We start from the raw sequence: 288,358 nt of genomic DNA on the forward strand, positions 1-288,358 counted from the left end.
GTAAATTTTTCAGCCTTTTGATAGTCTGGTTTTCAATTTATTAAAACTATTGTCAATTATAATATAATATTTGTAAATTCCCTCTCTCCCTCCCTCATTTCCTACCCCACTCCCCTGTCTCTCTGTCTCTGTCTCTACGTGTCTATGTTTACAAACATAGCACAATCCAGGTAAAGGCATCTAGAATTTCAACACAATATTAAAAACTTCCGTGAAGTCAAAATAGGCATTTAATTAAAATATAACCCAAACTGCTAATTTGGTGGTAAAAGAAACACCCTAATTTTCATTTGATTCCCTCTGATAATTCATTTTCGGAACATCTTTTCACGTTTTGTCTTCCCATTGTGTTTTCTCCTCTATGAACTACTTATATTCCTATTTTCTTTTAGATCATTTCTTTGTACAGACTTGGATGGCGTGTATTAAGACATTAGCACTTCCTTTTTCTTTCAGACATAAACTCTTTTTCCCAAGTTTTTCTCAAACATGCCAAACTCATTCTAGTCACGGGGTTTGCATTGGTCTTCCCTCCGCCTGGAAGGTGTAGGATGATGGCTTCCTATTTTACCCAACAGGCTTCGGTCTGTAACTGTTAGTAGTCATGCTGGTAAATTATCCAGACTGGCCAGCTTGACTCCCTTTTACTTACTTACTTACTTACTTAATGTTTATTTATTTTTGAGAGAGAGAGAAAGACACAGTGCAAGCAGAGAGAGAGGGAGACACAGGATCTGAAACAGGCTCCAGGATCTGAGCTGTCAGCACAAAACCCGATGTGGGGCTCGAACTCATGAACTGTGAGATCGTGACCTGAGCCGAAGTCAGACGCTTAACCGACTGAGACACCCAGTGCCCCGGCTTGACCCCCACTTAACTGGAACATTTCCATTGCTTTGGAAAACGATAGTTCAACAGCTGGGACCCTGGCTGAAATGCCTATGCAGACATGGGGTTTGTCTGTCCTCCTCCCCCATGTGAGCACTTAGCACCATGCCTGGCACAGGGTAGGCTCTTAGTGCTTTTAAGCGGATGATGAATAAGTGAGGGAATGCACGTGGTAAACCGCTGTCAAAATGGCTTCTTACTCTTTTCCCACTAGCTCATCCTTCTGGGGAGACCCACCGGCTCCCTAAGCAGACCAGACTTGCCCTTCTGGGGCCCCATGGCCTTTGAACATGCTTCTCATAGCACAGTGCTGCAATCTGGGCACGTATTTATGCTTTCCTCCATGTGCTGAGCAGGAGGCCACGGCTGTCCTATTCACGTCTGCATCACCAGCAAATGTTATAGTATGGGGCATTGTCAACCTCTGAAATGATCCCTTTTCATTAGAAGACTCAAGCTCCAAGAAGGAATGTAGCGAAAACAGACCACGTCTGGCTGTATGCCAAGACAGTGGGCTCTGTGACCCAGATCATGGTGCAGATGGCCAGCTTACACAGGTTGCTGAGGCCCTGGCTCAGAAGAGCACTAGCAAGGCTTAGGGTGAAATTACCTCCTCCCTTCCCACAGGCCCTGGGCGGGAGGACCTGAGGAACATCCTGAACCACCCCCGCCCCCCAGGGGAAGGGATTGTTCACCCGATGCCAGTGCAACAACGGTCAAGGTTCCATCGTTCTGAGAACTCCATGCTGTCCATCACCAATTCACCTGGTGTGAGCCTGTGAAGACCTGGCCAAGGTGAAAGTAAAAATGCCAAGGTCTGATTGCATCATCAGGCATCCTGACTTTGAACCAGAAAGTCTGTTAGCTTAGATTTTTGCCTCGTAAAATGAAACTGAAGAGAAAACCCAGCCAGAGACAGGCTCCTTCTTCCCATTTCTTGCTTTCTGTCTCATCATCTTCCTGATCCACGGAATTGGCAACGATCTGCAATATTTCAGCTTTTAATATTTCATAACATTTGAGAAGAAAATAGGGAGATAAAGGAATGCTGCTGTCCTTGCATAAGGTGATGACCACTTTATTTTCAAGGGCAAATTCACCCCTAAGTCCTACTTTGGAAAGTCAAGTACTAATACAGAGTATTCTGTTTGAAATGTAAATGCTCCAGCGTCCCAGCAGGGAGAAGGGCAGCTCGCCACAAAGATCCTCTCTCTCTGATGCCCGTTTGCATGTTGTAGCCAGCTAGCTGAGGGTAACCCTGAAGGGGAGGTGCCATCTCCTCCCCTCCCCTGCGCCGTCAGCTCTGGAAGCTTCTAGAACATCAGAGAATGTGGCTGATCAGTCTTCGTTCTGAACACAGGTACACCCCCCCCTCCAGGGACACCCCCCCCCCCGACATACTTGGAGAGTCTGAGATTCTGCAAATATCCCTGAACTATAGTGACGGCTGGAAAGGCGGCCTCTCAGAACCGCGAAAGTCTGGCACACTATCGGCTGGATCGTTTCCTAGAGCCCTGGTGTGAGCATAATCTCTCTATTTCATTGGGTAATTGGTTGCTATTGGTAAAAACAGAAGTACAACTGGTTTCTGCATGCTTACACTTTGTACGGCAACTTTGCTGAACCGTCTGCTCCTTTCCAGTCAGAGGAAAACATTGTGTTTCGTGGATAAAGATTTTGGGTCTCCTAATATTGTAGCTACACTTTCCTGTTTTTTTACTTGCTGCCTTTGATTTTTGCGCTGTATATATGTATATAAGAACAACGAATCATCTGTCGGTTCGGCTCACCCCTGAATGCAATATGGACCTTCGTTAGCATCCATTAACTGCCACATCGTGGATGTGCTCTCTCCATGGTGTTTAGTGTGCTTTGGAGTTTCATTCTTAATTTTTTAACCCCCCAATTTGTTATTAATATTCTACTGCTAATCTATTTATCTTTGTATCTTACAGTAACTCTTCAAAATATGACTAGAATAGGGAGGCCTCGTGGACGCCAAGGGTGCTGCTGTGGGTCCCCGTGGGGTCAGCGTGAACGCTGATGGCCTGGCAGACGAAGCTCCCGACATTCTGGATGATGTGTGAGATGGGTGTCAGGGCATCTTCTGCTTCTCCACTGATAGCAATGCTTTCCAGAGGAAATTGATCCTCAGTCTGGGACTTTTTGCTGTGGGCATTTGGCTGGCCAGGAATTTGAGTGACGTTGACCTAATGGCACCTCAGCCGGGGTGGAGCCAGATAGGCATGGGACCCCTGTGCTGTACTAGAACTTTCCAAACACAGAGCCTCTGATCTGTGACCATCACGAGACTTGCCCTGCTGGCAGGTGAAGCTTCATTCAGATGGGCAACTTTCCTTCTCGATTTGCTTTTCTTTGTTGAGTCCACTCAGAACTCCATTCTCTGGTCAGCAGTCAGGCTTCAGCCAAAGCATTGTCCTCTGTTCTGTCAAGTTCTGTACAAAGTTCCTAAGTTTCCGCAAGGGGTGCTCTTTGCTCTTGTCCTGACGGATAGCCTGATGGTATTTTAACAAACATTTGGAATAAAGATTGCACACAAAGACAAAAAATGATTCATTAATATGCATTATTATAAATTATATGATGCTTATAATAAATTATGAATTATATAAATATTAACAAATATGTACTCTCATTAATAATGATAAATATAGATTGTATTTTGATTTGTATTTCCCTGATGATGAGTGATGTTGAGCATCTTTTCATGTGTCTGTCAGCCGTCCGGATGTCTTCTTTGGAGAAGTGTCTATTCATGTCTTTTGCCCATTTCTTCATTGGATTATTTGTTTTTCGGGTGTGGAGTTTGGTAAGTTCTTTATAGATTTTGGATACTAACCCTTTATCTGATGTGTCATTTGCAAGTATCTTCTCCCATTCTATTGGTTGCCTTTTAGTTTTGTTGATTGTTTCCTTCACTGTGCAGAAGCTTTTATTGTGATGAGGTCCCCAGTGGTTCATTTTTGCTTTTGTTTCCCTTGCCTCTGGAGACATGTCTAATAAGAAGTTGCTACGGCCAAGGTCAAAGGGGTTGCTACCTGTGTTCTCCTCTAGGATTTTGATGATTTCTTGGCTCACATTTAGGTTTTTATCCATTTTGAATTTTGCATATGGAATGAGAAAGTGGTCCAGCTTCATTTTTCTGCTGTCCAGTTTTCCCAACACCGTTTTTTTGACCAGAGTGTCTTTTTCCCATTGGATATTCTTTCCTGCATTGAGAAGATTAGTTGACCAAATAGTTGGGGGTCCATTTCTGGGCTTTCTATTCTGTTCCATTGATCTACATATCTGTTTCTGTGCCAATACCATACTGTCTTGATCAAAGCTTTGTAATATAGCTCGAGGTCTGGAATTGTCATGCCTCTGGCTTTGTTTTTCTTTTTCAGAATTGCTTTGACTATTCAGGCTATTTTCTGCTTCCGTACAACTTTTAGCATTTTCCTAGATCTGCAGAAAATGGTGCTATTTTGATAGGGATTGCATTAAATATGTAGATTTGCTTTGGGTAGTATAGACATTTAAAAACTCTTCTTCCAATCCATGAACATGGAAGGCTTTTCTATTTCTTTGTGTCTTCTTCGATTTCTTTCATAAACTTTCTATAGTTTTCAGAGTACAGATCTGTTACCTCCTTGGTTAGGTTTCATCCTAAGTATCTTACTGTTTTTGGTGCGATTGCAAATGGAATTGATTCCTTGATTTCTTTTTCTGCTGCTTCATTATTGCTGTATAGAAATACCACAGAATTTTGCACATTGATTTTATAGACTGTGACTTTGCTGAATTCATGTATACCACCTGACACCTGAAATTAACCACACAAGAAGCAACAAGTGTTGGCGAGGATGCAGAAAAAGGGGGAGGACGCACTGTTGGTGGAAAGGCAAATGGGTGCGGCCACTGGCGAACAGTGTGGAGGTTCCTCAAAAAGTTAAAAACAGAACTGCCCTACAATCTAGTAATCGCACATCTAGGTACTTACCCAAAGGATACAAAAATACTGACTCGAAGGGGTACATGCACCCTGATGTGTATAGCAGCAGTAGCAACAATAGCCAAACTGGAGACAGCCCAAATGTCCATCGATTGATGAATGCATAAAGAAGATGTGGTGTATACAAACACACACACACACACACACACACACACACACACAGGAATATTACTCAGCCATCAAAAAATGAAACTTGGCCATTTGCAACAACATGGATGGAGCTAAAGTGTTTTATACTAAGTGAAATAAGTCAGTCAGAGAAAGAAAAATACCATATGATCTCATACATGTGTGGAATTTAAGAAAGAAAACAGATGAACATATGGGAAAGGGGTAAAGAAAAAACAAGAGGGAGAAACATGCCTTAAGCAACTCAGTGATAGAGAACAAACTGTGGGTTGTCGGAGGGAGGTGGGTGGGGAGGGGCTAGACGGGGGATGGGCATTGAGGAGGGCACTAATTGGGAAGAGCACTGGGTGTTGTATGTAAGTGATGAGTCACTGAATTCTACTCCTGAAGCCAATATTACACTGTATGTTAACTAAAATACAAAAAGACATTTCACTAAATTAAGGGAACCTGTTTATTTTATGCACAAAAAATAAAAATAATCTTTCTAACAAATAAACATATATATATATATATATATATATATATATATATGTGTAGGCAGATGTGACTATAAATATACTATTATATACTAATTATGAATTCTAATATTTGTTATATATTTTATTTTAGTATATGTAACATATGCTCATATATTATACTCATAATGCATATATAATATATACCCATATTAGATACATTCACATGTATTATACACAAGTATATACATTTTATATATTGTACATGTAGTTCATATGATATATATCAACTATATATGCTTCTCAGCCAAGAGTCAGAGCATTCTCTTCGTTCGAAGACCCTTGACTTTCTTCGACTCAGGCAAATCCTCAGCAGGATGCTTCCCTGCTGTTCCCTCAACATGCTTCTTCAGTAGCATGTACTGCATCAAACTGGAAGCTTCCCACTGTGTCCTCCAGGTTTCTTTTGTTAAATTTATTTATTTGTTTTGAGAAGCACGAGCGGTGGAGGGGTGCAGAGAGAGAGAATCCCAGCAGGCTCTGTGCTGTCAGTGTGGAGCCTGAGACGGGGCTCGATCTCAGGAACCATGGGATCATGGACCTAAACCGAAATCAAGAGTCAGACACTTAACCCACTGAGCCACCCAGGCGCCCCTATCCTCCAGGCTTCTTAACCACAAACACACACACACACACACACACACACGCACGCACGCACGCACACACATGCGCTTATTCTCCTGACTCCTGCCTCTCTAAGCCTCACTCCACACCAGGTTCTCAGCCCTGTGTTCCAGTTCTCTGATTCTCTCTTTCACTGTGTCTGGTTGTACAATGTTTGACCGATTTTGCTTTATGTCGGTGTCTGTATGTTTAATTTCTAATAGTTCCAACCAGATTTTTACCCACCTGTCTCTTCAATTGTGTCTCTGTTACTGTTTCATAATTTCTTGTAATTTTCAAAGATGGACTTCCAAAATGACTCGCTGAGCAGCGTCCTCATACTTGCAGTCCTGGTCAGAGCACTCGCACATCCATTCTGTTTTGAGAGAAGGCATTTTCCAATTGTTGATTTTGTGGGCTGTGTTTCTTAGCGAAAAATTTCTTCCCGTGTTTTGGTTTGTGAGATCATTCAGAGTGGATGCTTTGGGGTTATTTATGTGCCCTCTCTCTCCTTCCCACTCTGCTATCCTCCCTCCCTTCCCCTGTCTGCTCTTCTCCTGCCCCTGCCCCTCCCTACCCTCTCCCCTCCCTCAGCCTGCCTCCAGCTCTCCTTTCACTGCAGATACTGAGACACCTCTGCCCTGGAGTAGAGTCAGGCGTGTAGAAGCACCAAGTAGCTGCTAGCTGGGGGTGCTGGGATGGACCAGACCCAGCCACTGAGCAGAGGTCTCAGGGTTTAATTTGATCTCAAGCCTGTATCTCTGCCCTCCTACTCTTTTGCCCCACTGCTGACTGAAAGGGGGTTCAGTTTCCAACAGCATTTGGGGTTTCCTTTATTCTTCAAGAGCTGGGTATCAGGGGCTACATTCTGCTTCTGGACTGAAGGCCATGGCTCGGGCCGCCATCACTGAACTGCGCTTTTATTCCTTAGATCTTTTCTCATCATATTTGAGTCCAAAGTGTCTTTTCAGGTTTTCTTTTCTTTTCTTTTCTTTTTTTTTTTTTTTTACATTTTTTAATGTTTATTTATTTTTGAGACAGAGAGAGACGGAGTGCCAGAGGTGGAGGGACAGAGAGAGAGAGACACAGAATCCAAAGCAGGCTCCAGGCTCTGAGCTGTCAGCACAGAGCCTGAGGCGGGGCTCGAACCCACAGACCATGAGATCATGACCCGAGCCAAAGTTGGATGCTTAACCAACTGAGCCTCCCAGGTGCCCCTTTTCTTTTTTTTTAAATATTTATTTACTTATTTAAGAGAAAGAGAGAAGGAGACAGAAAGAGAGGGCAAGTAGGGCAGAAGGAGAGAGAGAATGCCAAGCAGGCTCCATGCTGAGCACGGAGCCCTACATGGGGCTTGATCCCACGACCCTGGGATCATGGGCTGAAATCAAGAGTAGGATCCTCAACCATGTGAGCCCCCCAGGTGCCCCCCAGGTTTTCTTCTTCTCTGTTTCAGCTATTGCAGCTGTGGGTATAGAGGCAACGGTGAGTGCTCAGAGAGAATCAGGACAAGAAATCGTTCCTGTTACCATTCAAAGCGCAAACGAGAAGTCACAACATCATAATGGCTATCCCTAAAATGTTGCTTAAAGGAATAGAAAGGCTTTTAGAGAAAGCTCCTTCCTTTACATACATTTAAATGTAAAATGCTTTAATTGAGGATTTACACTTTTCTAGGAAAGAAGTCAAATATGGCAACTTTGGTTTATTATGATATAAAATCTACATCCTACATTGGGTCTACATGAAAACTTGAAGCTTTGGGGCCATCGTTAAAAAAAAAAAAGGTTTGCCAGGGGGCTCAGAAACTCAGGAGGGTGGGGAGGGAGGCTGGGGGAACAGCTCGCCATTTCCTGCCGGTCCCATCAGCGAATTCTTGCCAACTTAGAGAGTTCTCTTTCCTTTCTTCAACACACTCCTTCCCTGACACCCACAGCCTGTCCCTCCACTGAACTCAAACCTTCGTTCAGGCCGGGCCTCTGTGCCCACTCACCTTGTCCAACACTCCATCCTCCCCAGTCCTCTCTGATCTGCTGCCTTGTTTTGTCCTTTCTGGGCACAGAACTTACTACCATCAGACCTTTGGCATGCGTCGCTTATTTCCTGTTTGGTTGGCTGTCTTCCCCACCAGCTCCGAGCAGGCCGTGGAGGGGGAACAGGTCCTGCCGTTGAGGGCCCTCCTGTACCGGCACAGAACTGGCCAGCCAACCGGACATTGTTGGCGGACAGAGGTACTGCACGGGGCCTCGGGAGAGACCTCCGCTTAGATCCCAGAGTTTCGGGTCAAGGCTATGCCCCCTCCTGCTGACATTCTCCACTTGGAAAGCAGCTTCTGGGCTTCTGTTGGGGCAGATCATGTGCCTTGGGGACCCACTGCCCGGCCTGACTTGGGGGTTGTCTTAGTTCATAAACCACACAATTGGATGTTCCCAGCGACACCCCACGGCGAGTTCCTGTGATTCAGGAGAGGAGAGGGACTCTCTTGAATGGTACCCTGGAGCAGGGAGGTAAGGTTTCTCCCATATGTCCTGGCACAGGAGGGCAGAGCTGAGAGCCTTTAACTGCATCGTGACCGTCCTCATTACAGGTATGACTGAGACAGAAGTAACCTTGCAGGGAGTTGTGATCCCATGGGCTCCAGCTCTGGCAGGAAATGGGCAGGCCAGTGGTACGGGGTGGGCATGAAAGTACATGCAGGGCACTGGGTGTGGGTCAAGGGTGGGTGTGGGGCACAGACTGCATGGACCAGGTGGGTCCTTGGGTGTAGGACGGTATGGCCAGCAGAATCCCTGTGTCTCAAAGACAGAGAATTGATTTCGACTTACTCATCTGCTTTGCACTGGGCATTGCTTTTATGAAAATATTTTACATCAATAACATATAAACACAAACGGGATTCTAGTAATCCTTACCCCAATTCCTACGATACTTGCTTATGTATTAAATCTAACAACCTCAAAAACACGTGGATTAAAAAGGTGAATCAGTAGGTGTTATTCTCATAAGAAAATGCATGGTTTTTCCAATTTATTGAGAAAATCATTCAGTTTGGTCCTTTAATCTGTTAATGTTATCAGCAATATTTATAGGCTTTCTAATATCAAATCCTACTTCAATTGCTGCAGAAGATGCCCTGTATACCTACGGATTATCATTTTTTATATACTACCGGACTCAGTTTGCTAATATTTTATTTAAAGGATATTGAAACAGGGCTTGGGAGTGAGTTTGGCCTGTCATTTTTTTCTTCTTGTGTTTGCTTTCTTTTAATGCACTGTTCCTGTTCTAAATTCACTGTCAAGATATACAGTCTCATGAATACTTGGGGAATATTTTTTTTTCCTATGCTCTGGGAGAATTTGCATAAGATTAAAAGTCTGGGAGGACTTTCTTGTAACACCACGTGGGCCTGGTATTTTCTCTGTAGGAACATTTTTAACTACTACTTAAGTTTATTTGGTATTCTTGATGCTTTCAGACTTTTGTCTAGATTCGGTTTTGCCAAGTTACATTTTTCTGTAATTTTTCCATTTGAAGTTTCCAAATTTGTTGGTGTGAAGTTCTGTATATCTTATTTTAATCTGTGTTGAATGTGGAGTTATGTCCACTTTCCTTCCTCAGATGGCTTATCTTTGCCTTTTCTCTTATTTTCTTAATCAGTCTTACTAGGCGTTTATCCATTTTATTAACCTTCCCCAAAATCAACGTTTGGCTCTCTCTTCCCTGTTGACTATTTAATTGATTTCTGTCCCCACATTATTATCTCCTCACATTTGCTTTATTTGGGCCTGTTCAATGATTCACTTCCTAACTCTTAAAGTTGGATGCTTAACTCCTTAGTATCCAGACCGCCTTCTTTTTAGTAAAAGAGGGTAAGAGTAAAATCTTGTTTATGTTACCTTATTCTCATCTCGCATGTTTTCATGAAGTATTTTCATTGTCATTCCTTTCTCAATGTTTCTAAATTCCATTTCTCCTTTGACCCATGAGTCATTTAAAAGTGGGTTTTTGGGGGCACCTGGGTGGCTCAGTCAGTTAAGAGTCCAACTCCTGTATTAGGTTCAGGTCATGATCTCACTCACAGTTCATGAGTTGGAGCCTCACATTGGGCTCCATGCTCAGCATGGATTCTCTCTCTCTCTCTCTTTTTCTCTCTCTCTCTTTCTTTCTCTCTCTCTGCCCCTCTCTGCTCATTCTCTCTCTCTTTCAAAATAAATTTAAAAACTTTAAAAAACCTTTAAGTAGGCCTTTGATCTTTTGAGTATGTGCAGGCCTTTTCCTTTCCTTTCCTTGTTGACTTCTAGATCAATTGCAACATGATCTGCCCAACACAAATTATTTGAGCTCTGGGGCGACTTGTTTTATGCCTCTGTGCATGGCCAATTTTTGTAAATGTCCCGTGCGTTGGAGATCAATGTGATTCTTTAATTGTAAGGTGTAGAATTCTATAAAGTCCACTAAAACGTGCTGCTTAATTGGCGTATCAGTCAGGGGTTTTCAGAGAAACAGAACCAATAGGGGATACGTTGATATGTACAAAGGGAGAATTACTATCGGAATTGGCTCACGCGGTTATGGGCGTTGAGCAGTCCCTCAGTCTGTTGTCTGCAAGCTGGAGACACGGGAAAGCCGGTGGTGTGGCCAAGTGTGAGTCCTGAAGACCTGAGAACAGGGAAGGGGAAGCTGATCGTATGGGTCCCTGAGTCGAAAGCCCAAGAACCAAAATGTCTGATGTTAAAGGGCAGGACAAGATGGATGTCACAGCTGCAGGAAAGACAGAATTCAGCCTTCCTCTACTTCCTGTTCCATTCTGGCCTCCCTGGGTTGGATGGTGCGTGCCCATGCTGCTGAGGGCAGATCTTTGCCCAGTCTGTTGAGTCAGTGCTAAGGTCCTCCAGAGGCACCTGCACAGGCACACGCAGAGATGATGTTCTACCAGCTCTCCAGCATCCCTTAGCCCAGGTAGGTTGACATAAAATTATCCATCAATTCGGGGCCCTTGGGTGGCTCAGTCGGTTAAGTGTCTGACTCTGGCTCAGGGCATGATCTTGAGGAGCATGAGTTCGAGCCCCGCGTCGGGCCTGAAGCCTGCTTCGGATTCTGTGTCTCCTCTCTCTCTGCCCCTCCCCTGCTTGTGCTCTCTCTCTCTTTCATAAAAAAAAAAAGTTGAAAAAAATAAAAATTATCCATCAACTGTGTTGTTCAACCCTTCTCTGTACTTTTGGTAATTTCTCCCTGTTTCAGCTAACGGTAATTGAGAACAGTGTTGAAAGACCACACCATATGGGTAGATTTTCATTTCCTCCCTGTATATCTGTCAATACTTTATTTAAATATTTAGGAACATTTTACAAGCTTCACAGAGGTTAGAATTTTTACCTGCTCTCATTGAACTGATTTACAAAATTATTTTGTAGTGACCTTCTCTGGGCCTAAAATGCTTTTCGCCTTAAAGTTTTAATTGCTATCAAAACAGTGAGCTCAGCGCTCTTATGATTAGCATTTGCGTATTTACACCTTCCTGTAGTTTTACTTCCGCCCTTTCTGGGTCTGTAAGTTCAGATGTGTCCTTTAGATGTAACATGTACTTGGATTTCAAAATTCAACCCCGTAATCTCTAATTGTCACTGTTGAGTTTCGTCCGTTTACTGTTACTCTGTATATCTACCTGGACTTGTCTCTGCGCTGTCTTGAAGTTCTCCATAATTTTGAACAAGAGGCCCTGCACTGAGCCCCGCTAATTCCGCGGCCGATCCTGCAGTGGAGGAAGAATCTGGGTGCACACGAAGGCCAGCGCCGACCCTGGGGGTGAATGTGGGTTGGCTCAGCTGAGCTCAGTTATCTGGACACCCTGGACAGCCTCTGTCCTGCTTATGATCTGATTTTCTTTCTATGCTATATTTTCATTAACAGCTGAACTTACTGAGCCTGGATTGTGGGCTGGACATGGTGCAAATAAAAAGACGCTAATCCTCACAATATCACTGTGAGTGGGAGTATTATTGTTCCCAACAAATGGAAGCACAGAAGCCATAGAACTTGTAGAAATTCAACACGAGTAAATGGCAGGACTCAAGTCCAACTCCAGGCCAGTGACACTATCCCGTCCCTTTCAACTGACCTGGATTTAGCAAAATGCTTATTCCAGGGTGAGTTCTCTGATCATCCATTCTCCCCGTGGATGGGATGCTTCTCAGAAGTTTCTTTGTTTGCCGTGGATGCTTCTCCAGAAGTCCCTACCTGTTTTAGGTTGCATGTATGCCAATATCCAAACGCCATGGCTCCAGCCACTGTGTTCCACTGGCCTGACCCACCCCCCCCCCCCCCCCCCGCCTTCACCGTAAGGATTGCCGGAGCCACACTCACCTGCGTGCCCCCATCTGCATTGTCACAGCCTGGCACTTTGACTTACTAAACCCTCTATAGTTTCTCGAAGGTGCTCTTGTTCCCCACCCTGCAAGAGGACCCTGGTTCCTGGCTCCACCCCAACTTCCTTGTTCTACTCAAGAATGTTTAACTGGACTGACTAATAGACCCAGCCTGGACTAGTTTGGTTTTGACTCTCAAATTCTTGCCCAGGTAGAGGGACTTGCTGGTCTGCGGGACCCCCTCCCTCAGTTTCACGGTTTTACAGTTTGACGTCCTGCTTGGCTGCATAGAGTATCCCTCACTCCCACCTGTTTCAAATAGGGGGGCCCCTTGAGTCTGCTTTGGAATTCCAGTAGGCAATTCCTTCTTCTCTCATGCTGCTGTCCAACTTGAGTCTGGAATCAGCTCAAGTCTTTCATGACATCCTTGCCCAGTAACACAACCCCTCCGTGTGCGTGCGTTCGCGCGCGCGCACACACACACACACACACACACACACACACACACACACTGCCTGCGAGCCATTCCTTCCTTCCGCTGAAATCCCACATCATCACTCAAGACTGATTTCCCACTGCAGCTCCACAAGGGGTCCGCTGACCTGTCCTGCAGGGGCTACTGCCTTTCCCACCAGTGCGAGCACACCACCACATCCCGCTCCCTACGGCCTTCCATAAACCAACTGGTGATGTCATCTCTGATGTCCCTCTCTGCTGATAACGATCAGATCGGTCACAGACTCTGAAAACGGTGCTTTCACGTCTTTTGGAATCACCGTAGAAACTGACACATTACCGGAACTGGGTAAAGACTTCTAGAGGTCAACCTCAGCTACTTGAGCCTTCCACTAGAAAATCTGAAAAAGGCTGGCGGTGTAAAAAAAAGAAAAGGAATCAAAAAAGGCTGGTGCTGTCTCAGCAACATAAAGAAATAGCGATTCTGCATAATTTTAAGCTAAGCGTCAGAGCAGTATTGAAGTGTAGACAGTGTTGTGATATTCTGTGTATTATATACGTTTTTAAAGAAATCTATGGTCTCCGGGTGGGCACTTCATACATCACTGTTCTTAAGCCTACGTGCTTAACCATTTGTTAATATTTTATTTAGCGTACAACTGACTTGTTATTATGACTCTGTTCAAGGGTGTCACTTTCTCAAGAATGGGTACTTTGCATGAGGCACAGAGCACAGTCTCAATGAAAATATGTTAATACCCTTCTTGATATGCAGCTAGCAAGCTGATGTTTGAAAGCTCTTGATTTTCTCTTTTAACTGAAATTCTCCTGGTAATACATGAGGGTCTGGAGTTTTCTTATTTTTATTTCTTTTTCCTCATCTCCTCATGTGCTGTCTGAATTCCCTAGTTCTTTTTCCTGTTCTATGGCACATTTCAATCTCTGCCTGTAATAGAGCACGATAATTGTTCCTAATGATATGTACCATCCTGAGCGTGGTAATATTCATGGGATGGGCAGCGTTTGGTCTTTTTTTTCCTCATTTACACCTGTTACATCTTTTTTGGTGGTTGTCTGCACTCCACCGACAGCTTGCCTCTGAAGTCAGACAGTGTTCACTGTCATGTTTGCTGAAGGGGACACATTTGTTCTCATCATGAATATGCTGTGTGCTTTAAGCATTCGGATTGCAGACACCTTTTAAAAAAAATGCTTATTTATTTTGAGAGAGAGAGAGTGTGTGTGTGTGTGTGCACGAACAGGGGAGGGGCAGAGAATCTCAAGCAGGCTTCTTGCTGTCAGTGCAAAGTCCGACCTGGGGCTCCATTTCATGAACCGTGAGAGCATGACCTGAGCTGAAATCAAGAGTCGGACGTCCAACTGACTGAGCCCCCCCAGGCGCCCTTGGATTACGGGCCTCTTTAAAAGAGAGGGTCATTTTTACATGTGGTGACAAGCTTAGCTCGTATGCTTGCAAGGGTCAGGCCTCAGGTTACTTTCTGTGTGTCGCTTAGAACACAACTTTATTTGTCCTCCTTCTTTGCCTTTTCCAAGGTAGTGACACAGATCTGCATTTTTAAAAAGATCAGCTGGAGACCAAATATACGTTAGGGGCTGTTTAGTGTTGTTATTTGAGGCTTTTTCCCTGAGAACCAGAACCACCGAAATGTAAACAGCAGTTTCATATAGAACAAAGACAATGAACCTTGTTCAATAAGAGGCAATAGATGATTCGCATTTGAGTTTCAGTCGCATAGACTATCAGTAAGGGGCAGAGAACAGAAGGCTATTTAAGGGTTTGCAAACACAGGCAGGAGTAGGATGGACACCAGGTTAGGACTTGGAACACGGGTCCCCAGGGGAAGCAGATTCGGGAACGGGAAGGTTCAGGAAGACTGGTGGCGTCTTCCCGCCCGAGCCTGCCCCCACCCCAGGCTGCCTCTGTCCATGCAGCAGGAGACACTGAGGGCAGAGAGGCTGTGGAGGCGAGAGGATGAAGCAGACACCGGCTACCGGCAGTAGAGACAGTGCTTACTCAGTACCTGGGGGATGTACTTACTTCAGTAAGTACCTGGATGATGCTTACTCAGTACCTGGGGGCTTCAGTAAGATGGGCCCTCCTGCAGATACAACAGGGGCAGCTGGGAATTCACCGCCAGGGGACAGTGAGGGCCAGGGATGGACACGTACTAAGAGGGGACATCAAGGGTGGGGGATTCTTGCTAGACAGGCCTAACGGGACTCTTGCCAAAGGCAAGCCGAGGACCCAAACACCTCAAGCGTTGTTGAGGGACCCGATCAGGTATCAACGGTGAGGGATTCCTGCTCAACGGACTTAGTGGGATTCTGCCTAAAAGCGGGCTGGGCAGGTCGAGGCTCGGGGATGAGGCTCCAGTGAGAAGGGGGCTCAGAGGAGCCTGTCTAGAGTTGGTTCAAGAAGGGTCTTTGTCACTATGATGAACAGTGGGACAGGGCGCTGGGACAGGGGCTGAGGGCGGTGTTCTGCATCCCCCTCCCCAGCAGGCGTCTTCTCCACCTTGGCCTCGCTCCCGCTCTCTCCATGCTCTTGGACCCCACTGAGCGAGCAGACTTCATCCACCAGGTGAGTGCCCCGCCCCCCGGCCCAGGCCCAGGTCTGGCCCCCAGCCTTGGCCACATGGGCTCCAGCCTCACAAGCAGTAAAGCCGACAGCATGGGGCCGTGAGACCACCTGGGAGACCCCCGGGTCCACACTCCTTGTGATGTAGCGTCTCCCCCACGGGCTCCCCTGCCCCCGCTTCTCACCTGGCACAGGGCCCATACTGCTTCCCCGCCTTCCTCCCCAGGCCACGCCATCACCGAGCTGTTCCCCTTCCTCTGAGAGAGAGGGTCCTGGGTGCCCCACTTCTGTGCTGCACAGCAAGGTTGCATTCACTCATGAAGAGGGACAAGGTCTCCTGGAAGACACCTCACACCCGAACACAGTCAAGCCTGGTAAAGTGCAGGCCGTGTGGGGCAGAAGGCAGTGGCTGGGAGCCCAGCTCCAGCCGGACGCCCTAGACTTGCATCGGAGGGCTGTCAGGTGCGTGATACCTGTTGACACCAGGATGAAATGCAGAGATATCGCAATACATCCACCCCGAGAAGTGCTTTTCCGATGGAAGCGATGGATTTGTTCACGGCGGTCTGCGAATTTTGCACCCGTCGCCTCGGGTCCTCTGTGCAGGATGTGAAACCTTGCTAGAGCTTGGGAGATGCGTTCTGCTGTACGGGGACCTGGAGGTGATAGAAATAAAGCCACGTCTCCGACTTTTACCCGGATTCCCTGAGCGGCCTGTTCAGTGAACGTTCGGCGGTTCGGTCTACCCTTCCTCTGAAGACAGGAGAAGGAATTCGGTTACCTGTTTGAAGTTGCCCTGCTCCTAATGCCTTTGAGACAGAGAACTTTGCTTCTTTTTTCTTTTAAGGGTCAGAGGTCGAGAAATCTTCGCAGCCTCGTCTGCAGTCGGGGCTCACGCCAGGGAGCCCCTCAGCGTGGTCCCGGCTGGTGATGGTTTGTGCACATCCTCCGGCCGCTGCTCAGCGCGATGGCTCTGGTGTCGTGTCTTCTTCCAGGCTTCCCTTTCTTGGAAGTGACATGTGGCCGATCCGTGTGTGGGCTTCACGAGCGGCCGCTCTGTCGCTCCTTCGCCGTCCCTCTGGGTTTCTCCCTAATGTCTACCAGTCCCTTTTCAGAGCCGCAGGGGTGGGGGGCTCCGGCCGGCTCCTCGCTTCTCCTCTTGGGCAGAGGGGTCCCCACCCGAAGGGCTGCGAAGATGTTGGTGCTTTTTCAGAATTGAAGAGCCTCTACCTTTGTGACCCGCAAGCTCAGGGACCTAGGAGCCCATGTCCCTTTTTGCCTGGTGTAATCAGCACGTCCGGTCTGCATGGTTGGTGCTGGGCAGACCAGGTCAGTGCTGGTGCGACTAGCCATATGCTAATTAGACTCAACAGTTTCTGATCCCATGATCTCATCATCTCTTTCCCCCGGACCAGAAGCGCAGGACTGAAAACATGTCCTTTCAGCCACCGTGAAGGACAAGCGTCCTCAGCTCAGACTCAAATGTGACCAAAGTTTTATTTATAATGACAAATAAAGTTCATAATCAGAGAAGTAGTCTCAGAGACGAAGACAAATGAGACAAGTTCTTAAAATTTCGTAGTTTTCACAGATGTTAGTATATTCCGAGCACTATCTGGGGACTTGGGATGCTTCCTGCCATGACATCTTCAGAATCCGTCCTGTGGGTCCAGGCACAATGTCAGTGGTCTCCCTCTGTTATTCTTCAAGCTAAATTTAACCATTGAGACAGAAACTTCTAAGATTAAAGAGGAGAATGGGGTCAGCTCTCTTCCTGGCACCGATCCCTTCCCTGGCTCAGCCTGCTTTGAGCGCCTGGAGGGCCTCTCCTCCTGCAGACCCTCTAGCCCCACCCACAGCAAGCCGGCAAATGCACTGTTGCCTCCAGAAGAGCAAGGTGGTTTCTGCAGGCCTGGGGGGGCAGAGGTGGGGCGTTTTGCAAGAGTTACTTGGGGGTGTCCGTTAGAGCTTTCTGTAATAATGGAGAGGCACACGATGGCTTCGGTCAACCTGGTGCCTGCTACCCACTCGTGCTTTGAGCCGTCAAAGTGTGGCTCCTGGCTGGGAATTTGTGGAGGGCAGAGTAGTGACTTTCCCAGAGCTGCACCTGTCCTAACGGCTGGTGAAGACATGAGCTGCGTGGTGAAGGTAGATTGAGGAAGCTGATGGAATAAAAGTTGCTAATGAACTGACCTCATCGTGGCAGATGGTCCTGGATTCTCCAGGTGGACCCGATGCAATCACGAGGGTCCTTCAATGTGCAAGGGGGACGGAGGAGGCTGTCAGCGTGGGGCCGGGTGAGAGGGCCTCCAGAAGCTGGAAGAGGTCAGGAAGGAAATCTCTCCCAGAACCTCCACAAAGGCTTGCAGTGCTGTGAGGTCTGGGGTGGGCCTCTGACCTCCAGACTAGTACATTCATGCAAATGTGTTGTTTTATCCACTGAGTTTGGGGTAATTTGTTAGAGCAGCAATAGAAAACTTATACAGAACTACGTTTTACATTTATTTAATTTTCTTTAAATACGAACAGCCCCAAGTGGCTAGTGGCTCCTTTGCCCTTCAGCCCAGTGAGGACAGCGGCACCACGGTGCAGTCAAGACCCAGATGGCTGCCATCAACGATCCGGTCTCAGTCTGGAACTGGCTTTTACCAGACCCAGAAATCCGCCCCGTCACATTCCTTGTCGCCTTTCTATGTGGCGTCTCTTTTCCAGCTACCCCGCCCCTTGATGGGGTGGAGAGGCTGTGTAGGCTGGTTTACCGTGAGGAGCAGACAGAGCCTCTGTTCAAGTTCCCGTGGGGCCCTGCTCACCGCCGACCTGTGTCCCAGGCAGGCTGTCAGAGAAGCGGCCACGAGCCAGGGGCATCCATCTCCAGATGCAGGGCTCTTCCAAGGGCAGCAGACAGAGCAGGAAGTCAGAGGGGGGACCTTGTGGGTGCAGACGAGCTCAGAGCACCACAGGCAATGGCTGGCCATCTCGGAAGCCCCTTGGGAGCAGAGCTAAAAGCAACAGAGCGAAGTACAACCAAGAGGCACTGAGAGGGAAGGGTGATGGTGCCCCTGCACCACTTTATCACGAAAGTGGATGGGCAGGAGGACACTTTGGGTGCGCAGGGCACCAATGCCATCTGAGAGGACAAAACCTGAACCACTCTCTGTCAGGTATCACATTTGCAGGTGAAACAGCAACCACATACTTTCCGTAATTACCCCTTGGACTTTGGGCTCCAACTCAGCTGCTAAGGCAAGGTGTTTGTTTTTACCATTAAAATGTGTTTAAGTCAGAGGGGAGGTGGGTGGGGGGATGGGTGAATCGGGGGGGGGGGTCATGAGTTCACTGATCATGACAAGCACTGAGAAGTGGATAGAACTGTTGAATCACTACATCGTACCCCTGAATCTAATCTGACCCCGTATTGTTAATTAGACTTCAAAAACATTTTTATTTTTTTAAATGTTTCTTTAATGTTTATTTATTTTTGAGAGAGAGACAGAAACAGAGTGTGAGCAGAGGAGGGGCAGAGAGAGAGGGAGACACAGAATCGGAAGCAGGCTCCAGGCTCTGAGCCATCAGCACAGAGCCCGATGAGGGGCTCGGACCCACAAACTGTGAGATCATGACCTGAGCTGAAGTCGGACGCTCAGCCGACTGAGCCACCCAGGCACCCCTGTTTTTTCTTTTCTTTTTTTTAATTTAAAAAAATTTTTAAATTTATTTTTGAAGGAGAGAGAGACAGAAACAGAGTGTGAGCAGGGGAGGGGCAGAGACAGAGGGAGACACAGAATCGGAAGCAGGCTCCAGGCTCCGAGCTGCCAGCACAGAGCCCGACGTAGGGCTCGAACTCACCGACCATGAGATTATGACCCAAACCAAAGTCAGATGCTCAACCGACTGAGCCACCCAGGCGCCCCTCAAAAACATTTTTAAGTGATGAAGTCCAGAATGCCTTATATTCCCTCCAAGTAGGTCATATTAACTCTTTAAAAAAATGATTTCACATGCAAAAGATGAATCACTGGGTTCTCCTCCTAAACCAAAAGTATGTTAACTAAATTTAATTTAAATTTAAAAAATGTTTTCTTTACATTAGTATAAAGGCAATTACTACAAAGCTCATAGTGGAAGATTTATGGGAAATATAATAGGAAAATATACAGAGGAACCTACAATCAATCATTAATGTGAAAAGTATCATTAGCAACGCTTTCCTGCAATTCCTAGTCACAAGAGATAGTGGAAAAATAGGTGTTTGGCTTGTCTTACCCTGTGGCTGAGTCAGGGAGGGCCATGTCAGCCGGGCCGAGGGGTTTAGACTCTGTCGAGTTCAGACAATGGGGAGACTTGAAGGTGTGCCACAGGGCAGGTGGGAAACTAGATGAGCTCAAGAAGGTCCCTGTGCCGGAAGGGGGCAGCATGGACAGAGGGGGGAAATAGAGTCGGGGATCCCAGAGGAACCCAGGGAAAGGACAAGGATGGTGAGCCTTAAAGGGGCCATCAGTAGAAAGAGTGGCAGACCAGAGCCACATAAGGGCACAGAGTCCAGGATCTAGTAATTTGCCACATGTATAGCATGGAGGACAAGAGGTGCCTCCACATTTTACATCCTATGAATAACACCGGAAGTAGGCATTCTTGAACACGAACTTTCTATCTCAGTCCCTCCTGTTTCCCTAGAACAACTCCCAAAAGGAGAACTGTTGGGTCCAGAAAGGTGGTTAGGCTCTGAGGGATACTAACCCCCCCCCCCACCTCTGCTTTCCTGCCTGAGTTTAGAGCTAAGAGGGAGGAGAGCCAAAAGGGGGAGTCGGAAGTGACCCCGTTGCCAGCTCTATTTCCCCCATGCACGCAGCAACAAGGTCTTCCCAGCAATGGGCCTGGAATTATGGGGACCTCCCCCTTTGTAGAGACGTAGTCCCTGTTAGCTTGGACCTGGAGAGGGAGTAGCACACGGTTTTTCTGCACATTCCACCTCCAAAAGAAGGTGAAGAAGGGCCAAGTTAAGCAGACGCCATAGTTGGCCATGTCCTGTCTGCCATGATGGAGAGTCCTTGAGGGGTGGGGAGCAGTCCTCATGGAAATCAGAGCAGGGGCACAACTTCTTCCCCACAAAGGCAAGGAGTTTGATGTCTGCTGTCGATTCAGCATCTTTATAGGCCATGATCTTGGACTGGAGGCTGTATCATATCCCAAAAATGGAGTCTGGAAGGGAAAGATAGTGACTTGCAGTAGAGAATCCTGGCTGAAACCACCTGACCTGATGAAGATTGACATGTGAACATCACACATCTGTTGTGTCAAGTGGCAAGGCAGGCATTTCACCCTGTGCTGTCCTTCCCCCAAATCCATCATCCCAGTCTAACGAGGAAACCTCAGGAAGCCCATATAGGACACTACAGAATCCTTGACCAATCCCCTCCAGACTGTTAGGTTATGAACCACAAGGATGTGATGGGACACTGGAGAAATGTGGCAGGTCAGTGGGAGCCCTGATGGGAGCCTGGAACAGAAAGGGGGAGAAACCGGAAGTCCCAATAAAGTCTGAGGTTAAGGTAAAATAAGGTAGCTATGTTGACTTTGCTTTTTCCCAAAGTGCCTTGGCAAAGCAGGCATAAGGCGCAAAGCAGGCAGCTGGGTGAAGGCTGTACCCACGGCATTCTTCACAACTTTCCAGTAATTCTAAAACTATTCTAAAATAAAAAGTTTATTTAATTTAAAAAAAGCATTTTTAATTGGGGAGTTGGAGAGGAATATGCCAGGGCCCCGCAAAGGGTTTTCAAGGCCATGCCCACGAACATGCATTTCATTCTGAAGCACAGGAAGGAGGTTCTCTGGGCACTTTCGGGTATGGACATGGCATGTTTACATGTTGGGAAAATTATTCTGGTGGAAGTTTATAGCAGTGGAGTAGAGGCTGGGGATCCATTTAAGGCCGGTGTAGTAATTAAAGTGACATGTTACGAGCAAGCATCTGATCCAAGACCCGGACAGAAAGGGAGGAGACCATGGGGAGACATCTTACAGGGAGAACTAGCCAGGTTTTGTTACCAACCCAATGTGGGAGAAGGGGAGGAGGGGTATGGCAAGCGGTCAGCTTCCTGTGCTTAAAGGGATGTGGGGACCACTGACCTGATGGAGAGAAGAGCAACCGGCCACATGGTGGCAGATACTGGAATTGGTTTGGGTGCTGTTGGGGGAATATTCACATGGGAGCCCCAAATCCAGAGCTAGAGCCAAGGAAGGCTGTGAGGGAGTAGGAATGGGCGATCCTTAGGTGTAGACGGAGAAGGCAGTCAAGGTTGAGGAAGAAGACACTGGAGGGTGGACAGAGGAAAAGGAGCCAGAAAAAGGAGAGAGTTGGGGTTGAGAATGAGAGTGAGCAGTGTTGGGGAAGCCAAGAGAGGAGACCGTGCACAGAGTAGGTCCACGGCTACTTGGCTGACTCTGGGGGTTCCTGAGTTGTTCCTGACTTGAGGCTCATCCAGTGGCATTTTAATTGACACACAGTTTTATTTGTGTATCACTTCACAGATGAGAGATGCAGAATGGATCCCCTACGCCTTCCATCAGTAGACCAGAAACACCCTTCCCACCAGATTGATTTTCTCTAGTGGCTTATCTTTAATCTGGAAACAGAGAAACAAAGCAAGGCTCGCTGTTTCCCAAAGCGTCATCAGTACGTGTCCCTCGGATGTCGTAGGGTTACATCTTTTCCCGTAGGTACAATTATTGCCGGCTTCCCATAGGCACTAGAGGTAAGGCCCTTCCCTCCTCAGCAAGGCCATTGGAGGGAGCAGCCTGGGATGGCAGGGAAGGGATGCATGGCCTGGAGCCTGCCTTTAACAGCAGGTACCAGGGGAGATGAAGGCACAGATATGGCAGAAACAATGATTAGGTGTTGCTGGCTGGTCCCAGGAGGTCCCAGAAGCAAGGGCTCCATTACAGAACTATATGCTGCCTAGAATCCAACCTGGAAATCAGGCCAGGCAGGTGGAAAGAGCTCATCTGCCCATAGGTGGGGTTGTGGGGAGCGTGCCAGTTCCGGGGCTTTGGGAAGGGTTCCGGGGTGCAGGAAGGCAGGTCATTAAATGTAGACTCTCAAATCTCTAGGACCAGAGCTCTAGGCTGGGAAACGAGGCAACACGTAAGAAAAGAGGAAGTGGCCAGTCTCTTGCTGTGCCTGTGATAAATTTCAGGTACAAATCCAATCAAAGCTCTGCAGGGTCTGAAGTGGTATAGGCAGGACTGACCCAGGCGGGTAAGCTGTGGCCGGGACCCCTCAGAGGCCGAGGGACCCAGGCAGGGGCTGACACCGACCAACTTCTCAGCCAGGATAATCACGGATGGCACCCAACGCTGGATCTGTTTCAGCTCAGTTATCACGGCCATGCTGGGCTGAATGCTATGGATGGTGTCGACCAAGAAGCCCTCCAGGTCGAGTCCAGGTCAAGTACTGGAGGTTTAGACATTGATCGTCGGCCATTGTGCTCCAGTTCAGACCTGAGCAATCCAACCTGCCTTCTCCTGAGCAAGATGAATAGGGCTCCCTGGAGGTTGGTGGGAGCAGAGCTTGCGGACCTAAGGACGGCAATGGCCTGGTTTTACACCATTCAAGTGTGTCCGGGAGCCGGGAAATTTGCTCTGTTGAAATTACCCACTACCTCTTTCTTTTTGTCTTTTCAGACATACGGTCCTTCTCCACTGCTGTCTCTGGGTTTCCTCTCAAATCAGGTCCTGTTGTAATTGCATGGCTCATACAATGGGAACCTTCTATAGAGCTGCAAGGAATTTCTGTACATCTTTTCAAGTGTAAATTTAGAAAAACCTGATTCAGGGCTATTACAGTTGCATAAGCATCCAGTCTAATTCACCTTCAATAAAAGATTCCGATAAAGTTGTTAAATGAGCTCAACCAGAGCAGAATGATCCAAAAAGAAAGAAAAAAAAAAAAAAAAAAAAAAAAGGAAAATCACAGCCCTTCTGAGTGCTCAATAGAAAGGTTAAATACACAGCTTGAAAGAAAGGGGCAAAGTGGGCTTGTTTTCTTCTGCCTAATTGCACACAGCATCCTGGGTCTATATCCAAGTGGGACTGCAGGGAACGGGAAATGTAAACGCACATCTCTGCACCAGCATCAGGAAAGTGGCCGTTCCTCGGAGAGAGAATCTACATACGCCGAGCATCTGTACCTGGAGATAGACATCCTGAGCCTGGCCGGGAGAAAATGCACAAGTTCCGCCCTCCTTCCTCTGGCTCCTGCAGAGCAGCAAGCAGGTGCTCTCTGGCTATTAAGACACAGCCTTGACAGATAGTCTCCCTGTCTGGCATGTTGACTCCCCCAAGGACATTCTCGGTTGCACCAAGGGCAGGGAGCACCCACCTTGAGCCCCCGCAGGATCCCACCTGGGACCCCCCCACCCCGTATCGGTACTCAACTTCGCTCCCCACTCCAGGTGGCAGAAGGAGAGCAGGTATCTTATGTCACCGTGGGGTTAGTTATGGACGACTGCTTTCACTGTACCCCATAAAGGGTCTTCTGGGAGCCCCCTCCTCAGTTCTTCCTGCCTTCTGTCATAGACCATCCTCTGCAGTGATCAGGTGTGAATCAGATTGCATGCACAAATGGACCCTGAAGTAATTTCTGGTCGCTGGTCGGACCATTCAGAGGCACCCATGCACGACAGACCAACACTCTGTGCAGCCCAGGTTCTGACGAGTATGTTCCAGAAGAGTAGAGGAGGTTGAGGTTGGTCAAGGCTCTTAGATCACTGGGGGCCCTGGTGGGCAACCTTGTTTGGGCAGGGACAGGCAGCCAAGGAGGCCAGGTCACCAGGAGGACCCAATGTGCATGCTGCATGCCGGATGCTGCCGGACTCCCGAGGCACACTCCTCTCAGCCTACTCTAATGGCACTCACAGCATCTTCTAGAAAGCCAGAGCCATGGCAACAGGTGGGACAGATGGCCACGTGAGACCTGGTTGACTTGCCCTTCTGCCTCCTGCACCTCCTCCCCTCCCTCAGAGTCTTGGCAGATGAAACAAAGGCACTAAATTAAGCGTGAGTGCAGGTGTTCAAGGAGAAGAGAGGGGCCCTGTGACTTCTTTCCCTTCTCCTGGAGGCAGGGGCTCCACCTGAGCCGAATCTGAGTGTGTAGCCAGGTGAAGTCAGGTCTGAGGGATCAAGTTTAGAAGAAATGCCCGAGTCAATTAGCACCTTGGCCTGAGACCTTGACGCTAATTTATTTGCGTGTTCGGCCGCTGTCTTTGCTAACGCTCAGTGAGGCTCAATTATCACTTCCTGCCAGTCCTGAGAAAATCACAGCTGACTAAAGGAAATGACGTCACTGTCCCTGTCCCCTGGTCAGTAGACACCTCTAATGAAAGACACGCTAACAGTGTGAGCCTTTTGAGTGTTTTACAGCAATTAAAAAAATAGGAATAAGATGGGGTGCCTGGGTGGCTCAGTTGGTTAAGTGGCCAACTTCAGCCCAGGTCATGATTTCTGCTCCTTGAGTTCGAGCCCCACCCCCCATGCTGACAGCTCAGAGCCTGGAGCCTGCTTCAGACTCTGTGTCTCCCTCTCTCTCTGCCCCTCCCCTGTTCGCACTCTGCCTTTCCCTCATTCTCTCTCAAAAATAAACATTAAATATATATATATATATATATATATATACATATATATATATATATATTTTAAGTAGCAATAAGAATGCCAACTAGATCTTGAAACTACTTGGTATTTGGATCTATGATACGCAGCTCTTAAAAACTAGTTGAGTTTTCTAACATGCTGTCTTGATTTTCAGTAAATAATAAAACACACCTAAATCAACTATTTTATTTTCTTTTTCGAAAAAAGAAATTTTTGTTTTTTTCCTGGATATGTGTGTGACACTGAATATATATAAAATGATGAGTATGCACTGATTTTTAATAAGGAGAAGTACAAATCCTGTTAAAAATAAACCCTCCTGAAATTTGGCACCCTGGACAAAGAGACTTATAAAACCTTGTACATATTTTGACTAAGCAATTATTCTTTTACTAAACATAAAATAAGTTTTTAAGTAGTATTCTATAAAATAGAGACGTTCCAAATCATATATGTAAAGATGTTTGTTATAGTATTTTTAAAAGCAGAAATTAGAAACAACTTCTAGATCTAACAAGACATTGGCTTAATGAATAGCAGTACATTATGAACTCATTAAAAACTGCATTGTAGGAGATTTAATGATGTGGTGAAATGCTTAGCTTAATTTATTAAATTAAAAGAGCAGGTTACATAAGAGTATTAAAGTTGTAGGAAAAAATTGTATATACAAGCAAAGAAAAGAAAGTAGAATTTTTTAAAGATGGTTATTTTGGAGATGCTTAATGATTGATTATTTTCATTTTCTTCCTTGCGCTTTCTTAATTTTTCCCAAATCTACAATAAGTACACATTAAATTTGCTCGGCAAAGAATTACAGATATTATACAAAATTAAATTTTTATATACAGTATTTATTTATGGTTAAGAGCACTATAAGGTATCGCTGACATTCATCTGACTGTATATGTTTAAGGTGCACAGTTTGATCAAGTTTTGATGTATGGATACACTTGTAAAACTCTAACCCCAGCCCGGAAAGGAACATATTGATCATTGCTGGATTCCTCACGCAATCTCTCCCTTCCAGACTCTGCCCCACTCCTCTGCTTTCTGTCCCTCTTTTACTCCAGATAAGTTTGCGTTTTCTTACAGTTCTGCATAAATGGAATCATAAATAGTATGTGTACTGCTTTTGTCTGGGTTCTTTCACTCAAAACAGGCATGTTGAGATTATTCCCACTTGTGGCACGTATTAGTGGTTCATTCTTTTCGTGGCTCGGTAGAACATCATTGTAGGGATGTAGCAGCTCGTATATCCATTCACCTATTGATGAGTAGTTGAGTTGTTTCCAGTCTCTGCTAAGTTAAAAAAAAGCCAGTATCAACATCTCTGTACAAGTCTTTGTAGGAATGTATGGTTTCAACTCTCTTGTAGTAGAATGGCTGGGTCATATGCTAGTTGTATTATACCTTTGAAGACTCGGCCACATTTGTGTCCAAGGTGGTCATAACATTTTACAATTTTTTTGTTTTTACATTTTACATTTCTAATAGCAGTGAATGAGAGTTCCAGTTGCCCCACATCCTTGCCAAAATTTTGGTATGGTCACTTTTTTTGTGTAACATTAGCTATTTTATTATAGGTGTAATGACATTTCATTGTGGTTTTAATGTGTTTGCACTTTTCTAATGGCCAATGATGTTGAGCATGTTTTCATATGTTCATTGCCCCTCCATAGATCATTTGGGGAAGAGTTTATCAAATATTTTAAGAAGAGAATATTTCTCAGCTCATTGCACGGCAGCAGCATTATCATGACACCAAAACCAGACAGAGATGTTACAAGAAGAGAAAGCTACAGATGAATATCATGCATGAGCATAGATGTAAACATTCTAGAAAATACTTTAGCGAATCAAATAGAATATTAAAAATAATAATGCATCACAAGCAAGCAGGGTTTATTCCAGAATGCAAGGTTTGTTCAACATCAGTCGTCATGTTGATCAACTAAGAAAGAAAGGCTCAATGATAACCCCAAAAGATACAGAAAAATCATTTAGCAAAATTTAACATCTACTCCTGATTAAAAAGAAAAAAACTTTCAGCAAACTAGGAATTGAAAGAAATCCCTCAACTTGATAAAATGTACCTATGAAGAAACATCATATTTCGTGGGGAAAGACTGGACGCTTTCCACCAAAGTTGAGTGGCAGAAATGGGATGTCGTCTCTGCCATTTCTATTCAACATTGCACTGGAGGTGAAACCAGCACGACAGTGCACAAAAGAGAAATAAACACATTCTAATCATAAAGGAAGAAGTAAACTGTCTATATTCCTGAATGACATGATTTTCTATGTAGAAAATCCCATGGACTCTATCAGAAAACTTCTAGAACTAACAAATGGGCTTAACAAGGTTGTAGGAAAAAAGATCAGTACATGAAAATCCATTATTATTTCCATATTCTTGAATTGAACAATTGGATTTTGAAATAAAAACAAAGTATTTACAATAGCATTGGAAATGTGAAACATTTTGGGAAAGATCTTAGCAAAGATGTGAGAGATGTGTATACTGAACACTATAAAACATGTTTCATGGAAATTCTAAGAGCCCTAAATAAATGGATAGATAGACCATGTTCATGGATCAGAAACTATCTCCCCAATTCCACTTAATTCCAATAAAAATCTAAGCATCCCTTCAGTTTGTAGAAATTGATAAACGGATTCTCACTTTCACTTGAAACTTCAAAGGATCTAGAATAGCAATTATGAAAAAATAGAACAGCAAATATGTCACAGTTTTGTACAGTGACAGATGGTAACTGCATTTATCACCATGATCACTTCCTAATATATACAGATGCTGAACCACTATGTTGTATGCATAAAACTAATATAATGTTGTATGTCAACTACACTTCAATAAGAAAATAAATAAATACAAAAATGCTGAAAAAATAGCAAATGCAAGTTTTAAAAAGAAGAACAAAGCTGGAGGGCTAGACTGTCTTTTTTGAAGACTCATTATAAAGCTACAATAATCAAGACAGTGTGGTGTTAGTGTAAAGATAAATAAATAGATCAATGGAATAAAGCAGAGTGCAGAAACACACCCACATGTATATGGACAACTGAATTCCAACAAAGGTGCATTGTTGGGTCAGTGGAAGAAAGATACTCTTAAACATATGGCGATACACGTATATACAAAAGAAAAAGAAGAAGAAAGACCTTCCTTTGATATCTTGTGCCATACCCCAAATTAATTCTAAATAGATCATAAACATAAATGTAAATCGAAACCAATAAAGCGCCTAGAAGAAAACATTGGAGAAAGCCTTGTGGTCATGGATTAGGCAAGATTCCTTAGACAACAAAAGCGTGATCCCCAAAAGGACAAATTAATAAATTGTATTATATAAAATGAAACTCCTTTGCTTTTTCAATTAACATTTTAAACGTATATTTGAGAGAGAAAGAGAGACAGAATGCGAGAAGGGAAGGTTCAGAGAGAGAGGGAGACACAGAATCCGAAGCAGGTTCCAGGCTCTGAGCTGTCAGCACAGAGCCCAACGCAGGGTTCGAACCCATGAACCTTGACATCATGGCCTGAGCCAAAGTCAGATGCTTAATTGACTGAGCCACCCAGGTGCTCCAAGTCTTTTGCTTTTTCAAAAACACTCTTTAGAGAATAAGAATAAAAATCACAGGGAGAAATTATTTGCAATCACATATCTGATACAAGACTCATATCTAGGATATATAAAGAACTCTCAGAACTTAGTAATAAGAAGACAAATAGCCTATGTAAAAATATTCTGTATTTATCTTTAAAATAATAGTTAACCATTTGATACATGTCAAGGTGTTGTTGTCATTTCAAAAATTAGTTACTGAGTCAGAACTAAAAACCTTCAGGTATTTTTTACGTTTCAAATACCAGACAGCTGAACATCTACTGAAAATTCCTTTCTTCCCTTAAAATTGTCAGTGGAAATAGCAGAATATGAATCAGAAATATCAAGTCTCAGTTTTGTGACTCACCGATGACTTCCCTCAGCTCAAGAGGTAAGACATTATTGGTACAAGATAGGTTTCAACCCCCCTTGGGCAATTTTTGGGCAACCTATATTTTGATCAAGGCTCTCTGTGGAACAGAGGCGACGGATGGGAAAGATGGGTCGGATGACATCACTTGCCACTGTGGTTCAGGTCACGGCAAACCAGTGGAAAGACAGCGGTATCTTGGTTCCATCTCACGCTTCCGATGGACCACGGGCATGAAAGTAAGTTATGTTGCTCGTATATCCAGACCCTCGTGCTGACGATTTCTGTAAACTACTTATAAATGGTTGGGTCGTTTTAGATTGTCTAATAAATACAACGGGAGGTAAATCTGATAGAATATCATCCTGAAGTTCTGTTAAGGTGGCCTGCAAGTTGCACCCAGTTTATTTCTGTCCCAACCAGCGGCACAGGCTGACACGAGAACATCCTTTGAGGCAAGTTCACCGAATCCTGACATGTTCCTGCTAATTACCCAAGAGGATGGAAATGTGCTCTCTTTACCTGGAGTCTGGTGGGTCCTAGCCAAGGGGGTATTACTTCAGACCGTTTCGGCCGGCTGGAGTGTCACATAAAAGCTGATATCAATAATCTTCCCATTGTGCAGGAAATCTTGAGTGCTGGTGGCTGTTGCACAATCAGGTTGATGACAGCAGGTGTACAGATACGATAAAAATGGTGCTCTCTTCAAACTAGAACATTGCCTGTCGTTTGTGGTTTGCAAGAGAGAAGGATTCTGGGAAGGCAGCCATGCTCCATTAGGTGGATCCCAAGTGGATCCCATTAGGTTCCGCCTCCCAAGGCAGTGAGGTCGGCGGGCAGTGGGTCGCTCTACCTGCACTGGGGGGTCCTCCTCCATAAACGAGATGGTGTCACCGCTTGGTGATCAGTTATACAGCCGAGGAGACTGGACCGGGGAGAAGCTGATTGTGTTAGAGGGAGAAGAGTGGGTGGAGAGGCAGACGGTGCCCGGTCCCTCGGAGAAGCAGGGTGGCATTAAGGCCCACGGGCCTGGCTTTCGGATGCTGCTGTTGAGTCACAATGCGTGTGTTTACACAGTAACATTTCGGGGCATGGGGATTTCCAAACAGAGTAGACACCCTTGGGGATGCCCGGTCTCTTCTTCCTTGGATGGTTTGTTGGTACGTTTGGAGGGAAGAACCTCGTGCCTGAGCAACACCACTGAGCTCACCCTGGGCTTACACTGTGCACCTTGTTCGTTTGTGGAACTCGTACTTTTAGGTGCTTTTTTTTTAACATCACTTTTTTCTGGACCTTTGCTAGCATGTGTTGGATCCCTGGATGGGAACGCCTGTGTGTCAGGTGGGGCCCTTTGGGAAAGACGAGATGTGTAGTGACGTGTATCATGGGCTCACCATCCACGTCCATAACAATTCTCCCCCCACGCTTTATTCCTCTTTGCAACACGGAGAGGAGGGTTTTATTAGCCCATGTTACAGATGAGAACACTGAGGGGTCAGAGAGCTTGTTTAAGTGATGTATCTACATTCACAGAAGGAGTAAGTAGAAAATCCGGGAGCCCAACTCAGGTCCTGTGTTTTTGAAAACCAGCTTTCTTCTCAGATGTATTCATGTAAACAAATCTTGTTTGAACATTCACTACATGTCAGGGACTGTTCAAGGCGCTAGAAATACAACAAAGAACCAAACAGATAAAAGTTTCTGCTTCTGTGGAGCTTCCATTCTGGTGGGGTGAGACGGACAACAAGGACGATAAATAGAATATGATAAGTGCAAAGGACAAAATAAAGCAGGGAAAGATGAAGAGAAGCACTGGATGAGGGCTGGCATTTTAGGTGGGGTGACCGAGGATGGCCTCCCTAGAAAGAGGGAGAACGAGCGATGTGGCCAGCTTGGTCAAGAGCCTTTCATGCAGAGAGCACAGTAAGTGCAAAGGCCCTGAGGTTAATGTGCCTTGGGGGAGAGTCTCTGCTGTTTAAGAAACAGCCTCAAGTGCATGAGCATCAGAAGGACCTTTCCCACCCACTGGGTTGTCACAAGGACTTTTTTCTCATGTAAAATATGTCAGGATAAAATTATATTGAAATATATTACAGTTTTGTGTTTAGGTAGGCAGATACAAATTTTTAAATCACTTTGTTATTCTGGTGCCCGAAGTACAAACTTTCTGTTTCCATCATATGTTCAGCCAACTAGCATTAGTAATGCCCTAAGGGATGTTTGTATATCATGTTCGCGCATTTGGTTTGTTTTCACGCTTGCTTGAGATATTAGGCTGATATTAAGACCTAGACCCCGGGCCACAGTCTAACTCAGGCGCTTGGCTGCCCTGAGACGCTGCTTCCCTAACTGGAGAAGCATTACTCCAAATTGTAGTCCTCGGTAAGTTGTACTCAAAGTCTATCCATTTTCATTCTTCCTCTCTCCCTTTCCTTCATTTCTTTTTTTCTGTCTTTAACTCTCTCTCCCCTCCCTCCCTCCCTTCCTTCCTTCCTTCCTTCCTCCCTCCTTCCCTTCCCTTCCTTCCTTCCTCCCTTCCTCCCTCCCCTCCTCCCTCCCTCCTTCCCTCCCTCCCTCCTTCCCTCCCTCCCTTCCTTTCTTCCTCCCTCCCTCCCTCCCTCCCTCCCTTCCTTCCACTCCTCTGCCTGCCTGCCTAAATATATTCCTTTCTCAGTACCAGTCTTTGCCCTCATCCTTTCTTCTGCTTACCGCTGCATTTCCTGAGTTACAGATCAGTGCCCCCTGTGAACCAGTCAGCCTTTCCAAAGGCTGAGCTCCTGAAACGCCCCAAGGCATCCTTCCCTTAGCCCCCGGGCTCTCCCTTCATTGCTACACTTACTGCTTATTCTTGTCTCTTCCTTCTCCTCTGCTCCTGCTTTGTGGATTGCTAGCTCCCACAGGTTCGCCTCAATGCCTGCTGCATACTGAACACACGTCTCTTGGACCGAATTGTTTAAGCTGTGTGGCATAGAACACGTGCCCTTACAAGTACAAGCATCACTGGATGAAACAGCCACGAATCGCACAGGACATTGCAGGGTGGAGTCGGAATTACTGCAGCCAGAAAACAAAAAGTAAAGGAACAAGGTAATGATGACCTCCGTACCTTGTCAGTGCCTTTACAGCTCCGCCGCTTGAAGAACATGGTTGACTCTGGGCTTGTGAGTCAATCAGTCATTTCATGATTTTTACAATATTTCTGAGGCTATGATGAAATCCTACAAAGTATTTCCAAAAGAGAAAGGAATATATTTAGGCAGGCAGGCAGACAGGTGGAAGAAAGGAAGGAAGGAAGGAAGGAAGGAAGGAGAGAGTGAAAGACAGAAAAAAAGAAATGAAGGAAAGAGACAGAGAAAGAATGAAAATGGGTAGAGTTCGAGTACAATTTACTGAGGACTACAATTTGGAGTAATGCAGTTCAAGATTTAATGAAGAAAGGAATCGATCCTTGTACCTTAAGGATGAGGGCCAGAGGAAATGCAACACAGGACGCTTGAGATTAGATGGCAGATGTTTCTAGAAGTGTGCCCCTCCGTGGGGTTGATCAAGACTGCGATGTGCGGCAGGGGACGTCTGGTCTACCCGGCATGGCTCGGTCCCAGGCCTGGGCTGTGGATTTCATTTCTGGTTGTGAGAGCCCCGTGGTCCAGGATGATTCATGAGTACGTTCGTAGTAAAATAACATTGACTTGGGAGCCTCCAACTGCTCAATTTCCACATTTTGCAGCCAGATAGAACTTCAGAGAAAATAAAATAGGGAGTGGACGAAGATCCCAGGGTGAAAAGACGGCACCATTTCCTCGTCCTGTTCTCTCAGTGGTGTCTCTGCCCACTGTTTCCGTGCCTTCGTATCACCACAAGAGCTGAGCCCTCTTCCCCGCCGGCTTCTTGCACTGAACCTTTCCTCCACCCTCATTCCTGCCCGGGATTATTGTTCCAAATGGCTGTTTCATTTAGGTAAGAAACAAAAGTATTGGAAGGCTAACTGCTCAAAACACTTATTTTTATATGGATTTTAAAAGACAAATTTCAAGCAAAGCCTTTATTGATGGTGGCTTTAATGAATAACGTACGATCTTGAAGACACATAATAGTTTTAAGTTTTATTTAGCATTAAGGAATGACTAGGCATTCAGTTGATTACTATAAAGATAATAATAATTCTTTGATCTTATTAGACAGATAAGCATGCATCCATGACTCCAGGAAACGGGAGAGATTTCACAAGTAGATGGAATAGGCTTGTAACAGGATTGTGAAGTCGAAGAACATTAAGATTATCAGGGATTTAACGTATGAAATGGTTTAAGTCACCTTCACAGTTGAGATCCCTTTAGACCTAAAGTGGATTATTTCTCCTCCACTATTCACCCCAAAGTGAATTCCAGAATACTTTCCATTTTTCTCAGTTACTGTCTACTTTTAAAATACGTTAAAATAAGTGGATCAGACTGGCTTTCCAGGTAGTTTACAAGATCTCCCTCAATTTAGACCAGGATTCAGAGCCCCGATGCTCCAGTGTGAATGGCTACTAATCAAGGTATAAATAAAACGTGTCTTGGAAAAATCACATTACAATGCAATCCATGTAAATAGTCTCTGTTTTCCCAGTGATCTCTGACTTGACAAACAGTATTTTCCAAGCAGATAAAAAAGATTCTCTTTGATAAAATAATTACTTTAAATACCTAGTGATCTTCCATTATGGAAAGGTAATAAAGAGAACGTGTCAAAATCCCGCTTGTCCACCGTTCTTGGCAACTTGCAAGGCTAAGCCAAGCTGATGGCATCTCTATCAGGAAACGAATCACGGATTCTGATGAACCAGCCTCACTCCCCTCTCCCACATGAGTTCTGGAGATGCCTGTAAGACACGGGGACTGACAACAGGTGACACAGACCTCCCGTTCTGCAATACCAGGACTGGGATGAGGCATCCTGCTCGACTCAATCCACACAGTCGTGGGCTTGTATTTGAACGTATTTATCACACTTTTGTTTATTATGTATCTTTCCCCACAGGAACCGTAAGGTCCACGAGAATAAAGATCTAGTCTGACTTTCCTAATCCGCTGTCCCCATTGCCAGGAGGAGTACCCAGCACATAGCTGATATAGTTGAATCTCAATAAATATCTCCTGGATAGGATAAGTAACTTTGTGAAAAGGCAGATAAAAGTAATTTTTATATCTTCATGCTTCAAGTTCTGACATTCAGAAGGTCTAAGTCATTGAAGTATGTAGACACTTACAGTCTTAATTATTCCGAGATTGCTTGAATACAAATTTAAGTAGCAATTATTTCAAGAGCTTTTATCGGGCCCCCCGTACGGAAGCTTAGCAGCAGAGAACCAGGGGAAGGTGATGCAATTAAAGATGCTTTGTCTTTGAGCTCGAGGCCAGTCTCTCTCATTATAGGACCCTAAAGCAGTGACGCCAGCTGTATTTGGCAAGTCAGGCTTCCTGGGAAAAACACATCTTTTTCATTTGCACGGAAGGTGGAAGGTCACACAATCGGTCCCTGGGTAATTATGCCGCTGAAGACAAGACGCCACAGCAGAATGAGCGAAGAGAGGAAGGTCGTGTGGTTCCTGGTGACTCATCCGCCACACTGGGCAGAGAGGCGAGGCCACGTCAGTGCCGCAGACCCAGGGGTGGGTGCCACGGACTCCTGGACTGAGGTGCAAAGTCATCTTTACCTGCAGCGACGCCCAAGTGCTTAGCTCCCTCCTTTTTTTCTTTTTTTAATATGAAATTTATTGTCAGATTGGTTTCCATAAACACCCAGCGCTCCTCCCAACAGGTGCCCTCCTCGATGCCCTTCACCCACACTCCCCTCCCTCCCACCCCCCCTCAACCCTCAGATTGTTCTCAGTTTTTAAGAGTCTCTTATGGTTTGGCTCCCTCCCTCTCTACCTTTTTTTTTTCTTCCACAGAGAAGAAATATTGGTTGCCAAATAAATATTGTGCAGACCCTGTTTGCCTAACTCTGACGCTCAGTCGGTATCTCCCGGTAAATGCTAACTGACCTCTGTTTTTCCAGAGAATTCCGCGTCACAGTACGACCTGGACGTGTAGAGCACCCTGCTCTCAGAGATCGCTAGTAACGGACGAGGTATTTGAGGCATCGTCCGTATTTCCCTTCAGAATTCTCTCCGGTGTGCTCTGACCTAAGATTTTCAAGGTTATTTATCTTATTTTTCTGAGAAGCTCTGTTTCAATACAAGCCTGAGGTACAATCCACAGAGACGACATCAGTTTCTTTTACGTGCGAGCTTCTCCCATATTGAATAAAAGTGTGTTTGGCAGTTCTGATCGCCTAGATGGGTAATGGGAACCCATCCAGCCTTGGTGGATTACCTGGTTATTTTGTTAATTAGCATCACGTGGCAAAGCTCTTCCGCTGCTCTCCCCGGGGGTGTCAATGTTGTCAATGTGCCCCGTTTCACAGGCAGCCTTGAGGGAAGGAAGCAGAATAACACAGGAGGAGGTATCACACAGGAGGGAAGAAATCTGTGGTCTCATGGAAAGTGAAAGGTGCTGGGCATTCATGGTTATGCTAATTAGCGGGAGGCCTCTAGGGGATCTGAGTCTGGACCCTGCATCCCTCCCCCTGCTGGCCTCTCTCCAGACCCGGGCTTCCTGCACAACCACCCGGTCCCACCAGCTCCACTCCGCACAGCTTTTCCTTTCCCTTCTCTCCTGACCCCTTCCCACCTGAGCTCTCTCTGCGTCACTCTTTCAGAAGATGTTTTCTCCTCTCCATTTCTTGCCCCCCCAACCACAGGTGAGCTGATCGGGGATAACAATACCCAGATTTCTTCTCAAAATTTTTGTTAACTCTGAATGAACAAAATTAAGCTTCTTGATACCCTCCATGACCTCGTGTAGACCACCAGCTACCCTTCACGGCCTTCCATGTGACTGTCTGCTAAGGGACATGCAGCCTGACTCTCCAGGCAAATCTGAATTCCTCTCCTTTCCCTAGACACCCTGGGGCTTTACCACTTCTGCCTTGTCTTCCTCCACCGTATGGCTTCCTGGTTGATTTCTCCTGCGAAGCCTTTTTGGCCTTTTCCATGAAGCCTTCCCTGATTCCCCCAGGCAGAAGGAAGCAAATCAGAAATCCCCATGGCTAAATGGCCAATGAATACGTGAAAAGTCTTCAATATCGTTAGTCATCAGGAAATTGAAAATTAAAACTTCAGGGAGACATGAGACCACCTCATACTTACTAGAAATGCCAAAATTTTTGAAAGACGCAAAACAGCAAATATTGGTGAGGACTCGGAACGAATCAACAATCTCGCATATTATTGACGGGGAAATGAAATGGCGCAACCCCCTTAGAACCATTTCAGGAAAGCTGTGGCAGCTTTCTTATCCCACTAGACCTTCCCAGTCATTCCATAACTAGGCATTCGCCCAAGGGACACGAGGGTGTATGTTTACAAAAACACGTGCACAAAAACGTTTATTCGAAACGGACAAGAACTGGGAATGACGTAAGGGACCATCCGTGGAAGAAGGCAGACACAAATTCTGGTACATTCATACAATAAAATTGTACTCAGCGGTATGGAAGGGCAAGTAGTGCTGGGTGCCATGACATGGGTCGGTGGCCACCAACGTCATATAGGGCGAAAGAAGTCTCACGAAAGAGCGCGGACTTGGCGAAGTCCTAGAGCCGGCAAAGCTGGCCTGTGGTAGAAAACATCAGAATCCAATCTGCGGGGATGAATTTGTGGTTGGCTGAGGGGCAACATCGGGGCTTTCTGGGTGACGGGAATGCTCTGTGTCTTGACAGAGGGTTGGGTTACGGAGATGTGTGCATTTGTCAAAATGCAGTAGATGTGAACTTAACACCTGCCCAATTCATGACAGGTAAAAATCACCTTGAAAGAAGCGAACATGTCCATAGATGCTGAGTCTCGTTAACCTCATAGATATGAAGTTTTTTAGCGGGAAGTGGGCCAATATATGCGATAGATTTTAAAATACATCGAAGATAAAACAGTGTGGTGGATGGAGGGAGGTATGGATTGATGGGCTATCCATGTGAAAAAGTAGGTACAGCAAAATATTAATGGTAGAACCTGGGTGATGGGTATATGGGCATTCATGCTAAAATCCAGTCAACCACACTATCTGTTTGAAAATTTTTGTCATAAAGCATTGAGACAAAATGAAATCCCACAGCAATCATCTTTCACTGCCTTTGGGATTTTTGATGTCTCTAAGATTCTTCAATTCCCCATGCACAGAGCCTAAAGTATGGCAAAAATCAATAAATGAGTAGTTTTCAAAATGTGGCCGGTGAATCCACCCTGAGAACGTCTCAGGGAACTGGAAGGTCAGAACCATTTCCATAAAAATACTGAGATGTCGTTTGCTTTTTAAAAACTATATTCTTGGGGCGCCTGGGTGGCTCAGTCGGTTAAGCATCCGACTTCGGCTCAGGTCATGATCTCGCAGTCTGTGAGTTCGAGCCCCGCGTCAGGCTCTGGGCTGATGGCTCAGAGCCTGGAGCCTGTTTCCGATTCTGTGTCTCCCTCTCTCTCTGACCCTCCCCCGTTCATGCTGTCTCCCCCGTCTCAAAAATAAAATAAACGTTAAAAAAAAATTTAAAAAAAAAACAACAACTATATTCTTAGCGGCACCATCGACAATAGCCAAGTTATGGAAAGAGTCCAAAAGTTCATCAACGGATGAATGGATAGAGAAGATGTGGTGTATTTATACAACGGAATATTACTCTGTGATCAAAAAGAATGAAGTCTTCCCATTTGCAACAACCTGGATGGAATTAGAGTATGTTATGCTAAGCTAAATAAGTCAGTAAGAGAAAGACAAATATCATATGATTTCACTCAGATGTGGGATTTAAGAAACAAAACAGATGAACATCGAGGAAGGGGAAGAAAAATAAAATAAGATAAAAACAGAAGGGGAGGCAAACCATAAGAGACTCTTAACTATAGGGAACAAACTGAGGGTTGTTGGAAGGAGGTGGGCGGGCTGTGGGCTAGATGGGGGATGGGCATTGAGGAGGACACCTGTGGGCACGAGCACTGGGTGTCGTATGTAAGTGATGAACCACTGGGTTCTACTCCTGAAGCCAAGACTACACTGTGTGTTAACGAGCTTGAAATTTTAAAAATTTTTTAATGTTTTTTTTTTTTTTTATTTTTGAGAGAGAGAGAGATAGAGCACAAGCAGGGGAGGGGCAGAGACAGAGAGAGAGTCACAGGATTGGAAGCAGGCTCCAGGCTCTGAGCTGTCAGTGCAGAGCCCGATGCGGGGCTTGAACTCACGGCCGAAGTTGGACGCTTAACTGACTGAGCCACCAGGATGCCTCTAACTAAATTGAATTGAAATAAAATCTTGGAAGAAAAAAAAAAAACTCATTCTTTTAGGGGTGCCTGGCTGGCTCCTTCGGAAGAGCATGTGACTCTTGATGTCAGGGTTGTGAGTGCAAGACCCACGTTGGGTGTAGGGATTACTAAAACATATAAATAAATAAAAACTTAAAAAAAAAACTCTTAAAAGTATGCAGTGGAAATATTTAGAGCCTGCATGATTTGTGGCAATGCAACAAGTTAAATGCAGAAATGAGAATCCCCGCTGTCTTCATGATGCTGGACAATAAAGAAATTGGAAAAATGTGAAATGATTCCATTTTTTGACTGATTTTTTGGTATTTTGGAAAATACAGGCATTCTTCACAGAAACACATTATACATGTTAACCTGTAATGGTTTTACTTTTCAATTTTAAAATGTATAAATGTGTATCTTTAAAAGGTCCCGGTGTTAATAACTCATAAGTAGCAATTCGTAGCAGTAGTAGTTAAAATCTAGATCGATTTTAATCATGTGCATTTTCTTGGCAAAGTTTAAATTGGCTTTACTTGCCCAACTGAAGTCAGGGGCTCTCCAGTTCATGTTAACAGAGGAAGAGGTCCCAAGAGAGTTCTGAGTCTGAAAACCTCTGCAATCTGCATTTGCTGCATGAAGACAGGCTGGCCAACACCTGCACTGGACCCCGCTCTCACATTTCCTGAACTCTCTGGCCTCTGGTACCGTATATTGAAAAATGAAGATACTAACATTACCCAGCTCACCTGGACTGGGCAAGGATCTCAGGACTTGATATGCAGAAAGTCCTCGGAGGTACTATTAGAGAAATATATTTGCAAAAAATAAGGTATAACTCATATTCTAGATATTTGTGCATGTGGCTTTCTTGTCCCTCATAGATTATGGACTCCTTAAGACAGCAGACATAGTTCGGACTTGCCTCTCTGGATCCCCACTGGAGCCTTTACGTGTTCACACTTAATTACCACCAGTCCGATAAAGATAAAGGCAATAAAAAAAAAAAAAAAAAAAGATAAAGGCAATAAATATGTCCCTTACCGTTTGCCCCAGTACCGGGCACTGGTCCTCAACACGCGTTTATGGAATGATTTATTTATTTATTTTAATTTTTAAATATTTATTTTTGAGAAAGAGAGAGAGAGAGAGACAGAGCATGAGCAGGGGAGGGAGAGGGGCAGAGAGAGAGGGAGATACAGGATCCGAAGCAGGCTCCAGGCACCGAGCTGTCAGCACAGAGCCCGACGCGGGGCTCGAACTCATGAACCGTGAGATCATGACCTGAGCCGAAGTCGGACGCTTAACCCACTGAGCCACCCAGGCGCCCCTGGAATGATTGAATGCATATTTGTTAGATGACCCCAGTTTTATCTGGCCAGAAATGGGATTATGGAAAATTCTCAAGGAAAATTATTTTGTTACTTTGACATGTGGAGATACTCAACGGAGCCATCCTTGAACAATTTATCTTTTTAAAAGGGGTTCATAAGGAAATGTCTTAATAAAGAAACAAGAGTGACTTCCAGTCAGTATCCAGGTATTTACAAGTCAATAGATGCTTCTAGACCCTTGAAGGTGCTCAAAAGCAGTGTTCGTCTAAACACTTTTGAGTATTTGCTTGAAATATTATTTCCACTACAAGTTTGTTTAATAGATGCTCTTCAGATGAAGTACAAAATTAAACCTAAATTCTGGTTCTGTCTCAGTCATTAAGTGCAGAAAACCAGTATGATTCCCACAGTGGGAAAGAAACACGGATATTACAAAGTCCCCGCGTATGCTCCACGCATGGAGACAATTTGTCCGTGTGACCAAGAGCATGCCGGGAGAGGGGTCAATTGTCAATTAACATTGCATATTGAGAAGAAAAAGCCCTCTTCTTTGGGGCTGTCCCATCCAGAATCAGACCTGCTTGCCTCGCTGCCTTTCACAGGTAGAAAAACAGGAATGGACAAGGGAGAAGATTAGGGGTACAGCTCATGTCCCTAATTTCAGCTGTGCAAATAACACCAAGCTAAACTTGGCCGCCAAACGTTGGCTATTAAATAGATCTGGTTTCCAATCACTGTAGTTTGGAGTTGCCTATTATAATGCTCATGCTAGGAAGGCAAATTTGCTAAGAACATTTAATTTGAGAAAAGAGCTGACAAAAATAAATTACGGACGGAGCATCCATTAATACAAATTGCTTTCATTTACTACACATTAATTTCAAAATGAATAGGGTCTAAGAAAGCAAAATAGTTTCGGGTCTATCTCCGGATGCAATTATTTGGGCCTGTTTTGATGGAACCGTAGTAATGAATGCTAAGCCAGCCCAGAAGCGGTCCTATTAAAAAGATCGTGAGCACTAACCCGTAAATATTGCTGACCCCGATTTCTGCTTCAGAGACTTTCTGCTTGTTTTATTCAGAGATATTTTTAGGGACCTGAGATCTGTCGGATTTTACCATACTCTTTTACATCTGTCTGCTAAATTAGTGGAAACTTAATGTCCAAATGTTTAATGGGAAAAAAGATATCTGAACAACATTCACTTTATTTTAAGTCTGGCCGAAGAACTTTGTTATTTGCTTCCTGCTTTCTGTCTTAGCAAAATGACTTTCTGTTGCTTACATTCAAATACATTTAGATGTCTTTCTGTTTGTGCAACTGAGATCTTTATTGTCCTAAAAAAAGACAGTGTGGCGTGGTTCAGATTCCTCAATGGCAGCGGGCAGCCCAGGGGCTGTTCACAGGTCATTCTCTGTAAGGTCACCCCAGACCCCCCCTGCGCTGCCCATTGCTCCCTGATCTGCAGTTTCAGTCCCTTCCCCGGAACGTGTCACTTCTCCAGGTGTTCCCAGGTACCTGCTCCCTCCCCTTTATCAGGATCAACTTTAATCCCTCCTCCTAGGAGACAGGAAAAGCAGGCAGTGTTCTTGGAACCCAGGTTGGAATTATAGGTGCTGCTCCCTGCTTCTCCTGCCTTTCTCTGTCCCACGCAGCCCCCCAGCTTCCCCTGCCGCGCTAGGCGGTGGGCGGTCCTGTGTGGTCTCTGGGTCTTGTCTTCACCCACTTTGTGGCCAACTCTTGTCCTGATTCCGGTAACCCCTGCGTGTGTTCTCACTTGATTCTGATCTCTTACTTTCTGCCAGTGATCCCCAGTTGTCACTGAATATCCTTGGTCCCCAACTCCTCATCAGACACTTGGCCTTAAGGCTCTAATGTCTCCCTCTCTTCCTTCGCTTCATTCTGTTGGAAATAACATCATCATGAATGCTACAGTTTTCTCCTTTTCCTCCTGAACTGCTCTAAAATTACAGTAGGAAATAGGTCTTAGAACACATATCAAGTAGATGCATATGGCTATTGTGTGAATTTCTCCCGCCACATTTTCAAGAGCGTCCCCAAATTTGCATTTCAGCATTTCCAGATTATACTTCAGCCCATGGGAAGAGACGAGTGGGGGGGGTGGTGGGCAGATGTGGGCCCTGACATTCGGAGAGGGTCACGGCAAGTGGCATGGGGTGTGCAAAGCATTTTGTAAAAAAAAAAAAGGGAATTGTAAACATAATAAATATAACTTGCTGAGTATTGATGCTTTCAAAGCAGACTATAACCAGCATTGTTTTCATTTAGCTTCTGTCTTTGTTATTGATTGTGGTGAACACAAAACATTACTAAGCTTCCCTGCCAGTTTTCCCCGTGAGGTCTTCAGCTCCTGAATCCATTCCACGTCTCTTAATTAAATTCGCTTCAACCAATATCGATTAATTATCCATTCTGTTGTTCTTACTACGGTCGAAACGCTGCAACAGATAAGACCCAGTGCCCGCCTTTTAGAGATCTATGGAGCAGAGGGGATTTGGAAGTGTGGGCCATTGGGGTTCACTGCCTTTGCATGCCAGGCACAGGGCAAGGGTGGGGGTTTCCAGCGGAACCTGTAAAAGAGTGACCCCGAGGAGGCGATGTCCGACTCAGGGAACACACTTTCCCTACGCTGCCCTCCATCCAGGTGATCTGGACATCTGATGTTACACACTGGTGAAATTTTACGAAAAGCTTTATTTCTTTGTTCATTCTGTCATGTTTATAGTGTCGCCCAGCACTGCATAAATATGAAGCTGATTTTAATTGACCAGCTGGGATGCCCTGCCATGTACTTTGCTGTGTAATTTGGAGCTCAGTCACAGTTTTCTTGGAGAAATTTAGAAAGCTACGTTTAAATTAAAAAAAAAAAAAAAGATTTAATATTTATTTATTTTTGAGAAAGAGAGTGTGAGTGGGGGAGGGGCAGAGAAAGGGAGACACAGAATCTGAAGCAGGCTCCGGGCTCTGAGCCGTCAGCACAGAGCCCGACGCGGGGCTCGAACTCATGGACCGTGAGATCATGACCTGAGCTGAAGTTGGACGCTTAACTGATTGAGCCACACAAGCGCCCCAAAAGCTACATTTAATAATATATGATGGGGCACACTTACATTAGTTTCCTATTGCTGCTGTAACCCATTACCACAAAACTGTGGTTGAGAACAACATAAATTTATTACCTTACAGTTCAGGACGTCAGAAATTGACTAGGCTAAAACCAAGATGGTGGCAAGACTGTGATCCTTCTGGAGGCCACAGGGAAAACCTGCCCCTTTGCCTCTTCTGGCTTCTAGAAACCACCTGCACCCCTTGGCCCATGACCCTCTTCTCCATCTGTAAAGCCAGACTGAGCATCTTCAGATGTCTCTGTCACTTTGACTTCTCTTCTGTCTCCTTCTCCTACTTATAGGGACCCTGTTGATTGTATTGGATCCAGTGGGTAATTCAGGTTAATCTTCCTGTCTTTAGATCAACTGATAATCAACCTTCATTCCATCCGTTGCCTTAACTCCTCTTTGTCATGTAATGTAACAGGCTCTTGGGATTAGGGTGGGGACACCTTTGGGGGCAGCATTATTTCACCTACCACAACACTTACGATTCTTCTTCTCTTTGAATGCTCCAGCATCCCAAATGCATGGCTTAGAACCTGGATAGGCTCTGCTTCTGATGATGGCGTAAGAAACTCTTAGATCCACCCACTACTGGAAACAACTAGAAAATCCTGAGAAATAACCCTCAGAGAACTACTTGTGCAGCTGGAAATTACAAGAGTGTCCCAGAGGAAATCCCTGAGAGGAGTCCAGGATTATGTGATACTTTACTCTTTAAGACGTTTGTTAACTCATAAGCATTGCAGGGCCCAGAGATAAATATTTGAGCAAAAAAGCAGCAAACGAGTGTTTGGGAGCCTGAGCCAAGGTTGGCCGCTGGTCCAAAATGTGGGGTTTAGAGTGACTAAGGAATCACAGAGTCGAGAGGCCAAGTCGTCGAGGAGAGGGAACGCAGTCAGGTGAGCATGACCTTCGGCGTCCTTCAGACATTTGCTGATCTGGAGGCAGCTTCAGGCAGGGAGACATGGAGAGGGGCAGGACTTGGTATTCAAGGCCTTCAAAAGAGGTGTCCTTGTAAACTTGTCAAATTCTCAGAAAGGACCCCAGAACCAGAAAACAAGGACCCTGGTGTCTTTCAGCGTAATCCAATTCAGATGGAAGTGACCTGCTCATCACCTGAACGCCTTCCAGGTCACGAGAAGCTGGTCTTCGTTAGAGGAACATGAGCACACGAGAGACTCAGATATTTCCGCGGACGTCCCTACTCGGTGTCCGGCCCTCAGCAAGCCGTCATCAGGCCCAGCAGGGGGCAGACTTGGGTGAGTAAGAACCAAGAGGCACAGGAGAAACCAGAAAGAGACCCAGGGAACCCCTGCTGTCCTGGCTCACTCTGGGGAAACCATGTGGGAGCCTACTCCAGCAGCTTCATGGAGACACCCAGGGAGAGAGGCACCAGTTCTCCCAGGGACAGCCCATCCACGGGCCATGGGAGTCGTGACTCAGACGTCTGCAGTCCCGACTGACATCTGACCCCAAGCACAGGACAGACCGCAGGTAACAACTGCCCTCCCAAAGCTCCCGACCCATTGGAATCACGGAGAAATACCAAGGGACTTTGTCCAGCACACTCATTTTGGGAAAGATTTGGCACATAGCATCAGGTAAGTAACAACGCCCAACAGTGTGCCCACGTACCCGTATGTCACGTTCATGGCAGCATTATCTGGGATAGCCCCAAACCGTGAAAAACCACAACGGGTGAAGAAACCGTTCTGTTTACACAAAGGAAGAGTACGAAGCAATGGAAATTAATAAGGCGTTACATGCAACACGGATGAACTTCACAAATGTAATGCTGAGCAGAGCCTACACATTACATGATTCCAATTATACCAAGTTTCAAAACCGGCAGAGTTAATCCGTGGCGATGAAAGTCAGGACAATGGTGATCCTTCCGAAGGAGGGCAGGTGGCCGTTGGGAGGGCACATCTGGATTCCATTTCTCTACCAGATAGTGGCTCTTTGGGGGATGATCTACCGCTCTCTGTGGTACTGCAGTATTTCTGTGCACTTATGACAATGCTAATCGAAAATACACACACGCAAGTAAATCTCCGAATGTCTTGGAGAAGTAATAACTCTTCTAGAAATGTCTGCATGTAAAACTAGAGCGGCTTGCCCTGAATATGTAGACCTGTCATTTGACCAGAGAGCCTGGCTACTGAAAGGGAACCACTTGTCTCTTATTTGCCCGCTTCTGTCCTTGCAGCAGTTCCTGAGAGGGAACTAACTGACAGCCAGCAGCCGCTGAGGAAGCTCCCAAGCCCACTTCTGAGGCTGTTTGCAGAGCTTAAGCAGGCCCCCAGGCAGCTGGAGTCTGCAAACAGCACCAGTGATGCCCTGAGGCAGACATCTCTTCCGGCCCCAGAACTGCTGATAATCGCTCCAACCTGATTCTGATCACAGGGTGGGCCTCTCCTCCCCCTCCCCCCATGGGGAGCAGGACGCCGGCACCACACAGTCCTCCGTGTTGCAGACTGCTCCAATGCAGGCCACTCAGACCAACGGGTGTTTCTGAAGCTTCATCTTTGAAAGATTGTTTTGAGTCTGGCAAATGGGAGATCTCAGACAGCTCTCAGCAAATTTAGCTCTGCCCTGGATCGGAACCAAGTTTTTGCCTGGCTGCTGGGCTTCTGGAACGCATAATCAGATCACATGGTTTTCACATTGAAAATCATAAAACAACCACTCCAACGCTTGGCTGACTGTGGAAGACAAACCTCAAAATTACTTTATCTGCTTTAGGGATAAATTAGGTTGTTTGAGCCTCATTATGTTCTGTTTCCCCAAATTAAATCGCTCTTAGATTCTCTTTCGCTCTTGAAAGTTTTGCATCGACAGTGTTTTGTCCTCCTTGAGGTGCGTGCAATTTACTAATCAGGAGGGAGGCTGGAAGACTCTGGTTCCTGCACAGTCAGGCCCTTGCCCGAGGCTCAGTGAGCCCCACGATCCCGTGGCTCACGGCCCTTTCTGCCAGAAAAAAAAAAAAGAAAGAAAGAAGTTAAAAATAAAAGACTTCAGGGGAAACTGATTTTTATCAGCTCTAACACAGTGGGTTTTTTTCCGGCGCTATGTGAAAATATCAAGAAATGGCAATTAGAACTAGATTCCTTTCTTGCGTGTGTATGTGCTGATAGCATCCATCATTTTGAGAGAAATGGGGAAAATCTGTGTTTTGATTTCTCGCATTTACTCTCGTCTCCTATGAGAAAGCGCATTGGAAATAGAATTGGTATCTGATAGATTTGTATTTCACAACATAAGGCAATAACTGCTTTTTCAGGGGAAGCTTTCATCCTTGAGCCTTGAACTGCAGTGAACACAGACAGCCCTCGACTAGTTATGCAACAGAAAAGAATTATTTGAAGCGTTGAATGCTTTTTTTTTCTTTCTGCTTCTAACTCTAGTTCACGGCAAAAGTGAATTTTAAAATGGGGCTTTGTCGCCCAACTCAAATAAAAACCACAGCAACGTTTGCATGTGCTTCACCCCATAATAAACAACTGTCTTCCACGGGCCGGAAAATGCCCTGATGGAGGCCACAGAAACACGGGTGAGGCTGCCCAGTTCTCGGGGCAAAGAGATGCTTCAAACGTAACTGGAGCCTCTTGTATGGTTGAAAAGTACTTAATCCAAGAAGTAGACATTCTGTAAGAATGAGGAAGCTTCCTTTGGTTGAAGGTCATTACCCACCCACACAACTGCTTCATGACATACGTAAAAAAGTAATTTAGTTCCGTTTGCTGCTTAAGTGAGAGATAGAGGAATCCTCCTTGTCTGGTTTTCAAATTAGTAATGGAGCATAGCAAGTCCCAGTTTACCGAATTCGATACGTTAAAATTTAGTTCATCTACATACAAAGACAGGGAAGATTCTAGAAAGAAGGGATGTGTTGATGGGAAGCAAAACACAGACTAGAAGAAAGAAGGTACAGGTTTGAAGGGAGCACAGGTGACAGCCTGAGGTCCACTCGATCTCGGGGGCTCAGCTGGTGGCGGCGCCCATGGCGGTGGCTTGCCCAGGGTCAGTCACCCATAGTGCGCACTGAAGGAACAACACACAGTCCTCTGGCGTGTTTGAATTAAAGAACTAAAGGCATAAACTCTGAGAGTTATGGTACCTACATAGCTTTTAGGTCAACCCTACACCCCACCCCTTCCACAAACTCATTTAGAAGCAAACAGCGTCATTTGGAGAAGAGAATTTGTGAGTGAAATGTACCCTCAGCAAATCTGAATTTGTGAATCCTCGTTTAATAAACATCAGATTTACACACACTGAGACCGAGCTTCTGGAAGCTTGAGATTTGATAGACTCTGGACTAGCGCCAGACGCATGGCTGGGTGGATCTGGCGAGATAAGCCTTCCCATACCCTCTCTGCCTGGGGTTCCAAACCCTAGTGAGCCTGTCGGTAAGAGCCAGGGCCTTGGGCTGTAAAGATGAGTCCACAAGCCGTCCGAAGCACCTGCCTCGTCGTATTGGCAACTGACGTGGTAGCTTTGAGTGTTCCCTTCTGAAAATCGTCTTTGTTTTTTTTCAAGATAAATAACAGTCTTCTGTTACGGCTCCCAAAGTGAAGATACATCCCTGCAGAATAGCCTTTCTAGAGCCTACACACACACACACACACACACACACACACACACACACACTCACACTCCTAGGCATTCATGGGTGTATCTCAACCATAGAGAGTCACAGCACATCCAGGTAACAAATCATAAGAAAGTACCTTATGTGAGGGAGTGATCCTTGTTGTTTGCATAACACACAACCCACTCTGCTTTGTTCTCTATCTATATATAGCATTTCCTGGGCAGGTGCATTGAATGGGAAAGGTTTGCTTATCAAAACCAAGGTCGAGTGTTCTTACTTGTGCTAATATGTGCCTATGAAGGTCCCGTAATATGGATGGACCTAGAAGGTATTAAGCTAAATGAAATAAGTCAGACAGAGAAAGGCGAATACTGCATGATTTCCCTTACATGTGGAATCTAAAAACAAAACAAAACAAAGAAACAAACACACACAAAGACTTACAAATACAAAGAACAAGCTGGTGGTTGCCAGAGGGGAGGAGGTGGTGGGATGGACAAAATGGGTGAAGGAGATTAAAAGATACAAACTTCCAGTTCTAGAATAAGTAAGTCACGGGGGTGGGGGTGGGGGGGTGAAAAGTACAACATAGGGAATACAGTCAATAATATTGTAATAAAGGTGCATCGGGACAGAGGGTGCATGAGCACTGAGTGATGTGTAAAATTGTAGCATCACTGCATTGTTTACCTGAAACTAATATAACATTGTACCTCAACTATGTTTCAATTACAGAAGTGAAGTAATTCTACCAGTTTTTATCTTTAGTTGTAAAATATCACCTCCTGTACATGTTCCTAGAAGTAGCACTCTTCTTTAAATATTCTCTTCAAAAGAAGAAAGGAAGGAAGGAAGGAAGGAAGGAAGGAAGGAAGAAAAAGGAAGGAAGGAAGGAAGGAAGGAAGGAAGGAAGGAAGGAAGAAAAAGGAAGGAAGGAAGGAAGGAAGGAAGGATGGAAGGAAGGAGGGAAGGAAGGATGGAAGGAAGGAAGAGAGAGAGAGAGAGAGAAAGGGAGAAAAGGGAAAGAAAGGAAAGAAGGAAGGAAGGGGGAGGGAGGGAAAGAAAGAAAAGAAAAAGAAGGAAGGAAGGAAAGAGAAAGAAAGAAAGAAAGAAAGAAAGAAAGAAAGAAAGAAAAGAAAGAAAGAACGAGCAGAACTCTTCTGCAGTTCCCTTTCAGGGTGATGCTCTCCACTGATGATGCCACATCAGAACTGGTCCTTGCTTCTCTACATGAGTCTGGATGAGGATTTAGAGAGACAAACCCAGCAGTTGTTTCTGGTGGAGATGAGAATTTCTACAGCGTTTTGAAATGTACCCCTGAAAAATGTTACAAACACGTACCCTGGCCCCAGCAACCCCATTTTTAAAGAACCATTACATTTTTTGAGTATCAAAAAACCCTGGAAAACAGTCTGAACCTCCACCCACAGCTAAGGTGTAGTTCATGAGTGATCTTACCTTCACGCTAGGGGATATTATGTTGCTACTTGTGGTAACTGATGCCACGTCTTCCTTTATTTCTGAGAATACTAACTACGCGGTTTTGACCACTGTGGCACAGAGTGACTTGTGGTGCTCACTTAGGGATGGGGACTCACCTGTTCTGGTTTCTGAGGCAGATTCGTTCAGCCCTCTGCTTCTCAGCTCTTGTTTCTTGTAGTTTATCCATTTTAACTCCTTTATTGTCGTCTAGGAGGGCGATGGGAGGGGTGAAGATGAACAGCTGTGTTCAGGTGGCCATCTTGAACTAAAGGTCCTTGTCCCCGTTGGCTCAGGCTGCCATTACGAAGTTCCACAGCCGGGGGACTCACACAGCAGACATTTGTTTCTCCCGGTTCTGGAGGCTCGAGGCCCCAGATCACGGTCTGGCAGAGTTGGTTCCTTCTGAGGCCTCTGTCCTTGGCTTGCAGATGGCCTTCTTCTCCCTGTGTCCACACATGGCCTTTCTCTGTGCATGTGTGTCCCTGGTGTGTCTTCCTTTTCCTGGAAGGACAGCAGTCCTCTTGGGTCAGTGCCCTACCCTAACAACCTCACAGTACCACCTCTCTAAATGGCCTGTCTAGAAACGCATCCAGATCCTCAGGACCTGGGGATAGTGCTTCAACATAGGAGTGGTTCCCTGTTGCGTGAAAACGTGTTGTGGTGCTGTGTGTGTGTGAGCGTGCCCTAGATTGAAACGGGACACGTATTCCTCACGTGAGACTTGCGGCCAATGAAAGTTGCAAAGCCGCCGTCCTGGACAGCTCCTCTCTCCCGCATGACAGGTGGATCTGTGACCGCCTTCTATCCAGCAGACTTCCAGATGCTCCACACAGGAGAGAGGGAGACGCAGAATCGGAAGCAGGCTCCAGGCTCCGAGCTGTCGGCACAGAGCCCGACGCGGGGCTCGAACTCACAGACCGCGAGATCGTGACCTGAGCCGAAGTCGGACGCTTCACCGACTGAGCCACTCAGGTGCCCCTATATATAGTTGTTTTAATTAGTTTTTCCACTCAAGAATAATTTGATAGTGAAAATGCAGTTTGAATATTTTAGATTAAATGATAGGAACTATTTTTTTTTAAGATGGAAGTAAAAATAGGTTTCAGAGGTGGCAATAGACCAGGGGTGAGGGCCGGCTGCACGATTTGTGGGGCCCCAGCACGCCAAGTTCTTGCATGCAGGGCTCTTGTCCCTACTGTTAAAGATTATGAAGATGGCCACAGCAGAGCCGAAAACCGCACAGGACTCTTCCCAGCGTGGCTTTGCAGGACCCCATGGGACCCGCGTCACCAAGGCTGCTGTATCCCCACCAGCTGCAGAAGCCCCGGGACTTTCTAGACCCCTGCAGAGCGGATGGCATGGGTTTCCCCCAAGCCTCTCCGAGGATGAAGCTACACGTCCTGTGTCCTGCTCACCAGGCCTTCCCTGGCTCTGAGTCCCCATCGTCTCCAGAGAGAGGGACTCAGAGGTGTGCAGTCTGGGACCCAGCACAGTCTCCCGCCCACTCAGAGTGCTTTTATTCTGTAGACGAAAGAGGAAAACACAACTGGCTCTGATTGCCTTTGAGAAATAGTTTCCTTTCATGTTGAAGTGAGATATTTTGCTACTGCTGTTTTGACGTCTGGAAACTGCTCTTAGTGCGGAAAGGAAAGGCAGGGAAGGAACTGGGGAGTGTTAGGAGGTGTCTGAATGTAGGCGCCTGCTAGTAGAACGCCTCGTATTTTTATGTCCCTCTGTTTGTATTGAGTGCGATTTAATGGAGAAGGGTTTGTTCCAGCAAGGTGAGCTCCATTCTTGTTTCCGTTTCTTTCATTTTTGTTCCAGATTAGACTCCCTCTGAGAGCCTTTGTTCTTACCACGTGCCTGGTTGGGGGGGGGGGGGGTGGACTGTGAGTTACATTGAGTGCATACAGGAGGCAAAATATAATAATTAAATAAAATGAGTTTTCAAATGTTTTAGACAATACGTTTCTCGCTGAGCCAGGGTGCCAAGACTATTGTCACAGGCGGAGATGGTGAGGCCATTGGACACAAACACACTGTCTCAGGAGCCCACGGGGGTGGCCACGTAGAAGGTTTGGAGGCACTGTCTGGGCTGGGAGTGACAAGGGACGGAAAGACAGGACAATTTTACTCACTTCCCAAGCAAAAAAGAGATTCTGTCTCGATATCGTCATGTGTCTGGCTCAATATACCGCTCGCGTATTCCATTTATATTGAAAGTGAAGAAGACGAACACTTCGATCATAACTTCTTTGCCAAATTCCCCCAAATGGTGCTTCTTGTACCTTTTCAGCCTTACTTCTACCCAGAAGTCTTGTGAAGACATGAACAGCATAAGAACATTGGAGAGAAAAGTTAATCAGCATATAAACATATTCCCAAGAACACAATGCATGGAGGAAAAACCTGGCTGAGTCCTTTCTGGAGTAAATGAGTTGAATTCACCGTGCTTGCTTTCAAGAGACGGAAGAAGGATTCTTCCCTGCAATTCTGCCTGTTGGGTTTTCACATGAAGATTTTCATGGACCTGTTGATCTTCCATCTGAATATGCAATCAGGGACCAATTTAGGCGCCTGTTGCAAGGGACCACATTTCCTTTTTGAAGTATTTGAACCAAATAAAGCCGATGAATGCCCGCCGCATGATCCCACGGTGCTTTGATTTGACATTTCCAAGTAACTCCAGCGAGAGCACGGGTTGGGTGTCGTTTGCGTAAGACGAGGAAAAGGAAATGCATTGTACTGAGTACAGATAAAGGTGCTGTTATTTCGGAAGATCGATGTGTGCTTGGTTTTTTTACAGCCTTTGTAACAAATTTTTCTGATTTTTGTTATTGTGTACATGTAACTTTTTCATAACCTATTCTCTACTGACAAAGCTTTCTTGAAAGACTCATTTGCTGATCAAAGTGTGTGCAAGTCAACATCCCAGACAACCGGGGCAGGGAGGGAAATAATGCAGTGGCTTCCAGGTGGCAAAGGAGCTTCCCCAGCCCCTCCCGCTTGTCCCCAGTGTGGGGTTGCCAGGCCTGGAGCGGCCCCCGGCTTGTGTTTCCTTTCTCCCTCACTCCCCGCTCAGCAGGACTGAACATTCATTTGCTCGTAAACCTGTCTTTTCTTACACTGGCACCAACTGAAAATGCCGTCAGTTTGTTCCTGGCTAATTGTGATTATGAAAAGTCTACCTCACCTACTCGTCCTGAGGTCCTCTCCAGTTCTCCTCCACCCGTGTCACCCTCGCGGCTCACAATTGTCCTGGCTTATCTGGGTGGCTTATAAAAGGGCGGCCAGGGAGTCGGTGTGGGAGGCACAGCGATGGACAACGAGGCTGAGATTGGAGCGGCGCCCCAGGAGCCAAGGAGGTGGGTGGCCCTGAGGAGCCAGCCGAGGCGACATTAGATTCTCCCCCTGGAGCCTCGGGACCAGCCCTGCCCACACGGTGATTTCGGCCCTGAAGACTCACTTTGGACTTTTGACTTCACGGGTGTGACGTAATCGGATAACGTGAGCGGCTGTGGGACACCAATACATGACTCAGAGCTAGGAATTATTAACTCAGAGACGACCACCTTGCTCATGGTATGAGAGCTCAGGAGCCTAGGAGACGCTGCCGTCTTCGGAAGGCTTGCAAATAGTTCTGCAGAGTCGGGAGCTGCCCTCCACACATCCAGGCTGCCTGTGTCAGCATCCTTGTTCCTCCCCAAGTCCATACCATTCATGTCTCCGGGCACGCTCAGATTTGCTTTCTCCTTCAAAAAGCCTTCTGCACATGCCCCAACATCCACCCGCATTTCTAATCTAGCAGCTGGGTATAACCGGTCCTTCCTCTTCTTTGAACTCTACAGTGCTTATACCTGCAACACGCGATCTGAGTTTTTCACATCGGCAGTTCTCTGCAGCCGGTTTTAGCTCCCCGGCTGATCTACCAAGACAAGTCCGTGTGACAAAACAACATAGAAGCAGCTTTGGGGGCAAGATTTCTATCCGTCCACGTGCCTGCCCTATGGAGCATCACCCTGCCCCTTTGCACCAGGTTGTTTCCATAGTACATCTTCCGCAATCTTGCCGGTCAGACACTTTGTAGAAGGTTCCTTGATTCGGGTTTGCCTGATGGTATCTCATGGTTAGACCGAGGTTCTGCATTTTTGGCAAGAATAGCACAGAAGTGATGTACCCCTTGACTCTCTTCACCTTGAGGAGATCCAGGTGTGTGTGTGTGTGTGTGTGTGTGTGTGTGTGTGCTCAGGGAAGGTGTTCTTTCCCAGAGAGGAAGCTTGTGCCTGTCCTATTGTAGGGCATGTGGGAGGGAAGAGAAATGTAATCTGGCCTGTGGAGATAGGCTTCTGCCCCCAAGACCTTGTCTAATCACACAGCTCAGGGGCTCTGCACTGGGGGCAGCGATCTTGCCTTGTAATTTTTCAAGAGTGGGGTCTAAAATACCCTTGCTTTAGGGGCACCTGGGTGACTCAGTCAGCTGGACATCTGACTTCAGCTCAGGTCACGATCTCATAGTCCCTGAGTTTAAGCCCTGCATCAGGCTATTTGTTGGCAGCTCAGAGCCTGGACTCTGCTTTGGATTCTCTCTCTCTCTCTCTCTCTCTCTCTCTCTCAAAAGTAAATAAACATTAAAAAATAATAAAAATAATAAAATACCCTTGTTTTAGTAGAACTTTCTATGTTCAGGTCTCTCCTGAGCCACCTGATATTGTTTTTCTGTGGTCCTTCCTGATTGAAGTCTCCTGGTTCCTTTTCTAGAGGGCCTAAAGCTTTTCCCAGCTTTACTTTCTTTCTTTTTCCCCCAAAGTTTATTTATTTTTGATAGAGAGAGAGCAAGTGTATGAGCAGAAGGGGGACAGAGAGAGAGGGAGAGAGAATCCCAAGCAGGCTCTGCACTGTCATGACCTGAGCCGAAATCAAGTCGGATGCTTAACTGACTGAGCCACCCAGGTGTCCCTTCTTAGCTTTACTTGCAACCCCTAATTTCCATTATCTTTCCCAATGATCAGAGAAATGGGAAAGACTTCAGCTCTCTTATTGGGTTAGAAGATGCTGCCTTGATGTGTGTTGGTCTTATAAGCATGCAGACTGCAAGCACAAAGTGATTGACGACGTTGTCCTCGCCCTCTCCACCTTACTGTATTCGCAGTTCATCCCAGAACATGAGTGATTCCTCTCTTCCCTGATGCTCTTGGGTTACCGTCACTGTCCTCAACTGACTATAACTGGGCATGAAAAATGCATCCTGGACCTTCTGAACCAAAACACCAACCCAAAGCTTTATCTTCCTGGTGTAAATGACTTTTCCCATGATGATACTCATGATAATTTCTGTAAATAAATGGTCACCGATGGGGAAATGAGGTGCAGATGACATAATGGACAGCTTTATCCAGTCACCAAAAATCGAGGATCAGCAAAAACCTCTCCATGCTCAGTGTCCCTGAGACAGAAGTCTGTTCCACCGAAAGCCAAGTTCTCTGACAAGTCAGCAGTTTTCTGCTCTGAATCGGGGAGACACTTCAGGTAGGAGAGTATTGATAGCCCAGAGTCGTTTTTAGCTAGTGAAGGATCTGACGGAGAAAGGGTCTATGTGGATGCTGTGTAGCTGTCCCTAAGCACCCGTACATCAGCAAGTTCTGTCCCTTCATCTTTGCTGTTATTTCTTACGGGCAGAAAGGAGAGATATGAAAGAGCATGGAAGGACACGTTTGTGAATTCTGACACAATTGGGTCTCACAAATGCTGCTTTCATCTGGAAAGTACGGCAGGGTGAATAATGCCCCCAGATGCCCATATCCTCATCCCTGGGATCCATGAATATGGTATGTCCAGACGAACTTTGCAGATGGAATTAAGGTTACAGATCTGAAAATAGGGAGATTATCCTGATTATCGGCGGTCTCAGTATCATCATGGAAGCCTTGGAACATGGGGAAAGGAAGCAGAAGACTTACCAAAGGGATGTACCAGCAGGAGAGGCTTCAGCAGGCTCTGAAGCCTGTGAAAGGTTCAACACACCTTTGCTGACATGAATGCGGAGGAAGGGGTCGCAGCCAAGGATTGCAGATGGCTCCTGGAGGCTGAAAACAGCCTTCAGCTGACACAGGGGCCCCAGCCCTTTCTGGAGGTGTTGAATTCTGCCCTCAGGAAACAGATTCTTCCCTAGACCAACAGGAAGGACCACCACCTCCTGACACATAAAGGATTTAGGCTGCTGAGACCTGCACCAGATTTCTGCCCTCCAGACCTGTAACATATAAGGGTTGTCTTTAGTGGTTAAGTTTGTGGCTAATTTGTGACACGGCACACCCACAGCCCCGTGGCCCCCCAGAAAGCATCGTGCGTGAGATACGCGTGAGCACTGTGCACAGACGAGAAAGATAAACAAAAAAAGGCCTATATATTTCACGTACAATTTTCCAATGTGAAGTGGTTCGAAAAGTTTCTATCCATGGGCTCTCATCACAGCTACATGCTGACACAAAATCGACGTTGCTGAAAATCAAGGCTCCGGGTAAATGGTGTTGCTATGGCTCGCTGACCCTCCGGTACAAAACAGCATCCATTTGAGCCAGGAATTAATAGCTTGTTTGCTTTCTTGTCTCCTTTTATTGTCTCCCTGTTTAATTGTTGCTGTTTTCCAATAAACATGCTGTTTTAGAACAGCCACATAGCAATTGGTAGAGACCTGTCTCGTATTTTACAGCCGTAAATGGAAATCTGAAAAATACTTTTCTTTCTCTTTTTCAGTGACGGTTTTCTGAACTGGTAAACTGCTCTGATTTCTCAGACACAGCGGGACTTCTGGGCCTTGCTGAGTGCCTGCCACAAGCTCCTGATTTCCTGTGTGACCTTCCCACCAGCTTGTACATTTCTACTCTCCCTTACCTGTTGTCTGGAGCACAGCAAGGTGACTTATTCCACAGAGGCGTTGTGTGTTTTTCTGGCCACAGAAAGCAATTATTCTCAGAGATAACCCAGGAAAGCTCCAGGAAGTCCCAGAAGGAGGCACATCAGGAGAGATTTGGATCATATAGGACCAGACTTGATGGTGTATTGCTCACTCCCTGCCTGCACTCTTGGGACCTGTCCTTGCTTGGGCGCCCTTTCTTTTTGCCTCCAAATCCCTCTTGTTGCTTGTGTCCCTGGAGAGGGCCTGCCACCTTTCAACTCGAACTCCAACCGCACAATCAATATAAATGTATCTGGCGTTTGAAAATAATTGGTTTTTAATTCTTAATTTTTTAAATTTTTATTTATTTTTGAGAGAGAGAGAGAGTTGGGGAGGGGCAGAGAGAGAAGGGGACAGAAGATCCGAAGAGGCTCCGGGCTCTGAGCTGTCAGCACAGAGCCCGATGTGGGGTTCGAACTCATGAACTGTGAGATCATGACCTGAGCCGAAGTTGGACGTTTAACCGACTGAGCCATCCAGGTGGGCCTTGGCTTTCAATTGTAATAAATCCCATTTGTCTTATATAAGGATGGCCAGTGTCCCCAAGACCACAATAGCCTTGGGAGACCTATGGCATGGCCATGCCTATATTAACTTGGATTTCACTGGCTTCTCTGCAACTTGATGATGAAGAATCCTGGTTTCGTAGAGTGTCCTCCCCAAGTATTTTGGGGAACCCCCTTGGAGCACCTTATGGTACATGATTGTCTTTGCTATGGCAGACATTCATTTCTACCAGGTGTTGGCCGTTGTCTGTCCCCTCAAACACTGCGTTCCCCGAGCTAGTGCAAGATTCGGAGATAATTCGTGTTCACTGTACCTGTGGTGGGGGGGGATCATCTATGTTGGGGCCACATAACCCTCAACTAGTCATCAGAAAATGAGCCACGTTTTATACAAAACAAATCTTAGCACCACACAAGTAAGTATTCTCAAAGGAGACTAGGAAATGAATCTGTCTAAATCTGAGGAGCATTGGAAGGAAGAAACAAGCTTAGAGCATTTTTTTTCCTGGAATTTTTAACTTAAAGAAGTTAAGGGTGACTCTGGGCGTCATTGTAAAATGGGCAAAAATATATCTGACATTTTTTTGTCCAGGCCAGAAAGCGGTCCTTTATTATACACTATGTTGAGATGATTCGGTGGCACTAAAGTCATTGTCGAAATCTTGGGGCTCGGTGACACGCCCCACGTGTCATGTTGAGCCATGAGTGGCATTGGGGCGTACCTGTCCGCGGCCTGAGTCCTCCCTCCGAGCAGCACAGACTCAGTGCGCCTTGGGTTCTAGACTTTTCAAACCTGCTGTTCTACGAGGAAAACAAAAAAAAAAAATCCACTTGGGAGACCAGATGACAGTGAGGAAAGAATAAAGTAACCCCAAGGGAAAATAAACGTATTTCCTATGATTATAAAATGACAAATTTCATAAAGTAAGATTTGAGGCTCCGTGCCTTAAAATCTTTTTTTTTTTTTTTTGAAAGAAGAGCCTTGCGGTTGTCTTTACATATCAGTGGTCAAGGGAGGCTTGTTTTCTTTGGCAAACGCGCATGTGAACGTGCAAATTCAGGTCTTAAATTCCCTTTAAGAAAACCGAATTGATAGGATCCCAATAAATCGGGAGGTGGTAACTCGCCCTGCTGCATGGTCCTCACAGAACCTAGCACCGTTGTGAGTAACCACGGGGTGAGGTGTTAAATGTCCCTGACAGTTCTCAAATGTCACTCTTAAACACTGAAAACAAACTGAGGGTTGGTGGGGGGGGCGGGGGAGAGGGGAAAGTGGGTGATGGGCACGGAGGAGGGCAGCTGTCGGGATGAGCACTGGGTGTTGGATGGAGACCAGTTAGACAATGAGTTATATTTAATCGAAAAAAACAATCAAATGTCACTTTGAGGATCCTATCAGATCCTGAAAAAAATGAACACATTTTAAACATAATCAAGTGTGCGGAAGACAAAGATAACCGTGAGCCACCGGGGTGGCAAATTGCCCGCACGCCGCAGCATCTGAATTATGAGGAACGGCTGCAGGGCACCAGACGGCATCACCGCTGCGAACTGATCGTCTTGTCTATTTCAGAGATTGGACGGTATGAAGAAGACGCATTTGCGGGACGTCAGAGCTACCTGCGCCCGTACGCCCCAATAACGCCTCGCCAAAGCCCCGGCCGGTCAGGTGCACGTGGCTCAGGCTTGTGCACCCTGAGCTTGTTGGCTTGCCTGAGCTGCTCAGTGTGATTCGTGTAGGTCTCGGGGGTGCTCGGCATGAGACATCAGACGCGAAGAAATCCACACCAGCAACGCCCAGCGTTCCATTTTCGAGACCTCCAGGATTCCTGGCATCAGTTGCTGTCCAAGGAGGGTTGTATTTCTGTAAGATGGAGGCAGTGCCTGGTGTCGCTGACACAGTCACCCGTCATTCCCAAGACAGACGCCAAAATTGCACTTGACGTGCTGAGGTTGACTGCGACAACTTACCTGTATCACTCCGTCATCACCCACAACTTTATTCTTCGTTCCGTCCTGGGGAACGTAGTTATGTCACATGCTGTTCTATTTTGGGGGAAATTTCCTCCGATGAAAGGAGAGAGGGACTATCTCTATTTGGATGAATTTACTTAAAAAAAAAAAAAGCAGTTCTTGTTTCAGAACATTCTTGTACGATGGCTGTTCAGACCAGCATTTTCTTAGCCAGATTGTCACTTGGTGGTAGGCTTTCAGCTCTAAAAGTCTTAATAAGCTATAGGACATTAGGTGCAGTGCAGGCTGAGGGGTGGCCTTGAAGACAGGGCCCTGAGTCCCTGACTTTGGAAGCCAGTTCTTGGGGTTTGGTCCCAGTGGGCCTCCTGAAATTCTGAAGCTATTTATCTATGTTGGGGATCCTTTTTCTCCAGGAAGAGTTTTATTTTCTTTAGAAAGTCAGAGTCCCATATAGCAGGCTAAAAATCACTTTCCATGCCTCCCCCTTTCCAGGTGATTCTCTGAAAGTCAAGGTAATTAATCTACTCCGTAAAATCAAACCCTGACTTTTTTCTCTTGCAGACCATCCCCTCACTGCTGAAATGTTAGAACGCATTCTGTGGTTTCTGCCAGACTTGGGCGCAGCACAATCCAGTGTCTTCATTTTATTATTTCTTACCCCTTCACAGTTAGTGAAGGCCTTGCAGAACCCATGCTCATTTTTCTGCACTTCTCTGGTGGGTCACAGTCTGTCTCAGAAGGAACTGGCTTCAGTTCTAAGACTTGCAAGGTGTGCTAGAGGAATATTCTGAATACCAGAGTGTGGACTTCCCCGGAGGAGCTGAATCCCTGAGGGGACTGTTGGGAAAACAGAAACCATGGGGGCTGTCTCCAACAGAGAGGACACAGGTAACCGTTTATACAGATGCTGAACATCTGAAAAGGTAAAAAGGAGTAGCCTGGGTGTTGGTGAATCTCAGAAGCACCTAACACATCCAGAGTTTGTGTAACCCATTTATTAGTGAGTGAAGGAAGCTGCTAACACCTCCACAGTTCGGGGAAACACAAGGAAGAAATGGGATGATCAACTTTGAAGGTTGGTGCTTGGGGGGGGACCCCCACAAGGCTGGTGCTCAGACGTCAGAACTAAGGGACAGCTGGATTTAGATCTGAGAGTGAGTCACCATATGTAGACCCCAAAACACCAGGAGTGTGATGTGCAGCTGGTCGTGGGAGTTAGTGCCCAAGGAAGTGAGAGCCTTGAGCCATGGCTGCCCTGGGAAGTAGGTGGGGAGACGCTTAGGGGGGCTTGAGCCAGGAAGGACATGGCTTTCTTGTCCTTGTCCAGTGTCTCCACCTACAACACATAAGAGGAAATGGGTGAGAAAGTGTGAGAAGGGGTTTCAGAGTGCAGTATGGTTGCCTTCTCTAACTTGGATGGGCCTCATCCAGTCGATTGGATGACCTGAACAGAACAAAAAAGGCTGACCGGCCTGTGCATAACGGGGGAATTCTGCCTGTGTGTCCACCTCGAGCTGACACCTGGGTCTTTATCTAGCCTTCTGACTCGAACCCAAACATTGGTTCTTCTCGGGTCTCCAGTCCACCAGCTTTCAGACGGGAGCTACACCATCAGCTCCTCTGGGTCTCCAGCTTGTCAACGGCAGATCTTGGGGTTCCTGAACTTTCGTAATGGCCAAATACTTATGTAAAAAAGATGGCAACAGGCTGTTTATCTGTTTCTCTGGAAAATCCCAACGTAGGAACTAAGACTGAGGATTGGCATTCAGGGAAACAAGTGAAGCATTTGCTCCAGGCACGACGTTTAAGGGGCACCGAAATCTATAAATAATATTTTAATGCAATATTTACAAAATCAAAATCAATGCAAAAAAATTCACGATGAGAAAAATTATCAACATTTGAAATGAAGACAAGATCTGACATTAGCAAAGGCATATTGGAGCCTGAGGCAAAAGGAAAAATGTGGGCCCTTATATATACATGATTTTATGTATTTTGTTTTGGTGGTTAGTTTTTTTGTGTGCATTAAAATGCTTAAAAGCTATTGAAAATTTGAAAGTAGGTGTATTGAAACTTACAGTACGAAATTTGTATATTTTACTTATATCAAAAGCAGAATTCATTACAACACTACTTTTCTGGCTTTAATAGAAAAGCTCATCGATAATATCTCCAGTGTCATCTTTTTCATTTCCCTTATTTCAACTGAGAGAATTGCCATATTTAACACTGTCTCTTCACCAAGTGACAATCTTAAATAAGGTTGAATTAACTTCAGGTTGCTAACCCTATCTTTATTGAAATTTCTGACATTTTGTTCATCAGAGATGTTTTGCATTAACATTTATTCTTTTAAATATTACATTAGAATGTAATCTATCCTGATGACTGAATTTGGGGTGACCTTTAAATTTTATTTTATTGTCTTAACTTTACTTTTAAACGCTTATTTATTTTGAGAAAGAGAGAGAGAGAGAACAGGGGAGGGGCAGGTAGAGAGGGAGAGAGAATCCCAAGCAGACTCTGTGCTTTCAGCGCAGAGCCCGACGCAAGGCTCAAACCCACAAATCGTGAGATTGTGGTCTGAGCCAAAATCAAGAGTCAGATGCTTAACCAACTGAGCCATCCAGGCATCCGTCCCATGGTGCCCTTTCAACTTGACGGTTGAGGCAACTGTCTTCCTTGTCTTACCCTAAACCTGTCCCTGCCCTAATTCAGTGAGGCTTAGAGAGGGGAGCACAGGGGAAAAGATTCTGCAAGCATGTTGCTACGTGTACGAGTGAGACAGGATTGTAAGAGAGAACATCAGTTTCCACCTCTTGGATTTCAGGATTAGTCCATACTGCCCATGAGAGAAACAACACTTTATGTTCACTGGATTAAAAAAAAAAAAAAAAAAAAAATATATATATATATATATACATAAATAAATATATAATATTTATAAATTTTCTATAAATAATATTTATCTTTATATAATATATATAATTTTAATTAACTATAGTTATAATTATAATTTATATAATATTTATAATTATAATATTTAAATTTATTTAAATATTTATTTAAATAGTTATTAAATACTATTTATTTAAATAATATTAAATTTAATTTAAATTTAAAGTATTTACAATTATAATAATTTATAATTATATAAATTAAATATTTAGGTAATATATAATACTTTATAAAATATATTATATATATATATATATATATATATATATATATATATATGGCTTCCTCTACGACAGTCCCCAGATGTTTAGGTTATTGTTTCTTAACTGGAACCACAACTAAAGAGTTAGATCAGTTTACTATTTTATCTGACCATCTGCTTCTCAATGATGGGTTATATACTAAAACCAGAAAATTCCAGGGACACAAGTCCATTACTGTATGTCTTTTGTTGTGACATTTGTTGTTCTATTAGGAGCCGTGATGGTGAGTTACCACAACAGTGAATTGGGCATCCCACACATCCACGGATATTGGGGCTGGCAGAGGCATTACAGGTCACAAAGTCATGTCCACATCCAAAATTCGTGTCTATGCTGGAAGGACAAATTATTACCCCTTCTATGATGGAAAGCATTTCGTCCAACCAACTTGGCCCGCGGTTCTGTTGGCAGGGTAGGAACTCAACAGCAACCGGAGCCAGACTGGAACTGGTGACGGCGTTCCATGTTGTTGAGCCCACGTGTTGCTTCGTAGCAAATGCCGTGACATTTCATCTGGCACCAGTGTGGCTGGGGGAGGAAGACACCTGATGGAACAAGTCATTTTATCCACCTGGTTTGCCAGCCTCCTCTGCAGAGATGCCCTCTGGTAGGCATTCACATTGTTTGCAAACATCCTCACAGCCTGTGCCCGTTCTACACCATCCTTCCATCTACCTATTCTGTAAGCTTTGAGTCCTGTTTATTCCAAGTCTCTGACCATCCAGCAAACCCACTGACCAGAGCTTGCAAATCAGTGAAGAAAACTTCTTCTGCTGGGTTTTGGTCTAGAAAAAGTGGGCCATACTTACATTGTTTAAGTTCTGGCCATGAGGAGTATTTGCTTTCAACTCTGATCATTTATGGACATCCCTGTGTAATGCCACGATGTTCCAGCTGTTAACCATGGATTGAGGCCATTATATCATAAAAATTTATTAAAATTTTCTTTTGTTTTTACATTTATTTTTGAGAAACAGAGTGAGAGCACAGGCAGAGGAGGGGCAGAGAGAGAAGGAGACACAGAATCCGAAGCAGGCTCCAGGCTCCGAGCCATCAGCACAGAGCCCGATGTGGGGCTCGAACCCACAGACTGTGAGATCATGACCTGAGCCGAAGTCGGACGCTTAAACGACGGAGCCACCCAGACGCCCCTATCATAAAAATTATTCTAACAAAAAGAAAGATAATCAAGTCTGGGATTTATAGACTTGATTGTCATTTTTCATCTGTAATCTATTGATGAAAGAGAACTCTGTGTGAGGTCTTAGGATAGGAGGTAATAGGAACAAGTTCCATGAGACTCTAAGCAAGATGATCAGGCAATTTAAGTTTGGTTCAACGATTTGATCACGCTTTGTTATTTTATCTGCCTTTTCCACTAGATGATGGATTTTTCTGCCGCTCACACTCAATCCTAAGCCTTGGTGACCCAGAGGATTCAATAGCAAGTGGGGAGACATGGCTTAAAAGCAGAATGTTTTTGAGTCTTTGTTCCAGAAACCTAAGGTCTGCACTGTGACTCATTTGTTGGGATGTATCATAGTCTGCTTTCAGCATCCCCACCTGCCACAGATGCTTTAAGTGCCACTGCAGCTGCTGACTCATAAGACTTCTGTGGGACAGCAGTTTAGCTATAAGAGGACAAAAACGATGTGTCACAGAGGCACCGAGGCTGTCCCTTTTTTAGCCCAAATATGCTTAACACATTTTTTAACAGTCCTGCACTGGTTTCTCTACAGTATAAATAATTTAAAATACCAGTTACCTAATTATTGAGCGTTTAATGAACTCAGTAGATGGTGCATTTGTTTGCAGTACACGGGGATACCGTGCAAACTCAGATGCAAATTACATTTTCCTTCCACGCTGAAATGAACATGTAATGTAACATAAATAAGGAAATAATATGTTAAACATACATAATTGATGCAAAAAAGCCTTGCAAAGCAAAATTTAGAAACAAGACAATATTAAAGCAAAGGTTTCTTAGTGAGTAAAAAGTTTGCTCAAGTAAGGCTTGGGGTGAAAGGGGTAAGAGAGAGTATCTAGTCATGTGCTGCTTGGGAGGAGCTGAAAATGGACAAGAGTAGGCAGCCCGAGTCTAGACTGGAAACGGTAGGTGGTGTCCCTTCTTCATATATGAGACCCCAGAAGTGAATAGTTGTGAAGCATGTACCAAGCAATGGGCAAAGCCATGCTTAAAAAAGAGAGAAAGAGAAAGAAAAATGAGTGTGCGTGCGCTTGCTAGGGCAGCTCTAACAAAGTACCAGAAACTTAACGACTTAATCAACACAAGTTTCCTGTCCCCCAGTTCTGGTGGCCAGAAGTCCAAAATCAAGGCAGAGCTGATTCCTCCTGGGGCTGCGAGGGATACACTGACCCAGGCCCCCTCTCCAGCTCCTGGTGGCTTGATGGCAGCCTTTGTGTCCCTTGGTTGGGGCGGCGTGACTTCAGTCCTCACATGGCGTCTCCCGTGTGAGTGTCTGTGTCCCAATCTTCCCTTCTCGCATCGGCTCTGTTGGAATCAAACAGCTATGATGACCTCATCTCCACATGACCACCTGCAAAGGCTCTTTCCAGATAAGTCAGACTCCCAGGTACTGGGGATTACAACTTCGACAGCCTTTGGGAGACACACTTCAACTCATAACAACGTATTGCATGCTCTTTGCTTGAGGTTGTACAGCCCCCAAGGGCACGGCTGTGCTTGGAACGGTGTCTTTAATGTGATGCTTCTGCTCAAGTCATGGGCAGACTCCACCATCGTCTGCCTTTTAACATTTCGCGTAGGCACCTGCCCTGAAGTGTTTGGGACCCTCCGCTGCCTTTCTTTCCCTCTGCTGGAGAGACTGGCATCACCCCGAATGAACTTCCTGACAGTAAATTCCTTGCTTGAAATGCTAACAGTGCTTCTGCATTTTCACTTCCTGTTCCCTGTTCCTCCAAATCCAGCCTCCCTGGGCAGAATCGGGAAATATTTGCTTTGCTTTGGTCCCTTTAACTTCCTAAGTGTCAACAAAATGAGATGCTCACCTCGTGATTGCTTCATTGTTATATAATAAGCTTCCTATTTTAGAAAAGTTTTAATAGGCATTCTATTTGAGGAAAGTTTTAGATTTACAGAAAACACTTATGAACGTAGTACAGGGAGCTCCTGTCTTGCGTTAGTGTGGGACCTTTGTTACAGTCAATGAACCGTTACCGATGCATGATTATTAACTGGAGTCCACACTTCATTTGTGTGTCCTAATGTCCTTTTTCTCTCCCAGGGTCCCCTCCAGGATGTCATTTAGTTGTGATGTCTCTTCAGGATCTTCCAGGCTGTGACACTTTCCCAGACTTTCCTTGTTTTTGATGACCTTGACAATTCTGAAGGCTACTGGTCAGCTAGTTTGTAGAAACTCCCCCAAGAGGGATTCGTCTGATGCCCTTGCATGATTGGCCTGGGGTCATGCCTTTTGGCAGGAAGACCACACGGGTGAAGTGTGGCTCCCATCACGTCTCATCAAGGCTACATGCTACCCACACAACTTACCACTGGTGATGTTGGCCTTGATGACATGGCTGATGTGACACTGGTCAGGTGTCCCCAATGTGCAGGTGCTCTTTTGCCTTTCTACACTATACTCTATGGAAGGAAGTCACACTGTGTAGCCTATCCCTGAGGCGTGGACACCTAGTTCCCCCTCCGTGAGGGCAGGGTGTCTATATGTGGTATTTACAATGATTTTGCCCAGATTTATCTCTTTTCTTCCCCTATTTATTCAATTATTTATTTACATCACTGTGGACTCATGGATATTTATTCCATGAAACAATACTACTCTATTTATTTTGTTACTCAAATTGTTCTTCTTGCTTTGGGCATTGGGAGTTTTTCAGTTGGAACCTGTATTTGACAAAGTCCCATCAGTGTGCGTGTGTGTGTGTGTGTGTGTGTGTGTGTGTGTGTGTCTGTGCATGCACGTGTTCAGACTTCCCTACTGCAGGGCAACGTAAGATGCTCTCGCTTCACCTTCCGTATTTTCTGTTTAGTCTTAGAATCAGCCATTTCTCTTGGAGCCCGTGTTCCTGTCACCGGAGAGTGGTGTTGGAAATCAAGGTCCGGGTGCTTGATGCACTCTTCTCTGCCAGTGTTTTCCTGTCCTTAATCAGCTGACATATCAAGGAAATGTATGTGTGTGCTAACAGGTACATGTGCGTATCTATAAATATTTCTACACGTTGCCATGCCTCTATATTAAGCTAGATGTGAGTTTATGTTGATTTCTCCAGCTGCAACCCTTAACCACCTGGATCACTCCTCCCTTCCCTTATCGTCAGCCTTCCACTCGAACAGTGAGAAACCAACCATATATTACCTGCTTTGAACATTTCCATAATTCTTGACTTCAGAGGTGTCAATGGAGAAGCAAGAGACCACTTGTATATTGACATAAGAGACCGACACTAGAAGGATCTTCTGGGAGCACTGCCAGGCTAGACAAAGAAATGAAGTCAGCGACCTGTAGTGTGAGAGCAGCTGGGCTGTCCAGCAGCGTCTGTCACGGCCCCTCTGGTGGCACCCGGGCTACAGAATCAAGGTGGATACAGCCCTCTGTAAGTTCCTATGGAACAGCTCCTTGTTATCACTTCTCGGAATCAGAAATCTCTGCGAATCTGGAGAGAGGAAAACACTATTTCTCGAAATATGGGAAATGGGTATCCGGTAGCCTGTCTACTCAACACATTGCAAATGCAGCAAGACCCCCGGAAGCTCATCCATCTACCCCGTAGCTCTGCCTCTCATGCCTTGAGTGTGGCGCGAAGGTGAGCTGTGCTTGGCGCGTCCGTGTAAACACACATCAGCATCGTCTTATTTTCCAAATCTTCAGATTCTGAAATTTTGGGATTCCACCTATTCCCTCTAACTCTGCTTGAAACTAGACAGTTCTTTTCAGAGATCGAACTTTCCCATAGGTTCTTATGAAATAGAATACTAACAATGAACTCACCCTAACACAGTGTCTGCCCAGAGACACGGGTGCATTCATCAGTAATTACCTGCCTTCAAGTTATCAGAGATAATGGTCTGGAGAAATGTTTGTCACCATGTAACGAGGATGACCATCTTCCAGCCTCTCATATTAGTTATCTTACTTCCTGCTCTGCAGCCCTCACATCAACGCCATGTAGTTTCCGTGTTTATTAGGGAAACACCCAACACCCCAACTTAAGGTTACCAGAGTCAGGTTCTTGGGCCAATGATGGAAACCAGGCTGGCCCCCAAAGTCAAAGGCACAGGCAAGGCTTTATTGGGGCTGCAACTTGAGCTGGAGGGAGGAGACACAACACCAAGGGAGAGCCGTTAGGCTGGGCCCCCAGTGCAAGGGGAGGCTCTGCTTCTAACAGAGGAAGTTCCCGCTCAAGTTCGAGGTTCTGGTCCAATATGCTAATGAGGGAAGGGAAAAACAGTGCTTTGTCCTGACTGGTTGGAAGGACCTCGTCCTGATTGGTTGGTTTTGGCAGACAACTCAGCCTACACATAGGTGCCTTCTTGAAACCCGGGTCCATTGTTATAAGTCAGGTTTGCATATGGGGTCACATCCCGGTTTCATCCTGGTTCTTCTCCGTAAGAGAAGCCGTTTAACAATCGTGCCAACAGAAGGTGGCCCAGGTGCACAGTTTTTCACTCGGGACTTGTTCTCATGGGCCCTGAATGTCTATTTGAGATACCAATGTCTGTGTTAGTAAAGCTTCACTGTGATCATCAGGCACAAACTTCCTGGAATCTCAGTGACACACAGGTTCTCATCCCGGTGTCTGTTCCCGGGGCAGTTTTTCTCAGGCTGCAGCTCGACTCCCATTTCTACCGCTTAGTTACAAGTAACTAGCAATTTTCTGGGGCTTGCCATTTTTCAGGTCTTTAAGGACACTTTACTCTGGGTTTACAAAATATTCATGCCTATTTCATGTGGTGGAAGGCAAGATTACAGTCTTGTAATGGGTCCTGCACTGAGATCACACCTGCCTGGGGGCCCTGGAATCAAAGCCAGCACAGGTGTTTCCCCTGCTTTGGACGACGGTGACTTTCACGGAAGTCATGCCCTCAGCCTTCTTGAAACCCGGGTTTCAAGATGTGTCATCTCATGTCATCTCCCCGCAGGATAATGATGCCACAAGGACGTAACCTCGAGCTTCTGGCAGATGGAGGAGAAGTGGTGAGAACCACGTTTTTAGGGGAGTCGGCCACGGCCACCAAGCTTGCAAGCAGGACGGTCAGAACTCACGGCTGCCACATGCCTGGCTCAGCACCTGTGCTCTCTCCCCACCATGCACTTCTTTCTCCCGGGAGCAGCTTGTCACTAAGAGGGTGATGCATCTCAGATGGCAGTCTGAGACATGTCACCTGACGTTTCCAACACAGAATGGCTATGGTTCCTGAGCACTTGAGTGTGACTCTCGTAACCAAGAGAAAATGACGGTTTGTGCCGGGCGGTTGCTGAGTCCTCTACTCTGGAGTCGGCATCTGGAATCCCGTGTTTGAAATCGTTACAGATGAGGTGACGTGTCCTCTACCCACGCAAGCCCAGGTCGAGGTTAGTTATTGGAGAAAAACTCCAAGGAGAAAAGAATTTCTCGTGAGTGCTTCATGAGAAGCCCTAAGGTTTCCAAGCTTCTCCAGGGACGACCTTAGGTTTCCAAATAAAATTATTCCAACAAAGTTTGGGCATGGATTCTGAGCACAAAGAAATTAGTTAGGAGATGTTTGCTGTGCCAGAAGGGTAGTGAACATCCTGATATAGACAGTTTAATTCAAATTATTCACAAAAGATTAATCTTAGGGAAAAGTTGCAGCCAACATATCTTACTTGCTTCATAGTTCGGAATCTGGGAGATAGGCCAATCTATTGGAAATTTAATATTTGTAATTCTCAAAGCAATTCAAGCCAAAACATTAAACTCAGCATTTTTTTTTAGATCTAACTGTATTGATTCATTAAGATCTAGATTGCTTGTTTAAATGTTGTATAATGGTTCATCACATACATAGACCAAATTTTTAAATCCATTTATTTAAGGAAAGGCAATTACTTTGTTTATTATCTGTTTTAATGTTAGAAGCCCCGCGAAATATTTTGCCGTCCTTGGGTTTTGTGAACGTACCTTGCTCAGTATTTTCTCTTATTTTTGACTAAAAGAATTACAAGGTATGGTTTTTCCATATTTTGAGGTACAGTGACATTACGAAGAGTCTAAGGGGCCTGACCTTGAGACAAGACCTGCCCACGGGGCTGAGGGAGGGAACGAGAAATGTCCACAGCTGGACGCACTGGGGGAAGGGGGAAGCCCTGTCCAGCCGCATGAACGGGCCCACGTGATTTAGTGAGTGTTTATCGAATGAATGAACGAATGAATGAATGGCATCCAGCACTATAGGAGACCGCCCCCGTGGGTGCACCCGGGCCCCGAGTCAGAGGCCGGCCGAGATCAGCAACCTTGCAGTTTCCACGGGCGAAGCCAGTCATGTCTGCGCAGGAGGTGCCGGCCGCCCGCTAGGGGTTTCAGGACAGGATGTGTATCCGTGTTGCAATTGCAGAAACAAAAGCTTAGACCCAGTGCACGTTTCCTGAACGCAGTCCCCACGTGCGCGTGTGTGGAGACTTCCCCACCCCAAGCGGCAATTCCTGGACGCCAGCAGGGTGTTGTAAATGTTGTCGCCTGCACTTCTGACCAACTGGCTGTAAATCAGAGGTTCCTGCTGCCCCTTTCCGAGGTTTAATTTGCTGCCGTGGCTCACAGAGTGCAGAGAAATATTTTATTTACCGGGCTACTGGTTACTATAAAAGGATATGACTCAGGAACAGCCAGATAGAAGATATGCAGAGGAGCTCAGAGCTCCCAGGCCTTCTCCAGGGCCCACCCTCCCCAAATCTCCCCGCGTTCACCGATCTGGAGGCTCTCTCGAAACTCGTCCTTTTGGGTTTTTATGGAGGCTTCATTACAGAGGCATGGTTGATCGAATCCTTGGCCATTGGTGATTGATCCAACCTTCAGGTTCTCATCCTTCCCAGGAGGTCATGGGGGTGGGTGGGACTGAAAATTCCAACCCTCTCTGTTTCTCTAGGTAACCAGCCCCCCATCCTTAGGTAGGGGTCCAAAAGTCACCTCCTGAACACACTAAAAGTCACCTTCATTGCTCTCACCACTTAGGAAACTGTCAGAATTGGGGATGAAGAGCAAATACATATTTCTTATAAATCGCAATAGCACACCCAGAGCCCAGGCTTTAAAGATCTGCGTACATGATGTCAGATGAAAACAAATCTGGACCTAGGGGTGTGCTCAAAGGGCCTGTGCTCAAAGGGACTCTTGAGGTAAGGGGCAGAGACCTGGCTGTAGCAAGATCATCCCGACCCTGAGATCTGTGACTACCCCAGAGGTCAGGCAGGAAGGAGTTCTCTCTCTTTTTTTACTAAAGTATTTTTTAATGTGTATTTAGTTTTGAGAGAGCGCAGGCCAGGGGCAGAGAGAGAGGGAGGCAGAGGATCTGAAATGGGGTCCGCGTTGACAGCACAGAGCCCGACACGGGGCTCGAACTCACGAACCGGGAGATCATCGCCTGAGCTAAAGTCGGACGCTCAACTGACGGAGCCACCCAGGTGCCCCAGGAAGGAGTTCTCTTTCCAGGGAGGCGTGGACGGGGCTACCCAGAATCGGGTGTGGGGCGTGGGTGGCCTGTCGGACAGCTGACGGAGGAACGCCCTTCCTTGAAGGTCGAGGTTCTTGGGAAAGGTTGTCTGCTGGCTCAGCCTTGGCGGGTCCAAATTCGGAGGCCGGCAGGAGGGAGAGATGTTGGCACAAGTCAAGTATTTTGTGCGGCTCGGTCAGTGGGCACAAGGAATCCAGCTCATCATTTAGGAAGAGGGAGTGGGACCCCGGGGGGGTGGTCTGAGCCCCTCACAGATAAACAAGGAGTCTTTCCTTAGCTGTCTGGAGCGGGCTGGGTCTGCACAGTTAGCTGGTTACGGATTGCTGGCCCGTAGGACCTCTTGCCTCCCGGCTTGAGTCTGCCTGGGTTTCTAACCGAGGCTGGGGTGCTTCGGCTCTGGGGGTGCAATCAACATGCACCCCAAGAATAGGTAGGCCTGGCCTACGGGAACGGATGAGGAGTGGGCAGGACAGGGTCATGCCGAAGAGACCCAGCCACGTGGGACCCTTCCCCGAGCTTTCTGTAGACCCCCTGCTTTTGTGCCCGCACAACACGCTCTTCAATCAGAAAGTGAACACAGCATTGTGGCAGCGAGAACTAAATGACAGTTGACAAATCCTGGCGCCTCTCGTGACCCAAATCTAACTCGCCCCTGCGCTTTCGGAAGGCAGGGGCTGTGTTTCATTGTTCTGCATCGAAAAGGTAGAACGGGTTTGGTGCTTCCCAGCCAACAATCACGCCCGCCCCCCGCGTCCTCGACTGGTGCTACCGCACGTTTGGATTTATACCCCCAACCCCCTGGTGGTTTGTGCCTGCTAGAAAATAGTTTTAAAATCATTTCCGTAGTTTTTTTTTTTTTTTTAACATCTCATGAACAACTAGAGGGTTTTCTCGCAACACAATAGCAACGTAGTTGTGAACAGCGCAAGTCATGTAACTTTGCCCCACACGGAAGACACGTAGCACTGCGACATGCAAATAAATCGAAAAGCAGCGTGTAAATACGACACGGCGGATGCAAATGGCACCCGGAAATTACGAAGCAGCAAGCCAACTAACGCAACCTCCTCCTGCAGCCCGAAGAGCTTTCTGAGCGGGACTTCGGGCCGAGAAGGGAGGCTCGGTGGTCACAGGTGTGGGTGCCGGGTCGTGGGGAACAGGAACGCGAGGGGCGTCCGTGTGCCAATACCAACTTGGCGGACGGTGATGTGTAGGCAGAGCAAAAGGGGGGCAGGACTCGGCCACGCTGGGACAAGAGCGTGTGGTTCTGAGCAACGTGACGCTGTGCCGGGAACAGTCTTTCTTGGTGCGACCGCTGTGCTCAGATCACCAGCAACCGTGTTACCTGCACGGACCAAGCGCTTCAGGAGCTGATCTCCGTCCCCTGAGGGATTTTTCCAGCTGGTGGTTTTAACGCTGGTTTAAGGGCTTATCAGTCTTTACTGGGTTAATTTCGCTTCTCTTTCCCTGGAAGCTTTTGTAAGTTTCTTTCTGCCCTTGATACTCTTCGGTTTCCTCAGGATGTAACTAGAAACAGATTTTTTGTAAAATCCACCCTGTTGGGCGCTGAAGATGCGCTTGTGGCGGCTGAACGCCCGTCGCCCTCCCCCGAGGGAGTTTCTAAGCCCCTGGCACCCCCAGGCTGCCTGGTCCCCATTCCACGTGAATGTTGGAGCTTCTCAGTTCTTCTTTCATCATTTGAGGATCAAGTTCCTATTTTCCCTCTTTATGTCTCGTTGTTCAGGTTCCAGACTTCGGTACTGCTTTTTCATTCTCTAAAGACTTTTTTCTATTTTCCAGTATTTTTCCCGTTGATACTTTATTTTTGAGACTTCTAATTGACTTAAAAAAAATCTCTGGTTGTTTTATGTTAGCCTTTTGTTGTATGATTCTTATCATGGATTTTTGGACACGGTTCCTTCATCTGGAGGACTGTTCTTTCTCTGGAATGACTCCTTCCTCAACCTTCATGGCCCTGCTTTTCCTCATGTGCATGAGAACTTTCGTTTCTAAGGTCATCTCAAGTGATTGCGTGTGTGATGCATGGAATATGGGCTCTGTGGTGTGTGTGTGTGTGATCTCTGTGTCCCTGTCTGCGCACAGACTCGGCTCCTGCATCAGTGAGCGCTGGGGGTGTGGTTCACAACTCAGCACAGGGCAGGGGCCCTAAGCCTGCAGGCCCCCTTGGGTGAGGAGCCCCCCCACCCCCCTGCCCCATCCAGCTCTCGGCGGCCTCACCCCTGCCGCCCCCCGCGTGCTCCCCCGTCTGCTTCTGGGACCACCTCTCGGAGCGCATGCACCGTGGGCGTGGCTCACGTGGGTTCCTTCCGAGTCAGGAACGTTTCACTCTGCGGTGCAAGGGGAGCGGGAGACGGCGGGGTGGCGAGAGCACCCAGGGACCTGCAGGCGCCTCCGTGCTGTGGTCCTTGCAGGAAGAGCCTGAAGGCAGGTGGCCCGGCTCACCGTTCAGAGGTCACCGTCCCGACCCCTCCAGGCCGGCACCTGCCTGATGACTGGTTTTAGAAACGGGGCCCTCCGGGGACAGCCCCGCGGGATCCCGCCAGATGCAGGGCCTGGATCCCAATTAGATGGTTAACTTGCCCTCTGCTTGACTCAGGTAAGGCACAGCGGGCTGACTTACCCGGAGTTTGGTCTGCAGTGAGCACCCCGGGGGAACACTCCGGGTTAGCGCCCGGCCTGCCTGGAAACCGAATAGTCTTGAAAACCGAAGAATGGCTTCCTGCCTGCCTGAACTTCCTCCTCGTGCAGACAAAACTGAAGAAGATCATGCCAGGAGCCAAATGAGTACTTCCTCCGGAAGCGAGCGCCGGGAAAGCCTGCCATCCCTATAGAAAGACTGCTTATCTTGCAGAGTGGATGACCGTTGCAAGATGGAAAGGCCTTCGAGATATTTGTGGAAACAAGCCTTCACCTGAGACACCCCAGTGTGAAAAAGATACCATTTTCTACTTAGTTTATAAAGAGAGGGGTTCCCCGGGGAGATTTCACCCTGCTATCACAAGGCTTGTCTCTGGTGCTGAAATGCTAACAAGTTGGCCTTTGTCAGGATAAGTGGCGTTGGCCGTCCCCGAACTGTGGCTTTCCCTTCCACGCATGCCACCTTTTGTCACGCGGTACAGATTTGAAATACGAAGACATCCCCTAACATTTTGGGGACCTCCTGAAAGCCCACCTTCCTTTTGTTCTGACAACTTTTGTGAACATAGAACTTGAAATACAGTGGATCCCCGAACAACTGTGTAGTTGGGATGTCAGCTCCCATGTGGTAGAAAATTCACACGTGGCTTTTGACTTCCCCAAAACTCAGCTGCTAACCACTACTTATAGCCTGCTGTTGACCAGAAGCCTTTGGTCAATTAACACATATTCTGTACATTATATGTGTTATATATTATACTCTTATGATAAACTATATGCCAGAGAAAAGAATATGTTATTAAGAAAATTATAAGGGGGGAGCGCCTGGGGAGCTCAGCCGGTTGGGCATCTGATTCTTGACTTCCCTTCAGCTTGTGATCTCACGGTTCATGAGTTCAAGCCCCATGTTGTCCTCTGCACTGAGATCGGGGAGCCCGCTTAGGATTCTTTCTCTCTCTCTCTCTCTCTCTCTGCCCCGACTCTGCTCTCTCATGCTCTCTCTCTGTCTCTCAAAATAAATAAATAAAGTTAAAAAGAGAAAATCATAAGGAAAATAAAATCCATATATAGTCCTGTACTGTGTTTATTGAAAACACTCATGGGGGACATGGACCCGAGCGTTGGCAGTGTGTTTGTTCAAGGGGCAGCTGTGTAACTTAATCGTAGGAAAGCCTATGTTGTTCACGGAAGGTAAGGGTAGCAAAAACCCGTAGACAGACAAAATTCACACTGGTTCCCAGTTCACCTCACCTTTTTAGGAAGAATGGTGGTGGCAATACTTAAGAATTATAGGAAAGTAAGTGTTCACTAATCATTTTAGATGATGTTAAGAGTATGTGCTATGCAAACAATTCCTGCAGATGACAATATACTTTGACCTAAAATAAAACACAAATGGTTTCATGCACCACGGACCCTGGTGACAGAGGCTCGGGAGGCAAGGAATGCACCCGTCTCATCCTCAGGACCCAGGGGTGCATCTGGGTGTGGGGAGTGGGAGGGAAAGAGGCTTTTCTGGAAGCTGAGTCTGACCCCACAGGTCAGCAGACCTTGTGACCCCAGTGTTCTTTTTCAGACACCGTTCACTGATTATTTTACAAGACATGCATATAATCTGATGTTTTTAGAATTGAGAGGACCTGTAACATCCTGTCCCACCTTCAGTATCAGACGTTAGATTGTTGTTTCCTTCTTGATCTTTCTCTTCGGCCCTGTTCCTACTTTTGAGATCTTCCTCCTCCTAACAACTAAAGGCCGGTGATGCCTGTAAAAACCCATGCTTTTCTTGGCTGATTATTACTGTTAAATCTTTTTAGATCACTTTATGCACCTGTAGCTTCTTTCGTTATGGTTCTTTTTGTTCTCGTTTGACTGGCTGATTAGTGAGATTGGCTTGGCTCTCGGGTTCTCAGTCGTGATAAAAAATACCTCTGATTTCTTCAAGACCACTGTCATCAAAATGGTGCAATAGCAGTTTTCTACGGTCTTCCCCATAAAGAACACTGATCTTGACCATCACAATGGATGGGAGTGATTTTGTGGAAGTTCCAGCAGAGATGTTCCACCCTTACATTGGAGGAAAAAAACGCACACAACCCCCCCCAAAGAAGACCCCGAAACAAAACAGAAAAACCCCAATTGGACACATTGAAGAGGGTAAGAAGAATATTTTCATTTCATCCACATCACTGCTTCCCTCCAAGGCAGCACAGCTCAGTGCCAACAGAGCTTTCTCAGCTCATGATTTGTCTTCTGGTGGAAAATGAGTGTGTGAATGAGTACCTGTGTGGAGCTCTGCCCCATCCAGGTTACTGAGCTGTGCTGTGCGACTGAGTCATGCGGAGTAGCTTAGGGTCCTGGAGGACATCAAAGGAACGCTGATCCTACTAATCGTTTTGTGGGTTCCATCAGGAAGCCTGAGCATGAGCTGCTGGGTTGGCTCAATGCAAATTCCCCTGATTACTCTGCGTGCCTCACCCACACATACCTCCATTCCATGGATGTACCCCTGATGATGGTGATAGTGAGTTTTGCACAAGAGCAGTCTGACTTGGTGGGATTGGTAGAAAACACATAGAGTTAACCATTTAGCACCATCCCAGGGAAAGCAAATGGGAAGTTGTCAGCACACAGCCTGGCTTTGTAGGATTGAGAGAAAGCATACAATCTTAAGAAATCCTCCCCCAAGCCAAGAGAAAAAGAGAAGTGGGGAGCAGATACAGCCACAGAAAGAAGATGAGAAAGCCTCAGAATCCCCAGCAGAGCTCACAGAAGGTATTTCCCTTTTGAGCCAGTCAGGAAAGACTGGAGGAGGTGGCTACTTCTTCAAATGTGAAGACTGCAACGTAAGACTTACCACAACATGAAAAATCAAGGAAATGTGACACCACAAAAGGAACACAATAACTTTCCAGTAAGAAACCCCAAGGAAATGGAGGCTTCCTCGATGCCAAACCAGTGAAGGACATTACAAAGACAAACAAACAAAAACACATGCCAGATATAGATGCAAAAGTTCTCAACAAAAATATATAGTGAACGAAATTCCGTAGCATATTACAAGAATCGTACACTATGATCAAGTGGGATTTATCCCTAGGATGCAAGCATGGTTCGATGTATGCACATCAATACATGTGATGCACTATATTAACAAAATGAAAGAACCACATGACCATTTCTATAGATGAAGAAAAAGCATCTGACAAAATTTGGCATGATTTATGACAAAAACTCTTAACACATAGGAGACAGAAGGAACATACATCAAAAGAATAAACTCATATATAACATCAAACTCAACAATGAAAGTTGGAAAGCCTTTCTTCTAAGATCAGGAACAAGAAAGCGTATCTGCTCTTATCCCTTTTCCTCAAGAAAGTACTGGACATCCTAGCCAGAGAAATTAGACAAGAAAAAGAAATAAAAGCATCTAAATCAGAAAAGAAGAAGTAAAATGGTCTCTGTTTGCAGATGACACAATCTTATGCAGAGAAAATGCTCAAGATTCCACTAACAAAACTGTTAGAACTGATATAGAATTCAGTAAATTTCAGGATATATGTAAAAGCAGCATACAAAGGTCAATGTGTTTCTATACACTAATAACAAACTATCTGAGAAAGAAATAAAAAATTCCATTTATGATATTATTGAAAAAACTGGATTACATAGGAGTAAATTTTACCAAAGTGGTGAAAGATCTGTACATTGAAAACTATAAGACACTGATGACAGAAATGGAAGAAGACACAAATAAATGGAAAGATATCCTATGTTCATGGATTGGAAGTATTAACATTGTTAATATGCTCCTACTACTCAAAGCCATTGATGAATTCAGTGCAAACCCAACCAAAATTCCAACGGCATTTTTCACAGAAATAGAACAAACAATCGTAAAATTCATATGAACACCAAAAGACACTAAGTAACAAAGCAGGACTGAAAAGAAGGACAAAGTTGAAAACATCATGCTCCCCGATTTCAACTACATTACAAAGCTATAGTAAGCAAAACACTATGGTGCTGGCACAAAAACAGATACATAGAAGAAAGGAACAGAAGTGAGAGCAGAAATAAACCCACATGTAAACGGTCGAATAATATCTGACTAGAAAACCAAGAATACTTAATGGGGGGAAAATAGTCTCTTCGATAAATGGTGTTGAGAAAACTGGATAGTCTCATGTTACAAAAAAGGAAATTGGGCCATTATCTTACACGACTCACAAGAATTTACTTGAAATGGAGTAAAGATAAATATAATACCCGAAACCTTAAAACGCCTAGATGAAAACATATGGAGAAAATTCCTTGACATTGGTCTTAGCAATGACTTTTTGGACATGAATCCCAAAGCACAAACAACAGGAGCAAACAAGTGGACTGCATAAAATTAAAAAGCTTCTGCACAGCAAACGAAACAGTCAACACAATGAAAAAACAGCCTATGGAATAGGAGAAGATATCTGCAAGCCATATATCTGATAAGAGGTTAACATCCAAAATATAGAAGTAACTCCTATAACTCAACAGCAAAAAAAAGAGCGAAGAATTCAGTTACAAAATAGATGAGCAACCTGAATAGAAAGCTTTCTAAAGAGGGCACAGAACTGGCCAACGGGTATATATAAGGGTGCTTAACACCACTAATCTTCAGGAAAATGCGAATCAAAACGATAAGGAGACATCACTTCACACCTGTGAGATGTCACTTCACACACAACTCTTATCAAAAAGATAAGTGATAACAGGTATTGGTGAAGATATGGAAAAAGGAGACGCCTTGTGCACTGTTGGTGGGAATGCAAACTGGTGTAGCCACTATGGAAAAGAATATGGAGCTTCCTCAAAAAATTAAAAACAGAACTCCCATGTGATCTAGCAACCCACTTCTGTATATATAGCCAAAGGAAGTGAAATCACTGTTTCAAAGAGATATACACACCCCCATGTTCATTCACAAACAAGACTTGAAAACAACCTCAGTGTCCATTGATGGATGAATGGATAAAGAAAATGGATTCTATAAATACAATGGAAAGTTACTCAGCCATAAAAAAAGAAGGAAATCCTGTCATTTGTGATAAGATGGATGAAACTTGAAGACATTATGTTAAGTGAAATAAGTCACACAGAGAAAGACAAATATCGTATGATCTTGCTTATATGTGGGATATATAAAAGCTGGACTCATAGAAACATAGAGAAGATTGGTGGTTGCTGGGGGCTGGGGGTAGGAGGTGGGGCAAATGAGAAGATGTTAATCCAAAGGTACAAATGTCTACTTATGTAAGTTTTGGGGATCGAATACACAGCCTGGTGACCATTGTTAATAATACCGTATTGTGTACTTGAAATTTGCTAAGAGTGTAGATCTTAAATGTTCTTATGACACACGCAAAAAATAAGGATCCTTATGTGAGGAGATAGAAATAACGTTACGTCAGATGGGATGATGTGTTAACTCACCTTATTGTGGTGATCACCACAACACATGTGTCAAATCATTACGTTGTACACCTTAAACTTACACAACGTCACGTGTCAATTACATCTCCAGCACACAGCCCGACGTGGGGCTCGAACTCACAAACCGCGAGATCATGACCTGAGCCGAAGCCAGATGCTCAACCAACGGAGCCACCCAGGCGCCCCCAGACTTAGAATCTTTAGATTGAAGATCAGCATCTGGATTCAGAGCCTGCTTCCATCAACCGTGGCTTATCCCACTCCAGAAAGGAGGAGCCAAGTGTCTTTGGGGTTTAAAATAGCGTAAACCAGCGTCACGCCTCTGGCACTTGGCCCTTTGGGTTTTGTTTATCATTCGGAGATGATCAGGACGCTGCCTTAAACTGGCATCTGGAAGAAGTGAGTCAGGTGTCAATGATCTGGAGCCATATGGTCCTGTCGTTCTCACCCCATCACGCTGACCCCCTTGATGTCGGCCAGACTTAGCATATTAGAAACCAACTCGAAGCGCGGCTCCCGTGATGTGTCCCAGGACCAGGTTCCGCGTTCTGCCTGCACAGAGCTGAAGTAACAGCACAGCGGGCATTCGTGTGTGATGCCAGCTCCACCGGTGGGGTTGGGTTCGGTCTGACTTGCCATCTGACTGGCAAGGCTGCACCAGGCTGCGCTTTCTCCTTCTGGCATAGGGTCCTGCACGGACACCGTGTGAGAGAAAGTTCTTCCCACGGTGATCCCTCCATCTAAGTGTAGACGGTTCCCGAAAGAAGCAGGCTTACTTTTCCCCTGGTAGTTGTTTTTTGTTTTTTGTTTGTTTGTTTAGTGTTTATTTATTTTGACAGACAGAGAGAGAGAGAGAGAGAGAGAGGGAATGACTGGGAGAGGGGCAGCCAGAGAGGGAGACCCAGAATCTGAAGCAGGCTCCGAGCTCTGAGCTGTCAGCACAGAGCCTGATGCAGGGCTTGAGCCCACGAACCACAAGATCATGACCTGAGCCTTGTCGGACGCTCAACCAACTGACCACCCAGGTGCCCCTCCCCCAGTGGTTCTTAAACGAGGCAAAAAGCATCGCACAACTAACCATGCCGAGCCCTGATCTGTTGCTGCGTCCTGCTCGGGTGTGCAAGGATCCCTCCCTAACTCAAGTGGAAGGCAAAAGACGGTGCATGCAGCAAATCACCCGTAGCGTTCGGTCCAGCCTCTCTCGGGTTGTTTCCAAATTTGATTTTGGAATACTGCCTGGAAAAGTGCCAGCATTTTAGATCCTTCTATCCAGTCTCCATGCTGCAAAACCCTTGTTTTTATTAGCTTATGTACTTGCAAAGAAATTGGATTAAAATAGGAGGGGGGAAGTTGGCATCATCTGTGTGAGCCTTGAGTCCCAACTCCTGGCATGAGGACATTAACGGCACCTGCTGCTCACAGTCGTTGTGAGGGTTACGTGGGACCGTGCCCGCTGGCTGCTCCAAGCAGAACGCTCAACTGCTTTTGAGAAAATGGAAGATTCAGGTGGTGGCTTTTTTAGCTAAAAATTTTCAGTTGCAAATGATTATGGCTTGCCTTTAGCATTGTGCTTTTGTACATGATTTTTGCCATTATTCCTTTAGATGAAAGAAGAACTCATTGTAGGCTGTTCTATCTATGAAACGGGTATCCGTAGAAGGGCAATTTGGGGGCATTTGTGGCTGTTTTATTCCATTCCTCTTGCTTCTAATCTAAAATTTAAAAAAATCCAAAATACATGTATGCACATATATAGAGACATGTGGGTATATGTACGTATAAACTGAGCATAGATACATATCATCCATCATGTATATGTGTATAGGTCTCTCTCATTCTGTTTCCCCATGCTTTTATTTCCCCTGGAAGTCTTGTCGGGCTTGCCGGTGCCTGTAGCCTTGGAAACAAAGTAACGACCTCTCCCTCCCTGAGGGTCTCAGTTCTGGGAAGTTTGAAAATAAAAGGGAGGTACCATGTCAATTTCATAAATCAAAGCCTTAAACACTTGCCTAGTTAAATCTTTGAAAATTGAAGTGTGTTTTCAATATTCTAGTGGAATGTCTAAAGGAATAGTTTGTGTAGAGCAATAATCCTGTTTGTCTGCAATCGGAGATGTGGCCTTTGAGTTCGGGCTCTGTCCCCCACTAACGGCCATAGGGGGCCACCCGCAGACCTTCAAGAACTTGCTGCAGGAAGCAGGGCTGGCTGACAGCCCCAGACCCCGCCCTTCCGGGGCCTGAGCTGCTCCTAGCCAGTGACTGAGCACGGCTGGGGTATGAGAATGGGCTCATTCCTGTCCAAATGGGGCTCCTCCAGCATTATAACTACCTATAACATTTGTAGCACCTTGTCATAATATACGGAATCTGGGATGCGTGTGTGTGTGTGTGTGTGTGTATCTTCATGCTAGCATGTGCGTGTGTGTGGATGCACGTGTGCACGATATGTGTGATATCAGCCTCTCTTACAGGGTTCACGTTACATTAACATGCTCCCCACAAAAGCCCCTCGTACAAATACTCCTTACCTTCAGGAAAATGTGTGGAAATGAATCACACAGAGCAGGAGGGTGGTGGTTATTTGCCTAACAGGGGTCTGTACTGGAGGGTTTTTAGAAGCAGCTAGACTTTTAAGGAGGCCCCTCATCCTCTGAAGAAAGGTAGGTACACCCTTGAGTAGTAAGTTCCTGTGCCTTGATTTTTTTAAAAAAATTTTTAATGTCTATTCATTATTTTTGAGAGAGAGAGAGAGAGAGAGAGAGAGAGAGAGAGAGAACAAAAAAGGGAGGGACAGAGAGAGAGGGAAACACAGAATCCAAAGCAGGCTCCAGGTTCCTGGCTGTCAGCAGAGAGCCGACACGGGGCTCGAACTCAAGAACTGCGAGATCATGACCTGAGCCGAAGTGGGATGCTTAACCGACTGAGCCACCCAGGCGCCCCTGTAGCTTGCTTCTTAACAGCCGGATATGGCAAAGGTCACTTCTGGGATCACATGACATTATCTAAGGCTGTCTGAGCAGGCTCCTCTGGAGAAGTTCTCCTGTGCCGGTTGAAGACAGAAGCGGCCACGGTGCAGGTTGGTGGGGGCGGCCTCTGATAGCCAGTGGGAGGCCAGGACTTCAGTCCTCCAGCTTCAAGAAATGAAGTTTGCCAGCATCCTCAGGGAGCAGGGAGGCGAAGCCTTCCCCACTTGAGCTCCAGATGAGAAGTCATCCTTGGGCAGAGTATTGTCACCTTGTGAGGCCCTCAGCAGAGGACCAAGTTCATGAGCTGTCTTCCAACTCCTGACCCAGAGACTGTGGATGGTACACGGTCTCCTTAACATAGTATCGTGCACTTTAAAACACACGAAGAGGCTAAATCCCACATTGAGTGTTCTTCCCAAATTAAAAGCACACACACCGAAGAACACAAGACCGTTGTTTGGAAGTGACAGACGCGTTTCACATCTTAGTTGTGGTCATGGCATCATGGTGTTCGCAGATCTCCGGAGTCATCAAGATGTATGTGTTCAAGCTACGCACATTTTCATGTATCAGTGGTACCTCAATAAAGCCAAGAAAATGTAAAAATGAAAAATAAAATGTTGTTGTCTTAAGCTGTGGAGATTGGGGCAATTTGTTACCTGAATATAGGCAACGAATCTGCATATGCAGATGAGACAAACGAATCCTTCATGAATGGTCTCTTCCTCCCTCCTCTCAGGCAGGAGGCGCCGTGCAGTAAGGTGATATAAACGTCAGACATTGTAGATAGCTTTGTCGTTTCAGTGGGCATGTGGCTGATACACAGGCATATTCGCTGTACTTTGGTAGACAGTAATTTAAAATAAGAGCTGGGCCCTATTGAAATAAACACATCCCATTGAAAACGATCCATTATCCCAGCCCCCACCATGGCACCCGCACCACTCTTCTTGTTCTTTACCTGTAGAAAGGAAAGGCCAGCTAGAGATTAGGGACATCAGGATACCAGCCCCCGGACAGGGAGCTTGGGTATTTCTGTGATTCTAAATACATTCGGTGATTCTGTGATTCTTAAAGACCTTCAAATGAGAGACTGTGGCACCTTGAAGGCACTCATTGAGGCAATGCTTGTCCTAGATGACTTTTTCTTTATAAGGTCGCATTTCTTTTATTTTATAGTCTATAAAGCTTTTTAGTGTAGTTAAAAAAAATAGGCTCTATCACAATTAAACACCAGTATATTTCTGATCTCAGGAACTTCAAAGTAAGCATTCAAATGCATTATTCCCTGATTATATGGTTTGGGATTTTCCATGCTGATTCCCTTACATGTTCTTTAAAGAGATGTGATAAAACATCTTAGCCGTGACAGCAGGGGAGAGAGAGAGGGAGAGAGGGAACCCCAAGCAGGCTCCGTACTATGAGTGCAGAGCCCGACATGGGGTTTGAACTCACAAAACTTGAGATCATGACCTGAGCTGAAACCAGGAGTCGGACGCTTCACCGACTGAGCCCCCCAGGCGCCCCTGTGTGTAAATCGTCCTGCTGGATGTCTGCCATTTGCCCTGGAAGCCTGACCCGTATGAGCTGTGTCGGTTAGGGCTTCTTTAATTTATCTTCATCCAGTGAGACAACGGGTCACGCTAGGAGAAGGGAGCAGGGTTAGGTCAGTGTGTTTATCTTGACCACAGGATTGTCACGGGCTGTCTGTGACTCACCAGTGAAGGTCTCAGCTCTTCCCATGGTCCTTTTCCATCTGCTTCTCTGTGTCTGGCATCCCAACGACCCTGTGCCTTCACCCCATCCGAGCATAGAGCACTACCCATTGGGCGTGCCCTACATCCTGCCCCCACGGCTCAGTAAACAGTCCTTTGAAGAATCATTCCTCAAACCTCCCCATTGGAGTATGCCATCGGCTGGTACCAGAAGCCCGATTGATGTGTTACCCCTCCCCCCTTCTTACAGAAAACCCACAGTCGGGGACAGTCATTCGTGCTTGTCTCTGACTAACAGAATGAAGGAGGGGGCCGGGGGTCAGACCAGATGACCCAAGATCCCAGAACTCGGCCGGCTGGGCATGGGCTGTCTTCCCCCCAGAGCCCATCTCACACAGGGACACAGGGCTCTCGGCTACAGCTCGGCTCTCACACTGAAACCAGAGTTCCACGTTGGCGTCATTTAAAAAAAAAAAAAAAAAAAAAAAAGGATGTCAAGAATGTTCTTACATTATGTACTTATGTTTATTTTCTTATTATGAAGCACCACAAGCTCGTTCACAAAGGGCACAGCATTCATTTAAAATTAATAGATAGCACCATGGAAATTGGAAGTCTGGCTTAGAGCTGGTGTGATTAATTGTTCCAGTCCTGACTAGAATAAAAGTGTATGCTAATAAGCTAGCTGTGCGCACGCTCTGTCTCATTACCATTATACCCGCACTACGAAGGACACACCTGCCGAATGACTCAGGGCAGTCCGTCTTTACCCCGGTCTCCCCCCTCGGAGGTTTTGGAATCTCAGCACAGCACCGTGGAAGCTGCATCTGCCGGCCCAGCACCTGGGGAACACCTGTGTCTTGTCGTGGTGACTCCTTCTCTGTCTGTCTCACGTCACACGTGAGCGGCTCTGAGCAGTGGGAATGATTCACGCCTCCACATTTAAAGTTCACTTTTAGGGGGCGCCTGGGTGGCTCAGTCGGTTAAGCGTCCGACTTGGGCTGGCGTCATGATCTCGCGGTCCGTGAGTTCGAGCCCCGCGTCGGGCTCTGGGCTGATAGCTCAGAGCCTGGAGCCTGCCTCAGATTCTGTGTCTCCCTCTCTCTCTGACCCTCCCCCGTTCATGCTCTGTCTCTCTCTGTCTCAAAAATAAATAAACATTAAAAAAATAATAAAAAAAAATAAGGTTCACTTTTAGGAGAAGACTTTGGATTCAAGTCCCTGCACCAATTATAGAGTCTCGCTGAATTTGCTATATAAAATCACAATGCCTACAGCACAGCAGAGGAGTCAGTAAAGCAATCGTCGGTCATGTGCTGTGCACCAGACCTTGTGCCCTGAAGATAAGGAGGATTAAGGTCTTTGCTGTCTCAAGTTCAGTCCGGTGAGGGAGAAGGACACCTGCTGGACGGTCACTGCAGTCATCAAGCACGAAACTATAACACCCCAGTGTGGTCCCTGTTTTATACTAAACACCGACCTTGTTGGAAAGGCTCTACCTTCTCTTACCTGTCCTACGACACCAGAATGCCAGGCACTTTCTCTCGGTGGAGCCAAACCCTCCCATCTGCCTGTTTTTAGCCTGATCACTGGGCTTCTCACAGTTCTGTGCCTCCGGGCTTCCCACACCCCACTGGCAGGAATCTGCGAGGAGCCAAGAGTATAGAGAAGAACAAAATAGGAAACCGCGGCTCGGCCCTGGGGGTGCCGTAGGTTAGGGGGTCCTGTGTGCAGATGCCCTGAGGCATTGTGGGTGAGTTGCATGAAGAAGACCTGTACTCCCGGGGGAGTGGGGGGTGTTATGGAGGCGAGAGGGACGATGCTCGAGAAGTGGTCTGTGCAGGGCGCCTGGGTGGCTCAGTCGCTTCAGTGTCCAGCTTCGGCTCAGGTCTTGATCTCATGGTTTGTGGGTTTGAGCCCCACGTCGGGCTCTGTGCTAACACTTCAGAGCCTGCTTCGGATTCAGTGTCTTCCTCTCTCTCTGACCTTACCCGGCTTGCACTCTGTTTCTGTCTCTCAAAAATAAATAAAGGTTAAAAAATTAAAAAAAAAAAACGAGAGGGAAGTGGTCGGTGCAAGGCTCTGCAGAGAGGAGTGGGGGACGGAGTACTTGGGAAGATTTTCGGTTGTAAGTACTGTGCAGGTTTTGGAAGAATGTGGCTGGGAGATGGCAACGGTGGTTGCTGGCAGCAGGCAGGGACCCAGGCAAGAGGAAATCGCGGCTGTAGCGGAGACAGCGCTGGAGGACGAAGGCGAGGGGTGTCCGGGCCAGGACTCCAAACTCCGGCTGGTGTGTATTTGCCAAGGGGTATTTTCTCCGGTTCTCCGGTTCATCCACGTCTCCGGATTAGAGGTGTTGTCCGCTCCACCAGTTGTGGTTTCCATAGTAACTCTCTGGCCTTTTCCCTTCCAGATTAGCCGTAAATGCACAGAGAAGGGCCCTGGGCTCGGTGCCCCTTCATCAAGGAAAACCTGCCCGAGTCAAGACGAGGGATCGTCCAACGAGCTCACACCGTTCCTTCTTGAAGAACGCAGGGAGAGCTTTGTAGGCGCTCAATGAACTAGCAGCACCGAGAGCCCCCCCCCCCAGTTCGAGGGTTATCTCTGCCCCTCCCTGAGCGTGTGGGTGGCATCACTCTGGACATGGTGGAACATTTCAGAATGCTGCAGAACCCCCTCCTGCAAGCTCGGCATTCGGCCAACAGCAGTGCTAAGTATTTCTTTACAGGCAGCGTGTGGGTAATAGCCCAATACAGGTCTCGGTCACCCTTCTAGAGCTCAATGTGCAGTTCACTGGCATTTAGGTTGTATTTTCCATCTCCCAGAATCTTAGACTGGGGGGGGGGGTGTACTTTAATGTTCGTTTACTCCCTGTACTGAAGTTCCTCTGCAGGGAGTAGGGCATTTTCATCTGTCCTGTTAACCGTCACAATCCCCAGGCCCGCTCTGTGTACTGTGATGTAAATTGGTTGGGAGCGGTTTAGAAGTGCTTTAGAAGAAAATAAAATGCGAGCTGTGCACAGAGCCAGGCTGCGCTGAGTCTGGAGAGAGTCTGGAGGCGGAAGGATCAGTTAAGAGGCAGCGGGGGGCACTCAAGGACAAACGGGGCGCCTCGGAACTGGGCAGCCGGAGCGTGGGGAGGGTCCTCGGGCAGAAGCGTTGGCTGGACTTGGTGGGGCGTGGGGGTGGGGGTGGGGGAGAACTCCCACAGAAAGACACGGACGGTTGGGTTGTGGTGGGAGATGCAGCAGAGAGCGTGGTTCCTCACCTTCCGCGTCCCTGCCTCTCATCGGGGTGGCCTGCGGGGTGTGCGGAGAAGCCCCAGTCTGACCCACAAGTCGTGCCCTAACGGGACCCGAAGGCCTAGCAGGCATCGCCGTGCCACGCTCTCCATCCATCATCCATCCCCATCAATGATGCCCAGGAGCCCCTGGGACGATTTAAAAGGAGGTGGCCAGCCGAGGGGACATCCGTCAACTCCCGCCTAGCAGTGACCCTCCGTGTATCCAGTCCCCACGACGTCAGGGCACAGTGGCCGGCGGAAGGGGCATCAGCGTGTCCTGATGGACTGACAGGACTGACCACAGGAACCCTGGTCTTAGGGGGCGTTCTTTCTCAGCAACGGAAAGAGTTTAGTTCTCCGCCTTTCTGTCCGCCCCCCTCCCCCCATCTTGCGAAAATTCCTTCCATTCTTTCCCAAGGTGACTTTTTAGCATGAAGAGAAAGCAATTGATTCACATAAAGAGTAATCTCTTTCTACCGAAAGAGACTGTTTTTAATAGCTAGATTTTATTAATGAAACATTTCGAACCGCAGGGATAAAGGCTTCCTTCAGAAAGCGGTAAACACCAAACGATGAGGATTTATTCATTCCTCCAAATGTTACTGCCCAATATGCATGTGTATCTCTCACACCTAAAACAATGGAGTCTCTTCGGCTCCCAGACCCGCCAGACACTGGGGGGGGGGGGGGGGCTTGCTTACTGGGCCACCGCATCCCCCACACTGACGGCCTTGTGGGGAGACAGAAGGGCGTTAGGACCCATCAAAGACACTCTTTGGAGTTCCCCCGCATACAAAGAATAAGAGATACAGTGAAGATTTCCACCAACTGTGCTTAACTTTTAACCTTGTTTTAAATGTTTTACCGTTTTTTCCCTTAAAATTTCACACTTTGCCTTTCAAGTATTTAATAATATTTGAATTCGCTAAGAACAAAGGAGCATGCAAAGATCATCTGTACCCCTATATCTCATGATTTATTTTCAAATAGTAAAAACTATCCGGGCGCCTGAGCGCCTCAGTCGGCTAAGCGTCTGACTCCGGCTCAGGTCATGATCTCGCGGTCTGTGAGTTCGAGCCCCGTGTCGGGCTCTGTGCTGACAGCTCGGAGCCTGGAGCCTGCTTCGGATTCCGTGTCTCCCTCTCTCTCTGCCCCTCCCCCGCTCACGCTCTGTCTCTCTCTCTCAAACATAAGTAAGCACTAAAATAAATTAAATGGTAAAAACTATATGCAAGCTCACATCTGAGAAGCAAGGTCCATAAAACCACAGTCAATGGCCCAAAGAGCAGCTATGTATGGGGACAGACCCCAGGCTGGGGCCAGGGACTCTGTCCTGGGTTGATGCTGTGGCCCAGTGCTGGTGATCCGAATGCAGTCACTTTCTCCCCAGCTCGTGCCCCCTGCTCCCTGCCTCCGTAAGTCAATGCAAACAGAAGTAAAGACTTTTAAAGGTCTTTTCCACCTCTGACAATGCTGGTCTTCGTGAATTTTCTCTTCATGATTCTTCTATAAATTAATAATGAGGAAAATAGCTCAAAACATTATTTTTGTAAAAACTAAGAAGCAGACCGTGTGCCAAGCTGCCTGGATTGGCTGTTTCCCCAGTGCACAGATCGGACTTATATTTAGCCCCACACTCTTGCTTAGGCAGCATTTTTATTAGTGGGCAAACATCCAGGATGAAACAAAAACATGGTTATGGGTTTTTCCCAAATTACATCCTGCAGTTGGCTCGGTGATCACTGTCTACAGCCAAAGAGGGGTCCTTCCCCAACAATATGAGCAGGCCGATTTCCTTGAGGGGTGCAGCCTGCCTCCCAGCTGACGGCCGGGGGCAGGAATAGTCGTCTCTCCCTCTGCACATAGTGGGCGGGGACACCGTGAAGGGAAGAGGGAGAAAAAGGTTCCAGGATCTAAAAACAGAGACGGATGAGGCTGGTCGGCTCATCTGGCTCGTCATTTTCTAAAGAATACATCGGGGGAGCAAGAAAGGAAAACAAAAAGTTTGAGGCTAGGAAGAATAAAGTGGAGCGATGTCGCTAGACTGTGCCGTAGCATGTCCTAAATCCCCCAGGAATGAGGTTTAGGAAGGCCAGCCTGGGCATGGGGAGTCTGGGGGAGGCTGAGCTTCCTTAGCAGGGGTGGGGGTGGTCACCTGGAAGGTGAAAGGATCATTTGGCCCTTGGTCCTATGCCACCTCATGGAATGCTGCAGGAAACCAGCCTGCGATGTTGGGGGCCAGCCTGTGATGTTAGGGTCAATGTTGGGGACCAGCCTGTGATGGTGCAGGCCAGCCTGTGATGTTGCGGGCCAGCCTGCGATGTTGGGGGCCAGCCTGCGATGTTTGGGGCCAGCCTGTGATTTTGGGGATGATGTTGGGGGCCAGCCTGCGATGTTGGGGGCCAGCCTGTGATGTTGGGGGCCAGCCTGCGATGTTGGGGGCCAGCCTGCGATGTTGGGGGTCAGTCTGTGATGTTGGGGACCAGCCTGTGATGTTGGGGGCCAGCCTGTGATATTGGGGGCAATGTTGGGGACCAGCCTGTGATGTTGCGGGCCAGCCTGCGATGTTGGGGGCCAGCCTGTGATGTTGGGGGCCAGCCTGCCATGTTGGGGGTCAGCCTGTGATGTTAGGGGTGATGTTGGGGACCAGCCTGTGATCTTGGGGCCAGCCTGCGATGTTTGGGACCAGCCTGTGATGTTGGGGGCCAGCCTGCGATGTTGGGGGCAATGTTGGGGGCCAGCCTGTGATGTTGGGGGCCAGCCTGAGATGTTGGGGGCCAGCCTGTGATGTTGGGAGTGATTTTGGGGACCAGCCTGTGATCTTGGGGGACAGCCTGCGATATTTGGGACCAGCTTGTGATGTTGGGGTGCTGGCTTCCCACCCGGGGAGAGCTTCCGTCTTGACATAACAAGATGGAGAGCGGGAGGGCAAGGCCACCACTGCTAATGATGTCCACTTCTCACTAAGTTCCTAAGCATCAAAAAGGATGATTTTGCTCATGGGGGAGGGGGTGTGGTGGTGTTGCATGAACGAGGAGCAGAACATTGTAGAAGGAAGTCTGCTGGGCTGGTGTTTGAAGACTGGACATAGACTCCCTCTCTCCTGGGTGCCATGATTCAGAGAATCCCACCAATGCATGCTGGGTACTTTGTAGCCGGAAGCCTCTGAGTCTAAAGCTGAGAAAACAGGAGACGGTCCAGGAAGATGGCATTTTCAGAGGAAGACACAAGGCCCTCTGTAGCGGTTGTGGCTCAGGCTTCCTGTAGAGGCTCACACAGGGCGCGAGGACATTGGAACTGTCTCCGTGGGGGGCAGGAATTAATCACTGAAAAGTGATTTGCCTTCCAGGTGAGCTTTGCACTTTGGGGAGGTGGTCTTAGGTCGTTCCCTTCACGTCACCCGGCCGTCTGTCCCCTTCCTGCCCTCAGTCCCCACGCAGGGCACTTTGCTCTCCCAGGAAGCCGCAGGCTGAGCGGGGAAGGTGCCTTGCATTGGTTCAGGAGTGAAGTTTCGCTGCCCAAGGTGGTCCGTCGCGAAATCGCCTTCAGATCTGGGGCATGTCCAGCAGCGCCCCAGCAGCCTTGGAGGAGGAGTGAGGAAGGCATCTGGTCAGGGTGCGGGGGGTGGGGCAGGGTTCCAGGGCTGGGGTTCAGCAGGGCAGACTCCGCCGAGGCTGAATGGTGGGGGAGAATCAAAGGCGACAACAGCAGGGCTGAGCGTGGGGTCCGGGAGCAGAGCCGGCCTGCCCAAGCAAGGCAGCATGGCTTCGTCTGGGTGCTCTGGCTCTACGCTAGGATTGATGACTTTCGGAATGCCAGAGACGTCATCTCAGAGCACTGGGAATCCAGGGAGGGGAAGATGGGGCGCAGACCGATGGACTAGTTCTGCTGGGACCGCTCAAGGTGGCAAAATAGGAATCTTCACTTTGTATCCTGGAAGTCAGCACCGCATCATACGCTCTATAAGGACAGTGTTGGACATCCGAGTGCTGGGCGTTTGGGAGGTGAGCCCTGGCACCCGGCGGCCGGCACATTTGAAAGTGCCGAGGCAGCTGTCTGCTGCGCGGGAGGCGACAGCTCATAGTCAAGCTCATAATCCTGAGGAATTGCATTTTCCCAGGAAAACCCAGGAGAGCCAACCTCACAAAAATGAAGGCGAGAACCAGACGCGCGGTGACTAGGAAACGTTGCCTGAAGACCGAGGTGGCTGCCTGGAAGTCTTCCTTCCTCATTTTGCAAAAGGCCATCGAGATAATTAAAGAACACCGTGTCAATAAATCTCTGCTCCCGCCACATCTCTCTGGCACACGACCGCGCTGGGCGGGGACACGTGGCATGTGCTACGGCTCCTGGCACGATAATGAATGTGATCATGCCCCTACACCCAATTGCAACCAGATGGAAAAGCAATAAATAAAAATCAAGCTAGGAGAAGGGAGAGCCGCCAGCGCAGCCTCTCGACCGCACGGAAATTAATATGACAAACAAAGGAAACTTACGCTCACTCGGTTTGCCCAAGCTCAGAGACACTGGGTCTTACTGCTCGTGTGCCTGTGCGCGTGTGTGTGTGTGCAGGTCTCTACAGGTGTTTTTCTCCTACGTTCTTTAGTCTGTGTGGATGTGGAATGTGGCCTGGGGAACGATAGAAAATGCTAATCTGGGCCACAAATGTGAAACCTGTTTTGCAGCATGTGGGTTGTATGTGCCCTTGAAGACAGGAGGGCTTCTGTGCCGGACTGACTCCGAGGACGAGAGCCCGTGGAGCCTTCCAGACGTGGAGACGGTGCACAGATGCCCCGTTGCTTTGCCGGGTCTGCCCCCCGGGTGGGAGGACGTGGGAGGTGCTCCTGTCATGGGCGGAGAGCACATGCTCGTGTGTTTGCCCGCTCAGGCTGCCCCGGTGCAGGCGGAGGGCCGGGGGTTGGTGAACAGACAAACTGAGGGGGTGAAGCCGGGGGGTCCGGGCCCAGCTGGTGCGCCGCTTGTCAGGAATGGCAGAAACCGTACCCAGGAGGAGCCGGCTCCGGGCCTGGGGGTCCTACAGCGTGGAGTCGGTCGCCAACCCGAAGGCGGTGTGGGCTCATGACAAAGTGTGTCTCAGGGCCTCGGCTTAGCAGAGACACTGCGGCCTCGCCCCCAGCAGAGAAGAGTCAGGGGAACCCGCCACCCTTGGCCAGAGGTGGGATGTCGTCTTCCCGTGTTTCCCCCAGGGGAGGCAGTGGTGGCCTTGACAGGCTGTCAGTGTGGGACAGGGGGCACCGCTGGCAATCTGCACATGGTGGTGGCGGCTGGGGAAGCCTTGCTTCCCAACTCACCCCCAACCACTCCTCTCCCGGGACCTCCGAGTGGGACCGTGCGCAGGGCAGCACACAGGCTCTCTCTGGGGACACGTCGTATACATATGTTCCCCTGCCCTGCTCCCCTCTCAGAAGCGAATGGTGTGCACAGTCCGAAGGGAGGGTTCGAAGAATACTTTAACCCTAGACCGGGTCGTGAGCTTTGGGGCCAGACGAAATTCTTTGATCCCTACTCTGCCACGTGATAGTGGCTATCATGGGCGAGCTAATGACCTTCTCTGATGATGTGCAGGAGGAGGTGGGACAATAGTTACCTTTCAAGGTTATCAAAGGGTGGGGCAGTGTATTATTGAAATAATTACGTTAGCATATTCAGATAGAAAATTTATGTACATACGATTATCTCAGATGCTGAGATAGCATGGGATAACATTCACCGCTGTTCCTTCTGGAACACCTGGCAGGGAGAGAGTAGAGGAAGAGTTCTTCACATCAACACAGGCTGTCGGCTAGAATCCCACACGAACTATTCCGCGTGTGCAAGAAGAGATGCGTTTCCCTCAAGTTCTTGTGTGTGCCAAGGATTTCTGCTCCCCGTGCTCGTGGTCACCACTGACCTGGACATTCTAGCCATTGTGATGAGCATAGAGATAAATAAGTTAGAGAAAAGCGACATTTACCAACTGTGTAATTAGAGGCCCAGGAAATCCAGGAGGGTGAGCAGAAAGCACTCTACAGACTCAGCAAAGCAGCCAGTGGTGAAGACTGTAAACAATGACTTGTCTCTGCACCAGAATAAGAAATTAAAACACTTTATCACAGAAGTGTCGTAATTCCACTGAAATAAGAGTGGAGAAATAATCCCCCAAATATCTGAGAAATGCACGTGAAGTCTCTAACAAAGGAGGAGAGGGGTGTGAGTCACTGCGGAGGCCCGCTGTGGGCACTTGGCCAGTGCACATGTCAGCTTCTCAAGTCAGTCTATAAATCAATGCAACACCTCGTGAGGCAGCATGGTGCTTCTCAAGGACCTCGAAAAGCTGGCTGCACCATGTATTCGGCAGGCAAAAAACATTAAAACCCGCGATGGGCATCAGCGAAGAAGATCTTACCCTTTTTATAAGTATATGGTTAAAAATTTCATTGCAACGGAGCAGGGAAAATGCAGACTATGTCTTATATCTTTTAGAAAAATGGACTATCAATGTGGGCAAAATTAAGTTTGGATCCTTCCTACTTTTTATCATACACAAGATGACAACCATGTAGATTAGCATAATATAAAAAGAACATGATGAGATGGTCAGAAGAAAAAAAATAAAATAATATTTTTATAACTTCCACCTTTCTATGCAAGGCAGAAAGCCCAGAGATGTAAAAGAAAGAAGTAACAGATTATGCAGTTAGAAGTTAAGATCTTCTGTCCACAAGTCCCCATTAACAAAATTAAAACAAGCGACAGTCTGGAAGACGTTTGCCACATGTGCACTCGACAAGCGGTTAATGGTCATAATGTATAAAGTGCTCCTAAAATCCCTTTAAAAAGGCAAGTCAGACCCACATAGATAAATGCGCCTGATCTTTGACAAGGGAGCAAAGGTAACATAATGGGGCAAAGACAGTATCTTCAACAAATGGTGCAGAAAAACTAGACATCCACATACAAAAAAAAAAAAAAAAAAAAAAGCAAATCTAGACACAGACCATTGACAAAAGTTAAATCAAGATGGATCATAGATCAAAATGCAAAACCCCACACTATAAAACTCAGGGAGACAGCGTAGGGGAAATCCAGATGACCTGGGGCTTGGAGATACTTTTCTGGATACAACTGGAAAGGTACGATCCATGAAAGGAATGTCCGGTAAGTTGGACTTCATTCACATTAAAAGCTTCCACCTTGAGAAAATGGCCACAGAGAATTAAAAGCAAGCCAAAGAGGGGGAGAAAATATTTGCAAAAGACACACAACAAGAGACTTTTATCCAAAATATACAAAGAACTCTTAAAATTAAACAATAAAAACAAACCACCTGATTTTTAAAAATGGGCAAAAGCGTTGAACAGACACCTCACTAAAGAAGGTATGCAGGGGTGCCTGGGTGGCTCAGTCGGTTGAGCATCTGACTTCGACTCTGGTCATGATCTCACAGTCCGTGAGTTCGAGCCCCGCATTGGGCTCTGTGCTGACAGCTCGGAGCCTGGATCCTGCTTCAGATTCTGTGTCTTCCTCTCTCTCTGCCTGTCCCCTGCTCATGCTCTGTCTCTCTCTCAAAAATAAATAAACATTAAAAAAAAGAAGGTATGCAAATGGTAGTGACCATATGAAAAGATACTCACCATCTGATGTCATTAGGGCACTGAGGTTTTAACAACCATGGGATACCACTACGCACCAAGGAGATTGGCCGAAATACAAAACTCTGATGACGTCAAATGCTGGCACAGATGTGGAGCAACAGGAACTCTCACTCTTCGCTGCTGGGAATGCAACACGGTGCCACCACTTTGGAAGACAGTTGGTAGTTTCTTACAAAACTGAACATACTCTTACCCTATGATCCAGCAGTCATCCTCCTCGGTACTTATCCAAACGAACAAATGAGTTGAAAACTTATGTCTACCCACACAACCTGAAAAAAAAAAAAGCCCTGCACACCCATGATTATAGCAGCTTTATTCATAATCACCAAAACTCAGACGCAACCAAGAAGTCCTTCAGTAAATGGATAAATAAACTCTCACATCCTGACTATGGAATATTATTCAGCACTAAAAAGAAATGCACCATCAGGGCAGAAAAAGTCATAGAGGGAACTTAAATGCATTATGAGTGAAAGAAGCCAATCTGAAAAGGTTACATCCTGTGTGATTCCAACTCCATGACATTTTGGAAAAGATAAAACTATGGAGATAGCAAAAAGATCAGTGGTTGCCTGGGGTTGGGAGGAGTGAGGGATGAATAGCAGATCTCAGAGGATTTTTAGGTCAGTGAAAAACTCTGTGTGGCACTGTAATGATAGATACATGTTGGTAAATGTTTGTCCAAACCCATAGAATGTACAAGCCCAAGAGTACAACGGTGAACCCTAATGTAACCTATGGACTCTGGGTGATTATGGTGTGTCGGTGCAGGTTCATTGATTATAACAAATGTATACTGGGCGGGGGGGGCTGTTGACAGGGAGATATGGGAATGCTCTTCAACCTCTGCTCAATTTTCTTGGGTACTTAAACTTCTCTCTTCGAAAATTAGAGGGCAGGAGTAGGAGACAGAGGGAGGGAGGGAGGGGAAACAGTAATACAGTAATACAGGACAGCATATTAGCTACCGCTTAGTGAGGACCTACTATCCTAGTTGCCAGGTACTGTGCCTTTAACCGTGTGCTCTTGGTCAAATAACTGAGCTTCCTCGTGCCTTAGCGTGTGCATCTGCAAAATGGGGAAGTGACGATTATTCTGTTTCACTGGATCGTGTTGGGCATCCAGTTAAGTAATGTCTATAAAATCCTTGCCACTATGACCAGGTCATAGTAAGCGTCCAGAAGATAGTTATTACTATTCTTTCTATGAGAAGTTTATAAAAAAGACCACCCCACAGGTGGAAGAGTAGAACATATAGACAGCAATAGCAGAAAAGATCCGGATGGGCAACGCACACATGGAGATGGGATATCCAGTCCACTGACAACAGTGGAAATGGGATGAGAGCAACAAGGATGTATTTTTCAAGGGAAGATGGCGCCTCCCGTGGGTATGGGTGGGAGAACACTTGGGCACGTGGCACCCACTTGGATGACACCGTGGTAGCAGCAGCCTCACCTGGGAGATGCTCATGTGTTCCTGTTCATGGGGCTCCACAGTGAGAGCCATTCAGTGTGCTGGATTTTAATAAGCCTGCTCCAAGGAGAAGACCCTATCATCTGCTATACACTCAGGGGCACATGAACCGGGGCAGCCAGGGGGCTGGGAGGAATAAATGTGCAAGAGTTTCTGAGGCTCAGCCTTTGCTTTACTGCGTTCTAAGCTCTGTTTTGTTTGTGTGTTTGTTTGTTTGTTTGTTTGTTTTGGAAAGTAAAATATTTGTGGTGATGTCTCTAATAGGAGTGATTTTTCTCTTTGTTCTATGGATTCTTGGGTCCCCTTGAGAATTCTCCCGTGTCAGTACAAGCTATTTGATCAGTCGTCTTCCTTCCTACATGCCTTTTATGATTTTCTGCCTCCTACTCCAGAAGTTCATCGGACAATGGCAGTGGAAGAGCTTTGCTCTGCATCGAGGAGCTCCGCCTGTGCCCCTCCTGTGCAGCCTGACAGCCTTAAGATCTACTAATGGCTATCAGCGGAACATGGAAGGATGATGCAGCTGTGTGATGAAAACATGCGCTGGGCTTAATTTTGATAAAGACAGTACCTTCGAGATGAGCTAACTTACATGTTTAGGAGTCTCTACTCTAAGTCTGCAGATCCTTGTAATGGACTCACTCCTTGCTGACCACCCTGGCTTTAACCCAGGAGCCACGGGGGGATGCAGAGAAGGATACAAAGAAGTAGGAGCTCTTTAATGGTCTGCCGCAGTTGATTGACCTACACATGGTCCTCTTCCTGAGACGTTGAACCCATGCCCATGGCGTCAGTGACTCACAGCCTCCTGTCCAGGCTGCATTCCTGCATTTCAGAGTCTGCTATTCTCCTGCTGCTCACACAGGAAATATTTATGGTACAGATGTGAAAACACACACACACAGACACAGAGTACCAACTTATATAAACTTCACTTTCAAAACATAAATATCTCTCTGTGTGTACATATACATTCATATGTACATATACGCGCCCATGTGTGGAGATATATTTGTAGATATATGTGTGAAAATATATTCTATATTTTCATAGAAATCCACTTGTAAGAAATGTACCCAGTCATCAAATCCTCACCAATGGCTTGTCAAGACAGTGAGATGTGGATCAGTTAATTATTTTTCTTTTACTTCCGTGTTCTCTATAATCAACCTATAGGAACTTTATAATAATCAAGGCAAAATGAGATTGTCCTGTAATGTTCAGAATAACACCACCAACAAATGACTGACCATTTGGACTGACAGGACCGCATGCGGACTGTACCGGCCCTAGCTCCGTCCCCCCCACCCCAAAGCACCCCAAAACTTTCCCAGGACTTGCTGCACATATCAGCGTCCTTGGCACCTGCAAAAACAAGTGTACCGGTCTCAGTGCACAGCAGTGTGATGACATCCAAGGTGAGAGGCATGGACTCCTCCCCAATCCACCTGCTTCGTCATGAGGGCTCAGTAAAAAGGAGTACTGCATTTTGAATGTTTAAACAGAAGTCTGGGTTATTTCCCTTAATTGCTCCTTTTTTTTTAAATGAAATTTGGTTAACAATTCAGTTAAATGTCAGCATTTAAGTTCCAGTGATTGGGAAGCTATAATTTGACCAGGCCAACGCTTTTCTTGGCTGAATAGATTCTTTATTCAATGAAATGCCAGGGTACCAATGTAGTGTCTCGACCTCAATGGAATTCAAGGAGTAAGTGTTTTAAGTGCTTAGAAAAAAAACCATTCAGAATAATTTTACGGTCATCAAACGTTATAAAAGTACTCATGCAATTATAGCTACACACACACGTATCTACACACATATATATGTATTTATATAGATAATGTGGTACTACATGTGTATGAAGTCACACATAAAATATTCATAAATATAATATTTGGTTGTATATAATATAATTTGGATTAGATATCACTCTTAATAGTTTTTTAGAATCACGTAATGTTAGAAAGGACTTTGGAGACATCTAGTTTGGCACTCCGATGCATTTTCTTTTTCTTTTTTTAATGTTCATTTATGTATTTTGAGAGAAAGAGAGATAGCATGAGCAGGGGAGGGGCAGAGAGAGAGGAGGGGGAGAGAGAATCCCAAACAGGCTCCACGTTGGCAGCACAGAGCCTGACACGGGGCTTATAACTCATGAATCATCTCAAGAACAGTGAGATCATGACCTGAGCAGAAATCAAGAGTCGGATGCTTAACAGCTTAACGGACTGAGCCACCCAGGCACCCCTCCTTTTCTTTTCTAACTTACCAGAATTAAGGTGCCAGTATAATGGTAACTACTCACATCTGCTAGATGGCCAGCAATTCCATTGCCATGTGTATTTTATTTTGTCATGACAACCATATTGTCTAGTAAGCAGAAATAGGAACTTACGATGGAGAACACAACCATCGAGAAATATATCTACATGAATAGTTTTACCCCAAACCCCTCACGCTGGCTCTTACCAGGAGGTTTTCTGGAAGGGGCCGGAGACACGGTGCCACCAGGGTGAAAAGGCGGCGGGGGGAAAGCCGGCCACTGCCTGCCTCTCTCCCGGGAGACGATCTGTGCCACCAAGGTGAGGATGACGCTTGTCCCCAAACAAGTCAAGGGCAAAGGGGATGGACTGTTTCTCATTTCTTATGTTTAAGAACAGGAGGTTTACTCAGGACAAAGATTCTTCTGAACCCCCTCGAGCTCTCTTCCCTCTGGTGTCAAATCTGATATTCCATCACATAACTGTGTGCCAAATTGCCTCCTTTTCCTCCTCTGATACGTTTTTCAGTTTCACCCTGTCGGAAAGGCTACCCTGGCAGCTTCTAAGGCTCGCAGGAGGCCTCCTGGGAGTGTTTATCAAAGGATGTGGAGGGTTTGCTGGGCATACCTCTCGAAGCCTCGGGCTGAAGGCAGAGATGCCGGGTTTATTATTCTGATTTCATGGAGGAAGACGGGAGATTGAAAACAAATGCTCACATTCAGTGTGGGTGATAAAAACGAAAACTTTTCTATAAAGGGATTATTAAAATTCAGAGACACCAGATGCCTCCAGCAAATTTCATCAGGGGAGTTCTGGCGAGAGAGCTTTCATTTTCAGAGTTTTGAAAACAAGAATTTCCATTTTCAACTTTAGGAGAAAAATGGAAAATTTCTCTTTCTCAATATGAAAAGAGGAGACTTAGCAAGGTGGATGTATATACAAAAATTAGAAAATAAGTATTCTTTGATTTCAGTATTCCGTTTCTGAGGTTATATAATTACAATTAGCCATCTCATTAATGTTTTTTTTATAAGGGAAAAATAAAAGATCTCGTTTCTCTTTTTTTTTTTTTCATCAGACCCCAAGGAAATAAAACAGTATTTTCTGTTAGGGAGATACAGTTTGATAAACCCAACCTGAGATCTTGCTACAACTCATTATAACGTTCCCTAAGGAAAAGCTATACTGACATATGAAAAATAAATACATAAATATCAAGATCTGGGAAGTAGGGTGCAATAGTGGTTATCCTTGTACCTTGGTGGGTATATCAATAGGTTTGGGGGAGATTATACACACAGGCATTTCCCCACAAGTTATGACTTGTTTGGACTTTATTCAGTTTGCACTAAAATCATCATTATCATCTTAATTCAAGTCTGGGGGAAGACAATTCTGTTTTATGCAAAACCTGTGGTTTCTTGTCCCAGGAGGAAAATCTTAGTCCCATAATAACGGGTGTCCCAGCTGATAAAGAATTCCAGAAGCGGCCCTGAAATTGCTAAGTTAGGATTTGAAGGTGCAGGTTTGAGTCTCTTCCGCTGCACGTCAGCTCTGTGGCTCAGGCTCTTTGTCTGAATTTCTTTGTCTGTAAAAACTGCAGAATAATCATCTGAGTATGAGTACTCATATGTGGAGTACCATATGAGAAACTTGTTAAATAATATGTATGAAAAACTCGGTCAAGTTCATTTCCAGTGAAAAGACAGGATTATTTGAGTCCCAAGATGCAAGATTGGGATGATGAGACGAGGCAGGGATCTAGTCGCAGGTGACAGGAGCAGGTGCACTCCACCCCACTGGCCCCAGTGAGGGCAGCCATGAGACCGGACAGAGCACTGGGGTCAGCTCTCCGAGAACTCCAGAAGGTAAATAGTACCAGGCAGATTGGGGAAGAAGACTGGAATTTGGAGTTCCGTTAAACTGATGACAAGATCTTTATTTCTTGTAGTCAGAAGCCCAGCCATAGACATCAGGGTGGACCAAGAAGGGAGAGACCTCCAGGATAAACTCTTCAGTTCACGCTCGAGGAGCACCAAAGGCGTCTGAAGTAACAACAGCAGGGGACCCACAGGTGCCTAATCTACGAAGGAGAGCATCGTCCTCATTGGTCAGAGGAATTCTAACCTTCGGGAGGTGCTGTGAATGTCCGTTTCCTTGTTTTAGGTCCTTGCATCACTTGGCCTTCATTGTGGGCACCATCTTGGTAAGTACGCAGCACAGTAGGATCAATAAACTCTGTGTTTTCAGGAATCCAAAGGAGAGCTTTAAGGAACTAAAAGAACTGAGAAGATTGTGCAGAGAGAAGACCTTGGAAAAGCAGCCTCATGAGCGGTTCACTTATTCCAGGGCCCAGCCTCAAGGCACACATGCACACGTCTTACCTAAACGGCACACAAGAGAGTCTAGGAACTGAACTAAGGGTTAGGCCCCTGCTTAGGTTCTAGACTCGGTGTCATTTACGCACATGGCTTCAGATCTTAACAGCCTGACACAGGCTGTAAGAATGGAATAGACACCCAAACCAGGCCCCCCAGAAGACTGGATGTGATGGACAGCCTACTAGAACACGGTTAGAAGAAATTTAGCCCTGCCCACAGTGTTATGTCAGCAAACGAACACTTAGAAAACTTTCGTGTCCCTGTAAATGCTTTCCTTGACCAGAAACACAGTACAGTAAAACCTCGGATTGCGAGTAACTTGTTCTGCGAGTGTTCCACAAGACGAGCAAACATTGCATATAAATTTTAACTTGATGAATGAGCGATCTCTCGCAAAGAGTAGTATGTGACCCCTAATATCACGTGATCACACGGAGCCAATCTGAGCCAAAGTTTCTTCTCTCTCTCTCTCTCTGTGGAATTGTGGGTGATTGTCTCCCATGCTCAGATGTTCAGTCTCAGGCTGTGGTGTTTGGTAAAATCAGTGATTTTTCAGAACGTTGGAAGGTGCCTACAACTGGCACTAGTGTGTTTTTGTCACTTCAAAGCACTATGGACGGCAGTCCTTTGCTTTTCCATACAAGAGTAAGCTTAGGAATGCTTTGCTCCATTCTAGGTTAGGATGCCTGTAGATATAGACCCTTTCCTCTGCTGCCTTATTGCCAGTTCCATTACGTGCAGTCTACGAGAAGAGTTTGTTAATACTATACGGTAGTCAACATCCGTGGGAGTGTATACAATGGCCCCCATGCAGAAAAAGGTTGAAAAGAAAGGGGGTAAGCAGAAGATGATGATTATGGTGGAAGTCAAGAAGGAAATAGTGAAAGTCGTCCCACACAATAACCCTCTTCTCTTGTCTCTCTCACACTAGCCTTGAAGGTTTTCAAAGGTAAGTGCAGGTTAATTTGTTTATTTTTCTTTATATTTTGTATTTTCTTGATTATTTTGTATTAAATTACAGTATTATAATCATCTTCATATGAGTATTTTGGGGTTGTGGAGCAAATCACCTGAGTGTCTGTTATTTCTTATGGGGAAATATGCTTTGATATACAAGTGCTTTCGATTATAAGCATGTTTCCGGGACGACTGTGCTCACAAAGCAAGGTTTTACTGTAATATTCATTCAGCCAGTCCCCAGCTGCCAAGCCAGCTCTGGGCTCAGTACTTACTTCCTTGTTCCTTATTCTTTCTCCTGTAAAAGCTTCCTTCCTTCTGCCCCACTTTTCAGTGCTCCGAATGGAGATGGCCCACTCCATGAAGTGTCGCCTGAAGTTTGTTTGTGTCACTGAGCTGTCTTCTTCAATCATTTTTAATAAGAGGCTATGTCAACATTTTCGATAGGCTTTAAAAAAGACTCAAAAGTCTGGGGCGCCTGGGTGGCGCAGTCGGTTAAGCGTCCGACTTCAGCCAGGTCACGATCTCACGGTCCATGAGTTCGAGCCCCGCGTCAGGCTCTGGGCTGATGGCTCAGAGCCTGGAGCCTGTTTCTGATTCTGTGTCTCCCTCTCTCTCTGCCCCTCCCCCGTTCATGCTATGTCTCTCTCTGTCCCAAAAATAAATAAAAAACGTTGAAAAAAAAAAATTAAAAAAAAAAAAAAAAAAAAAAAGACTCAAAAGTCTAATAACATAATATTCAGAGTGTCCAGAATGCAATCCAAAATTACTCAGCACGTGAAGAACCAGACATGTATCAACTACACGGAAAGAGGCACTCAATAGACATCGTGTCTATTTTGGAACACGTTCCATTTTGGAACACATGTTTAAAAATATCCGTCAATGACTGATTTTTAAAGCAACTATTATAAAATGCTCCGAGAATGGCAAGCATTGTTAAAACAAGTGGAAGGATAAAAAAAAAAATCTAAGCAGAGAAGTGGAAGACATAAAAAAGAAACAAATGAACAAGAAACAGTATGTGGTCCATAAAAGTTCTTCCTTGGCCTGATGGAATTTTCACGGAGCACTGTTATATGAGAGAAACAAGAAGCCGAGGGGGTTGTGTGTAAGTGCACGGATGAAGCACGTAAGCTGCCACCAGGGTTAGTGACTACGGTGTGTGGGGACATCCTGCACATAAGTATACACGGCACGATTTTAATGGGACACATAGACTATAACTAATTTCTAAGATAATAGTATGCAAATGGTATGTAAATATGTAAATTATATGCGCATATACGAAAAAGAATATGCACATAGAAAGTGAATAGCTATATGGACAAATGTAAACTTTGATTTGCCCTTCTTAAATTTCATTTACTTCCATAGAATGCCTCTAAGAAAGCAATTTTTTCCGATCTCATAGCCTTGGGCACGCTTGCATCAGGAACGATGGTGATGTCTGAGAATTATTACAAGAGTACAATTTGCTCTCAGGTGTAAATATGCTTGGTAAGTTTTAGCGTGGCACACAGAGCTTACAAGTGAGCCCCATTCACATAACACGTTCTTTGGATCCTCTAAAAGGACAATGCCAGTTTAATGCTGCACATCTTATTGTAACTCAGATAAGTTAAATCGATCTTTTTAAAAAAGTTTTTTATGTTTATTTATTTTTCAGTGAGAGAGAGAGAGAGAGAGAGAGAGAGAGAGAGCCAGCTGGGGAGGGGCAGAGAGACGGGGAAACACAGAATCCGAAGCAGGCTCCAGGCTCCGAGCTGTCAGCACAGAGCCTGATGCGGGGATCGAACTCACGGACCGTGAGATCATGACCTGAGCCGAAGTCGGACGCTTCGCCAACTGAGCCACCCAGAAACCCCAGTTAAATCGATCTTTAATCAAATCGGATGCCTATCACCCTGATTTCATGCACTTTGGGAAGTTCTATGTGGTTGGCCAAACAAAGGCCCCTAAAGATGTCCACATTCTATCCTAAGAGCCAGTGAAGGGTGCCTGGGTGGCTGAGTCGGTTGCGGGTCTGACTCTTGAGCGAGGTCAGGCTCAGGTCATGGTCTGAGGTTTGTGAGATGAAACCCTGTTGGGTTTCCAAGCTGAGTGTAGAGACTGCTTGTGATTCTCTCTTCCTCTCCCTCTGCTCCTCCCCTGTGTGCATACTGTCTCTCAAAAAAAAAAAAAAAGGAGCCTGTAAATATGTTAATTTGTAGAGCCAAAGGGACCTTGCCGACATGATCATGACAACAAATGTGGGCATCTCTAGAAGACAGAAAAGACAAGGAGTGAATTCTCCCCACAAAGACTCAAGAAAGAACATAGCCTTGCCACCCTCCTGATTTGCAGCCCAGTGAGACTTCTGACCTCCAGAATCGCAAGATAATAAATGTGTGTTTAAATTCGTGGTAATTTGTTACAGCTACCATAGGAAGTGAATACCGTCCCCTTGGGAATTCCCAGTGACCTTCCTGTGCTCTGTCTGAGGGCCCCAATGTCTCTCGCCTGTCTGTTCACCTGTCCTCATGTCCCTCATGCATCTGCTTTCTCTTGGTCTCAGCCTCTGCTCTACACTGGACAAGGTCTGTCTCCTGTCATTGCTCTAAAGCACTGGCAACAAAAGGTTGTACGTGTAGAAATTGCGAGGGCCTTTCAGGGCCAGCAGAGGACGATTCTGGGAAGAACATGGCTTTGCGTGATGGACAGTTACAGCTACCGGCCCTGTGTCTTGCTCCTTGGAAACGCACTGTTCCCCCCGGCAGGTGTAAGTTCTTTCCCTGACAGTGTCTCTTGGGTGAGTTTAGGGTCCTCTCTCTCCCCAGCCCTTCTGAGCCCTTCCCTCTCATGCCCTCACCCCTCTGGAGGCTCATCAATCCTGGAAACGCAAAGTTACTATCCCCTTATCATCGGGCCAAAGAGTCTCGCCTTCGGTTCCTCTTCCAGACTGCGCTCTACGTTTCCGAATGGGGACCCGAAGAGATCATTAATTTACTGCATCCCACCTGAAGTAGGGTTCCACCACGGGGCCAGGCCGCAGCTGTTCACCTTTACCTTCTGTAGGTTTTTTACTTCCGTATTTCTGCTGTGAAATGGCACTCTCCTTTTTATTTCTTTTGCGTTGTTTCTTTCTTTCCTTCTCTGGGTCCTGAGTATGCTGTCACGTGATCCCAGGGAAGGCTAAGGCAATGGCTGTGCCAGTGTGGTACCCTGATTGGACCTAAGTTCAACTCCAATAACTTCTTTAAAGTATTAGTGACATCATTTCTAGATGTCTTCCAGGTTAAGGAGGCATAGGAGTTAGATACTCAGACCTGCCCAAAGTGTTTCCTTGGGAGTCAAATCCAGATAATGTTTAACACAGCTTCGGAGAGCTGAGAAAATCTGCCTCTTAGGTGGTGGTGAAGATATTGTAGACAATGTGGGGACACAGATGTCTTCCTGTTTCAGCATTTGAAGAGATGACATTCAGATGGGGCCCAGTGGACATGTGGGGCAAAGGAAGGGACAGTTTCAGATGAGGTACGAATTGGTATGTTTTACGTTTGCCCACCACTGAGGTGTTCCATGCACGGTCGTGTACAGAGCCTTTCACTCTCAAGGCTCCGAAGTGGCTACTAATTCAATATCACAGGATTTTTCCTGTGTCCCACCCTGTTCCACTGGGAGCGAGGCCTGGACGGGGGTGGAGGGTGGATGGCAGGGCCGAGCCTGTGGTACTTTGATGGGAGGGAGGTACAAAGGGAGGGTACGTCCCCCTCAATGCCCAGAGCCCAGATGTTGGGGTCGAGCACAATGCCAGTGGGTTGTCTGAGGAACGAGGACCATGGGTGGATATGGCAGAGGGACAGTGAGATGGGGGAGGCCACTCCTGACATCATCCCTGGCACTGACTGGATCAGATTGACTTTCTCTCTTTTTTTTAGAAATTTGTCACTGAATTTTATTTACACTTTCCTTTCCCTTGTCTTTTCAGACAGAGTGCCGTCATAGCTGGACATCACAACGAATATTACCACGGCAACAGAAGATCAGAAATTTGGCTTTTGTAGTCTTTGACCTCAGTCACCTTATAGCTAAGCTCTGCACCCATCCCCTCCCCCTTTAAAAATGGTCCTCACTACTATCAAGAGTTCCCCAAATTAGGCAAACCCCATCACCTCAGACCACCACTCATTTCTTGCTATGATTCTTTGTTTTTTAAATATGAAATTTATTGTCAAATTGGTTTCCATACAACACCCAGTGCTCATCCCAACAAGTGCCCTCCTTAATGCCCATCACCCACCCTCCCCTCCCTCCCACCCCCCATCAACCTTCAGTTTATTCTCAGTTTGTTAAGAGTCTCTTAAGGTTTGGCTCCCTCCCTCTCTAACTTTTTTTCTTCCTTCCCCTCCCCCATGGTCTTCTGGTAAGTTTCTCAGGATCCACATAAGAGTGAAAGCATATGGTATCTGTCTTTCTCTGCCTGACTTATTTTACTTAGCATAATACTTTCCAGTTCCATCCACGTTGCTGCAAAAGGCCAGATTTCATTCTTTCTTATTGCCAAGTAGTATTCCATTGTATATATAAACCACATCTTCTTTATCCATTCTTCAGTTGATGGACATTTAGGCTTTTTCCACAATTTGGCTATTGTTGAGAGTGCTGATATAAACATTGGGGTACAAGTGCCCCTATGCATCAGCACTCCTGTACCCCTTGGGTAGATTCCTAGCAGTGCTATTGCTGGGTCATAGGGTAGATCTATTTTTAATTTTTGGAGGAACCTCCACACTGTTTTCCAGAGCGGCTTCACCAGTTTGCATTCCCACCAACAATGCAACAATGGGAGACCAACAATATAGTCTCCCGATGTGTTCATTTCAGCCACTCTGACTGGCGTGAGGTGGTATCTGAGTGTGGTTTTCATTTTATTTCCCTGATGATGAGTGACATTGAGCATCTTTTCATGTGCCTGTTGGCCATCTGGATGTCTTCTTTAGAGAAGCATCTATTCATGTCTTCTGCCCATTTCTTCACTGGATTATTTGTTATTCGGGTGTGGAGTTTGGTGAGTTCTTTATAGATTTTGGATACGAGCCCTTTGTCTGATATGCAGATTGACTTTCTCTTGTGATAGCAGGACCGATGGAAACATAGATGTAATCAACATTATTTTTTTAATGTTTATTTTATTTTTGAGAGAGAGAGAGCAAACGGGGGAGGGGCAGAGAGAGAGGGGGACAGAGGATCTGAAGAAGGGTCTGTGCTGAGAGCTGAGAGCCCGATTTGGCCTCAAACCTATGGACTGTGAGATCATGACCTGAGCCAAAGTGGGACACCCAACCGACTGATCCACTCAGGAGCCCCTAAGGTAATCAATACTATTAAAACGTTTGGACCTCAAAGAGAAATCCCACCACAAAATAAGCAGATCCTTCTGTCTATTCTCTGGTGCCCTGCCCTGGCTGTGTGCTGTGTGTGTGACAAATACCTGAGCCCCACATTCACTCATTTTGGGGAGCAAGGCCTCTGACAGTGAGGTCTGTGACTTCCTCATCCCCAAGGTATGGAGTTCACGTTTCCGCATAGTCTCCTTAGACATTTCTCACATGGATCTGAATGCAATAAATATGCATCTGCCAACGATCTGCCACATTGAAGACATCGCCCTAGCACTTCGGGGTGTATAAGAGGCGGATAAGAGTAACTATACCCAGGAAGACACAGCCCAGGAGTGACGGTGCCTTAGCCGGCTCAGGCTGCCATGACAGAACACCACAGGCTGGGCGGCTTACACAACAGGGATTTTCTCACCGTCCTGGAGACTGGAAGTCCAAGATCAAGGTGTGAAAAGGGTTGGTTGCTGGTGAGGGCTGCTTCTTTCTGTCCTCACATGGTTTCTCTGTGTACGTGGGAGAGAGTGGGGGGTGGAGGAGAAAGAGAGATCCCTAGAGCTCTGATGTCTTTCTCTTTTTATAAGGACAGCAGTCTTATCAGATTAGGACCCCACTCTGATGACCTTCTTTAACCTTAATTATCTCTTTAAAGCTCCAAATACAGTCACATTGAGGAGTCGGGGCTTCAACATAGGAATTTGGGGGAAACCAAAAGAAAAAAAAGCATCGACTATTACTTTGTTATCATGATTTGGTACAAAACACAGGAATAGGCTGAAACGAACCTAGGTTATTAAAACTCCCAGTATTCTTAAAAAAAAAATGCCCCCATTATGAACCTGTCAAATAAGTTGTCTAAAATGAAGAGAATCATTATAATTTAAGGCGTAAATCATCGCAATCATAACCATTAAGAGCTTCCTTGGCGTTCTCTCCTGGGGTATCGCAAAGATGATGAAATATGAAATTAAGCAGAGCTTATTAAGATCAACCATTTTTATCATATGACCTTTTCATTTCAAAATGTAGAATCACATAATAAATAAGTTTTCCAGCGTGTATGACTGCTCAGAGGTTCCTACAACTCTGAAAGAAACCAAGCTAATTAGATGTGAAATATCAACCGGTGAGCAATTACAGCGGGACCAAAAAATACCCCAGTGACTCTGTACATTTGATACATTTCTGATTTAGGCAAGTCTCAAGGTTGTGTCTGTGTCATGAATTCAGAAACAGCAGTAAAACCCGGTCATCACAAACATGAAGTCTGCTGCTATCTACTTTTATGTGGCTGGTAATGAGTAAAGATGGACATCGTTCTTTGTTAGATTTATTTTTTTAAAACATTTTTAACGTTTTTATTTGTTTTTGAGACAGAGACAGCACATGAGCAAGGGAGGGGCAGAGAGAGGGAGACACAGAATCAGAAGCAGGCTCCAGGCTGTCAGCACAGAGCCCACGTGGGGCTCGAACTCATGAACCGCGAGATCGTGACCCGAGTGGAAGTCAGACGCTCAACCGACTGGGCCCCCCCCAGGCGCCCCCATTTGTTAAATTTCTAATTTTTCTGCTACTTCATCTCCCCAGCTTGAGAGAGGAAAAGCTTAAGGAAAAGCATGATTTCTTCTGTGTAATGACCCAGGAGAGCTCTATTCAAAAAAAAAGATTAGGGGCGCCTGGGTGGCGCAGTCGGTTAAGCGTCCGACTTCAGCCAGGTCACGATCTCGTGGTCCGTGAGTTCGAGCCCCGCGTCAGGCTCTGGGCTGATGGCTCAGAGCCTGGAGCCTGTTTCCGATTCTGTGTCTCCCTCTCTCTCTGACCCTCCCCCATTCATGCTCTGTCTCTCTCTGTCCCAAAAAATAAATAAAAAACGTTGAAAAAAAAAATTTAAAAACAAAAAAAAAGATTAAAAGCTCTAAATTCTGGAGGGTTAGTACACCAACAAGCTAATATCGAATGTTGGCTGTTGTGTCTTCTATACATAAAATATTTTGGCCATTCTTACCCAGTCATAGGAACGGGTGGGGATTTTGGCCATCTTCTTCTTTGGGGTTCATCCTAAAGCAGAACCTGAGATTAGGGCCTGAGCACAGGTGGTTTGTTTGGGGGGGAAATGACAGGAAGTGGGTGATGAACTAGAAGGAGGACGGTCCGTGTGCTGCTAGGGCTGCAACCACGGCAGGGCTGGGCGCGGACGCGCTGCAGATGCACGAGACTGATGTAGACGTACCTCGGAGTTCTCCTTCTGGAGAAGGGGACACTGTGGCGGGTTTCCACTTCCTTGTTCCCCTTCGGTTCCAGGTTCCCCCACAAGAATTTTCTCCCAACATTTCCAGGCGGCCCTGCTCACACTGAAAAAATTACACTGCCATTCCAAAACACTAGCAAGCAAGGCAAAGCAAACCAAAACTAACACCACCAAATAAAACAAACACACGCACAGACAGAACGGAGGCAAAGAGGTGTCGCAGGCTCCTGCGGCGGGACCCTGAGAGCTTGCATGGGAACTGTCCATTTCCTGCTCCTAGAATCCATCCAGGGATGAGACCTGACTTGGGGACACTATTCTCAGTGAAACAAGCCGGTCCCACAAAGACAAACACTGTCTGAGTCTATGTCAGTGAGGTACGTAGAGTGGTAAAAACCATAGACACGGAGAATAGAATCGTGCTTGCCAGGGACTGAGGAGCTGGGAGCCATGTCACGGATTTGGGGTTTGAGTAGATCAGAGCTCTGGAGGGGGATGGCGGTGACGGCTGCAAGGCAATGTGGACGCGCTAAACACTTCAGACAGCTAAATGGTAAATTTTGTGTCATGTGCATGTTGCCACAATAAAAGGGAAAGACCTAAAGGGGGAGAAGCTACAGTCTCCGCTGCCGTGGGTGGTCTCCCACAGTCACCGAAATTTGTCGGCTCCTTTCTCCACCACCCATTCTAGACTCCCTCAATTTTGGATCCGCACCTCCTGTCTTGAGGGGTGTGACCCTTGATCGCTTTTCCCTCCCTAGCTGGGGCTGCTGCAACGTGCCCATCCACTGTCCCCGTGGGGCACAGAGGCACTAAGAGGCATCTCGATGGCTCCCTGATCTCACTCTCCTGGAAGCTCTCTTGAGCAGAAACTCTAGCTCAGCATGATAATGAGGGTCACCTGCCTTTCCCAATATGGTAGCTCCTAACTTTATTTACTGATTCATTAATCTTTAAATTCCTTCAGGGTCATGCCGACTAACCATTTGAAGTCAAGTGTTTGTGTTTTCTGGTCTCACCAAATAAATATCTAACTGGTAGTGATAAGGGAAGGCTATGTGCCCAAGACAAGTCTGAATTCTTCTGTCTCCCTCTCCATAGGATCCTTGGATTCAGAGATCTTTAGTAACAGCCCAGGGATGAAAACAGACATGGTGTGAAGTTCATGGATCGGGAAATACTGGAACATTTTTCACATGGAGGTTTCAATTTTATGGACATTAAGATCATATGAATGGCTCACGAGAAGGAGACGGGGAAATAAAAAAGTGTACGAATAGGGAGGTAGGAGTTGCGAGTTCTGCGCATTGTTTATTGGTATTACTTACAAAATCCTTTTGGAAGTGATTCTAGAATCGAAATTGCATCTAGTTTGTAGGATACTTGAGACATTGTTTTTAAATTCAGTCCTAGTTTTCTCTCAAACAAACAAGTTGTTTATTCACGTCAAATGTTCCCCAAAGCGGGCACCGTAACTCCAACTTGTATTTCATGTAATAGGCCTTCTAGAGAGATGCGTGCATGTGTCAAGTAACATAAGGGCATGAAACAGCTGATATCTACTGTAGACTGATGTGTAGGTATAGACTCAGCCTGCAAGGACCTCATGCAGCACTGGTCAGTGCAAATAATGCATCTGCAACCAGATGCGTTCTAGAATTTGTCCGAAGAGCAGTCATCACCAACTAAGGCTTCACAAACCCCAGTTTCATGCAAATGTAACTAAGCAGAGCAGCTCATGGTACACAGGGACAAGATGGCAAGAATGTCCTTATAAAGTTTTGAAAAGACAAACCATGTGTTCACAGCTGCTGATTTGAGAAGACTTCCAAACACACCCTACCTCAAGGCAGGCTCAAGTGATGGAAATATTGGGTCCATGCCTTCATCAACATACCAGAGGCTGGCTAACTAGGTTACAAGAGTGCCCTGTGTTAGGGGGTTAGGAGCCTAGGGACCAAAATAAAACCCAAACTCAGGGGGTCCATGAAGGATGTGGGGCTCATATTTCGGATGACACTGACTTCATCATTGCAAGCAAGGTGGTTCTGAACCCGTGGAAACTCCAGGGTTTTCAAATGCCCCCTGGTTACCAAGTCAAGGGCTCTGGTCTATGGCAGCAGGGACCATGGTCAAATCTCAGTGGAGCCCCCCTTGTTAAAGCCCATGGCCCAAGTACCACCAGGTTCATGCACCTAGAGCTGAACGTTAGGGTCACGGAGCTTGCTGGACATCAGTAAGAAAGAGTTAGGAGGGACGTACAGGATTTGGGCTTGCTCTAGGTGATTCTGAGGAGGGTTTAGGAAAGTGACAAGGAATTCTGAATTGAATATTGTCAAGAAGTGGAGATAACTTGGCGATTGGGTATCTTACGTTTTATCTAAGAGAAGGGAGACCAGAGCTTTCACTGGTAAGAATCACTCATGTCAGGAGAGGAAGTGAAGAGAGGTTTCATGTAGGAGAGAGGCATTTGTCTCTGTCTCGTTCCCTATGCGGTCTCAGAGGGGCCCTGTCCACACATTATTTATATTTTCAGATCATTGTTTACGCTCACTTAGGAACATCACGACTCAGCTGCCAGCAAGGCTGTTTTTCGCTTTCTTGGGATCTACAATATTTTATTTTATTTTATTTTATTTTGTTTTTATTTTTTATTTTATTTATTTTACTTTATTTTTTATTTTATTTTATTTTATTTTATTATTTTATTTTATTTTATTTTTATTTTATGTTTTTATTTTATTTATTTTATTTTATTTTATTTTATTATTTCACTTCCTTTCCTTTCCTTTCCTTTCCTTTCCTTTCCTTTTATTTATGACAAAGAGAAGGTGATTCTTTATGCTACTTTACATGAATTCCAACAGAATTCTTCCTCAGATAGTCTTTGGGATTTTCCTCTCTTGCTTAATTAACAGTTACCATTGAAGGGGTGCAAATGTGTCCAGAGCAAATGCCAAAACACTGTTTCACAATTTCACACTGGAAAGGTTTTTGTAAAACACTTAGGGATTAAGAATGTGTCTAATTACAAAGAAGGTGAGCCATGAGCGTGAGCACTTTACTCATCACAGGTGCTCCCAGAGACCCGGTTCTCACATCTCGAGGATGCACATGACAAAGAGGATGGCAGAACGTGCCTTGGCCTGGATCGTCCAGAAATGCTCCTGAGTGTTTTAACAACAGTCCTTGGACCTGACTCAAGGTGTGATGACTGAGACTGATCCAAATTCTGTAACTCACTGGCTAAGCACAGCCCTTTCTGATCACCGTCCCATGGAGCATCTTTGACCACCACTCCCCATCCAACTCACCCACGTGTTTTCTCATATCGTATTTCCCCAGATGGGACCCTTGGCCTCCATACTTAAACACCTGGGGCATCTGTTGAAAGTGCACATACTTGGGCCCTTTCCCAACCCAGTTAGTCTCCAGGGGTAGAGTCTTGACATTTTTTTAAGTCCCTCTGGGTAATTAGAAGATACACCAAAATTTAGGAATCTTAGCTTTACGTGATACAGACCAATGGAGAGTAAATGGTGTCTCTTTTTAGGAAGGACTTTCCCTACATCCCTCTGGGGGTCCCCATCTTGTCCCTAAGTGCCTGGAGCCTCTTTATCTTCCACTCACAGTGCTTTCTCCTGGGGACCCCCAAAGTTTTCCACCCCATTTTCGTCTCCATTGAAAGTCATAATGTTTTTGTAAGCCCTACTTCCAGGCCCTGACGGCAGATTTTAATGGCTGAGAATGGCCACTTCTGACAAAAACAGGCAAGGAAATAGACACTGGGTTAAGTTGAACCAATTTCTAACATGGGGAACTTTTCAGAACTTTGAGTTGCATGCTAAGGGGATCAAGTAAATTCCCTAAAGTCAGGATCGGCCATGATTTTAAGTGCACAGCGAGTTGAGAGCACCTGAGGCCCTCCCTCGCCTTTCCCACGAGCGGCTCTTTCATACCGCAATTTCAAGTTCGGGTAGCAGTGGCTCTGGCGTCCGCAGAGATCTTCCTGGACCCCCAGAATCCCAGGGATTTCTCCTGGCCTCTCGCCTGCTGCTTATGCTGGGCTTTCCTGCTGAGCATCATCTGCGGGGACCTATTAGTGAACGTGACCCACTGATGCACGTGGCTTCCTCGTGCTGCTCTGGCAACTTTTCACTCACCAGATAGCATATGTGGCCCTCAGAGGAAGCACGTCCCCATTTTCCTCCTGGTAAAGTGTGTATCCCCCGCTCATCTCCCCATAGAAAGAATCAGAGGGAGACGAAGGCACCCGGCTGGGGACAGTGGCCATTTTGCTCAGCAGGAGATAACTCATGGGTGGGGGGGCGGGGTGCCTGGGAACAGGCTCACTTCCGATCTGTTCCCACAGACACACCCGTGGGTCTTAGGGAGTGTGATTATTCAGACATTCATGATCAAAAAGCCAGTGACTTTGTCTGACACAGGGACACATTCACTTTTGTGATGTAGTGAGCTTTCCAAAGTAGTATCTCTTATGTTATGTTACGTTGTCTACATTGTTTATGGGTGATGCATGTTATTTTTTCTACCCGTACCAATGTCTTAGAGTTTCCAAAAAGATTGTTTTCCATCTCTCCAATTTTGTTCTTCTTACCAGTTTCCCTTCCTTGCCACACATAGCCCACATGCTCGTGGCTGTTTTCTCAGTTGCCAAAAAAGAGTGAATGTTCTTATTGTACGTCAATGTTGGTGTGTGCGGCTTCATGCTACCTCCTCCAAGGAGCAGAGAGATGATGGGCTGCCCTTCAGTTCGGCCTTTGGGATTGCCCACAGCTGATACATTGTCCCTGTTCCCAGCGACATGGACCCATCTTGATCCGTTCTCAAGCATCAGGATACTTTCCTACAGTTGGGCCTGGACACTGCCTAGAGATGGGTTCATTCTGATGCTAACCTGGGTGTGGTAAGCAGCCTTCAAGATGATCCGCAGTGAATCTCACCTCCTTGCTGTCACATCCTTGTGAAGCCCTCTTCCGTATCCTACCAGGGCTGGTCTGTGAGGCTGGGACCGTATGGCAGAGGCAATGATGTCCCTTCCCAAGTTTGGTCATAAAATGACTTAACTTTCCCAGCAGCACTCTCTCTCTCCTTCTCTCTTAGCTGGCTCACTCTGGGAAGGCCAGCTGTCATGTTGTATGTGAACAGCCCTGGGAGAGACCCACGTGGCGAGGAACTGAAGTCTCTGACTTACAGCCATCAGCAAACTGAGCCCTGCCAATGCTCACATGTGTGGATTTGGAAGCAGTCCCTGCTGAATCCCGAGATGACTCCAGTCCATAGATCAAACAGAACCCCACAAAAGAACCTTAGCCAGGACCACCTAGTTAAACCAATCCCAGATTCCTGACCTACAGAAAGTGTGGGGGTTACCTGTTTAAGCCTCTAAGTTTTAGGACAATTTGTGATACAGCAGTGGCTAACCAACACACCAAGCCTCCAGCCTCTTTTCCTTAGATGCCAGTTTGATCATGGCATTTACCTTCAAGACGCAATCGTCCAGACGGACAGATCTGGTAGGATCTTATTGCCGTGACTTGTATTTATTACTATGTCTTTCTGTGTATGCAATCCTCACGTCAGGAAATCGAATACTAGAATAGTGTCTAGCAGTAGGAGGTGCCCAATAGATATGTGCTCAGTTTATGGTACAAGTAATGTGGGTATTATGTCTGCAACCTTGAACCTCCAACCGAACCCAAGCAAACCAGTCCGCCTGAAAGAATATTGACCAGAATGTGTTATGAGTGAAATGATGAGCAAACAGTAGGTGTCCCACAGCAAAGGTCACAAAACTCTACACGGCTGCCAAAAACAGCCCTCACTAGGGGTCCCCCTGCTCCTGCGAGCTCATGGAGAGTTAGAGTTTCACCCCACCAACACTAGCCGGTGAGGATAGGGTTCTGTGGGCCTGTTCCCTTCGCACATGGCCGCTCCCCTGACTGGGTCTTCCCCACCTTTATCCGGGGTCTTTCCCTCTCCTGTTTCTCTCCCACCTCTGAGCGTGCCTCAGAACATTGCTGTCCTTCCTTATCCGGAGGACTCTGTGCTCCACTCAAGTCACTTGGTGTGGCTCTTCCTGGCAGGAAGCCACGGGTCCAGCCATGATCTACTGGATGTTCTTGTCTCTCTTTGGGGCCAGTCTTAGTGAGTCACTTATCAACCATCATCCTCACGTGGGACACCACCCATCACCCTTGTCATTCAGCTTCAAGAAAATCATCAGTAATGACTAAGCGGATGTTACATCTGTTGTCCTTTCCGCATCCCCTACAGAGAGGGTGGTGTCCTTACTCTAAGTGGCCACTTCTGTGTGTCCAGAGGTTGGCATGGCATTCTGATGAGCCTCTGGGTCGGGGGTGGGCAAAGTCTGACCACTCACACCTATTGCCTAACCATTGTCCACATCTACTTTTGTCTACAAGAGCAGCGTTGTGTAGTTGCAACAGAGTCCACACGGCCTGCCAAAATGACACTATTTACTATCTGGCCCTTTACAGGCAAAATTTATCAATCCCTGCCGTCTAGGTCAGCGGATGCCAGAAATTTTGCATTTTACAGAACTATTACCAAAATGAGACTGGCAGTATGACCATGATAATAATCACAAAACAACGAACTCACCAACATTTTAGTATTACAAGGTAAGAAACTCATCTCTGTATTTAAGAAAAAAAAACTTCATGAATACATTTAATTAGCAGTCCACCAGAGTCCTACATTTTCTCATATTTCATGTTTCCAACCAATAAAAACGTCATCCAAGCCCAACTCTGGTGTGGCAAAACAGATCATTAGAATTTTAATTAAAACGTCAGAGGGCAAGTCCCAACTTTTCTTCTTTCCATTGAGTGAGCTGAATAAGTTGATTGGTCACTGGGATGTCACATTCACCTAGGGAGGAAGGAAGGAAGGAAGGGAGGAAGGAAGGAAGGAAGGAAGGAAAGAAGGAAGGAAGGAAGGAAGGGAAGGAAGGAAGAGCCGGAAGGAAGGAAGGAAGGAAGGAAGGAAGGAAGGGCTGAAAGGAAGGAAGAGCTGAAAGGAAAGAAGGAAGGAAGGAAGGAAAGAAGGAAGGAAAGAAGGAAGAAAGGAAAGGAAGGAAGAGCCGAAAGGAAGGAAGGAAGGAAAGAAGGAAGGAAGGAAGGAAGGAAGGAAGGAAGGAAGAAGGAAGGAAGGAAGGAAAGGAAGGAAGAGCCGAAAGGAAGGAAGGAAGGAAGGAAGGAAAGAAAAAAGGAAAGAAGGAAGGAAAGAAGGAAGGAAAGAAGGAAGGAAGGAAGGAAGGAAAGAAGGAAGAAAGGAAAGGAAGGAAGAGCCGAAAGGAAGGAAGGAAGGAAGGAAAGGAAGGAAGGAAGGAAGGAAGAAAGGAAGGAAGAAAGGAAAGGAAGGAAGGAAGAAAGGAAAGGAAGGAAGAGCCAAAAGGAAGGAAGGAAGGAAGGAAAGAAGGAAGGAAGGAAGGAAGGAAGGAAGGAAGGAAGGAAGAAGGAAGGGAGGGAGGAGCCTGAAGGAAGGAAGGAAGCAAGGAAGCAAGGAAGCAAGGAAAGAGGGGAAGGGAGGGGAGGGAGGGAGAGAACTCACAGGGACGGGCAGTTACCTGGTATCAGTCATTGTGCTATTTTATTTTTGCTGCAGCATTTTTATAGACGAGGTTTGTAGAGCTGAAGGGACGAACCGGCGGCCCTGTCACACGACTTGGCTCAGCTGGGAAGAGAAGGGCTCCCCGGGCCATACCTCCCGGAGACACTCAGCGGAAAAATCGGTAACCCGGCAAGTCCAGGTCATGTGTGGGCGCTGCAGGGGTAGCCCTTTATGTGCAGTGGAGGGACCACTTGGTCCACCCCGTCGTGTGAGCCACGTGACTGTCCCCGGATGGCGATGGGCTCTGCTTGTAGTGATTCTGCGCTGCTCCGAAGGACTCGAATGCCAGGCCCGTGTGCGGAGGTTTGAAGGCAACAGGACGCTGTTCTGCCACAACAGGGCACGGAGCGCCGACAGACCGACGTGGCACAACACGACGGACCCTGAAAACGTGGTGCTGAGTGAAAGAAGCCAGGTGCAGAGAACACAGAGTATGTGCGTCCGCTGGACGAAAGGTCCAGAATAGGCAGATCTGTAGAGACGTGAAACAAGCCGGTGGTTGGCGAGGGAGGGGGCAGGGGGAGGGGTCGTAACCAAAGGGTACAGCATTCTTTCTGGGGTGGCAGAAACGTTCTAGAACTGACTCCGGTGACGGTGGCACCCACCTGCGGAGTTACCAAGGGTCGCTGAATTTGCACGCTTTCCACGAGTGAATCGTACGGCATGTGAGTTACAAGTCGATAAAGCTGATAAAGAATATTCGTGATCACACCTGTCTCCTAACCTTCCCTGTTCTAGCTTCGCACACGTGGAAGCAACTTGGAGGATGGAGAGATGCGACGGCCTGTTCTCAGGCGCCCTTCCGTCCCACACATCGAGAGCGCATGCGCTCAGCTGAAAGTAGCTGGGTCTGGCCCACATTAGCTCCCCAACCTGAAAATACACGTTTTCTTTGTGTCCTTTAATTGGTACTTGTCAGCAACAGCAAAGGTAACACTGAGAAACAGTCATGCCCGGGGACCCTCCCCCAGGATCCCCCTGCACCCTGGCTGGGAGATAATTAAGTTCGATGCTGTGCACTTGTTTGAAAGAAAAACCACTGGGATTTCCTGTGAGCAGGTCTGTTTCAGCAACCCCCTCCCCCCCGCCCCCCAGGAAGTCTGCTTTACAAGGAGACTGAAGGTCATGTGTCTCTTTCATGGTCTCTCCGCCTCTGACTAAATGTTCTGTAAATAATTAGACATTAAAGGCTTGCAAATAATAAAGCCTCCGTCTTCCATGGGTAAAGGACTAATTACCAGAACTTGGTCTTGCCAACCATTAAATCCCTGGGTCTGAAATACCCCAGCGGGGGAGGAGAGGCTGGGATTCTTGTCTCATATTGGTATTTACAGCCCTTTGTTTTCCTGGGAGCAGATGTGGTCCACTCTGTGAGCACAAATTCAGGGTCTTCTCATTTTGCGTTCCCGTCCACAAATTATTTAAGTGCAGGGGCTCTTTTATACACTGTGTTACCTTTTTAAAAAGCAGAATCAAAGGACTGAGTGATGTCAAAGTTGAACTTACAGCCCGGAAGCTGTGGCCGGCGTTCCCACAGATGGGAGAAGCGGGGCTCTGAGGGTAGGGGCTGGACCCCACGAATATTCGCGGAAGGGGGCTCGCACCAGGTGGCGCGACTTCTTGGGTGGACCCCAGTGTCCAGCCCCAGAAACTCTGCAGGGCCACCTCACCCTGCTGGGGTCCTCTCTCTCGGTCAGAAAATAAAGGGGGACCTGTTTTCTTGCCACTTCCCCGTGGCTTCCACGGTGATCGAGAAAACCAATACCTGGGCTGTGCTGCAAGGCTGGGATTAATATTAGCGACTGTTATTTTTTTTTTAATTTTTTTTAACATTTATTTATTTTTGAGACAGAGAGAGACAGAGCATGAACAGGGGAGGAGCAGAGAGAGAGGAAGACACAGAATCTGAAACGGGCTCCAGGCTCTGAGCTGTCAGCACAGAGCCCGACGAGGGGCTCGAACTCACGGACCGTGAGATCATGACCTGAGCCGAAGTCGGACGATTAACCGACCAAGCCACCCAGGCGCCCCGCGACTGTTATTTTAAAGACCTGTTTCCCAACCCTCTTCTGACAAGCCTGTTCTAATGGGTACACTCTCAGCCTGCTGGGCCCAGCTGCTGTAAAAGCAAATTAAAATCAATTTTGGTTAACAAAATCTATGTGGCGGTAATTGCACATCGTGGAGTGTGAAAAAGGCAGACCACCAGGTTACCTGGCCAGAGGTAAAGTCTGGGGACGCTCCCCTTACCTGGGCCTCCCACAGGCTGAGAAATGAGAGAAGAGTGTCACTGCCCCCCGCACCCCCCCACGCCACCTTGCTCCGTGACCCAGACAACGGGGTCCTTCTCGATGGCCTCCTTCTTCTCCCAAAGACCTGAGCCGTGGGGCCCCGACGTGACATTCTGATTTACTGAGGGGGGAGGAGGGGCTCTTTATTTTTCTGTTTGAGATACGGATGCTATGATAGTAAGACTTCACGTGACATGGGCAGAGAGATGTACGGTCGTTACCGTGTTTTCCCGTGACTGCACGCAGGGAACTCACTAACAAAGAGTCTGGGGAAATAATCAGGGAATGCTTTGAGAAAACAATGGCATGTCTGTGTGCAGCGGGAGGAAAAGACTCCCCAAATATCTCCAAGGTTGTCAACGCCACGTATAAAGGGCAGAGCAAACACCGCGTTCGGACCGGGCCCCCTCGCCCTGGCCAGGTCGGCCCTCCGGGCTCTGAGCCGGACACACGGTCCGGGCGGGCTCACCGGGCCTTTGACCGTGGGACGTGGTGGATGCCACCATCACGTTGTTTTCCCGTCACGTGGCACCGCGGATAAGGCTGCCGCCCTGGAAATTCGGAGGGGCCCAGCCAGAGACATCGGCTAACCTGGCTGGAGTCTTAGCCCAAAGGGAAAACCTGGCAGTCTTTCAGCCTGCTAACTAGCTTCGAGACAGGCAGGCGCGGGGACATTAATTTCTGTCACCTGGTTTTCCACTTACAGCCTCCAGGCGCGGGTGCTGATGTACATTTTGCACTTGGCACTAGATGTTAGTTTTACAACAGCTCTTGCTTTAGGGAGACCCCCGCCCAGTAAGGCCTTCTGGGGCCGGGGACTCTCGGGAGCTGCGGCCAAGCCCGGCACCCCGTTCTCCCAGGGGAAGGGGAAGCATCTGCACCCTCCCCGGTGACACTGCAGCCTGAATGTGGCCCATTATTATTTGTCTCATTTCCTTCTACACAATAAAACGAACCGGACCATTAATCTACCAGGGACGAATCTCATCGCACGCTTTGGTAAGGACACACGGGCAGATGGGGTTCGCTTCGGAAATTATCTTGCTCCCCATTTCATATTAAACTGCTGAGAAGCTTCCCAGGAGACTGTGTCAAAGACGAAATTTATCCACTGCTCTGCCTTTGCTAATCTGCTAAGAGTCCTGATCTCATTTGCAGGGCTTAATATAGAAATTCATTGACCCCAAACACACACATACAGCGTAGAATTTACGCAATGCCATTTTCTGTGATGTGTGTCAGAAAATATATACAGGCACGTGGTCTTCTCGTATACGTGTGTGGGGCGTATCCTGTGTGTATTTCCTGTGTGTGTGTGTGTGTGTGTATGTGTGTGTCTAAAACACACACATACACACACACACATACACACAAATATATACAGTTATGTATATGAGTCAAAATTTCTGAGACAAAAATGCACTAAGCTCCGAACAGGACCAGGCTTTCCAAATTCCTCCCCAGGAATTTCCCCTGATTTCTGACAGAGAGCTACTGTGTTTTAGAGGGTAAACATTCTATATTGAAAGAATGTATTATGATCCCATATCCTAATCCTCTCATCTCAAGCACACAACGTGAGATGAGAATTCTAACTTCGGGAAGTTACCATGAGCTCGCGGTACGGATTGTTATGTTATTGGGCAAACAGACAAATTGATAGGACTTGGCCATCTGCTAAAAGACTCAGTTCTGTGTTCTCAGGCGGTTTTGGGGACTGCAGTGATCCGAATGGCCTATCATGACAGTGTGACCATGCCTCTCAAATTAGCACTTTCCCAGGGGCGCCTGGGGGGCTCGGTTGGTTGAGCGTCCAGCTCCTGGTTTCAGCTCAGGTCATGATCTCACGGTTCGTGGCATCTGGCTGACAGTGTGGAGCCTGCTTGGGATTCTCTCTCCTCCTCTCTCTCTGCTCCTCTCCTGCTTGCATGCTCTCTCCCTCTCTCTCTCTCTCAACATAAATAAACTTAGAAAACATTTTTAAAAAATTAGGACTTTCCCAGGCCTGGGGTCCCTGTGTCCCCCTCCCATAGCTGTGTTTTATTTGCTGCCTTTTTTTTTTTAATCCCTTGGTTGAACTAGGAGCAGCTCAAATGGAAAAGACTGGGCAGGATTTGATGGTATTTTTAGAGCGGTGTTGATAAATGAGTGACTGTTTCTTTTAAAGATATATAGAATTTGCATCTATTACGGCCCCTGGTAGCTCAGCCTTAGTGTCTGAATGTCTCAGATTTGCCTGTGAAAAAAGAAAAATCTCTGTTTGCTGTCATTGTTCCCCAGGATCTGAGGGGTTGTGATGAAGGACAGAGTATGGGAGAATCAGAGCCGAGGAGCTCAGTATATCAGCTCCGAGATGTTCCAGGGATGGCACAGGTTTATAGCCAGTTTTATGGTCTCAAAGCAATGCTCTTAGGGTAACGACACGGTTGTGTATACTTTAACACTGACAGAAAGTGCAGGAGAACTCGGGAGAACTTTGTGGCGCCCTTTACTGCAATTTATTAAAGAGATCACTGGCAGTGACTTACCGTTACTCTGTCGTAGTTAAGAATGCGTTGTCCTTGGTGAATGGAGAGAGTGCGGGATGTGTGTGGTTGGTAATAAGGAGAATTGGTGACCTCAGCCTGGATGGTCTAGGTTCCTATGGCTGCCGGCACAAATTTCCATGAATGTAGCGACTTGAGCAAAACACACATTTTTGTTCGTTTGTTTTGCAGCTATGGAAGATGAAATACAAAATGGTTCTTACTGGATGAAAATAAAATATTGTCAGGGCCGTGTTCCTTCGGAAGGCTCTAAAGGACTATCTGCCATTGAATGGTATCCCTTCAAAATTGATGTCTGCTTGGAACCTCAGAATGTGACCCTTCTGGAAATAGGGTCTTTGTAGATGTAATTAGTGAAATGAAGGTGATATCATACTGGGTTGGCATGGGCCATAACACAGTGTTTGATGATCTTAAAAGAGGCTGACACGGAGACATAGAGAGACGCAGGGAGAACACGTTGTGAGGAAGAAATGCCTCTACGCACCAAGGGATGTCAAGGACCACCAGAGCTGGGGAGGAAAAATCTCCGATGTCCTTCAAGGTTCATCTAGCTGGATTAAGAGTCAAATTGACAGGAGACAGATTAACAGGAGAAAATAAAATTTAATTTTGTATGTACGGGGAGCCCACATAGACACAAATTCCGAAGATCATCAGGCTAAATGATGTATATATGTCATCCTGAATTAAGGAGAAGGGGCAGGGGCCTGGGACTTCAAAGGGAAGGAATGCAACTCACAAGAAGAAGAAATAGAGTGAATGTTTGGTACACAAACGTGTGCTGGGCTACTGAGAAACAGTGGGACATCGAGGTCCTTGAGGAAACAGGCTTTGCTGGGTTCCTCCTTGTCCTTCATCCCTAGTTCATAGTACATTGTAGTTACCTATGGTGATGGATCTCTTTACAGAACAAGTGCTCTATCTAAAATTTTCTAGGCAGTTGTGCACAGTGTCTTCCTGAACCTTTTAGACCTTGATTATTTTCAACTTGGCATCATCAGCACATCAGAGTGGCCCATCCTAGGGCGGACTGCCCTTGACCCCTACACCATCAATCACCAACAGCTGGAAGAGGCAAGAAAGGATCCTCTCCTGGAGGCTTCAAAGAAGGGATGGCCCTGCCAACATCTTGAATGTGAACTCTCAGCCTCTTGAACTGTGAGACAATAATTTTCAGTTATTTTTAAGTCACCCGCATTTATGGTTATTTGTTGTAACAATCCTGGAAAACTAATACGGGAAAAATCCATTCCTTGACCTTCCTAGCTTCTAGACGCATTCCTTGTATCCTGCTCCCCTCTTCTGTCTTCGGAATCAGCCATGATGAGTCAAGTCCTCATGTTACATCTCTCTGACCTTCCTCCGTCACTAAATCCATCTCTGACCAGAGCCAGGAAACGTTCTCTGATATTAAGAGCTGGTATGATTAGCTTAAGCCCCGTGGGATAATCCAGGATAATCTCCCCATCTCAAAGTTGGTCATCTTAATCACATCTACAAGGTTCCCATTGCCATGTAAGGTGACATGCTCACAGATCCCAGGGATTAGGGATGGACATCTCTGAGAGGGGGTGGGGGCATTGTTTTGGCAGAAAAGAATACCCTGTATGGAAAACAAAAACCGTGAGCAAAGCTACTTAAGCTAAAACAACTCCACAGCTATTGAGGACTTATTTATTACTCAAACTCATGCACAGATGAGTACTGGGTGGGACCAGAAGAAGATACAAAATGAAGGCACATCTCTTTCTTTACAGAGTCGTGTTCTAGTGGAGTAATAGGTAGGATAAATGAATCGCATCATAGCTACAAAGGCATTTCCTATTTAATTCCGAAAGAAAGCCCAGTAGAGTCTCTGAAGTGTCATATGTCTCCTCCATTCGAGTCTGCACGATAGGATTCCAGCCGTGAGACAGGACGCTGAGCAGCCTGGAGCTCTGTGGTGAGCCAGGTCCATGGGGAGCAGAGCGGAGAAGGCCTCATTCTGTGGGTCATCTTCTCAAGAAGACATCTGAACCGGAGCTTCCATAATGTGCGGCGTCAGCAAGAGAAAACACGAGATTCCCAACAGCTGGAACAGCGGCAGCGAGAAAACTGAGGCACGAAAGTTCGGTAAAAATACAGGGAGGTCAGGTGTCAGGCGGGGCTTTTCGACAGTATCCAGCTTCAGAAAAAGGGTGCATTTTTGGGGCGCCTGCGTGGCTCAGTTGGTTGGGCGTCCGACTTCAGCTCAGGTCATGATCTCACGGTCCGTGAGTTCGAGCCCCGCGTCGGGCTCTGTGCTGACAGCTCAGAGCCTGGAGCCTGCTTCAGATTCTGTGTCTCCCTCTCTCTCTGACCCTCCCCCGTTCATGCTCTGTCTCTCTCTGTCTCAAAAATAAATAAACATTAAAAAAAATTTTTTTTAATTTGCTCTCCTTACCGGTGGCTGCAGCGCCCTGACGATGCTCTTCTGGATGGATTTCTCTTTGCCTTTTAATTATGTCCTAGCGAGAAGCACAGCCAATGGCAGACAGCACTAAATTATTTTCCAAAACCGAGTCCAGTGCTCTTTTCTCTTAAGATCATTTTTCACGTATTTGAAATAAAATTGCAGTCATGAGCCTCACAATAAAATAACCACTTATGGGCCGCTGATGAATATAAAGAAATCCACTCCTGGCACCCTTGGTCTTCAGGTGGTGAGCAGATTGACAAGGAGTAAGCGCGTGGATGAGGGAGAGTTACCTTTTTAAAAAGAAATACATGCTTATTCATTTTTGGAAGAAAGAGAGAGAGAGAGAGAGACAGAGAGAGCATGAGCAGGGGTGGGGCAGAGAGAGAGGGGGACAGAGGATTCCAAGCGGGTTCTGTGCTGACAGTAGAGAGCCCGAAACGGGGCTCAGACTCACACACCATGAGATCATGACCTGAGCCAAAGTCGGATGCTTAACCGACTGAGCCACACAGGTGCCCCAAGAGACAGTTACCTTTAAAACAGGCTTAAAATAAAACCTTAATTTTGTATATATTTAGGGGATTATGAGAGGTTTGTGGGACATCTGCCACTGAGCAGACACAACTTCAAGTCTAAAAGTGGGTGGAAAAGAAGACAGTTAGGGTCTGGCAAACACAGCCCCGTGCCGCCTACCAGTCCTTGACATCATTGATCTGAAGCCCCGGAAACCTTCCAATGCTTCTGGCCTCACCGGGGGCTTTGGCAAATTAAGTCTAGGGATGTCTTCTACCCCGGAAGTAATTCAGAAACATCAGTACTAGATTTCTTCCGGAGGGAATAAGATGGACAATTCAAGTCCGCTCCAAGTGGGAATGTGGTAAGTTTCCCTTAAGGTTTAGGATCCACGAATACCTTTTGATCTGTTTCCTTTAGGTGCTTTGCTAACAATGAAGTATCATTTCAAAGTTTGTTGACCCTGAATGCATTTTAAATGCTCCTAATACCATCAATGTAACCAAGTAAAATACCCCTAGGCTATAGTTCTATCCACCATGGGGCGCTCTTGTCTGGGAGTCTAGTTCTGGGACAAGAGAATCGTCCCCCTTACCAGTGAGGTCCCCACACCTGCTCCAAGGGAGATGTGTGCAGTGTCCCTGCACACGTGGCTGTTTGGACCCCGTGTGGATGTCTGTGGATGCCTACACTCCTGAGGGCAGCAGTCTCATCAGATAAACAGCCTGGGGTGTGCGTACGCATTAGGGAGAAAAACAATCTGACGGGTTGGAATACAAAAGAAAACAAAAATGAAACAAACCTAAAGTGACTCAAAATATTAATAAAAAAAAAGGAGGGGCCTGAGTGTCAGGCTAGGTGACGGGGCCACAGTGAAAGGTCACACCTTTCCCGAACAGTCAGTGCGTGAAGTGTGGGTTGTACTCCAGCCACAGACCCCAGGGAACACGGAGGACGTCATTTTCCACGGTGACACCCCCCCACACACACACATACACTGCGTTGTAAGTTTCCCCTCCGGATGCGGAGAGACCCTCGGGGCTGCGGTTACCATTCTGAGGGAAGAAGCCTCCGGCCAGCCCGGTCCTCCAGGGAGCTTCCAGGTATCAGGATCCTGGGAGAGGGGAGGGTCAGAGGGGCCCAGGAGGAGGGACTAGGCCTCTGCCGCACAAGCACCCCTTCCCCTGGGATGTCCCACGGCCGGAGGAGGTGGACGCTAGAGTCAGGGTTCACGGGATAAGTAGCCACTGTGTCTGTCTCTCCTGTGTGTCCTATCAACACAGGGACCCTTGTATGGTGGCTGTGCCCTCCCATGTTCTAACACCCTGGACGTTTAGGGGGCTCTCTGGATGGACCGTGAGTGTATCACGCTGACAGAAATAAGTCGGACAGAGAAATTAAAATACTGCGTGATGTCACTTATATGTGGAATCTAACAAAACAAAACACACAAACAAACAAAAAACCTGAAACAGAGTCATAAATACAGAGAACAAACTGATGATTGCCAGAGGGGCACTGGGGATTGAAGGAGGGGTTAGGGGTGGGAGAAACAGGTGGAGGGGATTAAAGGATATAAACTTGCAGTTATAAATTTTTTTTAATGTTTATTGATTTCTGAGAGAGAGAGAGAGAGAGAGCATGAGAAGAGGAGGGGCAGAGAAAGGGAGACAGAGAATCAGAAGCAGGCTCCAGGCTCTGAGCTGTCAGCACAGAGCCCGACGTGGGGCTCAAACTCACAGACCGCGAGATCATGACCAGAGCCGAAGTCGGGCGCTCACCAGACTGAGCCACCCAGGCAACCCAAAACTTCCAGTTATAAAATAAGTCATGGGGATGAAAAGTATAACATAGGGAGTATATAGTCCATCGTATTGTTAAAAAAAAAAAAAAAAGGAGCAAGCCTACAGTAAATGAGATTTTCCTGCAAGCTCAGATAGGTTTGCACATACCAAGTCGCTTATTTAACTGTATCCTGCTTGTCTCTCTCCAGCCTGCATCTGCACACACACACACACACACACACACACACACATACATCCACACCCGTATGGAATCTGATCATAGAACTTCTCCTTCCTGGGAACTCAGAGCCGGGTTCATATCCCCAGGCCCCACCTTGTAATTTCTAACTTGCTGGTCCTGACCCAATTGTCTGCTGACAAAGAGATGTCATGGAAACTTCCGGGATCCCAAGACCTGCTGAGATGGTGAATTTCTTACAGCAGTGGTCAGATGGTGACCATGCACACACTCAAAAATGTTTCTCACCGGGCCCCCCTGGAGTACACATACTGGAGAGTTTCCAGGAAAGAAGACAGAGCGAGTGCAGCCCAAGCTGACACAGGAAAGCCCAAGACAGGCAATGTGCTCACATCGCAGAGATGCGTTGTCCTTGCTTGGGGCTGTGGGTTGAGTGGGATCCCCCAAAGGATGTGTCAGACCCTTACCTCTAGCACCCAGCATGTGATCTTATAGGATCGCTGTGGATGAAACTAAAGAGGACGTCTTCCTGGAGTGCAGTGCACCTGAAATGCTACGGCCCTGGTGTCCCTGTAGGGGGACGATGTGGAGGGCTGAGGAGGGACTGGAAGATGAAGGTGAGGGCTGTGATGTGGCTGCACGCAAGGAGGGCCCAGGACCGGCGGCCATGATCAGAGCCTAAGAATGGATGAGGAAGGAGTCTACCCAGTGCCTGGGCGGGGGGTGGGGGTGGGGGGCGTGGGGGGCAGGCACACAGCCTGCCGACACCTTGATCTTGGGCTCCTGGCCTCCAGAACTGTGAGGCAGTAAATCTCCAACATTGTCAGCCACCCAGATTGTGACACTTTAACGTGGCAAGACGCTGGGACATGTAGGGTCTGAACAGGGCACTTTCCCTCCCTGGTGGTAATGAGGGAGGAGTTCAGTTGAATTTAATCTCTCCCGGGAACAATGATTTCTCTGGAAACTAGATCTGACTGTGCCTTCTCTCTTGAACCAATTAAACATGTTGACCTTTGGGTCTTCCCACTTACATTTGGTTGACTTTCCCCAAGACCCTTAGCGGGGCTCCCTGTCCCCCCAGGTCTTTTTGCATCTTACTGCTGATTAGTGGTCTTGCTGATGTCTGCCAACTGCATCACCTAAATTCAATATGGCGGTCTGCTTGCTGTTCCTCATTACCGGCCCCTGCAAGGAAGGCCTAGAACACACGCCAGTGGGCTGGGCAACATCCCGGGCACCAACGAGACCTCTCACTGCCCTCAGCCAGTCTTGAAACATGTTCAGTGTCTAGACTAATGGGGTTTTGGTCAGCAAGAAAGTCACCACCTCCTCGCCTATCATTCCTGCCAGGTCGCCGGTGGAAAAAAAATGGGCCAGATGCTTCTCTCTGAGCCCGTCGGGATCTGCACTGACTAAACGCGGCGCCTGCCGAGAAGGGAGGTTTTGCAGATTCCCTGGATCCACGTGGCTTCGGGGGACTTTGCTGCACGCCAGCCACTGTCCTGAACCCTTCCATGATTCGTCTCCCCCCAAGCCAGGGGTGCAGTGCCTTTTCTTGGGCAACAGGGGAAAGGGCGCAAAGTAGTGCAAATATGTTACATGTTATCTCAACACAAAGACCAGTCTTCCTGTCACCCTGGTCGGAGCCACTCACTTCAAAAATCAGGCATTTTTGTTGAGATGGCTTCTTGAAAGTTAATGATCCCCTCTAGACTCATGCTTGCTGCATTTCTGCACGTGCATTTTAAAATACATTGAAAAGAGGCCCAAATCCGGTGACTTTGAACAAGATAATGAAGGTATTGGCCCCATTTTTAAATCTGTCATAGAAAGAAGGACAGTAAGTCAGGTGATTGCTAAGGTTCTCCCCTTTCTTCCCTACCTCCAGGCACAGCGATCTTTAAATGTTTATTTTTGATTTGAGAGAGAGAGAGAGACAGAGAGAGAGAGAGAGAGAGAGAGGGAGGGAGGGGCAGGGAGTGGGGGACAGAGGATACGAAGCAACTTCCATGCTGTCAGCACAGAGCCCTATGTGGGGTTTGAACTCATGAACCACGAGATCAGGACCTGAGCCAAAATCAGACGCTCAACTGACTGAGCCACCCAGGTGCCCCCACAGCAATCTTTAATAGCATGAAGCACCTCTCTTGGAAACAGTGACAAAAACAATCCTCGGAAATTGCTGTTCATGATAGATGTTACTTGTTACAAAGATTACCAAGATAGCTTTATAGTTATAATTTTTTTTGAATGTTTATTTTTGAGAGAAGAGAGAGCAGGGGAGGGGCAGAGAGAGAGGGGGACACAGTATCTGAAGCAGGCACTGGGCTCCAAGCCCTCAGCACAGAGCCCGACGTGGGGCTTGAACTCATGCACCATGAGATCATGACTGGAGCGAAAGTCGGATGCTTAACTGAGCCACCCCCAGGGGCCCCTATAGTTACAATTTTAATATGCAGAGACATGATAACCACTCAATATTCCCTTATTTGTGTCCGAGAACAGTTGGCACGCATGCTTTAACAAGACACATATCCCCTAAATTCAGAGATAAGCTCAGTAAACAGTATTCTCCGAATATTACGATAAAAAATGTCAGCCTAACCACCAGCTTAACCAGTCTCCGTACGAAGGACCGAGAGTTGTCGTTCTCACAAGGTCCCTTTGTTTTTGCTATGCCTAAGAGACGTGTGTGTGTCGTCTGCTTGGAAAGCATCCTCAGGAAGACCCAGGAGGGAGGTCAGGAGGGGGAAGGAAGCTTTAATTCCGTCTTTGGTGACTCACTTACCTGGTTTCGAAGTGGCCAGGGGCCCCAGGACCTAGGAAGGTGAGCTTCCCCCGAGGGGTCCTCTCCCTGCATCCCAGCTCGTGAGGCCACCTCCCGATGCACAGGGGCCTCCGTAGCAGTTCCGAAGCGCGTCGACCAGAACGAGGAGGACAGCGGACCGTCTGCCCCCCTTCTACGTGCTGAGAACTGGACGGAACGCCATGCTCACACCCAATCTTCCTACAGACTTGGGACGTCACCTCTGTACCCGAGGGGAGGAGTCAGGGCGCACGGGAGTTGGGTGATTTGCCGAGGCCACCAGCCGGTGAGTGCGGGCTCCAGGTGGGAAACCCAAGGACCCTGGGGGAGCCTCTGTCTAGAAGCTACTCGAAGTGGGGAACACGCTCAGCATCGTGTGGGGACTTCCTATAAACCCGGACTCTCAGGGGTTACCCGGCGTGGGGACCGCATTGTCCCGGGGTCCCTGCGAGGTTCGCTTGTGCGCTGGACCTGGTGACGAGCTGATTAGGGCTCCAGGTCAGCGCTGCAAGGTCCACAGGCCAGCGGTCTGCAGTTAAAGAGTCAGAATCAGCGACACGGTAGTGAAATTTATGGGAACTCTTCGGGACTTGTGCAATTTTTAAGACCAATGGAGCAGCTCTTCCAGTTCCTTTGTTTTCCGTAAAAAGGGCAGGGCCTTCGGTGAGCTGGGATGGACCCCCCACTCTGCTGTGCCCCCGCTTCCCCCACTGGGTGGAGACTAGGCAGGTGGACGGAGGACATCAGACTCGCTCCCTCTGTCCGTCGGGCTCCTCCCCGGAAGAGCACTTTCTTCACCAGAACATCCCCCCACGGACTCCTGTTCGTCCTTCTCCAGCTTTTCGTGTGTCTGTGGCTCTGGCTGTGTGACCTTGGCTTTGGTCAGCTGAGGGTCACCGATGACAGCACCGATGCGCTCCGGGAGCTCAGTGAGCAGAAATCTCCGAAACAGGACCAGCTGAGTGTCACATGGGGAGATCAGGGTCAGCCTTGGTTTCCATGTAGTTCCCCTCCTTCCCCTTCCCTCCCTCTCTCCCTCTCTCCCCCTCCCTGCCCCATCACCTCCCTCCCCCTCTCACTTCCTCCTTCCCTCCTTTCTCCTCTTCTCTCCCCTCCCCCTCTCTCCCTCCTTCCCCCTCTCTACCCCTATCACCTCCCTCCCTCTTTTACCTCCCCCTTCTCTGCTTTCTCCCCTCCCCTCCCCCTCCCCTTCTCCCCCCCTCCCTCTCCTTCTTTCCCCCTTTCCTCCCTTCCCTCCCTTCCCCTCTCCCCTCCTCCTCCCCCTCTCCCCCGTCCCCTGATCCCCTTCTCTCCCCCTCTCTGCCCCTCCCCACCCCCCCTCTCTCCTTCCCTCCCTGGCCTCCTCACCTCCTTCCACCCAGTTTTTTCAGCCTCAGGGCACCATCAGGCTAAAGGTCCTACTGACCCCTGAGCTGCAGGGGGAGCCTCCTCTATGTTAGGCCCTGAACAGGGTGTTGAACACCCGGGGCTGAAAACACAGGCCCTGAAGCTTAGTGTTAGGCGCCCCGAAGACGTCTTGCACAGGAGGGGGTCAAACGGGGGGCAGGAGGAGGCAGGGGTGGGGGTGGGTCATGCACCACTAGGGGCTCTGAAAGCAGCTAAATGTCACGAGACTGCCACCTTGGGCTCGGGCCCCTACCGTGGCTGCCTTCTCCCCGAGCTCACACGGATGCCACAGCACCCAGACAGTGGTGCCCACCGCCCTCTCGGCCAGCCCTGGTGAGCTGGGCGATGCTTTCTCACAGCTTAACGTCTTTGCCACATCCTGGCACCACAGGGCGGAGACACGGGGCTCGGGTGCTTCCTTGAGGGTCCCTCGTGTGGTCAGCTTCCCAAAGTCAGTGCCCGAAGGACTTCGCCCCGTGAAGACGAAGCGGCGTCTAAAGCTTTGTGATTTGATCTTCCAAATGGAATCTCTAACATCATGAACGTGTGATGGGAGAGTGAGTGCAACGCCCTGTTTTAGACTCTCCAGACGCAGAACTGGACAGGCTCAGTGTTTGCACCGCGAGTGTCCTCGACAGACGTCCGGGAGCTGTCGAATGGAAACCCTCCTGCATGTGCGGGGACGCAGGCCCATGGCTCTCCCGGCCCTGAGAGCAAACTCACCAGCGTTCCTTAATGTTAGCCTGGAGAGCTGCGTGTGCGGGTGCCCAGGCCTCTGCAACCCCCAAACAGCCCCCCAGGCCTCTGCAACCCCCCATGCAGAAATGGCATTTCCGTGCTCCGTTCCATTAGGCTTTGTTGATATTGACAGTGATAGGCTTATAAATAAAACATCACCGAGTATCCCAGAGGTCTTGGTGGCTCTTAGAGATAATCCTGTATTCATACACTGAGCCCCGTGATGCAGAGACACACCTTGTCTCCTACAATTTGCCTTCTAAGTTGTAAGTGACAAGATTATTTTGGAGTGAAGGGAACAGGCTCCCACCTCCTGGGACCCACAAAGGCAGAAGGTACATCCAGGGGCTGAAATTGTCCATGAATTAATGGATTTGCAACACGTTCACCAAAATCAGTTTTTTGTCTCTAATTAATACTGCTGCTACCTCAGTCTTCAGAACAGACCAGGGCAAATCAGTCTTCAGATTTCCCTGGACACCCCTCCGCGTAAACAGCAATTATTTACGTGTGGAGGCTACGTTCATAAATGGCATGAATTCCCTCTCTTCAGGGCCAAGGAGCATCATAAATCAAGATTATGGGAGTTAAATTTAAACACTGATTTTTTTCTTCTCGATCGAGGAGGATATTGATGGAATTAAACAATGAATCCACTCAATGCCATCATTACTCCTGTTTGTTCTGACGGCATGTCGTTTCCCAAATAAATGGAGCCCTCGGATTTAGATAATATCCGTGTAAGGCAAAATGCACAGAGATTTCAAATTATTTGATTGACTTTATCAGCAAACACCTTGGCATCTCAAGAAGTCAATACAAAAATTCACTGGGGTCCAGGGAATCTCTTTTACTCTATGGGTTAGAGAAACACCTTTTCTTTTCTTTTCTTTTCTTTTCTTTTCTTTTCTTTTCTTTTCTTTTCTTTTTTTAAGTTTATTTATTTATTGCGTGTGAGAGAGAGGGAGGGGCAGACGCCACCATGATCCGAAGTCACCCAAAAAGAAAAAACTTTTATTCCATCTGGAAGGGGGCACAGCGCCGGGAGATCTGTGGGGGTAAAGAACATAATGACTCTGTGGGTCTGCGTTTCTCTTGACCTGTGACCAGAGCGATGCGGAAGCTTCTTGTCTTTTTGATGATCTAAGTGGGAAGTAAAGAGAATTAAAACAATCCCTCGTCTCCTTTATTAAAATGATGTGATTATACCCATAAACCCTTTGCTCCTTTGGCCAGCAAGCATGTGCACGCTGTCTCCCCTCTCTTCCAGTACACACACACACACACACACACACACGCACACGCACACACACACGTGAGCAACATTGCAGGGGAACTGGTCACAGGCATGTGTCATTCTGTGTGTGACACACACCTCACAAAGCCATATTTACTAATAAAGGGAAAGGGTGCTTAAGTGGCTTGCAGAACAAGGGGAACCAGGAGAGTGTTTTCCTTAGTGTGTTTGCAACCACAGGGCTGACTGTGGACGTGGGGGCAGCAGAAGACAGTGCAGGTGCGTCCAGGACCTCCTGGCTTCCCGAGAACCCCACAGCGTGCCGAGTGAGGAGTGACCCCCTCTCTCCTGTGACAGAGCACACGGAAGCCCCAAATCAACACTCAGATGAGCACGGCAGCCTGTGGAGGGGAGGCGCAAGGACTGACCACGAGGTGCAGACAGACTTTAAATCGGCACCACTAACTTAAACCACAGCCTAGTCGGACCCCTGGCAAAACGTAGCTCAGTTTTGACACATTGACCTATAAATACCTCTTTCTGTTCCATCGCCTGCCCAGGTTTGGACCGCATTCTTCGACTGTATTTGTATGAGATGTGTTTGTATTTCTGAGCAAACACATTGACGTCTTCTAACTTCAGGGGGAAAAAAAGACGATACGTTTTCATAAATTCAACAGAACTCTTCTGATTTGTTTTAGATATACTTTTAAGCCTTTATAGAAATTTAAGTGACCTCAAGAATTTCCAAAAATTAACAAAAGAGTTGGACCTCAAACGCCTCAAGCTGTCGACTTTTGACATTTTAGATATTTACTTAAATCAGAAGGAAACAATGTTTAGCCATGAGATAAGCTAGTGGTCTTGATGATTAAGATGCCAAATGATAAGGTAAAAAGAAAAAAAAAAAAAGCAAATTTGATGACATGGAAAAAAAATAGTTGGGAGAACCTCAGTACCAGTTTAAGCAAAATTTGAAGCATTTTGAATATTTGGTGCATAAAAGTGGGAAAGGTCAGGTAATATTTTTTATCAAGGTGAATCCACAGGCAAATTGGACTACTTTGATAATTTCAGCTTTAATATTGTTTTATATCTCTCCCATCTGTTTTATCATAGCATAAAATATAATGTTACCAAAATATTCTAGCTGATGCAAGATAAAGATTTCTCATTAAAATCCCAATTATTGGGGCACCTGGGTGGCTCAGTCGGTTGAGCGTCTGACTTCAGCTCAGGTCACGATCTTGCGGTCTGTGAGTTCAAGCCCTGTGTCGGGCTCTGTGCTGACAGCTCAGAGCCTGGAGCCTGCTTCGGATTCTGTGTCTCCCTCTCTCTCTCTGCCCCTCCCTGGCTCCCACTCTGTCTCTCCCTCTCTCAAAAATAAACAGTAAAAACAAAAAATTAAAAAAAAAATCCCAATTAATTTGTGCTTCTGAATACTTAGCTTGTTTTTTAAATATTGATCATATCTTTCTGTCCATGAAATATTTCAAATTATATGTGAAAATCATACATTAAAATACATTGAATTGTATTAACAGATACTGTTTAAAGAAAATTTGTTCCTGTGAGCTATATAGAATGTCATGGGTAAGAAGACAGTGACTCAGGGGGATATTTACAGAAGACATTGGGCACGTTTATGTCTGTTTATCAAGGTGAAATCCATCGAAATCTGTCTTAAAGTATGTCTTGTTGTGCCAGGATGGGACAGAAGCTAACAAAAGACATATCTGAGAGTGTAACATAAGTGTAAAAAACATAAAGGGAAGTGAGTTTTGGTTTATGCTACTTGCGACTAATACATTTATTTTTTTTTTAATGTTTATTTATTTTTGAGACAGAGAAAGACAGAGCATGAACGAGGGAGAGTCAGAGAGAGGGAGACACAGAATCGGAAGCAGGCTCCAGGCTCTGAGCTGTCAGCACAGAGCCCGACGTGGGGCTCGAACTCACAGAGTGTGAGATCATGACCTGAGCCGAAGTCGGATGCTTAACCGACTGAGTCAACCAGGCGCCCCACGACTAATACATTTAAAAGGAGCAGTGAGGTGTGTTAAAGTTTTGACAAAGTTTGCTGTCCGTGAGTGTAATTATAAAATGAGAAAAAGGCTTGTAAAAACTTGCCTGCAAATTATCGCACAAATGGCATAGAAAAAGAAAAATTAAATTTGGATTTCCTTTCTGCTAAATGGCCATTTGACCTTTGAGTATGTTAATATACGTTCTGCTCTAGATAGGAACTAGAAGTGTTATTCTCCACCTTGGTAAAGAATCCTTTATTAGCACCAAATTATGTTAACTTTTCCCCTTTTCTGTGATGTCACGAATTATTTTTGATCCAAAGTTGCTATTATTATTGTTGTTGTTACAAAAAGCTAAATCCCTAATACTGATGGTTACCTGCTCTAGTGTTCTGTTTTGTTTTCTTTCATTCGAGACTGAGACTTTACTTCTGGCCTCTAAGTATTAATGACTTAGGTTTATTTACTGACTTCTCCAAATTTATGCCCCAACTTTGGAATAAGAAAGCTTTCAAGAAGTCTTTTTTATTTTAATTCTCTTCAGGGCTTTTCCTGATGGCGGCTGGGTCCCAGTAAAGATCAACTCCTTTACTTTATAAAAGGACGGCACTAGGAATAACTGGGCTGGCTTGCCATCCTCCGGAGTTTTACTCCTCCCCGTTCCCTTGTTGCAGCTCTCCTGGCCACTGAACCAGCACTAGGAGAACAGGCACATCAGCTGGAACCTACTCTCTAACATACCTGGAGCAAAATAAAAGTCATTAACATGAAGGTATTTCAGCCTGTGTTTTTGCAGCCTGGATAGTCACGTGCACCTGTCAGTGGCGGGCAATCAGACAGGATGGATGGGATACATTAAATTTCTGGAGATCTGCCAGTGTCCTCACTGACCTCCACAGACTCACTATCTCCAGTGTCCTCACTGACCTTGATAGACTCATCATCTTAGATGTTCTTTTTATTTATTTCTTACCATTCCATTAAGCATGTCCTTCAAAGGAGTAACCCCTCTCCTCCATTTGGATACACAGTCGACCCCTAAACAACGCAGGAGTTAAGGGCACCAACCCCCGTGCAGTTGAAAATCTCTGTGTCACTTTTGAGTCCTCCAAAATGTAACTAATAGCCTACTATTGATCAGAGATGCCTTACCGATAACATAAACAATTGACTAATGCATACTTGGTATGTTTTAAGGATTATATACTGTGTTCTTACAGTAATCTAGAGAAAATAAAATGTTATTAAGAAAACAATAAAGAAGGGGCGTCCGGGTGGTTCAGTCGGTTAAGCGTCCGACTTCAGCTCAGGTCATGATCTCACTGTTGGTGGGTTCGAGCCCTCCGTTGGGCTCTGCGCTGACAGCTCGGAGCCTGGAGCCTGCTTTGGGTTCTGTCTCCCTCTCTCTCTGCACTTCCCTCCTCGCATTGTGTCTCTCTGTCTCTTGAAAATAAATAAATGTTTAAAAACAATTAAAAAAAAGAAAATAATAAAGAAGAGAAAATACATTGCCAGTCCTACCCTGTATTTCCTGGAAAACGTGTAGGTATAAGCAGACTGGTGTAGTAACCCTGTTTAAGGGTCAACTGGGGTTGCTTGTAGTCAGTTTACCAGACTCATCCCACCTTGCTGAGCCCTGTCAACAGGTGGTTTCTTATTTCCTTACACTTGCCTGAAGGCCTTGGCCACGTGTGATAACTGGATCTTGAATCTTCTGAAGAAACATCAAAAGAACCATAGTAAATGACTAAAGGGGGCTCTTGACCCTTCGTATTACAGTGACTGTACTTAAGGATGCAGACTTCATGGGAAAGCTGACATTGTCCCAGGGAACAAACCTCTTTATGTCGTATCCAGGGACAAGTGAGAACTCCCAGGACTCATTCCAGAAACAGACGGCTTATGAAAGTCATCTGTTTAACACAGAGTCATCACTATAAAAAAAAATTATACAGGATGAAATGGACTTAAAAGAATGGATTTAACTGGGATTAAAATTGTTTTTAATAAGCATATGAGAAGTCCTCTTTTTTCTCTGTCTCTAACACTAAATTAAATGGACCTTGGTGGTACAAACTGAAATGAAACGTTCTTTAAAGAATATATTGTTCAAGCTAATCCTTCAGAACTGAGAAAAGAAATCTTATGAAATTCTTTGTATGAAATAATAAGCTAATACATTGTTAGTATGCTTAAGTATAACAATTCCACTAGAAGATAATTATAGATAGTAATTGTCTGTGTCTACAGGCTTTTACAAAAAATGATGCCAATGGTTATGTATAATGCAAACAATTTTTCTAAATCTCTTTACTTTTCATGATCACGTAGTTATTTACATAGGTCAACACTAAGCTTTTCTCCTTTCAATCAGAATGTAATTTTAACCATGACTGTGCCAGAACCCTCCTGTAAGTAATTATGAAAAGCCTACAACTCCAGAACAAGGACTGCTCTTCAGATGTGGACAGGATGTTAGCAGAGATGTCCCAGGAATGCTGGATGGTACCTTCTATGATCCATGGAACCCTGGACTTATGCTAGCAAGTATTGTCACTTCTGGGCAGGGTGGGAACATTGACAAATTTTATAACCTCAGAGAAAGAAGCCTCCCTGAAACTTAAAGGTATTAAAAGAAAAACAGATCAGTGGTGAATTAGATGCTTTTTCATGTTTGATTTCAGTAGATAAACTGACAGTTACAATAAAAATAATTCTAACAAACAACGACAATCCTAGGTTTTACAGAGCCTCATGAAAGAAGGTAATTCTTTGTCTTAAAGTTGTATAGATCTACCTTCTTAAACCATATAAGGCTGTGTTTATATACTAATCAACATCTTTTGTAACTAGTCAATCACAGTGGAAGTAAAACAAACCATAAACTAGCCAAATACAATCAGAAAATCAGAAAATGGCACCGTCGAAGCCACAGCCTAAAAGCTACGGTAGACTGCATTATGCCCCAAATTCGTCATCCATATCTACCCTCCATGGCCTCATCACGGACAGCATGTATTTCCCTGTCTCTTGGCAGGGACTCGGCCACGTGCTTTGCTTTGGCTGATGGCATTTCAGCAGAAGTGACCGCGTTACAGTTCTAAGCACAGGATGCCTCACACATTTCCACTCACCATGCTGCCTCTGCTGTTGCCACGAGGACAGCTTCCATGGGTAACTGGTGGCCTCTCAGCTTTGGCTCCAGGGGAAGGCGTGGGGGTACATCTCGCTCACAGATCCGCTGTGTGAAGTGCAGCCATCCCGCCAAGCCCAGTGTAGATCAGCAGAACCCTAGAAGGCCCACAGACATGTGAGCAATGGTACATATCTCCTGTTCTAAAGCACTGGTTTGGTAGGTAGGTGGTTGTTATGCAGCAATAGCTAACCGATACAGAGGCAGACAGTTGATCACAATGTGGGACTGCAGAACGTGAGTGACCCCTTGTCTTGTTGCCATCGTCCACGGGCATTCACAACACGTCCCACATTCGGAGACAATTACACTTTGCACCCTGAGGTACAATAAAAATAACAAGGTCACCTGGAAAACACTCGTCCCCCAAATAAATGATACTGTGAGGTTTTCCTGTAACTTACTGTCTCCTTGGTGAAAACATGCTTTTCCTACTATTGCAATACCCATGCGTGAAGATACATCAGAACCACAAGAAGGTAGAAATCATGTAAGAAAACTGCTATGTACCCACCGTGATTACATTAACCATGAAACTGGTAGTTTTTATTTCCTTCTTTTAAATACCTGAGGGTTCTGAAATGAATTTTTCATGGGGGATCCTTCTACACATTGGACTTCCTGGTATCTCCTTGCAAGCCACGTTATTTTCTTTCCTGGCAGCCTCTGTCTCTGCTTGTCTCTTGATGATAAATGCTCCCCTTGGCCTCCATTGGCACCTTCTATGTTGCACACCCCCTTTTGCTCTTAACCCCTTATCTCCCTTCTGGGAATCCATAGCACTTTATGCTTTTACATCACGCATCATTACTGTCTCACGTGTGTCTATATTCAGAACCTTATACAACAACTCTGGTATGTGAATGTCTCTAGCTCCTAACAGGAGCTCAGTAATGCTGTCGAAATGCTTGTATGACCACACCTCAGGCACACTCGTTCTTAAGGAGCTCTGACAAGGTGGTGATCAGGGTAATCTTGTACAAAGACAGTCGTCGCATCGTCACGGGCTCAAAGGTGAGAGGATAATAACGCTCGACTGCAAACTCTGAGCTTCTCAGCTCATGTGGGGCTGTATCCGGTCATTGTCTTTCTAGAGCGCTCAGTGGGCAAATGAACTTCCCTGAGGCCCATTTTCTTCTTTTGTGAAAAGCAGTTGCTAGTAATGACCTCATACACCTGTTACAAACGTCAAAGGAAACGAGGTGTGTAAGGCATCTAGGTCATTTAATCAAGGTTTGCTAAGATTATTAGCCGGTGTGGATTCCTGCCATTTGACCAGAGCGTGTTTCTCTATGGCTCCAAGCCGGGGCCTACAATGTTAGTAATTGTCATCCTGGACCCTGATACTCTTCAATAATATTCACGAGGCAGTTACGTCACCTCTAATAAGAGATCCTGCAATTCTTTTTCAAGGAAAGAAACCACAGTACTTTTCTTTTAATGATGAAAACATCTTTGCTTTTAAAACAAGAAGGGCTGAAGTTTGGATAGTTGGATTCCTGGTTTTAATCCAGAATGTAATCTGAAACATCTCGCAGCAGCACCTAATAGTGAAGTGACGGGCCATGTCAGGGGTACTCGCGTGTAGTTTGTCTGGCTGATTATTTCTCAGGCTCAGGAACCGGAATCCATTTTCACACTGTCCTCCGTGGGTTCAGGTGGGAAGCAGTAAGGGCAGAGGCCAGGCACCTGATGCCGTAATGTCTCTGTCCCCTTGGGGCGCCACACATCTGCCTTGGATGTCAGGCAGACGTCCTTGGCCATGGCACAGATTGCAGATGAAAGTCTAGCTCTTTCTGTCTCTACTGTGCAGGGTTTTATGAACTATTCCCACGGGTGTTCAGGCAAGTGCTTCTGTGCGATCCGTTTTAAGCAGCAGAGCCAAACACCCGAGCTAATCCAAGTACGTGATCACGAAAGATGACAAATCAGGTGTTTAACATAGTAGAGTAGGAACTGCACGAGGTTTTTCTAGCACACGGGATATACTAATAACTCAATTAGTGTATTTCTACAGCTCTTTCTTATCAATGCACATTCATTGCCAACACGGACAAAAATCGTCGTGGGTTGAAATGAAATCGTTGTGAGCGGCAGAAACCAAAATGCTCTCTCCGTGGCGTCTAATACAGCCCAGGACAGCTGGAAAGTAAAAGTAGCTGAAACGATGTACAGGAGTGGAAAAAAGCACCGAGTTCACAGCCAGACCTTCTGTCAAGGGGATGTGTGTGAGCAGGTCACGGGGACACAAGATCGAAGGACAGGACAGCTAACGAGCTTCTGCAAGGACAATCCGTACAGCTCCAGACAGACACAGTCAACGACAACGAAGGATAAGAGATTATGTCGCAAAATCTGTAGGACATTAAAGATCGATAGCCTCAGAAGCTCTGGAACTAAAGTTTGGTGATTTTTTTTTCCTCATGTGGAGAGAGGTTATTTGGGGTTGAGGGTGCAGGGTGCGCAAGATGAGCAGAAAATGGTCACAGAAAAATCCCTGAGGTGACTTATTTATGTTGGTATGATCGAGTGGCCTCGTTTGCAAAGCGTCACTGAGTGTGGTCGTATGTTCGAGTTCCCCCCAAGCCTAATAATAATGGCTCAGAATCGGTGTCAGTATAGAGGTGTCTGGAGTAGTCTCCATGCCCTCCCAAATCACGTGATCTTCAGTTATCCACTCATCACCAGCTCAACAGAGAAGCATGAGCTCCTGGCACATGCGGGCACTGGCTGGGGGTGACGTCATGGTGAAGCTGCGTGGGCAGACAGGCACTGAGACGGGAAAGGACAATGCCGTTTCCCTCGCCTGGCTGCGGGGTACTCTGATGGCAACGATGGACATGGTCCTATAAAATGTGAGAGGTGGAAATGACAGAGGAGGACCAAAGTCTGAAGCAAAGCCAGACCCACAGGTTATGCCCTTGCGTTCTTAGCTGCATTTCTAACATGTGACAAAGACTGCTTCCTTGACCCAACTTCAGTCAGGCTCCTCTGAGGTCTCTATCTTGGCTCCCTGCCTTGCATAACCCAATTTCGGCAAAGATCTGGCTAAGTCGGTGTAGAGACAACCCCCACCCTGATAACCGATCACCCTGCAAACCTTTAGCAAGAATCTTATTGAGTTGAATTAGCAAGAGACCCCTACCATCAGGGTCCTGTCTTAGGAATTTCCCACCCCCTGACCCCTCACTCTGCTCCTTGGCTGTAAACACCCAGTTGCCTTTGCTGAATCCGGAGCATAGCCACTCCTCTCCCCCTATTGCGATGGTCTTGAATAATGTCTTGGCTATTTTTAACAAGTGTCAGAGTAGTTTTTCTTTACCACTGCTCGACAAACTCAAGATTCTTTTTCATCTTCCCAAAAACTTGAATTAGTAAGACTGATGGAAGTGCCCGGGTAATTCGAAGGGACGGCTTGAACACCCATCACAAATGACCAAACTGTGTGATTTGGACTGTCAGCTAACGACTTGGGATGGGATTTGCTTGAATCTATTTTTGTCGGTGATGGAAACAGTGTAATAGTGAGCGGCGTCCTGCCCACATCGAGCCCTCCGCTTCCGCGTTCTGTGTCTTTAGGTTGCTGTGAATGTATTAACTTGTATTTCTCTCCTGGGGTTTTATTTATTTTATTATTATTTTTTAAAGTTTTATTTATTCAAGTGATCTATGCACTGAATGTGGGGCTCGAACTCACGACCCCGAGGTTAGGAGTCACGAGCTCCTCTGAGCCGGCCAGGTGCCCCTCTCCTGGGGTTTTAAAATCCGAGCGTGGAACGGAAGCAAGGGCATAAGGTGTCTCTGCAGGACCTTATCCAGATTCTCCTAGGCACTGTCAGACTCTGTGGCTTTGTCACTTGGTGCTGAGATATAGCCCACCCCACAAAAGGCCCTTAGAGAACCACGGGCGTACCAGGGGTACAGGCAAGCAAGGAGCCTCTCATGTGAGGCCCTGCGAAAACGAGGTTGAGCCAGCACCCTCATTGACTGAAGAATCAAAACCATCTTCCCAGGGCTCATAATGTCCATAGAGGACTACAGATCGTGTCCTAGTTGTCCCCTAGGGCCTGGCTATCAATCCTGCGGGACGTGGTGGCTTAGGGCTGGCTTTTCCACACTTCACCATGACTGGACCAGAACCTGCCCCGGAGGTCACGTACAGCTACAGACCCACAGGTACAGACAGGCCCAGCCCACAGCCTCTGTAGGGACCGACTCAGATGCGGTCATCGGGAATAGGACCTTCACTCTCCCTCCCCGGAACTTCCTCTCCTCCCAGCTGTCCTTGGCCTCGATTCACATCTCGTGTTTGGATGGACAGTCTGGAGCATCAGCCCCTCAGAGGCCACCGTGCCCAGGCTTAGGGGAGATAAGGCCAGGGAAGGGGCTGAGAGAGACACCTTCTTCCTCTTCGTTTCTGCTTCCTTTACACAGGAGATCCTGGCTCATTGCAGCCTTATTAGCATTTCTCCCACATCAGGATCCCACAGTATCGCTTGTATTAGCTTCATTTAAGTGTTAATCATTCTGAATGAAAAAAAAAAAAACCCTTTCTTTTATTAAGAAGATAATATTTCAATTACAAACTTAAACTAGCCTTATAACAATTAATCAAATGAAATTAAATGTATCTCAATATGTTGCATGGAGAAACCACCATGTTCTCAGCCTTTCAGACACCGTTATTAATAAACCCGGTGAATGTACATTTTACAGAGGAAACGTCACGAGACGCTCGAAGGAGGCATTTAACTCAACCGCATCTGTTACTGGCAAATGTACAGACCATAATATTTGAAATGCCTTTTTCATTTCATAGAGATGATATTGGGCCATGTTTTTATTTGGGGGCTTAACCTCTTTTACAATATTTATTGTGTGAGAATTTAACACAGGCTAAGTACTTAACTGGTGATTGTTATCACTGTCTGTTTCGAGATAACACAAAAACTCATTTTGGAAATTAAACTCCCATGAATCAGCAATGTTACCCAGCGTGAAGCTTTCTGAGTAATTTCGAGGATACAAGTAATCACAAGACAGAGACAGAGCAGGCAGAGGTCTGGGGCCCTCGCTTATGGCTCACTGTTCCCAGATAGATGAAACCCCTAAATAATACATAGAGCTGTATTTCGTAATCAGAAAGGTTGCATTTGGTCAGGAAACATTTCTATTTTATACTCAGATAGTTCTGCCACTTCCATGACATTTTCCAGGGAGCCATGCCCCATAAACCCACACTTTCCAGGTCTTTTTTCCGTAAGCAAGCCTAGTGAACCAGCTCCATCCTGCTAAAAGCAGTCCGTGGACAGATTCCCTAAGGATTCAGATATCATCGATTGGTTTGCAAAATTCTGCCAATTATTCATTTAGAAGAAGCTTTGACCTATGCTCTATCTATCCATCCATTCTCTATCCATCCATTATCTATCTACCTATCCATCCATCTACTTGTCTTTTTATCAGTCTATTTATCCATCCGTGTGTGTGTGTGTGTGTGTGTGTGTGTATCTGTTTTTTATTAATAGGCTTAGACAGAACAGGAAATAGAAAAGAAGCTTCTAAAATCCCTGTTACCATCTCAGAACTAATTAAAAGATCTTTCACTGGTATGAATATAAGTCTTTTTTTTTTTCTTGTAGTAAATTAAGCTTCTTGAGAGCATTTACATGAAGTAGGAGTCACTGTTTAGTGGCATGTAATTCTAGATGCGGGGGCATCTCCAGGCCCTTCTTAGAGTTAGCTAGGAAAAGATCATAGGCCTCCCATGGCTTATTCAATTTGCCCTGCTTCACGGCCAGCACATATAAGTCAACACTTGCTGTCTGCATTTTGTGACTTTTCCTGCCTGGGAGGACTCACACGGAGAGCAGGGCCCTACGTGAGCCCATGTCTCGCCCCCTTCCAGGCCAGCCGGCTTCTCCTGCTTCGGGTTTGAGACTGTTCGTCCGGTGAGGCCTCACCCTGTGTCTGTCGCCTATGTCATTATTTCAACATGCCCACGGACATGTCTTTGTGGGCAAGACACCTGTAAGCCTCAGGGACATGAGTGGTCAGTCCCAGGACACCTGTTCCCCGGGGGATATCTCACTGTGTGATGAAGGAGGTGCCGTTCAGAAGTGGCGTCAGGGTAACGGCGACCCAACAGCCTGCATCGTCCTCGTAGCATGAAAGCTGCCCCACGGAGCCGCAGGTCAACAATTCTCAACCACATCTTTCCAGAACTCAAGGAAAACCCACTCTCTGAGATTCTGTACCTGCTCAACGGAGAAATAGAATAAACACAGCCATTGAAATCAAGCTAACAGACGTGGCATTGAAGCGGATACCTCGAGTGGTCCCAGGAAGACCTGGGTTTCACGGGTCTGACTCGGTTCCCTGTTAAATGGAATCCCCGTGGCCCCCTCCCGCCTCCCTTGCTCCCCGCATGTCAGTTGCAGATATGACTGACTGTATGAGGGTAACCCAAGGGACAAGCGGTCATCAGGAAGCATACGGGGGCCCCCAGGGAGCAGACTTACTGACAAATATGCAAATGTTCACTGGTGACCAGCAGACTACACGGGCACCCGTGCCCTTTATGCGTAACCGTCTTTTCAGAAAACGGTGAAAACACAGCAGTGAGACTGTCTCAGCACAGAAGGTCTGTGTGTGTGTGTGTTATGGAAAAATCATATTCAACAAGCAAGAGCTACCTTCTGACTCCTTGGGGTTGGGAACTTTGGTGCGGCTTCTGCTAAACATCACGCAGGATATTTCTGTGAGCTTGAACTTGTGGGGAGCTGTCTGCTTTGTTAAATGACGTCATCACGTGGGGGTAAGGTGATTTTTGCTTTCTTTGTAATTTTTCCGAGTTTTTCAGTATCTTTTTACAGTAAACATACTCCCTTGAATAATTAGGGAAAACAATAGCAAAATGAATCAACGCCAAGTTTTGATGATAACCTATGTCCATCTGTGTCGTGGGGCGGTTTTCACGAGTGGCCTGCTTTCGGAGGAGGTTTGCTTTCAGGCAAGATTGAGGTCAAAGAAGTGTAACCCCGGGGGCACCGAGACTCTCACCTGCCAAGCCCCCTCTTTCTCAGCCCCGCAGGCAGCGTCCCTGCCCTCCCCCTGCAGCATCGGTGGACAGACACCTGCCCCCAAGGGTGTTCTCTCTCCCCGTGAATTTCACATTTCAAGTTCTTCCTTACTATTCGCCAAGTCGACAGGGTCCCCAGATGAGCGTGTGCCGCAGGAGTGAGCCGTTCACCGGCATTTGCTGAGCCTCGAGGAGATGGGGCAGCGTGTGGGGGGTGGAATGCACCCGTTTCCTTCTGGACTGTAACAAACCAGACCTCTGTCTGAAGCTCAGCGTCAGTGATGCGTGTAGGTACGTGCGTGGGCAGGGCGTGCGCCAAACTGCACCACCGACAGGAACAAAGACGGGCGAGTGTGGTCATCTGCAAGTGCTCTTAGAAGGGCTTCTGTGTTGGGGGCACCTGGGGGGCTCCGTCGGTCGAGCGTCCGACTTCAGCTCAGGTCATGATCTCACGGTTCGTGGGTTCCAGCCCCGCGTCGGGCTCTGTGCCGGCGGCTCAGAGCCTGGAGCCCGCTCTGGATTCTGTGTCTCCCTCTCTCTGCCCCTCCCCTACTCGCACTCTGTCTCTCTCTCTCAAAATTAAACGTTAAAAAAAAGAAGGGCTTCTGTGTCAATAGGGAGCTATTTTTATTTTGTGAAAGGTTCAGCCTGCACCAACGGCATCCATTCCCTCTGCCTTCCAGGCAGGGACGTGACCCTCCTCTGCTTAATGAGCCCTGAGCGATGCTTTGTGCACACAGTGGGACTCAGACAAACAGGATTAGAAGAGTGAGGAGGGGGCAGAACAGTCTGCTTACTTACCTCGGAATCCCTCAGATGGGCGGGAGAAACATCTAGGATACGGGGAGGGAGCTGTGGGGTGGGCAGAGCCATGTGCAGACCAGTCTGAAGCGCTCACTTACATCCATGCTCTAAGAAGCCCCCTGGAGAGAGCGACCAGGCAGCTGGTGGAGGAGAGGCCCCTGGGACGCTGAGTTCTAGGGCCACGTGGGTATTCCAATGGAGAAGTGGGCTGGTCCTGTCTCATATCTGTGAGTCTTCTGGCTCATTTCACTCAATGTCTCTAGGGATCCTTCTACCCAGCTGCCATCTAAGTTGTGGCCCCAGGTATGGCACACGGGGAATTCTTCCACAGATTTTGATGTGGATGTGCAGACCCGCCTGGGTGCCCAGGGTCCCAGCCAGGGGATGCCGGGACCGGCCCTGGAAGCACCTGCGGAAGAGAAGGTACGGGCGGAAGACGGCGGGTCCTCCGCTGAGTCACCTGCTGTTTCACAAATGCTTCTGTGCCGAGCAGCCCGGCCGAACGTCTGCTCCCTCCCGGTCACTAACCCTCGGGGGACAACTCGGAACCTGGGAGCTCTTTGGGACTTCTCTTCCGGGACCACCTGAGTGGCAGATCGTGGTGGAAGGGACTCTCAACTGCCATGGCCATGCTGGCGTCCCCTCCCCAGCTGGCCGCAAGAGCCTCCCGAGGAAGCACCCCTTCTCTGCTCAGCTGGGGACCCGAAGGGGAGACTGTGAACATGAAATGAATTCTGTGTGGCTCAGTCGGTTAAGCGTCTGACTTCGGCTCAGGTCATGATCTCACAGTTCATGAGTTCAAGCCCTGCGTAGGGCTCCGTGCTGACTGCTCAGAGCCTGAAGCCTGCTTCCGATTCTGTGTCTCCCTCTCTCTCTGCCCCTCCCCTTTTTGCACTTCGTCTCTCTCTCTCAAAAATAAATAAACATTAAAAAAAAAAAAAAAGAAATGAATTCTTTTCCTTCCTCTTCCCAAATTGTTACATCTTTATTTTCTTGGCCTACATTAAAGTGTAAGTTATTTGAGGTTTTTGTTATTTTTCCATTTCCTGGGTAATATTGAGCTTATGTTTTGTTTTTGTTTCTTTTTAATTTTTTTAAATGTTTATTTATATTTGAGAGAGAGACAGAGTGTGAGCACGAGAGGCACAGAGAGAGGGAGACACAGAATCGGAAGCAGGCTCCAGGCTCTGAGCTGTCAGCACAGAGCCCGACGTGGGGCTCCAACCCACGAACTGTGAGATTAAGCACTGAGCCGAAGTCAGATGCTGAACCGACTGAGCCAGCCAGGCGCCCCAAGCTTATGTTTAATAAGATACTGTACCAGTGATTTTTGTTGGATTCCAATATTTAAATCAGGGCTATTTTATACGATTATAGGCGGTTAAAAGGTAACCATGGTTTTAGGTTTGTGATAAGTCTAGATCGAGGGTGCTGATGGTGGCTGAAAGGGGTGTGTGTGAGTGCGTGTGTGTGTGTGTGTGTGTGTGTGTGTGTGTTTGGTGCGCATCATTGTGTGTGAACGTATCTCTGTGTGTGCATATCTGCATTGTGTTCTGGAATAGACCACGTGAAGCCAGAGACAACAGGCATTTTGGGCTCTGCCAGTGTCGCCGATGAGACCAGCGGCTCCTTAGAGGGGACGCATCACCTTCACCCTTGCTTTGCTCTCGTCCCCCAGGCCCCCAACATGTCTCCAGGCAAGTTAGGTTACGCGTGAGGTGCTGGAAATGTGTCATTGCCCACCACCTTGTCCCCGCTCAGTCGGCTCCGTTGCTTTGCTGACATGCCCGTTTCCCATCACGTATGCCCCCTGCACCGTGCACGCCCCGTCAGGCACGCCCCATCGGACACGCCGCCTAAGTGGCCACAAGACCCTGGTTCCCTGCAAGATGCCAACTTGGTTCTAACACAAATTGGACTCAATCCAGCAAGGCGGGTCTCTGAAGGGGTCCTGTCACTCACTCTTCCTAACCTCCATTTACTTCACAGATCTTTGTCAGGCTATGTCTTTCCTTTGCTTTTTGCGTCAGAATGTCAAGGCAGGGGGGAGTTTGCCGTCACCTGGTCTCAGCCCCTCATCGTGTAGACGAAGCCAAGTCCTTCTGTGATCCGTCCCAAGTTCCACAGCCAGCGGGAGGGTGGTGTCTTCATTAACTCTTCCTTCTGCTAATGCCCTACCTGCAGTGGTTTGTCTGCTGCTTTGGACCAACCGCGGGGCCCCACAGAGGTGCCTGAGGTGGCCTTGGGTGGCCTAGTGATGGAAAATGGCACCATGACGCGTTCAGTTACAGAGTATGCGCCCCAACAGGCACCCTTCCCAGTGACAGCTGTGAGTCGTCAACCTGAGTCCATGGGGAGGGAAGCCTAGTCTGTGAAAACTTTGACCTATAAAATCGAGTCTGGGTGATGCTTTCCTGGTCATGCCGTGTGGTCATGTTTATTATGCTTCATTCCTGTGGCTGAATGATGTCCCATCTTTTTATATATAATATTTTGTTTCTCCATCCGTCCACCGACTTCAAGGTTGTTTCCAACTCTTTGGCTATTATGTGCTGCTACGAATATTGGGGTACACGAGCTCATCTGGACACTTGTGATCAATTCTTTTGTGTGTATACCTAGGAGTGCAATTGCTATGCTGAATGAAAGAAGGCAGACACACAAAAACATCTATTGTATCGTTCCATTAATGTGAAATATCCAGATGAAGCAAATCTATAGATACGGAAAGGAAATTTGTGGTTGCCAGGGCCCAGGGGAGGGGACGTGGGGTTACCGACTGATGGGTATGGGGTTTCTGACTGGGGTGATGGAAAAAGTCCTGGAAGTAGACCGTGGTGATGATCACACAACATTACGAACGTACTCAAGGCCACTGAGGTATACACTTGAAAATGGTTAATTTCACGTGTATTGTACCACAGAAATCCACTTAAAATAGAGTTGGTTTTTTTGTCTTTTGTTTTTTGTTTTAATGTACAGAGTAAGCTGATTCGGAATTGACAACAGTGTGTCCAGTATTCTGCTGACTATACATACATGAAAGAATTATAATTTGAAAACCACCTTCTTTTGCTTAATACGGGATATGGTTGGAAGTGGGAACCTTATCCTCGTTGTTTAATTTAAAGCTGTTTTTATTCCTGACAATATATGTAACAGAAAGTAGGATTCAGCTCAAATTACAACGGGTGCTTAATTAGTATGATGAGTAAGGGGAGGTTTATAGCGCCGTGGATTTACAGTCAACGTTATGTCACTTTTTCTCGTCTTTGATGTTGGGGAGATCAGGCAAAGAGAGAGGCGAGAGCGGTTGAGTGATCAAGAAACAGATACATTTCAAAAGCACTGCCATGCTTTTATCATTCCTTTTGCCAAAAAAAAAAAAAAAAAAAAAGGAAAACGATGTTTTGTTTCTCTCTTTGTTAAATGTGTAGAAGCCTGAAAGCAGATGTCATTCCCCTGCTATCTTCAAGCTATTAGTGGTGACATAAACACTGGCACTATCCATGGGGGGGAAGAGTTTGGGCCACTTTACAGCTGGGTACACAGCACATAAACATTTCAGTAATGAAAATGGAATTCAGAATGAACAGTCAACATTCGATGCAAAACTATCAGCCATATATTTTAGTAAAGCTCACTTGCAAAATGTGCTTCTCATCTATGAGCCATATATATGCAAACACACGATTATCCAACACGTTTCTGGCAACATCAAACAGAGCTTGACCCGGTTAACCCCTTCTTGGTCAATAAATATGTCAGCGCATCAAAATTATTTCAGTGACATTTGATTTTATGGTGCCTAGAACCCAAAGGGATTATTTTCAAAAATACAATTAAAGTTCTTTTAAAGCAGACATAAAACTTGCTGAAAGGACCCTCTTTTATAGCACTTATCCAAACTTTAAAAGATGCATTACTCGTGAAAGCATTTTATATGGTGCAATTTCCAGTCTTTATATCAGAACCCGGGAAATTACAGCACCAACAGTAGCCTTCACTGCCCACATCCCACCCCCAAACACTGCCTTTCCCCTGATAAGCATTACAATCGCCTTTTAGAATCCCCTCCTTGGAGGAACGCAGTATGGAAAAGCACTGAGAGGGACTTACTGAGGACGAGAGAGCATAGAACTTACTAGAACACCCTCCCTGTACGTAGTGTGGATGGTCACCCCCCTCCCCCCCACAATCATGGGCATCCAGCACATTCACTTTGTGTCCCCAGTTCAAAGGGCTTGACAGAGAACTTGTCAACCAAATCTGTGAATGCGAATGAATGAAAGAAGGGATGCGTGAATGTTCTTTAATTATGTGACACATTAAGACTTGGCATGGCCAAGGAGATGTTTTTTATGTTTTATGACTGCCTTACACTGTCACATTTGTCGTCATTTTTTGGGTACAGACCTTCCTCCAAGATGAGTGATGTGTCCTGCTTGAAAGTCACAAGAACATCCATTGGCTCCCTACCAAGACCACATTCAGGATCTTTATGCACACACACACACACACACACACACACACACACATATTTGTACATACAAACATACATATATAAATATATCAGAATATATAAAACATGGCACTATAATCAAATAGTGTGTGTGTGTGTGTGTGTGTGTGTGTGCGCGCACACACATGTACTACATGGTTCCATAGAATTCATGAACGCACCTGAGTGTTTCTCCCCTGAGCTGACTGTCACATCAGAGGAATGTCTGATGGAAGTTAAGCCTGATATTTCACACAACAACTGTGTGCATGCAGTCATTAATGAGGGGTGTCAATGATCGAAGGTTGGTAAATGACAGTCCAGCGTCTTCCTGCCTATGTCTTCAAGAGTAAGCCAGTCGAGTTTGCCCTGCCTTAATTTCCTCAGATGAAAAGTCAAAATGATAAAAGCACCTTCTCTGTGATGTCATGTAAGGATTAAATAGCTAACACAGGCAACCCCTCAGAACCGTGTTGGCACAGAGTAATGAATTGAATTGCATTTCTGCATTTGGGTTGACACCCTGCCACTTAGCCCTAGCCAAGGACAAGCCTCAGAGCTTCATGCAACTAATTTACATCCGTGTATATAAGGTACAATCTGATGGGAAACAATAGACAGAAATGGACAAACTCATAGCCGTCATAGGAGGTTTTAATCTCATTTCCCAGACATCAACAGATACCGTAAACATGCAAGAATATACTCATTCTCTTCATAAACTCGAAGAAAATCAACATTTCACATAAAAATGGAACTCATACCAGTTACATCTGATTATAGTGTATGAATTACCAAATAGTAGCAAATGGTAGAACTAAAATATATTCATTAGGAATTTATTAATACCCTTTTAGTAACCCTTGTGAAAAGCCAGAATCAAATTTAATTTTTTTATTTTTCTTAAAGTTTATTTTTATTTATTTTGAGAGAGACAGAGAGAGGGTGGGGAGGGGCAGAGAGAGGAGACAGAGACAATCCCAAGCAGGCTCTGCACAGACAGAACCCACAAACTGTGAGATCATGACCTGACCTGAGATGGAGAGTCAGACGCTTAACCAACTGAGCCACCCAGGTGCCCCGGAATCAAATTTTAACTATTAAAGTAGTGACGAAGCCACTGTATCTTTTTTTACTTTCCACTTAAACAGACACTTTATAAAGAGAAGTTACATAAACACATAGAGAAATTTTAAATTTAAAAAAAATTTTTTAAGATTATTTATGTATTTTGAGAGAGAAAGTGCAAGCAGGGGAGGGGCAGAGAGGGGGGAGAGAGAGAGAATCCCAAGCGGTTCCTCACTGTTCAGTGCAGAGCCCGACACGGGGCTCGAACCCATGAACCCCGAGATCATGGCCTGAGCCGAAGGCAGATGTTTAACTACTGAGCCACCCAGACGCCCCTGGAAGTTTTAAATACAAGGAACAAAACAAGGAAGCATAAAGGAAATTCTTCCAAAATGTTGGGTTTTTCTGTAAGAACCCGTAACTTTACAAAATCTGAAGTTGCAGCAAACTTCTTTAGAACTTCACTTTCAGAAATATCTCATGTTCAGAGGTAAACAGTGTACTATTGAATCTTGTCTTTAATGTGCTAGAAGCCGAATCTCAGTCTCTGTCTGACTGACCTCTCGGGGGCTCTGCTGTGGAGGTGACGGCTCCCCGCGGACCTGCTGTGCCCTAAGATATAGAAGAAAGTCAGAGACAGGAACTCGGAAGGAAGGAACTCTGTTCTTCCACGTAGGTAAAAGTAAACACAATAGAGGTCTCAGAAAAAAAAAAATGTATGCTGTATGATGTAATTATAAATGATTTATCATTCTTTAAAATTCCAAACGCTTAATGCATATAAGCTACAAAAAGAATAGGTATTTAACTGTTTAGCACCTTTTAAAATTCTTTGAAGACACTTAACTGTTTTGTTCTTTAAAAATGTCAAAACAATAATCTTGTTTTCAAAGAAACCCCTTCATCCTTATCTCCCTGAAAAATGTATGAAAAACTGAATTGTGTGTGTCACTTCTCAAGGGGTCTGTGAATGAGAACACAGAGACACAGCCCATGAAATGCAAGGTTTACAAAGGGATGGTGAAAGCCAGGAGTCGCGCCCATAGGGATTAAAACACAGAACAAGGTCGACACCATGGGTGAGTGTTGGGTCCGGGTCAATGGTAATGACTTTGTGGCGTCTTGGACACTTGAGGAACGGTGATGGGGCAGTGTGGTGGAGGGTTGGGTTTAGCGATGGGGAATTAGAAGGTCTATGTTGGGAACGTGGAGTCTGAGGTGTAGCGGTGTTCTAGGAAAATCGCTGAAGGGTGATTTGGGCAGTCGAGCTCCAGGGAGAGCTGGAGGCTGAATGCACACACTTGAGGTGGGCGCTGGCATGTTGGAGGTTTGTTAGAACAAGCTTCACTGAAAAATACATAGCCTTGTTTTCAAACATACGTATTTCCCCCCCTTACGTTGTTCTACCTGCATTTGGTCCATCTTGTTAATCTCCTGTGTCAAAGGCTGGTCCCTTTACTTGTGCTAATAGAGTCCACTTGGTCTCCATTTCTCAAAGCCATTGCTCCTTCAATTAACTCCAATCTTTCCTGTGTCGTCAGTGCTGCCCTTAATCATTCCTATGATCGGATATGCATTTCTGTCTTCCACCATCTCCCTGATCTGGTATCAGCTTTCAACCACTGCCCCCTAATTCCACTCTCCTTTATGCCTAAACGTTTCTTTTTAATTTTTAAAAATTTTTAATGCTTATTTATTATTGAGAGACAGAGAGAGACAGAGCATGAGCAGCGGAGGGGCAGGCTCCAGGCTCTGAGCTGTCAGCACAGAGCCCGATGTGGGATTCGAACTCACAGACCGCGAGATCATGAGCTGAGCTGAAGTCAGACGCTTAACCGACTGAGCCACCCAGGAACCCCTATGCATAAATGTTTCTAATGAGATGTCTACTCCTACTGCCCATGGGCTTCAGCCTCCATCATTCTGCACCCAACCTGGCTCCCCCTGGTCCCACTCACCCGGACTGCAGTTTCAAGGTCATTAACAACTGCTCGGCTGTCAAACCCACAAACACCCTCAACCCCATCTCATGCAACCTCCCAGCATTATTTGCAATGTTTGACGACCCCACTGTTGTAGAAATGCTCTCTCTCCTGACCTCAGTAAGGATGCAGCCGGGGGTTCCTCCCACCCCAGTGGCCACCCCCTTCTAGGCTCCCTGGGCCCCGCTTTGCCCCCGTGGGGTTCTTCTAGTATCTGTCCTGTGCACATACTTCCCTTGCATTGGATTGCTATGGCTGTGGGTTTAACTACTCTCTCCAGGGCAGTGACTTGATTTAAATTCTCTATCCTAGATTTTTCCTCTGATCTTCCAGAACCTTCTTGACATCTCCGTTTGAACTTCACATGGGCATCTCATTAATCGGTCAAATACTGAACTCTCTGTTTCTCCCGCACACACCTCCTCTCCAGACTTTCACGTGTCTGGAAATCACGTGACCGCTCCATCACCACTTTCTTCTGATTGTCTCCTTTCCCCTCCATTCTCCACATCCTGTGGCTGATGACGCCATCAGGCTTTCCTCTCCGGTTCGATTTTACATCCTTCCACCTCCCCGAATCCCGTACCCCCACTTTTCCTGGGCTGATTGAAAGAAGCTCTCACAATGGACCTACTTCCTCTTGCTCCCTTCAATGTACTCGCCATATATCAGACAACCTTCTTGAAATATGAACCCGCTCATTCCACTTGCCTGCTTGAAACTTTTCCAAGGCTTCGGAATGTGCTTAGAATAAAATAGAATTTTATTTTATCTTCGTAGGAATTTGGATGAATTGCCACCAACCTACCTTTTCCATTTCATTCCATTTTCTTCCTCATTCAGCTGTCTCACATCCCGAGTCTCTTCTCAGTTCCAAGTTCTTCCTGAGTGCAGTCTTGACTCAAGGCATATGGTTGCCTCTCCCTTAGGGGCTCCCACCCCTCTTTCATCCTCTGAGCTGGCCTTCCCTTGCTCTGCCCCAAGTCCCAGCTTCAATGTAACACTCTCAAGAAAGTCTCCCAGGCCCTTTCTCTCCAAGGTATGTTCCTTCCTTAGCTCAGGTTCTCGTTTCCTTCTTATCACTTGTCACACTTTGTTCTAAGCCTACCTTCTTCCTCTAGATCCTAAGGTGGGGATCTCACCTGTCACATTCACCCATGTGCTTGTGGATATGGTAGGATGAGTAGAATCTGGATGTTAAAGGGACTTCTCATAGGAAAGGCCACAAAGAAGGAGAAGGAGTTGTTTTCATTGTGTTTCTCTGAATTTATAGCAAGACATTCAGAAGGCAGAGCATAGAATTTGGCAAAATACGAAGGAGCAAGTACAAAGATAATATTCTGTATCTCTCGTATTGTTTGTACACATTTGATATGTTGAACACATGTAATCAAATAGGTTCATCAAAAGCCAATAAAAGACCCAAGAAGAAATAAAGGTAGATGATATGGAGAAAGATTTTAAGGTCTGTTAAAGAAGAATGACAACACATGCTTGAAGGATTGCTTATAATATGTTTTGAGTCAAATGTACATATAGAGCAGGAAATGATCCTTTTTTTCAGATATTTAGCACCATAAAGTTATATCTAAATATATGCAAATATAGGAATATATATATATAGATAGATAGATAGATACATATAGATATATAGATATATGGATATCTACACACATATACACACGTAATAACTTTGTGTTGCCACATTGCAAGGTTCTTGATGGATCATTTCTCTAAATGGCCTGGAGGCCATTATGAAAAGTATCTGCTTCTATTTGTTCCCAGAATCCATAGTGCTTAATTCCCTACATGTGCCGGGCACTCCCGTCTACATGGGAGAGATTGTTCAACAACAACAAATGGCGGCCGGCAGATGTGTCCTCTGCCGGGAGCTGCCAAGGAACAAAATAGTGAGAAGAGACCAGTTGCTGGGGAGAGCTGCTCTTCCATTCGGACGGCCAGGGAGGGCCTCCCCAGGGGCAGCCACACGTCAACAGACAGCTACGTGGGGAGGGGCGCACACCAGCTGTAAAGGACAGCAGGTGCAAGGGCCCTGAGATAGCAAGCCTGCCTGCCAGAGAAGACGAGGACGCCTCTACCTGAAGGAGGTGGTGAAAATATAGAGGAGCCAGCAGCAGGGGCCGGGTCACCTTCTCGATGTAGAACTTCTTGGCCAACCTAAGACACCAGTTTTCCCCTATGTGAGATCAGGAGTGTTGACAGGGTGTCTCCAAGAGTGATGGAATCTGACCCCCATTTTGAGGGCACAGCTCTGGCTGTGTTTAGAGCCCGTGGTCATGCAGGTGCAGAGGTCAAAAAGCAGGCAGGGCCACATGAGTGTCCCATTAGGGGATGATGGAGACGCAGACAGAGGCAACCGGAGGTGACCACTGGCCAGAAGCTAGTCGTGCTTTGAACACAGAGATGTTCTTCTTGCCAATGGCCTCAAAAAGAGGGCGAGAGAAAGAGAGGAGATGGTCCAATACTTTTGGCCCCAGCAACTAGCAGCAGAGTCCCTGTTGGCAGAGATGCATGGGAGCAAGGAGCAGGCCACAATGGGGAGGACGGCCAATGCTTTTGCAGATGATGTTGTCGTTGGCTCGTTTTTACTGAAAAGAACTTTAGCATTGACAGAAAAGGCTATGTGAAAAAGAGGAAAAAAGAGAAAGGGATTGTCTTGTTCCTTTTATCATCCCCCAGCCGCCATCTTGTGAATTCATCATGGAGAAATTCTGGAAAGGGACAGTTTGTCCTGAGGTTCTTCTGCCGTCTGTGAGTTCCCCACCCTCCACAGCTGGCAATATATACTGTGCTTTGTTGCAATTACTAGTCAACATGTCCAAGGACGACCTCTGCATATAGGTTGCTCTAGGTTCCAGAACATCTCCTGCTGTACTCATCGCTGGAACAGGTCAGGTCTCCTCCTTCCATGGAGTGAATAAATATCTATATTCAAAGTGGCCTCTCAAATGTAGTTTTTTAAATGCCCTAAATCTTCCTCACAGCCTACTTTCTTGACTAAAAACATTTCTTTATAAATATTAATATTCGTTTTGATTTTGCCAGCCTTGCAAATGGCCAGGAGTGAAGCATCCATGCCCGAGGGAGCTGAGCTAGATGTTTCTGTGGTTTTTCTTTTCGGAAGCCCAGGGGCCACTGTCTGTGCATAGGGCACCTCCCTCACCTTCCCGCAGCCTGGCCTGGCAGAAGGGAGTCAGGTCTCGCTCTTCTGTTTTCCAGAATTGGTCATTTTCCAGGTTAATATCACACTTAAGAAAAATATGTTCTTACCATCTGCCCTTTCAGCCAAATCTTTGACAATTATTTCGTGATATTTGTCTTCCTGTGAAAAAATATTATTAACTTGATTTCTCTTTGTAGAAATCATGCCCTACCCCCACTCCCCCCCCCAAAAAAAACTGTGACAATGTGCTTTATTGTTTTTTTTTTTTAATCTATGTATTAACCAGGCTGTAAATTATGGCATATTTCTGGGGACCAAGGTCATCAATGGCAGCAAAGGTGAGGACAAGGGACAGAATTACAGAAGTTTATTTCTTGTCACGTAGGACATCCCAGCCAGCCGAGTGCTATAACAGTTTCCAGTGTGAACATAAGCTATCGATTCAAAGCTGCACCTGCTACTTAGCCATGTCGAGAGGCAGGAGCTTAATATATCAGATGTCATTTGCTATTTAGTCTCAGGTGGTAGCCCAGAATCAATATCCTTAAATCAAGAATCTCTATATTAAGCAAGAGCAGGGACATTTATTATAATTCTGGTCCTTTCCTCTCGTTAGCATCCAGAGCCAGCACATTGCTCTGGCTTTCCATGCCATGTGGCCCTCAATATTCCCTCTGTGTTATTCTCCATAATTATACCCTGTCTGTACTAGAGAGTCTGGAACAGGCTTACAATAAGGTGTATTGTCCAACATACTTGGACTGCTTGAAAAGATTAAATATTAAAAAAATGACCTAACGGCACTTGCTTTGGGAATTAGATTAAGAGTTAAGTAATCAATACAAAATGAAGGTAGTGTACGTCCAACCATGTTGGAAATAACACCAAAGTCGAGAAATAAGTAAGTTCGGGGGAAACCGGGAACATTGAGCTACAGCGAACAGAACAGAAAACGTATCTCCAGCTCTCCCAGAGTGTGCATCAACTAGTTTTAGGAAGTATATCAGTCTATCCACAAATTTTAAAGTTTCTTGACCTCACCCTCCAAGGGAAATTCATTAGGGAGTACTCCGTAGAGCCCTCAGCAGTCAGTTCAAAGGACCTCCAAGTTAACAGTTGGATGTAAAATTCAAAGGTTACTCCATAGGGTTCCGTCTTGTACAGCCCTTGGGTGAAAGTCAAATTTGAGCTGGTGGGGCTTCGATTAAGTCAGCTCCACTGGGAAATGGACCAGGGGTAGGTGGCTTTGGGGATCTTCAATTTTACTTGAAATGTTGTGGAAAACTTTGAGTTCTAAGTTAAATATTAGACGATGTTGTTTTATTCTCAACTCGACCAAATGTAATATGAGCTGGAACCCGAGATTTACTTCAGCTGGAGGATGAGGGACCCTGGGGATGCCACTACCACGGCATTGGCTTGCAGGCTGCAAACACGGGGCATTCCACTCAAGCCCAATCTTACCCTTTGAAACTGGGAGTTTGACCCATCAGAAACACTAGCTTCCATTGTTCACAGTGAGGACGTCGAGGCACCAGGGACCCTCTGGGTCACCCAGCTGGTGAGCGGTGGCTTTAGATTCAGACCCAGGGTCGGCCTCCCAACCACTGGGCTACACTGTCCGCTTAACCACCGATATTTTTAAAGTTAATTTGTACTCGACCTTTTTGTTTTCCATGAAACAGGGGGGTTTCTTGAAGTGCAGAGTTTGTTTTTTTGTTTTTTTTCTCATGTAAGACTGAGAAACATCTTTCGTCATTGAGAGAAACCATGAGAACATTGTCACGGAAATTCCAGAGCTGGCCGGGGGCGTGTTGGGATTACAACTGGAGGAATTCGGTTGGGATTCTGTTCTACTTCTGTTCTACATCAGTTAGGCTTGAACTGGAGGCCAGTGTTGTGCGGGGAAACCATAGTGGGGTGAGGAACTCAGCAGAACTGAGGTCTCCAGAATGACGGAGATCTAAGCGACTCAACGGATATCTATTATTCCTGTTGTCACCACAAACGTTCTTTCACAGAAGTTATAATAAACATGCATGAACAGCAATCACTACAACTTCCCATGTAACTCCTGGGGCCCAAGCCCTGTGCTGTGTTTCTCTCTTATTATTTCATTTAAAACTCACAACGGCCTTACGAGGACAGTCTAGAGTCACCCACATCTATTCTGGCTTCGACGTCAGGGCTCTTAGTCGTTAGGATATGCTGCTTCCTTGAAAGAAGAAGGACAAAAGCTCGTCTTGAATCCAACGCAATCAACTGCAAATTAACGTGTTCCTTCATCCACCCAAGCTCCTCCCACACGCAGGGTGCTACCAGGGGCATGGAGGCCAAAGGGGACGAAAATAATTGGAAGGAACTGCTAATTCCCACTGAGAAGTACAGAGAAATATTCACAGAAGGCAGAGCCAAGGAGCTGAAAATTAAAGACGCGGTAGGATTGAAGGGCAGAGAGAGGGGAGCAAAATTGGTCTGAGGAAAAGGAACAGCAAAAGGACAGACAGACAAAAAGACATTTTCACTTCAACAGGGAAAAGGTTGGACAGAATGAAAGCACCTCTCTAAGTCAACCAAAACACAGTTATTTTAACCCAAGGTAAAAATTGTATTCAAGACAAAAATTAAAAGAAATGGCGCAGACCATCCAAGATCCAAACAACTGGATATAGATTCGGTTCCCGCAAAGGTTCAGCGCACTGGCCGTGGCACCGAAGACACCACGGTAAGGGCAGAATGCAAGGAGCTTTGGAATCACGCGCTTAACCCCATTGTGCAGAGTTTTGAATAAATGCTGTTATGTGACCACCACCCTTTGCTTTAAAAATTGGTGTTTATCCACTCTGTTGCAGAAATGCTTTCACAGAATGTGTTTCTCACCAGGGTTTTTAAATATTTACATCTACTGATTAATAATTTATAGTTGGCATTCAGGACCTTAGACTCATGAATAATTGACGTGTTCATTTAAGATTTGCAACTGTTCCGGATAATGATGAAGTGTACGAGTCTGGTTCCCCAGCACGCCGATGGTAAAAGTTTACAGAGAAACCCGGCTTCCTTTTGGTTTTACAGAGGTTGGAAATAAAGACTATAAGCAAATAAGGCAGGAGAATGATTGTGTGTCTCAGATGCTCTCTCTATTAAGAAAAGGAAGAGTAACTAACATCTAGGGAAAGTCTCAAAACTCATGGCGACACCAACAATTGGATTTGATTGGCTGTATTTTCAGTCGGAGGAAGGGGGCTCAGGAAACCTGATTAAATTCCACACGGCCTGTCCATCCTATTCAGGTCATTCAAGAGTACTTTGAAAGAGTGAAAAGATAACATATGTGTATAATATAATACAAAACATAACGTATGTATATGTGTATACAAATGCATATAAATACACATAATACATATATACACCCATGTATTCCCAATCACTATCGATTTATGATAGTGTTTTCAAGAAAAAGGATACAGAGAAACTCACCCAAGGGTTTGTGTGGCCTGCCAGCTTAACTGTCACATTGGTCACACCAAAATTTCCATTTCTTTTTTTAAAATTATAATTTATTGTCCAGTTAGCTAACATACAGTGTATACAGCGTGTTCTTGGTTTCAGGGGTAGATGCCCCTGATTCATTGCTTCCATACGACACCCAGTGTTCATCCCAACAAGTGCCCGCCTTGATGCCCATCCCCCATTTTCCCCTCTTCCCCGCCCCCTCCCCATCAACCCTCGATTTCTAGGTCTTCTGGAGAATTGAATGTTAGTTATTGACAATTTGGCAATAGTTCTTCTATCTGAAAAGAGAAATGTCAAACCTAGCAGCTGTAGAAGATCTATGCAAAAAAAAAAAAAAAGGGAAAAGAAAACAAATAGTTCCAATTTTTGTACATGCGTTACCGAAGTGAGCCCAAGACAAACTTTCCACTAAGCTCTTTTCTTATCCCCTCTAGATCCAGTGTGGGGTTCGTATAGCAGTCTCCTGCATGGGCCACAGGCCATGGACATCATCACGAAAAAGGCGTGTTTGCGACTGTTTTTCTAAGTTCACTCGGATACCGCCTGTTGAGACCACGCCCCATTAGCTACATAACCTGCTCCACGTGATTCCTCGCCTCTCTTCTAGAAAAACTCACTCTTAGTGTATTCCTTTGTTTTACAAAATGGCTTTCTAACTCTCATCGGGGTAATAACAGAGATGGCTTTACGGCGCTCTGATTTCTGGGGGTATACTCCGAAGTCTCACAGTGCCTCAAGGGTGATAGCTCAAGTACAGTGAAAGACAGAGGGCCAAGTTGTTTTCTGAGAACGGTAACGTGGTGCCATCCGACCCAATGTCCACTTTGCTCACTTAGAGGATGTTTGAAAATTCTGCCCACGGTGGGCACAAGTGGGTGCCTCATTGCCACAGGCCGGGCTGCTGCCTCTATGCAGCCGTCACGGACCAGCATCCCACCACCTCGCAGTGCGCCAACAATCGCTCATTTGCCTGTTTCGACTGATGTCGCTTGCTCTGGTCTCCCCTGGCCACGTGAACAACCTTTTTTGGCTCTAAACTTCAGGTCGAGCTATTTATTAACCAGCTCTCCTTGTCTGTGCGATCTATTTGAGGCGTCTCTATTTTATTGACCCTGCCTCCTCCCCAAGAAGCGTCAACTCCCAAGCACTTCCAGTTCCATCTGCCTGTGTCTGGGGAGAAGAGGCAGGCGTCAAGAGGGCCGGACCGCAGAAAGAGAAACCGCTCTACAACTGGAAACACAGGGAAGATAATCTAGGGAATTGTTTACACAGCAGTGCGAGAGCTCAGAAACTACACGGGAACGCGAGGTAAGGAGGAGGAATCAATACGCAACTTTGCCAGGCTGGATGTTGGGAGTGGGTGGTGCTCCCAGGGCCCGGGGCTGAGGTCATGACGCAGAAAAGAAAACCCTGGTGGAATTTTCTGGCAAGAGCCTGAGCTAGAGAGAACAATATGAGATTGCGGAGATGGCACCCCTCGTGGACGGAGTGGAGACGGAAGTAGGTACCCTTTTCCCTTCCTCCACTGTCAATCTCCCTCCAGGCCAGCCCTGGTCCAAGACGGTAAGAATCAGGTGACACAGGGTGGGGGATGGGCAGTCCAGGGAGCAAATGTCCCTGCGCTACAGACAGGGCAGGGAAGGGTCGAGGGTGAGACCTGCTGGCAAACAGGTCAAGGCCCAGCCATGGGGTCCTGCCTACAACATCATCCTCCAAGAAGGGGGCTGAGATTCTCCGTGCACTTTTCCAAGGTCAAATCTGGAAGGAGACTGGACTCCATTGCCTTGCCAAGTAAATAAAAGTAACAAGTCAGAATTCATGTATCATCTCCCCCAAATAGTAGAACACCATATGAAAGGTATTTGAATGCATTCTTTTAAAAAAATGTTTATTTATTTTTGAGAGAGAGAGAGAGCACGTGGGGGAGGGGCAGAGAGAGGGGGACAGGCTCCACACTGGTAGCAGAGAGCCCGATGTGGGGCTCGAACTGACGAACCTTGAAATCAATGACCTGAGCCAAACTCGGAGGCTCAACCGACTGAGACACCAAAGCACCCCTGAATGCATTCGTGACACCTCCAGAAATATGTCTTATAGGAGGAAAGAACTAATTGTCAACCAAAGCTGAATTTTATAAAATGAAAACTTTCAGAGTAGGTTTTTAAAAGGTTACTTTTTGGGGGCACCTGGGTGGCTCAGTGGATTAAGCGTCCGACTTCAGCTCAGGTCATGATCTCCTGGTTCGTGGGTTCGAGTCCCGCGTCGGGCTTTCTGCTGACATCTTGGAGCCTGGAGCCTGCTTCGGATTCTGTGCCTCCCTCTCCCTCTGCCCCTCCCCCGCTCGCACTCCATATAAAAGTGGGGGTAGAACGTGAAAAACGCTCTAAGGCACTGTCCGCGTGAGGCACGGCAAGCCGAGTGTCACTGAACACGGGAACTAGAGGCTCTAGCGTCATCAGAAGAGCCGGAGTAGTGGGGGGCGGGAGGAACCATGGATGGTTTCAACCCCACAAGGGGAAACCAGGAGGGGGGCAGGGGGCCGCCGCTGTCTCTGTCATTCCTGGCACTGCCCAGCCCTCATCTCCCCTTGCTGCCATCGACACCCTGGAATGTGATTCCAGCCACTGAATTTATCCACTTCTGCCGGTCCCCTGGCAGCCACAATGTCAGGCAGGTGGCTCCTACCTCAGTTCTAAGTTGGACATTTCTTGCAAGAGGATCTCACCGACAGCTCACCATCCAGGACTCCAGTCGGAAGGAAATTTCGGAAATGCAGCTTTTAGACGTCCAGCCCCTTGAGTACACGAAAGGGGTGTGTGTGTGCATATACATGGCAGGAACGTTGGCTGAGTATTGATGAACAATTAGCACAATGCTTGTCTTTCCTTTCACTTTGAAATTTATGGCTAAGACCGCTGTTGGCTTTCTGGAAAACTCTAATTCCCTGATAAATAGTACGCTTGAGAAGAAATTCTCCTTCTCCCTTTGAGGAGGACACGGTGTTTGGAACCATGGTTTTCTTTTGCAGTCCTACTAAAGTTTCAATAGTCTGGGTAAAAGTCCATAAGCTGAGGGGCACCTGGGTGGCTCAGTTGGTTAAGCGTCTAACTCTTTTTTTTTTTTTTCTTAATGTTTGTTTATTTTTGGGAGAGAGAGAGAGAGAGAGCATGAGCAGGGTTGGGGCAGAGAGAGAGGGAGACACAGAATCGGAAGCAGGCTCCAGGCTCCGAGCTGTTAGCACAGAGTCCGACGAGGGGCTTGAACCCACGAACCGTGAAATCATGACCTGAGCCGAAGTCAGACGCCTAACTGACTGGGCCACCAGGATGCCCCTCAGCGTCCAACTCTTGATTTCAGCTCACGTTACAGTCTCACGGTTTGTGAGTTCAAGCCTCGTCTCGGGCTCTGGGCTGGCAGCGCAGAGCCTGCTTGGGATTCTGTCTCCCTCTCTCTCTGTCCCTCCCCTGCTTGCTCTCTAGCTCTCTCAAAATAAATAAAAATAAACTGAGGGGGAAAAAAGTCAATACACTGAGGCTAACAGAGGGATGGAACTTACCTGCTCCTTGATGACACGAACGTGCCAGAACTACCAACCTTGAAACAGCTTACCTCCAGCTTCCAGGTGGATGAGACACAAAATTCTCCAAATCGTTGGTTGGATGCTCCTACATATGGAGCCGAAAGAGCTTTCCTCCAGCAATGTGTAAATTCCACGGCCACACCTTGTGGAGACAACAGAACGGAACTCATAACAAACAGGTGACGATACACGTTGGAGCCACGGCTGATGGCACGAAGAAATAAATGGTTGAAGCTTCTCTCGAGATTACTCTCTACAACCCAGTTATTCAAACTATGCGAGAAATTCCTTGTACACAGCACTGGCCTTCTACTTTCTTGACTTTTAAATTTTTGACTTGAGAAACTGATACATGTGTAGACTCCTGTCCTACTTCAAACATTGAATGCCAGGCAGCTTGTATTATTCTTTCTGATTAAAAAATACATATATGCCCTATGTGAATATAATTTGCATGCCACAATTTTTAGCAGAAGAATTTAACCCATCTGTATCACCAGCTGCCATGATGGCCATTGGGCAAATGTGGCATCCAGCAAAGCTTTCCACCATTTCCTTTGAGGAGAGGTACTTTATTTTTCTTAATGTTTATTCATTTGTTTTGAGGGAGAGAGAGAAAACGAGCGCCTGCAGGGGAGGGACAGAGAGAGAGAGGGAGACAGACAGAAGCCCAAGCAGTCCCCATGCTGTCAGTGCAGAACCCGACACGGGGCTCGATCTCATGACCTGCAAAATCATGAGCGGAGCTGAAACCAAGAGTTGGATGCTTAACCGACTGAGCCACCCAGGGGCCCCGAGGAGATGTACATTTAGACTGACAGACCTGTCTTCCTCTCTACCTTGGTCTGTCTGTTCATTCAAAAGATATTGATACAGATTTATCTATTTAGGTGCTTAACGCACGCTGTTGTATATTTTAAGATAAGTAGGGTGATAATATAGATTTGGAAACGCTGATTATTTAAGATTTTTTTTTCCCCCTGCTCTGTGCTATTTGCCGTGCTATCCATTGGGACTGCAGGGTGGGTAAGACCTTCTCTCCGGAAGACATGTTCTACCAGGAGCGGCCTCATGTGGACAGGAAGGCTTTCTTTACTGTGTCCCTGCACATAACAGTTACGAAGTGGAATAATCTCCAGATATTTACTAACACCAAGTGATGTGGTCCCGTTTACACTGATGGCACATGGGTGCCTAGGTTACTTAGCTCATATTCTATGAAAACAACAACAATCATATTCCTCACTTTCTACGCGTGGAATATCCTTTCATTGCCCATTTTAAATGAATTATAATGGTTCAAGTGTTGTAAGAGCTCAGTACTGTGCAACGTATAAAACTAAAGCCCAAAGGATCAACAGCCCATTGACTCAGCTAATGAATAATCTGCACATGATTTTACTAAGAAAGCAGCTTAACCTTGTCCTTCCCTTGTGGGGGGAGGAAAGAAAAAAAAGCACAGTATATGGAAGATTCACACGGGGCCGTTAACCCATCTAAAAGGAACTAAAAACAAAGTCAGCAACTGTGGTGGTCACTAGAGTTACCTTACTTTATGGAAACAACCCCAAGCCACGGGGCTTTGTTTACTACAAAGCTCGCTGTTTTGCTCAGACCTCCTGCCCTGAGGGTTCTGCCCACTGTGGTCCCTCAGGCACCTGGGTGGACGCAGCCCCCACTTGCAGCAGACGGGAGAGATTAGGGCCGATGACATCGGCTACAAGTGTCACACGTGACTTCTCACAGTCCCCGTGCCCCAGCCTGTGACCGTCCGTGCTCACGGGAGCATGAACTTGCACTCCTACCTTGTGTCCAGAAGCTGGGAGCTAGAAATGCTGACACCACCCTGGGACACCAGGCAAAAACAGCCCTGCACGGTCCTTTCTCTGTCTGTAGGCGGTTTGGGTTTTCAGGCTCTTGGAAAAGGTTGGAGGGTGGTTGAATTTGCCTCTGAGCTGGTCCCCGCTGCCAGACATCGAGTCCTCTGTCCGCCGCCCTTCCTAGCCACCAGCGCATCAGCCGGTCCTCCGTGAGCACCGTGTTGGACACCTGTTCGTCCCCTGACTCATACTCAGCAAGGTACTGATGCCTTAAGGAATCTAAGTAATTTCACGCATTCTATGACTTATCGACACATTCAACTATTGGAGAAATGACCAGAAGCCCTCGTCCAGCCCTCTAGGATGTTAAAACCTAGTGGGGATATGTCGCCTGGCCGTATCAGAAACTCACCAGCAACATCGGTGGTGTAAATATCACAACTGAATCGTACAGGAGATCCGGCCACATTCACGTTGCAGAGATGTACAGAAACCAGGAGAGGGAAAGGTCGTAAGGAGGAACCCAGTCTGGTGGTCCCTCAAACGGTCCGTGTGTCAAGCCATAGGGTCCCACATCAGGGCAGTGGCTGTGAACATGGAAGAAGAAGACTAATTTGAGAAACAGCGTAAGGGAATTGGAGGCTGCTACCAAGTGTTCAAGATGGTGGCATCAAGAGTAGATGTGAATCAGATAGAAGGTGAAAGATTTGATCAGGTGGTGGGACAGGAGTAGTAGCTGATTCCTGCTGTTGACGCTTGGTCCAGGTACATATTTCTGCTTCTTCACGTCCCCTGTTGCTGTGCCTTCTTCGAGCTATGTGCCTCCGTTCCTGGGTTCATGGCTAAGCTGGGTAGTTAAATGCGGGGGACGGTGGGGAGGGACAGAGACCAAATGGGCCAAGTCAGCTTGGTGCAGACCCTTCGCTTCTTTAGGGGGCAGCAGAAACACAACCTAGGATTGTAAAAATAAGGTTGATGAAACTTAATCGCTGCTGACCCTTTGTCACATCTGCTACGTGCTATAAACTTACCTGCGAATCTGGGCACATACTTCACGTTATTACTAGGTATCTGTTTTTAAAAACAGAAAATGTACTCCATGAGAGTGTCGTAGGGAGTGAAGGTCCATTTCCGCTCCCGTGACCATCCTGTCCATTCTTCCTGCTTGGGTGACCCAAGCTTCCATGGCCCACCCGTTCCTCCAAGGCTTTCTCCGTTAATCAGCGCACCTGCTCAAGTGGTCAGTGCTTCCCTTGCTCCTGGAACCTTCCCTCTGCACTTCATGGTGCCTGGGTCTTCCCCAGCCTGTAGTGCTATGCCCCCCATGGCCATCATCCTTGATCGCCGGGCTCCCTCCTCACCAGGAATCTGCCATTTGCTAGATCCCAGTCTAGCCCGGGGATCCCTTCTTACCTGGGTCATCAATGCCTTCTTTATGGCTGGATCTACTAAACACTCTCTGGTCCCGTTTCAGGAATTTGTTTAGAGAGCTGCTCCCTTGACCCCCCACCCTACCCTGCCTCATCCCATGAGCCCCCTTTGTTGAGTGGTGCCCGCTTCTCAATGCAGTCCTCCTCAGGGGCACACCTGGTCACAGTTCCCGAACCCCAGAGCTCTGCATCGGCCTTTCCCACCCACCCGTCTGTGGGCGGATGGGCTCCTCCAGTTCTGTGACTGGGGCTGCCTGCTCAGCTTCACACTCATGGGCCCCAGAGTCCCCGGTGCACGTGTCTTGACGCCTTCCCGACGGCCCCCTCCGTGGCCCTGAGCTCTGTGAGGAGCATCACCTCTCTTCCGGTGCTTACGCCGGGAACCCACACCCAGCAGCTGTCCCCCCCCAACCACTAATATTTCTGCCAACACTCTTTTCTCCATCCTCACTGCTGTAGACCGGCCACTTTGGCTCTCGTCTGTCCCCAGACGTCTCTCCTCCGGTCCTACAAAGGCCTTTCCAAAATACACATTAGATCTTGTCACTCCCTCTTTGAAAGACAAAAACGAAACTCTCAGTGTTTCCCCACAGTTTAAAGGACAAAGTTTAATGAACTTTTGTGGTTTGAAATCTGCTGAGAACCAGCTTCCTCTCTTGCCCTCCCCCCGTCCCCCCTCCCAGTCGCCCCTCCCCCACCCCATCTAGGTCCTTTCCCCCTGACCCCTTGCACTCTCTGAGCACCTCTGACACTTCGTGTCCTTTCCATTCCAGGTCACAGCCTGAACCACCCTCGGCAGCCTCACCTGGCCGGTTTCTCCACCCACTTCACTCCCCAGCCCGCCGCCACCCCCCCCATCAAGAAGCCTTCTTTAAGCCAACCCGTCCACCGTCCCCCCCAGCTCTCACAAGGACAAGGGAGCCTGTTCACACCTGCAAATCTGGTATCCAGCAAGGACTTCGGCACAGACCACGGAATGAATGACTGGTTGCAGTTACGGGCTTGGTGGCTGTTGAGGAAAAATCTTGAGAAGAGGTAGGGCCACCCTGAGAGGGCAGAGCCTGGCGAGTCCTGTAGCCCCAACCGCCTTCCCCGACGACTTTTGCGCAGAGCTGTTTTGCGAGGTTTCATTCTCTGCCGCTTTAAAAAAGGTCAGAGCTAAACACCAGCTCGGCCCCGTGTCCTGTTCTTTCCGCAGACAACTGGGACTCTTGAGTGGTTGTGCCTTTTTTCCCTCTCCAGGGACAGGGCTATTAAGCCTCTAGCAACTGACATGTTGAGCTGATAAAATCAGAGAGACATTATTTGGTTGGGATAAAAGAAAGGTCAAAGCGGCCCGGATGTGTTCAATGTGTTAGCATTTAACCTTGGTGATTACCTTGCATGTGTATGGACTGAATTAACTTGGAGGGAGTCCTCTGATGTCTGCAAAGTAACAATCACATTTGGTCAGGAATTCAGTGGGTGTTCAGTGTAACTTCTCTGCCCACCTTGGCCGAAATGCTGAACATCCCCGGTCAGAAAATTCACAACTGAAGGGCTCGTTTTTCCTGTAGGAAAAATCAGGAGGGCGGTGGGGTCTTTAGTCAACGAACTTGGGGAGATTTCTTAAATACGTTTCTCTCACGGATAGAAAACAGCGTATGAGGCACCAAGTAAAGATATTATTCATGATGCAGTGTATAGCCTAATTAATAATTCTGATGACAATGCATGTATTATCTCTTGCTTCATGGAAACCTTTCAGAATTCTTTTTTCTCCTGGTATAAAGAAGTCCTTATGGCTTGGTTTTTGTTTTATCAATAATATGCCTGGCATGACACATGTCTCTGGGCTGTCCTTCATCCTGCCGTTTAGTGTCTCCCAGAAGGGTCTCCCGCGGCTGGTAACACTCACTCTTGCTGGCCCCTCAAATCAGAGAAGCCAGAACACGGCCAAAGGCAGAGAGACGGTGCAGAGTCGTGTCCCACACCCCAGCGTGGGTGACCCTGGTGAAGGTGTGTCCGGTTAGGGTCTGACCTGGGCACGCAGACCCAGGAACATGACCCTGTGGTCACTGAGAAGGTTCATCGCATCAGGATCACGCCCCTGTAAACCAAGCCCTTGAGACTGACGGAGAAAACGAGAAGACCAGTTGGCTAATTCTACAATGTGAACGATCTCATTGTTATTCCGAATGAAATATTCCCGTTGGCAGAGCTGGCACATTTTCTCCTTGTGAGTAGACCCACGTAGGAAAGCGAATCGGAAGCCTCATCAGAGAGCAGGCTCACAGCACCTGCAAACGGAACAGAGGAGGTGACACCATTTAATGGCAGCAGGCGGGGAGCCACGAAGGGACAGCCGCGCTGTCCGCGGCCAGAGGCTCCCCCTCCCCGTCAGAGGGCGGCACGCCAGCCAAGGTGGCCTCCCTGCTCCCTCTTCGCTGGCACTTCTGTGGGCTGTCCTGGCCCCCGGAAGACACCGGGCTGGGAGGTCACTGCTGTGCATCGCCCTGCGCGGAGCTTCTGTTTTCCGCATTCTTGCCTCGCTGGCTCGCACACATCACTGACTGCCCCACCTGGGAGGGCTTGTCTCGTCTGTCCCTCTGCCCATCACCTGGTCTGATCTCCAGCTGTGCAACCCTGTGTGCAGGAGCGGGAATGTCATAGCCTGTTGGCAGTCCTGTTGTAGCGCCTTCGAAGTTGCCCAACTGACCCCCCCTCTTTAGACAAGTAAATGCATTAAAGCATAGCTCGCCCAATTATTAAGGGCCCTTGCATTCGTCCCGTCCATTATGCGCTGAACGGGGCACATGCCCGGGTCCTCAGGGGACCCGTTCCTGTTACACGAGGCTGAACTCAAACACCCAGTATTCACTCATACAGCGCTGACCTTGAACAACAAGGAATGTCAGTGATATATTTCAACCATTTACTGACTGAAATCTCTTCGTGGCCGTCCAGAAAGGTTGAGGAAGGATGGCCAAGGGATGTGGTGTGATGTTCAAGGACACCCGTGGGCCAAGACCACAGGCATCTCAAAAGCATGGCGTTCTGTGAGTGTGCCTGCAGTTTTTCCCCTTGGAGTCAGTAAGTTCTTTACCTGGGATCTGATGTGGATTTCACCTCCAGCAGCCGACAGGACACCCACAAAGCTTTATGACACATGGGGAGATCTCCACCCTCCTCGTTCAGCCTCTGCTGTACCCCATCACCTGTAAAATGCCCCTGGAGTCCAGAGGGGTGGGGCTGGTTTCTCTAGCTCTGGAAACAGATTTGGAAGTGTTTAGATAAAACTGATGCTGGTATTTCCATCATCTTTCAATGATTGATGGCACCACAGGTAAAACATTAGAGACTGCGGTGTTTTCAAATGAAGATTTTAAATTCAGTCTTTTTGATTTTATGGGATATTAAGGTTCAATATTTCTTATTTTATGATTTGGTAAGTTGTATGTTTCTGGAAATGTGTCCATGTCATTTAGGTTGTATGTACGTTGGTTTCAAATGTCATTAATTTCTTCTTCCCTTAGTTATTTTTTTTTCCTTCCGTTTATTTGGATTTAACATGCGTTACTTTTCGAGCTACTTGAGGTGAATGCTGTGAAAGAAAGCATCGCACCCGTCGAGGGGAGCACACCCAAGCTGATCTTATCCCGATACCATTGCTGGAGGCAGTGGTTAAGTCTGGAGGTTCGTCTCCATGGAGACGAGGGTGGGGGGGTCCATGCAGTCTGTCTGGGCGGGATCCACACCTCCAACTGGGCGCACCAAGGATGCCTGAGTGCCATCCCCCCGGCCCCACAGCAGACCCCAACTCCCATCTTCGTCCCCCTAGCCCCACAAGGGCAATGCCAAAGCTCCGTTCAGTTTCTCAGTCTCTCAGCTATCCAGAACCAGCACATGCTTCTGGAGGGAGAAAGCCCCAGGTGCTGGGCTCACCTGTCTGCTCTCTTTCGTCTCTCTTGTCTGCCCCATACCGCCATCTCAAAGCTCCAGGGTCCCCCAGCAAAATGTACTTTCCAGCCTCCCCCTCTGTTCTCCGTGAAAACGACTCCAGATCATCTAGTGCCTTATTATTCAAATGTTTTTATTGCAGCTGACATATTTAATCAATAGTTGATCTCAGCAATTTGCCAACCAGTAGATGCAACTGGAAATACCTGAGTGAAGGGACACTTGGGTGGCTCAGTCGGTTAAGGGTCTGACTCTTGATCTCGGCTCAGGTCATGATCTCGCAGTTCGTGAGTTCGAGCCCTCCATCGGGCTCTGGGCTGACAGTGCGGAGCCTGCTTGGGATTCTCTCTCTCTCTCAGTCTCTCTCTGCCCCTGCCCTGCTTGTGTGCTCTCTCTCAAAATAAATAAATAAACTGAAGGAAAAAAGAAAATACCCTAGTGAAGATGTTGCTTTCACAGAGAGAAGACCATCATCACGTTTGCAATCTTTTTCTTTCCAAGTGTTCTCTCCACCTCTCCTTTTGCAACACACCTTTGGCATCTAAACCGAGTTTATTTTGTTGGGTTTATAGCCTGTGCATCTATTGTGCTCCTATTGTTTACACGCCATACCATATTTTACTCTGACTTTAACGTGACATGTGAGCACTGACGCGCACGTTCAAGAAAAGAGCATGGCAAGCTCAAACCACTGCTCATACTCTCTGGGTTTTGAAAGCTACAATCCTAGACTAATTGTGCCACGCTGCGTCAGGCATCTTTCCATTTGTTTTACCACCAGATTTTCATTATGTCCCAGCTGCAAACACATCGATGACATAGGAGGCTGGGTTTGGGTGGCTCTGACTTAGTTGCCGACAGATGTTTAATTCAATATGGCTTTACGTGGATTCATAACGGGTAGTGGGGACAAGTCCCCAAGCGCTCCTTTGCCAATCATCTGTCACAACAGCTGGAAGGTGAGGGCAGCCCACTGACACAAGCAGCCTGCTGCTCATCAGAGCGACGTAGTTGGCGTGCTATGGCATGCGAATTCCCCAGAGATCCCCCTCTTCCCAGCAGTGACCCGTAGTCATACGGGCTCGGGACTGTGTGTGGCCACTCTGTGGTCAGAGCACCTGCCCTTCAGGAATGGGCTGGCCTTGGGGTGTCTACCCCCTTGACATGTTGGAGAGCATCAGTATTTCTCCAGAATCCGGAGCTATGGTGGCTCTCTGAGCCTTCTGTTATTCTCTCTCTCTCTGCCTCTGTCTGTCTCTCCCTCTTCCTCCCTCCCTTCCTGTCTCCCTTCCTGTCTCCCTCCCTCCCTCCCTCCCTCTCTCCTCTCTTTATCTCCCTTTCTTCCCCTCCCCCCATGCTTTTCTTTAATACCCTGCGTCCATCTTGATACAATCTGTCTGACTGTCCCATTCTTTCTCAGGGTCTCCTGGGGATACTTTTCACTCCACACTATGAACTGAAGCTTCTGTGAACGCTCAGAGTCCCCTAGAGGAGGGGGTGGGGGAGGACATGTTCAATAATCATGTAAAGCCTTTAACAATGGCAGTGGTTACAAAGGTAGGGCCAGTGTCAGTAATGGGGTCTATGATCCCTCTCCTGGAATGACTTTTTTTTCTTTTAAGAGACGGAGAGAGAGACAGAGAGTGTGCAAGCAGAGGAGGGACAGAGAGAGGGAGAGAGAGAACACCAGACATGTTCCGCCCTGTCAGCGCTGAGCCCAACCTGGGGCTTGAACTCACAAACCATGAGATCATGGCCTGAGCTGAAATCAAGAGTCAGAGGCTCAACCAACTGAGCCACCCCGGCACCCTTCTTTTTTTCTTTCTTTATTTTTTTTTAGTACAGGTGATACTAGAATGGAATCATAGATTCACTTTACTTTTCACAGAGTAGGAATAAACTTTGAACACATCTTCAAGGCCTAAGTGTGGTGATTACAGCTGTGTTCAGCATTTTGCCCCCTCAGATCTCAGAGTGAATGTAACTGGATAATTGTAAATGTTTATAATCACGTAAATATTGAAGAGAAGTAAAGCCAACTCATTTAAGAGATGCAGTAAAATCTTCGCTTTGGCCACCATCAGAGGGAAGAGTCCTAATCTAGATGAGGCCTCTGGCTCTCAACATGCTCCCTGACGAAGGTGTCCCTAGGTGTTCTCTGAGGGAACAATGGTCAGTGGTGAGGGAAGAGCTAACCTTGCCACCCCACCACCCCCCTCATCCAAGGAACCCCCGGCAAAGCCACTGAGCACAGTTGTGGTCCTGGGGCTCCCAGACCTTTAGAGCCTGTGTCATGAGGCCACAATAGGACAATGAACAGGGCACCTGTGGGTGATGGCTGTGCCTGGCGGAAAGCAGGTGAGAAAGCTACCATGTCCGCCAGAAAACTCTGGTCGCGTCGTGTCGAGGTGACGCGGTTTATTGTTTCCGTGGCCTGCACTGTTATTCTCAGTGCCCATATGTGTCTCTTGCTCACCTGCTCCCCATATTTATTCAGATACCCCTTTCTCAGGACGCCTTCTGTGACCAACTGACTTACATTTACAGCCACTCTCCCCAACACTGCCTGCACCCTCTCCAGGGCTCTTTTTCCGAAATTCGCATCATTTGAGCTACTGTATCATCTCCTCATTTATGCTACGTATCATCTGTTTCTTCCACACAAAGGCCTTGTCTGGTTAATTCACAAGGACATCCCAGTGTCCAGTGTTATCTGCCATGAGGCACACGGCAGTTAGTATTCATCGATTGGATAATGAAAAGATAGCAATTACCAGTATCTCAGATATCCTAACTGAGTCAACAAGGCCGACCCCCACTAAGTGGGAATAAAATTTGAGCTAAACACAGAAAGCTTAAATTATTAATAATAGAACCCAAAGCATTAAAATTGTTCAACATTAATGCACTGGATAGGGAAAACTGTGTGTGTGTGTGTGTGTGTGTGTGTGTGTGTGTGATTTCATGCAGAAAGTGTAGCTCATGTTAAATAGCAAGAAACTAAACGAGAAAACAGGTTATACAATTTGAGTCCTCTTGATTGAAAAGAAACATCTTATCTTGGATATCAATCATATCTTCAGTATATAAAAGTAACTGTTAATAAAAAAAAAGCTAGGCTAATTATTTTGCAGAATAAGAGTGTACCCAGTAGTTTTCTTCTGAGGGAGAAATCTCGGTCTATGTCAAATCTTACGGGTTGTGCCTTTTAGGACAAAACCGTCATGGCCGTAAAAGTCACGCGGTATGAATTCTGTTGCAAACAATTGTCTGATAAAGCTTTGTACTTTTCCTCGAATGTGACTAAGGACAGCATCAATGAAAATGTTTATCATTGTGACCCCAATGTGCTTATTTATTCATTAGGCTTACTGTCTCCAAGATAGCCGTCCGTCTGCGTAGTCACTGGGGCAACAAACAGCAATCAGGCAGTGAATATTTGGCGAGCGTCTATTACGTGCGAAGCACTGTGCTATATATACAACGGGATGCAGGCGCTAGGCTCCCTGCCTTGAGAAGTGTGTTTCCCAGAAGGGGAGGCAAGCTTCATTAACATCCTCCCTGCCAGCCCCCCCAAGCTCCACAGGCACACCGTCCTCGGGCAGAAGAGAAGGAGCGAGGCCCCCAAGGAACAGGGGTGTGTACCCAGGGAGAGGCGAGCAGCCTGGCAGAGTCGGCGCCAGACTGTCACGTGCAAGCAGTGTCGACAGGTCTGGCCACACTGCGGTAGGTGCCGAGTGCCAGTTGGGAGTTTAGACTGGATCCATTGGACAGACCGGCATCTTTGCACCGATCTAAAGTGTCAGGCGGAAAACCAGGATAGGTATAGCCGAGATGAATCTGACAATTTGGATCGCGTGAAGAAGCAACACTTAAGTTTATAGTCCTTATTCAAACGGATGCAAAACCAGCCTGCAAGATGTTGAATTTGGGGAGCGGTAATGGGATGGGATGTATGCTTTCAATATGTTTGAGCGAGAACGACAGGCAGCCACCTCCGCAGTGGCCAGAAATAGAAAATAATTATTACAGGACACCTAACGCTTGGCCCGGCCTGTACATGAGGACGCTCGGCATGCCAGGCTTCCATTTGGAAAGTAATCGCTCCCAGCTCGTGTGTGACCATCAGCTGGCTTGGAAGGGTTCCGGGCTGGCGGCGAAACGGCCTGGGTGTTTGACGAACCGCAGAGCGTTTACCCCGCAGATGCTGAACAAATGTGTGATGTTGGCACTGAACTGCGTTAGTGGTTCAAGAAGAAATGTCATTTCTGGCACCTAGTGGAGGCTAAAAGTCACAATGTACCCTTTTCAAGTCAAGTTTTCTATTATTTACTTCTGCTGTGCTAAATCTCTGTCTGCTCTTTGGTGAAGGGCGTACAGATGGGTCTTCGGCAGCTGATCGGGAAGCAGAGGGGTCCGACGGGCCGTGGCCTCTCCTGGTCCCACGTCCACGCAGGTCTTTGCTCACCCAAGTAGGGGCTGAACAAACAGGCCCCGAGGTGGGGGCGGATGGGGTGTGGTTGGGGTATCTGGTTGCTCGGTTTCATTGTAGGAGTCGGGGCTGGGGGGGCGTGGTCCAGCTTAGAACCCCTTTCCAGCAAACAGCTGACTTATCCCAGTCTATCCCGTGTGCCAACGGTCTCCAATTAAGCTTCCAGGACCTTCCCTGGGAAGAAAGTGGTGACCACCAGTGGCCAACGCTGCTCCAACATAGACGCTGCAGACCGGGATTTGTCCCCACTGCCCCCCAATGGATCCGAAGAGTTTGCCCCATGGTGTAGCACAAAGGATAAACCACATTCTAGCCACATTCTAAACCACATTCTAGTTGTTTTAGGAAATTTCAACTTTTCTATCTATGTAGGGAAGACTGAATTGGAGGGTACGGATGCATCCACCCAGATCCATTACACCCCCCCCTTTTCCCTCTACCTCCTTCTCCTTCTCTGTCCCCTACCTCACTCCCCTTCCCTAATCATTCATATCCAGGCTCCTACTGAACCAGTAAGTGTTTGATATTAATATCCTGTGAGGAGAATAATAAATCCTAGATCCCTCCGGTAAGGTTGCCTGAACTGGCTTCCCTTCTAATTATCTATTCGTTAAAAAAGAATCATTGTGTTCTAGTACTTTTAAATAACAAGCTGCATTAGAGGGAGAAAGGATTCATTACTGAGTCTCTTCTCAAGGTGTCTCCCATCTGCGAGGACGAGAAACCGCCTTGGAGGCAGCGAGGCCACAGAAGAGACGTGGGGATGAAGTCAGACGGACAGGAACAGATGGCTTCAAGCCACGGGCAGGGTCCCGGCTGAAGTGGCATTTGCATCACAAGACTGGTGCTGTCTAGTGTCCTGCGTCTCCAGAGCTGGGGAAGGGGTAGGCTGTCTGGGAGGGCTTATTGGAATGGGGGACGTCATGAGACTGTGACCAGCCTGGAGACAGAGCAAGATTTTGTATGGGTTTGTCCATCCATCGCCCTGGTAGTGAGAACGGCCCGCCAGGCCCTTGGAGCCACCAGAGGGGCTTCTGGAGGGGAGTCGCCCAGGACCCCAAGCCCCGTGTGCACCTGTACTCTCAGCTTCCACCCTGGGGGCCTTGTAGGCCATGGCCATAGGGCGCCCAAACCCAGATGCCATGGCACTCCCAGCTGCCTCCTGAGGGAGACACCTTAAAAGGTGAGGACTCAGGGATACCTGGGTGGCTCAGTAAGTTGAGCATCCAACTCTTGATTTCAGCTCAGGTCATGATCTCACGGTTCGTGGGATCGAGCCCCATGTCAGGCTCTGTGCTGACAGGGTGGAGCCTGTTTGGAATTCTCTCTCTCTCTCTCTCTCTGCCCCTTCCCCACTTGCTCACGCTCTAGCTCTCAAAATAAATAAATAAACATTAAAAAAAAAAAACTTTAAACGAAAAGGTGAAGACTTAGATAGTGACCCTCTTCAGGAGGGGGCCTCCCCACACTCTCACCTGGGGGGGCCTCACGTTGCTGGCCCACGGAGTCATCACTTAGGTGGGAGCAGGAGACAGACGGGGGAGAACAGAATGGGGGCGAAAGCACATCTGTGCTGTGACTCAGTGTCCCACGTGATTTACAGATCTCACTCCACCCCCAGCTAATGCTGGAGCTGGCTAGGGCGGGGGTTCCCATGTCTTGAAAAGATTTGAGGGTTGCTATCTAAGCAGACTTCCCTCCCTTTCCCGCCCCCACCCCCTTCCTTCTTCTTCCAAAGCAAATCCACTGGGATGTGGGGCTCTGTCTCAAGGCTTGTCCTCGGGGAGAATTTCTAGCGGGACTTATGTGGGACAAATTCTCTATTCTTTTACGTGTCTCCCCCTCATCGTGTGGCCTCTTAGGTACTCACTCCCCAAGCCCCGGGGGCGGGGGGGGGCTGTGCAGGGTGCATCACCTGTGCCTGTGGGGTCTACAGTCCAGGGCAGAGCAGGGGCCACGCACGACCTGCCACCTGCCGTGGTGGACACGTGGACGGGGGAAGCAGCACAGAGGTCAAGGCGGAGTGTGGTGGACGCGTTTCCCCTGCGAAGTTACTGCTGGGACCGTCTGTCCCTCACATCTGTGCGCAGGCTCGCAGTTCAGGGAGGCTGTTCCAAAGCCAGAGGCACGTCCTTTATTTAAGGGCCCCCAGGTCACCTTCCTGGCTTTTCTGCTTTTAAGATTCTCTGATGAACTTCGATTCCCCGTTGCTGTTGCTGTCCTGGAGAAGGTGAGGTCATTTCATCCTCATGCAGGGTGTCAGGGACTGTGCAGCGTCCCTGGCTTCCTCCCTCCCTCCTCCCAGCCTGCGTGGCCCCTCTGACATCGTCAGCATCCACAGAATCTTCAGGTGCCCTCTCCGGGCTACTCTCTGAAGAGACACAGACCGGTTCAGCAATGTGCGTGTTTCCCCGGCAGCTCACGGGGACACCTGCTTCTGCTGGCTCTCTTGTTCACACCTGAGAGTCCTGCCTGCCAGGCCCTTCGAAGCCGAGGAGAGCAGGCTCCTGTTTCCATCAGCAGAGGGCGCCCGTGGCAGTTTGCCTGTGGCTCCTGGAGGTGCCTGTCCCTGCCCCTGCTGGTGCCCTCTGCCACCTGCCTTTTGCCTGTGCCAGTCGGTTCTGTGCCCTGAGAATGCTCCATGGAGCCCAGGCAGCCCCGTGGACTGCTCGTCTTGAGAACGACTAATTATGGCCCTGAGTAGCAGAACTGGCTTCCCACGGACCACCGGATTTTGTAGGAGTTTCCACGGGGTGCCATAGCTACACCTGCAGCCCTGATTTGTGCCCCCTGCCCCTGTGGGTGCCCTGGTGGATCCCATTTCTCAGAAAGTGTGCAATCCCCCCTCCTGGTTTCTTTGTGCAGGGCATCGGAAACTCCAGAGAGCGGAGAGTCTGAATGGAAGCACTGGGGCTTGATGGCGGGGGGGTGGGGGTGGGGGGGCGTGACCCCTCCCGCATCCTTTGCCTCACCAATAATTCCTCTTTCTTCTGACCCAGACTCCTCACCCACTGCTTCTTTCTGTCTTATCTTGGTTTTTCCCATCCTCATGTCCCTAGTAATTGGATCACATGAAGAATGTGATTAATAACCCCAGCATTGCTTTGTCTTTCTTCTTAGCGAAAACTATGCTACAAACAGCACACTGGTGGCATTAGAACTTAAGTGTCAATGCCAGTGACACACAGGGGGCCCTGGGGTTTCTCAGTCCCTAAGATAACACGGCAGTTTCAGTTTCTTGGTTCAGTTCTGATAAATTACATCAACAGCCAGCAGTCTGCAAAGTTCTCTTTTTTTCCTATTTCTGGTTTTTTTTTTTTTTTTTTTTGCACTGCAGACAATTCCTCAGCCTCATGACATTAGCTTTTAACCATGATTCATGAAGTAATAAAGGAATCCTTTATTCAAGAAGCCACTTATCCTGCTAAAAATTCCTTCTTTATTAGCTTTCTCATTATGATCCTGTGCAGCCGTCCATTTCGTGAGAAGAGCAAGATTCCTTATCTCTCGAGAAAGGGATGTGAGAGACATATAAATAGAATAATAGCCAGATGGGCGATTTGTCAGAAACTCAGAAGAAAATAAGTCCAGCTTCACAATTATCCCAGGGACTATCCCGAAGCCAGAAGTCTCACAAAACACCAGCAACTCAACGTGGCATCTTCTCACGAGCTGTTGGTTCCAGCCAACTCCGTGGATAAGGTTTTGTTTAAGGTATTTGCATTTGGAGCATCTCTAACAAATCACCATGGGAAGATCCCCAAGCAGAAGTCACCTGACGCCTTCCTTGTAAGCTAACTCTAGCCCCTGCCCACTTTCCTGGGGAGACCTTCAAAGTGCTTGTTTCCCTCGGGACAATGAACAAAGGGTTCGTGACCCCCTGACGTGCCGTAACAGAAGCTGGGACAAGGCACCACTCAACACATGCTCACACCTGTGCTCAGCCTGGTCCAGCACGTGCTGTTTGTGTGTTTGTAAGATGTCTTGTACTTCCCTGGCAATCTTCTCTTCTGATCTTACAGAGCACCCTCCCTCCCCCGAGTTGATCCGTGTTATGACCCAGCAGATTAAGGAGAGGCTGGACCTGAGTGTGACATCAGAAATGCACGCGGAAGGTGTGCCTGTTTGTCACGGGGAGAAAATGTTCAGCATTTCTTCATCTTCCCCACCATCTGCACAGAAACGATCGTATCTGTTAGAAAGCCATTTTCAGTGACTCAGAGAGTCAGTACCTCTCTTGAGTTTTGGGGTATATTATATCGTATTCATTTCATTTCCAACTGAGTGCAAGAAATGGAAATGAGACTTCTGTCTAATTGTTCTGTCATCACTGTTCCTACTCATGACGACAGAGTCTGGGCACTTCTTACCAGACTAATGGGTCCTTTAAAAGTCTCTTTTGAGCCCCCAGTTTAAAAAGCAGTGTATTTCATGGAACACCAACCAGGACGTCACGAGCAAAGTGGGGGCAGGCACCTTAATCATGTGACCTTTCTTCCATCTGGAGACTCTGGACCCCATGTCCTCAGGCAGATCTCAGTCAATTCAGGTCAACAGACATTGGGTGAGGTGTTCCTCTGCCATTGACTCCACAAAAGTGGCAGAACATACAACTGCCCCAAGGGGCTGATCTGCGGATAAAGACCCCATATGCACGAGACTTCCAAGTAAAAACGTGACGCGCGGTTCATCTGTGTTCTATTGGCACCTGACGATCAAGCGGATGAATGGAAACGCAAAGTTTAGCCAGAGCACAAAGAAATGTTAACAAACGGTGAGTCAGGTTTTTCATTTGACTCCCTTTAGACACTGGGATAGTTATAACTCAACACCCCCAAAACAAATAATTCAATTAAAAATAGGCAAAAGACATGAACAGACATTTCACCAAAGAAAACAACCAGATGGGTAACAGACACATGAAAAGATGCTCGACATCACTCATCATCAGGGAGATGCAAATCAAAACCACAATGAGATACCACCTCCCACCTGCCAGAATGACTAAAATCAAAAACACAAGAAACAAGTGTTGATGAGGATGTGAAGAAAAAGAAACCCTCTTGCACTGTTGGTGGGAATGCAAACTGGTACAGACACTGTGCAGAACAGTGTGGAGCTTCCTCAAAAAATTAAAAATAGAACTACCCTATGATCCAGTAATTACCCTACTGGGCATTTACCCCCAAAACACAAAAACACTAATTCAAAGGGATACGTGCACCCTGATGTTTATAGTTGCCTTATTTACAAAAACCAAATTATGGAAGTGGTTCAAGTGTCCATTGATAGATGAATGAATGAAGAGGCTGTGGTAAGTATTTAATGGAATATTATTCAGGCATAAAAAAGAATGAAATCCTGCTATTTGCAATGACATGGATAGAGCTAGAGAGTATTACACCAAGCAAAATAAGGTAGTCCGAGAGAGACAAGCACCATACGATCTCGCTTGTATGTAGAATTTAAGAAACAAAACAAAGGAGCAAAGGGAAAAAAGGAAAGAGAGGCAAACCAAGAAAGACTCTTAACTACAGAGAACAAACTGATGGTTACCAGAGGGGAGGCAGACAGGGGCGAGGGGGTAAAATGGGTGTTGGGGATTAAAGGTTACACTTACCATGATGAAAAAAGAGTTTTTAAACGATCCTCATTCTTAAAATTGAAAACAAAATTATATTTTGCTTCTCTTAGACCCTGGAATAATTTTGAGTCAGAACATGCTCATTAATGTATCGATGAGTGAATAATAAACCATGAATGAATGCAGAAAATCATAGGTAACAAATGGGAAATGAAACGGAGTATAATTTAGCTAAAGTAGAAGATATTTGAAGGGATATTAGGGAATTATAAGATGGAAAGCAGGCTTGGTGAAGCATGAATGCCAGCATAAAAATTATGGCATGTGAATTGAAAGTGCACACAGTCACAGATGTACGAGTTAAACTATTACAATTGTCTGGCATTTCCTCAACTGGGATCCACGGCTTTTAATATTATACTGTTATATCACTTACAATAAGGATATTGCGATGATAGGGATAAATAAAATTAAACATTTTTTAAAAAGGTGGCTTAGATTTTTTTTTAAGAAGGATACATACAAGGCAGAATAAGAAAATTTATTCAATCCCCAGACACCCATTTTCTCAAACGCTCTCGTAGGATTCCTGTGGGTAACACCTTGGGAAATGCTAAGTAAAACATGGTAAACAGCTGACCTGGGTTCCGAGGAGGGGCAGGTCTCAGGGCATTTCAGGGGAACAGACGGAGGCAATCTGGACATGGACGGAGGCAGAGGAGGGCCTCTGCCGTGAGGCCGATGGAGTCCTGCCAGACTCCTGGACACCTGTGCCTTCTGATCCCTTCCTCTTGAAGTTCCTGTGGCTCCACCCCTTTTCTCTGGTGGCAGGTGTGCAGCGTGAGACCGTTGGAAAGTGCCAGCAAGCCAGTGCACCTGGGGGCAGCCTCCAGGCAACAAAGGCTGGGAACGGATGGGTAAAAACACACCATCTCATCCCACACACCAGTCGACAGTCTCCAAGTGCCCTGGGGGTGGGCTCTCCGTTTTCCACAGCTGTGGCCCGCTCGGGCTCCCCCACTTTCTTACCAGTGCTTCCTGGAGTCACCTCCAGAATTAACCACTTTCATCCAAATCCTGGCCTCAAGGTGTGCTTCTGGGGAAGCCCAGACTAAGGTGCTTAACTAAAAAAGGGAATGCATCGTTTTCACCTTAATTCTTGCAGATGACTTCATCCTTTTCTTTACCAGTGCTCCAAATTCACCTCTGTATCTGCCCACCTGTCCATCCATTCCATTATCTATCCATCAGTCATCCTTCTCTCCATCTAATTGATCTCTCACCGCTATGCACCTATCAATAAAGGGATAAAAGTAAACATACAAAATGTTAACCGTCACTGCTGAGCAACATGGATTCAGGAGAACTGCCCAAGTGTGTGTATGTGTGTACATGTGTGTGCCCTTGCGTGTTGTTCGAGTACTCCAAATCAAAGGCACACTCACTTTTACATTTAGGGAGAAGACGTCGATGTTTTAGAAGTGCTTACCTATAAGAACAAAGATTTCATTCTCAATCTCTACACTCTGTTGGCACTCTATTACTGGGAAGGAATGACAACATAAATACAGGTATTCAACATCTCTTTTCCTTAAAACTGTGATTTCCCTTCAAGGAAAGGAAGGAAGACAGAGAAAGGAATCATGTAGCATTTCACTGACTGGTTAATGCCATGCTGGTTCCTAAGGAGGTGGCCAAGCTCATCTCCTTAGCTTCTGTGTGGGATGCTCCCCTCGCCTGCTGTTTGAAGGCGTTTACTACAGGAACACATGCCTCCATCACTTTGCTTTCACTATGAGTTATGACTCATCCTGCCTACACAGATCCACTAAACGGCTTTGGCTGGCTTCTGAATCAGTGACATTTCAGTCCCCGGTACCATAGGCCATTTCCATAAAACATACAGCGTCACCAGAATGCCCTTAAATTCAGCTCAGGCATTGAATTGAGATATCTTTGTCAGAAAAATCAGATGGGTTAATGTGGACCTAGAAATTATATGTATGTGACAAACTGTGTCAGCTTCCTACCCGTTCCAGTCTGTGCGTGGGGTAGAACGAGGCCCTAGCAAGATGCAGAGAGTTCTAACAGTTCTCCAGCTTGAGACCCAATGTCACATACTATGTGGCTCCTGATGGTACCAGAATCATGTGAGTAATTTCCAGATATTTTCCTCTGTGTGTGTGTGTGGGGGGGGGGGGGGTTGTTGGTGGTGGTGTGTGTTTCACAGGTGGGTTGGAAGTCTCAGACCATCAGGGTGGGGGCAGCATCAGCTGGTCCCCAGCTAACATAAGGTCTGAGGGCACCCGTGACAGACACATACTTAGTAACAGGGAGGGATAGGTGGCAAGAAAACCCTGGGCACATGAAGCTGGCCTCTCTGTTGTGGGAGGAGACGCTGGTGGGGACAGTGGCACATAGGGCCAGGCCAGCCTGGAGAATGGCATTAAACACCTTTTCCACCATCTTGCTCGAATGTGACTCTTATTACTTGCAGAATTAGAAGCAGTAGTTTTGTTCCCTTTAAAGAGAATTCAGTCCCCTTGTCCCCATGGCAACAGATCAATATGACAAACAGCCAGTCTAGATATAAACATCCTTCTGATCATCCCTCACAAGTGACCAATAAAGACGTAAAGCCTGCTTATGCACTGGCACTTTGGAGGCTCAGGGAGATTGTCCCCTGAGCAGGCCGCGTTCTGGATGCCAGGGTGCAGAGCCAAGCAGAATTCTTGGGCTGAAAAACACTCAGCACCAAGGACAGCGCCCCCATTCTGCCTCCTCCATGCTGCTCCCCCTTTCCAACTTCACCCATTGCCCTTATATTCTGCTCCTTTTCTGCCCTTTGCTCTCTCTCCACTTACCCCTTCTCCTTTGGAGAGAAGGACCAGCAGGCAGAATGAGTCTAGTCCTCGGTCAGGTGCATTTTTGAAGCAGCACATTTGTTTGGACTAACAACCCTGTGCTGGTCACTTTCTATCTGCCCCTTCTGGATTGTTCCCTCCTGCCTCCATCTTGCCTGGGCTCCAAGGAGATGAAGGTCTGAAGTTACCAGCTCCCTCCCCCTCGGGCTTCTGTCAATGGAGATATCAATGAAGACTGAGATCCATAAGACAGCCAGATGGGCCACTCTGTCTCCCACCTGCTGTGCTGCAGACCCAGTGGCTGTGGCCTGGCCCCACCCCTGTGGGTTGAGAACCCCTCCCCCCCCCCATGGCACCAGCTCTCATCTGCCTCAGGTGGCACTCCTCCTACCCTGCCTCTTTAGGCCTGGGGCAAGTCGTGGCCTTCAGTAGTTGTTATTGCAGGGTACCTCAAAATCCCTAGTTGGTTACCTTAACTGACTTATGTATCCACAAGTAGTCCCACCTTGAGTATGGCTCCTTTCCTTGCAGAGACTGACTTACAGCCTTGACTGCGGTTACAATGGATGAGCCAACACCCCCTTAGGGGCATGCAGGCAGGATGTAGGACCCTGAGTTCAGTCCCCATTCTGGTTCTAAATGTTTAAGCATGAGATCCTGTCGCTTTCCCTGAACTGGGAGCATCAGCAGACATAGGTTTCTCAGCTTCTTTTTTCTATTTCAGAAGTACCCAGAGCAGTCTGTTTGGGGACCATGGTACAGGTGGGGCTGGATGGTGGTTGAGTTTTCTCCAGACCATGGGTGAATGGCTGTGGCATCCAGGTGTTTTGGCAAGCTTGGCCAGTTGGGACACACCTCCACGGAGGTCAGGCACCCCCCCACCCCCCGCCCACCAGGGCCCAGCATCAGCCACTCAGAGCTGTTGTCCCTGGGGACCCACCTTTTCACTCCTTCTTAGCTCTTCCTGCCTACTTCTCCCTGAACAAGGAGACAAGGACAGAGTCCCTGGCAATTTGCCAGTTGCTTGGTGCAGTCTGGTTAGTTAAGCTGTCCACTTTTCCCTCTGAGAACTTCCTGAGGGGAGAGAGACAAGCACAGGACCACTGGACATTACCACTGCTGAGCTCCTGAACTCCAAACTGCCAACCCTGGATGGGACATTCTCTCTCTCTTGCCACCCACACAAATCACCAATCAACTCTGGAAAATTCCATTTCCTTAATGTTCTTGAACCAGATTCACTTTTCTCCATCCCTACCAATGCTACCCTATTTGAGTTGGCAGTCATTTCTCCTGGAACACCACAACAGATTTTTTTCCCAAACTGGTCTCTTTGGTTCCGGATTATTCTCCATGTTCCTGTTCTTCTTTCCGCTCACACCTGATCACACTACTCTGTAGCTCAATACTCTTCCATGGCAAAATGTCAAGTGAGTCACAAGGTGTAGAATGCCCCTCACCATCTGCTCTGCTTGTCTGTCCAGTCCTGTCACTTACCTGGCCCTCATCCATCCCATCTCCTACCTTTTACCCACACTGTTTGCAGTCCTGGAACACCCTTGCCAGAAACAAAACAATCTGGTCCCAACTTTTTCTTCAATTTTGCCGTTCCTTGTAAACTGACTTAACTTCTCCTGCAGACAGAATAAATGATGTTTTTAGAATGTTAACTTGACCTAGCTTCTCATTCAAAATCTAATCCAAAGACTCAGATTGTTACAAAATCAATTCAGGCCCGACAGTGTGAAATCTCATCGAGTCATCTGTGATCCTCTGGAGAGAGCAATCCCCTCATAAAGCCTGGAGGAGCTCTGAAGCGGAAGATAGGGCCAGATGGGAAAAGTGTAAGGGGGTTTCCATACGTAAGTACCCCCATCAGTCACCCTTAACACACAATCCCCCCTACTCCATAGTCTCAAATGCAAAGAAATTGTCCATCAAATGGTCACAAGCTATCATCCTGATAGTGAAATTGTGTGTGTGTGTGTGTGTGTGTGTGTGTGAGAGAGAGAGAGAGAGAGATAAGGATCATCTCTCACCTACAATCCTAGATATGCCTTTGATTTAAAATGCCTTCCCTAACATTTCACTGCCTGGAAAATGCCTTCTCGTCCTTTAAGACCAATCTGTTGCCACAGCATTTTTGCATTTGTCTGCGAGAGAATTCATTTATCCGTTCGTTTGTCCACATGATCTATTTCTCTATTTCACAACTGTTTGTTGTAATTCTACCCCAGCAGTCCCATCTAGCTACCTGAAAAGACGCTGTCATGTGCTGTTGTCTTTGGAATGAAGACAAATCACTTTCGCCAAGCTGACAGAGGCTGGCATGGACTCGTCCCTTCCTATTTTTCAACTGCTCCTAAAAGTGACACACATCAATCTGATAATAGTGCATACACATCAGATCAGTGCATTAGGAGAGCCTAGTATACAGGAGATTTTAGTACACAGGAAAGGGCTCAACACAAATCTTGGAGAAAATGACAATCTCTTGTTACATAATTTTTGCGAACTAGCGAACTAGCGACACTAGCGTTAGGATATTAGATCACTTGTTTATATATTTCGGCTGTTCAGAAAAACCTCCATAGATTGTCACTTCACACCATGCATTTAACAGAATCCCAAATAGATGAAAAAAGTAAATTTTGAGACTGAATGTGAATTTATTTATAATTGAGAAAGTATTTTCAATGATATTTATTTATTTATTTAAAGTTTGTTTATTTATTTTGAGAGAGACAGAGTGCAAGTGGGGGAAGGGCAGAGAGAGAGGGAGAGGGAGAATCTCAAGCAGGTTCAATGCAGAGAGTGTGAGCAGGGCTCGAACTCATGAAACCGTGAGATCACGACCCGAGCTGAAATCAAGAGTTGAACACTTAACTGACTGACTCACCCAGGCACCCCTCAATGATTTTTAAAATGAATTTACATTTAATTTAGAGATGGGGAAGCATTTGTCAGTGAATAGCCAAAGAAGAAAATATAAGAGGGAAAAGTAATTGGTGTGATTAGATATAGCAGTTTTTCATCGGGTTGTCAACATCATAGGCAAAATCAAAAGACCAAAACACCTTGGGTGAATATTTGCAATGTTTGATAAAGAATTTATACTTGAAATACACAAGAAGGCATACACATCAATTGATAACGCACGGACACCTTTGTGGAACAGTGTCCAGCCTTCTAAGTGTTCCAGAATCATTATGAGGTCTTTATGACTTGTTCGTTGTTGTTAATATTGGAGAAAATATAAGTCCCAAAGGTCATAAAAATAGGGGTGAAGCACATACAACAATGCCTCTGCTCACTTGTAATTAGTGAGCTCTAAATGCCTCTCAGATGCAACGTTTGTCTATCACTTTATTAAAGATTTTAAGATAAAAATCAGTACCAGCAAAGACTACTCACTTTGTGGTAATAATCAACATCGTTACCAAATCTTTCCTGTTTTTTAGCGTTGGGACACTTTTTCTGCTCCTGAATGTCAGTATGGACAGGCGGCTTACTCTGAAGGAGGGTTTGCGAACATCAGGGCTGTGTGTCCAGTGTGGGTGGAGCCTCAGATCCCAGCAACATATGGCATGACCGCCTTCCCCAGCCAAGGGTGGAGGTACATTTGCAATGCAGTCACCTGCATCTTGGGCTCTTTGTGGATGATGATAACCAGGGTAACCGCCACCCTGCGGTGGCCATGGAACTCGGGCAGGAGAAGAAACTTCTCTGTGTGTTAAGCTCCTGAAACGGCCTGTTTTGGCTGATACTACCTAGGGGGAATGTCATTTGGAGTCATCTTCCACGAAAACAGTTTGACAGCATAGAAAGAGATTTTAAATAGTCTCAGATTTGGATGCACTGATTCCCATTCAGTCACTCATTCATTAGGCAAACATTTTCTAGGCTTACGATGTGTCAGGAAACCTAGCAGGTGCAGAGAAAACAGAACAGACAGGTGCCAGCACAGGACCACATAGCAATTTCCTCTCAGATTTTTTTTTCTATGAAATAATTAGAAACATAATAAATAAGTACACAGACATGCGGAATTCATGCTTTTCTCTATTATATCGATCAGTTAGATACAAGGCAAATGTTCAAGAGCAGGAGAATGTTAAAAAGAATTTATTCTAGCCATGGGGTAAAATGTTCTGCTTATTTATAATTTTGAAATAATATAGGCATAGCAAATGCTAATTTGATAATAATTAGTGAAGAGAGCAAAGTGTGTTTAAAGTATAGCATAGTCTAAACGTTATAAAGTGTATACTTATATTTTAAAAAAGTAAAGTTATATGTCAAGTTATTTAAATTGATTATCTCTGGGAAGAAGGGAAAAAGGGATTTTTAAATTTTTCTTTGTATCATTTGTATACAAAAGTTTAATAACGCACTGCTGCATTTTTAATAAAAATAAAAAAATAAAAGTCGTTAAAAAATTGTTCTACCAATTCACAGGCTCTCATGAGGATGAATTAAATTACGTTTTTAGAGTGCCTACAATTTATGCATAACAACTACAGCATTATTAAAACAAAACACAGACCTAACTCCAAAAGAAACAGAAGGATAAAAAATAAATTGAAATCTGATCCAAAATGATAAAACTGTTTAGGAAAACATATTTCCAGTGGCTGAGCACCCTAAGAAATAGATTGGCTTTAGTCCAGGAGGACTGTCATATGCAATTAAGGTATGAATTTGCATAATAATAGTCAACTCTCAGCCAACTCCCCATTTTAAAACTGAGAGCATTGAGAAAACAGAGAGATATAGCCATTGTGTGTTAGAACCCTAGTGGGATCAGTGCTCTGCGATCCCAAGGCTGAAAATAAAGGGAAGGGGTGTCATTCATTGCTGGTGAGGTCACACTGCTTGGGTACACTGGGAGTGGGGGAGGGCCACATTTGAGTTTGTTCAGGGCCTTTGGTTATATATATGTCATATTATACACACACACACAAACACACACACACACACATATATATATATACACATACTTTCATAATATTAATAATTAGGGGCATCCGGGTGGCTCAGTCGGTTAAACATCCAACTCTTGATCTCAGCTCGGGTCATGATCTCACGTCCCTAACTGCTCTAAGCCTCTGTTTGCCCATCTGCAAAGTAGGAACAATCAAATTAGCCTGGCAGAGTTCCTCTGATTAAATAAGACAATGTTTGAGCTCCCAAGACGGGGACCCCAGGCAAGGGTGGCTCTTAGCCCAGTTCAAGGTCTGCTTCCTGTATTCATTCAGCCTTCAGTGAACGTGAGCTCTGGTCAGCTTGCCTTCTTTAACAGAACAGCACATATATAGAGGTACACGTGTTTCAATACCTGCATTACAGTTTATGTACCTTATCAGGGCGCCTGGGTGGCTCAGTCGGCTAAGTGTCTGACTTTGGCTTAAGTCATGATCTCACAGTCTGGGGGTTCAAGCCCCGTTGGGCTCCTCACTGTTAGTGCCTGCTTGGGATTCTCTCTCTCTATGCTCCTCTCCCACTTGATCTCTCTCTCTTTCTCTCTCTCTCAAAATAAATAAACTTAAAAATAATAACTAATTAAATAGTAATATATTTTTATATGTTTTACAATAATACATATATAATATGTACACTGAATAATATGCATACATTTATTTATCCCCTCCCCCAATAATAAATCTTTCTCTTAACCTGACTCAGTGGTTTTACGATGCCTCTTGCCTGGAGCATCAGAACGGAGAATGTGGACAGCCTGAGCAAGTTTATAATTACATCAAAAACACTGATTGCTGCAAGACTTTGGAGAAACTTCCCACCTACCTTTACCTTTATAACTTGTGAGGAAAGTGGGTCAATTATTTCTACTTCCTTTTCTTAAATAAAGAAATTTTAGGCAACCTTTCTGCTTTTGTAAGCAATTTTGTCAAAAAGCCGTTTGGTGGGGCCAAGCGAGGTTGGCTTCCACTTGGAGCAGAGTTGCTGGTCTGGTGCAGTTAGGAGCATAGCATGGAGGGGCCCTGAAGGGGGCGGGGAGGGAGTGGAGAGGGAAATCACCTGCAGGGAGGAAGGGGGAGGGTGCGGGAGGGAGTGGAGGGGGGAGGCACCTGCAGGGAGGAAGGAGGAGGGTGTGGGAGGGAGTGGAGGGGGGAGGCACCTGCAGGGAGGAAGGAGGAGGGTATGGGCGGGAGTGGAGGGGGGAGGCAACTTCAGGGAGAAAGGGGGAGGGTGCGGGAGGGAGTGGAGGGGGGAGGCACCTGCATGGGGCTACTGTGTTGGTTTCATACCAAGAAGAATGATCAAGGACATGAACATATTGAGGATCATGGAAGCCAGGTTCCTCACTGTCAGAGAAGGGATTTACAAATACAAATATGGAAAGAACTTGATTTTCAATTCATAAAGTATAAGAAAAAAAACATAGTCTCTTTTGAAATAGATGCAAACCCCCTTATGAGATATTGGCAAGTTGAATTAAACCATGTAACAAATATATATCATCACCAACAGGAGTTTACAAGAGGAATCAAAGAATGGTTAAAAATTAGAAAATCTATTAATATGTCTGGCAAACCTTGTGACTGAGCCACACGTTTGTATCTTCTCTCCCATCTGCACCACCACTAAAGAGCAAGTAAAGTTCTGGAAAGTGTATTTCCCCATGACGGAAAAAGTGATGGGAAAAGACAATACGAGGGGGTGAGAATTCTGAAACAAAGGTAAGGGGCACTGAGCTGATGAGGAGTTCAGAGAAAACCGCAGCCAAATTCCTACAGTGGCAAAGGAGGAAGCAGGGAAGCACCCCTGACCCTGGTATGAAAGCAGAACAGAAGAACAATTCTCACCATGAGAACCAAGTTCCCGTTCCCAGCTTCCCGGATCTGAGCGGCCATGGGGGTGTCCCCAAATAAAGAGTGGAGAATGCTTTACAGGGACATCTATGAACCCCAAGAGGGGGAAATCCCTCTCCAAATGGTATTTGGATACTGTAAATGGACAAATCCATGTTGTCGAGTGTGACAGTGAATCTAGTCACCACTTTCATATCTCCCTGGTAACAAGGAGCCAACATCTAGAGAGCACCACTCTTTGTCAAAGCTTCTAGCATGAAGGAGAGAGGCCAAAATAAAGGGGAAAGTGAGAGGAGACCCACGTAATGAAAGGAACAAGACAAGTCTCAAAGCAGGCCAGAAGAGTAAAGACGAGGCTATAGTAAATATCCTGAAAAAAACATGGGCACCCGGGTGGCTCAGTCGGTTAAGCGTTCGACTTCTGCTCAGGCCATGATCTCATGGTCCGTGAGTTCGAGCCCTGTGTCGGGCTCTGTGCTGACAGCTCGGAGCCTGGAGCCTGCTTCGGATTCCATGTCTCCCTCTCTCTCTGACCTTCCCCCACTCATGCTCTGTCTCTCTCTCTCTGTCAAAAATAAATAAACATTTAAAAAAATTAAAAAAAAACAAACATAGTGATGTTTGATCCATAAACAAGAACAGGTTGCCACCAAAAAGGAAAGATCAGAAAACAAGAGAAGGCTCTTGAAAAGTAAATATTCATAGCAGAAATATAGCAATAAAGACGTTCCAGAATGGCTCTTAGCAAGCAGGAAAAAAATGACAAAGAAGAGAAAATAGGAGGAGTAAATGAAATGTGAAGGTTGATACATGAGTCCAAAATGGGATTGCTAGATTTCAAAAAGATGAAGAAAAAAAATGCCCATAGTTTGAAAAGGTTCTCCTGTGAGCCCAGTAAATTGAATAAAAAAGACCCACCAAAAAGTAAATCTCATTATTTCAGGGAATAAGGAATGACCTGAAAAACATATAAATCAGAAGTCAATTAAAAAATTAGTTCAGGGGCACCCGGGTGGCTCAGTTGGTTAAGCGCCTGACTCTTGGTTTCAGCTCAGGTCGTGACCTCATAGGTCTTGGGTTCAAGCCCCCTGTCAGACTCTGTGCTGACAGTGTGGAGCCTGCTTGGGATTTTCTCTTCCCCCCCCACCCCCTCTGCACTTGCCAAGCACATGCACACACTCTCTCTCTCCCTCTCAAAGTAAATAAATAAATATTAAAAAAAAAAAACACTTAAAAGTGACTGTTTATAGAATAAGAAAGGGCCTAAGGAAGGTGTTACATTTTGCTATAAGCTTTTGTTTTCTTTTTTACCATCCCATTTTTGAAATGCCTGTATTCACCATTATGCTAAAAAGGGGAAAAATAATTTAAACGAATACAGAAAGAGAAATTCCAACGTAACTTGCCACAATAGTAGATTAAAGGAGAAATGAATCACCCTCTTACCTTAGACGCAGGAAAAATGTTTCGTAAAAGTCAACAGCCCTTCATCATGAAACAAACAAACCCTAACAAACCAGGAGTGGAGGGGCTTCTTTGACACAGAAGAGTAGCTGCTAAAAGACTAAAACAAATACACTTTGTCATGGAATTTATACAGGACACTTCTATATAAATAATAAAGTGTCCTATATAAATAATAAAAAATTTACAAAAGAATAAAACATAAAATAAGAAATAACACCAGGTGGCCAGTCTCTAATTACAAACAACAACAACAACAACAACAACACATGAAAAGGTGATAGAAATAAATTCTGAGAAGTGTCTTATTCTTAGGAGAGGAGGTCCGGTATTGTAAATATGTCAGTTCTTTCCAAATTTGCCTGCAAGTTTGAAGCAATTTCAATGAAGAGCCCTGCGGTAATCGTCCTGTGAAAGCTTACAAATTAATTAAGAAAAGTATATGGAAAATTAAAGGTGTTTTGAAGATAATATGGATAAGATGTTTTTGAAGAGTGACAACTGGCAGACGAAGTCTCGGGGCAAACGTGAAGACTTGTTGGCAAGGACTGTAATGAAGTGAACCGTGTGGTGCCGGGGAAGGAACAGAACGGCTCACAGTGACAAAGCCTTGCCCTTGGGGACACGGCACCCCAGGCCGGTGGGAAAAAGACTAGTTCAGTGAATCAAGACCATCAAGGGTCCATTTGGAAAAATAAAGTAAAATGAAAGCAGATTCCTAATTTGCACGATACACCGCTAACCCCAGTTGGAGGAACACCTAAGGTGACAAAGAACTCAAGAAAGATCCTCCTCTGTCCTGGCAGTTTTGAAGTTATCCTTCTATGGTTTGTTCTAATTATTCAAACAACACAAGAACAAGCCCGACCAATAAAAAACGTAAGTAAATTTGATTCTTTCAAGATGTAAAAGTCTGGTATCTTAAAAGACACTGTAAATGTTTAAAACACAGGGCACAGGGGCACCTGGGTGGCTCAGTTGGTTAAGGGTCTGACTTCAGCTCAGGTCATGATCTTGCGGTCCGTGAGTTCGAGCCCCGTGTCGGGCTCTGTGCAGACAGCTCAGAGCCTACAGCCTATTTCAGATTCTGTGTCTCCCCCTCTCTCTGCCCCTCCCCTGCTCATGCTCTGTTTCTCTCTCTGTCTCAGAAATAAATAAACGTTAAAAAAACTTAAAAAAAAAACACAAGGAACAGTTGAGGAGAGAATAATTCCAACGTAAGTAGCAGGGAAGAGAAGTATTCATAAGAAAGGAACTCTTAGAAATCCACACGAAAAGGAAATGAAGAGATAACTCATAGAAGAAATGTGACTATATACCCTATTTGTGAAAAGATGCTCACCTTCAGGAATAACCAGGGAAATGCACATGAAAACAGCAAGGAAGTGCTTTTTCTCTTTTATGAAAGAGGGATGGGCAAGGAGTGGAGTAAGGTGTTGGCCGGAAAACATGGGAAAGGGCTTTTTCTGTTCTGCCCGCAGGGTGTCCAACTAGCTCAGCGATCACAGGCGTTGTGTGTGAGCGTCCTGAAAACTAAGCAGTGTGCACGCCCTGCAGGCAACCAAGCCCACCTCTGGATGTGTAACCTAGATGAATTCCCACGCATGCCCACCGGCGGTGCCCACAAGATGGTTCACTGAGCGCCAGTGGTAAGACTCAAAGTTTGGGGAGGGCGCCTGGGTGGCTCATCGGTTGGGCGCCGGACTTCAGCCCAGGGCATGATCTCGCAGTCTGCGGGTTCGAGCCCCGCGTCGGGCTCTGTGCTGACAGCTCGGAGCCTGGAACCTGCTTGGGATTCTGGGCCTCCCTCTCTCTTTGAGCTTCCCCCCCTCATGCTCGCTCGCTCTCTCTCTCAAAAATAAATAAACTTAAAAAAAAAAAACAAGACTCAAAGTCTGGGGACAAACCAAATGTCTATCAACTGGATACAGAATAAATAACATGGTACCAGTTATAATGCATGGACTCAAACATCATATTGATCTTTCCATGTCAGTAATGTCTCAGAAACATGTCTCAGAAACAAAATGTAGAATAAAAAAGCCAAATGGACATCAAGCATAGTATCATGTCCTCACAAGCTAATATTAAGGAGGGTACTTGTTATGATGAGCACCGGCTGTTGTACGTAAGTGATGAATCACTAAATTCTACTCCTGAAACTGATATTGCACTATGTGTCAATTAATCAGAATTTATGTAAAAATTTGAAACAAAAAAATAGCAAACACAAAATAGTATGTAATTTGGGGAATGCAATATATTAACTGTGAATATAAAAACCAGACTAGCATACTTTTAAAAAAATGTTTATTTATTTTAGAAAGAGAGAGGGGAGGGGGAGAGACAGAGACAGAGAGAGAGAGAGAGAGAGAGAGAGAGAGAGAGAGAATGAGTGGGGGAGGGGCAGAGAGAGAGAGAGGGAGACACAGAATCCGAAGCAGGTTCTAGGATCTGAGCTGTCAGCACAGAGCCCAACGCGGGGCTCGAACCCACGAACCGTGAGATCGTGACCTGAGCTGACGTCAGATGCCCAACCGACTGGGCCACCCAGGCGCCCCACTTTTTTCCTTCTAATGATGCTGGACTCTTAGCACAGAAGTTGGAGTACACAGGACTCCTCATGGTGGGGACTAGCTGTGACTTTAGCTGTATCTTTAATAGTGTAGATCTTTAAATAGAGTGTAATCAAAGCATATACAAATGTCAGCTATCAAGAATAGAAGGTAGGTGTATGATATTTTATTCTTCTATCTTGGCAGTTATCTCAATTTTTAAAATTACAAGAAAAGTTTATAAAAGCATCTGTAGGAATCAAAACAATGTCACATCAGTGTGGCTTGGCCAAGCCTGCCCTCTGATCCGCTGTCTCTATGCATTAGGCTTTTACACGTTTGATCTTGCAGTCATCTTTAATAAAACTTCAAAGTCACGTTGGAGCCATTTAAACTATTCAGCAGGCCTCCGAGAAAGAACTCAATGGGAGTCCTGGGGCTTTAAAATATGTTTAGCTTTGATAATATCTCATGTTCATATGAATCCTTTCATCCCCAGAAAATTAAGCTCCTCAGACATGTTAACTCAAGGGTCCCCACACACCCCCTGCGAGGTGGGAGATTGGCTGGTAGTTATTTAGAAGAGTCCAAACAGCGATAAATTTAGATGCTGCAAGTCAGCAGAAAGGCAGGTCGAGGTGCCACGATTCAGGGTCATGACATTCAGAATAAGGGGCCATGTCATTTGGGTGACCTCTCTTCTGTTCTTTGATGGCTTCTACCCATCTTTTGATTATGCATGCTTAACTTCTCAATTCATGGTCACCTTTTACAGCTCTTTCCCCTTAATTATTTTTAACATTTCTCAGAGGAACATAGTTAGAATCCTGTCGAAGCTTCAATATATGTCATAACCATATCGTCACATGGCAACACTATGTGCTTACTGGTCTACCTCTGATCCTTGTCCCCTCTTTCCATCCCTTGCCATTAAATTTCCCCAGAATAAGATTTGCAGCATAGCTGTTGGCATCGTTGTAACATCATGTGTCTGTAAAATGATGAGGCACTGGAGGTTGGAAAAATTATTGAGTCATCTTACATGGATTTATTCAAGAAATGTCATCTCTCTCTCTCTCCTTTCCTTTTTTAGTAAGACTAAGAGTTTATCTTCCAGTTACCTAAATAATAAATGTTAGTTTAGAAATCTGAAAAGTAAGTATTTTTAAAAATATCAAATGTTAAAGAAAAAAATACCTTCAGCAATACCTATCATTGTCAGGGTAGGTAGAGTTCCCTTCAGTATTCTCTGAGTGTTTTTTTTTCACATAAAATTGTGATTATATGTCCATTTAATAATTTTCTTTATTCATTTAATGTCGTTCCTTCATTTTTCTGCAGTATGATTTTGAAGCTACTGAATCTATCATATTCGTGGGGGATGCTGGATGTTGCCAACCCTCTACTTTGGAACACTTGAGTGGGTTTCAACTTTTAACTACAGTCATACCTTGTTTTATTTTGCTTCCCTTTTTTATTATTTATTATTTTTATTTTTTTTTAAATATAATTTATTGTCAAATTGGCTAACATACAGTGTGTAAAGGTGCTCTTGGTTTTGGGGGTAGATTCCCATGGTTCATTGCTTCCATACAACACCCAGTGCTCGTCCCAACAGGTGCCCTCCTCGATGCCCATCCCCCACTTCCCCCCCTCCCCGACCCCCCATCAACCCTCAGTTTGTTCTCCGTATTTAAGAGTCTCTTATGGTTTGCCTCCCTCCTTCTCTGTTTGTAACTATTTTTTCCCCTCCCCTTCCCCCATGGTCTTCTGTTATGTTTCTCAAATTTCACATATGAGTGAAAACATATGATATTTGTCTTTCTCTGCCTGACTTACATACAAGGCTTTTTTTCTATAATGGAGGAGCCATAGCTAGGAAGCAAGTCATTCACAACTTAGGTATCTTCTAAAAGGAAGACTGATTTTTGTCATTTATAATAACGTATGTGTTCAGAGAGAGGTGAAAGGGGCAATACAGAGGAACGGTTAGAGTTTCAGAAGTCAGGCTTGGAGCCAATATTCAGCTCTGTGATCACCAGATGTGTGATGTTAGGGCATTAGTTAACTTTTTTGAGCTTAACTATTCTCTTGTATCAAGATACCTACTTCTTAGAGTTAAAGTATAAAAGCACTTAGTATAGTTTGCCTGGCACAAAATAACGACCAGATAAATGTGAATTAAAATGAACGTTTGAATGAGCAACGAACAGATGAAAAAAATAAGGAAACATGGAAATAAATAAAATGTCCTGAGCAAAAAAAAAAAAAATTCCCTGGAATAAAAACCACGTTTCCGTGTGGACGCAGGTGCACTTGAATCTACTGTAACCTTTGTAGGCTGCCGTAGAGAGCTGTCCTGTCGAGGTCTCGGTCTGTCGCCCGGACAACTGTTTGGAGGTCGGGGGTTTGGGAGTGGGTGAAGCAAGGAGTTGTCATGTGGGTTCACTGTACAGCGTGCTAGAATTCCCTGGATAACAGAGTATCTTTCCTTTCACCGTGTTAGTTGTGGACGTGGCTTGAACAAGTCCCCGTGGCTTGTTCCCTGGGAGCTTTCCTCCCCGGCATCACCTTGGGGCCGTGTCAGTACTTTTCCGCTTCCATTTCAAAATGAAAAATGCTCCCAGACCCCATGTTGGGCATGAGAAATGGAAGAAGAAGAAACGAGGCATGTGTGCCAATGAAAGATACTCAGAAACCACTAGTGCTCTTTGCATGCACTTATGTGCGTGTCGCTGTTTGAGCCGTTTCCCTTTGGCTAAAGGAGAGACACAGCCACTCTGTGACCACACGTCCTTGTCCTTTGGTTGGTTAAAGGTCGGGTGTTGTCTCGGAGAGGAGGCGTCTCGTGGAGGCTGATGGAGGCAGACGAGAACCACAACCCGCCACGAGGATGTGTCGTCTTGTCCGCCGGCATAGCCCTTGTCTCTGCTGTGGCTCAGACACACCCTGGATCCTTTATGGGTATTTGGTGCCTCGGTGACTGAAGGGCCAAATCACTCCCATGAATAGTTTCCTGCAGCTGCCCAGTCATCCCATGTGGAAAATGCACGCGTGCATGCACGCGCGTGCACATGTGGACACGCGTCGCCACGTGGCTTCTCTGCTCTAACAGCTGTGCCTTTAATGGTCCCCGAACCCACCGGCAGGGACACAAATCAAGCACTGGGGCAGCACTCTGGAGGCGGAGAGAGGCTCTGTGTGCGAGCGTGAGCCTCTAGCCGCCATCCTGGAGACCAGCCAGCAGCATCGAGGCAGGGGGGCTCTGGAACGGCCAGCAGCCTGTGCGACATGAGCTCTGGGGGACACTGTTGGACACATCAAGCCCTCGAACTGCAGCAGAGCACATCCAGGGTGGGGGATTGTCAGCCCTCCGAGCCACTTCTGCCCCGCAGGGCCGGTCAAGGCCAGCAAAGAGCTGCGACCTTGCTCACGTGGCGCGTCCTGGGCGTTACCGGCATTCAGTGTGTGTGCCTGCGTGTGAGCGTGCGTGTGTGCAAAGGGGGGCTGGGGGCGGCCCGTCAGTTACAAGTGGTGAGATACAGAGGGAAAGGGGAGGGAGACATATCCTCGCCAGCTGGCCCGGACTCTGTGGGTGAGTGCGCCCGGGGCGACTGGTCACCACGGAGTAGCATGCTGAGCCTGCCAGAGCATGGCGGCTGGTATTTGTTAGTGTCCCCTAATAGGAGGAAAACAAATGGCACTTTCTCAGATAAGCTCATTGAGTCAGTGAACCAAGGGTCCCGGAAAGGCTCTCAGGTTATTAAATAAAGCCACGTGGTCTGGACTTCAACTCTCCTGAGGGACAAGATACTGTCCACGACTCTGCACCAGGGGCTTTCTAAGCTCTTCCCCATGTGATGACAATCCCGTGAGAAATTGTACGTGTCAGGGTGGGGCGGAGTTTGCCAAGGTGACGAACACCAGACCTCAGTTTGTTTCTGGTCCCACCCAGTCCACGGCCAGCCTGCCCAAGCCACTTCCTCCATGTGTCAGACTGACGTCCGCAGCTGCTCTCATCGTGGCACTTCCATCTGGACCAGCCTTCCCGGTCACCACAGAGAGAGGAAAGAACACGGGGAGTCACTAATAGCGTGAAATCGCTTCCCCAAAGTGACACAGCGCATGGGCCAAAACGGGCATCCTTCCCCTCTGTGGGGGTGCAGCAGGAACGGAGAACTGGGAGTCTTGGCAAGCACTGGTAGTGGGTCCCAGCGGGGTGGATTAGCTCTGTTTCAGGGGAGCGCACAGATGCCGAGATGTGCCCAGGCTTCCGGAACAGATCCTTCTGACCCACAACTCTGCTCTCTACACATCACACATGCACAGCCAGCATCTCACCTGACCTGGCAGCACAGGGCCAGTTGCCCCCCGCCTCTCCCTGCTCCTTCCTGAGACTGTCCCCCTCTGGCTCCAGGACTCTGCCATCTCCTGGCCGTCCTTTCCTGCTCGGGGTTCTTTGCTGGTTCTGCCTTGTCCCCTCTGACTTACAGTGCTTGCCTTCTCTATGGGCCCTTCCCAGCCTACCCTCTTAAAAGCTGAACACCCCTCCTTCCTAGACACTTCTGCCCCCTTCTTTTCCATTGCCCGTATTACCTTCTGACATAGTCAACTGCATAGTGATAAGGATTTAAATTTTCTTTATTCATTGCTGCCTCCCCAGGATCTAGGGTGGCACCACATAAACAGTAGATACTCAATAACTACGTAAGGGCTGGATAAATAAATGATTGAGTGTTGGAATGGATTGTTGAGTGAATATGTGACTTGGTGAACAGCTGAATGAATAAAGAATAAATGAACCACTCCAGGGAAGACTACCATTTTCCCACTTACAGCAATGAAAATGGATTGTGCTTCTGTAAACCCAATACCCTGGTTCTATTTACTAAACCAGTAGTTTTGGTGAATTCTGTGTCTATATGCAGAATCTGTCACATATGTGACAGATTTTGGAACCAAGAAGGGGATCAGAAGAGAAATGCACAACCTCCCAGGATTTAAGAGTAGGTGACTGCTGGGTGGCTGCTTTACCTGTGATGTGTACTGGGGTAAAACCTAGAGGTTCCACGTAGAACCAGCTGAGATTAAAAAAAAACGATCATGGATGAAGGTGGAATATTATAAGCAAATTGTAAACCAAATGAGTGAGAAGAAAACCAGGCACAGGGAAGACCAGAAAATGAAAATGAGGAACTTGTTAGAATGATGAAAGTAAGCTCAGGCCCAAGAAAAATTCAGGAGTAAGGACTGAAAACAAGAAGGAATCTAGAACAACAGGAAAAGGGCGTGTACAAACCCTGGGATCCAGACCAATTGTTTTGACGGTGGATTTTCTTCCACGTGATTGAGGATGTCTGCTCATCAGCCCCGGGTTTCCCGAGCCATCTGTCTTGGGTTGCCACAGGAACATTTACACTTCTCAGGTCTCAAGGCCCCAGTTTGGATTTAAAAACACAGGAGCATTGCTCAAATAGGGCAAGCATGTTCCTCTGACTTCAGGATGGTTATTTGGGAGAGGAATGTTACAGGATCCATTTTCAGGCTCAAATGCTGATGAACCAAATTGGCTTTACGTTCCTATTTAAGTTAATAAAACAGACTGCCTGGGCCTTCCTGGGTGTGGTGGAGAAGTCCAAGCACATCCTGCAAAACTGAAATAAATGATATATTTGGCAGCAAAAATTGCTAATCATCGATCCTGATTTACAAAGTAAATTTCAAAAATACCAGCAGCTTTGGAACAGTTTTTAAAATATGACTGTTTTCCAACAATAAGAAATATTTTTGAAGCTGTAATTGCATAGAAAGGAGTGGCTTTTTTTAAAAAAGCAATTTCTGAAAACTTGATCACATTGTATGGATGAAATCTAATCAAAAAGCAGTAACCAGTAACATCCACTAAGAAAAAAATTTTGAACTTAGTAATTAAGTTTTAGCGTATTTTTTGAAATGGATGCTCATCTATTGATCTAATTTTTTTATCCTTTCAAAAAAGAGGTCAAAATAGTCATTTATTGAACCTGAGTCTAATGCGAAATTCAAAACGAACTCATTAACTTCATTACAATGCCATGTATTAATGAGCACTGACGACCTTGGTGAATTTGGAATACCTTACACAAAAACACAGATTACTGGCTTTGATATCAAAAGGAAAATCTGAGTCCTTTGACTCACGTCTCTCTTTTCTTCACAGCTGTAGATTTTCATGGCCATGTGAGGTCTACAAACTGACCACATGGATCTATGGCTCCGTTGACGTGTCATGGTTCCAGAACTGTTGGCATAGGTCAGTGCACTCCGGAAGGGTACAAAATGCCTCCACAGTATCTTCTTGAATCCTGGCTTGAATGAATCAAGTCGAAGGTGCTTTGCGGGGCCACCAGCACAGGGACCAGCAATCGTATGGTTTCTCTGCATCTCAAACACTTGCTTCGGGAACTCTTCAACTCTGATACACCTTGGTAGCAGCGGAACGCTCCAGAGAATATCACTGAGGTAATCATTTTGCTGAGTCAGCCATACCCGGAAGGAGGAGGGTTACAGAACTGACAGAATTTGGGAACATTGACTTTTGGGGGCCGCGCTTATTTGCTCTGCTTCTTTTCGCCTTTCTCATGAAAGTTCATTTCAGAATAATCTCGAATCACTGGATGGACACTTAGGACTTACGTTAACAATTTGTCATTCCTACCTACTTATGCTGAAATGCGGAACCTTTGGATGCCTCACAGAATTGGCTGTGGGCCCCAACTGTTTTAATTGGGAACAGAATTGAAACAGTAATTTCTTTGAAATTGAAATTAGATGAAAATTATAAGCACAGGATCTGCTTGCCTTACGGAGTGTACAGTGAAGGGAGGAAGGAAGAGTTACCCAAACTCACTGATGAAATTTGATGATTTACATGATGACATGTAGTGGAATTTTCAAAACGGTAGTGACTTGGTTTGTGCTCGGGTGATTTCTAAGATAGGAACGTAGAGATCCACCCTCTCTCAGATTTAGAAAAGATGCAAAAGTGATGTTCTAGAACTCAGTTACTGAAAACAGTAACTATCTAGATTAGAAACAAAATGTGTATATTCCGCCCCTCCTGGAAGGAAATACAGGTTATAAACAGACAGGTGGAGGGCAGGGGAGGAGAGGAACCCACCCCCAGAGGCTTCCAGAATGCTGGCTGGGCTCCTGGCTGGCTCAGAGCAGATGTGTGGACAAGGGAGAGATAGATGCCATTCACTTCCCTTGGTTCCTCTTCTCCCTCAACCAGCCCCTCTCTTGCCCTTTCCATTATGAACACACACACACACACACACACACACACACACACACGCACCCACCCACCAAAAAACGTTGTCCAAAGAGGGCTTATTTTTGGTTACAGGACAACATAGATTTAGCGTTGGCATCCCTTTTACTTAGATTGGCTTCAAGACTCCCTTAAAAGTCACAGACTCTTTACTGAGGAGCCCTTACCTGTGGGCAGGTGTCCCTGGCTTCCCTACACAGTAGTTGCGTGTCTCCACAATGGAATTGCATTCTGTATAACCTGGGTAAGCTCACTGTTTAAAGCAATGAACTAATGGGTACTCTGGAAAAGGGGGAAATCCCTGTTTTTGAGTGCATGTTTTCTTTATCACATTTGCATATATCAGAAAACACTCAGCATGTACTAGACTCAGAGTCTGAAAATTCGTAAGAACACTAGAAATTTTTACATTCAATTAAGCCTTAACTTTCTCTTCCCCAACTCATTTTTGGCAATAGGATATCTATCATCTATCTATCTATCTATCTGTCTATCATCTGTCTATTTTTCACTGAAGTATAATTGACACATAATATCTTATTGGTGTACATCATAGCAATTTAATATATATATATATATATATATATATAGTTTTAGAGATAGACAGTGTGCATGAGCAAGGGAGGGGGGAGAGAGAGAGAGAGAGAGAGAGAGAGAGAGAGAGAGAATCTTAAGCAGGTTCCACCCTCACACAGGTCGTGACGCAAGTCTCCATTCCACAACCCTGGGATCATGACCTGAGCCGAAATCAAGAGTCAGACACTTCACCGACTGAGCCACCCAGGTGCCCCTAGCAATTTAATATTTTTGTAGATTCCAGAACAATCCTCATGATAAGCCTAGTTACCATCTGTCACTAGGCGAAGTTGTTACACTAATATTGACTATATTCCGTACGTCGTGCATTACATCTTCATGAGTATTTTTTATAACTGGACATTTGTACCTTTTAATCCCAGAAATAGGATTTTTTTGAGGGGGAGAGAGAGAAAGAGAGAGGGAGAAAGAGAGAGGGAGAGGGAGAGAGCCCAGATGAGGGGCAGAGGGAGAGAGAGAACCCCGAGCAGACTCCATGCTCAGCACAGACTCTGATGCAGGGCTCGAGCCCATGAACTGTGAGATCATGACCTGTGCTGAACTCAAGAGTCAGATGCTCAACTGACTCAGTCACCCCGGTGCTCCCCACCAATAGGATTTTTTGGAAAATGGGACTAGCCTTTTATTCTTCTCAAAACTTCTCTGGTGGGTTTCCACGCAAGTGATTCGGTTAGTTTTGACACAACTCTCCAATGTCAAACCTTTGTTCTACCTCTGAATTTGCATTCCTGTTTCTTGTTCATCAAACAACACTATCTCCCATTCCCTGATATACAGCAGAGACTTTCAGCTCCCCCTGCACGCTGGCAACCCCACCCTAGGAAGTGGTGATATCTGAAAACTGCTCTACCTTTTACTTCCCAATTTCCACTCAGAACTGGGTGCTCACCCCCACCCCTCCTTCACAGTGCTTGTACTGCCACAGGCACCACCCTGGACTCCTTTCTCCTTGCTCGGGGGCAACTTGAACTGGCAGACTCTCCGGAAGGGGAGCTGTCCCCAGAATCCAGAAGGAGAAACTTTGTAAAGATGACAGGGAACCATCATCCCCAGGGTGGGGATGTAATGACCTGGTTATTTTGCTGACCAATGTATTTTGAGAAAACACGTATTAAATAATTATTGCCACGAGCACTTACAGAGAAATAAAAGGAAATCTAAATCAGAAAAATAAATGAAAAGTTTCTAGTTGAAAGTTTATAGATAAAAGGACTTCCGATTTGGGGTGCCTGGGGGTCTCAGTCCGTTGAACATCCAACTCTTGATTGCAGCTCAGGTCATGATCTCGTGGTCCACAACTTCGAGTCCCAGGTCGGGCTCCACACTGAGTGAGCATGGGGTCTGCTTAAGATTCTCTTCTCTCTCTCTCTCTCTCTCTCTGTCTCTCTCTCAAAAGTTTTTTTAAAAAAGGGACTGCTGGCTTGAAATATAGGGGTTTTAATTTAGTGTGATGTAAATACTGGTAAAAACCTGCACTTATAAATTTCCACCCTGAGTCTTAGCTGGGTTTGGAAGAGAGGAGTGAGGGGGTCAGGTGTGACCATTTCCACAGAAATGACCCAGACACAGTCCGCAAAGCAGAACAAACAGGCCACAGGAGAGGCAGCAGGGGGATTCATGGGAGAGGAACCGAGTCTCGTCCAGAGCAGTCCAGGTGTGGCTAGAGCAGGTGAGGGCAATATTTTGCACAACATAATTGGAGGGCTTGGAAAGGCTCACAAAGCTGTCACTGAGAAATGCCAGCAAATTCCATATCTGGAGCCATGGTTTTCAATTTGTTCTCAATCCTGAAACTCTGGAGCCATGGTGGTTTTCCATCGGTACTGGTGCTCCCCAAACACACTTGCTGCTGCAAATTTGACCCATAAGCCATTTGTCATTGTGGTCCTTTCTGGGGGTTAAGTTGAAATCTGTTACTTACATTCCCGGCACTAGCTACTGGGGGGAAATGGAAGTCTTTGGAAGTAAATAAGGAAAGGTAAGTTCCAAAACCAAAGGGTTCCGGATTGCATGAAAGCCCCTCAGCGAAGTTCGGCCATTTTCTGCAGAGAAAAATTCCCATGTGTTGTAGGAATGGCCATGGCATCAACCCTTTTGAGATCTCAGTGGAAACAGAGGAGTGATAGGCACAAGCAAACAGCGATGGGGACTCTTTGTCCTGGGCCATGAAGGAATCCCTGGCAGAAGGTCCTGTAGCTGATAGTGTACCTCTCTCTCCCTATTAAACTTTGGGAGGTGGGTGGGAGAGGAAAGGGTATTTGATATGATAAACTCAAATCGTATTTCTGGTCCCCAGGCCTGTACTGCACAGAAACTGACTCATTACATTTCTAAGCCAGTACATTTCCATCATTGCCATAATAAATCCCCACAGATTTAAAACAACACAAATGCATCATCTTATAATTCTGAAGGTCAGGAGTTCGACAAGGCTTTCACTGGGCTGAAGTCAAGGTGTCAGTAGCCTATCTTCCTTGCCGGTCTTTCCCAGCTTCTGGAGACTTCTTTGTGTTGTTGGCAGAATTCAGTGTCTTGAGACTGTGGGACTCAAGTCCCCATCTTCATACTTGCAGTCAGCTGAGGGCCATTCCAAATCTTTGTCCCAGAGATCACGGCCCACTCCTTCATCCTCAAAGCCAGCAACAGTGGCTGAGGTCCCCTCGTGTTGTATCTCTCCGGCTTCTCTGCTTTTGAGGGTTGGTGTGATCAGAATTCATCCACTCAACTAATCCAAGAAAATCTCCCCATCTCAAGACCCATGACCCATCATCTTAATCTCATCTGCAAAATTTAGTTTGCCAAGTAAAGTAGCATATCCTCAGGTTCCTGGGATTAGACTGTGGACATCCTTGGGGGCCCATTATTCTCCCTACTATACGAAGAATTTCATAACATACATAAGATTCTAAGGCTAATATTTACACCGATACCAGAAGCAAGTAAATTTATGCTAATTGAAAATATTCTTATATATTTAACATATCTTCTAAAGACTTTACCTAGAAGGGTTATTAATATTTAGTTAAATTATAAAATTAAAATTTCAAAGCATACATTGGATAATCCACTCTTTTTCCTAATTTTGACTGACCTCCGACACTCACTGGTAATAGATATTAGTTGAAAGCAGTGGGCATTAGCCTGAGGTGTCCCTAAGCCCTGTTCAGGTATGATTTTCAATACTTTCCATTAATGGGTGCTGCCATTATTCCCAATCTCTCCTTTTTCTTCGAAGTGATCATTTACCATCTTTCTTCCTCACCAAAAATCATAAGGGCAGAGATCATGCATGCTATATACTGAACACCCAGGCCTAATGCACCATGTCTAGAGAAAAGTAGATTCTTAATAAACATTTGTAATTTGTGGATGTGGTATTGAGTGGATGAATGGGTGGATGGATGGATGGATGGATGGATGGATGGATGGATGGATGAATCAATGGTTCTATAGAATAGTTTCTTAGATTGAGGGGATTTTCAACCAGATAACTTTGGCTATCACTCAGTACTTAGATTCTGTGACTCTTTAACTCTGGCCACATTAGGGGGAAAAAATCCTTTCCACTTGATACTTCTGCACATCTATTTAGCACATCCACATCTACAATCTCTTTAGTTTCTACAATACCACCCACATAACCAGAATAGATATCATTCTCATTTTAATTATTAGGAAATAAAGACTCAAAATCTAGTTTGAAAAGAAGGACCAGACTCTGGGCTTTTAATTTCCAATTAAATATGTTTGTTCTGTATTAAGTCTCGTACACAATCCACTAAGCCATCATGCATATACAAGTGTTGATAGCATATGTGTATGTAACTTCCAAATTCTGGTTTAAAACTTTTTCTAATGTTATTCATTTTTTAGAGAGAGAGACAGAGAGTCAGAGTGCGAGTGGGGGAGGGTCAGAGTGTGAGAGAGTCACAGAATCCGAAGCAGGTTCCAGGCTCTGGGCTGTCAGCACAGAGCCAGACAAGAGACTCGAACCCACGAACCATGAGATTTTGACCTGAACCAAGGTCGGATGCTCAACTGACTGAACCACCCAGGTGCCTCATCTCCACTTTTTAAAACCAGAATTTGAGGGGTGCCTGGATGACTCAGTCGATTAAGCATCTGACTTCCGATCAGGTCAAAATCTCATGGTTTCTGGGTTCAAGCCCCATGTCGGGCTCTGTGCTGACATCTCAGAGCCTGGAGCCTGCTTAGGATCCTGTGTCTCCCTCTATCTGACCCTCCCCTGCTCTCTCTCTCTCTCTCTCTCTCTCTCAAAAAGAAATAAAACGTTAAAAAAATGTGGAGATAAGTTTGTATGGAGTTCCAAAGGCTAGACCCAAGCCCAGGGAGGTCTGTGTGTGCAGTGGGAACATCGGGGTCCTTAGAGACCTGGCCCCAGGACTTCTCCTTCTTCTTGGGCAAGGTCTTTTCTCACAACCTAAGGACACTAATGCTGCATGTTCAGGATGGGAGGGAGATAACGTGTCTAAACTACCTGGGTCAGGGAACTGTAGCTCGCTAAGACGTTCCAAATCCAAAACTGGTCTCTACTTAGTGAGGACCAGGCTCAAGGGTCTGCACAGGTGTAGTGGCATCCCCGAGAGTCGCTGTGGGGAGAAGAGTGGAATCACTCATCCCCTCGAGGGACACTATGAGGCCTGGGATGAGCACACATGGTCTACACCCACAGTCAGCCCTGCAAGGGCTGTGTTCCTCGGGTCCCTTCCTTCCTCTGAAAACCCTCATGGTGAGTCGCCACCTGTTAGCATTAGACTCCATTATCCTACTTGTGCTTTGTTTTCTCTTCCTCTATTCCTTATAGGCTTCAAAAATCAATTCATCTAGGAGCCCTTTTTGCTAGAAAACGCAGCGACTACATGCTATTTGTCACAAGGTGCTTTTTTTGACTGTATCTTTGGAGGAAAGCCATCCTCAAATCCTGTCTTCCGATGGGATGTGGACAAACCCTCCATCACACCCGATGGGGAAGTGACGCCTTCTCCCTTCTCCCTCCTCCGGGGAAGAGCGACTTACTTTATGACACCTGGTTATATTCAGCTTTGTTTCTCATGAGAACGGTGTTTGCATTCGACGTGTCTGCACCTTAATTAATCTGCACGACTGGAATCCCTTTTGGACATTTGTTCTGTGTCATCAGATTTAAGTGTCTGCGAGCTGCCACCGGAGGAACTGAATGGCTTCGTGATTTTCCTTTCACGGGAAAATGCACCGCGGAACACGAGCCAGCCCCACAGAGGGACAATAGTGACATAAATCTCTGCCGTTTGGACTCAAGGGTTTGGGGATATGTTTCTTTTCTTGTTGTTATGACTTCAATGTTTGCTTTCCAGAGCAAACCTGGCTGCTGAGGATTATTAACTAGGATAAAGTGTTTCCATTAAAACCTCCTGGTGAAACATATTGGCCGAATCTTCATTCTGAATCTTGTTCATCAATAATCATTAAGGATTTGTTTCATTATATCTAAAGAAGGAATGTAGGGGGAGAAGGAGGAGGAGGAGGAGGAAGAGGAGGAGGGGGAGGAGGGTTGGGAAGGAGGAGAAGGGGGAGGGAGGAGCAAGAGGAAGGAGAGAAATGCCTTAAACTTCTGCTCAGCTAGCAAACCAAATTGGCGTATTTGAAGTTCCTTTCAGCACGACCTTCTTCAAAGACACATTATGACATTGACTGTCTGACTCAGTCTCTAGAAACTTGTTCCTAAGAAGGTCTTGCATTTAATGACTCCATAAAGCACTTACGTTTCGACAAAAGCTGCTCTGTGAGCCACACAAGCAGGTGGGGAGAGCACTGGGCACTGGCACACGAGCGTGGGCTGCTGTGCGTAAGCGATGACTCACCAACAGCCAACACCAATCGCGTCTAATTTCTGTGGAAGTTTCTGAGCAACTGGCATTTGGCGGAGCTGGCTGAGCACATCGTGGCTTTAAGCATCATCTCGATACGTCAACGTGCACCGAGAGTTCTTTGCAGAGTCAGATGTATGAACCTGTGCTGACGTCAGACAACTAGAATACCAACGTTTGCAGCCATGAAAAACACGTTAGAAGACCTCCAGCCAGGATGCTTGTACAACATTGTTCCTGTTGTCGTTGGCTGCACCTTGCCCACTTCTTGGCCTTGGATCAGATTCCCAGAACACACTTTCTTGTGTTTGCTCCTCTGGGCCTGGCTGATGGCAGCATTCACGATACAAGAGCAGGAGAGACTTTCCAAAGGCCACCAATTAACAACAGAGAAGCGGAACCATGCACATTTAAGATGATTATTGTCCACAGCAGCACTCATTGAAACGGGCACCGGCCGACCTCGGGGATGGAACCCTCCAAGTAAGTGGCTACTTAAGAAATGTCACAGCCCAAGGAAAGGTGCTAAACCGCCCTGCTAGGTTCATGTGCTGAATGTGATATTAAAACAATCTCAGTAGCAACTTTGCCCGTTAATTATAAGAAACAGCTCTTATCCTAACACCACTAATTAGGGAAAAAATTAATTGCTGAGACCAAAAAAACAGTCATTTGGCAGGATACCAATTATCTCTGTCAGTAAGTGGAAGTCTTGCCTAGAGGCAGGTAAACAAACTAAATTGCCTTCTTAAACTCTTCAAGCTTTTATCATTTTTTTAAATAATTAACATACAATTGGACAGTTTGATAAATCTGCGAAACAGTTTAGTTACTTTGAAATTATGTAAGAAACAACCTTCTCTTCTTACAAAGGAAAAATGGCTCCGCCTGTGAAAACCACCAGAGTGGAAGGGCGGCCCATAAAAACACACACCGTTCTTGCCCTCACGTCGGATGCCCCATTGCAAGCACATGGTCCACACCGTGCGCTCATGCACCTGCTTCCATGCTGATGAATATTATTGACCAGATGGAAGTTTCAGCCCAAGTCTTTCCTTCCATCTCCGAGCTCCTTAAAATAGAGACCATGCCTTGCGTGCAGTTTGCATTACCTGTGACATCTAGATTCCCCCTCCATGTGCCTCACTCCCAGTTGGTCTGTCTGTCTTTCTGCCCACTCATCCACCTAGCTAGCTAAGGATCCATCTAGTTGTAATTTAAAATAATGAATAGGGGCACCTGGGTGGCTCCGTCGGTTAAGCGTCCGACTTCGGCTCGGGTCATGATCTCACAGTCCATGAGTTCGAGCCCTGCATCGGGCTCTGTGCTGACAAGTCTGAGCCTGGAGCCTGCTTCAGATTCTATGTCTCCTTGCTTTGGATTCTCTGCCCCTCCCCTGCTCATGCTCTGTCTCTCTCTGTCTCTCAAAAATAAATAACTGTAAAAAAAAATTAAAAATAATAAAATAATGAATAGATGAACACGGTGAAAATAGAGAGATCACATAGCCTCCATGATACAATAGAAAGTATTTTGCCCAGGCTTTCTTTTTGTTTTTCAGGAAATTTGTTTACCTTTTATTTTTATATTTATTTGTTTTATTTATTAATTTACTTATTTGTTTTATTTATTTATTTACTTGTTTATTCATTTATTTGCTTGTTTATTTATTTGTTTGTTTGTTTGCTTGTTTGTTTAGAGAGACAGAGCACAGTGAGGGAGAGAGGCAGTGGGGGGAGAGACAGAGATAGAGACAAAGAGAATCCTAAGCAGTCTCCATGCTCAGCTTAGAGCCCGATGTGGGGCTTGATCCCACAACCCTGGGATCATGACCTAAGCTGAAATCAAGAGTTGGACATTCAATTGACTGAGCCACCCAGGCGCCCACACCTTTTTTATGAGAGAGAGAGAGAGAGAGAGAGAGAGAGAGAGCATAAGTGGGGGAGGAGGGCAAAGAGAGAGAGAGAGAGAGAATGTTTACCTTTTTAACATTCAGAGAATCACGGAATCATAGAGTCAGGAGGCCATCCATGATCAGCGAGAAGGGGGAGCAGCTCAGAGGAAAGAAGGGACTTGCCCAAACATCACATGGATCTCAATGGCTTGCTGGAACCAGAATGCATTTTAACTTGACCATCTTGCTTGTATTTATTTCAGTGGTAGATCACTCACCAGAAGAAGCTAAAATCAGTGAACCATCGTTCTTCTGTCATAAGGGAAAGATTTCCTATTTGAAACATGGTTTGCATGGCACGAAGCAGCACAGAGCATCCAAGGAAGGTTTCACGTCGTTGCTCATGAGCGCAGTGCCCACCAAGGGCTCAAGAGGACACTCTGGGAAACGACCACAGAACGTCTGACTCAGTGGGGACCACAGCGGTGGGGCAGAAAGACTTAACGCTGATGGACACAGGGCTCATCTGGGCAACTTCATGCTGGATCCTCTGTTTCCAAAGATTAGAGAAGCCCGAACCCTCTTCTGGTTTCATTGGCTGGGATGGTCTTTCCTTAACAATCGAAAATTGTTGTTTCCTGTGTAATGAGGCCCCCGGCTCATCATTCTTTTATTCCTGCTTCTGTTTTTATTTCATAGTATTCAAAGATCATGAGTGAAATCATCTCATTAATTGTTGCTGGCAGGAGCTGATACTCAGAGATGGATAATCATGATCACTTTGGCACAAATCGTTGGCAGAATCTGGGAGATTCTGTCTGTAACTCCAAAGTGTCTGTGCCTGTGGAAACCTTGCCCAAAATAGGGCATATAGTAATACGAGCGATGTAAACATGGCTGTGGCTGATGCTTACCCAAATGTCTTTCGAGTGTTCTGGACAGTATACATGTATAGAACCCAGGAAAGACAGGCTTGTAAGTGCCCCACGGCCCCCTTAACACGGACGGGGCTTCTCAGTCGGGAGACGCGGGCCCAGGAAAGACTTTTCCAAACACTGATGGCTTCAGTCCCACGTGCAGACTCTGTCAATAGCTCCTCTGCGGTGATAATTGCTGGCAGGGAAGAGCCTGGTGCATCAACCAAACAGGCTCCGGGCAGCTCTCTGAGCCACGTTTATTAAAATGCAAAAAGTATGCTCTGGTAAGTGACAGTTTCAGAAATAATTTTTGCTCAACCAACAGGCACAATCTGCAAATAGATAGCTCAGATCAGATGACCTCACCCCCCGGTGTGCTAGTCGTCAGGCGGACAATTAGCGATGACATCGCAGGGATTTGTCAGGGCTGAGCTGATGGCAAGACAAGCCCGGTTAGCGGTCCTAAAACCCTCATCATAAATGAATGCAGTGAAACACCTATAATTGTAAATAAGAATAAAATATCCCTGAGCTTCATATGGGATTACGTAATGTGTTCCCCGTAATTAAAGCCCCAGGTATTTTTTTTTCCTTTCAACTTCGCACAAACTCCGTAAGAGAAATCTTAAATAATGCTACCAGCTGCGAGGATACTACAGACGCAAGGCGATCTTTAGGCGTTTAAGATCCAAGCCGGCTGTCGAACTGGAAGGATGCACGGAAGCAAAGAAGTGCCAGACCCAACGCCTCCACACCACATAGTCCATTCTCCTGTTGCAGAGGTCACGATAAAGTCTGTTTTCAGTGCTAACGCGGTGACATTGGGATTAACAGATCACCTGTCTTCCTGAGGAGCGTTTTCACAGCGCGTATCATTCTTTGCGTGCTGTCTTTTCCATGTTTCCATCCAGAGGCATTTTGTCACCCTTGTCTGTCACCGTCGTGAGAGCTCCTGGCAAATTCTGTTGCAAGGTGGGGGCACCATAATTGACCTTTCTGCCTAGACAGCTCATTCACTTAGCCCGTAAGTGATCATAGTTTCCCATTATTGTGGCTTGGCAGAGGCACGGCGGGTGAAAGAAGCGTGTGGTCCCGCGGTGCACTGCGGAGGCTCCATGCCTGATTGCTGCAAGAAAAAGTAAACCAATTATACAACCGTCCCTCCAAGACCTGAATAGAGCCGTGATGGATGGGCCCCCGGCTTTCTCTGTCTGCTCCCACACTTACCTGCATTCCTATGGTGGTCATGTCCCCACGGAGGCACCAGCACCCCCTCAGTTGTCATCCCGGCCCTCCTATCATACTATTTGACGTTAGAAAAGATCCCTCTAAAATCTCCACGTGTGATGCGATTTACGTCCCCGGAGGTTGTCGAAGTAGCCTCAAAGGGTTCTCACCCAGCTGAGTGGTCTCGTAAAATGACTCTTCTCCTCTCTCCAGTTTGGAAGGAGCTGCCAACATCACATGCCAGGTGTATGTTGCAATTTACTCCTCTGGCTTTTTAACTCCTCCGGTGAGACTTCAGAAGAGTTATTTCCTTGCCCTCCTGACTTCCAGAAGGCGTTGATACTTGCTGTTTTAAATCCGTGCCTCAACGGTCTCCCGGTCTCCTCCGCCAGGTGTCTGTCATTTGGAACGTGGCCCAGGCATGAAATGAGAGCAAAGGAGCAACAACACCTTCGATTTCTACGCCCCCGACAGCGCCAACGTCTTCTGAGCCCGCTGCCATCCCTCTTATCTCGCCCAGTTGGAAAGATTTTGCAACCGAAGGATGCAAGTTCCAAAGCCTCCTCGAACACACCCTAGATCTTACATTTCTGGCCTTGTATCGCTGGTCTAATTTTTAAAAGAAATCTGTCATCGTGGCTTGTGGAAGTTTTAAAGCTTGTCGGTGTTCACGTTTATGTTTGACCCGTGGGAGCTGTAGCAACAAATTCCACTACAGCTGCATCTTTTACGTGGTACGCCATTCGTCATGAGTGTTTTCTACGTGGACCTTCCACGTGATAATGGCGAAATGTTTACCTTTAACTGAGGGAATGATTTATGGCTAAGAGGGAGGCAATTCACATTCAACAAGGAAAATGAGAACTGTTTTATTTTGCTATTCAAATGTTACATGACTAGGGGTGCCTGGGTGGCTTAGTCATTTAACGTCCGACTTTGGCTCAAGGCATGATCTCACGCTCTGTGAGTTCGAGCCCCGTGTCAGGCTCTGTGCTGACGGCTCAGAGCCTGGAGCCTGCTTCGGATTCTGTGTCTCCCTCCCTCTCTCTCTGCCCCTCCCTCGCTCACACTCTGTCTCTCTCTGTCTCTCAAAACTGAATCAATGTTTAAAAAAAAGTGCTAAATGACATTATAATCTTTCTGCTAGCATCTTAAAATTTTCTCTCCTTACTCAGGAATCTGGGCTCTGTAGATCTCACTATTATGGAGGTAGCTATTTGAAAAGGAATTTGGGGGGGTGATGCAGCATGCTTGAGTAAAAGTCAGTGGAAAAGTCCACTGGCTCAGTCATTCGTGCACATGCCAGGAAAGCCCCTGTAAAATCATGGTGCTTACATTCATTTATGAAACAGAAAGGTATTCCTTGTAAGTGCCGGCTGCTTGGAGGCTCTGAGGGCCTCCTGGCAATCAATTCACCCCAGAGAAGAAGGGTCTGACCCTCTGCTTTGGGACAAAGAATCAAGTTGATCCTTCTCTGACCCCAGATATTCAGTGACCCATTTAGTGGTGCCAGCTCGAGGTAGGGTTACATGTAACACCTGAAGGAGCCATTTTCTACAAAATGAAAGTTGATGTGGGACCAAGCACATCATTTTTGTAAGCTGTTGTCATTCCAGTATAAAGAAAATGGGGTGCATTCTTGTTCTTCCCCCTTGGGGAAAGCCACTTGGTCAAACTGGAGTGGAATCCACAGGATCGGGAATTCCTGCGTCTGTCCAAAGGTGGGGACACCTGGCTCTCAGGGCCAAGGACAGGCAGACCGATCAGGCTGGTGACAAACAGATGCCACCTGGAGTTCTCACCAGCTGGACAGCACATGATGCATCTCCCTTGGGGCCTCGGAGAAGTGCATAGGGTATGTCTTCTTCCTACATCATCACACAGGGCAGGAGCTACAATGATGTGGGACTATGGGGCCATTTCTGTCCCAGATGAGGCTGGGGGCTCTTAAGTAGCTCTTGCCACTCTACTATAATCTGGCGTGAGCCAGCTTGTGCATTCCAGGTGATTCAGGGCACTTCATGAACTAACAGTAGAAGGCAAAATACAAGGTCAGTATTCCTTACAGCAGATGGGATACGAGCTGCCTGGGGAAGCTCTCTCCTCTAGAGTATAAGAAGCTTAGGACCAGGAACCAGTTTCCACCTTAGAGTTAAAGGCAGAAGATTGGCCAATGGCATCAGCACACGTTATTATGGCACAGGAGATTTTGTTTACACATCGTTAATCACTTTGTGTCTAGAAGGGTGCAGAACATGGGATCTGGTGTAGCCACTCATGGTTTTAAAGGCTGAAGCAGCCTAGATAGCTCTCAACAGTCCCATCAGGTATGTCTTCTTAGCCTTGCCAACGTGCAGCTGTCACTGGACACAAGATGAAACACAGATATTTCGTTAGTTCACATCCACACAACTTGGGGCATTCTGTGCATTCTGACAGATCCCACGATGACCATCTGTAATAGTAGTTTGGGTATAGTTTTATGAGTTATGCAGTTTGTCCGGGTCTGTTCTCTCTGTCCCATGTGGGTGTGAGATGTGGAACTTCTCCCAGAGCATCAGGTGAGAAGACTCTGGCCCACAGCAATGTGCCCAATGCCGGCAACCCTTGAATCATAAAGAGTCCTCAAACCCAGTTCTCTCTAGGGCTCCCCCTCCTAAAACCATTTACACCAAAGCTCCAAATAGTGACTGAGTGGCGTGAACTTTCACCAAGACTCCAAAGTGGGGGAAAAAGCTAAATAAACACTTAGAAAAAGTTGCACCAATACCTAAAGAACATTCATTATTCTGAAAACAAAAACAGGCCTAAAAAACTCATTAAAATAATAATGTTTGATCCAAAGAGAACGCAGCTGGTTGTTTCCATACATTTTCATGTGTCATTTCTTCCACTGCTGTCAGCTTTTTGTGTTTTGTTTTGCTTTTTCCATCGACAATTTCTGTTTTGGAATTTGTGCTCATCTGTGTCCTTTCCACTCTGAATTTCTGCCGTGCTTATTACTTCTCTTCTAGTCCCAAACCCCAGAATACACAACACAATTTTCCAGATGCAGTTTCCGCTGTAAGAACGTGACCAGCCAATGGGAAGAGCCTTTCCCACCACCGAGAATGAGGAAAGCCCACAGTAAACCACTCAGAGAAGCTCATCAACTTATTTTTGAAATAAGGGCCCCTTCACCTTCAGTTAGCATCTGTTCCATAAACTCTCTCTGGAATGTTCTGCCCTTGGACCATTCTCTGGACAGTCCTGCACTTACTGGTTTAGCGTTTCTCCTCTGCACTGGAAGACTGATGTTTTAAAATGCTAGCATCTTGTAATGGCAGGACATTAGAAGCCTGTAACCAGCAGTTTTTGTGAAACTATTTTCTTAACAGACTTGAGCAGAGTTAAGCAGAACCGAAGTTATGTAAGAGCTCAGTCTGGGTGCAGTGTTGAAAAGGACAGGATATGAATCTTGGAGCACAGACCATGCTACAGGTACTCACGGGCAAAATGCCCTAGGCTGAGAACCTTAGGATGATGTGACTGGGTGACAGGCCCTCCTCAGGCAAATATTAAGAAAATGAGCAGGGAATCTGTGCAAACCAGACCAAACAGAGAACACACAGATCCATTCCAATTAACGCCTTGAGCTTGCACAGAAACCTGAGGCCTCTTCTTCCACCATGGTTCCCCTCAAGGGTCTCTGGCACTCTTCGCCTCTGCTTTGGGAGCTGGTGCAGGAGGGGACCAACTGCCGCCCCATGAATCTTACTACATCAAAGATCTCAAAGGCTGATGGATCTCAGGGAGCAACCTAAACGTCATTGCACCCAGACCCAATGCTCTCCTCCTGTGCCCATCGTTGACCTGTCTCCCGATCGGAAATGTCTGGTGTCTTAAGAAAAGGCATCCAAGTATGTGACTGGTGTCTCTAGGCATGACCCCACGTATGCCACTTGTTCAGGAAAACCGTGGCGGCTTGCAGGAAGCGCCCATCCCTGGCACTTAGTGGATGGAGACAGTGTTTGCCATTTTTCCCTGTGTTCAATGCGAGTCGAAGGCCTGCCTGGCAGATTTTGACAGCATGGAAGGGCGGGGCGGGGGCTGTTTGGCAAGTTGTCAATATGCTGAAGGCCCACAATGCATTGCTACTCACCGAGGCAGCAACATCAGTAGTCCTGATGAGGGGCATGTATCCTTCCTTAAACGCTGCCACCCTTTAGAGGTAAAATTGCCTGCCGTCTTTGAATATCAGCAGATTATTTTTACAGCCATGTATCTCTTGGTATCTCTTGATTTGTTTTAGAGTTCATCTTGATGAATAATTCCTTAGGGAGGGGAAGCAGAGAAATAAAATAATATTTGCAGTGCTAAATTCTGTAAAATGCCTCGACGTGCTCAGGAGAGATCCGCAGGTCTAAATTGTGCAAATGAGTTTAATTCCTGTTTAAAGGGCTTCCGCTGAAATCCTCCCCTTATCCCTAAAGCAAGCTAAAATTACTGAAGACAGTTGGGGAATTTGAAATGTAAAATCCTTCTTAAAGAGAATTCTTGTTTGCAATAATACAATTACGGAGAGACAGAGGGAGCCTCAAACGTGAATCCCACACATTTGAGTACTGGACACACAGTCAGACTGGTTTTTGTGTCTTCACCTCCGAGGGGACGCCTTGGATTTCAAGCTATGGCCACTGAAGAAATTCGTTTAGAACCAAGGGGACGAGCTAGCCAAGCATCTAGAACGTTCTGCCAGAATCTCGTTTTTAATGCTGTTTTTAACGCACATGAGAGTAGGTTTGCAATTAGGAAAGAACAGATGGCGGAGACTTACTTTAAAGTGTCGTTAAAGTAACCCGCGCTGCCAGGTCCCTGCTCCCCGCCCTGAGGCTCGGTTCAAATGGGCTGCACTAAGGCTGGATGTATGAGACCATCACGGCCGGGGATACGGCGTGACTGTTTCCCCGTCGTCTGCCAGCTTCCCGGCGTGCACTGTGCGGGGCCGGGGCCGAAAAACGGTTAGAGACCATCCAAAACGCTTCAGATGCCTCGTCAAATGCACACGGTCTTCAGGGCTGGGTCAAAAGCACAGCGTCCTGGACCATCGGCCGCCCCCCACCCCGTGTTCTCCCCTCTGGGGCCTCCCCAGCCCTGACCCAGTGTCGGGCTTCTAACAAAAACAGCAGGCTGCACGGGCACGGGCTCCGGTCTCGGGGACTCTCGTGCACACACTTGCAGGACGGCCGGCGGCCAGGTTGCCGGCTGCCCTCTGGAGAGGCCCGGGCGCAGGGAACGGAGGTCCCAGGCCCACAGCGGGTGCAGACCTGAGGCCACCAAAGGTCATGGGAGAGAGAGAGAGAGGGTGGAAGTGGGGCCTCCCCCAGCTGTACCTTGGCTGGAGGCTTTGAAAGACCTTGAACCAGAGGCACCCAACACGCAGACCCCCGGCCCCCAGAAACCGTGGGATAATAAAAGCTATGGTCACTCTTGTGCTATTTGTCCGACAGTCGACCCAAAGATGCAGGCTCTCAGAAGCCCAAGGCCCACTTTCAGCTACTTGTTTGGTCGGCCAGTTACGCACTTCTTTTCTTCCCCTCGTTTTATGTAATTACAGTTGAGCGGCTGGTTCCCAGAATCTCAGCACAGGATGAAAGGCCTTGTCACAATATTCAAGAGTGACATATTTGGTTGAAGTTTTACCCATGATTAAAATGTCAAATTGATCCTCCAGAAAAGTAGAACAGACTGGTTATCTTTAGGATAGATTGCCAGGAATCCTGTGTCACCGTGTCTACGTGACCGCGGGTGGACAGATGTGCTCATAGATGTGTTCCCCTGTGTCTGTGAGGACATGCCTGAGTGTGTGTGGGGGTGCGCCCGTGTGCACACACGGATAAACACAAACCTATTTCCAGGCAGAAGGTACCAGATCCCTTTGCTGGACTTGCTTCGTATAATTTGAGTCACTGGTAGGTTTCGTAATCCCCTCTTCTAGAGATGCGCAATGCCCATTTTTAGAGTGAAGAAAAAATGAAACTCACACAGGTTCCTTTCTATCTCACTGGAGGCTGCTTCTGAGACCGTTTGGCTCTCTTGCCCCTGTATTTTTGGTCTCTAAATTATGGGACCTTCAGGGCTCCTTCCCTACAGCTGCTGTCTGCCTTGTACATTCCCCCCCCCCCCCCACACCACCACCCCCGGGTGTCCCTTTCTAGTTCCACTACCTAAATACTACACAAACCGAGGACCCTGAAACGCACCTCTTCCATCCCGAGCCCCAGCCTCATGCATCCTGACATCACCAACCTGGATGCCCGAAAGGGAAGACTCCACTTAAAATTTCCGGAACAAAACTCTTGACGCCTCCTACCTCGTATGCCCCCGTCTCCTTAGTTTCCCACCTTAGCAAACGATGTGCTCATTCCTCGGCTTATTCGGGCAAACAGCTTGGGGGATATTGTTCACTCCTGAGATCCCACATCCAATCCACCGGCACATTTGGGTGGCTCTGTCTCGAAGGCACATACAAACTCTGCTCCTATGGATTACCATCACCGCTACCAAGCAAAGAAGCCCACTAATATGTCAGGGCGGCCCCACCGCGATGCCCTCCAACCTGTCTTGTCCGTTCGCCACACCGTAGCCAGAGTGATACTTTAAAACCATACATCAGTGTTGTTCCTTTGCTGAAAACGCTCCGATATCTTCCTATCACATCGAGAACGTAAAGCAAACACATTTTAATAGCTTTCACAGCCTCACCTCGACCAGTCAAGGCCGATTCAAACAGTAGGATAATTGAGGAGATGTCGTGAGGACACGAGGGAGTGGACAGGGTTGAGGCAAATAACTAGGTGTAGCGAGCCATCCTTTTGTTCATCAGGAAAGTGTAAGAGAGAGAGGAGGCATGTGATTCTTCGTCCCCGGCAAAATTGATTAATCATCTTTTCAACTATCAGCCAGGAAGCAGGGACTAGGTTATAATTCATACACAGCGGAGATGTGCATTTCTTAAGGGTCAAATTTTCTGCATGCTTGTTTGTTTTACAGAGAGCAATTGGGGGTCGATCCCACAACCCTGGGATTATGACCTGAGCTGAAATCAAGTCAGTCGCTCAACCAACTAAGCCACCCAGGCGCCGCATGTGTCCTTTTATAATAAAGCACAGAAGACATTGCATCAGGAAATTCAAGAATTTACAGATTTTGGACCCTAATGATAAACCTTACTACTACCACTGGTCTGATCGCAGTCTGGGTCTCTGGGGAGAGGAGCGGTCTCGTATCCCCCGTCTCCAAATCTCTGTTTAGCTCAGCATCTATAACTTCTTAAGTCTGGGTTTTTACATGCCCCATGTGTGCTCTGTGGGGTGGGAAGGGCATACAGAGCAGATGGGGTCGTTGATGGTCAAAGGGCTGCGTCTTATTATATCTAAAATCATTCATTAACTGTTGATCTGCCAGAACAATCGATGTATTTTTGCCACACAGACCTGCTCGTGTTACACCCAGGTAATCTGGCTTCGATTTCCTGTAGAATGGAAGTATTAAATGACATCCAGAAATGTAACCAGAATGCTGCTGAGTTTGGATACGGAATCTAAAAACACTGGCAACACTCAGCATTTTCCAGCTGGGTTATTAAGCTCAAATAATAATAATAACAGTCGGTGAAGGAAGAAAGATGTATCACAACCAAGTGCCAGCTGCCTTGAGGTGACTGTGTCCAGAAAGAACCACAAACACGTAACTGGAACAGAAGATGCGGAGCCTTGGATGCTGTCTATTCATCACCGAGTTCCCAACCTGCTCTCCATTTGGCTCTTCTGGGCGTCTCTGCCCTGCTCTTGCCCCGGGGGCTGGCAGGTGCAGACGACCACTTCCTGGGCTCCCAGACCAGGATCCTCATCGGATTCAGTCAAGGGGAAGCAGGGCCATGGTGAGAAGAGAGACAATCAGTGTTTGTCCCCTGCCGCTCCAACTTTCCAAGCTGCATCTCGGGCAGACGCCTGTCCTCTGTGTCTACAGCTCCTGCTGGGTGGTCCTTCCTCTAAGGGCTTCGGATCTTTCTGGATGTACCACTGCCCATTTGCTCCCTTAACCCCCCACATGCTTCCTAGAGTCCCTTCATTATCGATTCTTCATGTAAGTCACCGGCGTAAATTCTGTTTCCTCACTAACATGCACTGTTAGTTCAGGCACGCGCTTACTTTCTGTTGAATTAAATATTCTGAAGGAGGAAATTTCCCAGGAAACATAACAATGAATTTAAATGTATGCTTTAGGAAAATCAAGAGATTTGAATTCTGTTCTATGGATGCCTCATTTTCCTTATTCCTGCAGTATTTGAGTGTGAGAAATGAAATCTAATTGGAATCACTTTTGTCAAAAATATCTTTTTCTGATCCTTTTGTAAAGGAAGCTTTTCGTTTACTTACTCTTTTGGTTTGAAGTATATGGTTTGCAGGTACTTTTTTGTCCCTGTATTATTTGGGGATAGACAGTTAGGCAAATGTATTTTAAATAGTCGCTTTCCCTGTACTCATGCCTCTGCAACTCTTGATAATTTTCGTATTCCCTTAGCGCTTGGGTTGATGGGGTCTGTTTACAATGGAATAATTTGTGTGCACGGAGGAATTTTTCTAATGTATGTGTGTACAGGAGACAGAGAGGGAGAGAGACAGAGACAGAGAGAGACACGTGTCCCTAGTTCTACATCCTCCCAGCCTTTATTTCCTCATTTTCATTTCCTGTCACTTCAAACTCGCTAGACCTAAAAAGATAGGCATTGTGCTCACAGTGAAAACAGAGTCAGTATTTCTGGAGGGCTGATTATTAAAACGTGCAGCAGTTTCAAGGTGAATAAAGACAGAAGCGGCATACAGATGGGTAGTGGGGAAAGGACTGTATTTGGAGAGAAAACACAGCAAGAAGGAAGACGAAAAGGGAAGGAGGGTCCGGAGAGGGCTGTTGTGCAGACCTGCTCCCCCAGGAGGCAGTGGGGAGATGAGAACACAGGAGTGATGAGGACAGAGACGTCGGTCAAGAACATCAGGTCCTTAAGAATATGTGCAAGGGTGCCATCCAAGCTCTTAGTTAACATGTGAGGGCAGAAAGATTTGTAGGTTCGAGGGCAGGCATGGAGAGCACCTTATCAGAGGTTCCTATGTCCACCTTGAAGGGAGGGAGGTAAGACCTCCAACTCAGGGTGCGGGAGTGGTTGAAATGTCTCTTAAGTCTCTTTTGGGGACCCTGGGTGGCTCAGTGGGTGGAGCACCCCACTCGTGACTTCAGCTCGAGTCGTGATCTCACTGTTTGTGAGTTCAAGCCCCGCGTTAGGCTCTGTGCTGACAGCATGAAGCCTACTTGGAATTCATTCTCTCTCTCTCTCTCTCTCTCTCTCTCTCTCTCTGCCCCTCCTCTGCTCACTCTGTCTCTCAAAATAAATAAATATTTTTTTTAAAAAATCTCTTTTAATTTATAAACTCTCTCTTCATCTCTTGTCTGTTTCTTCTCAACTTATTAAAGAAATCAGGATATTTGTCCTATAGAGTTTCCCAGATTCTGGATTTTGTTGATTGAAACCCATGGTACCATTTAGCGGGGTCCTCTGTATTCCTACCACTTGATAAATGGAGCTAGACACTTGGTCACATTCAGGTTTCATTTTTCTTTTCTCCACAAGACTACTTCAAAGGTGGCTCTCCATTCTTCAGTCTGAAGGCACACAGTGTCCGGGTGTCTTTCATTTTGCTATGTGAGCAGCCACTGATCAATAATTTGATCTATTCATTTTTTAGGGATGACAAATGATGATATTATAGCTCAATCATTCTGTCTTCATTTATGAGCCAGAGTGCTTCAATATAGAGAATTTTCCCCTCCACTGCTTGGAAGTCCACTGACACACCTTGCATGGAAAGTCAGAATGGATGTTTGATTCCCCTTGGTTTACCAGTTTTCAAAAGAATGAGTTAGCTCCTTAACATCCTCCAACAGCGATCAGTTAGCATTTTCTTTTTAAAAAACATTTACTTATTTGTTTTGAGAGACAGAGCAAGTGCGGGAGGGACAGAAAGAGAGGGAGAGAGAGAATCCCAAGCAGGCTCCATGCTGTCGGTGCAGAGCCCGAAGGGGGCTTGAACCCACAAATGGTGAGATCATAATCTGAGCTGAAATCAAGAGTCAGGCGCTCAGCCGACTAAGCCACCCAGGTGCTCCAGCATTTTCTTTTTAGAATCTTTATGAACTCAAGGATGTAAGCATCTTTTATATGTTTCAATCCATTGTAGTTAATACCCTATTGATGGTCAAAATGTCCCATCTTTGGCTAGTGAGAGCTTCTACTTTCAAATTTGCCACTGAGTTCCTTGCTATTTGTCCATGTGAAAAATGGTATTTTAAGACCACAATGTTATCATATTTTTAAATATTGACATACATAGTTATTTCTTGATTCTTTTCCATTTGAGCTATGAACTATTGATTTACTACCAAAGATGAGGTTTTAGGTCTCCCTTACACCCTCTGGCCCTACTCCCAACAAAATATTTACTATTTAAACTACTAACAGGAAGTCAAAATTCACATCTGAGACTTTGTTTTGTGATTACATCCTGTCTCTTAGACAGCTGTTTGTTTCCTGTTGAGTTCATAATTGCCTTAGGCTTTTTTCTATTCCTCGATTTTCTAAGTTTCTGTCATTGATCCTTAAGCTTTCCTTGCTAAGTAGAATGCCTTCTCATTAGGTTCAAACACATCAAGTAATCTGTCAATTTCCTTTCTCATTTTCTTTTTTCTTTTCTGGATGTATCTCCTCTGGAAACTTCCATCCGGGCTGTTTTCTACCCCCAGTGTAATATGGTGCTTTCCCTTCACAGTGTCTTTGCTTTTCTTTTTTTGGAAAATTGTTTCCTGTATTCAACATTTTATACTTAAGGTAAAAAACAAAATTAGTCCCTAGTTTTAATGGAGCATCTTCTCAACTATACTTTAAGAAAAATCCTTCAAGGCAATGTTTTCCAAGTCCAAATACCTCATCATTCAACTGAACATCAAGTTTTAAATTGGAAATAATTTAAAGACATTTGAAAGTAACTTTTCATTATGTTGTGACTCTACTGTTGCAGTTAGTCACATCCTGATTATCCCTCCTTTATTTGTATTTTTTCCTTTTTACATTCTTTGATGTCTTTATCATCAGTGCTGTGAAACTTTAGGATGGCGTGCCTTCCTTTTCATATTAGGAACTCCATGGGACCTTTCAATTTGGCGGCCTAGGTCCATCCATCTTGGAAACTGCATTACCTTTCTGTTATATAATCTTATAATTTTCTGTCCCTTTCACTTTGGTTATTCATTTCTTTGCTTTCTTATTCTACTTTTTGACCAATTTACTCATTTTTTTTTTTTCTGGCCAGCCAATTGAATTGCTTTTTTATTTCTACCATAACATTTTTAATATCCAAGAGATTGTTTTTGCTCTCTGAATATCCCCTTTTTATGGTATACTCAGCTTGATTCATGTTTGCAGCCTCTTATCTCTCAAAGCCCACTAACTATAATGGGTTTTATTACAAGGTTCTTTCCCCCTCCTTTTGGCATTGTCTGTTGCCTCCAAGTTCCTTCTTTTCCTGTTTGCTTATTCTGAGCTCTGTGTTTCATGATAGGCCCCTCCACACAGATCTTCATCTGTGGCTGGCTGGCCGTGTTTAAGAGTGAGGCACTCTGCATGGGCACGGTTTGTAGAGTGCTGGGCTCCGTTGCAGAATAACTGCACTGAGGAACCCTTGACTTTCAGTTGCAGGAGCCAGTCTCCCTAGAAAAAGTCTTCCCGTCTCCTGCCTCAGTACATGAGAAGGGCCACTGGCAGGTGACAGGTGAATGCAAGAGGCCTGGCTTCCCCACTCAGTGGTGGCCTTCACTTGATTCTGTGTTTTCGGTAAGGCTCACTGCTGATTGTGCCTGGCATAGGGGAAATCTCTAGTCTTCTGCTGAGGTAGAGGAGGGAGAGACTCCAAGAACCTAACCGCCTCTGATGCAAATTTTCCATCATCCCCATCTTCCTCTTCAGAAGCACCAGGGCTGCCTCCAGGTCCTGAGGTCTTCTGGAATTCTCTACAGCATAAACCAGCTTGGCACTTGGCATGCTTTCTGTCTTACCTGGGATTCCTGATTTCTTGCTCGGTCTTCTTTTAGAAAAGGACCTGAGCTCTTTTCTCTACCTTCACACGGACCAATATTGTCTCTTTTTATGGTCTCAAGTGCTACCTGAACGTCTATACTTTTTTGTTAATCTGGGTCTACGGAGAAGCAGATGCCAAGCTGGTTTTAGACATTCAAGAGAACACAAGACAACGTAACCCATATACTAACTCCTCTTGTCGCATTTGATGATGGCACGTGTGATTACTTGTAAAAAGTCTGTTCTCCTTGCTGGCCTGTATGGACTAGATGAGTAAAACACAACTGGCAGGAAGCTGGAAATAGGAGTTAGATCCTAGGAAAACTGGGCATGTAGTTTTTGGGGCTGTGAACTCAGGGAAAGCCTCTTCTAAATGACACAAGAAGGAAAGAGGCCACAGCATGAAAAGTGTCACCTCTGGCTCCCTGCCCATGCAGGGAGCCTTAGTCTCTGTTTCGTGGCTGCCAAAACTGAAAGCAATTCTTACCCTTAGAAAAGGGGAGATTTATCAGAATTAGCAGAAACGAAACACCATATTGGGAAAATATGTTCCTTGTAGGCACAGGACTACAGCCGGGCGTCCAGCACCTGCTTGCTTTCCTGTGTAGCCGCTCCAGTGTCCTGTGTTCACAGAGCCATCCTGGAAGCAGAAACCCATCACAAGGTGGAGGTGGGGTCTGGGAGGGTGTGACGGTCTGGCCAATGTCAGCCTCAGGCACAAACACGGGTTTAGTAACAGTTTAACAAGAATCATGAGATAGCTTCTGCTGAACTAAGTGAGTGAACATTCAAAGTGTCTACCGGGGCTCCTGGGTGGCTCAGTCGGTTAAGCATCCGACTCTAGATTTCGGCTCAGGTCATGACCTCACAGCTTGTGAGATTGAGCCCCAAATCGGGTTCCCCACAGACAGGGTGGAGTCTGCTTAGGATTCTCTCTCTCTCTCCTTTTCTGTCTGCCTCTCTCCCACTCACACTCTCTGTCCCTCTCGCTCTCAAAAAAAAAAAAAGTAACTACTGTCTTGTTTACCTGCTATGGCTCAGATGTTTGTGGGCTGCCAAAATTCATACGGTAAAGCCTTAACACCCAATACGATAGTGTTTGAAGGTAAGGCCATTGGAAGCTCCTTTTAGATAAAGTCATGAAAGTGGGGCCACCATGACAGGTCTGAGAAAGCTCTTTCACCCCTGCTGCCATATGGGGGCACAAGAAGTGGGCTGGTTCCCTGGCCTTGGACTTCCCAGCCTCCAGCCGTGAGCAATACACCTCTGTCTTGGATAGGCCACCCTGTCTATAGTTTTTGTGATAGCAGCCTGAATGGAGTAAAACAGGGGAGATTGGCCTAATGAGAGAATCCAAGGAGAGTGTTGTGACCATCGAGCTGAGCTAAGTGGGTAAGTCAGGTGTGCAGGAAGGCTTCTGTGGAGGGCGGCAGATGCGAAGCCCCTGTGGTAAGGCAGGCAGCACGATGCTCAAAGCAAGGGGCTGACCGGCGTGCAATCCGACGGGCCCCACGACTGGCAGGTGTGGTGGGAGGTAGCAGATACTGTTGGGAGCAGAGCCCTCGTCATTCCGGGCTCCGCTTCGTAAGAGGGACTTCGTCAAACCACTGGGATTCTAGAAGAGAGTGCCCAGGATGCCGAAGCTCCCCATGTGGACGGTTAATTTTAAAACTGATCAGAGGCCGCACGGTCTTTGAAAGGAAAATGTTCAAGAGCACGCTGGGTTAGCAAAATGTCCGGAAGGTGTGTTGATGATAGAACAGCACATTTGAAATGAGACTCCTGGTTCAAATCCAAATCTAAGACTCACATATGTATTTTTCATGCGAAGTATAATGTTCAACAGTGAAAATCAATTGCTCTCCGATGTGACAACTGAACTCGGGAATTCTCGGTGTCTTTGGCTTCTACGAACATACGGTTCTGCACGTGTTGATTAAAGATACAGCAAAGTATCTACTACCCCTTCCAAAATTCCCTTTGAAGGTGGCAGAACTCACTGGATTGTTCTTCATGGGCTGTAGCTGAGAAGTTCTTGCCTTGGCAGCCTTGGTGGCCCCTTCCCGACCAAGATGGCACAATATATCACAAAAAGCCCTGCAGTGTCTCATCAGGGGCAGCTGAAAGTGGGCTACTTTGAGTTTAGGGAGGCAGTTCCTTTATGTCCAAACACATGAGACATACACAAGTGCACTGTCTCACCCTTCCACCTTGACCCAGTCCTTCCCACGTCTATCCTCCCAAGTCCAAAGAGACACCAAAGACACAGCCTAGACAAGTATGACACCTGACAGTATGTGACTTCACGGGAGCAGGTACGGTCAACCAGAACATCTGCTCACCAAGAATGGATCTAGAATGAAGAGGCTTGATGTGTCTTGTACCCTCCGGAGAGACCCCTTCTGTTCCCTAACTGGGAGGGGAAGTGATGGATGACTCCCTCTGAGTACAGGATTCAAAGGCCAATTAAAGTAACTCATACATCTAGTGTTGCACCATTTTCTTGATGGAATAGTTGTTTTAAAAAATACGAAAATATGGTATTTTAAGTTGGAATTAAAAAAATAAAGATTGCTGTAGGCCTATCAGATACTAAATGTTCTGTAAAAGAATTATCTTCCCTGCTCAATGTACTAGTCTAGTGAAACAGTTAGGAATCTCCTGAACTTGGCCTCTCCGATCCCAATGGAAAATAGGGCTATCTTCACAGAACCTACATCCCCACAGATCATCCTAAAGTACAAGAGCATGGATGGAAGAAATACTTTAGGTGTGATCATCAAATGTGTTACTGTCAAAGGCACAAATCTCTAATGTAGAGGGTGCATCTCCGGAATGGGAAGGGTGCTTGGGGGAGGAGTGTGATTCGGGACTCTTCTATTTACCTCATCTAGTTGCATCTTCCTGGGAGCGTAGCTGAAAAGAGAAGAAATCTGCCCACTTGCCCACTGGCCACCTGGCCTGGAGTAAACCGGAGACATTAAAATTTCCTTGAAAGCAGCTTAAACGTGAGTTTCTCAGAAGCTTGTCATTTTCCACCATGCCAGTAGTCAAGGGCATGAGTATAGACTCAGACGACCTAGCCCCACCTTCTGTGTGCGTTCTGGCCGCCCCATCATACGTCTTGGATCACGCCAAGCGCTCCGTCCCACTGGCTTCCTGAGCTGTTGGCTGCAGTGCTCTCAGGAGACACTGGACCCCGGGAGCTCGGGGCACTGGCTGTGCAGCTTCAGCAACAAACCCCAGGCTGGCCACAGGGACTTTGCTTGGAAGGTGTCCTATGAACATCACCAACACGATGCATAACGCTGCCTCCCCGCTCTCCCATTCTGCCTGCACTTTGGGGGTGAAAATCACTGCAAAGAACACCTTTTAAAGGTGCAAAGACAGCTGTGTTGCCAGACATAGCACGATCCCCATTTTTGACAGATTCATGATGACTTAGTTCAACAAGAAGGGCATTGGGAAGACTGTCGAGGAAGACGGCAACAATATAGAAAAACGAGAGTGCCGTAATTCCAGAGTTCTAGGAACCCTGAGTTCAAGTGCTGTCCTTTCCACCAGAGGGCAGGCCACAGGGTGGACGCCTGAGGGGCAGATGTGTGGTGGGAAGGAGAGAAGGGATTTCTCTGTGAGGACGGCTCAGCCACCCCATGAAAATTCACCGATTCTGGAGCTCTTAATTCTTCAATGCTTTAGGCATCTTCTCTGCACGGAAAAACAAACACTGATGTGCAATGTTCCAGCCTGAGGGGTTTCCTCAGACCGTCCTCTGAGACGTATTCTTGGCTTCAGCGAGCTCTGGATCTGACTCCACTCTTTGGGATGGAAACACAGCCCTCTGTTCCACTAAATGCACCGCCTGGTCCTGTCCCAGGTGGGTCTCTGAGGGAAAGGAATCAGGAAACCCCTGCACTTGAAGGTAAGATTCTCGTGAGAACGTTACGGATCCTCTGTTTCAGGGAGAAGCTAACATTATTGTACGATAAGCTTGCTGCATAGACTGCTTTGCAAATTCTATATAACACTGTGCACATTTATTATGTTTCCCTTTGTACTATTATTGATCGTTATTAATCTGCAATTAGCAGAGATGAAAACTCCCGTGTGAACACTAAGGAGTAGTAGAGAAAAGCCAGTTTTCCACTTGGCAATGACGATGACATACGAGCTTTCAGAAAAACAGCTGTAGGGGGTGCAAACAGGAACAGAGACGAACTTGGTTTTGCAATGTGATCCCAGCCCTGTTTCCTCCTTGAGGTACCCTCAGGCTGTCTACAGGAGCCAAAACCACACAGCACACGCCCCATCAGCCTGAGGACCATCCTTTCGGTACACGGAAAGCCCCACTGACGGGAAAAAAAGGTGAGTGTGTGCTATGCGCTGAATGTCGGTGTCCCCCCGATTCAAACGTTGCAACCCAATCCCCCAAGCGCTGGTATTTGGAAACAGGGTCTTTGGAGGTGATTAGGTCACAAGGGTGGAGCCCCTGTGGGTGGGATCCGTGTCCTGATGGAAGAGGCCCCAGAGGGCTCTCCTCTGCCATCTTGTGGATGCGGACGTAGGGAGAAGACAGCCGTGAAGCAGAAAGGGAGTCCTCACCCTGTACGGGCTCTGTCGACGCCCTCATCTTGCACTTCCAGCCTGTGAGATATAAATTCTTTCAAAGCCACCAGCGTATGGTGTTTTGTCTAAGACAGGGGCGTTGAAGACAGAGCCATGGTGCAAAGAAGAGAGTAAAATTCAGCAAAGCGGCTGCGATAGGGACACACGCATGAATCAAATGTCTATTTTCTTCACAGGAAAAACGAGGAGAAACTGCTAGTTTTAGCAGGCTTCATGCTTTCAAAACTCTGCGCCGTAAAGCTGTGTTTATATGCTCCTGTGCTCAAAAAGAGATGTTGCTCTGTCCAGCAAGTAGCTCACGAGCCACATCCCCACCCCCCACATCATGAGGGGACCGAGCAAGATTCCTTAACAACGTTCCTGCTTCGCCCCCCCCCCCCCCCCGCGGTAACTGGTCCTCCCACTATGGCTGCAACATGTTTCCAAGTTCGGTTTGTAGTGAGATAACTGTTCTATCACCTGGGGAAACTTCTAGCTCATAAGCCCCCCTAAACATCTGAACGTTTAGAGTCATGTTTCGTTTTATTTTCTTTTCCTCTGCGAAAGTCCCCAGCCACTGTGCGTTCAGGACTAGTAGCATAGACCAGCAGCACAGCCGTTGACGGTGGAAAGGCCACCGTTCCCGAAGTCCCCAGGCCTTTGGGAAGAGACCGGGCCTTCCCCGAACTGCCTCTGGGTGCTGAACACGAGGCTTCAGTCCTCTGATGCTTTTTCTTTTTTTTTTTTTCCTTCTTTTTTTTTTAATATGAAATTTATTGTCAAATTGGTTTCCATACAACACCCAGTGCTCATCCCAACGGGTGCTCTTCTCGATGCCCATCCCCCACCCCCCATCAACCCTCAGTTTGTTCTCAGTTTTTAAGAGTCTCTTATGGTTTGGCTCCCTCCCTCTCTAACTTTTTTTTTTCCTTCCCCTCCTCCGTGGTCTTCTGTCAAGTTTCTCAGGATCCACCTAAGAGTGAAAACATATGGTATCTGTCTTTCCCTGTCTGACTTATTTCACTTAGCACAACACTCTCCAGTTCCATCCACGTTGCTACAAAAGGCCAGATTTCATTCTTTCTAATTGCCACGTAGTATTCCATTGTGTATATAAACCACAATTTCTTTATCCATTCGCCAGTGGATGGACGTTTAGGCTTTGATGCTTTTTCAAGACCAATGAGCTCTCTTCCCTATTTGCGAGGCATCTAGGAAACGCGCATCTTTGATCCCTGTTTCTTTGCTGCTTGCTGTACACGTGGGAATGGGAAAGGAATCTGCTATCACTGTGTTTTCTTCACCTGCTCCTTGGGTCCCCATCCTAGCCTCAGCCAGGGCCCGGGAGGTGGCCTGCATGAAGTGACACACGGCTGGGTTCTCAGCGTTTCAGAAGAGAAGCATGCCCTCCAATGTAAGGAGCACCCTCAGGGGTCAAACTATGGCCAGTCAGGTAAATTTATCAAGTGCCAAACGCTCAGAAACCCGGGTTTAGAAACTGTTCGAGCATTTGGTTTTTTTAAGCATTCAGATATACAAAAGCTAACAAAAGTGTGCATTTTTAGTTTCTTTTCCTTTTCAGGGAGGAACTCAGGCCGTGCCACAAATATTTTCAAATCGAGAGAAGTTTGCGGGGACCCTGCTGTGTTCGCAGATACCCGGATCACTGCTTAAACCCAGGACCCTGGTCCACTCTGCTCCCAGACACACAGATGCAGGCCTCATCTTTCTAGAACACTAGGACCAGGCAGGAATGACTCTCACAAACCAAAGGGTCCTCGCAGACCACAGGCCAACCAAACTTGAGAGGGGACGTCTTCACAGATGCTGTAGGTGCCACAGAAGTCAGCCAGCATCCCAGACCCCCGCTGGGGTTTAATTGGCACCTTCAGAATGATCCTAGGGTCTCGCAAAGCAAGCTTCATTTTATTTTGTTCTGGAACAGAGCTGCCCTTACAAATCAAAGGTGTGAACTGAGGGTGTGAACTCTTTTTTACATTTGCCCTGCCTTTCCAATCATTCCCATAGCAGCTGACCTACCGCCACTGAGTATGCGGGGACTGGTCCACTGAGCTTTCTTTTCCTTCAGACAAAAACGAAAAAGGCTTCAGATGTAATTGAGCAATTCTACTCCTGGGTATTTATCTGAAGAAAACACTAACTCGAAAAGACATCTCTACCTCCATAGTAATAGCAGTATTATTCACAAGAGCCAACACATGGGAACGACCTAAGTATTCATCAATGGATGAATGGAAAAGAGAAAAGAAACGTATGTATACAATATACATATACATATACATATACATATACATATACATATATATATGTATGTATACAATATACACACACAATGGATATATAATATACAATGGAATATTATAAAGTTCTAGTGATAAATATGCAGGCATAAACTATAAAGACAGAAACTTCCACTTATAAAAGAAATAAGCCAAGAGGATATAATGTACAGCATGGCAACTATAATTAATAATACAGTAATACATATTTAAAGGCTGCTATAAGAGTAGTTCTTAAAAGATCTCATCACTGGATCTAAAGGGTCTTATGCTAAGCGAAAGAAGCCAGTCAGAGAAAGACAAATGCCATATGATTTCACTCACTATGTGGAATTTAAGAAATAAAACAAAGGAAAAAAAAAAAGGGAGAGAAACAAAGAAACAGACTCAACTCTAGACAACAAACCGATGGTTACCAGAGGGGAGCAGAGGAAAGAGTTGACTTACCATCACGAGCCCTGAGTAACATATAGAACTGTTGAATTATTATACTGTAAGCTTGAAACTAATATAACACTGTGCATTAGCTACACTGGAATTGAGAAAAAAGTTCTCATCACAAGAAAAAAACGTTTCGTAACTATTTTTGGTGACAGATGTTAAATATACTTACCATGGTGGTCATATTGCAATACATACAAACATCAAATCATTATGAAACTAATATATGTCAATTTTACCTCAATAAAAATCTAAAAATAAAAGTAAACCATACAGTTCAAGAGTATGTAGTGTATTTCGACTGGTGTGACCATCACCACCATTTTAGAACATTTCTATCGCCCCCAAAAGAAGAGCCTTTTGCGTCCCCAGTGAATTCCCCATTACTCCCAAATTCCCCTAACCCCGCTGTGGATAACCACTAATCTACTTTTTATCACAATAGACTCCAGAAATTTTACAGAAATAGAGTCATGGAATATGTGGTCTTTTGTAACTAGCTTCTTCCATCCGGCGTGTTTTCGAGGTTTGTTCCTATACTGTCGTGAATCACCCCTTCCCTTATTTTATTGCGGCATAATGTTCTGTTGTCTGCATGTACCATAGTTTATGTTTCACTTCATCAGTGGCTGGACACTCAGTCTACTGCCCCTTTTTGGCTGTCGTTAATAATGAACATCGGCGTACCAGATTCTGAGTGGACACACAATTCCATTTTTATTAAGTACGTACCTATCAGGGGCATTTCAGGAAACTGCCAGGCTGTCTTCCAAAGAAACCGCACCATAGTTCATTCCCAACAGCAGTGTGGGAGGGTTCCACTCTCTCCCTATCCTCACGTGTTACTATCTGTCTTTTTGATTGCAGTCATTCTTGTGGCTGTAAAGTGATATCTCAATGTGGTTTTTATTTGTATTTCTCTGATGGCAATGACGGTGAGCCTCTTTTCCTGTGCTTATTGGTCATTTGTGTATTGTGTTTTTGGAGAAATTTCTATTTGTGTACCTTGTTCATTTCTACAGCAGATTATTTGTCTTTTTATTTTTGAGTTGTGTTTTTACACGTTATTGGGTACAAGTTCCTTAACAGAATATGATTTGCAAAAAATTTTCTCCCATTCTGCCGGATCTTTTTTTTTTTTTTACCTTATTGATAATATCTTTTGAAGCACAAAAGTTTTAAATTTTTATAAAGTTCAATTTATCTCATTTTTGTTGTTGTTACTTATGTTTTGGCTGGTATATCTAACTAATCCAAGGCTGAGCTTCTCGTAAGGGTTTTATAGCTTTAACTCTTACATTAAGGACTTTGATTCACTTTGAGTTAATTTTTATATATGTGTGCTTATGTATAGGTATGAGGGATCCAAATTCATTCTATTGTGTATGGATGTCCAGTTGCCTGAAAGCCATTTATTGAAGACTATTCTTTCCCCCATTAAATTGTCTTGGTGCCCTTGGTAAAAAGTCTATTGACCAAGAATGCTAAGGTTTATTTCTGGGCTCAGTTCTATTTCATTGATCTAGAAGTCTGTGATGATGCCATTACCACACTATCTTCATTATTTTTGCTTTGTAGTAGGTTTTGAAATTGGGAGGTGTTCTTTTCCCAGATTGTTTTGGATATTCTTGAATTTCTTGAATTTCTGTATGAATTTTAGGATCAGCTTGTCAAGTTCTGCAAAAAAAAGAAAGCCAGCTGAGATCTTAATAGGGATTGTGTTGAATCTATGGATCAATTTGGAAAATACTGCCATCTTAATAACGTTAAATCTGATTGGTGAACATGGCTTATCTTTCCATTTATGTAAGTCTACTTTAATTTCTTTCAACAGGGTTTTATAGTTTTTAGGCTGTAAGTTTTGAACTACTTTTGCTACATTTTTCTAAATACTTTATTCTTTCTAATGCTAGTACAAATGGAATTGTTTTTGCAAATTTTATTTTCAGGTTTTTTTATTGACAGTTTATATAAATAAAATTGATTCTTGTGTATTGAATATGTAACGTGCAACCTTGGTGAATGTGTTTACTCCAATAATTTTTAGTGGATTCTCTCAGAGGTTGTGTGTACAATATTATATCATCTTCAAAGGGAGATGATATAATTTTTTTTTCCTGTTTAATCTGCCAACTTTATGTGCAATTGTCTTATGTAACTGCCGTGACTGGAGCGCCCAGTACAGCGCTGGACTGAAGTCATGTGATCAAAGATGCATGTCGTGTTTGGGTTTAGGGGAAAGCATTCGGTGCTTCGTTGTTAAATGTGATGTTATGGGAGTTTTTCCTAGATGCCCTTGGTCAGATTGAGACTTCCCTTCGATTCTTAGTTGTTGAGTGTTTTTATCAAGAAGAGCTGTTGAATTTTTATCAACTGATTTTTCTGCCTCTGCTGAGAGAGTCTTGTGGGTTTTGTCTTTATTCTGTTAATTGACAAAATTAATTGACTTTCGGATGTTAAACCAACCTGACATTTGCAGGTGACACCCCACCGATCAGCGTGTGTGATCCTTCTGGTGTCTTCCTGGAGACAGTGTGCCATGTTTTCTTGAGGAATTCTGCACTGCATTCATAAGAGATATTGGTCTATAGCTTCTTCGTTTTAAGGTCTTTTTCTGATTTTGGTATCAGGGTAATACCAGCCTCAGAGAATGGGTTGAAAAATGCTCCATGCCCTATTTTTTGGAATAGTTTATAAAGAATTGGTGTTGATTCTTCCTTTACTATCTTTATGTTTGAGAGTGTGAGTGGGGGAGGGGCACCGAGAGAAGGAGAAGGAGAATCCTAAGCAGACTGGAGCCTGACATGGGGATCAATCTCACGACCCTGGGGTCATGACTTGGGCAGAAATCAAGAGTCGGGGCTTAACCAGCTGATTCCCCCAGAAGCCCCTCTTCTTTTAACGTTTAAATGAAAAAAAAAAAAAGTTCGTCTCTTATCAGATGCATATTTTAATGCAATGCTGGATTTAAAAAAATTTTTTTAATGTTTATTTATTTTTCAGAGGGAGAGAGAGACAGAGTGTGAAGTAGGGGAAAGGACAGAGAGAGAGGAAGACCCAGAATCCGAAGCAGGCTCCAGGCTCGGAGCTGTCAGCAAAGAACCCGACGAGGGGCTCAAACCCACAAACCGTGAGATCATGACCTGAGCCACAGTCGGACGCATAACCGACTGAGCCACCCAGGCACCCCAGTCATAAGGCTGGATTTTAAACAGTATTCTTAAGTCACAAAACTACCAGAGGCCACCAGTGGCTTTAATGAAAAGAGAACCTGTCTCCTGTACCAAATTGCACCCTGATGATAGAAATGTGAACAGAGCGTTGCTAAGCAAACTTGATAACAGCTACTAGTTACGCGCATTATAAACGTACAGGGATACTTTGGAGGACTCGGGGTTTGGACCGGTACAGGGAGGCATCACAGCACGGGTGGCTCGATGGCCAGAAATGCAGTCGAAAGGTAGCGATGAAGTGTGCCCTCCTCCCCAAACAACCAAGGGAGGTCCAGGAGAACAATCGGGGGAAGACCACACCTGCACCAAATTTTAGGACAACGGAGCGCCTACCTGGCTGGCCCCTGTGGCCTGTCCCACACCAGCAGCCCGCTGGGCCGACTGCTCTGCATTTCCCCGCCTCGCGGGAGCCCCGCAGCTGCAAATGTCCATAATCACGGGAAGTCCCCTCGTTTTCTGCTCTGTGGTTGAAATAATGACAGTCTCTCTTTTTATTACTGTTCTAATGGCTTCATGTTCTGAATCACCGTGATATTATTCGTAATGGCAAAGGGGTCTCATTTAGCAGAGACAGAATTTCCCCCATACATCACTTTAAGAGCAGGAGAGCAAGCTGACAGGTTAACGAAGCGGCCCCGATAGGCGGTAGAAGGGAGCAAGTGGGGAGGGGACCCACGTGTTTCGCTCAGTCCCTCATTCCGGGTGATACTTACCTGGGACAGACAGCACGCTTCTTTGGTGCCTGCCTTTTATCCCAACAGCATTCCTTAAATCTGTGCCAGTTTACTTGGCACCTGGGGCCTTCCGAAAACGTTTACCCCATCTCCAAAATGGGATAAATAGCATCGCCTTGAAATAGAAAGCACACGGCCCACGGCAGAGGCAACACGCATCCTTCCCGCCAGCTACGTAGGCACAGCTCTGTCTTACAAGGGGCTCTGAAATGGTGGCCCAACCCCACCCTCACAGCACTAGGCGATGAAGTTTTATCTTTCCTAAGGTGTCCTGAATTTCTCCTGCACTTGTGTCTGGGACTTGAAAGCCATTCTTTCAATTCTCTGGTCCCACGGAGAACACCTGTTCTCCTTCTGCACGTGAGAGCCACGCGGCGCCAGCACCACCGCCACCCCGCCCCCCCCCCCCCCCCCCCGCCCGCCGCCACTGCTCACTCCCTGCCCAAAATCAGGTGATTTCTCCCATGGTAGCAAAACTGGCCATGGACCGCACAGCCCGAAATGCGATCCAGGCTCTTCTGGAAAGGCAGCAGCTTATACTGACCAGGGGCGCCTTCATCGAGAGGGCACCCCATCTCTCCTGCCCCTTCTGGCCTCTTCCTTCCTATCTCCCCCTCCAGTTTGGGGGCCTTCCCTTCTCACGCCAGCAATGATCACATCAACACCTCAGATTCATTCCCCTGTGGTGTTCTTCCAGATTCTACTCGTACCAAGCCTCACGGGTGCTTACAGGCGCCAAGTGACAGAACGGGCCAATATTGTACCATCTGCCCTCATTGCTGACAGGACGCTGGTGTCATCATTCCTCTGTCATCAGCTGGGACACACTTGATCGCATTTTACCCGGAAAGACCCCGAGAGAGATGGGGCCACAACTATGGACGCCAACGGGCCGCTCCGACGCCTCCTTCCTGTGTCTGGCCGGGAACCTGAAGAAAGAGCTCAAGGTGCGTTTCAACGATTCCAGAAAGAGGCTTCCTTGGTGAGGGAAGCATAAAATCTCTAACTTATTCAGAGCTTGTAAACTTTTGTTTGGATTATTGTAGCTCCATATGTGTCAAAATTAGACGTGAGAGCTGCAAACATGTAAAATAGTGTCACAGCTCAGTTCCCGTTGCTGAGAGGAAGGGCGACCTCCGTGGCTGAGGTATTTCAGGGCGACAGCTAAAATGTCCCGCTCTTTCTTGTGTCACGCTCTTCCCTTTACTTGCCCTGCTGTGTGAATGTTCTAGAAGAGGAAAAAGGCGCAGGACTGGGCAAGGTCCCAGAGTCAGCGATTGGCTGGTGAGGTCCTGTTTGGAAGCTGCTGCTGTCTTCCCAGTCAGGCAAAACTGTGTCTCATGAGTGGGAAATAGAGAAGCTTTCGCCGTACTCCACAGCCCGCAGGTTCTGTGAGTCTGGTGTCTGGGGAGGTAGAGGAGAAAATACAGAGGATGCTAACAGAACTAAATCTGGCACCGAGAGGGCAGAAAGGGCAGGGGAACCCTGAGAGAGCCCTGGGCGACTTCACAAAGAAGGGACAGCTAACGTCTCTTGTGTCTCAGCCCACGCAGGCTGCCGTAACAAAACTACATAGACTGGGTGGCCTGTGAATGACAGAAATCTGCCTCCCAAAGTCCTAGAGGCTGGGAAGTCCGTGACCAAGGTGCCAGCAGATCCGGTGTCTGCTGAGATCCCTCGTCTTACCTCACAGATGCCATCTTCCCTGTGTCCTCACATGGCCGGAGGGGGCAGGGAGCTCTCTGGGGTCTCTCTCTCTCTCTTTTTTTTTTTTTTAATTTTTTTTAAATGTTTCTTTATTTTTGACAGAGAGAGAGAGACAGAGCATGAGCGGGGGAGGGGCAGAGAGAGGGGGAGACACAGAATCTGAAGCAGGCTCCAGGCTCTGAGCCGTCAGCACAGGGACTGACACGGGGCTCGAACCCACGAACCGCGAGATCATGACCTGAACCGAAGTCAGATGGTCAACCAACTGAGCCACCCAGGCGCCCCAGCTGGGGTCTCTTTTTTGCAAGGGCCATCATGGGATCCCTCCCCTAGGCTCCCCAAGGCTCCACCTCCTGATATCATCACCTTGGGGGCTGGGATTTAAGACACAAGTTTGGGGGAAGGCACAAGCATTCAGGCTACAGAACTCTGGTAAAGCCCCTTTCTGCAGACATCCCTTGTGGGAAGGACCCTCACTGAAGGCACACAGGCTGTTGGTGTCTTGCTTCTGGACTCCCTCCAACCTTGTTCTCGGGGACTTCTGGTAAAATGCAGTGTTTCTGAGCAGACAGACAGATCAGGATGACCCTTCCCCGGCACCTTCCTTGCCGGGATGAGAGGGGAAGGGCTGTCTGTGCTCTGGGTGCTGGAGGGACGGGCCGGAAGGGCCAGTACCTTGGCAAGACGGGCTGAGACCTGCTTAAATGAACTCCCAGCCGGGAGGGCCCACGAACGTTCACCTTCTCAGCACTTCACGTTTGCAGTCCTGAAGAATTTGAGAAAGCCGAGGCAGGACCTTCGATGGGGAGGCGAGGACAGGCGAGCCCTCGGCCGCCTCTGGCTTCTCACAACATCTGCGTCCTAGCATCTACGACTGAGACACCCACAAGGAGCGGGTGCTCGGTGGTGTCTGTGGGCAGCTCCCTTTCCCTTACGAGATTCCCCTGAGGAACAGGTGTCGTTAAACAGAGACCCTCCTCCATCCCACAGGCCTCCTTCATCAGCTGTGTCCTCCTGTTCCACGGGGAAGGGCAGCCAGCCTACTGTTGACCGTGCGTCTAGACTCTCCGCTCAGTCTCTGCATCTGTAAATAAGGAACGTAATTTGCAATCCACAGTGGTGTTTTTTTAAAATCATCTTGAGCAGTTAAGTATACAGTTCAGGGGCACCCGGGTGGCTCAGTCACTTGAGCATCCGACTCTTGATTTCGGCTCAGGTCATGATCCCAGGGTCATGGGTTTGAGCCCTGAGTCGGGCTCTGCTCTGAGCCTGCTTGGAATTCTCTCTCTTTCTCTCCCTCTGTCTCTCCCCTGCATGGGCTCTCTCGCTCTCTCTCTCTCACTCTCTCTCTCTCTTTCTAAAATAAAAAAAAAAACAAGCGTACAGTTCATTCAGATGAAGTGTGTTCACGTCATTGTACAACTATCCCCTCTCTCCATCTCCAGACTTTTTTTTTTTTTTTTTTTTTTTATCTTCCCAAATTCAAAGTCGGGACCCACTAAACGCTAAGTCTCCATTCCCGGCTCCTCACAGCCACCTTTCTGCCTTCTGTCTTTATGAATCTGACCACTCAGGTCACTCGTACCAGTGGGATCACACTGTACTCATCGCTTTGTCGCTCCCAATGTCACTTACTGTGATGTTCCCAGACTCATTCGGGTTGTTGGCTGTGTCCGAATTTCCACTGTTTTTATGGCTGAGGAAGATTCCGTTGTATGCGGAGAGCACGTTTGGTTTATCCGTTCATCTGTCTGATGGGCATTTGGATCGCTTCTACCTTTTAGCTTTCGTGAATAGTGCTGCTAGGCACAAATCAAATATTTCTTTGGGACCCTGTGCACATCCAGAGGTCTGATGGATCGATCATTTGGAAATTCTACTATGTTATTTTAAGACTTCAATAAGCTTATCCACCAAGCTGCTGCTTTCTTTTAGTATTGCTACGTTGCTACCCTGTTCTACTTTCCTTGCTGTTTTCTTGACCTACTGATGTGCCAGAGGCTCTGAGCTCTCAGAAAGCGCCACAGCCTACCTCTTCTCCATTAGGAGAAACATCTGGAGGCGCTTCATGAAGACACCAGGTCAACATCTGTCTCCAACTCCTTCAGCTGTTATTTCCCTGGATCAAACTAATCCTTAGGAGGTAAGCATTCACGGACCTTATCCTCTACGGTTACGTAAATTAATTGTTTTAATCTTATATATATAGGTATACACATAGTAATATATAGTATATAGTTATGTATAATATATATTATATATATAATAATATTGCATATAAAATATATATTATATATCAACTAATCCATTGTGTATATAATGTATCTATATCTGTATATCTTATTGGTTCTTTTTCTCAGGAGAACCCTCATACACACCCCCAAGATAAGATCCCATAAAAGCCATTGGAAATCTTTTAATATGTTTTTAAATTTTCGTTGCTTAGAATAGGAAGAGAGGAATCTGTGTCTGGCCTAATAGAGGGTGTCTCTTGGTGTAGTAGCTGAGAGCACAAGCTCAGGAACCAGACTGCCTGGCTTCAAATCCCGGCTTCACCAAGTGCAAACAAGTTGATGTTGGGATGATCATTCAACCTCTCTGTGCCCCAATCCTTTCATCATGTAGGTAGCAATATTATTATAGAAACCTTTATGTAAGCGTTTGTTAATATGGTGACTGTTATTACTATTATAATTACTACCGACATATATTAGAAGGAGTCTTTTTTTTTTTTTTTTTTTAGTTTTTTTAAAAGTTTTTCTTAGAGAGAGAGAAAGCACAAGCAAGGGAGAGGGGCAGAGGAAGAGAGAGAGAGAATCTTAAGCAGGCTTCACGCTCAGTGTGGAGCCCGACTAGGGGTTCCATTCCATGACCCTGGGATCATGACCGGAACTGAAATCAAGAGTCAGATGCTTAACTGACTGAGCACCCAGGCACCCCAGAGGAGTCTTAAAAACAGTGATGAAACAAGGATACTGAACCAAGAGCATGTCTGGGATACAACTGCCAACGCCTGTCTCTGGTAACTAGAAACTTCCTAGATACTCACGCCCCCACACATGCATGCCCACTCACCCACACAGGCATTCTCACAGCCACCCGTGTTCCTCCTTGACCTCAGCCTTCGGGCCATTGTTTTTCCCGTCCCCTCTCTCTCTCCCTCTCCTTGTCCGTGTCCTTCTTTTAAATCTGGGAGCTGATACTGGACATAAAGGGTGTCTCTCTCCTGTGGCTGAATATGGCAGGTGTAAATTAAGGGGGGACGGCTTTCAGAGACGAAGTTGCCTGGCCAGGTGAAGAACCGTGTTAACAAGGATGTGACATCAGGGAGAAGCAGGGGGGGCCTCCTGGAGAGCTCAGACCTCCTCCTGAGACACATCTCACCCCCGTCCTCTGCTCTTTGGGCGTCTCCCTGAATTTACCAGGGAGGAAATTTCCGGTGTTACTTACACCAGTTTAAGTCAGGTGTTTGTAACTTCCTTCTCTGGGTCTCATTATTTAGTGTTTTGGGGAAGTTTGGGACAATTCCTTAGCACATAAACCATGAAAAGCGAGCAGTGTAGGCAAGAAGTAGATTTCCCTCTCGTAGTTCCTTCCAAAATGAGAAACTAGTTGTGTGCGAAGTCCTGGTTGCGGAGGAGCCATAGTGACTGGTGTTGGCTTCAGACCCAACCCAAAGACAGCAAGCTGTCAGTCAACCTAAGGCCAGCCTTAAGATGGAGTGGGAACAAATTCTTATCGTGTATGTGTGTGTGTGTGCGTGTGGCTGAATTAACAATAAGGCCAGAAGCTGAAGAGGTGGCAGGAGGTAAGTGAAGAATTTTGGCCAGGCGAATCCAGTTGGGGGCCAGGGGTGGGACGTGTGGATGGACGGCAGGATCAGAGGGCAGCAGAGCAGCCGGAGGGAGGCCCTGAGGAAAAGGTTCAGGGACTTGAGTTCTCTGCGTGTCCGTTTCTGTGGCAGCTGTGACAGGTTACTCAAGACTTGGAACAGATTTGTGCTTTTGGAGTTCCAGAAGTCACAAATCCAAAATGGGTTTCATGGGGAGACCCCAGGCATCACGCTGGTGTGTGCCTTCACAATGCTCTAGGTGACAGTCTACTTCCCTGCCTCTTCCCACCTCTGGAGGCACTTTCCGTGCATTGCCTGGCTCCCCATCCCCTCCATCTTGCCAGCAACGCAGTTCACTCTCTTTCCTTCTGCTTTTATTACCTAGACTTCCTCTCTTCTGTCCTCAGTTAACTCTCCTTCCACCCTCTTCGACATCTGCAGGGAGGGAAAAATTCTTCCTCTACCCTTCAAGGTCTTCCAGCTGGATGAAGAATTACATTTACATGAGATAGGTTAACAGGAGAAAACTCTAAAGTTTTATTACGTGCACACAGAGGTCCAATAAGGAAAGAAATGGCCAGGCAGGCAGTTTTTATACTTTTGGGACAAAGAGACAATAACTTTGTGAGCAATTAACAGAATAAAGAAAACAGATGTTTGGGATCTTTAATTAGAGAGGAATTCTAGGCAGAATTTGGGCAGAGGTAGCAGATGAGAAAAAAAGGTAACAAGATTTGTTTCTATGGCTTTCTCTGCTTAGAAGGTTTTATCTCTGGTGATAAAGATGTGTTTTTACGTCTCAGCACAGGGAGGGTAACATCCACACAGGAGATTTACTTCCTGCTTTTTGGGGCACAGAGGAGGGCCTGCATGTCTTTGCACCTGCTGTTTCTTAAGTAACTTTTATTTAAAGTAATCGATATCCCAGGGCACCCGGGTGGCTCAGTCAGTGAAGTGTCTGACTCTTGATTTTGGCTCAGGTCGTGATCTCATGGTAGTGAGATTGAGCCTGGTGTCAGGCTCTGTGCTGGGCAATGGAGCCTGCTTGGGATTCTCTCTCCCTCTCCCTCTCCTTCTGCCCCTCCCCTGCTTGCACTTGCTCGCTCTCTCTCTCTCAAATATATATATATATATATATATATATATATATATATATAATAATCAATATGCCAAAGTGACACAATCCCTCTGATTACATTTAGAGCCCATCAGGAAAATGCAGGAAAATCTCCTCGTCTCAAGATCCCTAACTGAAGCATATCTACAAAGAAGCTTTTTCTGTGTAAGGTAACCTTCACAGGCTCCGGGTATTAGGACCTGTATATGGTTGGGGGACATTCTCCTCCCTATCACACTGGGGTTCAGATTCTGATGCCCAGGAGGCCTGAATTCCAGTCCCTGTTGTGAGACCCCTGCGTTATCCCTCGATCCCTTGACATGTTACAGGCCCTGGAATGGACTGCAGTAGATCTCAGTCTATTTTTCTGTTTTATTTATGCTCCTGTGGCTGCGAGACACAAAAGTAAGATTAAAACCTGAAGTAAAAAAAAAAAACAAAAACAAAAACAAAAAAAAAACCCTGTCGTGATAAATACAATCCTATCCTTGGACAGTTTAAATATTTCTGTTAGGAAACTTTAGACCTAATAAAAATTTTATGAATTAGCAAGAGATAAAATAAATATACCCAGAATCAATTACATTCTTCCATACCATCAGTAACCTGGAATGCATCATTTATAAGGAATTTCTATTTACAGTAGAAACGAAAACATAAAATATTTAGAAACAAATTTAAGAAAGGAGGCATGACCTTTATACAGCAAGTGACCAAAGTTTACTGGCAAATATAAAAGCCTTGAATGCAGAGATCGCATCCCACTTTCTAGGTGGGAAGGCTAACCTATGATAATGTCAGTTTTTAGCAGATTAAAAGATGGATTCCACTTAGTTTGGGTATGATTTTTCATGGGACATTAGGGAAGGGTTTTCAAATTCATCAAAAAAAAGACGCAGTTGAAGTGTGTTTCCACAGAAGACCAGGAAGCAAAGAGATGGTACCAGGGTGGCCATGAACGTGGTGGCAGAACTAAGGGGCCAGGACTGGGAAGCAAGTGCGCATGTGGGAGCTGAGTCTCAGGCAAGCCGTGCCTCTCTGAAGCAGTTCATTTCCTTATTTGTAAAATAGAGGCATGTCAACATCCATAAACGAATTCTGAAAGGCAGGCTCGCAGAGTCTTTAAATAGAACTGATACAATGTGTTCCGGAAATCTGTTTCTGATGACGCAAGCCATATTTCCTGTGACGCTGGGGACAGTGTTTCAATGTGAAGGCCTTAAATAAAAATTGTCCTGGGACAATAGAGAAAGGGAAAAATTAATATTTTAAATGAATGTATTGGCTTATTTCATATAAAATTAAACATGGATGCAAAGTGTATTTAATAAGGACAAATCAATTTCAACCATGTCACAGAACAATTTAATGCGTTCAGTTTGGACGGAAGCAATTTTAAAATATCCTCCTTGGAAAGAATGGAAGATTGGCAGTATTTTGGCTTCCTCTATTGTTCCAGCACTTTCTGTAGGCCGTCTTTCATCAGGAAAGGGTGCATCAGGTTGTGAGGGGGAGCGGAGGACGTCTCCATGCTGACCTGAGCCCAGAAACAGGACTGCGCACCCGGGAAAGCTGACAAGAGGACAGAAGAACAGACGGTTGTTTGTAAGAATTTAAAGTGCGATGGCTAAGCAGACAGACAATACACAAAGGGGGCAGCACAAAGGCAAAGGATGACTGGGAGCTGTTCCTGGAATAAATGATGAGGTCTGTCAGAAAAAGTCTCACCTGGCAAACTTCACCGAAATAGAAAGCAAATTGCCCAGATGCCCTTGAATCCTCTCCCTCCTCCTTGGGCTCCTGAACAGCGATCCCGGCACAGGCAGGCAGCTGAAAATGTCTGGGCGCCTGACTTAATCTGGCAACACTGTGAGCAGGCAGCCCCCCAACTCAGGGCAAGCAGGTGCCTAGGAGGTTAGAGCTCCGAGACCTCCAGGGGGAATCGGCAGGAGCCAGGCCCCGCTGGAAATCACAGGCACCCCCGGCCGCTTTCCCTGTCCCGTCCCCCTTCCCCAGGGGGGCACTTTCTTAATAAACCACGCACAAGAATTCTTATCTCTGGGAACCTGGAGTCACAAATAAATGCTTAAAAATAAATGAAAAGAGCAAAAGAAATTACAAATAAAAGTCATGTGACACACTGACTTATCTGCAGTGGCTGTATGGTACAAAGGGTCACAAGACAGAATTAATACAAACACTTCAGTAAGAAAGTGATGGAGGGACACAATGGAAAAAAACAAGAAAGATTATGAACTGGAGATTCAAATAAGGGGAAATACAAGCGATCAAAAACCACCTGGTCATACGATTCTCAACTTAGGAAAAGTAAATAAAACAAGATTTATTTGTTCCCATTAGACGGGAAAATCTAGAACACTTAAAATAACGAGGGCCAGTGGACGTGAAGGGAAATTATTATTCTTAAGCACTGACGTCTTTATAGCCAGCCACCTTGAAAGGCAATTTGGAAGTACTCCCTAAGATGTGAGATGCCCCTAACCTGTACAGGGCTCCGAAGTTTTAACATCCTTCTTTGTTCATTCATCCTAAAAATATTTGCAAAGTGCCAAGCACGTACCTAGAACTGTCCTGAGCACGGGGTGCTGCTAAGTATGATAAAAGGCCACTGGGAACCTGGGCTAAAACCACCTGCTTTTTGGCCTCCTGAGCCAAGGGAAAAGGCACCCCAAAGAAATGCGGGAGCACCCCAGTCTCAGTACACAGAGCAGGCTGTACGGGGTCCCTTACAGGGTCTGGGCTTGTGCGAAAGCGGGAAAGGGTTGGATGCTGTTGTGAAACAAAGGCAGTTTGGTGGTTTGGATCTTACCTATTTTTATCTTGGAGCAGGAAGAACCAAAGCAGAGCAGCCTTCGCTAGCGATGGGCGGAAAGGTGGGACAGAATGACGGGGATGTTTGGCCATTCCTAAGGCTACAGGGCTGACTCAACACTGTCATTCCCACGGGGTTATGGGGTAGCCGTGTTGAGCATTATTCGTGGTTCAGTTAGAAACATCCCGGTCTGGCTGCCGGCAGCCAATACAAACCATTTATTTTCTTAGTACAAACCATTCAACCCTCTGCCTGGCTGGGGACTTGCATTCTAATGGGCGGAGATAGGCAATCACCAAATGAACAAATACGTATGTGCTGTAAGGTCAGGAAGTGATAAGTACTCTTTAAGAAAAATAAAGAGGAGAAGGGGGTAGGGAGAGATATCAAGGCTGGGTTGCTCTGCGACTGAGTTTTTATCGCTGAAAGATAGGGAATGACCTAATTTCCCATCAATAGGCAAATGGCCAAAGAAACCACGACGCCCACGGTGGCTCACACAGAATCATATACATGGGCCTGGATCCATAGAAAAATGACATGGCACTTCATCAACCCAATGATAGTAATAATATAGGGAAAGAGAAAAGTGGTGACACGGTGAGCGGTCTTTAAAGGGGACTGTAGTGTCAGCCATCACATTGTAATAATTGTTCAAGGAAGGAAAATGCATCCATGGACCAGTTCTGTTACTTTTTGCCAAGAACATAATTACATATGACCCCGAAGATATGCCTTTATGCTTTACATATCAGATAATGTTTTCAAATTTTCAAAATACAGAACCAAATAGCCATGTTTGGAGATAGATATACAAAATATTTCCAGAAAATTCCATATGATATAGAAACTGATGCAATTCCCCTGAGACCATTAGACCCCGGTAAATAATCAAGCCGATTAATATTTGTTGAGTTCCTATAATAAGCCAAACGTCCTTTAGCATTAAGCCTCCAGGAAGACTGGCTACTAGGGAGGCACTTCCTTCCCCTCTGTGACAGACGCTGCAGATAGACTCCCAGGGGCTCCTTCATACCACCCCCTCCCCCAGGCTGCTGTCATGCAGGGACCACATGACCCTGACCCAACACAGATCTCTTCTAAAGGTCAGCCTTTGCTCTGGGACGCCCTACTGGCTGTCCTCAAGGCTGCAGTGACATCCGAGGCTCCTCTTTGCCTGCCCCCCTGCCTCCCACAGGTGTGGGTCCTTACTGAGGTTTGAGGCTCTCCGGCCCCCTCTGTCCCTCACAGACCTTCCCCTCCTTACCCTTTGACTTCTGACTCCATCCTGACCTCTGCTTCCCACAGGAACCAAACTGACACAAGAGGTGAAAATTGTATCTATTCTGCTCAATCTTATCTCCCTAGTGCCTCCCAAGTAAACACCAATACAGGGAGTAAAGTAATATACATGAAATACACTCGAACCAAGGAACAATCAAAGAAGGGCGGAAGTAAACCACGCCTTAATATTTTATGCTTTTCTCTTTTTTTTTATTATTATTATCATTTTAGGCTTTTCAAATTAACCAAATAAATAATGCTGATGAATTGATTGTGAGGCTGGTATAATCACACCCTGCAAGTATTTATAATCAGCATATCATTTTTCAAAGCTAGCTTGGCAACATGAATAAAGAACTTTCAACTCGATCCAGCAGCCCTCCGTCGCGTGACTGGTTCTAAAGCGATCTGTAAGGCAACTGTAAAAAGAAAACAAAACAAGAAAACAAGGGCTGTACATCAAGTTAGCCGTTGTGTCATTAGCCACGAAGCAGGTGACTTGCCTCTCCAACCAGAGGAAAGTGGCCACTTGAACGAGTTCTATCATTTAGAAAGGAAGAGGCTGGCATAGAATGGAAATGAACTGTAAGCGGCCTGTTGAAGACACAGAGGCACGAAAAGAGCTGGATCTTCAGGATCCTGATCTTCCGGAACCTTCTTCCACGTTCCCCAGCGCTTCCTGAGCCGAGTTCAGGGAGAGAGAGCAGTCTGCCTCCTCCCCTGAGGTCAATGCAGCCCGAATCCCTGGAGTGGGACTCAGCCTCTCCCTGTGGGTAAGTAGACTTTGTATCCGTTGGCATTCGTTTTCTCTCCTAATGCAGGATGCGACATGCTCAGCAGTAGGAACGCGATTTTGTCGATTCTCAGAGGGCGGTGATTCTGAAACATTTTATCGGCTTTCCAGAGTACAAACAGAAGAGAACCCCATTAAGTGTACGAATCCACCAGTAAGACGTGCCTGGTTTCCAAAATGCTGAGAAGGACGACGCTGTGCATCTCTGAGCCGCCGACGTGGAGTGTGGGGGGTGAAGCCCGCGTCCGAGGACCTGGTCCACTAAGACCGGCCGCTTGTGCCCCACACACCCCTGTTCACCTGTCGCTACGCAAGGGACAGTCGATGCGAGAAATATCCAGGTACAGCACAACCAGCCGTGCTCACACGCACACATCGCTCTCCCCTTCTCCGTCCACCGTGGGTGACCGCCACAGAGCGACGCCTCTGCCCCAGGACAATGGTCCCGAGCTTGGGGGCGGGGAGCCCCGATGCAGAAGAGGCAGACCTGAAATAAAGCAAAAGCGTTTCTTTGAGGGTCTCAGAAGTGAAGTTCGGGGAGCACCGGTTTGGGCAGCAACTCACATTGTGTCCCCTGGGGGGGGACAAAAGCCAGGGGGATTTAATGAGAAAGGGGAAGGCTTGTATATGCTGTTTACAAAGAATCCGGGTCAGTGCCGATGGCAGGAGCGCATCTGGGCCGGACATAATTGGCTGCTAAGGCTCTCGGGGAGCAAACGCCAGTTCCCAGAGCACATCGCAGGGGCACCCGCAGAGTCCTTGGAATATTTGTGGTTTGGACCAGTGGGTTCACGTTTCCACCCAGCGAGGGGCCTCCCGGTTCCATTTTAAACCCCAAGTGTTGGGCAGTAGGAGATAAAATGGCACTTGACACAGTGGCCCTACCTCACCCCCCTTTCCACAGGAGCGTGTGGAATCCCACGTGCCCTGCCCTGTAGGAGGCCCTGGGTCTAAAGCGTGTTCTTGCTGCCAGGAGGAGGGCACACGGGGGTCTATGACACTTGTACCCCCACTCACGGTACATACCTCCCATCTAGGATGCCAGGCACCTCCAAAAAGTGGCCGGATCTTAGATGAGACACGCAAGGACCCCACTTTCTAAGTTGAGATCAAAGGTTATATTTATGTACTTACTTGTCTCCACTGTCTTGAGTCTTGAAGACTTTTTGTGGAATAGTGGAAGTTTCCATACGGTACAGAGATCGATTGATTGATCAGTTCCTGGTTACTCAAAACCCCATACAGACTTCTGGAGGGGGGTTCTTGTCAGAGTGAGGGTAACTAGTCAGCAGGTGTCTGTCCCATTGGGCTTCTTTCCCAGCCTCCTATTTTCTGGCAGGGGCTTGGTGGAGCCCATGGTGATTGTCCACACCCCTGTCTTGACTTTTGAGAAACACTTGGAAACTGCCAAACATCAGCCACTCTCAACAGCGGTGCCAGAGCCAAAGGGCCATGGGACAACTCCTCACAGTGACTGGAGGAAAGTGGGGGACACACCGGGTGCTCACTTCACTTCCCTCTGCGTCCAAGGCTGACGTGACCTGTGGTCCTGGATGGAGAATTTTGAGTGGAATCGAAAAGGAAGGAACGGGGGCGCCTGGGTGGCTCAATCAATTAAGCATCTAACTCTTGGTTTCAGCTCAGACGTGATCTCACGGTTTGTGAGTTCAAGCCCTGCATTGAGCTCTGGGCTGACCCTCTGGAGCCTGCTTGGGATTCTTTGTCTCCCTCTCTCTCTGCCCCTCCCCTGCTTGTAGTCTGTCTGTCTGTCTGTCTGTCTCTCAAAATAAATAAATAAACTTAAAAATATTTTAAAAAGAGGAAGCAGGAGAGCAGTGATCTCCTAGTTGACGTTGATAAGACATCTCTCAAACCTCTATTTTATGCTCAGAACAATTGTGTGATACACGTACCTGCCTTAATTCACATTAAGTTATAAGACCCAGAGAGGCCATGAAACTTCCAAATGTCACACAACCTAAACGACACTGGGAAGAGGAAGGTCTGCGAACACATGTCCCTGGAACTTTGGGCATGGAATTTGTCCCCCAAAAGGCTTGAGCGCTAATTCCGGAAGCGCTTGGGTTCAGACGCCGCCCTGGGTCTGTGGCTGGCAGGGGGGTCTCACTCGAGATCGTGCGTGGAGATAATCCCTGAGTCATTGTCATCTAAGGTGGTGTATTCGTTCCAGCAAGTATACTGAGCCCGAGGTGCTGGGGAATGGATTCGTGTCGGGTGACGCGATCAAGCCTGGTTTGACTGTCTCACTTCCGTGATCAAAGGCAACATGGCGATAACGTATCCACAGTGTGCCTGCTGCACGCGACTTTCATGAAGAGACCTGAGACACTGGGGATGAGAGGACCTGCCCGCGTAGTCACCGGCTCACAGGAAGTGGTGCAGGGCGTGGGGTGCACACAGCCAGGCCCCAAATTCCGGCTCGTCCATCCCAAGGAAATGTTCTTATCCGTTTCTGATCTGCAGCAGAAGCGCCTTTCAGAGTGCTGAGGAGTCACGTGTGCTGGTGTCACAGTAAAGCCTTGAATGCCCTAGGAGCGTGGGGCGGTCGGTATCCTTCTACACATGTGAGAAGAGTTTTGAGGAAGAAATGAAGTAATGCTGACCTGAGGCGAGTCGAGCGAGATGTGGACCATCTTGCTGACTATTTTCGTGTCTTTACATAGAGATGAAATGCGGAAGAGATCACACAATACCTGGGTATTCAGTGTGCCATGATCAAGAGGAGAGAATTTGGGAAGGAACGCCATATCGGAAGTAAGCTTCATACATGTAAGAAGACTGTCAACTGCCTTTGATTCAAACCCAAGAACGGGAGAGCATCCCCGGGGGGTGGCCGTCTGTGCTGCAGGCAGGATCTGTGATAAAGGGGATGTGAGGTAACCCACTCCATTTTCTTGTGTTATTTATAAGAGGGAATGTCACACGTACAAACACACACTCACGGACTTCAACAAAAGTTGATGTGCTATCTCACTGATTCCCGGAAGCATGATTCGACATTTAAAAATTCAACACTTGATAAAAGAATTTTTATAGCAAAAATCTGTATTCATGTTCTAGCAGCTTGATTTTCTCACGCTTTACCCTTATTTCTGACTCACTGCACATACCAGACTTCCAATAAACTAAACTCCTGTAATATGTACTTTTGCCTAAAATTATGTTTCTTTTTCAGAACTGTTTGGTCAGTGACCCATCTCCACCGTTTTTTATTAATGTTTATTTATTTTGGAGACAGAGAGAGACAGAGTGTGAGTGGGGAGGGGCAGAGAGAGAAGGAGACACAGAATCCGAAGCAGGCTCCAGGCTCAGAGCTGTCGGCACAGAGCCTGACGCGGGGCTCGAACTCACGAGCTGTGAGATCATGACCTGAGCCAGAGTCAGATGCTCAACCGACTGAGCCACCCAGACGCCACAATCCACAGTTTTAAAAACAATAGGCACAGTCCTGGGGCACCTGGGTGGCTCAGTCAGTAGGGTGTCTGACTCTCAGTCTCAGATCAGGTCTTGATCTCAGGGTCGTGAGTTCAGACCTTAGGTTCGGCTCCTTGCTGGGAGTGAGGCCTCCTTAAAAATAGATATGGTCCCAACGGAAAATCTGAGATGGTGCTATACAATGTTGAATGCTTTGTCTTCTACAAGAGCGTGTGGAAACGTGTATAAATGCTTTTTAAATGCTCAGAAAAACATGGGAAGAGGGTTAGAATAGATGGTCTCTTCCAGTTGTGTCTGCAGGTTTTCTAAGATGCATAAATTCCATAAACTCCCAGGAACCCTGAGATCAAGACCCGAGCCGAAATCAAGAGTTGCATGCTCAACTGACTGAGCCACCCAGGCGCCCCCATTAATATCGGTTTGCAAGAATGTCAAGTCATATCCTTTTATTTGTTTCATTTATCAAAGCAAACCATTTGCCTTCTCCTTTTCCTTCTGTTCTTGTCAAATAACTCTCATTTTCCAGAGACGCGTAGGAAGGATCGACGCTGAATTGATGGAACATGCCAAGGCAAAATAACCAGGTGAGGCTTGAATTAGAAGGTCAGTAGTCATGTCGAGATACTGTCCCCAAGGGCAGCTTGTGAAGTAAGGACACAGCAAACGACTTGGCCACCACGCACGGCTTGTCTCTATCACTACAGCATCTACCGCAGGGAGATGCACAGGAGGCAGGTTAGCGAGCGCCCACGGTTCTGTCCCCCTGGAGGTCCGCTGGGAGAAGGCCACCAGCCCTTCACCGGCGAATGAGTCAGCCGAGCGTGGGGCTCTGGGGTGTTTGCGCCCATAGGAGCTCCATCTTCAAGGCTCCGTGCCGCTGACGGAAAGCAAAGTTGTTGAGATTTGGGTGAGGACCGTGAACCACAGCTCTCAGCTTTAAATTTTCAAAATCACCTTTTGTGATCCTTCGTTACGCTCCTCAGATTTACATTTCCCCTGTTCACATAGGTTTCTACTTGGGGAGCCAAAGGGTGTGTTGTTGTTGTTGGCTTATTTTTTTGTAATAACTAACGGTTGTAATGAGATAAGGATCTTTTCTGACCTACTGGGGCACTGCGAGAATTATTTAAGAAAATCGAGCACTGGAGGAGTCTGTGCATAATGAGGTGGTGAATATTTGCACAGTGTTGAGGTCACGCTTGGCTTCGCGGACTTCACTTGAAATAAACTGCCTTTTCATCTCCATCACGATGTGTGGAAAAACACAGCAGAGAAAAATGATTTTGTATCCTGATTCCTACAAAGGAGGTTTTTTAATAAATCTGAATTTTAAAAAAATCTGAATTTCAAATAATTCCTCGGCGGAACCTTTCCAAGAGGGTTGGGTAAGGTCATTTGCAAACCTGTAGAATGTACTTTAAGATGTACAGAGCACTTTGTTGGGAGGGGGAGAGGGAACAAGACAGGCTGACAAGTCCTCGGTCATTAACCTTGTTTGGGGGACCCAGAGGTGCCAGTGCGGGCTGAATTGTGTCCCCCAAGAGATAAGTGGAATCCCAATCCCAAGAACCCGTGGATGTGGGTTTATCTGAAAATGGGTTCTCTGCAGATGGGATCAAGTTGAGATGAGGCCAGGGAACACCTCAGGGTGGCACTAATCCAGGGACTGGCGTCCTAAGAAGAGGAGAGGAGCCACAGAAACAGACTCCCACAGGGAGAACACCACGCGATGATGCAGGCAGAGATGCGAGCGAAGTGTCTGTAGGCCAAGGACCTCGGGATTGCCAGCAAACACTAGAAGCTAGGAGAAAGGAGAGGAAGGGCCCTCCCCCAAGAGCCTTCAGGAAAGTCATGAGTACCAATCAGAGAACACAGAGTCCCTGACATGGAAGGAATAATCTGCCAACGTCCAAGAACAGAGGTTCCTAATTTTACACGTTAGGAAACACAGCAGAAGATGGATGAGATCTTTTAAATTTATTTGTAACTATATTAGCAAAAAGTACCCATTTGCTTGTAAATCAGTTCCCCTAGGGTGGAGACGTCAGGACATTCTTGGAGCAGTTAAGAAGTCAGTTCTCCCCTGGTAGCTACAGGGAGCCAGACTCCCACCCCTGGGCCCTTTCTCCTTGATTTGCCAAGGATCAGGGTGACTGTCACCTTCTTAGTGACACAGAGACTGAAGAATATCTTCAGGAGTCCTCTGGCGGCGGGGACACGCCGTCACCTTCTTGGGAGGGTTTGGCCTCTTGGGGGCTCGGTTGGGAAACACAGCAGGGCCCGTCCCCCGGCTCCCCTCTCTGCCCTCTTGGCCGACCTCCCCCCACGAGGAGGGTTTTCAGTGGGAGGGATTGTGAGCAAGCTTGCTGGGAACTAAAAATGCCCGTTAAACCAGAATGGGTGCATGTACTGGGCTGTGTCCTCCACCAGCCCCTGGCAGGTGAAATCCAGGCCATGTGGGAGGGACGGACACACTGTTGGGCCTCAGCCAATAAAAGACTACATGGGAGGGCAGAGGAGCGAACCAGTGAGCCAAGAGGCCACGGGTTCCATCTCTGCTGGAAGGCTCATCTCGCCTCACCCCTTCCAGCCAGCTCACCGACCCTCATATTAGAGACACTTCCACAAAGCCCTGCAGGGACACAAAGACATGCTTCCTTCTCTGTGTTTGCACAGCAAACTCCCTTCTCCAGCAAATGCTGTCATATTGCATCAGTCAGGCTTCCCCAGAGAAACAGAGTTGGTAGGATGAACATATAGATGTTTTGGAAAGAATCGGCTCACGTGTTTACGGAGGCTGGCAGGGTGAGCCAGCAGGGCTGGAGACGGGAGAGCCGAGGTTCCAGCTCTAGTCCAAAGACAGTCTGCTGTAGAACCAGGGAGAGATGAAGTCCAGAGGCCACCTTCTGGAGAATTCGCTCTTGCTCAGAGGAGAACACACTTTCTCTTCTGTTCAGACCTTCCACTGATCAGACAGGGCCCACCGCATTAGACAGAGGAGCCGGCTTTACTCAAAATCCACCAATGTCAATGTTCATCTCATCCAAAACACACTCTCAGAAAATAATAATAATAATATCACCATCCAGAACAATGTTTGATCAAATATCGGAGCACCGGGGCCCAGCCATGTCAACACGTAAAATTAACCAACACGGGGCACCTGGGTGGTTCAGTTGGTTATGCATACAGTTCTTGGTTTCGGCTCAGGTCATGATCCCACGCTTTGTGGGTTCGAGCCCTGCATTGGGCTCTGCACTGACAGCATGGGGCCTGCTTGGGATTCTCTCTCTCCCTCTCTCTGCCCTTCCCCTGCTCTCTCTCCCTCTCTTCCTTTCTCTCTCTCAAAATAAATAAATAAAATTTAAAAAAATAGCCATCATTCATACTTCATCTATATTGTGTATTACATAATAGGACATGTGTTTGTACATATATCATAATATTTTACATAGAAATATTGTCATATATTACACAACATATATTGTGTGTGTGTGTGTGTATAATTTTTATCTTTTATTTGTCTTGGCTGTGAGTTTCTAGAAATTAGAAAGTGAGACTTATTACATCTTTGTATTTTCCTCACGTAGACCTATGGCCCAGTGCCCAGTCGATGGTAAATGTTTAATCAGCGCTCCTTTGAAATGGGAGAGAGTCTACTGTGCATATGTGCAGTGTTGTTGGACTGTCCAATGTTCACCACTTTGCTGCCCTCACCTGCTCGTGACCAGCTGCTGACGAGCGCCTCAGTTGGGCGATGTCACTTCAGTCATGACCACGTCGCCCTTACCTTCCTGAGAGAAAAGTATGTCCCCTGCCATGCACGGAGAGCACTTCCCTTTCCACAGTCAAGTTTTCACAGACGATGTTCCAGTGGGACCTGCCATCCCCTTCCCCCAGACAAAGTCACTAAGAAAAGTGAATTCATCTGAAGCTAAATATGGCGTACCAGACCAGGAGTACAATGAGTGCTTTTGTGGAATTACGTTTTATTAGCAGGGGAATGCATTCCATCTTCTTGAACACGGAAGCGCCCGGCATGATGTGTCTGTGATGGAAAGTTCACGTTACAGAAACACTGGGCGCTCCACCAAAGCCCAAGATGCTACCCAGACCTTTTCCAGTGACTGTAGGCATCCCTTCTGTGGGAAATAAGGAGAGAAGCAGGTGGTTAGAGTGAATTACTCTAATGCTGGAAACCTAGGGGCGCCTGGGTGGCTCAGTCGGTTAAGCGTCCGACTTCGGCTCAGGTCACGATCTCGCGGTCCGTGAGTTCGAGCCCCGCGTCGGGCTCTGTGCTGACGGCTCGGAGCCTGGAGCCTGTTTCGGATTCTGTGTCTCCCTCTCTCTCTGCCCCTCCCCTGTTCATGCTCTGTCTCTCTCTGTCTCAAAAATAAATAAACGTTAAAAAAAAAAAAAAAAAAAAGAAACCTAAACTAACACCCTGGGCAGCGGACATGCTAACATGCCTGTGGTTCCTTCTTCACCCTTCAGCCAGAAAGTCACAGTTTTCCTTGATTCAAAGGTAGGAATTGTATCTGTAGACAGACTTCTTTTTCCGCACACCCGAGACACTATTAGCATCTGTAAAATAGATTATGTACCAACGAGAGAGCCACAAATACTGGATTTCACCCTTAAATTCGCGTGCAATGGCTTCCCTGTACCGACTGTCTACCAGAACCTCCCAGAAAGCATCTGCACCCTCTGGTGCGCCGAGCTCAGAGCTAGGCAGACCTTCGCTGTTCACCAGGGAACCCGCTTCACTAAGAACACGGTGCCCAACAGAGCCCTCTTCCTCTGCTTCCTTCTGGACCGCGTCGCTCCTGCGTCAAGCGCAGCCCTTCCTGGGTGCGAGCAGAGTCTCCCTCCCCCATCCCTCTGTCCAGTCCAGCGCCCAGAGGAAGCGGTGGGGCGGGAGGTCTTCAGATGTGCCTGAGGGTGGAATCCAGGAGAAAAGTCACCTCGGCCCAAAACACAATCGTTTTGTTCCCAATCCACGCCCTGATGTAGCGAGGATATTTGAGGGTGTTTTAGGATGAGACCCGGCAGCAACGCGATTTTTTTTTCTGCTTCTTTAGTCTCCCCTTTTTTATTTTCTTTTTCTATCATCTTATTTTTAAATATTTATTTAATTTTTAATGTAATTTATTGTCAAGTTGCCTAGCATACAGCGTATACAGTGTGCTGTTGGTTTTGGGGGGTAGCTCCCGTGATGCATCACTTACAACGCCCAGTGCTCACCCCAACGGGTGCCCTCCTCGATGCCCATCCCCCATTTTCCCCTCTCCCCCGCCCCCACCATCCACCCTCAGTTTGTTCTCTGTATTTAAGAGACAGAAACATGATTTTAGGAAAAAGAAGGAAAAGGACATAGAGACCGAGGGCAGGCCACCCCAAAATGTTCCCCACTGTGGCATTTTGATTATTTTAAATAAAAGTTCTTAAGAAAGAGCAGGTGCAAGGACATTCAGGCCCTCCTCTGTGCCCCAGAGAGCAGGAAGTAAATCCCCCTGTGGATGGTACCCTCCCCGTGCTGAGAAGTAAAAACACATCCTTATCACCAGAGATAAAACCTTCTAAGCAGAGAAAGCCATAGAAACAAATCTTGTTGCCTTTTTTTCTCATCTGCTATCTCTGCTCAAATTCTGCTTAGAATTCCTTACTAATTAAAGATTCCAAACATCTGTTTTCTTTATCCTGCTAATTGCTCACAAAGTTATTGTCTCTTTGTCTCAAAAGTGTAAAACCTGTCTGCCTTGGCCATTTCTTTTGGTCTCAATTTCGTTATTGGGCCTCGGTGCGCACATCATAAAACTTGGGGATTCTTCTCCTGTTAACCTATCTCGTGTAAACGTAATTCTTCCTCCAGCTGAAGACCTTGAAAGGTAGAGGAAGAATTTTTCCTTCCCTACAAGGAGAAGGAGAAAGAGAAGAGGGAGATGAAGGGGAGGAGGAGAGGAGGGAGGAGAAAGGAGGAGGAGGTCGATGAAGGAGAGGGTGGAGGGAGGAGGAGGAGGAGGGGGAAGAGGAGGAAGGGCAAGAGGGGGAAAGAGGAGCAGGAGGCGAGGGAGGAGGGGAGAAAGAAAGAGATCAAATATCCCTCCTGATCGAGTAAAGACCTTTAATCCTGAAACCATCTTCTTCAAAGTGGAGTTAATGAAACGCTCAAGAGCACAGTCCTATTAAAAGCCCAACACTATTCTTCGTTGTATTTTAATGATGTCTTAAAATTAGGCACCACCTTATACTTTACAAAGCCCTTTTAAGGTCCTAACACCATCTGATACTCATGTCAATCTGAGGCACGGCGGGAAGGCAGTTTTGGCTGCGTCTGGACCTTCGGAAGTTTTAAGGGGATTATTTCCAGGTCACACGTGCAGTGTGCTGCCCGGCGGGGACAAGTCCCAGGTCTCGGGCCGTGTGGGGCCGGCTTACCTGTCGTCCATCACGGCTGCTGCCCGTGAGTCCTCCAATATCTCAGCCTCCTCAGCATGACGCTTTAATTCTCGAAACATGACTGGGGACGCCAGTTTCAGAAATCACGCTCGCACGTGAAGTGTACGTGTCATGGTGGGCAATTATCCACGTCCTGCCGTCACCAAACTTGTAGGGTAGTGGGAGAGACAAGAACGAAAGCTATATTTGAAATGCAATTCAAATGATAACAAAGGCACTGAAGAAACAGCAAGCGCCCTGAGGGCGTCCAGTGTGCTCGAGGGTCAGGAGAGGAGTGAGAAGGGACAGACAGGGGGTGCCAGTGCAGCCGGCTCTGAGCCCTGGGGGGCACGTCGCTCAGCCCCCCCCCCAGGACTGTTGTCCCCAGTGTGGAGCATGCAGGGTGACAGTTGGCACAGGAAGCTGCCTGGACGGTCCTGCACCAGCCCGTGGCCAGCACCTGCCTGCTGCGTCGGCTTCCTCCCATGACCAGCCATAACGAGTCTTGAATGTGGCTCTGGGGGTGACGACAAGGTATGTCTCAGTAAGAGTCACTATCGACGGCAGTAGTGGGGGGTAGTGACGGGGCCTGCAGATGGAAATACAGTCCCTGACTGAAGAGCTAGACCTGCCCTCCAGGGGACAGAGAGCCACTGCTCGGTCATAGTTTAGAGGGTGACACGTACAGGTGTTTGGTCTAGTCGCATCTGCCTGGCAGCTGACCTCGGTGGGACGGCCCTGACAAGGGACAGCAGAAGCCAAGTGACGAGGCCCCTTCGAGAGGCAGAGCCGCGAAAGAGGTAGGGACAGCAGAGGGGAAATGCGGTGAATATATAAAGGGTAAAACTGGTGAGAAGTGTTGGCCGCATACAGGAGAAGGCGAAAAGATGGGTTGGGGATGCGCCACGGACTGCTAACGGCAGTGGCCCATGGGGGACAGCAGAAGAGAGCTCCACGGGAGAAGGAAGATGGGCTCAGCGGCAGACATTTCGAGTTTGAGAAGCTTGTGCTTTACCCAAGTGAAGCGAAGTTCCATCGGGCGACAGGACAGATGACTCTGTAGGAGGGGGCCGCAGATCCAGACTTAGAGTCAGTGACACTAACTATGACTTTAGTTATAAGCCTTGGAAAGCGGGAGGGATTACCCAGAGTGAGCTTGTTGAGTGAGCACAGAGGGAAGGGAATGCCGCCCTTTAAAGTCTCAAGAAGAGAGGTTCACAGGGAAAGCAAGATAAAATGTCGGAAGATGGAGAAGAACAAAGTGTTGTTGTCTTGGGAGTGGCAGGAGTGGAGATTTCCAACCAGGACAGAGTGTGGAGCAGCGTCCCCTAGGGCAAAGAACCGGCAAGCCTAGGGCGGAAAGGTCACCATTGGGGTTGACAGTTACAAGTCCCCATTGACTTTACTGGAGGCCACTTCGGTGCCACGGTGGAGTTAAAAGCCAGCTGTGGACCGAGAAGTAAGCAGAGGGGAAGGGAATGGAGACAGAGGTCCAGCAATGGAGGGATGGGAACCAGGAGGAAAGACAGAAAGGTGAGCTTCCTTAACCCCGTGACTCCATTACAGTAACATTTAATGGTGTTTTCCTTACCTTCATGGTGGCTTCCTCTCCATGACCCTGCAGACCAGCGGGGGTAGGCAGAGCCCAGGGTGTTGGGTGGATGAGAAGTGAAGGATGAGGGTCAGAAGGGAGACAAAGACAGCACCAGAGAGGGCATCTTCACCGCTGCCCGAGATCAAAGCCTCTGGGACGAAGGACCGACATCTGGGTTGTCCCTATGGCTCCTCCCCTCCTCCACCTTACAAATCTTGGCTCATTTTTGGCTTTGGTTCTAGGGAGTGTGAATTTCATGATTCATGGTCAAAACCTGCCAACACTTTGAATTCAGTTCTTAGTGGCATATTGTTTTTATTCTGGGCTCTCCCTGGAATAAAAACCTCCCCTTCAAGGGCGTCTGGGTGGCTCAGTCGGTTGAGCATCAGACTCTTGATTTTGGCTCAGGTCATGATCCCAGGGTCATGGAATCAAGCCCCGAGTCAGGCTCTGAGCTAAGCATGGAGGCTGCTTAAGATTGTCTCCCTCTATCTTTACCCCTCCACTGCTCACACACATTCTCTCTCTAAAATTAAAAAAAAAAAAAAAAAAGGCCTCTCCTCATTCCTCTGGTTGGTAGAAGTAGGGCAAATCAGACATGGTTTTCAGTAAGACGCTCAGATATAAAAAGTCAAAGGGGAGGAGTCAGTTGTATCGATGCAGAACATAAAAGTCAGAGTGCTTGAGAAGATTTTTGTGCAAAAGATGTTCTATTTTAGACCAATTCATATTTATACCACTGGAATCCAATTTTAAATCCATAGTATTAGGAGTTATGCGGGCTTTAACTACACAAATTTAGAATAAGTGGGATCTAGGTTTCCTTTCCTTAGGACATGATTAATTATAGGCCAGGCAAAATGAGGGATCAGTGGGAGTCCTGAGCCTTCTCCTTTAGGAGGGCTTCTTAAAGAAGGACTTCAGAGTCTGATTCGATCCTTCACTAAAGCCCCAGGGACCGTTCATTACGTCTTGACTCCTATTCTCCATCACGAAGCCCACTCCTAGCCTCCCATTCTGTGACGCAGGGTGCATCAGGCATCGAAAACTTGGGTCTCTTGCAAGAGGCTGTGGACAAATTGCCACATGCATGCCCTGAAAGCAATAGCCTGTGGCCCGTAGGAGAGCAAATTAATACAGGAAGCAATCGCTCAACCCTTGGTGGAATCAGAATGCCGACTCAATTTTCAAATGCTAATTTTAAGTGCATCAGAAGCCATCTATAAATTTCCCTTTATGACTTTTACATTCATAATGTATGTCCTGCCAGGACTCTGGTACCTGGCTATGTAGTCAGTGTACGATGTAGAGACTTCGAGAACAGAATTCAAAGGCAGAATGCACATACTTGACTTTTTCACCTCCAAAGCCCTGGGGATTGTTGGGTTCAGTTTACGGTTCCTGAGACCAGGAATTCCAGGCTGCGTGGTTGGCAAGGGAAGCCCCGTCATGGCCCAGTCTAGAATAGTTTTTAAGGGTATGTTTAGCGTAGCGTGCTCTCTGTGCCTTAGTTCCAGGACTGAGCGGACTGCTCCAGAGAGAGCAAGATGCCTATGGTGAGCTCCTTAGGTCCGGGGCCAGGAACAAAGGCGAGCAAGGGCAGTCCCTTGGGGATCCTACCTGCTGGTGGAGAAAGACGAGCAGCTTACATAGAAACAGGTACTACCTGAGTGGCGGGTGACCCATTATTCGTTCTGGTAAAACAAAGCAAAACAAAAAGCAACCACCAGTATTCGATCCGTGCTACTCATCGCGAGGTCTGCAGACCAGCAGCTTTAGAATCTCCTGGGAGCCTGTGAGAGATGCAGAAAGGATCTCTGGCCACAACCCAGACTAACTGAACCAGAATCTGCATTTTATAGGATGTGCATGTCTGCTCAAGTGTGAGGAACACTTAGTCAAAGCACATCAGAGACGGAGACAAGGATCCCTTGTGGCAGAGGCCAGTGCCTCTGATGACGCCGCCCTCCAGCCACCTCTTATGCCAGACCTCCCACCCCCTCACTGGTCTGCCTCATTTTCTCCTTGTAGATTTCTTTATCTGCCCTCCAAGCATAGGAGTCATCCCCAGTTTCTTCCTTTTCCTTTTGCTATTCTCACTGGCTTCTGCCTCCCAGTGGGAATGTTTCATGCCTGTGTCTTTAACCCCCACAAGTCAAAATCACGGGGACACTTGAGAGCTGAGTTTGGCTGAAACCGTACGAAAGAGCATCACATAAATGCTGGCCGTCATTACACATAACTGAGCTTTTCCTCGTACTAGCCCTGTTCTCGGTGCTTCAGCTGGGTCAACTCCTAAATCAGCCTTCATAAGGACCCCCTTATTTTCATCACTTTAAAAATTAGGAACTCGGAGAAGAGAGAGGTTAGAGGCAGGCTCAGGTCCTGCAAGCAGCACATGGAGAAGGGAGGAGTCAAAGCCATATTCCAGGACTCCACGGCCTGTGCCACAGCCACCAGACGGTCTTGTCTCTCTTCAGTGAATTCCAACATGGCCTCCATCATCCCAGACCGCCATGAGCCCCAGGCTCGCGCACACAGCTTTCTGACGTGCAGCTCAGGCACCGGGACCCATTGCAACCTGCCTGTCCCTCTCCCCAGCTGTCCCTGGCCGTCTAGTCTGTCTCTCGCAGGGACCCCAAAGCCAAGCTTGACCTCCCTCTTCCTACCTCCCCCAGTCCTCCAGCGAATGCTTACTGCTAACTGCTGTCACCACTGAGGTGCTTACGGGGGATCCCCAGTGTGCACCCTCCCCTCCATGTATACTCACAGCCTTAGGGCAGCCAGCGTTTCATTACCAGCAACTTCAACAGCCTGCTCACTTGTTGCACCTGTTCATAGTCTTATTTTCAAGTTCAGACATAGTCAAGTAATTAATACTGACGGAGCCACCTCATGCGGTGAGTCACTTGTCTTACAGAGTACCATTTTGTTTTACTTTTAGAAAGAGAGAGAGCGCAAATTGGGGAGCAGGGCAGAGGGAGAGAGAGAGAGAGAGAGAGAGAGAGAGAATCCCAGGCAGACTCCACACCCAGCGCAGAGCCTGACACGGGGCTCAATCCCATGACCTGAGCCGAAATCAAGAGTCAGATGCTCAACTGACCGAGCCACCCAGTCGCCCCCAGAGTTCCATTTTCTCCAAGGCAGGTCCAAGTCCAACAATGATAATATCCATTATGAGACACTTGCACGAATTCATATACACGCTCTTCACGAGCACAGGCAAACCTCCCCATATATGCACACACCCCAGATGTATATTCCCATACAGACAGAGATAGATGCATGTACGCATTTCCCATGTAAACACATGCATACACCTCCTATGTGCACACACTTGCATCTCTATACACACATAGGCATCTATCCCCATTATACACATATGCACATCCCCTGTAGACACATTCATGTATCTGTACACAGGCAGCCAGAAACTCCAGTATATATACAAACATATATGTAGATATCATCTATATCTGTTTTTATATCTAAACTTATATTGCAACCATACTTCTATCTATATCACCCATATACAGGCAAATATCCCCATATGTACACATACATGTATTTTCATATATACGCATATATATTTCTATATTTCTTTGTATACACTACACACTATATCTCTATGTATCCAGAGATATGTATCCCTGTACACGCACAAATTTTATCATATACACAAACATAAATCCCACCTATGCACATGCATATAAGTGTATCTGTTTGCACACAGACATCCACTCTGATAAATTATACACACATCTGTATGTCCTCTGTATATGCACATGCACATACCCCAAACGTGCATATATATCTTTTGACATACACGCCCATACAGCCCCATAAATTCACAGATTTATGTTTCTATAGATACACAAATAGGATATTTGGTTCATATATCACTTGGCTTCCTATGGCCCTTTATAAAACATTACAAATATCCTCTCTGGGGGCATTAGTAGCTTTCTTCGGGCAAATAAATTAGTTCAGTCAGGTAAATGGCCAGCCTCGGGTCACCCAGCCAGTGAGAGGGGAGCCCCACACCAGCTCCTGGTCTCCCTGACCACCCACCCTTTTGCTTCTGTCTACACCGCTCCATGCCACATTAGGACCACTCGCGTCCCCTCTCCCCTCACAAAGAGCTGGATGACGCCTCAAAATCAAGGCGATGCGTCTCTGTGATGTTTGGAAACGTTTATGTGTCCAGGTGCACCGGGCTGGGTTCCAAAACGCTGGGCTGGGTCCTAAAACGACCATGTGCGTTCCTACGTTCCCAGAGAGGAGGCTCCCCGGCTCCGGAAAGGAGCCCCCTGATCGATCACCCCTTCTTCTTAGAAGGGTGTCCCTGTGTGCATAAAATCTGACATTCACCAGGAAAGTCGGTGGCAGAGAAGCCACACCGTGTCCTCTCCCGCTCTATTTCCGTGTCCTGGAAACTTGAATGACCGTCTCCTTGGGCAACTGCCTGTTCCCTGCAGCTCTGACTGATGGAAGCGACCAGCTGGCTGGTTTAGAGAAAGGTCATCTGGGTGGGTCCGTGGACCCCCTTCCTAGTGCTGAAGGGGAAACAGGGCGATCTCTGCTTCTCATTCCCAGCATCCAAGTACATTTGTGCCTAGTAGTTTTCTTGTTATGTAATATCATGAAATTCATGAAATAATGCATACATAAATATATACAAGACACACATAGACTGCATAAGTGAGTGGTTTTTATTCATTCCTCCGGACCTTCAGAAAATACTTTATTTGACCTATGTTGGAAAACCTTGGGGCTGAATAATCTCTATTAGCCGTATACATTGCATTTCTTACTGGACCCATGTTCACACTTACACACACAGCCTTTCTCTGGTAGAACTTGCCAGTGAGTCTTGGCAACGTGTAGGATTTGACCATTTCCTGGCCGCACTTATAATGTGTGACTGGGTAGCTGTCTTGCCCGGTTTAATACCAACTCAGACATTTGAAATACAAATTTCAGCAGCCGTGGCCCCCTATATGGAGCACCAACAGTGGTGGGAGGACTGGAAGGTGGGACCCCGATCCCCGTTTCCTGGCGCTCGCACCTTCGTGCAATCCCCGCCCCCTGTGAGTACGGGAGGGGCCTGTGACCCTGTGAGCACCTCCTAACCATAGAACATGATGGACGGTCTCTTTCCGTGACTGCATCATATGTATGTGGTCGCACTGGCTGGCCCGTCCTCACTCTCTCGCTAGGCTTGAAGAACCAATAGCCGTCCCGTGACCCTGGCCCACAGAAGCGATAACACACATGTACGTGTGTGTGCGTGTGCGTGTGTGTGTGTTTCAGCCTCGTGTCCTATGTTAGGACCTCAGGATGTTGTATTTGCTGGCTCACGTCACAACCCTTTGGAGGAAGTCCCACTGCCCCCATTTTGAAGATGAACAGACTGAAACTCGGAGACGATTAGCAACTCGTCCAGGCCCTTGCAGCTGAGACGTGACCAGACACACGAAGGACTGATGGGGCCCGGGCCTGGGAGCTTATGTTATCCCGATTCCTCCTCAGAAAGGAGCCCTTTCCCTCTGTTCCAGGCTGGTCTCCCCGGTCTCGCGTGCATTTGTGCAGCTAATCCTGTGTTTCAGCCAAGCGTAGGGCACCAAGACGGCTGGCGGTCCCACCGATGTCCACACCTTTGCTCTTCAATCCACCAAGGTGCAAACGTTCCAGAGGGTGGTGCTGGTGTGGGGCGGGGTCCCACTCCTTCGTGCCCCGTGATTGCCCGGCGTTTTCTTTACGTCACAAATGGAGCAGTCTTTCTGTCCCCTGACGCTCCTCTGTGTCCCTGAGCCCACTTGGCCTTTGCTCAAAGGAAAATGAGACCTACGTTTTAGTGAAAATGGCACTGATAGGTACGATCCCCCCACATGCGAGAACTTACTAATTAATAGCAGAGGATGATGAAGATTCAGGACCCGGTTGGGGCACTGATGTCAAATTCGAGTACCTGCCAGGTGTGTTCCTTTCCGGGTTCAATGAGCACATGTCATCAACGCCCCACACTGCCCGCCCCCTCGCCACCTCCACTCACACACCCACACCAACCTGGGCTGCACTTTCCTGACCAGAGACATCGAGAGCCATTGACGTCCACAGCCGGGACAGGCTGCCTCAAACTTCCATTAACTTTTGAGGTGCTTATTGTCTTATCTTTGTGTCGGTCAGATACCCATATCATGTAAGAAAAGGAAACGTGATGATTTTCGTGCACGTCAAGGGATCTTGGCCTAACTTGTCTGTTTATGTAATTTTGGCCCAAAACAGCCTGGCTCTCAATTATAATGATCGGTGTCATGAAAGAGGGCAGCATTGGGGGACTTCATTCTGAAATAATGGTATTTAATTCCAGGGAAGAAATTAACACAGAACTCTGTTGTATTTCAAAATAAAACAGCACACTTGGGCGCCTGGGTGGCTCAGTCGGTTAAGCGTCCGACTTCGGCTCAGGTCACGATCTCGCGGTATGTGAGTTCGAGCCCCGCGTCGGGCTCTGTGCTGACAGCTCAGAGCCTGGAGCCTGTTTCAGATTCTGTGTCTCCCTCTCTCTCTGACCCTCCCCCATTCAAGTTCTGTCTCTCTCTGTCTCAAAAATAAATAAATGTTAATAAAATAAAATAAAATAAAATAAAGTAAAATAAATAAAACAGCACGGAAAATACTGTATTTGCTGGAAGTTACCCTTCAGGGGTACACAACCCAAGATCGCATGTTTAACATTTCGGCATAATGATCACTCTGAAGAGCGAGATATTAGGGACGGGGTGGCGGGAATGGTGAGTGCGTGAAACGAGCGGTTTTTCTAGGCAAACTCCACGAATCGGGGGCAACGGAGAGACGGGTGGCTCAGAGACGGTAAAGAAGGAACTAAGTTTAAGGAGCCATGAAGTGTCAGAGCCAGACTTTTACCCTCAGTGTAAAACGCTCGCTGGTGCTTTTGTGAGGACACCGAGCTAACTTTCGCTACAAAATAACTTGCCACAGATACGTTGTAATAAGAACACACTGATGTAACGTTTTATTTCATTTTTATTCTCTGCATTCTTTATGCAACATAGAAGCGTCAGGGACACCTTGTCGTCAGATAGATGATCCTAACGACTAAGCTGCTTCCAAGGAATAGATCGGTTCCCTTTAGATGCTGGGGGCCCCATCCAATAACGGCAGTTAGCACAGTTGTTTATTGCATCCTCCATAAATATTTACTGGGTGAAGGAGATGGCTGCGGAGCCTTACGTGTCTAAGAGCACAGCACCGTCTTACACACTTGAGCTCTGTGCCTTCTGTTGTCCATCTGCTGGACAGAACCCGGTCCCGGGTCACACCTCATCGTACATGAGGCTGAAAGCTGTGGATTTAGTATATGCCACCAACGAAAGAGATGGGCTTTGGTGAACAGCAAGCAGTCACCACCACTCACCCCTCTTGAGGGTGTGCCGAGGATTCGAGAAAGAGACAGAGCTCAGTAAACGACCATCGCGAGCCCCGGAAAGACAGCTCCAACTTCCAGGTCCTTCTGTAGGGGCCTCAGGGGAATCATATGGGAAACACTCAAAGTGTCTGATGATTAGTACAAGTCCAGTTATCTCATTATAGCTCCAGCCAGATGAGGAGTCTGGAGCTCAGATGCAAGGTCCTGACAGGACTCACAAACCCGGGAGTGAGTGACAGTTGGTGATATTTAAAGTCACTAAGATAGATGAACTCATTTAGGCGAGAATTGCAGAGACAAGATCAGAGGGTTGAGGGCTAACTCCAGAGGCGTTTAGACATTTACAAACCTGGGAGGGGAGGAAAAGCCAACAACAACAACAACAAAAGACTGTAAAGGAGCTGCCATTGAGGAAAGATGTGAACAAGGAGCGTGTGTCTGAGAAGGAGATACTGTTCACTCGTTCCCGGTGCTGCAGGAGTCAGACAACACGGGTGGAGTTTGTGACGCGTAGATCACGGTTGACCTTAAATCGTGGAAAGGTTGGGAGAGAAGCCTATCTGAAGGTGGAGTGGAATGACCAGGAGTTGAGAAAGCTCTTCTGATTCCTACTCAATACAACTTGCTCTGAACAGTCTGCTTTGTGGTCCATTGGTGGTTCACCAGCTTGCTCCCTCAACACGGAAGTTTCTTTAAAAACCTTGTCACCCATGTGAGAGGTGGTCTTCATGTTAGGTTCTCGAAGCCCACGCTTGGTAGCTCTTTTTTATTCCCATGCTACAGTACTGTTTCCACGAACCAAAACACTCATCTTGCCAGAAAAGTAAACTGCCACTTTGGAACATGAAAAACACATAAAAATGTGAATAATTATCATTGTGAGCATAGTAAGTGCTGTGGGATTGGGTGAATAAAGCAATTTGCCTCCTGTTACGCCTCCTTCTTCTTTGCTTTCATAATGATCAAAATACTTTTTAGATTACTAACACAGCCAAGTAGAAATTAGAGGGAAAAATTCTCCCAACAGACATAAACTTTATCCATAAACCAAAACCCCATCTCCGGGCTCCAAATCACAGACTTTTCTAAGTGAATATAATCTTTTTACTCTGCCCCTCCCAACTTTCTTCCAAATTCATCCTCACCACTATTTATTCATAAACTCCACTAAACACATAGATCTGAAACAAATAAAAACATCAACTTGCCCTGAATTCCTCGGTGATGGGCTAGACATATTTCTTTCTTCACCCTTTGAGAATGGGAAAATGGCGTAATGGTGATAGTACAGACTGATTTCAATGACGATAAGATACTGCAATGACCCAGAACCTATATAGCAGGAGACAGTTGAATCATTTAAAGGTTCTTCCTCATTTGCATTAATAAACTGAGGATACTTTGAAGTCTCCTAAAAGAGGGTAGAGAGCTTCCTAGACTTTGAGGGCATCAAAAGACAAGATCAGAGAAAGCAGGAAAACGCAGGAGTAACCCCAACACTGAGGACAGTGTTTTGCCTCAAGACATTTGCTGACTAGTGAAAGTGGCCCGGTGATTTGAACCCAAGGAACAGAAAAGCCAAATGGTGGGTAAGAGTGGAGGGAGACTCAAAGTAGGCGTAGCTTTAGGTGGCTTTCAAGGCTGAGAAAGACCCACATCGGACTGGGAACTTGTCAAGGAGGGGTGTTAAAGGGCACAGATATCCAGCCAGGATCTCTGAAAGGGGGTGGCCAAGGAGCAAGTGGAAAACAGAGCAGACCAACACTGTCAAAGTTTCCAGAGAGCAAACCAGGATCAAGAAAGAAAAACTTGGCATATCTCAAGGTCAAAGAAAAACAGAATATTATAGTAATAGTTTTGTCCATTTAATATAAATTTTTCAAATACATTGGTACGAATTTTTTAAAACACACAATTTGTAAGAAATAACATAAGAGGAAACAGAAATAAGAATAGTCCTCTATCTTTTAATCCATAATTAAAATCCCCTCTAAAAGAACTCTCGGCCCAGCTGACTTCCTTGGTATATTCTAAAAGCATTTCAGGAACATAACAGATGAACACAGAGGAAGGGAAGGAAAAATAGGATAAAAACAAAGAGGGAGGCAAGCATAATCAACTCTTAAATACTGAGAACAAATTGAGGGTTGCTAGAGGGGAGGTGGGGGGGTGGGCTAGGTGGGGGACGGGCATTAAGGAGGACACTGGTTGGGATGAGCGCTGGGTGTTGTATGTGAGTGACGAATCACGGGGTTCTGCTCCTGAAACCAATACTACACTGTATGTTAACCGACTTCAATTTAAATAAGTAAATTTTTTTAAATAGTATAGAATTTAAAAAAAATAAGATGTAATGGCACCAACTTTGCACAACATCTTCCAGATAAGAAGAAAAGAGAAAACAATATCCAATTAATGTAGAAGGCTAGCCTAAACTTGGTAATAAAATCTGACAAGGATAGGGGCACCTGGGTGGCTCAGTCGGTTAAGCGGCCGACTTCGGCTCAGGTCATGATCTCGCGGTCTGTGAGTTGGAGCCCCGCGTCGAGCTCTGTGCTGACAGCTCAGAGCCTGGAGCCTGCTTCTGATTCTGTGTCTCCCTCTCTCTCTGCCCCTCCTCAGCTTGTCCTCTGTCTCTCTCTCTCTCTCTCTCAAAAAGAAATAAACATTAAAAAAAAATCCTATAAAGGGTATTTCAAGAAAGGAAAATTACAGATCAATTGTCTCATAAACATATGTGAAAAACCCAACATAACATATTAGCTAGCTACCTAGTGTGATATAAATAAGTAGAGAGATATATCAGATTAATGCATTAGGAAATTCAATATCAGAAAAACAGCAGTTTCCCCCAACTCGATCTGTAAACGTAACGCTCTTTTCATATAGACAAGACTTTTTGTGTGTAAACTGACCCATTGTCTGTGACTGGGCAATTGAGGCAGCGTGGAGGACAAGCCCCCGAACAGCTACGGCCTTGGCAAGTTCTCTGGATGGTCCCCAGCAGTAACTGGCTACCCGTTTACATTAATGGAGAAGAAATGGACTTGGCAATGAATGTAACCGCTTTCTCTCCCTCCAAGCCTTTGGATCACCAGGACCCCTTCTAAAAGTATCATATGATGCGGGTTTGTCTGTCCCGGGGCAAGGGAACTGGCCCAGTTGGGGCCGCACCAGTCCGGCTGTAACCTTGCCCTGCGGCAACTCCAGCTTCAGACACGGCTCCTCATCTCAAAGGCAGCATTTAGGAGGTGGCTCCCCATTCCTGGAGCTGGACGTACCCAGCTTTCTGCCGTCTGCTTCATTGTCTTTGGTTGTGCAGCCGGCCAGAGTCAGGTGCACCACGTGGGGTCAAGGACTCCTCCTCAGAGTGAATCTGTTTTCCTTACTAAATACAGCTGTACTAAGCAAATCCAAAATCGATTTTATATGGGGCTCCTCGGTGGCTCAGTCGCTTGAGTGTCCGACTTCGGCTCAGGTCACCATCTCACGGTTCATGAGTTCAGGCCCCACATGGGGCTCTGTGCTGACAGCTCAGAGCCTGGAGCTGCTTCAGATTCTGTGTCTCCCTCTCTCTGCCCCTCCCCCGCTCACACACTGCCTCTTTGTCTCTCAAAAATAAACATTAAAAAAAATTCAAAATAGGTTTTATAACATGTTAGCGTATTTTTACAATACACACTTCAAATCTTTTTGTTTCCTAATAAGTAAGGTAAAAAATTGGGGGGCGGCTGGGTGTCTCAGTCGGTTAAACATCCAACTCTTTTTTTTTTTTTAAGGTTTATTCCTTTTTTAGAGAGAGAGAGAGAGAGAGAGCGCGCGCGCGCGCGCGTGAGTGGGGGAGGGGCGGAGAGAGAGGGAGACACAGAATCCGTAACAGGCTCCAGGCTCCGAGCTGTCAGCACAGAGCCCGATGCGAGACTCAAACCCACAGATGGCGAGATCATGACCTGAGCTGAAGTCGGATGCTTAACCGACTGAGCCACCGACTGGCTCAGGTCATGACATCACGGTTCACGGGATGGAGTCCTGTGTTGGGTTCTGCACTGACAACAAGGACCCTGCTTAGGATTCTCTCCCTCTCTTTCTGATTCTCCCCTGCTCACACGCACTCGAGCTCTCTCGAAATAAATAAACTTAAAAAAAAAAGAATTTTTAAAAATTTGAAAAACACGGGGAATGCATGGACACTCTTCTCAAAAAATTGTTTCTAGGCATCTCCTCTGTACAAGCTATTGAAGATTCCATGTGGAGTCAGACACGTCCCACTCTGAGGTAGACGTCTGTAGTGAGGCGTGTTTGTTCCCTATATACAGGAGATATTTATGTAAAAGTCACATACACCTGCATGTATATATGTGAAGACATATAATATTTATACATTGCCCCACTGTCTCAATTATGCCAGTTTGATAGTCTGGATCAGAATTTTGTCACTGAACCTATAATCCTGATTTAAGCCAATCTGTCAGCAGCCTCTGGAAACATCCAAAACAAGTCTGTTTTTCTTTATTTTGTTTGTTTTAAATGTCTAGAAAACTGATTGCTTTAGATGGTTGGAAGCCAAAATGCAACATTAACTTCCTTTTATGAATGCATGATATTCTTCTTTTTTTTAATATGAAATTTATTGTCAAATTGGTTTGCACACAACACCCAGTGTTCATCCCAACAGGTGCCCTCCTCAATACCCATTACCCACCTTCCCCCCCTCCACTCTCCATCAACCCTCGTTTATTCTCATTTTTAAGAGTCTCTTATGGTTTGGCTCCCTCCTTCTCTAACTTTTTTTTTCCCTTCCCTCCCTCATGGTCTTCTGTTAAGTTTCTCAGGATCCACATTAGAGTGAAAACATATGGTACCTGTCTTTCTCTGACTGACTTATTTCATTTAGCATAATACCCTCCGGTTCCATCCATGTTGCTACCAAAGACCATATTTCATTCTGTCTCATTGCCAGGTAGTATTCCATTGTGTATATAAACCACAACTTCTTTATCCATCTGTCAGTTGATGGACATTTAGGCTCTTTCCATAATTTGGCTATTGTTGAAAGTGCTGCTATAAACATTGGGGTACAAGTGCCCCTATGTATGAATGCATGATATTCTTCACGGAAAACACGTAGTGAAATTGAAATCGATAAAATCAGCATTCTCACTCATCTCACTCATCTATTTTTTATGCACTTACTGACCTTAGAAATACACCAAAGTGTCATTCGGTTCATAATTCTGCATGCATATCTCACTGCACTGCTCTGTGGAGAGTTTTCACTGCACCAGGCCCAGCACTGCATTTTGCAAGGCTCCTGAATAACACAGGGGGTGAGGCACACGGAAATTACTGATGGCTAAGAATAAATCGTGTTTTGTGATTTTTTGATTCCCCTGAGTTATGGGTTCTGAGATAGTCAGTGGTCTCCAGAGAAACATCACCAATAAGATTTGTGTATATGTGTGTATAATATATGTTACATACAAATAATGTACAAGGCTATACATAACATGTATTTAATATATATAATATATAAATAATATAATTAATTAGTTTGTTTATTATAAGGAATTGGCTGATGGGATTATGGAGACTAGCAAATCCAAAAATCTCAGAATGGGCCAGGAGGTTGGAGACCCAGGAGAGCTGATACCATAGTTCCAGCTCAAAGGCTTATAGGCTGGAGACAGGAGAGCCAAAGTTTCAGCTCTAGTCCAAAGGCAGTCTGCCTTCCGAAGGGAAGGCCAGCATTGCAGATGAAGTCCAGAAGCCATCTGCTGGAGAATTCACTCTTTCGGCTCAAATACATTCAACAGCAAGGTCTTAGGGGAGGCCGATCTTTTCCTTCTATTCAGGCCTTCAGCTGATCAGACAAAGCCCACCCACATTATGGAGGGCAACTTGCTTTACTCAAAGTTCAATGATTTAAATGTTAATCTCACCCACAACACCCTCACAGACACTTCCAGAATAATGTTTGACAAATACTTGGGTGTCCCATATTCCAGGGAAGCTGACACATAAAATTAACTGTCACAAGTACATAAATAACTTCACGTACAGTCATTTTTAATATACAAGCCCTATGCGTTATAATTCTGCTACATATTAGCATGCGTTACTGCCTATTAAAATGAAGAATGAAAGCGGAAAGTCGTCAGACGACGCAATGCTCTCTTCGCATTAGATACATTACAAAAATAAAGGTGGACTTAGGGGGGTGGCCATGACCGCTAGCGCTTAATCAAAATCCAGCGGCGAAATTAAAATATACCTTCGTCGAACACTCTGTACAAGGTTATGTTTCCTTAGTAAGGAGTTCTATAATCATAAAAACGGATGGCTCTTTGTTTGCCTTCGGGGAAGGGTTGTTTGCGAAAGGGTGAAAGTCAAGTGAAAGATAAAACAAGAATATCAATTGGCGGTAGTACTGAATCACCGTGAACTTGTAAACTGTTTTAACAAACACCACCATACTTTCCAACACGATACTGTAAGGCAAATATTATCATACACGTTATGTATTTACAGATTGCGGGATGGTTAACTGGAAATCAAAGAACGCCAGCCCCGGGGTCTGACTCCGAGCCCCGTTCTCCTCATTCATCTGAGCGTCTCAGTCGAAGAACAGAGTTTCCACACAAACTGAAGGAAATGGAGATAAACAATCAGAAGGACCAAGAATGATGGGGAAACTCGACTTGGGATTATTCTACAAACCAGGATCGCTGATCGGGCGGGTGTCAGATTGACCCAGACCTAATGAGTCTTGAATCACACTTGAAGACAACAGTGTGTGTCCAATGTCACAGCTGAAGCTGTCCCCCAGTTGCCCTGGGCCAGAGCTCTTCAATGGGCAACGAGGTAGGGTTCAGCAACTGGAGTGAAACCACGGAGAAATTCAATCATGTGCACAAGGTCACGCCACAAAGTCAAAAGCAAGAGACAGTTCTTGAGTTTCACCGCTCAGCATGGTCCCCTCCACTGACATGGGCACATACACACCAAGGTGCTCCCATATTTACCACCTTCCACCCAGTAAGGAACAACTTGTTTCTTGCCACCCTGTGGTAGGGGACTTCCCGCATACTGGAAGTGTGAACCCTGGCCTTTAGGCGGGTGGCTTTTGCAGCTATCGGATATCTCAGCCTTACCCTGGCACATCAGCCTCACGGACTCAGTCTTCCCCAGGCCCTTCCTAATCCTTAGCTGAATGCGGCCTCCATGCTCTACTTAGAGCTTGTAGTGAGTAGAGCGGGGTCTACTCCCTCCCTGAGTGATCCTTAACCCGCTTTGCTGTGATGTGGTCCAAGTGGCTTCGAGCTCTGCGTCCCATGTGGGATGACATTGACGGACAGCTAAGAGACCCGACTATTGTTTTAACAAAAAGTAAAGCTCTAGATTCCTTCGTGTTTTCTGAAAAGTTGTTTTACCGGAGTGAGGGATGAGGGGGTGACGGAATGACTTGTCAAATGAGGCACAAAAGCTGGAAATGCTTTTCTGTTGCCACGATCCAGAAGTGACGTATGATCCAGAAGGCAAGAAGGCAGATTCTCCATGGTTGAAAGGTGGAAATATTCTTGGAATGCCTCAGCTTCATAGAAGGACGTGGTGCCATTTATAAGATGGGCTACATTCTGAGAGGTTTGTTTTTTTAATATCTGGTCATTCAGTCCAGTACTTTTCTGTTTAGAACTACAATTGTTCGTGTGGATGTGCAATGCGTTTCCTTTTGGGGAGAGGAAGACCCATCGGCTGCAAGCTCCCAGGATCCAACAGGCTCCATATTTATCTTAAGAATCCATCACAGCAGGCCCCTGAGAATCCAAACACCGGCCAAAACAGGTTAACACAGGGGGAAGAATCTCAATCCTACCAGGACGGGGGCTTGGGGCACGGAATGATCTCCAAGCAAGGAAAACAGGGTGACCAAAGAGAAGAAGGTCACGGACAGAAAACCCTTATGCCCCGTTTCATCCTGGTCCTGTGGGCTGGGGCCCCCAGACCAGCTCACTAAGTGGCTAAGGCTGTTTGAGAGGGAGGGGAGCCAACCACATGCACTAGGCTGTGTGGAAGCAAGCATCCCAGGTCGGCAAAGACACCGAAGGGAAATGCAGGTCGCATGTGCTCTGATCCCACCTGGGACCTGGAACAGAGAAGCATGACGTCTCTCCGGGACATCATGGGCGCCTCAAAGGGCTCCAGCAATTTTCCAAAACACCCACGAAAGGTGAGAGAAGAAATAAGGGCACACCTGAGACCTTGAAACTGTGGACTTTGCCATTTGGCCTTGCCCTGACTCCGGGCCTCGTCCACGGTGTTGGAGGGGACAGCCTGGGGGGTGGGGGTGGTGGTGAAGGATTCACATGGGGAGCTGGCAGGGCTGGGAACGTGTTTGCTGAACTTGCCCGAGAACGTAGTCAGTGACTCTGCCCAGAGACAACTGTTCCTGAAGGAGCCATCTGTCCCGAAGCCCATGCCTCGTCCACCACCTTCACGTCATGCTGGTCCTCCATGCAGACGGGGTGCCTGAGACCCGGAGCAGCAAAGCACCTGCCCAGGTCAGGAGGGACAAGAGCAGTCTGAGCACGTGCCACCTCCCCCTGCACCATATCACCGCCAACCCCTTGGTGCACCTTCTCTCAATAATCCTTGCAAGTCTGTATACTGCACACCATGCTTACCCCCACTCGGCAGCAGGGAACCGACATGAGGTAGCTTCCCTGAGGTCACACAGCAGGCGAGTAACACCGTGTCTCCAAAGCTCACCACCCTAACCACGGTTGGACGTGTCCCTGATGCTGGGGATGCCTTGGCGGCCACGATGGGAAATCAACATAGCTCCCGTGTGCATGTGTTGGGGGGACGCCTGCTCTATTACGTTGGTTTTCAGAATGTTGTAAATTCTGATGGTGATTTTTTTTTTTTTTTTTTGGAGAGAAAGAAAGAGCGTGAGTGGGGGAAGGGCAGAGGCAGAGAGAGAGAGAGAGAGAGAGAGAGAATCTCAAGCAGGCTCCATGAACTCAGAGCCCCATTCGCAGCTGCATCCAACCACCCTGTGATCAATCATAACCTGAGCGGAAATCAAGAGTTGGGTACTCAACCAACTAAGCCACCCAGGTGCCCTGGTAATGATTTTTTTAATGATTTGTTTTATTTTTATTTTTTATTATTGATTTTGCTCTTGTTCGAGTTATTATTAATCTGGTCACGTCTCTATTTGGCAATCAGATCATGCATTTAAACATTCGCTCATATTGGACTCTACTCCTACCTTCATTACAGGTCCCATCCTAGTTTATTGTCACTGCAGACTGCTTTAGGTCCTGCTTCTGAGACCACCAGTGATCTGTCCAATTATACCGGCCTCCTGCTCCTTCCCTCCTGTCCCCCGGGGCTGCAGAGGACAAGGTCAGCCCTCGCTACAGGTAGGAGGCAGCCCCTCCTCATGAAAAAGGCTTCCAGTCTGGGGTCCTGGGACACAGGTCTGCACAGCGGAGCACAATTCACCCCAGGTGTCCAAGATGAGAGCAGTTGCCATGTTTACACAATATCTAGCTGCACTTAGAAAAACAGGGAGAGGAGTCTGAGGGACAGAGGGGATGGATGGTCCCTTAAAGGGCATGGCAAGGACATGAATTTGAGGACAGGTAAGGTTTCCCATAGTCCGTCTCCGGGGGAGTCTCCAGGAGCCGTTTCCACACAGAGTGTAATCAGAAGGAAGCATCCAGAAAGGTGCTTGGACCTTTTCGGTGCTTCTCGTTGATGTTCGCCACTCCGGCCATGACTGTGCGTCTCGGGGCCCAGGGGAAGGCAGCGGGGCAGCAGATCGAGGCCCGGGGAAACCAGTGTCACGTTTCAAGCATGTATTTTCCTAACAACAAACAAACACGAAGTAAAAAGTAATTGAGAAAAAAAAAAAAACTAGTTTCTGGAAACTGCTTTCCAACAACTGTGGCCAGAGGCTCCAAAGCACGTGTGTGGTGCCTCTTTGCAGGGAGGGGTGTCTTCCTGGCAGTGGCTGCAGGGAGAGGACCACGAGGCCCCGTGGCGTCCAAGCCTCGCAGCCACAGGTGCTCCGAGGTTCAGGGGCCCCAGGGCAGCAGCGGGGTGAAGGCGTCCTGGGCCAGGAAGCAGAGGGGGAGGGAAAGTCAGGATCTCTGGCCTTCCAGGCGCCAAATGGAACAACTTCAGGCATGAAAAGGGCCTCGAGCTTCAAAGCGATCAGCATGTAAATCTTCCATGAAATTTCCTTTTATTTTCCCTTGCTGGATTTGAAAAGCAGACTAACCCAGCCAGGAACACGTCCTGTGCTCCGGGGCATCAAGACTTCCTTCTCCTGGTTTGCTCCTCGCTTCCCCTTGGTGCCTGTGTGTCCCACCTCTTTTCCTCCAGCCTCCAGTGGGGCGGGTCCTCCTGCAGCCTGGGGTCCATATTTGGTGAGGGGGCAAGGACCCTTCTCCCCTGCAGGCCCTGGGCAGGTGCCACCAGTGTTACGGTTGGATCCCCTGCACCTGCGCCCTTGTGACACGCTAACTACCCGGCCAGGTTGGCTCGGTGCATCCCTACCTGTCCCCTGCCCCGCCTTTATCCGCCCTTGCTCCCTGCGCTGAAGGAGGTGACATCTACTCAGATCTTTCTCAGGGATGGTGTGGTCAGCCCCATGGTGGCTTCTGGGCATTCGCGTCCTTCCCTTGTCCTTTGTAAAGGGAGACCTTTCGCATCCTGTTCCTCCGTCCAGCTAACTCACGCTTACCTCCTAAACTCGATGCAGCTGCCATTTCTCTCCAGATGGTTCCTGACCTCCAGGCTGGACACTTGCCCCCCTCTACTCATCCTCCCGCAGCAGACATCAGTGGATACCTGTCTACTTCCCAACCACTGAAAATAGTACTTTCCCTGCACTGAGCACCTGCTATGTGCCAGGGCGTATGCCCACTTGATGTCATTCGATTCTACAAGACAATTGACTACAGTATTGCTCTCCCCCCAAATGCTCACTCTTTGTGGATTCTTGAGAACCCTAAGAATGTATATAACTCCCTTTTATTATGCAGCCGACAGGAACACAGACAGGTCTGAACCAGGGCGAGACGACTTTCAAGATTTCGACAGCCTCTTGCTGTGTACTATTGACTGCAAACTCCAGAAGGTGAGAGACTACGTTTTATTTGAATTTTAATTGCAAGTACGTAGCACGATGCTCAGCACAGAGCCCGGCATAAGGCAGGTTGTTAATTGCATTATTTAACAGCTACGCACAGATGCTCACTATTCTGGGGAATCAGTAGGTAGAGTCAGCAATGTAGGACTACCCATCTCTATGGATGGCCTAGCGCCTGCGCCCGCAGAATGCACGAACACAGGAGGATAGCTGCATTTAATAGAAATGGGTCCTGAAAAGAAGGATTAAGAGCTAGAAATTACTCAAGAAAAGGGAAAACCTGCTGATGGTAGGTTTTAGAGTTTCCTCTCATTTAGGGAATTTGCAAAGGGAAGAAAGTGCTGCCGCAGACATGCAGGTCAATTGGGACCTCCTAGTGGGTCGTGAAACGCCAGCCTTTTCCCAGGAGGGGACCGCTTTAGAGAAGAATGCCATCTGTTTCCTGCAGGCCCTCCCTAACGCAGCAACTGAAAGGACCCCAAGCCCTTGGCGGCCTAACTCAAGTTGATTCTCAGTCATCAGAAGTCCAATCAGATGCTTCTGCGAGCTGGTACCCAGCTTCCTTCCATCTGGGGGCTCTGTCCTCCTTGGGGCACCTAGGGATGGAGATTTATGGGTCATTCCTGGAAGTGGTACCTGTCACTTTCCGGCGCTCTGTTGGCCAGGACTATGTCCCCTACTCACACCAAAATGCAGAGGAGGCTGGAAACACTGGGTAGCTGGTGCCCTGGGGGAACAGAGAAGGGCTTGGGGAAACGCCACCTCTCCCTCCGGCTTCAAGATTGTAGACACATTTAATCCGGACAGAAAAGGCATTTTTACTGCATTGTACAGTATGTCCTTTCATGGGGTGTTGGAATCTTGCAGGGTAAGTCTCGGGATGTGGTGTGGAAGACGCATGACCGGCCGGTGCCTGACAACAAGACACACACATCTACACCCGGCCCGCCGCAAAGACGCTGTGGTTCTAAAAACAGCCCACAACTCATCTGGCCGAGACCGTAGACAAGCAGGTGTCAGTAACACAGGTGTGAGAGGGGACACTGATCTGGAAGGGCACTCAGGCTGGAGGACGGCCAGGGGACCACAGGGTAGCTGTGGGTGGGCAGATGTGTCTGCAGAGCGGTGGGGTAACGTTTGACTGCGGAAGAGATGGTCCTGTCTTCTCTCTGCTTTTTTTTTTTGTTCTTTCAGCGGCAGTTTCCCGCGTGTGGGAATACAAATTCCGTGCTCTGAAAGCGTGGCCGACGTTGAGCCAGGAGAGCTGGAGAAGAGGAACTCAGAGACCCAGGAAGAAGTACATTTTGTTACATGGATTTGCACGAAGCTCAAAGGTGGCAGGACTGTGTGGCTCTTCCCGCAAGGAGCCTGTGGCCCTGGATGTCTGGTGATTGGCCTGGAGCCCCAGCAGCTAAGGGAGGGGCAGGGAGAGGCAAGGTGGCCAGCCTTCCCCCAGGCCCGGCGCATGGTGACCACACAGCCAGCGCTCAGCGGGGTCCAGAGGCGCACATCCTGGTACCGCTCCCACAGTGTGTGCATCTCAGGGACCTGGAGCTCCTTCCAAAGGGAGGGACAGTCACTCTGCACACAGACAGCAAAGTGCAAGGAATTAGCACTCCTCGGGAACATACCCAAGTTCAGGCTGCTAGGAGGCTCCGTGGATGCCCGGCAGGTGTCTTCCCCCCATAAGCGGGATCACCCCGGGTGTCTGTCCCACAACTTTTCCCGGGGCGCCTCCGTGGGGTTAACGTCGATGATGCAGTTTGCTGACTGTCCCCCTCTACCTTGCCCACGTCCCCAGCCACTACCAGAGACTCCTGCTTTTCCCACTTAAACTGTTCCTCCTGAATCCTTGACTCAAGCCCTGCCTCCAGGGACTAAAAATAGAGAGGGGCCACCAACAATTTCCAGACATTTCTATCTCTCACCATTTATTCTTACCCTGTGGCTCGCTTGTAGATATAGTGCTTGTTTCCAGGTCAGCCAGCAACCCCTTCCTCTTCAGTAATTTCTGTAACGGGCTCAGAATACATACCCGTGAAGGGGATAGAGAACCGAATCAGAAAGACTCCGTGCAACTACAGGCAGAGGGACGGGAGGGGCAATCTGGCTCATTTTTCAACGAGATGGTAATGAATTAGGAAAGGAAAGAAATGAAGGGCTGATTTTCTGAACAGAAAAGGAGCAGCTGGGGAACCACGTCCCTGAATTCTGGTGGAGAACCAGACCCGCGGGAGGAGAGGAAAGGCGAGGAGGGGACGCCAGGCGGGAGCCCCGCCGTGTGGCCGTGGGGTGAATGTGTGTGGCATTTGCACGAGATCTGTATTGTGGTCTTGGGTCTTGGCCGCAGCACTAAGGGAAGAAACAACTTCAGGATGCGGGGAGCAGCACCCCATCGTGAGTCAGCAGACGCCCAGGGCAGGGATCAGGAATGAAATCGTGTCTGTCATGTGGTATCCTGAGATACCTAAAGGCTTAGAATATTAACCTATTAACCAGAACACATGGCGTCCTGCATCTCAACCTTCCAGGGCCGGAAGCCCGGCTTTTGGCTTTAGTGCTGCCGTGCCCCCCTTTTCCTCGACACACCGTGCTCGCCCCTCTGCACCCTCTGGGCTCTACGTCTCTAGGCTCATTTGTCAAAAGGCAACCTGTGGAAAATGCGTGTTCCGGTCATTTGACATGGATGTTGCTGGAGACGCAAAGCGTTGCCTTCCTGAGGCACCGGCGTCAGAGTCCTGCTTGAGAGCGACAATCGCGGGCATCGACCGCCCTAGAGAGGGTGTCCCTTACTCCTAGCACCTGAAGGAGCCATTCCTCCCCCAGCCCAATCCCCAAGCTGGTAAGGCACTGCTCCTAGAGGTTCCCTGGGACCCTGCCCTCAGCTGTATCATAGCTCTGTAGACTCCTGCTGTCACAGGCCAGTCACCTGCCTGTGTGTTCCTCTAGACCATGAATGGCTGGAAGGCACGGGCTAATTTTCGTTGCACATACTTGTACTTTGCTTCTAAGTGCAACGCGTGGCCCTCGGTAACACTAAGTGAGTGGACGAACCCGTGGCTACGTCGTCTCCCCGTCCACAAACTTCAGCCATGTAGCCAGAGACCTGCACACCCTTTGGAGGTCTCCACTGAAGGTCACCATTCTCTCTCCCCCCGTGAGGCTTTGAGTGATTTCTCTCTGTCCTCGGCCCATCACACTTGGCTCTGTTTGTCTATTTGGTTGTTTGTTTTTGAACTTCCTCCATCCGTGTCCGCCCTCATGGTCAAGTCTCCTCTCCCTGACTCCCAGCTCCTGTCACCTGCCAGAGAGAGTTTTCAAGCCCTTTCCTGTTTCTAGTATTTCAGAACCTCCATCGACATGGCAGAGACAGAAAGAATTATCTTCAACCGGCCTCATTTTGATCTTGACTTCTTTTGACAGGGTCTCACAGTGTCTCCGTACTGCCTCTAAAATTTAATAAAACCCCAGCTCTTGGCCGTAAGCTGGCTTATTAACTGACCCTCTGCTACCCACGCTAAAATCTTCTGTTAAATGCAATTAGAGTTATTTGATTCCAGCATAGAAACCCGCTGTGTAATCCCTTGCTCTCCGCAGCCTCTCTGCCATCCGCACGTCGTGGGCATCAGTCTGCAGATGTCCCCGCACGCTTGCCATTGGCCCTGACTCTCCGCCTTCTGAAACTCACTTCTTCAACATTCAAAGACAGACCAAGTCTACTCCACTGGAGTCATTGCAGTTGCCCTAAGCTTTGCCTCCAGTTACTCCAAGCACTTCCCACTGAACCTTTGTCTTTTCCTCCTTCCAAATGCTTGTCCTTGGTGAGATGTGTGTTGTTTCATTTCTCCTAACAGATGTGCATGCTCCTTTCATTGGGGTTTTTACCCTTTTGGTTCCTGAATTTTCTGCTCCCTTCAACAAAGAAGCATGGATTTACTTCCCACGACAATTCCCTCAGAGGCTCCCAGTGTGTGCAAGTGAGGGGGAGGAAGGTGAGGAGGAAGAAATGATGCACGCGTCTGTCTGATGGGCCTTCGAGATGTCAATTGCCACCTATGTCCATCTGTCCCATGTGCAGGAAGGTGTCCTTTGCCTGGCACACCTTAGCATACGAAAAGGTCCAAGTGGTCCAAGTATTCACTTCAGAATGGCTTAAAGAATGGCATTTAGGCATCTAGCATGGCTCCAGCTCTCCTCTAGGACGTGCCCTAGTGGTGGAACGATCCAGTGTAGGTGTTTACTTCTCCATGGAGCCTCCTGACGTGGGGGAGATCAAGTTCCTGAGGAAGGATGGGCCTTCTCTAAACCATCTCTCTGGACTCTGTGGGGAGAAGCATTGTCTCTCCCATGGAATTGAAGGCCCACTAGGTAAGCTAACCAGAGAGAAGTAATACTTCTTGCTTTGGAAAGGAAGTAATCTCTCTCTCTCCTCTCTCTCTCCCTCTCCCTCTCTCCCTCTGTGTGTGTGTGTGTGTGTGTGTGTGTGTGTGTGTGTGTATATCAGGGTGATGTGGGGAGGATGTCTCCCTAATCCCATAAAGCACGAAATGTATTGGTGTCACCTTCTGAACGGAACTAAAGAGATCATTTGAGAGCTTTTAGGAGAAATTGTTTCCACCCGGTTTTAGGGTCAGGCTCTAGTGTCCCTGTCCAAACACCATTTCCAAACCTTGCCAGAGCTCCCTGTGGTCATTAGGGGGCCGCTAGCCCAGCCGATTCTGGGGGACATTTCTGTGATTAATCAGTTTGGGAAATGTCACACCCTTTTCCCCATTTTTTATTGTGAAGTACACATAACATAATATTTATCATAGTAACCATTTGTAAGTGCACAGTTGAGTTCATAATGTTGGACAGCCATTGCCGCCATCCGTCTTCAGAACTCTTTTTATCTTGTAAAGCTGAAACTCCCTTCCCATTAAACAATAACTTCCCATTTCTCCTTTCCACAGCCTCTGTCAGCTTGCTTTCTGTATCCACGATTTTGACTAAGTGGAATCACATTGTATTTTTCTTTCCACAATGGGCTTATTTCACAACGTCCTCAGTGTTCATCGTGCTGGACCATGGGTCAGAATTTCCTTCATTTTAAGGCTCAATAATGTCACATTGAATGTACACATCACGTTTTGCTCATCCAGTCATCATTCGATGGACATTTAGGTTGCTTCTATCTTTTAGCTACTGTAAACAGTGCTGTTATGAACATTGATGTTGTAAAAAGCTTCATTGTCAGTTCGTTGGGGTAAACACCCAGAAATGGAATTGCTGAATCATATGATAATTCTATTTTTATTTTTTGAGGAAACATCATAGTATTTGCCCCGCCACTGTACACTTTGCATTCTCACCAACAGTCCACAAGGCTTCAAATTGTTCCACATCCTCATCGATACTTAGTACCTTGTGTTTTCTTTTTTTTTTAGTAGACGGCCCAACGGATGTGAAGAGGTATCTCATTGTAGCTTTTGTTTGTTTGTTTCATTGTAGTTTTGATATGCATGTCCCTAATGATCACTGATGTCAAACATCTTTTCACATGCTTATTTTTATATTTTCCATGGAGAAATGTCTATTCAAGTTTTTACCCACATGTGAATGAGGCAAAACACAGAGCTGTTGAAAGTACAAGGATAAACAAAGTCAAAATCAAGTTTAACCAAAGCAAAAAGAGCATTAAGCAAAGAAAACATGTATTAACTTAGAACAAAGTAGAGTTTTAAGACAAAATTATCATCAAACATAAAAATATAAACATAGTGACAATAGATAAGTTTCCCCAGGAAAATTCTAAATATCTTCATGTAAAATTCAGTGTGCGTGTCTGTATCTCAGAGCTTCAGGACATATGAAGATGAACACTGACAATTACAGATGGAAATGAAAAATGTGTTATTATTGTGGGAGATCATTAGGACAATCTCTTTCAGCAACTATGACATAAATATATGGAATAGAAATAGGATCTAGGCTACTTTAATGTTGCAATTATAAAACATCTTGATTTAAAAAAACATATATAGAACACTTCACCTGGGAACATTGACTAATATTGGAACTTTTGTTAATATTGATTTTGTTATCTAGACCCTAAGACAAATCACCATGGGTTTCACAGACTATTTCTTCTGACCAGAGTGCAAGTAAATTGTTACCTATTTTAAAAAATAATGTATGTCAGGGTATCTCAAAGCAAACTTGTGCAGAACCTATGATTCACAGAAGAAAGTATAATAAAAATTAGAATACAGGGCACCTGGCTGGTAGAATATACGACTCTTGATCTCGGGGTAGTAAGTTTGAGCCCCACATTGGATGTAGAAAAAGTAAAAAATAAAAATAAATAAAAATAAAAATTAGAATACACCTAGACATAAATGATAATAAAAATACTACTTCCCAAAATAAGAGTTATAAAGACATTTAGAATTATACTAACATTAGCAAAGAAGATTGACAGGAAATACATAGTATTATTATTGAAATCAATATATTAGAGAAAAAAAAGCAAAGGAATAAGCATGAACAAAGTAGAAGGAATGTTATAAGATACCAGCAGAAATTAATAAAACAAGTAAGTGCATTTTTACAAGGAGACAAAGGGACACCTGGGTGATTCAGTGGGTTGAGTGTCTGACTCTTGATTTGGGTTGAGGTCATGAACTCATGGTTTGTGAGATCGAGCCCCACGTGGGGCTCGGTGCTGACAGTGTGCCCAGCTTGCTTGGGATTCTCTTTCTCTCTCTCTGCCCCTACCCCGCTTACACACTCTCTCTCTCTCTCTCAAAATAAATAAATAAACTTTAAAATAAAATAAAATAAAATTTCACCAAAAACTAAAAACAAAACAAAAAGGCCTTCAGGTAAAAATTCTACCAATGATTCCAAGAACAGATATTCTAACATTGTAGAAGTTAATCCAAGGACTACATCCTGTATCCTGTATCCAAGGATAAAATAGCTGGTCTCAAATCTGATAATAAGATTGTTCAAAGTAGGGACAAGGACATTATAAGAAAGGGACATTATAAGAAAGGGCATTATAAGAAAGGGACAAGGACATTATAAGAAAAGGATGTTGTAGACTACTTTCACTGTTGATCATAGAAGCAACAATATTCAATATATCAGCAAGCTAAATCCAGTGATACATTAAAAAAATTATACATCATGAACATATTGGTTTTATGCCAAGAACATAAGGATAATCAACATTATAAAATCTGTAACTGCAATTCAAAACATAGATGGAAAACAATTAATTTAAGGCACACAGTAATTATATTTAATTAAATTCAATTACATTCAAAATAAAGCTTTTCTAAAATCTAGAAAGAACATAATTTTACTTATTATAATCAGTATTTGCTAAAAAAACTATAATGAATACCACATTTGATTGTGAAATGACAACAGAATTTTCCCTAATATTAGAGAAATAACAAATGCTTATTCTCACTACATTTTTCTTTGAATTTTTTTTTCTGGGTGCCCAAGACAACACTATTAAGTGAGAATAAGGAAGCAAATATTAAAGAATAGAAGAGTCAATATATTTGTGTTCATAGGAAACCCAAGAGAATCTAGAGCTAATTTATTGAAATTAAAGAAAATTCAGAAGGTTGCTGGATGTAAAATCAATATGTGAAAATGGACTGCGTTCTAAATAACCATCAACAAACAGAAAATCGAATTATGAAAAATGCTATTCACAAAACATCAAATACATTGTCAAGGATTAAGTCTAGTGAAAACTGGTACATCGCCAAGGCAGCTTTGCAATTCAGTGGAGAAATGCCAGCATATTTAGTGAAGAGTATGAGGAAAAGTAGTCATCCAAAAAATAAAAATAAAAAGTATATATAAAATTTAAATATTATATTATACAAAGACCAATGCTAAGTGGGATAAAAAATCTGAAGATGAGAAAGAAAAGTAAACATTTGCTAAGGGGTGTATGCTTCCACCTTGGAAGGGTAACTGGTGGGGGATGTACCCACACACCATAAACAACTGGAAATAAGAACTAGACAAAATACGTCCAAGATATTTGACGATAGTCAGCACAGAACTCTGACCCTTAACAGAAGGAGACAAACAGGCAATGCTTGTCATCACATTATGCCTGCAGACAATTTCTAGAATTCTCTCTGGGTAGAGGAACTCAGGCAGAACACTCTTCTCAGTGGAAGAGAGAGGGATAGCCCTTGGAGGAAGAGAAGAAACTCCAGGAGGCTGGAAAATGAACTACTTCCAGGTTCAGAAATATTGCCAGGTAAGCCAAAAAAATCCCCAGGCAGAGGTGAGAATTTGCATTCCTACCAGCCAGTCTGCAGCTATCTTGTTGAATACACTGGGCATGTTGTAGAGATCCCAGAAAATCAATAAGCATACAGAAGTCGCCCTCAGAGAACTAGGGATCAAACAGCCCTCGAGTAAAATCTACCCCAAGTGTGTCCAAAAAAATTCTAAAAACCAAGCTTCAAAAGGTTCAAGCTGGTCCACAGGTTGTAAAGTGCCCTGGTTATATACCAGCTCAAGTCCAACACGTTTTCAAGCAATAAAACAATACTGGGAGCTCAAAATTATAAGTGAGTCCAACCAAAAATTACTAGAAAAGACAATAGGTACAGAACTATCCCACCCATTACCAGGAGAAAAATGAGCCCATAAAAACAGACCCAGGGGGTGTCCGGGTGACTCAGTCGGTGAAGCGTCCAACTTGAGCTTAGGTCATGATCTCGCCTTCCGTGAGTTCAGGCCCCACGTCAGGCTCTGCGCTGACAGCTCAGAGCCTGGAGCCCGCTTCGGATTCTGTGTCTCCCTCTCTCCCTGTCCCTCCCCCAATCATGCTCTGTCTCTCTCTCTCAAAAAATGAATAAACATTAAAAAAAAAAAAAAACTAAAAAAACAGACCCAGAAACAAGAGAGATTATAAATTAGCACAAAAAGACTTGAAGACAGTATTTATATTATGCTCAGAAAACATGAATACGATGAGAAGAAAAATTGAGGGTATAAAGAAGAAACTCACGTAACTTATTGAGATGAAAACAAGTCCTATCCATAAAAGTCCCATGTGTTAAAAAATCCTCTACTTTGAGTATTAGGGGAACTTCACTGGATGGTATTAACACAAAATTAAGTCCTGTAAAAAAAAATCAATGAATCTGAACATAGAAATAGCAACTATACAAAATGAAGCATAAGGGAAAATAAAGCCTATAAAAAACTGAACTTACTAAAATTTATGTATAACTTCCAAATCAGTACTTTCAGCATTCTCGTGGCCAGACAAGACAACATTCCACCTTCCGGTTCTAACTCTCCTACTGACAACAGGTGTGCTTTTTGTAATATATTTTGTGTCATGGTTTTGTGTTTTTCTGCTTTTTGTTAGTGATTTTGCAGTTTAAAATAAGCCCAAAGCATAATGCAGAAGTCCTGTCTATTCTCAAGCACAACGAGGCTGTGATGTGCATGATGGAGAAAACACATAACATTAGGTAAGTTTTGTTCAGACATGGGTTATAGTGCTTTGGCCGTGAGTTTAATGTTAAAGAATCAACACCGTACGTCAAATAGGATATCGTTAATAGAAACACAAAAAGATTGTGTGCCGATTGATGAAAATACAGCTCACAGGAACCTAACTCTGTGTGCGCCCAGGAAGCAATGCTCAGTATTCACTCATTCAGTATTTATGCCAAATTTACAGAACAGAATGACTGTGAATAATGAGAATTGACTATATTTCTCACATCCATACAATTGGTACATTTTTAAAACAGAAATGTGAAACTATGTTAAGATGTGCCTTCTCAATCCCTTCTTAGAACTCCTTCCTAGAGGGGCACCTGGATGGCTCAGTCGGTTAAGCGTCCAACTTCGGCTCAGGCCATGATCTCACAGTCTGTGAGTTGGAGCCCCGCGTCGGGCTCTGTGCTGACAGCTCAGAGCCTGGAGCCTGTTTCGGATCCTGTGTCTCCCTCTCTCTCTCTCTGCCCGCCCCCCTGCTCATGCTCTGTCTCTCTCTGTCTCAAAAATAAATAAAAACATTAAAAAAAAAAAAAAAAGAACACCTTCCTAGAGGAATTCCTTGTGTTGGACTAACTTTCCAGCCAAGGACAATTATGAACTTTGTGTAAAACACGATAGACAACTTTTGAAGCACTGGAAAATAACTACAGGTTGGCATAACCAGAGGGGATTTGACTCTTGGAAGAAGAAAACCACTCTCATGTCTCTCTTTTCCAATAGGAAAGACAGAACGAACCTCGCTAGAAGGGCCTTGAAAATAGAGGAGCAAATTCTGAGATAACATTTGATGTCTGGGCAAGATTGGCTGCAGCCTGGTCCATGGAAATAAATTTATAATATGATGCTGATCACAACAAGTAATCTTTGAAATATTGCTGAGAATAAGCATCTTTATAAAATGTTTCTTTATAAAGAAACATTAAATTCTCAGCACGACAGATTTAAAAAAAAGATGTTAACTGGTCTCCTGAAGAGGTCTAGAAGATCCAGTGAGTAAAGGGGGACAAGACAAGATCCCAGCAATAAGGAATAGTCTCTGGTACTAGTAAGACTAGTTAGTAGTCACTAGCTGTAGTAACTAATAGACATTAAAACTCAGAGGAGCATCTCACAAGTCAGCTTTTTGGTTTTTGTTTATTGACAGGTTTTCTGGAATGGAATATCCTGGAAAGTTGTTGATGCAGAGTGTTTTGACTTCAGAGAGGCATTTTGAAATTTTTTTTTTTTTTCAACGTTTTTTATTTATTTTTGGGACAGAGAGAGACAGAGCATGAACGGGGGAGGGGCAGAGAGAGAGGGAGACACAGAATCGGAAACAGGCTCCAGGCTCCGAGCCATCAGCCCAGAGCCTGACGCGGGGCTC

Source organism: Panthera onca, chromosome A1 (assembly GCF_046562875.1).
Source record: "Panthera onca isolate mPanOnc1 chromosome A1, mPanOnc1 haplotype 2, whole genome shotgun sequence".
NCBI classification, from domain to species: domain Eukaryota; kingdom Metazoa; phylum Chordata; class Mammalia; order Carnivora; family Felidae; genus Panthera; species Panthera onca.